Source organism: Mus musculus, chromosome 3 (assembly GCF_000001635.26).
Source record: "Mus musculus strain C57BL/6J chromosome 3, GRCm38.p6 C57BL/6J".
NCBI lineage: Eukaryota > Metazoa > Chordata > Mammalia > Rodentia > Muridae > Mus > Mus musculus.
In genome coordinates, this window is record NC_000069.6 from 114,891,330 (window position 1) to 115,179,687 (window position 288,358).

Genomic DNA, 288,358 nt, shown 5'->3' on the forward strand with positions numbered 1-288,358 from the left:
TTTTACCATATTTTATAGCAGCATGTCTGTGCGGGCCTTCTTGTGCACACATGAAACTTACTTTAATTTGTTTTATTTTCAAACTTTTTTTTTTTACATGTATTGGGGTTTCTATTTGTACCTTAAAATGAACACTCTGGTGGCAATTTAATGATACTACTTTACTGCCATTTTGCTTCTGTCTTTAACTTGAGAACCTTTGAAAGTAGATATTTTTGAGATTCTTCTTGTACTTTGTCAATCATTGGTTTATAATATGCAGTGTATTCTCTGAGCTTTCAATTGGCTGACTTTATTTCACACACAAACACACACACACACACACACACACACACACACATATGCCCCCCACACACACAGACACACACAGAGAGATTTATATTTGCTTAGATTATTATGTGAGCCATGTGTTACATTTTTGTATCTGTATATGTGCATGTCCATGTGTGTGTGTTTCTTTCTTACCCATTTAGAACTCCATATACATCAAACACATCATATACTTGACAGTAGCCAATACAATTAAGTGAAAACAACTGTTTTCAAGTTTTATTTTTTTTTCTGTCTGGTAGTACATATTTCCTATTAAACTCCCTGTGATTTTACTAATACAGTTTTATCTGTTTTCAATATGTTGTGAATATTACATAGGATTATAATTTTTATTATTGTTTTATATTGCTCAAAATGACTTCAAACTAATATAGATCCTCCTCTACTCTCAGCCTTGGATTACAATTATAAATCATCCCCTTAATGGCTTCAGAGGGCAGAAGGGACAACATTTTTTGTTCTTAAGGTTGTGAACCCTAGTAGGTATGCCACACAACAAGGGGAGGACCCAAACCAACATCAGCACAAAATTCACAAGATAGCTTATCTTTAAAAGCAAAAAGAGGAGATGAATTTAAGAATTCATGGGAAGGTCAAAGTAGATCCAGCAGGGTGGGAGGACTGGGAAGTAAATAGGCTACAAATATACAAATAAAAAAATTTAAAAATTAATGAAAATATTATATTAAAAAGTTTTGTCTCATGTCTAGGTTATGTTTTTAAAATCTGGTTATATATATATATATATTATATACATATTTTATATATTATATATATATATATATATATTTAGTGATCCCATTTTATGGATAAATTAGTTATTTATTCATTTTGTGTTTTTCCTTTTTCTTTATTTTGTTTAGCACTCTTTAAAAATTTTACAGTACTTATTTATAATCCTTAATATCATACCTGTACACATCTGTTACAGTTACACATTGCCTCTGGGAATACATAGAAAATTTCTGACTGACTGCTAGGCATAATGTTTAAAAGCACTGGAAATTTGTGTGGCATTACCATCCTTCAGAGCATCTAAGCAGATAAATTACTCGGCTGCTTAGATTTTAGTCTAGAAAATCAGTTGAGTTAAATCAAGACTGCAGTTCCCCCAAAATGAGGAGCAGAATTGCCATTTGCCTACCCTTTGTACTACTTTGTCTTTTTAACTGGTAATTTTAGTGGGTTCCTATCTCACTATACATTTTCCTCTTGAGTCCCATTATACTGTGAAAAAATTATATTTCTATTTCCAAGATTCTTCAGCCTATTTGATTATCCCACTATCTTACTGAAAATCAGAATCTGGTCAAATATGTACCATGGGAAATCAACGACTCTTTTACTCTACCCAAAACTATTTTGTTTCCAACCTATGCTGATTTTCCTTTTCTAGTAAAACATGCATCAAAACCATTCTTGATTCCACTATGGGCACATAGGTCCAAGCTGGGTTGTATATCACCTATAAGATTTTTAGCCTTAGATCTAAGCAAACATTTAATTATTTTCTCCATTTATTAAAAATAGAATTTTCATAAAATATATCCTAATTAGAGTTTCCCTCCCTCCACTCCTCCGTGTTACTCCACATCTGATACAATCCAGACCTACTCCATTTCTATCTCTCCTTAGAAAAGAACAGGCTTCTAAGAGGTAACAACCAAACATAATCAAGTAAAACATAAGAAGCTAAAACAAAAGCCTTCACATCAAATTTGGACAAGTCACATCAACAACTCAATTACATATAACCCAGTCTCATACTATAAGCTTCATTTAGTGACTATATGGCCAACTAGGACTCCTTATCCCTCCATATTTTGTGACTTCACTAGGATAGCTTTCATATATGGTCTCCATTCTATCTGTTTCTCTCAGCATTCCCTCCCTCCCCTACTACTCCATGACCATCCTCCAGTTTCTGTCACCCCATTCTCCAGTATACCCATAAAATCTATTCCAATTCTCCCACAAATTCCAGGGAGATTCATGTGTTCCTCTTAATGCCTTGGTCTATATCTAACTTGGCTGGGTCTTTGGATTATAATTTGGTTATCATTTATTTAGTAACTAATGTCCATATTTAAATGATTACATACCATATTTATCTTTCTGGGTCTGGGTTAGATCAGTCAGGAAGTGTTCTTCAATTGCCATTTATTTGCTGGTAATTTCTTTTATCAGTTTTAACAGAAGAATAATACTCCATGGTATAAGTGTACCACATTTTCTATATCTATTCTTCTCTTGGGGGGCATATAAGTTGTTTTCAATTTCTGCTTATTATGAATAGAGCAGCAAAGAACATGTTTGAGCAAGTGTCCTTATGATAGACTGGAGAAGCCTTTGGGTACATGTCCAATAATGGTATAAGAGGATCTTAAAGTAGATCAATTCTCATCTTTCTGAGAAACTGTCATACCGATTTTGAAAGTGATTGTACAAGTTTGGACTTTCAACAGCAATAAATGATTACTCCCTATTCCAAATCCTTGCCAGCATGAGCTATCACTTGTGTTAATTATTTTATACATTCATAGACAGGGGTAAGGAAGAATTAATTTTATATTCATCAAATATTTCTAAATTTTGTTGGTGGAAATACCTGTTGATGGGAAATAATTCTATTCTAGCTTAAAATCTTATCAATAGAAAAAGAATATCATTCCATTCTGTTATGCCCTATGTTTCAAGGAATACAGTACTATTTAAAATGCTTATCTAAATTAATACTGAGTTTAGGTTATATGTAGAAGGAGAGTCTAAATTCTTCATCCTGTGTTTAGCTGTAATCTCTTCAAATCATAAATTTCTTGGTTCTTCTATTGTAAACTACCCATGTTCATCCTTGGTGTTTCTTCTCATCAATTTTCATGTAAAAATATCAAAACATATAACATGCAAAAACTCAGTTTTTGCTACCAATGTCTCCATAATAAACTGTTTTAAAAGATAACAGGTATGTAATTGACAATTCAGTCATAGTATAATGGGAGCATAACAAGAATCTCCTCCTTATGAGCCAACACATACTTGTGCTTGATAGAGTCTTTTCTTTCTTCTGTTTTAAGACATGTTTCATTTATTTTATTTATCCATTTCGAACTCTACACAATGATACAGTATACCATATAACCAGAATAGTGTCCTTTACACTCTTTTACACATCAATTTAATGTTACCGTTTAGTGTATTTTTATTAGATGTTTTCTTCATTTACATTTCAAATGCTATCCCCAAAGGCCCCTATACCCTCCCCCCACCATGCTTCCCAACCCACCCTCTCCTGCTTTCTGGCCCTGGCATTCCCCTCTACTTGGGCATATGATCTTTGCAAGACCAAGGGCCTCTCTTTCCATTGATGGCCAACTAGGCCATCCTCTGTTACATATGCAACTAGAGACACAAGCTCTGGGGGTACTGGTTAGTTTATATTGTTGTTCCTCCTATATATGGTACATTTACGCAATGGAGTACTTTTCAGCAATTTAAAAAATGAATTCATGAAATTCTTAGGCAAATGGATGGATCTGGAGGATATCATCCTGAGTGAGGTAGCCCAATCACAAAAGAACACACATGATATGCACTCGATGATAAGCGGATATTAGCCCAGAAACTTAGAGTATCCAAGTCTTTTATTTTTTATGGTGATAATTTCTCAGTCCTCTTTTTTCTACCTTTTATCATTGTGGATTTGGAATTTTTGGAGGGAGGAGTATGGTTCTGAAATCCTCTTTATGATTTTTGCAGAAATTCTTGTGTGGCTGTGAGTGCACATATATATGGACAGGCATGCATGTGTTCATGTGTGTGTATGTGTGTGTGTGTGTGTGTGTGTGTGTGTGTGTGTGTGTCTGTGTGTGTGTGTGTCTGTGTCTGTGTCTGTGTGTGTTCTTTTTCCTTATGGTTCCCATCTCCACCACTAATTAATACACTCTTGAGACACAAGGTAAAAATAAAATTTTCTGTTGTTGTTATATGCACAGTTAAATGACTTTCAATTTCTCATTATAATGTATCCTGAAAAGTTTATTTCTTAATCAGAAAGCCCAATAATGTCTCAAAGTAAATAAAACTTATATGTTAGGTTTTATCCTTAAAAATTTGTTCAAATAAGAGGAAAGAGCTAGTTTCTCTACAAGCATAGAGAATCATGATTGATATTTAATTGTGAAGCTTTGCCAGAGATTCCATTGATGTTGATATTTACATGGAATAAACTCCGTATTTTTAATAATAGCATATTTTGTTCATCAAATTCAAAAAGTATTTTTCAGTATTTAATGCTCTTTGGCAAAACTTATTAATGGTAAATTTGCAGAGTTCTACTTAATCTTAGAATACATTGGACATTATTTTTGAGTGATGGCATCATGAGATTTAGAAGGGTTATGTTGTTATACTGGGTTCTAATCTGTTTCTCATTGGCTATGTTACTCTAAAAGAAATGTAGGGACAAAAATGGAGCAGAGACTGAGATGGTTGGCTGATCAATGACCCATCCAGCTTGGGATCTTTCCCATGGTGGGCATCAAACCCTGACATTATTACTGATGGTATGCTGTATTTGCAGTCAGGAGCCTGGCATGGATGTCCTCTGAGAAGTTCTACCAGCAACTGACCAAGACAGATGCAAACACTCACAGTCAACCATTGAACAGAGGTTGGAAGCTCCTACTCAAGAATTAGAGGAAGGATCGAAGGAGCAGAAGGGGATGGCAACCCTATAGGAACACCAACAGTGTCAACTAAACTGTATCACTGGGAACTCCCAGAGACTAAGCAACCAACCAAAGAACATACATAAGCTGGTCCAAGGGCCCAGATATATGTGTAGCAGAGGGTTGCCTTGTCTGGCCTCATTGGGAGAGGATGTGCCTAATCCTGTAGAGACTTGATGCTCTAGAGAGGAGGAATGCAGGAGGCTACCCTCTCAGAAGTGAAGGGGACAGGGTTGAAGAACTCTTCAAGGGGGGATCAGGAGCAGGGGGTAACATTTGGGATATAAATAAATACAATAACTAATCAATAATAAAAATAAATTAAAAGGCACAAAAATCTCTCTTTAAATAAAAAAGTTTTAAAATCTCTAGCTCAATAGTTTTTCTTAGTGGGCACTTTTGGTACTCTGGTGATGGATGTAGAAGATCCAAAACATTCATTTCTGGATATTAAAGTATTCCATGGCTAGTGAGTAAAATACAGGTCCAGATCTATGATTACCACTAAAAGTAAGTGCCACAGTAGAAACAGGGGCCCTATGTCACAGATGAGGCTGTGTAAAAACCTGAATGAGAGTGTAGAGTGAACTGAAGTGTGAAAGCAAATATAGAACATAGGAAAATAAATCGAAACAAGCTCCTGTTTGTGGAAATGCCCATGGAGAAGAGAATGTGGCACCTTGGAATGGTAATGAGTAAATCAGTAGAGTTAAAATATTTTCATCTAACATTTAGGAGAGCCAATACTAGGGAGACCTGGGTCCATGCACATAACCTGTGTGTTCTGCTAAAAGACATATTTTTGTCATGAAGTCAGTGGGGATCCACTAAAAGATTTCTCAAGGATCAGATTTGCATTTTGAAAGGATCTTTGCATTTTTATTAAACACTCAGCTGTGATTATATAAATGATCATCTCTTTGCTGAACCCGAATTCATGGATTTGCAAAGATTAAAGTAAATTAGAAAAAAAAGACCCATGGCATAGTCTCATTAGCCTAAAATCTTGCCAGTCACATCCCTATCTTGTGACTAAATACTAAAGACTGGACATTAAGCTCTATGGACCATTAAAAGTCAATGGAATTCCATGCTACTCCTATGCCAGGGTCTATGATCTACAGCAAAGTTTGGTATACTTTATCATCTTCTATAACTTCTATGATGTCAAATTGTGAATTTCTCATAAAAATCAAGAGACTGTCATAGCATTGAAAATAACATGATTATTGTTCTTTGGATTATGATAAGAGCATAGAGATAAATATAAGTTTGGAGAGGGGTCATAAATTTATTTTTGTATAATCTTAAACTTCATTAATTTGCTAAGCCAATGATATTGTCTTCAAAGACCAATTCAAAAATCATTGTCAAATCAGCACTTTTATTTGCTTTAATTAGTCCACCATTCTGGCTTAATATAAGTTTATATTTGGTTTACAGTTTTGCTTTCAATAGCACTGTTTCCTGATATCTACAGTCATGAATATTTTGTCAATACTGATGGAGGTTTGTTTCTGTAGTGTTGAAAGCACTCAGTTAAAATGGCAATTCTGTAACATTTAACATTTGTTAAAACTCATTTAAACAACAACAACTACAAATCATTAACCAGCTTTGTTTTTCCCTTGTTTTATGGTAAGGAAGCATTCTAATAATTTCCAATAAGTGCTGAAATGTAATTACAAACGTATTTTGAAAGGGAAGATTTGTATACTGCTTGTGGGAATGTTACTTAAGCTAGCTACTAACAAAATTGGTGTGGAAGTTCCTTAAAAATACCAAAACTAAGCATTGCCTATGGCCCAGTTAACACACTGGAGGGCATTTATGCAAAGGGCACTAAGTCATACCACCAAGAAATGTTTGCATAATAAAATTTACTGTGCATATTCAGAATAGTTGAGCAAGAACCCTACTTCAATTTCTATAAACCAAGAAATAGATGAAGACTTGGTACATTTACACAATGGATTTTTATTTCAGGCATGAACTGAATTAAATAATGTCATTTTGCAGGGAAATGTTATAGCTTGATATTATCATAACAACCAAATAAAGTCAGTCTCAGAAAGGAAAACATTACATGTTTTCTCTTATTTGCTGATCTTACATTTTATATAGACACATAAAATCATGTATTAAATATGACATGAAACTATAAGTGAAAGTGTCTAGAAAACAAAACGGACTAAGGGATTGGGATGCTGAAAAGGAGATTCATAAATTTTAGGGCTGTGTATTCAAAGCATATTGTATTATTATTTATTTACTTACTTATTTTTGAAAACTTTAGATTTTATTTCTGTCCCGGTCCACATCCTATACCTCCTCCTCACTCCTTATTTCCATGAGGATGTCTCCACCCCCCACCCCACTCTACCAAATCTCTAAACTCCTAGGGGCCTCCTGTCTCTTGAAGGTTAGGTGCATCTTCTCTGACTGAAGTAGGCCTTGCAATCCTCTGCTGTATATGTATTGGGGGCCTCATTTCAGCTGGTATATGCTCCCTGGTTGGTGATCCAGTGTCTGAGAGATCTCGGGGTCCAGGTTAATTGAGACTGCTGGTCTTCCTACAGGTTCGCCCTCCTCCTCGGCTTCTTCCAGCTTTTCTCTAATTCAACCGCAGGGATCAGCAGCTTCTGTCCATTGGTTGGATGCAAATATCTGCCTCTGACTCTTTCAGCTGCTTGTTTGGTCGTTCAGATGGCAGACATGATAGGTGCCTTTTTTTGTGAGCGCTCCATAGCCTAATGATTTGAGTTCAATCAGGGGACTCCAGGTGAGAAGAGGGCATTTACTTTGAACTTTGTGCTCTGACCCCCAAGAGTACACCCAGATTCTCACAAACACAGCACAACACACACACAAACACTAACAATATGAAATATATTTAATTAAAGTAAAAAGAAAAGAAAATCATTGCATTTAATAACAGATTGATAAAATTTGGATACTTGATACTAGTATGATTTTACCTTGTAATATTATTATTCATAAATAATATATTAATAACTTTGTGATAATCTGTTTTTGTCTCTAATAGTATTGATACTCAATTCTAGGGCCATGAACATGCTGGGGATGCTCTCTCACTGGACCTTTGACCTTGGTTTTCTTATCAATAACTACCCTCTACTTCACATTATCTTATCCTTGCATTTAAAAAGCTGAATTTTCATGAAAAGAAATAATTGTAGAAAATTAATTACTAGATTATATAAAACAAGAATTTAACAACAAAAGGACAAATATTTTCTTTTCTCTTTTTCATTTGATGTTGCAAACTTGCCATGTCTCTACCATCTTTCTATGATTTCCAGGCCTCTTTGCCATAGGGGAAAGTTATGTCTCAAATTGATACAGTAGAGATAAAATACTGGGTGAAAACACTGAGTTTGAGGTGTCTGGAGGAAATTAATCAGTAGCATCTGGCAAAGACTGCATATGTAAATACTGTATATGATGTAATTAGAAAATTATCTCATTCATTTATTTAATTACTAAGTCATTATTGATTAAGTGACATCCAAATGCCAGACATTGCTCTGGATGCTTGAACACAGAAGATCCTTCTCAGAACATATTTTAATATAGGAATAATCCATATAGTAACTAGTAGATCGAACAGCAACAAATTAATAGACAATTATCAGATTCTTAACTTAGAGCAGTTAGGAGGTGTGGAGGATTAGGTAGATATAGTTTAGTACTAAACAATAAAAACTTATCTGAAAGACCAGAAAAGCAGAATGTGAAACAAGAAAAGGTGCAGGAGGACTTTACAGGTCAAAGGCATTAGGAATTAACTCAACAATTTTCACTTGTATAATGAATGTAAAAAAAAAAACAAAAAAAACAAAAAACAAATGCTAGAGGTTTAGATAATTGTCATGTTCTTAAGCATGAAATATCTCAATGTTAGGTAACAAATGAAATCAAAATCTGGTAGGATTTTTTTAAAGTACCATAAAAATGGAAACGCTATATGACAGCCTCTCATACAGACACTATTGAAGTATTTACAATGCTTATGTAAATATATTACACAAAAAGAACTTTCTTTGTAATATCATGTATGCACATTTTAGTGTTATTAATTGATCTTAGTATTATCTATGAAAACAAATTCATTTTGAAACTTTTTTAGTGGTACTAAGGTTTTGATAATGCTGCATAGATTTTAAAATAATTCCTATCCATTGTAGGCATAAAAACCTGATTTTAAGAGGTTTATACAAATATAAAATACTTTCATGCATTCACTAAAAATTGAAGATTTTTTAAATATTACATAGTTTCTAAATTTTATGATTATATTTTATAATATGTTCCGTGTTGACTGCAGTCACCAATCAGAAATCACAAGATAAACAGAATAGACACTTCATTTATTTTCTCTAAGTTAATGATTCTTTGGATTAACTAAGGGAAGATAAAAATTGAAAGCACTTCATAGACTTTCTCCCTTACACAAGAAATGTTCCATAGATGGATATATACAGATTACACAGTATGACCTCAATGTCATTAAATTGATTGTATGGAAATGTGATAGGGCTTTGCCACAAAACAAATGACTAAGTAAAAGGAACAGAAATCTACTTGGAGAAATTAAGCAGTTGTGCTGTTTTATTTTAGCAGAGAGCCAGAGAGAGGTAGGATGCTGGTGAGTATCTGCTGTTTTCTTTAGAGCTTTTGTTGTGCAGTGGCAAGTTTAGTAGAGCTTTGATTTATTACTGAACTTGATTGTTCGCTACAAATGACTGAGCTTCTCTTAAAGAAATGTGCTGTAAGTATGCTCTGATCATCTGTTTTCATTTGTATTATAATTACCATGCAGTGCTCAGTTTGGATCTCTAGATATCATCAACCTCTCCCATCAGTTCTTCCTGGCAGGCTTTCATACACTTTGTCTTATTAACTCTTTATTACAAATGCTACTCCAGTCCTGCAAAATGCAGAAAATACGTACTTATGGAAATATCTACATAAGAGTCTTACTTCAATTACTGATACTGTGAATCATGAGCTCAAAATATTTTGAGTGGAAAATGTTGTTACAAGAATACCTGTTGATCTTGAAGTTTAAAATTTATATGATGTTCTCATCTTACATTTTCTGTGTGCTTTAAGTACATCTTCCAACATTTAAGCTAGCTAATACTTTCTGTTGTTAGGTTCTTGTTTTTAAACAAAATGATTTTATAAGTTGCTTTAGGAAGAGGAAATATTTCTAAATACATGTTATAAAATTGTTTACCTAGTCTTAAAAGCATGCAACAGAATTACAAGCACTTAAGAATAAATAATAAACAATGAACATTCTGTAAACTGTCCCCATTTGGTAACTTAATTTTTAGTTCCTTAGTCTGATAGAAGTTTTTTTGATTGAGAATACAGATTCTAAATAGTATATATATAAATCACTGAAAAATAATTTCATGCTATGCCATGTTAATAATGAAATTAAAATTGTTTTAAAAAGCAGTTGTAAATAAAAAGCTAACATAAATATGCTTTTGAAAGTTATTGCAAAGTGAGTGAACACAACTCTGCAGTCTCAAGATAATGGTTTTTAATCTTTTTATTATAGAAAACATGTGAAGTTATAAATGTGGTTATTGGGTTGTTATTAAACACTAAACAATTTATCACATTTATTTTATTTTTATTATCTACAACCCACCACTTCATAATGAAAATTTCAAATACAGTTTGCTTTATGTCATCTACACTTTGTAGAAAAACACTAAACAAAGTAGTTATATACAGGCAGACATGATTACTATCATGTTTAAAAATAAATAATATAGTATGAAACATCTGTAGATATTGAATACCAACTGTGGTTTTCACATTGGGAATGGAGTAGTTTTAATGAAAATTTAGAGGACTTTTGTACATAGTATTTGTCTGATGCCTCAACTAATTTCTCTGCTTAATGTAAAAAGATACACAGGTAACTGGTTTGCAAACCTTCATTCTTAACTAAATATTACTTCTTTAAAAACCAATAGAAGCTGTATTGTGGGAGATGTGATTGAAGAGAATAGTTGTTCAAATGGCTGACAAATCTTCCTGCCTCTTCATCTCACTGATTGCATTTACATTGCTTAAGTTTTCCCCCATGTGATCAAATAATCCTTTTTATTAGATATTTTATTTATTTACATTTCTGATATTAACCCCTTTCCTGGTTTCCTCTCTAGAAATCCCCTATCCTATCTCCCCCCACCCCCTTGGCTTCTATGATAGTGTACTGGCTAGTTTTGTGTCAACTTGACACAGCTGGAGTTATCATAGAGAAAGGAGCTTCAGTTGAAGAAATGCCTCCATGAGATCCAACTGTAAGGCATTTTCTCAATTAGTGATCAAGGGGGGAGGTCCCCTTGTGGGTGGTGCCATCTCTGGGCTGGTAATCTTGGTTCTATAAGAGAGCAGGCTGAGCAATCCAGGGGAAGCAAGCCAGTAAAGAACATCCCTCCATGGCTTCTGCATCAGCTCCTGCTTCCTGACCTGCTTGAGTTCCAGTTCTGACTTCCTTTGGTGATGAACAGCAGTAATGTAAGCTGAATAAACCTTTTCCTCCCCAACTTGCTTCTTGGTCATGATGTTTGTGCAGGAATAGAAACCCTGACTAAGACAGATAGTGTTTCCCCACCCACCCATCCACTCCCACCACCGTGCCCTGGCATTCCCCTACATTGGGGCATCGAGCCTTCGCAGGGCCAAAGGCCTCTCCTCCCACTGATGCTCAACAAGGCCATCCTATGCTACATATGAGTCTGGAGCCGTGGTTTCTTCCATGTGTACTCTTTGATTGGTGGTTTAGTCCCTGGGAGCTCAGGATGGGGGGCGGTTCTGGATGGTTAATATTGTTGTTCTTTCTATGGTGTTGCAAACAGTTTTAAACAAGTAGTATAGTATGAGTATAGTCATATATTTCACAATGAGTAGCAGTGTCTTGCTTTTCCTTGCCCATAGATTTCCCCCTCATTCACCTGCATGTGACTCAGCTCTAGGAAAAACAAAAACAAACAAACAAACAAAAAACAAAACAAAAAAAACACCCTCTTTTAGGTTAGTTCAAAGCTTACAAATCATTTACTCTGCCATCTGCTATGCGCCCCTCATGGATATTGTGTTTTCCTCAGATGCAACTACAGATTAGATTGACCTGGAGACTACATATCTGGGTATTTATACGTGGATATGAGGAGATATTTCAGTTGGGGTGACTAATGAAGTATATCTGTACAAAAGGAAAATGCAAAGCCACTTTAATTATTCCTGCAATGTATTTTCAGGTTTGCAGTAGACCCCCTCCCCCAATAAAAGTGCCCATTTCTTAACCCAAAATATTTTCCAGTTAAGTATTTATAAGTAGCCATACACATTTCTAAATAAAAAAATAGAAGTCTATTATTTTTAACATGTGCCTTAAATAGAATAACTACAATGTCAGTTCACTTGAAAACTTTGTCTAAAGCACCAAATTTTAAAACAAGTCCTCTGTCAATGACAGAAGGTTCCAGTGCAGTGCCTGTTTCATAATACCGTGTACAGCTGACTCTCTGCAGCTCAAGTTGCCAGCAAAGGCTGAACTGGAGCGTAAGTCCTTTGGTTAACAAATTCCCTCAAAACACCACCCGCCCCCCAACGTACAAAACCCCAGTAGCTGTAGTGATGTCATATCCGTTGTTCAGGTCTCCACACCTCTCAGCAATCACTCTCTTTATCCTTTTGAGTCAAAACTTTTGAGGTGGGTTGGCTGTCTAACAGAAGGGGAGAAGGTAGACCGGGGCGCACCAGGTGGAGGCGCTTCAGCACCTCGGCCAGCACCCGCGGCAGCCTGTCCCAGCCTTTTGAGCTCCAGGACTCCCCACTCTGAGATGCCTGCGGAATGATCGCCCCCCAGGGCGGCTGCCTCTGCTGCCGCTGCTGCTACTGCCGCTGCCGCCGCCGCCTCTGCCTCTTTCCACTCTTCTCTGACTGGCAGGCAGAAAGTGCAACTGACGTGGGAAAGGTCTCCGCAGTGAGTGAAGTGGCTACATAAAACAGAGTAAAGAGAGGCAAAAACCCACATCAGAATGCAGGCGAGGTCCAGCTTTCTCAACCTCCTTCTTCTGTCTTTACTTGCTGGATTAGATCCTTCCAAGGTAGGGGCAATATTTTGACTCGTTTAAAATAAATGTGCAAAATGTAACGACCTGATCAAGATGCGGGGGGGGATGTCCAAAACGACATGGGGGACTGTTCTTTCAGCGACCCTGTGGTGTCTAATGCATCCACGCTGCTTGGAAGATAACAAGGTGAACTATCAGAGGGCTAGCTTCTTAAGGTAGTGTCCTGGTGTGAGGGGGGAGGGACCAGAGTGAAGATAATGTACATGGGTAGCAGGCAATGCGGTTCTCCGGGGAATTTAGCTTATTCGCTGTCCAGCTGCTTAATGTTCTCTTTTGAAGTAGGACGGGCCATGCAAGGGAGTTTGCAGCAGAAACAATGCAGTTTATAAGCCTGTATTTGTGTTAGATGGTGAGCTGTCTCTTTGTTGAAAGCAGGGAAGCGTTTTCCAGCTGATGCTGGTCAATAATACTCCCATCGCCGATGTGCTGAGGTTTGTGTCCAAAACATAGGGGAGGCAGCTTGTAACCTAGGACAGAACAGCAAAGCTACACTCTGCATTGCCAAGAGACATCGTGAGAGGGACTTTATGTGTCTTTCCTTTTACTGAAAAAAAGATTAGGGAACCCCAAGGAAGTTCTGTGATCTGTGTTAGGAGACAGGAAGTAAGAAGCCTGTTAAACTAAGGAGGGCAATAGAAAGGATGAGTTACGATATAGCTGTGGAACTCTGTAAATTATCCAGCAATGAAAGTGAACGCTCAGCTTATCTGGTACAAAGCAGGGAGCGATGCAACTATGTTTTTAGCGATATGTGAGGAAAGCCTATATGGTCATTTCTGAGAGGCAAGCATTCGAAGAAAAACATAGTTCTCTAGAGTAAGGGATAAGGCAACTGCTAGAATAAGGTACGAAAAGCATTTATGATCTGCATACTTATTTGATGGACAGCAATGTGACATGATTGGGGAAATGATGCTGTATTCTAAAAGTCATCCAATACTGTGTTTTGAATTCTTTAAAATTATTTTATGAATTGACATTGCCTGTGTAATTAATGGAAACAATTAACTATAGCGAAGGTGTAACTAACTGTGATCTATTACTGGTTGTGATATTTCAAAGCCTACCCTAGTATATGATTAAAAAAAAGTATAATGGTATAATATTTTCACAGGCTTTTCATATAATAGGCTTTTCATATTTAATATTTAGAAAGATCTGAGAAAAATAAAACAATTTTATTCTAAACCTATAGTAGTCTTGACACTGACATTTTGAAAGCTTCAAACAGTGTGTGAGAGCCATGTTAACAAGCATAATGGTATATACTAAGGTATAGCTATTAAGCATTTTACACCAGATAAAACATCATTGTTTTGTTTATATATTATTTACTTTTCCCTTTATGTCCCTGCCCTCATAGTAGCATAATCCATTCTGCTTCTCATCTATCTAATTTAGAATATCTTATAAAATATACATCAAAAAACACAATTAACAAATTAGTACAGAATAAATTCTTGGACTTAAAATGGGCTATGGCTTTCTATGAGAATTTGAAACTGTGGGCTCTTAATGACAGCTGTATGATTGATTGGATAAGTCTGGGATCTTTAGTGTATAAATACAATCATTGTTTGCAGTTACTTCATAATATCTTATTACATATAGACTTGATTTCCCCAAATAAGCATTTCTGCTTTGGTTAATTTGATCTTTGTTAATTTTTATGACATATGATTATTCAGTGGTTTAAAACTTTCCAACTAGGTCAGTCTGAACTCTGAATGCCTGGTAGCACTGAGATGAGAAATCCGGGGGAGAAGAGAAACCTATCCACTTTTCAAACTGTGCTCAGTTTAAGATGTTTCAAAAGAGTATTAAAAGGCCATATCATGGCATTTTGTTCCATATTATATGAAATAACAGATAATATTAAAAACTTAATACTAAGTAATTTAATTTCCAAATGTTTTGGATTTGTCGAAAAAATATCATTTTTGTGAGAGCAAATAGAGCCCAATATTATGTTTCGCCAAACTATTTTTATTTAACAAGCTGTTAAACAAAATTAAATAAATCAAATAAAACATTCAAGTAGTAGCACTGGGTTGTCAAAATAATCGTCACCTCGTCTATGAACTTTATATGTCCTCAACTTTAATTTAGTTCTGACTAGGTTAAAAGTTTAGGGTTTTAAAGATCATGATTGTTGTAAAATTTACATGTGATGAAATTAAAATTTAGCAAGATAGTACCTCAGATGACTGCACTTTGGGGGGGTGCACCAACATTTCTTAAGAAATACCATTAAAATAACTAGAAATTCTAACCATATGCTGCTTGTATGTTGGAATAATACTATGCCAGCATACAATTAAAAAAAAACAAACTTATTTTTTGTGATTCTCTACCATCATGTACTCTGTGTTTACTAAAAATATCAAAATAATTATATATGGATGCAGGTAAAATGATACAATAGGAGATCTCTTGAAATTTGAAAATATTTTAAGGTATAAGTTTCTACCTACATCATCTAGCTCCATTCTACATCTCTCTGTGTTGTTTAACTTTTTAATAAATGATAATTTGCTATCACTAGGACCAATTCTGCCAACTCAACTATAAAAGACTATATATATGTGTGTGTGCGTGTGCGTGTGCGTGTGCGTGTGCGCGCGCGCGCGCGCGCGCGCGCGTGTGTGTGTGTGTGTGTGTGTGTGTGTGTGTGTGTGTGTGTGTGTGTATACCTGCTTTATGGATCCCCTGCCTTGTGATTGGAGTGTACTCCACATTTTGCATATACTAAATTTTGTTCTTCTCATCTAATGCACTACAGAATTGGAAAAATTAGCATTTCCTAGCCAAAGGGAGGCAATTTGCCACTAATTAGTTATTTGTATTTTTATATAAAAATATTGATTTTTCCTCCGTAAATGTATGCGAATTATATTTTCTTAATTAAAGTCTAATTAATAAGGTTCCAGATCCTTCTAGAAAAGCATAAACTCAAGAGCATATGTCATTACCTATTTTAAGAGGGGGCAATCAGTTCCATTGTAATAGAATTTCTAAATTATGGGGGATATCCATCATCCCCAACACACTAGTAAAATGTTAAACCTGAAACCTGTACAAGATTGCTTAATTTTCCCTTTCATGACAAAGGAGTGTATCTGAATAGGAAGTTCCTGACAGTGACTGCTAGATGGCTCTCTGTGCTTTTAAACTGAAGGCAGTGAGTTCAGTAATGACCTTGATAGGAGAGTGGGCTTCTTCACTCCTTTAGAAAAAAAGAAAATTAAACAGATCATTATTTGAACATTATAGCAAAACACAATACCCATGAATTTGAACCATAGAATGTTCTCCTCTGCAGTGCTGAAACATGATGATAGGATATGGTAAATATGTCAGAATAGGCTTCAAACAGAGCATTTATACTGAATCCCCACTTGGTGAACACTTCAAGCAGGTAACATGAGCTACATATTGTTGAGTTGGCTGGACTTCACAAAAAATATGTATTATATTATAAATATTTTGTAAAATGTACTTGCTAAGGGAATATTGCTTGAATTGAGGATGCATACAATCTTATCACTAAAACTAATAATGTTTTGAACTTAGCACCATGAAGCTAGTTCACGTCACAAACAGCAACTGTAACTATGATTCAGCAGTTATCATAGTACCAAACAGGCTTGCTCTATCCAAGACAGCAAAGCAATCAGGACTCTTACTCTAAACAATAAAATTCTGTGGAAGTCATATGAGTATAATGAGAACTAAGGAATTTTCAATAGTTCTATTGCTTAATGTTTCAAAGTGTCTATTCAAAATGATCAGCCTACATTAGAACAGAAGACATACTGATGGCGTTCGGCAAGACTATACAGTTACACACAAGAAACCATAATATTATAACTATCTAGAATTCAAGGTAACCCATCTATATTTTGAAAGAGCAATTCCCACTCTCACTTTGTCTAAGTCTTCTGTAACCTAATTGAACTTTCACTTTGGAAAAATAAATACTATTTCTTACTCTTCTTTCAGGAAAGTTGAAAAGGTTAAAATGGCGCAGATCACCTTAATTTTTTTCTCTTAAAAAGTTATTTCTTGTATCTTTCCAACTGGTTATTGTGTGTTCACTGCTCACTGTCAGAGGGAAGCACACACATTCTATTCCTTACTTTTCTCTTGATAATATGTGTATATCTTCATGACATTGTGGCGAAACATGATATGAAGACTCCTAATATGAAACTAGGAGCCAAGATATTCTTTTGTTTGTTCATGTATAGATACTTCTTCATATGGATATTGGCAGATACGCAAGGAGTGTTGCAATCATGCATTTGTCTGTGCCTCTGTGGTGATCAGAGGTTAATGTAGGGTATTTTCCTTGGTCATGCTTCACATGTTTTCTACTTAGGCATGGTTTTTTCACTGAACTCAGAGCTTGCTCATATGATTCAGATAGCTAGCCAGTTTGCCCAAGAAATTCTGTTTCTCCTGCCAGAGTGTGCTGAGGTTGCTGGCACCCAGGCGGTCCATCACATGAACATCAGAACTCGGGTCCTTAGACTTACACAGTAAATTAAATGCTTTCCTAACTTAACCAGTTCTCCAGATTAATATTCTCAAAGTATCTTCATTGCAGTCTAGAAAGGCCCTCTAATTCTATAATATTTGATAATTCATCAAGATTTTCTAGCTTTCCTTACATGGTATATTTAGTGAGATCACTACCTGAAGGGTCCTAAGGATGATCTTTTTACATAAAAGCATGTTGATGTTAGTGTTGTGTTTATAAATTAGAGCCTCCAGTTAGTTCATTTCCAGACCACAATCCTGTTCTTCCTTCTCTGCATATATGAGCTGTAAATTCAGACTTCTTTCCGGTCACCCTTCAAACTTGACAAGATCATTTATCTGCCCAGTGATTCTGAAGGCCAAACTATCATACTTTGGCCAAAATATGCCTTAAACAGCTCAATGGCTATGTTTTTATTGAAACATTTCCTTTAAAAAGCAAAATGAAAACTTATTTTCTCTCGAAATTAAAAAAAAAATTCTTCTTACTGAAAAGATGGAGGAGGCAAGTAAGAAGGCTCCACACCAAAAAGTCTGTGACTGACTTTTTCTAAGCGAGTGCATGTTTAAGATTATTAGAAAAAGCTCAATTTCTGTAATAAGGAAATGCACCAAGAAACTGGATAAAACTACACAATGAATAATAGGGAATGGCACCTGTCTTAATTGAGTGTTAAGTAATGAAAACTCTGTCTAAAAGCCACAAAAACTTAACTGGCAGTAGTGAAGCTAAGAACAGAGACAAGAAACAAATGGTTTTCTTGATGTTTGAGGTAAAGTTAGGTAATGGAGATAATAACCTATAAATCTACAGACATAAATAATACTTCCTTGTTGGTCTAAAGTACTCCAGTAATAGCAAAGGATATTTTAAATGCTACCCTTGTTTAAGTTGAAAATCCATGGTTAAGACGTGGTCCATAAACATTTTAGTACAACACATAAAGGGCCACTATCACTTGTTAGCTGAAGCCCTGCCAAAGCCTTACAAATACAGAGGCAGATGCACACAGCCAACCATTGGACTGAGCATGGTGTTCCTAATAAAGGAGTTAGAGAAAGAACTGAAGGCATTGAAGGGGTTTGCAACCCCATAGGAAGAACAACAATATCAACCAACCAGACCCCTCAGAGCTCCCAGGGACTAAGCCATCAACCAAGTAGTGCACATAGAGGGGCCCATGGCTCAAGTCACATATGTAGCAGAGGATTGCCTTGTTGGACATCATTGGGAGGAGAGGTCCTTGGGCCTATTAAGACTGGATAGATGCCCCAGTGTAGGGGAATTCGAGGGCGGGAAGGTGAGAGTGGGTGGGTGGGTGGAGGAACATCCTCACAGAAGTAGGGGGAGGGAGGGTGTATTAGGGGGTTTCTGGGAGTGGGAAAAACCAGGAAAGGGGATAACATTTGAAATGTAAATAAAGAAAATAGCCAATAAAAAATGCTTGAATATTTTCTTTAAATATAAAGTTAACACTGTGGTTGCGATATGTATTTATGATTTTGGTAGTTTGTTGCTTGTAGTATAGTACATTGAACCTAAATTATAAAATTATATAAAAATTATAAAATAATTTTTAAAATATATTTTAGGAGCTAGTGTGATGGCTTGGAGAGTAAGAATACTTACTGTATTAACATGAGGACCTGATTTGAATCCTCAGAATCCACATCCAAGCCCAACATGCCTGTACATGCCTGGTACTCCAAGTAAGAAGAGACAGGCAGACCCCACGCCAGCAGGCCAACTCAAGCAGCCTAACCAAGAAAGGGCAAGTTTTGAGTTTCATTATGATGACCTGTCTCAAAAGAATTAGCCAGAGAGAAGTAGGCTGGCCTCTATGTAGGCCAAACACACAATATGTAGCTTTTAAAATACATGTGTGATCTAGTATGAAGTAAGAGAAAGAGCATGAAATTATACAGATTATATTTTAATTCTTCACCATTAAACTTGTCCATAGTCAATTAACTGGGAGAATAGTTTATATATATACATATACATGTGTGTGTGTGTGTGTGTGTGTGTGTGTGTGTGTGTGTGTGTGTGTGTACTAATACATCAATGGAGCTTAAGGAATTGCAGATACTATTAATATATATTAAGATACATTTTTGTGGAATTGGTTGGTCGAATGTTTGCATTATGTTATTTAGGTCCTCAAAATTGCACAAGAATCTATATGCATGACACTGAGGGTCCCTGCCCCAAGTTGGTTTTGATTGGAAAATAAAGTTGCTTGTAGCCAGTGGCTGGGCAGATTCACTGACAAGGGGCTAGAGAGAGAGAGAAGAAGGTCTTTGAATTTTCTATACTGGGAAAAGAATAAGATCCAGGCTTGAGAGCTGCAGAAGAGAGAGCATACCAATCATGGACAAGCTGGGGAAGAGACGCCCCAGCCCCTCCCCATTAGGTCTAGGGCAGCAAAGATGGAATATAGATTTTAGTAAGTAACAACTCAGGAGGATCAGAAGGGAAGGTTTAACAATGTGGAAGTTTGGGAGTGGTCTAGCCATTGAGCTGTTTAAGGCATATTAAATATACGACCGGGTGTGTGTGTGTGTGTGTGTGTGTGTGTGTGTGTGTGTGTCTTTCATCGAGAATCCACAGCATTAGGGCACGTAGCAGTGAACTTGAGCCACCACCACAAGGGCAATTTGAAAAACATTAATCCCGTCCTGCTACAACATTTAAAGTGTATTATTACATGCAAATATTGTAATTCTGTCAATGGAAGTATAATCAAACCTATAGAACTGCATCTCATACAGTAAAGAATCACAATCTCTCTCGCGCTCCTCTGCCCTTGCTTTTGTTATCTTGTCTCAGCTTTCAGGAACACTAAATTTGTAAATAATTTCTCATACCCATACTACAGGTTTTTGTTTGTTTGTTTGTTTGTTCATTTGTTTGTTTGCTTTGTACTGATTTTTAAATTTTAACTATTTATTTATTTATTTATTTATTTATTTATTTATTTATTTTACACTCCAGATTTTATTGCCCTCCCAGTTCATCCTCCAACTGTTGCACATCCCATACCTCCTCCCTGCCCCAGTCTCCACGAGGATGTCCCCATCACCCACCACCCACCCCACCAGACTTCTAAACTCCCTGGGGCCTCCAGTCTCTTGAGGATTAGGTGCATCTTCTCTGACTGAACCCAGACCCAGCAGTCCTCTGCTGTATATGTGTTGGGGACCTCATATCAGCTGGTGGATGCTGCCTGTTTGGCGGTCCAGTGTCTGAGAGATCTCGGGGGTTCAGGTTAATTGAGACTGCTGGTCCTCTTTCACTTGAAGCTTATCTCACTGAAATCTACATTCTATTTCTCTCTCATAGGAGAAGAAAAGCAAGATCAAAAATTATTTCTTAAATTAAAAACTAGACCAAAGTATTTAAGCTAATTGTGGACAGAGAAACTAGATAAACAAATATAAAATAATATCTATAGTTTATTATGCTTTGTGCCCAATGTGTGAACAGTTGACTTTTGTGAACTCACAGTATGCCACCAATGCAGTAGTTACATATGTCGAAAGATGCTATGTGACATTAAAGAGGTGAGGAAAGAAGTTTTTCTCAGTTATAGAATCTAAAAATATTCAAGGCAACAAGGTCATGAGAAAGGATCACAATTACAAGAGGGTTGCTATGTCGATTTTTTTCTCCTCGTTCCTTCACTTGCACCTGTGTTTCTGAGTCTTTAATTGAGACTTATAGAAAGTTCTTGGCCTGATCTCGCCCCCTCAGTTTCTGTAATAACATTTCTGCCGATGCTGTTCATCAAACACTAAGTTCACTAGAGGACTGTATCACTCCATTCCTCTTTCCTCAACCTAACGTACATAAAGTATATGAAGAAAATAACCTACATAAAGTATATGAAACCCACTGAATAAGATTGCAGAATCTACTTGTGAAGAACTAGCACTGAAAAGATAATATCAATTCAAATTGCTTGCACACTGGACTATAATGAAATTGATATAACCTCAGCTACTTACTGTAGAACATTTTAGACATCGGACTAGAATTAAAACCAGTTCTCTGTAAAGCACGATGCAATTGTAATGGCATTAACAAATCATTTACAAAACTGTTATTGAAATATTTTTAAAAAGTTTTGCAGCTGAGCGCGGTGGAATGCATGTGTAATCCCCAGCACACAGGAGAACGGGAAACAAGAATTATGACTTCTACACCAGACTGGTATGATGTAGCCAGGCCCTGTCTCAAACAACATTTCACGCTGGCACAACAATAAAAATAAAATGCTTCCTAAGAATATTTATCTCTATTTTTTTGTGTGTGTGATTTCAAAAACAAGGTGCTGCAATGTTTTTAGCACAAGCCAGGCCTTCTGTCACTTGCAAACCAAACCTTCGGGAGAATAAAAATAAGCATATTGAGGAAGGTCCCTGTGCTGTGGGAATCATTCACACCTTGCCTCCAAAAGGGTTTTCTTTTCTTTTCTTTTTTTTTTTTTTTTTGCCAGTATGTCAACATTTTACCTAAGTTTACTACACAGCACAAACATCACATTTCCCATAAAGTTGCTTGGTATTCATTGCACTTTACAAAAAATAATCCCAATAATCTCAATAAAATGACATCTATTAAAATAAAGGACATACTTTATCTCTCTATGTGTCTATAGCTATTGACATTATATCTGTCACAGCAGAGAGGTAGGTGAGTAGGAATGTAATTTTTTTCTCCTCCCAAGTTTACATAAAAATTTCCAATGACTCTTTCAAGAAAGTCTTTACAGAAAAGTTATTATAGTTGTGATTGTATCTCCATTGTTAAATAATAAGGTGTTTGTCATATTATGTATCTTTCTGTGTGTATCTGTGTACACATGTGTGCACGTGTACACAGACCTGAGATTTAGTTGGTGTTTCCTTCAATTGCTGTCCACCTTATTTTGTGAGACAGATGTCTCACTGCAGCTGTGTCTCCTTCATTTGACTACATGAGACTGGCTGACAGGCAGATTTCAGGGCTTCCCCACCCCCACCCCTGCCCTGGTTCTGTCTCTCCAACATTGCAATGCCCTATATTTTATAGTGAGTTCTGGTGATGGAACTTAACTTCCATGGCAAATACTTCAACAACTAAGCCAAATATACTCTCAAAATCCTCCCCATCCAAATCCTAAGGGCAGCCTCTGTGCTTTATGTCTTGGTCACTCTTTTCCCTGTGCTATCTGATAACTCTGTCCGCTATTTTCCCATGTATTCAGGACTTTCTCAATGAACAAACAAATACATTAATTGAGAAATTCAAAGCACGGTCCAAAAAAGGAGTTAGTCATGTAAGAAGGATTCTGATTCTTACGACAAAACAAGGCAAGAGTCTTAAAACCCAGTTTCTTCAATAGCAGACTTGTCTAGGAATGTTTTCAGACCCCTCGCAGATGTAACAACTAAGAGTGATTTACTTCAGATTGTTCTTTACATCTGACATTGCTATTTATCTATATTCCTCTATGGAAGGCATGTTTTTGCCACATGGGACTTGCCCTTGTGATTGTACACTTTTCTCACGTGAATCCTCCTTACCCTCAGAGTATAAATTGTCTGATACTCAGTAAAGTTGCCTATAGCATGAGACTTTAGTATGCCTCTTGTACCAGCTCTGCTGTACCAAGTCCTACTGCTTCTCGAACCGTGAACAAAGGAATGGCTAAGTGTTTTTAAAATTCTGTTTTAAATGGTATATGGCTGTCATATCCATTTCAGTCAACTCTCCTATTTGATCAGATACTAATTATGAGGAAAGACTGATTTTAGGACTTTTGTTTTAAAGAAATTTTTTACAAGCTTTTCTTGACTAATGCTGAAAAATATTGTCTCTTTAAAGTTTTTATTACCTTAGCACGGGTTCTCTGTTGGGCATCACTCTATGTTCCTGTGGCTTTGTCTTCTTGTTTAATGTGCAGCAGTGTCAGTGTTTGAATATTTTCTTATCCCTTGCTTTTTTTATTTCAAAAATGTCTATTTTGTTTACATGGGTTATAAATTTAAATATTTGATATGAAAATGTGTATGTGAATGCATGTATGTGTGTGTGTGTGTGTGTGTGTGTGTGTGTGTGTGTGTGTGTGTGTGTGTGTATTTCTTATGGCTGTTCTTAGCTTATATAATGTCTGACTTTTGATAATTGAACACATTACTAATAGCTTCAAAGTCTAGTCTGTTGAAGTGATTCTCAAACTTTATGCTCCTGCAATGTAGGACCTCGGTTGGGCATCTAATTTAAGACCAAGCTTCTCTGATCTCACTGAGTCTAGGACCACTATAAAACATCGTAGCTAATTATTAAAGAAGTAGGTATGGTAATGTGTATGTATCTGAGTTATAACTCACTAATATCAGATAACACAAGCTTTCTCATTAACTCTGTAGGATAAAATGCCCTGAAATGATAAACCAGTAATAAAGTTGTTTAAACATCACAAATCAAGAGCCAGCTATCTAGATAACCCCAAAGGAGGGCATGAATTAAATAAACAATCTTTTTAGTTTTTCCAACCAAGTTGAAGACGATTAAGAAGCATCATCCCATCGTTATTTAAGTAGCATTGCTAGAGGGAGCAATTCCAGATGGCAGGATTTCTTCAAATAGACACTCTAAAGTGTTGGTACACTGGTGACAAAATGCCACTGGCGAACTATTGGCTTACAGAAGATGCCGTCACATCTGGGAATGATCCATCTCTATTGATGTGTAAGAAATTACCTCTCTGGAATTAGTAGCACTGATTCCTACCTTTACTCTTAAAGATATTAGTACCATAACGCACCGATGAGGGCTAACTCATTACAGGTCTAACTATTTGATCTAAAATGAAAACTAGAACTTAGGTTTAGGCAAGTGGATGAAACTAGAAAATATCATTCTGAGTGAGGTAACCCAATCACAAAAGAACACACATGATATGCAGTCACCGATAAGTGGATGTTAGCCCAAAAGCTCGGAACACCCAAGATACAATTCACAGACTACATGGCACTCAAGAACAAGGAAGACTAAAGTGTGGGTGCTTCAGTCCTTCTTAGAAGGGGGAACAAAATACTCACGGGAACAAATAGGGAGACAAAGTGTAGAGCAGAGACTGAAGGAAAGGCCATTCAGAGACTGCCTCATCTGGGGAGCCATCCCATATACAGTCACCAAACCCAGACACTATTGTGGATGCCAACAAGTGCTTGCTCAAAGGAGTCTGATATATCTGTCCCCTGAGAGGCTCTGCCAGAGCCTGACAAATGCAGAGGTGGATACGCTCAGTCAACCATTGTAGGGAGCACAGGGTCCCCAATGGAGTAGTTAGGGAAAGGACTGAAACTGCTGAAGGGCTTTGTAACTCCATAGAAGAACAACATTATCAACCAACCAGGGCCCCCAGAGCTCCCAGGGACTAAGCCACCAACCGAGGAGTACACATGAAGGGATCCATGACTCCAGCCACACAGGTAGTAGAGGATGGCCTTTTCAGGCATCAATGGGGGAAGAGGCCGTTGGTCGTATGAAGGCTTGATGGATGCCCCAGTGTAGGGTAATTCGAGGGTGGGAAGGCAGGAGTGCATTGATAGGGGAACACCCTCACAGAAGCAGGTGGAAGGGGGATGGAATAGGGGGTTTTGGGGGGACCTGGAAAGGGGATAACATTTGAGATGTAAATAAAGAAAATATCCAATAAAAAAATTTAAAGGGAAGCAATGCAATTATCAATCAATTTATGTATAGCAGAGAAATAAAAGTAAGCAGAATTAAACACAGAGGAAATAGGAAGTGCTTACCATAAGAGCTGATGCATTCTGTGCTTGCATTCCTTGGAAATCACTGCAGCAGGGAGACTGATAGGAACTTTGGGTCTGCCTGGGTTACCAAGTGACTTCCATCCAGGCCAACAGTAGAGAGAGGGTGAGGAAAACTGGGAGGAGAAATGGAAAGATGACTTGCGGCAGGGGCTTCTTTATACCTGGTGAGGGATGGATTGCTTGAAACCCTTACATGTTTATACAGACACAAGCACCCCCCACCCATGACAACTACTTCCCCATACCAACACCAAGCATTCACATTATATTCAGTAATCTGAAACATGACTGCTCCTCACTCCTTGTGAATATTCGCCTTTGGAGGGAAGTTATGGCCGTTCAGCTAACCTCTGCTATTTCCTAGCAAGGAGAAATAGAAGGCAGAATTAAATGAATTCACAGTTAAGCACATTTTCTCTTTCCTATTTGCATCTTGATTTGCAAAGAATGGAGCAGTAAAAACTGAATTACATCGTGTCCATTCGTACATAATCATGTTGGTAAAGCATGTTTTTTTCCCTCTCTCAAGAGGTTCAACAAAATTAGTATTAATTTAGCATATAAAATGAAGATAATGGAAGAGAAGCAACCATATCAAAGAGAATTGCATACATTAAGCAGAAAACAGGAAAGTTATGGCAGAGTAAATCAATGTGAAATTAGTAGTGAAGAAAGCTGGGCTTGAAACCACCTCTGGAAAAGTCTACTAATCTTGTTTTGGGGAACCTATGAAAATCTTGACTGGTTCAGTTCTCTGCAGCAAAAAGAAAAATGTGCACATTAAATTACAAAATATCATCTTTAATAAACATATAAATATTAACTCTTAATGAACTCTCAGTTCATCTTCATTGCACACTCCTTTTGCCTCAGCCTCCCAGAGTATTTAAATTAAAACAGAAAATAAGAACTTTCTAATATTTCCAAAACAATTTGAGATAAATGATCATAAAATCTTTATAAATGTACTATATATGTATATGTATATACACAACAATATTAACAAATGAGACCTCAAGCTATGTTAAATATTTGACTGTTTTATCCTGTATTCTTCCATTTCATCAGTTTTTGGAAATTCATTTGGAAGATAAATGAGTGACTGACATAATGTTACTGCTGCCTTCATCTACCAAGACTAAAACAAATGACACATTGATAAAGGGACAGGGAGAACCCATTGATTTCAATTCTGTATTCCAAAGTGGCTCTGATAAAGGCTCTTACCACATAAGCCTCCATACCTGAGTTTGAAGCTCAATATTCACAGTGGAAGGAGAGAAGCTCCTCTCTAGAGCTTTTCTCTGATTTTCACATGCATACACATGTATACACTTATAAGTAAAATATACTAATATGATAAAAACACAGATCCTATCATATCAAACATTTACCCTTGCTTCGTATATGTTTCTCACATTACAAGATGAGACAGCATCTGAGATATAATATTTACTCTTAGTCAGATATAATTAGAACATTCTTCTCAAACTGAAGCATAACTTTCAAAGATTTTTCTTTACTACCAACTCATTTTGCTTATTTTTGGTAAATATGATGGGGGAAGAATTCACATTGTCTGTATCAGACACAACTCTCCCAACATACAATGATGTTGAGAAGTTAAGTTCTCATATCTGTGTCTGTGTTCTTTTAGATAGTTAAAGGTGATCTGTACACAAGGATAAACTGAAAATCCGACTTACACATTCTCCTGCCATGGCATGTACTTTTAGAAAGTGCGCATACACACACACACACACACACACACACACATACACACTGAAATTTTAAAAATGAACTGAGTGATTGCCATTTAATTTCTTTGTGCTGAAAGGGAGCTTCTCAAAGCATTCGATGACAAATGATTTACATCAGTTTTCTCATCTCATGTGAAGATCATGGGCTGGGCTGTGACTCAGTACCAGAACAACTGTGCCTTCCTCATCTTCCACTTATCAGGCAAAATCTGATTAAACAACTATCAGTAGCTAGTCTCTAAAATAATGTATTTAGGGGAAAATATGTTGCCAAGGACAGACCCAGGAAGCATTTGGGAACTGCTTAGCCACATTCCACAAAGTGTGTATAGGCTGTAGACCTTATGTAGGCTTCTTTCTTTAATATCACCAAAAAAGAAAAACACACACACTCACACAAAACACAAAAAATGAACAAACAAACAAACAAAAAACAACAACAAATCATTTTTTTGTTTAGGTAGTTTATTTAATGTAAATCTTTTTAGATCATTTTTAAACTTCAAAAATATATACATTTGGAGCTAGAGGTAGCTGAGAGGCTAAGAGTACTTGTTCCTCTTGCAAAGGACTCACATAGTGCCGCCCAAACACCTGTAACTATAACTCTAGTTCCTAAGGTCCAATTCACTCTTATGACCACCATGAGTACTGTATGCATGTTTTCTATGAACGTACATGTAAATGAAACATACATACACATAAAATAAAGACAAATACATTTTTGAAAATATAAAGTGAAGAAAACCATTACTCTTTCAAATAGTGCTTTACAATAATTTCACTTATCACATGTGATAGACAATTTTAATTCACTCTAAAACAAATGATCATAAGGACCCATGTTTCACAGGTGGGATTTTGGTTAAGGGCATATATTTGCTACAGTCTTAGAGCCCATCATATTTTAAACTGTAGGATCATCATAAGTTTTCATGTATTTGGACAAAATAAGGTTTCTTATGGCAGAGAATTGTATAGTACACAAGGAGATATTAAGATAGTAAAAGATATTCTATGGGAAGAGATGCCTAAAGAAAGATATCTTGGGCAATGAAGATGAGATAGGCTAATGCAATACAAGGAAACTGCACATAGGAAGTCACAGAGGATTAAAATAGCATGAGGAGGAATGAAGATCTTTTCTCTGTGACTTGAATTCTGCTATTCCTCACTATGTCAAAGCAGACGTTGATGCAGATGGAAAGGAAGAGAACTTTTAGTGATATTAAAATGGGAAAGAAATTATTGAAGACAAGATTCACAGATTCACATCATATAAAAAAATCTTTGTGAAGATCAATTATCTTAAATTCAAACAAGATGGGAGCTGAAATAAATGGGACATAAGTTAGTGGTATTATGTGAAATGTTCAGGGAAAAAAAACCCAATGTATAAATGTTGTGCGTATGCATAAAGGGCACAGAAAGAAAATGTTAAGAGAGAAGATACGATGACAGAAGCAAATTTTCTCATATGATTATGATGGCTCACATGACCCAAGATCCTCAGCTGGCCAGATGGAGTTACAGGAAAGTTGCCAGTAAGTTCTAGTGAGAAATTTCACAGATTCCAGATACAGGAAGAGACAAGCTTTCAGTTCTGTTTGGAGTCAGGAATAGCTGAGGATCAGCTCAAAGAACTCACTAAGTTATAACTATCACTTGGTGTGTTTGTTCTAACAAGTCTTCAATACACTGAGTGCGGTCAATTCACATTAAGTAGGACAATCTTTTATATCAGACTTTCTACTCCAAATAGTACTCTTATCTAGAAGCAGTCTCACAGACTTCTTCATTGTAATGTCTCACAAACTCTCTGTGCAGTAGATTATTGCTAAGCCTAATTAATACATAAAATTAGCTATGACACTAGGAATGTGAAACTTTATCTATACACCTGTATAACCAAGGGTGACTATAATATCCTCTTACTATATTCCTAATTAGTTAACTTTGTAACCACCTATCTCTTTCAGTCATCAATTATTTTTTATCTTATGTTAATATCTCTGTGATCCCTTTGAGATTGTTTGTATCTGTCCTGTCGAAATCCTGCTGGTTGGATTTTCATGACATGCTTAGCTGGAATATACTACTGTGTTCTGCATCTACTCATCAAAATGAAACTCAGTTACTTAATGTGCTAGTCAGAGCAGAAGAGATGGTTCACTTATTACGAGAATATGCTGCTCTCAGAGTACCATTTTTTCACAGAGAAACACACACATATACATGTGATAAACATGTATGCAGATAGATACATAGATGGATAAATATACAGATATAGATGTAGATCTATAGATATATATGTGTATATAAACTCAAAATATATTACTTAATCACTAAAGGCATCACATATCACTTCATGACAAAGTTTCTTTTGTTTTGCTCCTATCTAGTTATGAAATGAACCTATTAGATGAACCCTTAAGTTTGCTATCACGAAAATTTTGGTCTACCTGCATGTTGGTTTTTTGATCCTATATCCAATGGTATATCAGTGTTGATTTTTTGTGAACCAAAAGAAAATTATTTAATTTTACTTTTTTCTCAATTTCCATGTGTGTTAACTTTGAAAGTTCTTCTATTATCTCAAAAATGATAAAAAGTTCTATTGTAACATCAAAATTGTGAGTTGTTAGTTACAGCCACCCGAACTAAGCTGATATGATTTGTACAAATTTGAGTTATACAAATTTGCTATAGAAGCTTGATGCCAATATCCTGTTCAGCCCCCAAATCAACTTTTCAGTGCTAATTTTAGATCGTCTGTCATAAATCTGGCAGTACTAAAATCTAAGGACATAGAAGTAATCAACAAAACACAAGTGTCTGCCTTCAAAAAAACTTTGGAGTTGTCAAAAATGAACCAAGAAAAGGAGCAAGTTGTACATGAAATATTAGCACTTTGTGTGGTAAAAGGTGTAAGAAGCAAAGCTCACTGGGTGATAGGAACAAATGATCAGAGTAGACTAAACAAATGATCAGTGAATGTAATATTTCAGCAAACAAAGAGAAAGATGCACAAAGATAAGTATGAACAATAACCTTTCAGGAGAAAAACAGCTTTGAGTTCAGATTCAATGAAGCACAGGTGTATGTGTCATCTTTGTGTAAAGACAAGGTATCAAGAAAACATCAAGTGAATGAGAGAAAGGAGGCTGCCAGGAATAGAGAAGTGAGAGTCAACAGATCAACCAGGTGGATACCTGCAGATATCTTTATAGATTCTGAACTCAATGGGAGACTATCCAGAGGGGTATGAGATTAGTGATGAGATGTTGTATAGTGAATGTGTTAAAAAAAAAAATCTTGCTTGCGATGAAAGTGATGTAATTTGAATGGCAAGGAAGGATTAGAGAAAGGAATGCAGTAACAAGGTAAATAGAGAAGCTAGCTACAGGATCTGGCATCAACTCCCACTTTTATGGCTTGAGCAACAAGACAGAACTGTTTCTTGACATTGAAAATGATGGCATAGAAGTGTGGTTGTTTGAATGTGTTAGGACCCAATAGACTCAGATGTTTGGATGTTTGACCCACAAGGAATGACACTATTAAGAGGTGTGGCCTTGTTGGAGGGAGTGTATCACTGTTGAGGTGGGCTTTGAGGTCTCTTATGCCTAAGTTCCACCCAGTGTGAAGTCTGAGCTTCATTCTGGCTGCCTGAAGAAGACAGGCTTTTTTTGCTGCCTGAGGATCAAGTTGTAGAACTATGGGCTCCTTTACCACCATATCTGCCTGCGTGTTGCCATGGTCTCCACCATGATGATAATGAACTGAACCACTGAAACTGTAAGGCAGACCTAATTAAATGCTTTTATACTAGTTTCCTTGGCCATGGTGTCTCTTCACAGCAAGGCAAACTGTAACTAAAATGAGCTAATGAGTTTGATTGTGGACATGTAGGTCTGAAAAGACTCTGGCACTAAGATGACATCCTTATCTTAATAACCCATAACACAGTGTTCCCTAAAACAGAAGCAATTGAAGAAAATATACTTAAATAATAAGACATCCTGAGAGATACTCTTTGCAGAGGAAAAAAATTGAGTATAGTTGGAGAATATTATACCAATAGAAAAGTTTGTTTAGTTTCATGTCTTCAGTGGGATAAAAAATATCATGTTAAAATGATGCTTTAGTGAATGCTTATTTTTCTATGAGGACACAGAGCTTCTTGCATGGGAACAGGTGAGGAAAATATGAATCATAAATAGGGTCAGAGCTTAGAGAAGGACATGCAAACACATGGATACTCCCCAGTGGTGTGTTTCACCTTCTCAGAGAAAAAAGGCAGCAAATTCGGTAGCCAAGTCTGAGAATGAGTTATTACAAAGAAAAGAGAATGGTGTGAAAATGAAAATTAACACTGAGAAATTTTCCATGGGCAAGCTCAGTGATAGAATGAGGGAAAGAGTCCTTTGGGGAAGATGTGTACTCAGTAAAGGATCAGGTGTCAGTAAGAGCTAAAGAGAAGCAAATTTAAGAGGAACTATTAGGTGTTAAGGAATGTCACTGATACTAGATTGTGAGCTTCTCACATATTGCATCCTGCAATTAATCAACATTTAAACTGTGTGTGTTTGTGTGTGTGTGTGTGTGTGTGTGTGTGTAGAAAACAAGCCTGTGTTGTCTTCAGTATCTAATTATCTTTCTTACTGACTTATGCAGAGGTTTGTGTGGCCAAGTTCTCTTTTGATCTGGAAAATGTACAAAAACCTTAAACTCACTGGAGGAAATCCAGCGCCTTTTTGAAAGAAAGCAAAAGAGAATCACTCCTCGGCTTTTCACTCTGGGCTAAAATTATCCTAGATGGCCAGGGACATACAGAAGTGATTGCCCTGCTGTGAGGACTTGGAAGTAGACATGAGTAGGGAAGACGGGCGTAGCTGACAACAGATAAGTTATATATATTAAACATATTGTCAAAATGCTACTCAAAAACTTTCATTAGGCAAATTTTCAAGTCAAAAATTTGTACTATCAATTGTTGTAGGAGCAGTCACCTGCATCTTACAACAATCCCACAATCAAGATAACTTACAGTTTCAAGGACCAAACCCACACAAGATCTCACATTTACTTCTTTCATAAATCTTAAGGCAAAAATTAAAATCTAATTTTACCTTAGTATATTAATGGAAATAAATATGAGGTTCATTATAGCTAACGATTTATTCCTGTTCTAGCATATGCCTAAGGAAACATGGCTCACATAAGGCTCTTTATTATATGATGTCTTTCTAATTAGATACGAAACACAAAGGAAAAATGTTAAGTTTAGTTTTATATGGTTATAGCTTACTGTGGGATAGCATTTTAATTGAGTAAAAAAATATACATGATATTAAAATGTTGGCCAATAATCAGAAAACAGAAAAAATTTTGTATCTGTCTGTGGTACAAATAAATGTCTAGTGTTAAAAAACAAAAGTTTATGGAATGCTTGGCCCTAAACAGGGCATCTTCTTCCCATGAACTGGAGACTGTTGTAAAGAGGGTGTAAAAGATTCTTGTAAGAACAAAGGCAGAGGATGGCTACAAGAAAACAGTGTTTCCAGAGAGCAGTGCAGTTTTGCACATATGAACTCATAGCAGGCTCGAGACTTGGGCAAGTTTGGGCAAGAGAAAATCTCGACAAAGGAAGGGGAGATGATTAAAAAGTTTCATCTTTAACTGAAGACCTATTGATATAGATGCTGAGAGAGAGACAAAAAGAGAGAGAGACAGAGACAGAGAGACAGACAAACAAAGACAAACAGACAGAGACACACAGAGAGACAGACAGACAGATATTTTTAAGAATATGATCTGTGGTAAAAAAAAAAATTGCATTCCTGTAGGAGGGTATAAATCCAAAGTTTATATATAGACCAAAAAAATTAGAGTTGACAGGTTTAAAAAAAAAAGACACAGTGTTGATTGTGTAATGGAGGGAGAGTACTGTCTGGATGATGTGGAGTGGAGGGGTGGATATGATCCAATTATATATAAAAAAAATCTTTAAATAAGAAAGCATGATAATGTCAATTACAAGAAAGCAAAACTTTTAACAACCAAACCTATGTAGGAATTGTAGAGTGAGACCTTGGTTATTTTCTTATTATATTACTTTTAATAATTTTCTTTGAGTTATTGCCTACTAGGGATCTTTAGAATATATTTAAATTATATTTTATTATCAAATTATCCATCTGATGAAGTAAACATGAAAGATCAAAAATTGTTTTCTTGAGTAATCTTTCTGTTGAAATCTTGTTACCTAATAAAAATTATGTCTTTTCTTTCTTGCTTCCTTTATGACAATAAAATGTAATCTTTAACCTCTGTCACAGTTATTATATGGTTCACATGATAGGAAATTGTAGTAAATAACTTTCATTGTTTGAAACTGGAAAAAAAATAACTTGTCTCACTTGAAGCATGTTACTTTTCTCCAAATCACACATTTCTCAGTAAGATAACTGAGAAAAACTGTGACCTTCATGGATTGAGTTACATGGTAGTTCTAGCAATTTGAAAGGTTCCATCTAAGCAAGCAGGCACTTGCTTTTCAGTAAATTAATACTAAATATGTGGGTTATATAGCATATTCTACTACATAATTGGCACTCTAAGGACTCTCGCTGATATTATTTTTTCAGGTAATGACTAGATATAGTTTTTGAGATGTTAATATATGATGAGCAGGAGAGATAGAAATTGAAATAATGAATTCTGTCATTTTACTTAAAATATTATGTAGTAGTAACTCATGTCTAAAGAGCCCAGAATAAACACTAATGTTGCTTTTTATGTGTTTTTTAAAAATGATTCATTTCTTTTTTTATTTTATGGTTATTTATGTTTTGCCTGCATGTACATTTGTGTGAGCATGTTGGATCTACTGAATCTGGACTTACAGACAGTTGTGAACTACCATGTGGATATTGGGCATTGGACGCGGGTCCTCTACAAGAGCAGCCAGTGCTCTTAACCTTTCAGCCATTTCTCTACCTCCAACACTAAAGTTTGTAACAATGACCATATCAGGTAGATTATTCTTCACAATATATACACAAGTAAGCCGGATTTGTTAAAATGGGGAGGTGGGGTAAGGAAAACAATAACAAGCAGATTAGAATTTACCATGTTATTTCTGTTTAAATTCAAAATCTGCACAAGTGTGTTAACAATGAACTGATTCCTTTCTTAGCCACAATGGAACAAACAGCACCAGACACACACTCCCATTTTATAAATTGCTAATAGAGATCAAAGACAAGCAGAAGATTTTTAAAAATAATTTGCAAAACACAAGAAAATCAAGAAGAAAGAAGACCAATGCGTGGATACTTCATTCCTCCCTAGAATAGGGAACAAAATACCCATGGAAGGACTTATAGAGACAAAGTTTGGAGCTGAGACGAAAGGATGGACTATCCAGAGACTGCCCCACCCGGAGGTCCATCCCATAATCAGCCACAAAATGTTGATACTGTTGCATATGCCAGCAAGATTTTGCTGAAAGAACCCTGATATATTTGTCTCTTGTGAGGCTATGCCAGTGCCTGGCAAATACAGAAGTGGATGCTCACAGTCATCTATAGGATGGATCACAGGGCCCCCAATGGAGGAGCTAGAGAAAGTACCCAAGGAGCTGAAGGGGTCTGCAACCCTATAGGGGGAACAACAATATGAACTAATCAGTACCCCCAGAGCTCGTGTCTCTAGCTGCATATGTAGCAGAAGATGGCCTAGTCAGCCACCAAGAGGAAGAGAGGCTCCTGGGTCTTGCAAACTTTATATGCCCCAGTACAGGAGAACACCAAGGCCAAGATATGGGAGTGAGTGAGTAGGGGAGCAGGACAGGGGGAGGGTATAGGGGACCTTTGGGATAGCATTCAAAATGTAAATGAAGAAAATAATAAAAAATTTTTTAAAAATCTCTTAGTGGGTGAGATTAAATTGTCAGACTCAGTAGTGTATCTAACCATTATTCAAATTTCTGCCAAAGGAGAATTTTTTGACTGTAGTGAAAGCAAGACAAGTCAGTCCTGTGACTGAAATGTAGAAATTATAATAGAGGCAACTGAAGATGCTGGGTGTATATTCAGGGTCACTGAGCAAAAGTGGGCTCAGAATCACACAGGAGAAAGAAACCTATGCCTAAGAAATGGCATGTGTGAGTTATTAAATCAAGATCCTATACAGAATCTAAAGAATACAAGATAATAATATTCAACAGTATATCAGAGAGGGGTAGCGGAGAGGAGAGGTGGGGGAGTAACATAGGCAAGAAGAATACAAAAGCCGACAACAGAAAGGAACTGATAGTCCCATGTTGACCTTTGTAGAACTCAATACCAAAACATCACTTATAAACCTAATGATCTCTAGAGACCGTATTTATATAACTTATGAAGTTATATGAATTTCCTTAACTTGATTTTGTATCTGATGCTAGATCTTTCTACCAATATGAATTGTTTAACAGTTATTACATTGTAATTTTTATGAGTCCTCTGTGTATTTACTTAAAAGCGTTGTTATTTTACCAAAACATCAGAGGATTTTTCTCTGAAAGTAGCTTTTCTTTTTCTCTTTGAAGCTTTGACCACACAGCTTAACTCTTCACTGCTTCTCACAAAAAGGGAATATACTTAAGCCTTTCCTCTATATGTAGTTTAGTGTTTTCTTCCAATACTGGCTAATATAGTAATCCATCTTCATGTGCAATAATAGTTATTTTGCTATATGGGATACGCTGATTTAATCTAGGAAAGGTTTCTTATTGTTTTCCATAGCTTCCACTTTACTATTTTCATTAATTTCTTTTTTTTCTCATGATAATCTAGCTTTAGACACCACTGACACCATCACATATTCTTTAATAGTAATTGTTACATACATTTATGCATGTGTATGCAAGTTTACAGTACAGCCTGCTGAAATCACTTATTGTTTCCCATATATTTTTAGATTTGACCTTTTAAGATTGGCTAGTCTATCAGGCAGCACATCTCTGGAGAGAACTAATTCTTCCTCAATAAGTAATCATGAATTGGCTCCAGTTCTTCCTCTGGGACTGAAGCCTTGTGGAACCTCCCTCATCTATGTTAGCATGTCAATTGATGGTGTCAGTTTTAGGTCTTTTATAGGCAATCAAATAGTTGATATTTCCTGAGTAGAGTTTCCCTATCATATATAGAAGACTGTCTGGCAGCAGATGTCCCACACCAGTCTTCTGGCTGTTAAAATCTTTCTGCCCACTCTTCAACGTCTTCTGTGTCTTGGGTAGAGGACTGTGTTGTACATGACCCTCTAGAGTCCGTTTGACCACCTGTAGCGCTTTGTAATGATTTTTATCTTCTGAAGGAAAGAAACTTTGTTGGGAAAGTGTGAGAGATGCCCTTATCTGTTAGGATGGATACACATTAGAATGGAGCTAGACATTACACTGGTTTAGTGAAGCAGTGTTAATAGGTTTTCTACAAAAGCCTATGGCCTCAGCAGCCATGAGGATTGAGCTGGGTTTACTTCACCAGGCATAAATTCCCACTCACTGAGCAGGAATTATTCAGTGAATCTTATCCATCATTACAAAAGTCCCAGTGTTTTTTGTGAGACTAGATAGACACACTTTCCTTTTGTAAACCTTTTCACTAAGTCTAGGCACTTCTCATAATGTTTAATGGTCTCTGAACTAATGGCTCCTTTGGGTGTTTATTTGGAATCATAGTGCATGTTCAGGGAAGCCTCACTTCCAAACAGATCTAAATTTGAGTTCATTTAGTTAAAAAATGCAGAGGTTAATTTTAAGTGTCTAGAATACAGTGAGTTACTAATTCTGAGACTTTTTTTGTTACATTTATATTTTCAGCCTGAGCAAATGGTTTGATTGAGTTTCTCAAGTGAATCTTTTTAACGTGAAATCTTTTTAGGTTCTTCAGCTTTAATACAAAATGCTTATTTTTACCTCTAGAATACTTGCCAAACAAGTAGTTGCAGGGTACCTTTTAAATTCCTAGATGGTAATTTTGCTATTTGCTATACTTATTGAAACCATTGTTAGTATTAGTAGTAAATTACACAGAAAGTTATTTTTGTTTTGGATTGTTTTAGCATTTATTTATTTTTATACATTTTAATTTATAATATAATTATATTATTGCCCATTCTTTCCTTTTTCCATTCCTTTCCAAATCCCCTCCCTCCAACTCCTTCCATGTTTCCTTCTCAGAAAAAGTTTTAAATATATAAATATATCACAAATATTGCCCATGAAGTAGGAGGCTCTAAATTGCAATTATCTACCTTCCACCTTATATATTCTTATAAAATATTCCTTTTTGTTAAAAATTACTTTACATAATATTTTACTTTAAAATATTTACTTTAAATGTATGTATCTAATTTTATTTAATTTTAAAAAATCAAGACATAATTATATCACACCATTTTCTCCCCCCAAACCCTTCATGAGAACCCGGTTTTGCTCCCTCTCAAGTTCATGGCTTATTTTTCTATTAAAGAAACAATTAATTTTATCAATACATATATTATATATAAACATAAATATAAATAAGTATGCTGAATCCTTTTAGTGTTCCTGGTATATATCTTACTCTAATACCAAATAAATCTATCAACAAAAGTAAAATGGGAGCTCAAATTCACAGAGAAGGAATTAAAGTACAAAGCTTTCCATTTATGGAGTCTATCACCTGGCAAAGGCTCCACATTTTAAATTGAGACTATAGAATATGTAAGGAATATAGCACACTTAAAAAATAATCTTATAAAATTAAATTTGTTTTAGTTAACTTTAGAATCTTCAGGACTTATTCCCACCTCTGAGACTTTTTGTAATATATATAAATCAAGGAAGCAAGAAACTTGGGGGGGGGGGTTAATAGAAGACGGAATTTTCTGACAGCGGCTAGAAAATTGCATGGCAAAGACATCTGAAAGGGTTAATACCAATGTTAGCTGGCGTAGCAGTTTTAGCATTGGCGTTAATGTTGGAATCTGAGTATAACCATCCCTTCCTAGGTCTTCTCCACTGGGCAGTAGGGTGTGAGTGCAACTAAATATTAACACCTTCTGTGTTGTCCTGGGCTTCTCTCCAGTGACCAGATGGTCACTGCAGTCCACCTGCTTACATGGGGTTCTCTGGCAGACAAAGCCAGGTCAGGAATCCTTAAGTGGACTTTAAACTGAAAAGAGAGCCCCTGTTAAGTATCTAATTATGTCTTAGGCAATTTATTTTAAAATACTAATGAAAGTGTAAACAAACACAACTGATTGTAATACAAAAATGACAAGTGTATTTTAACACTGGGGGTTTTCGCATCTAAAGTTTGTTTCCTAACCCGTCTGCTTTTTATTGTTTTCAAAAGACTTTACTTTTTTTCATGGGGATTTACTTAACTATTTAACTACTTTGCTACAGCTGTACTTCAATGGACTTACAGAAAAAAAATTCTTTCCTTCCACTTCCTTTGCTTTTATTCTCATTCCCCCTCATTCTGGCCTTTTTATCTCCCTGTGCCTGTGTAATTTAGGTGCCTTCTTGCTCCTCTCACTTATTCTTCCAGACTTAGTTTCCTGGTTCACAGAGCTGCTCTGCAGTCCGCCTTCAAGTTCTGCTGTCTTCTGGTAACAGATCTCTTTGGCAATCCCTACTCCTTCTGAAGTCTCCAGCCATTTTACTGAGTTACAGGCATCAATCATAAAGTGTTCACTTCTTCTATGGCAATGGTCACTTGCACTTCTGTGGCATTTTCCATGCTAAAATTAGAGTACTTTTTTATCCCGAGCAAACCATTGATATTTTGTGAACAAAAGCATGCCGGTGAGTCATAAAGCCACCAAAAAAAAAAATCTGCTCAATAACCACAAAGTAAATCATTTCATGTTTCCTGCAAACTCCTCTGCCAATCACAATGAAGAAAAAGTACAAAAGTATCTGAAGATCTTGAAATCTCTATATTTTTAGTTCTTTGTACAAGTTTTCATGACTTCCAGATGTTATATTTCCCTAAAGTTAAACAGTTGTGTTTAACTGCATTCTGACACCCAGAAGAATGTTTGTCGTGTAGCTAGATAATCGTGTCACATCCCTGTGATCATGTAGGAGCATCTCTCTGTCACTTCCAATGTTAACCTAAATATTATCTGACAATCTCTGCATCACTGTGTCCAAACAGCAACTGTGTGCACAGGAGAAACCTGGATAGGGAGTTAATTTCAGATAATGGAATACATTGTTTCCCACTGAGCAGGGGGAATTCCTTGAGGGGCTTCCATCAGGAAAGCAAGTCCATCCACAAAGTAGGTGTTGATGGCCCCATATTGGCTTTCTGTTGCTTGAGTCAAAGTCATAATCAGCTCAGAAAAAAAGGCCCCGGATGTTTTCAATGAACAAGAGCCTTCATGGCAAGGTCCACAGGAAAATCAGTAACACTAATAATAGCAAATATACAAAAGGAGACCCTGGCAGGCAGAAGGTATTTCCTTGCTCATTTCTGTTTAATTTTCTCTTCTTATAATAGAATTTGGTCCAATTATGGAGGAGAAGATATGACTTGGGAAACACCAAATTTACTTCTAAGCTCAGAATCAAATTAAAAATAGAAAGAAAAAATAGACAAAGAAAAAAAGATATATGATTGATTAACTCTAGGAAGAAGATAGACATAGATAACATGCAATGTAGTATTTTTAAATTACTAAGAGATTTCAGAGAATAAGCTGGCTTAAACTATACAAGGTTATATACACTAAATCATAAGAACTGGGTTAAAACAGCCACCCTCAACGTGTGCATCACAACTCCTATAGTGGTCAAAACTTCACAAGGTTCACCTAAGAACACTGGAATACACAGATATTTGCATTGCTGTCCATAACAGTAGCAAAATTACTGTTATGAAGAAGCAATGAAAGCAATTTTATGGTTGGGCACCACCTCATCATGAATAGCTATATTAAATGGTCATGGTGTTAGGAAGGTTGAGAACCACTGGACTGAAGTAAAACCTCGCATCAAGAAATCAAATATAGGCATTAAGAGGATATCATAGTGCCTTCCACACTAGAAAAGAGTTTTGATAACAGCTCTTTGATAGCAGTGGTTTATAATTATTAAAAGTGATGTACTTTTGCAATATCTTCCACTAAGAAATGATACTATACTGGTACAATTGACATGTTGACCTCTTGAAATAGTCCACTAGTAATCAAAGCTGTATCAAGCTGGTAAATGATGCCAAAATATTTAGTTTAGTTATAACATTTGCAAATAATTCTGTTATGAACATGTTGACTTCAGACAATATACTGTGCATAAAATACTCAAAACTGTAGTAAACATACTCTCCCACTTACTAATCAGTGCAATTGGAGCTTGTGACACATGAGAAAATTAGAATCACAGGAGAAGAAATGTGAAAACATCCCAGAAATAGATTAAAATACATCAACAATAATGGATTATTTTAACACATATATTTTTGTTTCGATCTTGTCTTAGTCACAAAATTAATGTTTTTGGGATCTAGCAATGAGAAAAGCCAACTATTAGCAAGCTTAATTGAAAAGAAAAGAATTATGCAAATGATCAAAAAATCTTGTGATCTTATAAAGGTAGATAGAGACTATAATTTCAATTTTCTGAAAATAAAAAGGCAAAACAACACCGTTTCTTTCCATTCCTCTTATAATCTTGAACAATATATAGAAACTAAAATTTTAATGTAGAAATGTCTAAATTCAATGCAGAATGGAACTACTGCACAAGTAAAAATGTTATAAGCTCTTAAACACAGAGATGGACTCAGATAATGTGTTTAGGTAATACGGGTATATCTTACAATAAGAATTAAGTAGCCATTATTTTCAGACATATATATTTGCTATTAACACTCAGTTTGGAAAGACACCGGACTGGGCTTTAGTTCTAGCCATGATGAATCACATTGTCTAATACACTAATCCTTCCTGAAATATATGAATTCCATCTGAAAATTAAAGATGTGGATTCAGTCATCTTAAAATATTTCTGCACTAGTTCCCTAAAGTCTCATCCAAAGAATTACCAAAGGAAGATAACAGGTATTTCAGCCAGATAAAATAATCCACCTCAGAATGTTATTGATCACACAGCAGGAGGGTCTCAACTTTGACAATACAATCAATGCATTTAAGATTTAGACACTGAAATATGTGAAGAGTAGGAAAGCCAGCAGTATTTTCATAAAGAAATGTTGTCTTCACTGTGGCAGAGGATTCAACATGAAGTCACCCTTAAATAACCTTCTAGAAATAACAGGAGGCTGCTTTCCACTGAGATGGAAACAATTTGCCCACGAAACAGCAGGTGCCGCATTGTCATTGCAATCTCACCAGAATAAGAAAACAGTAAAATTAAATGTTAGTGATTGGAAACAAATTTCACACTGAATTTTCAAAAGAACTTGTTATGGGCCTGCAGGATGACTCACTGGGTAAAAGTGTTTGTCATTTTTGGATCTTACAATGTTAGTTGAATTCTTGGAACCACACTATAGAAGGAAAGATTCTTCAAGTAGTTGCCCTCTGATGTCCAGAGGCACCCAATGAAACACACACACACAAACACACACACAAATAAATAGATAGATGATAGATACATAGATAGATAGATTAATAGATAGATAGATAGATTGATAGATAGATAGATAGATAGATAGATAGATAGATAGATAGATAGATAGATAAATTGGAAATATTTACAATTCCAGTATATACCTGCAAAGAGAAAAATAAAATTTAAAAAATAAATAAATAAATAAATAAATAAATAAATAAATAAATAAATAAATAATACTAGGAGCAGGAGAGCTAGCAGAGACGTATACTGTTCTTGCAGAGGCCTGAACCACGCCCCATTTCCAATATCAAGCCAAGCAATTTGTGTCCCTGTATAACTCAGCAGCAGGAAATGATCCATTCACTTCTTTCCACTCTGATACTGCAGTCACATGCCCAAACACACATGCAGACACACATGTGTGCACAGAATTAAAAGTAAAGTCTTAAAAAATAGCTGGCCACAAACTCAGGAGGTAGTGCTTAAAAGATTACATTAAAGTTAATTTTATATTTATATATTGGCATAAATATGTAAATTAAGCAAAGTGTGTTTGTGTGTATAGCAGACATATAAGTTGTAAAATGCTTAAACCAAAAATAAATTAAATTACAAATCTGTTTATACATAGTTTTAAAAAACAAGATATTTGTGAGTTTATATATAGAAATCTATACTAATGCCCAACAACTTTCCTAAACAGTAAAATAAAAGTTAAATGAAGAACTGGGCAGTGGTGGCGCACGCCTTTAGTCCCAGCACTCAGGAGGCAGAAGCAGGCAGATTTCTGAGTTCAAGGCCAGCTTGGTCTACAAAGTGAGTTCCAGGACAGCCAGGGCTACACAGAGAAACCCTGTCTTGAAAAAAACCAAACCAAAAAAAAAAAAAAAAAAGTTAAATGAAGAATGACCAAATATATTTTTCTGCTGCCTGTAGTTCCTTAGACATTTTTGTGTTTTGCTAAATGCTGGTCTGAACAGATTTCTAAAGTAAAACCTACATTACAGTTGAATCTTTTATCATTTCACGTTAAGTTTTCTGATTAAAAGTGATTAAAAGTGTAGTCTAGCTATAAAAGGTCTGAGAAAAATTAGTGTTGATCTTTCATTCAAAACTCTTTTGTCAAGACACTTGAACATGGAGGTCTAGCAATCTAAAATCTTTATAAATGTTCTGTGTAAATTGCAGTTTCACATTAGGGGGAAAACAGCCAAAATGAAACACTGATGGTCATCTTAAGTCTTATTCCAAGAGTTATACTAAATTCCTCCCTTGGCTTAAAGTCAAATACAAGTAATCACTAGTCTCCTATTTGGACTGTTGACATGACTTAAACCTGTCTCTCCCCTGCAATCTTACTTTACTGCTTTGGCTCCGAACCTCATCTGCACAGACCAGAACAATTGATGCCTCCTGTCTCCTTTGCTATATTTTCATAGCACAGAGAGTTTATGATTTATAGTGGTTCATCTTGAGGTTCTTTGACTTTATGATGCTGTGAAAGTATTATGCATTCTGTGAAAGCCCTGCTTGGAATTAGAATTTGGTCTTTTCCAAGAAGTAGCAATATGATCCTTTGTGACAATACAGGGCTGTGAAGCAACAGGGCTCAGTTAGTGACATGACTACAGTTCATGCAACCCATGCAGTAAGCCCTCAGGCTAAGTTATGGTGTAGGATAGGTTAAGTGCCCTAAGTGTATTACTTATCATAGTTACAAGATGCAATTGGTTGACACAATGTGAGTAACTGCCTTACTAAGTCAAGCAACCTCTGTACATGGTTGCCACAGCTGTCAGCGTAATTTTTTTTCTAACTATTTCTGAAAGGAATGTCTTCAGAATCAAAGGCTTCAGAATATTTCATTTTCCCATGAGACTGAAACTCCTCTATACAGCATATGAAGCCTTTACAAACTACCTGTCCTTTGCTCACAACACATCACTCTGTTGTCCCGTGCCTAAGATCCAGCAGTGCAGTGATTTAAAATTGAGATGTTTTCATCCTGCCACTTTAGATTCCTTGGATGCTTGATAAGGAGCCCCATTCCTACACTGTTCTTCTTCTTTGAGAACCCCCACTCTGCTTCAGCTCTAACTGTTCCTCTTGCATGGGGTTTAATCCAGTAATAGGGGGAGGCGATGGATCTTTTCTCCCTTGGGGAAAATCATCATCAAAAAGTGATTTTTAATAATTTTTCCAATTATGCTTATAATTCTTTCTAGATTCTACTGTGCCAATCATGAAGACATGAAGTAGACCTAGCAGTTCATTATTTAGCTCTCCATAATCTGGCAGAAATCCTGAAAGAAAGCAGGTGCTTCATAAAGATTCATGAAGAGTTAGAAGAGGAAAAATAACACAAAGAAAAAGGGAAGAGAAAGAAGGAATAGACAGGAATGATAATAACAGTGATTTTAGGAGAGTAGTGTTACCCAAGCCTTCTGTCTTTATTTTATACCTTCTATTCTCCAACCCTGAGCCTAATAATTTTTATAATTATCTTCAAAATAATTAAACACCTAGAACAGACTTGAAATAGATAAGAAAATGAATCTCCACACACACTGACACCTTACTACTTTAGAGTGTAAGAGGAGAGAAAGAGGAGAGTGGCATCCTGGAAGGGATAGGAATCGTATGATCGTGCTTCAATCTCTGCTATGAGAGGAGTTTGGCTGTAACTCCTCCCCTGAATGTCATACTCTCTTTAGCATCCATCTTCTCAATGAACACATGGACATTTCTCAATATCATCAAGGAGAAAGAGAAAAGCAAAGTGTATGCAGAAAATATCTCTGCTTGAGCTAGATGTGTATTATTGAACTCTAAATAAGAAAAGAAGTGTATAGTTGAAAGGAAAAAGCCTTCTTTCTATTCTTTCGATAAACCTTACTGTGTATCTCAATCACTCATCATGTGTAGGCCCTATAAAAACAGAAGAAAAAAAAGATATGACTTATATTCAATCTAAATAAAATTGTAGCATGGGCGATGAATATTATATACTAAGTTTGGTGATTCTTCCTCATCAAAGCTATTGTCAGTAGAATAATGGAAAACATCAAAAGCTCTTGTACTATGATGGGGATTCAAGACAAACCATCTCCCATCCCAAGAAATAGGTAGAAAAAGCTCCATAGAGCTGTTTCTAACCACATTGTTCCAACTGTTAATTTCTGGTGTGCCTCCTTTTTGATCTCTTAGGTCATTTGCTAATTTTGTTGAAAGCCTACTAAAGAAAATTGAGAAAATTGTTATCCTGAAAAAGAACAATTGTCTTTGACAGTGTCAAGGAGCTACTGTTTTTTCAGCTTACACAAAGGTAGAATTTATTTGGTCACATGGCATCTTTCTTTCTAGTCTGTAATCACTATGAAATTGAACCAATTTGGTGTTGAAAGAATGGCTAAGCAGAATGGAATGGAATAGGTGGGCAGGCATGGCTATTACTTTACAATTTCTTTTGACTTTCCTTTCAAGGGGGCTTAAACTAGGAGGATGTGGAAAAGATGTATGTGATAATATGGTGGTTTGCCCTAGTTAGCTTTTTGTCTAGTTGACACTAGCCAGAGTCATCTGTGAAGAGATAACCTCATCACATAAAATGCCTCTTTCGGATTTGGCTATATGCAATTCTGTGCAACATTTTCTAGACTAAGTGATGGAGAAGGGGCCCAATATACTGCAGGTGGAACATCCCTCCAAGTGCTTTGGATTGCAAAAGAAAGCAAGATAAACAAGGCATGAAAAGCAATCTTGTAAGCAGAGTCCTCCACTGTTTTGCTTCTGCCCCTGACCTCCAGGTTCCTACCCTGACGTTTTTGAGTGATGGAGTGTAACCAAGAAGTGTAGGATAAAAGAAAACCCAATTTCTCTGAGTTTTTACTGGTCATGGTCTTTACCACACCAGTAGAAAAGTAAGGTAATATAGAGTTCTAAAAATGTTTTATATATATTTTTTGTTTTCCTTAATAAAAAGAAAGGAAATCCTTTTTTCTTTTGTAAAATATACTTGGTAACACTCCTAAGACTCATGGTTAAAATTATACCTACACATTAGTTGTATGCTATGGATTGACTATAATTCTCTGTTTTAATTACATTATTTCTATGAAATCGTTCTTCGAGGTCCAAGCAACCACTGGAGAAATCACTTGAAACATAATTCTTTATGATGTGAAGTTTTTCTCAGTATGATTAAAGTAATTGAAAGAAAGGATGTAAAACCATAGAAAGCCATGCCAAATGTAGACAGAAGCTATGAGGTCATAGTAATATAAGTTTCTAAACTTGTAATGAACTTGTTACATTCTGTGATTTTCAATATCTGGAATGGATATCTTATTGTTTGTTTCTTTGTCTTATTGAAACCAAGATATCATCAAACAACTGCTAAATGAACAAACTGGGGCTAGGAATGTATCTCAAAGGGAGGTAAGATTCTTCGCCTGAGGAAAGTTATTTTTCAATCCATTCACCCATTACTAACAACCACAAAATACTGAACCAAATAATCAACTAGATATTTGGTTTATTGAAACCTGAGGCATGTAAAAAGAAAAGTAAGGAACACATGATGTGTGCTATCCAAAATTAGCAGATATCAGCATTAAAGCAAAGAATGATCTGATTCATGGTCTGCTCCTGGGATTCTTTTCCTCCTGTTGGTTTGCCTTGTCCAGTATCTATATGAGGGCTTTCAACTTCTCTCCTTGTATCTTCTAGTTTTGTCTGGTTGTCATCTCTTGGAAGCTTGTTATTTTTTGAAGAGGAAATGTAAGAGGTGAGGGTGTGGATGAGAGTGGAGGTTGAGGGAGCTATGAGAGATAGAGGGAGGGGAAACTGTAGTTGCCATGTATTGTATGAAAGAATCTATTTTCAATTTAAAAAGGGAAGAATGAGAAGAGCTGTCCAAATCAAAAGATTGGTACTCTAAAGAATGACCCACCTAGTATACCCCAAATTCTTTGAAGAGAAGGTAATCAGACTTAAGTCCTGTACCTTCAGAGACATCAGAATGAGGAAACACTAAGATGGATGAAAGGGAGCCAGATACAACACCAGTTTCACAATTACAACCCAATTCTCAACCTACCTACATTTACTGTTGACATGTTATTTCTATAGCAAGTCCTTGAGATGGCTATGCATATTTCTCATTTTTATTTCATCACTAACTGGAACATGAGTGATAAAAGATTGTATTCAGCAACCAGTGGATGGAAAGGTGAAAAATGTGTATGTGACTAACAGAGACGGACCTCCATTAGGAGCTACAGATGACTGATTTTTGACTTTCATATAATAGAAAAATAAATTCTGTCTTTATTAAACCATTATCATTTCTTTCACATACGTACCCTCTCTTTGATTCAACAGCTTAAATTGTACTCTATTGAGATAAAGTGGGTATAAAATATGACCAGTTTATGGAAGCCATCATTTGAGGGGACTTGTCAAAATCCAAAGTGTAATTTAAATAGATAATCTTATATTGCTTATGCTTTTCCATAAACTGATCTTTTACATTTTAATATGAAGAAACCCAACAGTAACTCTCCTGGAAAGCTAAGAGTAAAAAGTTCAAAGAAATTTAATGGACACTGTATTTACTCAAATGTAGGGAAATCATTAAGAAAGGGACTAGTGACTGTAGCTATGTGTCATAGGAAGCATCCAGAGCCTAAGGTTTTAGAGAGAACTTGACTCTACATAACTGGAGAAAGAGATTCTATTGAGAGAAGCTTTCCAACTGAGTCTTTTGCTAATGACAAAAATGAAATATATAATGTACACATTTTACTGTCCTCTAATCATAGCTGCCCTAACACTACCTCTCATGGGCATATCCAAAGCTGATGGCTAGTATTCTTCCGCTCAATCACATTTTGTGTGGAATACAGGATGATCCACTTACGATGGGCTTTATTATACAGGAGTGAATGTTACCAATAAAAAATGTTATGTTATTTAAGCTAATGATAATATAAAGCAAATTGATTCAATGGACAATGTTGTAACTTCTCTCCACAATGAGATGTCTGCAGTGCTTGGTTTGATACCCAATGACTCTAAACTCCATATAAAGGCACAGGACATCTGGACTTCCACATGTCTGCCAGATGGTATGGGATGCTCAAAGATCTGGATAGCTAATTTTATAGAGTAACTACTTCTAATAGGGGTTTTATTTTGAAACCTCTGACATTCTTTGTAAAATGGTTGTATTGGCAATTCTGCTTATAATAAGTGCATGACTTAATAGCTAATTCTCCAAAATTTGCCTTTCGAATGTCTTCCTTCAAAGTATTTGCTTAATTCAGCAGCTCATAATTGTATGGTCTTCACCCTTTTGAAACATATCTGTTCACCAGAGGTAATTACCATTAACTTGGGTGTTTAAATATCTTTGTATTCATTTAAGGAATTTGAAGATTTATTTTTCCACAGGTACTTTTTGCCAGAGCACTCTTTTTCTGAGTCCCAAGGAAATATCCATTGCTGCTGTAGCTGTGAAGCCATCCCAATCTCCTGAAAGCTTACATCACCATTCCCTTTTCTCTACTTTTAAATTTCATCATGATTCATTGATGTTTTTCAGTACTCTTCCCTCTTTTAACCAGACACAAATTTGAGTTTCCTCTACTAAACTGTTGCAGTAGAAACATTTCTTTGTCTTTTACCCACAGGATAGGAGACACCATCATACAAATGAGAAAGGGTAGGAAATTCTAGCTCTGGAAGGGTTTGCCTTCCATCAAGAAATTAATTTCCATTTCGGCCCTTGGATTCTACTGACTTCTCTAAAGCCAAGGTGTATGTTTTCAGCTTGCTGGCAGCTGAGGCTCCTGTATGAACTTTTACTTAGCTTCATTCAGAGTTAATACACCACCAAGGAGGATGGTCACCTTGATTTAGTGGAGGGGAAGGTTTCCATTTTCTTCCCTTCTGCAGATTGCTACAAGGGAGTAACATCTGTCAACACAAAACAAGTTTAAGCAACCATTTCATTATTATTATTTATTTTTGGTAAAAATGAAGAAACTGATAGCTGTAATAATGGTAGGCATTCATTCACTAGTTGACATATTGGTAAAACATGAGATGTTCATGATGAATATTTGAAAATATATTGTATTAATGAGTGGATTTTCAACAGTGTTTTTCACTCATAAATTAATGAAAATGTAGTTTATTCTGTATCTGTTTTCTATTGATAAGATATGAAAAACATTATTATCCTAACCATCAAGTATAGATTCTCAATGTGGCATACACACATACTATGGTATTTTTTTGGTTCCTGTTTTTCCCATTCCCCACAGGCCACAAAATTCCTAAGATGTCTCAACATTCCATTTCTTACACCCTTATATTTGGTACTTGATCAGGCTCCTGGAAATTTCGTCCACAAGCTTTCTTCATGTATGCTATTTTACCACCACAAACATCTTCAATCTTTTTTGTAGAATCAGGTGATCTCTTTACTAAAAACTTTGTAAATGCCAATGCTATGGGAGATACAGGAGAGTCAATGACCAAACTAGATGGTGAACATTAGAACTTTAATTAAGGCGTAATTTATTTTTGCTGTTTGCTGTTTAATACACCTGCCCCAGGCAATGTCCAAGCGATTGACAAGATAAGATAAGCAAAGCAATCTTTGTGTTCTACTTTCTAGAACACAGCATCCTGGGTGAAAGAAACACATTTCCAAATCAATATATATAGTAACATTTCAATGTCAGTTTTTGAAGACTTAATGGTATTTAGGAAATATTTTTTTTAATGAACAGGAAACTTGATGGGTAAAAATGTAGTTGTTGTGGGTTTTAAAACTCTTTAAAACTATGAGACTAGAGACTGTCCAGCAATTAGGATCATGCTCTGCAATTGTAGAGGGTGTGTGTTTGGTTCTCAGTGCCCATGTCAGGACATTCACAACAGCTTGTAATGCTACAGGGGCTGATGCACTCTTCCTTAGATAACCAAAGACGTGGCGCACACATAGATACACACTCACATATGTGAAAAGCAATTTAAAATACCTTTTTAAAAAGGGGAAATAAAATGAAATGGGACTGTGACTACAAACAAACGTAGATATTACCATGATGTCTTTGGTGTTAAATATTCTTGATGCATACATTTCTATCTAGTTTTCTTTCATTAGGTTTATATTATGTAATTATATTAATTTTTCTACATTTCTTATATATATATAAACGTATATTTTTCTACATTAACTATATATATATATATATACACATATATATATAATAAGTTGATGGAGAAAATATAGCAAAACAAGGTAATGAATATAGATGATAATATATCACCAAACTTGACTATTGCTCTTGTGATACAGATACATCTAATATATATCTAATATATATATATATAATATATAATTAATATTATATATGTACACATATATACATATATAATATTGCTGAGAATCTATATAGTTTTCTATATTTTTTTATTTCTTTTTTAACATATTACCTGTGAATATTGACTTTTTAATGAACTTCATGCCCAGTATCTTGGATCATTTTCTAAGTTATAAATTTTAGTTACAGAAATAGTTTGATTACCTGGCAACCTTTTAAGAACAGTTACCTTTGACTGACAGATGTTCTATACTCAGTATTAACAGCACACCCCAATCATGTACTATAGATACGTCCACATCTTCAATATTAGTATCAATATTACTGCGTTTTCTTACACCATTCTTGAGAATATTAGGGAATGTTATCCTTATGAAAATGATTGTGGCATTTCTTTTCTTTTTATCTTTAGCTTCACTTTACACATTAGACAAAAAAAAACTATTTAAAAATAATTACCTTTTCAGCAAAAGTTATCTAATGTTAAGAAAAATAATGTTTATAGTTCTTCCTTTTTTTTCACTAAGAAAGAAGTCCCTGACATGATGGATAATAGCTTCTAGTAATCACATATACAGTGAGAAAAATTGTGAGGTACAGTGTCCATCTTAGTTTCGCTACTGCAATTTTCAGAGCATGTAGATCATCTGGTATGTTGAATTTAAGTTCATCCATTTACAACTAGATGTGAAATTATGTGTAATTATCAATTAGCTATTCTCTTAGCTTCTTCATGCAAAAATTCCCCAATTAATGGCTTAAAAGTTACAAAACCCACTTATATAAAATAACACTTCAGAGAAAATTTTATTACTTCCATCGTCCTCTTTTGGAGGCTCAGTTGTAAAGTGTTATATCTTTAAAGGATGTCTACTGTAACCTGTGGTTCAGGTCTATCTCCATACGAAATTCAGATCCAACCTTTCTCTGGGCTCCTTGCATATGCCATTTATTGCTATGACAATCTAATGGCAGTCACATGACTCTGTTACTGCTTCCTGCATCCCTGAATCCCAAATAAAATTTTGCTCAACAATTCTACTCATTTCATAAATATATGGATATCTCTCCATGTAACTTATGTAATTCTTCAAGTTATTGGGCACCTTGTTAGTAAACTTTGTTCACAACTACACCAAATTTTGTTGATTTGTCCCTAATCTTATTTCTCCCATCATTTGTATAGCTTTATTTTTAGCACCAGGGAAGTTTCAATAAGAATATATGTATCGTACTGTGGTGGTCTGAATGGGAATGGCTCCCATAGGCTCATAAAGTGTATGCTTAGTCTCCAGTTAGTAGAACATTTGGGAAGGATTAGGAGGTATGACCTTGTTGGACTAGGTGTTGCTTGTCTAGAGATGGTGTGTGCTGGGAGTGGGCTTTGCCGATTGAGAAGCCCAAGCAGACCCCACCCTGCCTCTCTCTATGTACAATTGGAGGGTCAGATGTAAGCTGCTAGAGTCTGCTCCAGTGCTATACATGCAGGCCTCTTGTACTCCATACTATGTTGATTATGGACAACACTCCAAAGTTAGAAACGAGTCCCCAGTTAAATGCTTCCTTTGATAAGTAGCTTTGATCATGATATGTGCTCATAACAATAGAATAATGACTACAACACCTTAAAGCAGAAACAACTATAGCATCTGTAAGAAAAGTTAAGGCTATAGCTACTAGTGTTATTTGAATGATATTAACATATCTTGCATGAATTTTCCTTTTGAAAAACGTGAAATATTTAAGTAGTCTTTCCCAATTTTAATAACAATGTCATGACTTTATCTGACATACTGCAGAAACTCCTAGCTCAATCAATTCTAATCATTTAAAAGGCTATACTCTAGAAGAACCTGAGAGAAAGCCATGTTAAATTATATGGTCTTGACTTAATGTCTTCTGTTAGCCTTTCTAGATCATGTTGTAACATGTTTAATTGTCTGATTTTTATATCAAAGTTCTGGAGACAGATATTTTGACAAATCTCAACTCTGGATAAGTCAGTTAATGCATCTAGGGATAATTTTTCTTACATAAGAATCATTTGCACACCAAAGGCATAGATTTACAAATGTGCCGTGAGCCTAAGGCATTTTTATCATGTAATTACTTGATTATAAGTACACACTTGTGCTGTTATTGTTCACAGTGAACAATAAGCCTTAGTTGTGCTTGTCCATGTCTACAAATCTGACAGCTTTAAAGACTATAATATGTGAGAAGGAACTGAGAATTTGAAGTTTTAAAAGGTTGTGCTTTGGAGAAATCTTTATCCAATTTATTTTTAAATTTCTAAGTTCTAGACTATTTAGAAGTTAAAAATCTCATCCTATGACAATTTTTAAGAGGAATTCAGTATCAAGTATTGTAGCCTCCTATGCTACCCCTTAAGAAGGAAAAACACCTCTGAGGACAATAACTCTATTTTTAAATTGCATTCAACTAGCAAGTATAAGGTGAAGGGAGTGGGAGAAGTGTAGAGCTACTACAGAAACATGAAGTTTACTGAGCAGCAAAACATACAATATATGCTTTCTTGAGTGTATACAGTATGAGTCCTTTTTATTTGTTATTTTATGTATTTACATTTCAAATGTTATCCCCTTTCCTGATTTCCCATCCAGGAACCACCTCTGTCCTCCCCCCACCACCACCCTGCCCTGCTTCAATAAGGATGCTCCCCCTTCTACCCACCCACTCCTGCCTCCCCGCCCTGACATTCCCCCACACTGGAAAATCAAGCCTTCACAGTACCAAGGGTTTCTCCTCTTGTTGATGGCAGACAATGCCATTCTCTGCTTCATGTGCTGCTGGAGCTATGAGTTCCTCCATATATTCTCTTTGGTTGGTGGTTCAGTTCCTAGGAGCTCTGGAGGATCTGGTTGGTTGATATTGTTTTGCTTCCTATGGGGTTACAAACCCCTTCAGCTCCTTCAGTCCTTTCTCTAACTCCTCCATTTGTGACCCTATGCTAAGTCCAAGCATTCAGCCTCTGTATTTGTCAGGCTCTGGCAGAGCCTCTCAGGAGAGAGCTAAATCAGACTTCTTTCAACCAACACTTCTTGGCACCCACAATAGTGTCTGGGTTTGGTGTCTGTATGTGTGATGGATCCCCAGGTTGGGCAGTGTCTGGATGGTCTTTTCTTCAGTCTCTGCTTCACTCTTTGTCCCTGTATTTCCTTTACATAGGAGCCCTTCTGAGGTAAGAATTTGGAGATGAGTGGGTGGCCCCATCCCCCAAACAGGGGTCTTGCCCGACCTCTATGGTCTCTACAAGTTCTCCCTCCCCTTTGTAACTCCAGTTCCAAATGATATAGTAAGATCTTTAGCCTCCATGAGCACTCCATACATGTGGTGCAGACATACATGCAGGCAAAACACCCATATAAAACAGAAAAATAAACATTTTTGCACAGTCTGAGTCTTAATGAGCACTGTACTTCATATACCCATCATCTTTGATATATACATTCTTAGTATGTTTTAAATATTTTTTTAAAATTTAAATCAAATTACATCATTTTCTTCCCTTTGCCTCTTCACTCCAACCACTCCCAAATACCATTGCTCAAACCCCTCAGATACCTCTTCTCAAAGTGACAGAATTTTCTTTGATTTTTGTTATAAACATAATATGTTTATAACTCAACTGTCCAGTACAGTGCTACACAGTTCATGTTATAAAACAGACATTAATATTAACTGTGTGAGTAGGGAAAGTATCAGAAATTCTTAACTTGTTTCTCTAGGTAAAACAGGACCAGTGACATCAGACATCTCCACCACATCAAAATGTCAGGAAAAAAAAACAAAAAACAAAAAACACTGTTGTAGATGAAAAAACAACTATGGTGCTCTCCAAATATGCTCCATATCACTGTAAAGTGACAATTGTTTTTAAGGCAAATTAAAATATTTCATGCTAATTAGTAGTATGCATAATTAAATGTAGTGAGAGTCATTATTACTTTGTAAAGGATGTAAGATGTATTTTGTTTCTAATATTAAAGCAACCTTTTAGAAGCGCTTCTGGAAATCAGGATTACAAGCTACGTGCTCAAAATGAGAATTCCAATAAGCTGTCTAAAACTCTCTCCTACCAGTACCTTTTCCTGAGCATGGCTCCAATGGTTCATTCATTTAGACACATAAATCATCACACACTCTAGAGTCATTGCTTCCTTTGTGGGCTGGCATTTTCTCCTGGTTATCATTTAAATGCACACATTATCTTACCACTTTCTCTTTCTTCTGGGGTATTTCCTGAATTAACTATACTTAGAGAGAAAGCGATGTCTAAAATTTCTCTAATTTCCATTCCCACATCCCTACCATTGTTTGATACAGAACACTCAGAGCGGGTGATTTGTCAACGTTAATAGTCTCCAAACTTTTAAGAACCTCGTTGCAATTCTGTAACTTCCTTATTATTCATATTCAACCCAAAGATACTGATTCATGCAACATTTTATCTTTAAATTTTTCTCCACTTTCAAGGAAGAAAGAGAACATACACATGACTCATCTGATCATTAATTTCTATGGCCATTGCTTGGTGCCTTAGCTAACTGCACATGGTATGATTTTAGCTATGTTGAGCAATAAAGTTATTAAAAGTGTACTTTTGAAAATTTTATAAACATTTTAAAGAAACAAAACTTCTAAATAAATAAAAACTCCACATACCCAACCTATCCATGCCAAGACCATATAATTATATTTTTCAATGATAGTTTTCATAACATCATGTTGTCTTTTTTATTTTTAATCTGATTTCTTCCAGTTTTAATTTAATCTGCCTTTCCCATTTATTGTGAAGGTAATGGTCATTTTATTTGTATTCAATGTGCCATGTAACCTGTCTACTACCCCTTTGCTGTTTCTTAATTTACCTGCTTGGGCGTTTTTCTGTCTTCAGTACTCTGATGGAGTACATTAAGTGAACATTCATGCTAAGTGGTCTTTAAATGTCTTCTATTTTTCAGCTATCAAACCTGTCATTAAAAGGCTTTGTTCACTATATCAGAGATAATCCCCCATCTTCCATAAGGTCTACACAGTTTCCCATTATTATCAGGCAGCAATTAGTGTTAGAGCCATCATTTAAATTCATGTTTGTACACATATATCATCAGGAATGCAGAGACTGCCTACTGAGAATAATGTACCATACTAACAGGATATCCCAAATGCTAGACTGAATTATGAAATACATCCATGCATCTAAAGACACAGAACACTTACAAAGACATGGTGTGGGCAAGAGATCACATAATTGAGTTTGGCTGTTTGTCAACATCATTTTGTTATCTTAGAAGAATAGGTCAAATTATATAATGTAAGATTATCAGAAATGGAAGGGCTAGAAGTAAAAAATTTACTCTCCGACTTAACTCCTCTCACAAGGAACCATTTGCTAATCTTAAGCACTCAGAGAAGTTTAATACTTTGGGGGATCTACACATGTTTTCAATTAGGAATAATATTTAATACTTGGGGGATCTACACATGTTTTCAATTAGGAATAATATTGCTAGACATACCTGTCAGAAAGAGCTACAATCTCATCATTTCTGTTACATATTCTCTTCATGAACTTTAGACTCACCCATTCAGTGAACTGCTTTCTTCTACATAGTCTTATGGCATCTAATTCCTACTTCCTGTCTGTCTGCCAGTCTGTCTGTCTGTCTGTCTGAACAGACTATCAGATCTCTGAAAGGTAGTATCATTTTTGGCCATCTTTGTGGCTGGCTTTAACTCTTGTAAAATCTTATGAATTAGCAATATTGATTATTATCAAAAATTATTTCAAATACTGTAATGTTCTTTTAACTAGATAACTAGATTATTAATTAATTGTATTTCTTGGCCTTGCTCTGAGCTACAAGCCAGAATTTATTTAAGAAAACTATTTAGCATCTCTCCCAAATAACTCAAAATTAATATGCTCAAATAAAAATTTATGAATTTTTAGGTTGTAACACTAGCGTGTACTTATGCTAATATTTTATGTTTTGCTTTTCTCAAAACAAAAACTGTATGCCAGTTGATTTTAGGTCATTTGTTGCCTTCTGTAATATTTTCTTTAAGTATTTTATTTTACTTGCTATGTATCTTGAGTCATTTCTATTTTTCTTCCCATCTGCCTCACCATTTTTGTATAAAATGCTAGAAACATCAGTGAGTTCCCAGGTAGTAAGCTGAAGTTGATAACCAAAAGCTTAGGGGAAAAATGAGTGACATCAGAGGGTTTTGATTAACTAGGAAAAAACATGCGTCCGCTGGGGCCATGTCTGTCTACTGGAGGTGGTCTCTTCAGGTTCCATCTACCCACTATTGAGCATTTCAGCTAAGGTCATCCCCAGTGAGTCCTGCGAGCCTGTTCAGGTCTCTGGGACTTTCTAGAGTTCACTACCCAGCCACCACCCCACACTGCTGCAGATTTCCATTCATTCTCCTTGCTCTCTGGGTTTCTCTCCTGTCTCCACACAACCTGATTATGCACCCCTTTCCCCTTCCCTCACCCCACCCCCACTCACATTCATCCCTCTCTCTGCTTCCCATGATTATTTTATTCCCCCTTCTAAGTGGAAATGAAGCATCCATACTTGGGCCTTCCTTCATGTTAAGCTTAATATAGTCTGTGAGTTTTATAATGGGCATTCTGTACTTTTTGGCTAATAGCCACTTATCAGTGAGTACATACATTTATGTCCTTTTGGGTTTGGGTTACCTCACTCAGGATGATATTTTCTAGTTCCATCCATTTGCATGCAAATTTCATGATGTCCTCCTTTTAGATAGTTGAATGGTATTCCATTGTGTAAATAAACCACATTTTCTGTATCCATTCTTCACTTGAGGGTGATCTGGGTGGTTTCCAGATCGAACTATTAACAAATAGGGCTGTCAAAACATACATTTGAAGAACCATGAATGTCCATGTTACTAACCTGAGCTTTATATTGATAATATGTAACCTACATACAAGAAATAACCTACTGTCTAAGATTTCAATATTTCAAAGACAGATTTTTTTATATTGAATATTGAACGGACCCATCAACACAAGCAACATACTTTTCTTCAAACAGTCATGAGAGAAACAACTCACAACTATTACATATTAAGAGAAGAAAACTGTAGCATAGTATTGCAAGCTCCAAAATAGAATGGAAAATAGCTAATATTTGAAGGTCAAAATAAAAATCAATTGTAGTGGACACCAGAAACCAATGGCTCCATGCATCAGTATAAAAGTGATGTAGGAAAATAAACTAGTGTAGAATCCAGACAGTGATGCAAAAGAGCTGGATATGGACAACTAGGTTGCAAATTCCACCCTAGAAAGTTAAAATAATTAAAATAATTACTCTGGTAATGCCATGAAGTATAAGACTAGCAACAGAAAAGGAAAAAAATAGAAGTAAAATCTGAGAACTTTTTTAAACAATTGAAATCCTGTTGAATAGAGAGAAGGTAGAAAGAAAGAAGAATCAAGAAGCAAAATTACCAGTTTAGTCACAGGTAATGCGTGAACTGAAAAATTTAGGATGAATACCTCTGAAATAAAGAAAAAAATACTGAAAGATCAGAAGTACACTGGCAATAAAAGAAAGCATAAAGTAATTTGATACCTAAGCTTTTGTATGCCACCTGATAGTGGTGTGTTGGGTGTTGGGCACTATATTCTGGTCATCTGTTAGAGCATTACCATCTCTCCAGCCCCTAGAAACATACATTTAAAAAAAAACCCTGAGTTATGTCTAAGAAACTATTAAATATGTTGTATTGAGTTTAAAGTTTAAAATATTGACCTGACACATATAGTACCTATATGGTACCAACAGATGTGGAGAAATTTCAGCAAATGAGACTAAGAGCCAGAGATGGCAAAGATAAATGTCAGCCAGAACGCAGTATTATTACTATTACTATTACTATTACTATTACTATTACTATTACTATTACTATTACTATTACTATTACTATTACTATTAGTATTATTACTATAGAGAAAACAGTAAGATTCAGAATTTGAACAACTGTTTTATGAAGTATGTGCAACAGTCAAAAGCATTTGAGAACAAGCTATCAAATATTATGATCACAGTTGTTAGAAACTTTAAAGTTTTCCCATAATGCAACAAAGACAAGATCAATAAAGCATAATTGTCTTGGAATTTGTTGAAATCTTCCTTGAACTAGAGATACATTGCCATTGTTTGAGTTAAAAGGTTACCAGAATAATAGTTCTTTGGGTAAAACACATTACATGTTGTAAATACAAGAGATCTCTGACTCCTATCATAATCTTACCATAACGCCTTTAATCCCAGCACTCGGGAGGCAGAGGCAGGCGGATTTCTGAATTCGAGGCCAGTCTGGTCTACAAAGTGAGTTCCAGGACAGCCAAGGCTATACAGAGAAACCCTGTCTCGAAAAAAAACCACAAAAATAAATAAATAAATAAATAAATAAATAAATAAATAAATAAATAAATAAATAAAATTTCCTTTTGTTAACCCTATGCATAGGTAGGTGTGACAGCAGCAAAATAATTTGATATTTGCATTTTGAAACCTGAGGTTTTAGCAAAAATGTTTGTAGGTCAAAATTAACCAGATAGAGGCTTTATACTATCTTGATCTTCTAAAACAGTTTCTAAAAGACATAGGTTATAGGACTTGTCCAAACTCAACCATCTTCAGTATTAAAATGTACATTAGTTGGGCACTGAGTTATACACAGACAGTCTGGTCTCCATTTGAGCTGAAGTCTGAATCCTGGGACCCTGTGGTGATAATTCACCTATGTGGGAAGGAAGGAGTTCCCTCATGTCTCCTGGAACTCTGGCTTCTCAAAGTTACTGCCCCCACAACCCCCACAGGAGTAGTGTGGTTAGTAGTCAAGTAGACAATGTCCCAAACTTCTGACCTTCAGGCTAAACTCCTCCCCAGGTAACTAATAAGAGTAAAGATAACATCCCACCATTAGAGGGGCTACTTAGCCCACCTTACTCTCTTATGCTCTCCTCTCCTCTCCTCTCCTCTCCTCTCCTCTCCTCTCCTCTCCTCTCCTCTTCTCTCCTCTCCTCTCCTCTCCTCTCCTCTCTTCTCCTCTCCTCTCTTCTTTCTCTCTTACTCTCTCTCCCTCTTACTCTCTCTTTCTTACTCTCTAGCCTTTCTTCTCTCTCTCCTTTTCCCCCTTCTCTCCTCTTGGCCATGGCCTCTCTCTCTCTCTCTCTCTCTCTCTCTCTCTCTCTCTCTCTCTCTCTCTTACCTTCTCTCTTTTCCCCTGCTTTTCTACAATAAAGCTCTAAAACTATAGACTGTCTCTATTCATCAAGGCCTGCTGTGCTTGGACTATGGGATAGGCTTTCTCCTAACAAGCGGTTTCCTGTTGGAAGGCCTTCCTGTGCTCCAGTCAAGGCCAGGAGGAAGGACTCTTGCCTGCGTGGGAACTTCTCCTCCTATGCCCTCTCTCCCACAACCCCAGAGCTACAGGCTGTCGCCCCAGGGTCCCCAGTTGGATGCTGCCCCTTGTCCACCCCAGGTCAAGTGGGGTCAGTGGCTCAGATGCCCACCCAGGGCTGAGTGGAAAGCATCTGGCAGCCCTCACGCGTCCATCTGCCCAGAGCATAGGAGGAACTCTGGCTGGACGTGGGCTATCCTCCCTCCTCCCTTCTTCCCCCACACCCCCTTTTATTTCCCAAATACATTGATATTAAAAATATTATATATCTCCACAACATAGTGTGCTTTGACTCAAAGCATGACCATGAGAAAGGAAATCCCCCACAGGGATCAGTGTTCAAAGTATATACAGCATTTCTTGAGAGCACCCCAGAATGCCACCTATTAACTCACAGCTGGTAAAATGCTTTCAATTTGTAATCACCTACACCATCATTCCTCCTTGCCCAGGGCAGAATGTGAAGATAAAATTTACTCATTGAGAAAAGGAACACACAGTAAATGTTTAGGTACTCTCCTGTTTGTTTTTTATTTAGGTAATTCTCACACGTGCAACATAGATGCAGTTTATAGTACAATGGTTTTTAATCAGAGTCACTATGGATAGTTGGGGTAAGACATATAGGTAAAGCTATAAAATTATCAAGATATACTATAAACTTGAATTAAATAATTTATTGTTCATGTTCATTAAAAATGAGAAGCAATATATCCTGTATCTAGAAGTAAAATAAAACTAGCTGATTCAAGAAAATATATATTATTGTGGAATTATTTATGCATACATTTATTCATCTGCACTATGATATTGTACACTTTTATTTGCTCTATATTAAACAATACACATAGGAGAAATTATGTCTTCCTATAGCTAAAATTGAAGTAAATCTTACAATGAAAATTGACAACTTAATTCATTTAATTCCATAGCATATGATAGTAAAGGATTCACCTTTTGGCAATAATTCTATTCGAATGAATGAGCAATTTTGTCAGTTCTTAATTATAGAAGAAATAGGCATGTTATTAAAATTATTGTAAATGGATAATCTAAAGGTCATTTAAAATTTATGTTGAAATATATATTTTAATACTTATAATCAAATATGAATGTATCCCAGGAATAAGCTCTCAATTGGAAATAAAATATTAACAGTGTAATTCATGCAGATCAAAGCAGAAAAGAGCCAGCAAACTGAACCATTCCCCCCTTTTTTTCCTATCTAAGAATCTCTCCTCCCTTTCCCTCAGAGCTTCCTCTAATATCTCTCTCTGTAGCCCAGATCTAAACATGTTTCTCTCTGTCATACTATCACATTCATGACACTTTTATTTATCTTGTATATTTAAGTGAAATCTACTTTAAGCAGTACTAAACCATGAACACTGTGCACATTAGCAAGGAACTGTTCACAACAGTCTATGAAAGTCATATAATGTTCACATCAAGAAGTTAAACATATCTATGTCCTCAAAGGTTATATTGTCCTTTTGGTGAAAATAATAACTACTCATTCTTCTTTTTTCAAATGCATAGGACATTATGGTAGTTTACAGTCACTCTAATGTGAAATACTCATATGCCAACACTCATAATTCCCATCTGATTGCAGCTTACTGCCCATTAAACAATCTTTCCTCTTTCAATAATCTGTCTTATCTTTTGCTCTCAGGAACTATGATTGCACTACAGGTTTGCTTCATCGAACCTGATCGGCTCAGTCCCCTACTCAGAGAAACCAGAGAGAAATAGAATCCTCGATCATCATCCATACTCAGGAGTATCTGTTGGACTAAACTGAGTCTGCTCTGTAAACTAAATTAAATGGCCCTGCTCCCATAATGTTCTGAAAATGGGATCAATCTCATGGGATGAATCTGCTTTCTATTAAGCTTTAGATCTCTCAGTGAGGTTTGTCTAATTCATAGTAAAGCAACTGTGCAGATTTCCAATGCAAGCCCTGATACCATAAGAATTCTCTAGAGAAGCAGCCTGCAGACTTTTCCTAAAAGGACCAGATACTGAAGGATTTATGCGTTGTAGCAATAGAGTATCTGTCACAGGTCCTCATTTCTACCACTAGGCCAGAAGAGAAGAGTAAAAATCAAGTCACAATTAAGCATGGCTTTTGTTCCAACAAATTTTCATTTCAAAAACAAGAAGAGAGCTAAGTGTGCGTCACAGGTTAAACATTGCCCGTTAAAGTCCCAGAAAATGGATGTCCAATATTTATATAGTGTTAGAAGCAAATGTGAAATGACATTTTCTAATAGCACATTAAAAAGTTCAAATAAATATTTTTAGGTCTGTGCTATGTTATCTTACTATGCCCTACAGGCTATCATCTCAGTGTGCCGTTAAAGAAAACATTATTGAGACATTTCACGCTTGCTTTAAAAACAGAAGTCTATAGAGATGGCTCAGTAGTTAAAAGCCCTTGCTGCTCTTTCAGGGGACACAGTTATAATACTCAGTGCCTACAAAGTAGCTCATAATCTTCTCCCATTCCAGTTCCAGGGAGTATAAATACTCCTTGGCCTCTAAAGATACAAACTGTGCACATCCTGCACAGATCTGCATACAGGCAAAACTCTTACACACACTAAACAAACAAACAAACAAACAGGCAAATGAATAAATAGACAAGAACTCTCTTGGAAAATTGTATGTATTTAACATTGACTGTTCCCTTTGATTATGGCTATACGTATGCTAAGAACTGACAGCCACCATTGGCTGGAAGGAATCACGTTAAATTGTTTTTAAATATTTTTATTAGGTATTTTCCTCATTTACATTTACATTGCTATCCCAAAAGTCTCCCGTTAAATTAGATTATAAAGTATATTATGAGATCAGCCAAGCTCCTATGGTACCAGGGCTCAGAGTATTTTCAGTTCCAGAATATTCCAAAAGATATCTTCAAACAAGCATAATACTAGAGGCCCCTCCTCACACAAAGCTTTAACCAGACCTGTGAGGTAATCAATGAATGCAAGACTAGGAATGATTACTAACTGGTAAATACATAAATCATACATACCTCACTGTTCTTTTTATTCAACATTATGTCTTTTATTATTTTATGCACAAAGATTTGAGTGAAAATGGGTTTGGCTGTATTCGTAATTCTACAGTTTTCCATATGTATTTTTATCCCACAGAGAGGCTCAAAATTTATTGAGTTCATCTCAACGTAAAAACAGTTATTCTGTTTACCATCTATTTATGAGAATGATTGTGTTCCTTCTAAATAAACGATGAAAGTGTTATAGTCATTATATTACCATTCATTGATAAAAATCTGTGTTGCATAGCTCTCAACGAAATCATTAGCTCTAACTCAGAGCTCTGTTAAATAGCAGGAAACCTAAAACTAGAAATTATTGTGCAAATTAATAAAGTAAATAACACATAAATAAGTTGGTCACATGAGAGAGGAGGAAGCCACTCCCTCTTTGTGTTCTTCAGAGAAGTAGTCGTTCTGAATCCTAGGTCTGAAGATGCTATTTCTGGAAAAAATTAGGGAATTGTTTGAATAGAAACTATTAATCAAGAGTTGTAGTAAGAAAATTAAGAATACAAGTAAATGGGGGAGACAACCAAAGAAAGGGAAAAACACATCTAGGTATGAGTCAGATTTTGATGAAAGTGTTTTGTTTTGTTTTGTTTTTAGTACTTTGAAAACCTTTAAATATTTACATATTTTAGCTTTGCTTGAAAAAAATCTTTACCTCAGTCTACTATACTTTTTTCAATTATAAGCTCTCTTCCATAAGGGCAGAAGAGCAGGAAACTATTGTCCCAACCAAATGCAGGCATCCTGTCAGCCAAGGCTGTCCTTGACTATATAAGAAAACTAAAGTGGAATTTTGATCATTTTGCTGACTCAGCCCCAGACTATGTCCTTATTTTAAAGCTGAGAGATGCTGTAATTTATGATTTGGAAAGAAACCTTTTTATTGATGCAGAATATTTCAAGATCTATCAAGAATACAGCATGTTTGCAGAGGAAATGACACCTTTGAAATTTTGAATATGGCTGACCTTTCATTTTTTTGGACTTCAAGATAAATTGCTACTGGATGACTGAGTGTTGAGGAGGGAAAAAAAATAAAAGTCTTTAGAATTCTGAAGCACTTACAGACCGTAAATCATTCTCTTTTGCATCTGGAACTCCTGGCAATGTCAGATCATTCTGATGATTACTTTAAACTAATCATGAAAGATTCACTATGACAGTCAATTTTGTTATGAAATTGAAACTGGATACAACCAGTGTTTGGAAATAGAGATATATTTTGATTTTTTCAATACATTTCCTAAAGTTTATCATATAGCTTCTTCTTTCCTTGTATAATACCCTGTGTAATACATATAGACATATGTATATATATGTACCTTGTATAATACTATTACATTAAAATTTTATTTAAAAACTATAAATACACAGCATTCATCATTACTATTTCAGAACTTATTTTCCTAACTCACTTGACACATGTGACTTTCTTAAAGCATGAAGCACTGTGTCATAATAAGTAGATGACACAAGCTAGAATTCCTTTTGTCACTGGAATACAGGGAGTTTACATAACTTGCTTGAGTTTGCTCTAAGTTAAAGATCTAGAATTCATTTCTTTGTCCAACCAATAAACACTTACTGACATAATTTCCTGAACTTTCCATTTTCTAGTCTGTCAACAAAATGGGTAATGTTCTTCTTCATCTGAGAGATTCAAATATGCGATTTTTTTTTCATTTTATAATCTTACCTTGGGTTATTTTTTAATTATTATTGGGTATTTTTTCATTTACATTTACATTGCTATCACAAAAGTCCCCCACACCCTCCCCCACCCACTCCTCACCCACCCACTCCCATCTCTTGGCCCTGGCGTTCCCCTGTACTGAAGCATATAAAGTCTGCACGACCAATGGGCCTCTCTTTCCACTGATACATATGCAGCTAGAGATACAAGCTCTCGGGGAATACTGGTTAGTTCATATTGTTGTTCCACCTATAGAGTTGTAGATCCGCCCAGCTCCCTGGGTACTTCCTCCAGATCCTCCACTGGGGGCCCTGTGAACCATCCAATAGCTGACTGTTATAGCGACAGACAAGTAGACCAATGGAATAGAATCGAAGACCCAGAATTGAACTCATACACCTATGGTCACTTGATCTTTGACAAGGGAGCTAAATCCATCCAGTGGAAAAAAGACAGCATTTTCAACAAATGGTGCTGGCACAAGTGGCAGTTATCATGTAGAAGAATGCAAATTGATCCATTCCTATCTCCTTGTACTAAGGTCAAATCTAAGTGGATTAAGGAATTACACATAAAACCAGAGACACTGAAACTTATAGAGGAGAAGATGGGGAAAAGTCTCGAAGATATAGGCACAGGGGAATAATTCCTGAATAGAACAGCAATGGCTTGTGCTGTAAGATCGAGAATCAACAAATGGGACCTCATAAAATTGCAAAGCTTCTGCAAGGCAAAAGACACCATGAATAAGAAAAGAAGGCCACCAACAAATTGGGAAAGGATCTTTACCTATCCTAAATCAGATAGGGGACTAATATCCAATATATATAAAGACCAAAAGAAGGTGGACTCTAGAAAGTCAAATAACCCCATTAAAAATGGGGCTCAGAGCTAAACTAAGAATTCTCACCTGAGGAATGCCAAATGGCTGAGAAGCACCTAAAAAATGTTCAGCATCCTTAATCATCAGGGAAATGCAAATCAAAACAACCCTGGGATTCCACCTCACACCAGTCAGAATGGCTAAGATCTAAAACTCAGGTGACAGCAGATGCTTGCTAGGATGTGGAGAAAGAGGAACACTCCTCCATTGTTGACGGGATTGCAAGCTTGTACAACCACTCTGGAAATCAGTCTGGCGGTTCCTCAGAAAATTGGACATAGTACTACCGGAGGATCCCACAATACCTCTCCTGGGCATATATCCAGAAGATGTCCCAACCGGTAAGAAGGACACATGCTCCACTATGATCATAGCAGCCTTATTTATAATAGCCAGAAGCTGGAAAGAACCCAGATGCCCCTCAACAGAGGAATGGATACAGAAAATGTGGTATATTTACACAATGGAGTACTACTCAGCTATTAAAAAGAATGAATTTATGAAATTCCTAGGCAAATCGATTGACCAGGAGGGCATCATCCTGAGTGAGGTAACTCAATCACAAAAGAACTCACATGATATGTACTCACTGATAAGCGGATATTAGCCCAGAAACTTAGAACACCCATGATATAAGATACAATTTGTGAAACACATGAAGCTCAGGAAGAACGAAAACCAAGGTGTGGACACTTTGCCCCTTCTTGGAATTGGGAGCAAGGCACCCATGGAAGGAGCTACAGAGTCAGAGTTTGGAGCTGAGACGAAAGGATGGACCATCTAGAGGCTGCCATACCCAGAGATTCATCCCATAATCAGCCTCCAAAGGCTGACACCATTGCATACACTAGCAAGATTTTGCTGAAAGGACCCTGATATAGCTGTCTCATGTGAGACTATGCCGGGGCCTAGCAAATATGTGATTTTTTAAAACACAAATACATTTACTCCTAGCAAAATGGATATGATAAGAGCCAGTCATCCCTTTGAAGAATGAATATTAATATAGTATTGAATAAACACTCAAATGATTACATAACTAAGAATGTACAATTTATTGATTAAAGGAACACCACCTATAATTTTTATAACTTTACCATTCAAATTTTGCCAACTCTTGAAAACACAGTTTGAATGACAACTGGCAAGTAAGTCTTTAAAAATAAGCTTTCAGATTACTAAGTAACTTACTTATTTGTTTACTTAAAGATATAAAATTGGCCAGGCGTGGTAGCGTATGCCTTTAATCCCAGCACTCAGGGGACAGAGGCAGGCGGAATTCTGAGTTCGAGGCCAGCCTGGTCTACAGAGTGAGTTCCAAGACAGCCAGGGCTACACAGAGAAATCCTGTCTCAAAAAATTTATGTATGTATATATATATGTGTGTGTGTATATATGTATATATGTATATAATTAATGAATTTCTAGTATTAGTTTGCTTAACAAGGTTCTAAAAACTGCATTCTTTTGTCACTGAAGTTTTCAAAAATATCACAGAGAATAGTTGATTCTCATATTTCAAAGCTTACTAAATATTATCTATGCAATAGTTATAATTTTCATGAAATTATAAAACATATATAAGTAGTCATGAATAATTTCGTTATTACTATATAATGTTATCACATATTTATATTTAGTTTAAATTATGTGTTAAGTTTTGCATATTACAGGTGAGAAATTTAGATACTTCCTTATTAGTATGAATAATAAAATGACAGACTTTTTAAAATGTTGATTTGAACTTAATTTCCTACTTTATGATACCCTGAATGAGGCAGTGATTTTTATGCCAGTCTGAAACTAATAATATAATTGAGATAAGTACATTTTATTTCTGAAATTGTATTAATTTTACAAGATACAGTATTGTTGATTATACTATTAATAATAATAACTGTAATTCATTTTTTCAAACTCCAGTACAAATACATTTAGAAAGTTTTTATATGCATACAGATTTATAGTAGGTGTTATACATAGGCATGCATACTTAATATACATATATACATCCTTGTTTATTTTAAAATATGACAGGTGCAATGTATAAATGGCTCATTTACATGTTATAATAGTAGACAAGATATATAGAATATTATCATGTTAGCTCAGAATAGTTAAATACTTGAGAAACATCACATACTCTCTAACTCAGACACAGTCCTTTTGTTATAATAGTCTGTGAGAAATAATAGGGCATCAAGAACATATTTCTCAGCTTCAATTCATATATACAAATGTGCTTGCATTAGGATGTGGTGAGACCAAAATATATATATCCAACAGGAAGCTCAACATAGACTTATTGAAAAACATTGTCTTAGAATGATTAGAGAGAAAAGGGTGAAACCCATGAAGGGATAAGCTGTTACAGACAGGAAATTCTCAACCAGTTCACATGGACTCGCCCAAACTTTTGGATAAATTTTTTTACATAAAGTCAATCAATTATGAACATTTATCAATCTTTAAAATATCACTACAATATCTAAATCTACACATAAAGGAATTGTGGTAGAAGCGCTATTTGACTTGTAGTGAATTTCATAGCCTCAGTGTTTTGTGAGGGTATCGTGCCCTAAAACATGGAGGCTACTTAACAGTTGTGAATGTTACTAAGCTCTGCCATTCACAGATCATTTTGCACCAGGGCACTATACAAACACTGAGGGTGGTGGATAATTGTTCACAGCAGCTACTGTTTTTAACCTAAGAGGAGATTGCAATCTAATTGCTGAAAGGCTAAAAGGTCATTCTTGATTTTCCCCTTTGTTCCTAAAAGAACAAAGCGAGGATAGAAGTGTAGCTCCTTCTATTGCAGTTCTGTTATTCAAAGATCACTCTCCAGTAATTTATTCATTAACTGTGGGAGGGAAATAATTTAAAACTCCTCATGCTGCATAACACGCATCAAAGGAGTGCAGCCTATAGCTACCAATCATGACAGCAATTGTCTAGACATAATTGAAAATATCCTAGGAAGTTCATAAAATAATAGAACTGTAAAGGACTGTTTCAAATAGCAGTGAGCTAGATACATCAGTAATAATAGAAAAATGGAAGCTGTGTCCGCGTAGCACGTGAAAAGGGAACAATGGCATAGGCAACAGCACTCTCCAGGAGGAAAATAGAAAGCAGTGAAAAGAAATAATAATACCCAAGATCTCTGGGTGTGACACTGTAACCACGAAATTAAGGCTTAAAATGCTTTAGTTTGAACAGAAACTGTACACTTTGTAAAGTTAATCGGCCTAATGCCTCCATGTGCCACTAACTTCAAGATCTTTATACTCTGAGAACTGTCTCAAAGAGGCTGGAAATCTGGGTTAGTTCATGTCAATGCCTTGGTTATCTGAACAGAGATGACTTCTTCTAATCAGCCATTATTCAGTGTGGGAGGGCAGGAGCCCCCTAGCCTCTCAGCAAATAACAACTTTTTAAATGTCACATCCTTCTAAAAAAGAATGCCACAGTTCCACTTTTGAAACTACTTTAGAATTTTCATTCTTTTAAACACTCCATCATTAGATTCTTGTGAAAATTGGTCTGGTGACATAATGACAGTGGACTGCATTTCTGGGCCTCTTCCACAAATATCCATGAGGTCGGTTAGTGAAATATTGCTAACCTCAATACAATTGCCTCCCACCTCTAATGCTTACATCCTCTTCCAAGTAGCATATTGCCAGAAGACTGCAATGTGATGTTTACATTTACTGTCTAGAGAAATAACATCTCTAGTATCCATGATGAGCTACTTGCATGCTACCCCTGTACCACCTCTCCTTCTCTCTTCTTTCCTTTTCTTACTTCTTCCCTTTCTCTGTCCTCTTTCTCTGTCCCTGCTTTCCTCTTCCTCTCCATCAGTCCACTCATCTTTCTTCTCACATTTATTTGGAGCTATAAAAGACTCTGAGTCATGATTTTTAAAAATGTTTAACTTTATCCAAATATCAATTTGTTACTTTTAATTTTCTTCCATGTATATTTCTATATATCTATCTAGCTACCTGTCAATCATCTGTCTATTTTTGTACAGGACCAAGCTGCAAGTAGATGAGAGAATAGGATGGGGAGGAGAGTAGAGGAGAGGAGAGGAGAAAAGAGGAAAAGAGAGGAGAGAGGAGAGAGGAGAGAGGAGAGAGGAGAGAAGGAGAGAAGGGAGAGGAAGAGAAGGGAAGGGAGGAGAGGGGAGGGGAGGGAACAGGAGCAGAGGAGAGAGGAGGGCGGGGGGAGGGGAGGGGAAGGAATAGAAGAGGAGAGGAGAGAACAAGAAAGGACAGAGCAAGCCAAGGCAGGACTGAATGGGAAAAATTCCTAGCATAAAACTAAATCATTATTCCATTGACCTGAGAATTGTGTGACTCTACTATAGTTCTAAAAAAAATAAATAAGTAAATCACCGGAAATTAAAGTTATGTTTATCGTTTGTATTAAGTTATTTATTGCCCAATTCCTGTAGTTTATATCTAGATAGAAGCCACTTTGTACATTTAATTTAAAAACTTTAGCAAATACACACACACACACACGTTCCTTTTCTGACTCTATTTCTTAGGAACTGTATAAGTACAACTGGTTCATGAGAAGAAACTTTGAGATTCAATAAATCATTTTTTTTTACTGAGTCCATTCTTTGATTCATAGTGAGTTAGAAATTAATGCCTTTTGTGACTGTTTACAAACTAAAATTATGGAAATGGTGCAGGATGTATAATAGGAACATGATAATATGTCACCATGAAATTTGATCATCCAAATATATGAAACAAGTTAAGCACCAATATGAAGCAAACAGCAACTCTAAGATCTCTGTTTTAGTTTCACCTGAAGACCTCCCTTCAGAAGCTCTCTATGTCTTAAGGAAAGCCATTTTCCTCAGTCTACTTTATAAACCTTCTATTCACAGATCGCAGTCTTGCTTTCCTCTGATGTTTTTTCTCCTGAAACAACATGTACTGCACCACACACAAACCTTTCCACAATATAATCGCTAATATCCTGTGAGTTTTTCCATCCCTATCGACTGTCCCAGATAATATGACTAGTGTCATCCTATTCATTAAGGACATTCAAGAATAACAAGAAATCTTCCAAAATGTATGTTTTGGATTTAGGCACTACACAGATTGTAAATTTTCAGCTCTCACATGCAACATACCTTATCACTAATAAGCAATGCACACATATGTTTGAGTGAACACTTGAATGAAGAACAACATCCAACCTCCTAAATTTTTCATGTAGCCATTCACTTCCCCATATGAAATCATTCCTTCACACAATTTTAGTTTGTAAGGAATGTAAACAGACATGCACACACACACTGAATGCACACACACACACACACACACACACACAAACAGGCACACACACAAATAAGCAACATATCATTAACTTGGTTGTCACAAAAGGTACCAAAGGTTTGATATGTAAACTGAAGGCTTTCTCTTTGGAATGTAGTTCTAAATGCTATTTGAAATATTTTGATTTCTAAAGAATCGGTTAAGCATTTCTGAAATTTTCCAGAATGAGGCAGTGAAATTAGGAGTGTGGAACAAAACAGAACCACCCCCTCTTTCCAGTACCAGTCTCTCCACAAAACCTCCAGGTGGGCAGGAAATTCATCCTAGATAGAGAGATGAGCCATCTGGGATGGTTCCTGGCCCACGTGTGGATTCTCAGTGTGGGAGCATGCTTTAGGTGAATACTTGCTAGAGACACTCCAATTCCTTTGAGCCTCAGGGGAACCTGTTACCAGAGCTTTGACAAAAGGCAACAGAAAATCTGAGAGAATGGGACTACTAAAACAACCTTCTAATTCTGTACTGGGGAGCAACTTCCAAGCCGAGACAATGAATGAGGAAAGCAGCAAAGACCCCAGGAATCTTTAGCCCTAGACGGCCAAATCTCCTTTCTTTAATATAGATAACATGTTCTGGGTGCACATCATAAAGAAACACTTATACTCAGGAAAATTATGGGAATAGATAACAGAAAGTCACCACCTAGTGGTCAGGGAAGTCAGAGTAACATAGTAGGCCATTAGAAGCCAGAATGAAGGCAAACAAAAGTAGGTCAGGAGGAATGTTAATGGTTATCTAAGGACACATTTGCTTCAGGGAAATAAGGCTAATGGATTCCCAGTGATAACTTACTTAGAAACACACTCTTAAAAGAAACATGGTGATGTAACCTTTCTTCTCAGCAATCAGGAGGAAGAGGCAGGCAAATCGCTAAGGTCATGGCCAGCATGGTTTAAAGAATAAGTTACAGGACAGCCAAGAGCTATACAGAGAAAATCAGTCCTGAAAAAATGAAACAACAAAATCCCCCAAACAAAAAAAGGTCTTAAGAGACTCTAAGGTGATTCAGTAGGTAAAGGCACTTGCTGCCAAGCCTGATGATCAACATTCAACTGGAGAACCTACATGTAGCATCTGTAAATTGTCCTAGGAACCCAATGCATATACTGTGCATTCACACGTATACAAATACATACAACATGTACATACAAATGTAAAGAAAATTAAAGATCTCTTTTGATGTCTATTGGCTTTTTAAAAATATACAGTGTGCCAAAAATTATTTTAGTTAACAAGGCAATAAATGTAAAACGGATTCAGTGAAATTAGAAACCTAATGTTATACCTTACTTGGGAATTCGAGCTATGATAAAGACATGCACATACTAGGGAAACACAATTCATTGAAGAGTTTTGGAGAGGAGGAAAATATATGTGTTTATTTGTGCAATTTTAATTAGTAATTACCAAGTGACAAACAGAAGTTAAAAGGATCAGAGGCTAGCAGGAAAGGAAGCTTATAAAATCATGTCTCCATCAAGAGTTTACATAATAGTTGAGAGAAACAAACAAGGAAGGGAACAAAGTATATGATGTGTACTACCTGTGCTATACGCCCTACTTGTCAAAAGATAATACAACCAAGAAAGGCCAGATATTGTTTATCTGTTGGGATGTCACGAGATACCCATGGTAAGAAATTAGAGATTTGAGATGTAAAGAGGGAAAAGTGAGTCTTCATTTATCTGAGATACAGCCTTCCCAGAAGAGACTAGAGAAGAACAAAGGACAGGAAACAAAAGATAAGAATGTCTATTTTGGAAAAGCAAATCAGCTTGCCCACATTTGCTAGACCCGATGAAGGGTAGCAAGTGAGGCAGCCTGTGATATCAGTTGGGAGAAGCAGGGGCAGTAGGCCCTGAATAATGATTGGAAGCTGATCTGGGTGGGACAATTCCAATTGGTAGTGATTATATACTGAAGTTTCTCTATAGAGGTGTGGCTAGGAAGAAAGAGCAGAGACAAGTGTCTTTCTATGAAAATAGAGGAGATGTTTAAAAGAAGTCTTGAAGTTTAAAAAAAATGGTTAGGTGAAGAGTGGTATGAAATGTTTATAAATTCCAAAAGAATGATAACGTTAACTTTGAAATTATACAAAAGCCATTTACCTACGATTTAGAAATTGTTTATATGTATGAGTGTCTGTCTGCATGTGTGAATGTACAATATGTAGTGCTTGCAGAGGCCAAAATATGTCAGATTGCCCGGAAATGGAGTTAGAGACAGTTGTGAGATCGCATGTGGGTGCTGAGAGCTGAACCCTGTCCTCTTCAAGAGCAGCAGGCTCTCTTCTCCACAGAGCCCTCATTGTAGCCTCAAGATGTACTTGATTCTGAAATGTCTCTGATGAAGAGAGCATTGAAATAAAATGTGAAACAATTGCATCTCATCTAACAAGAATAAGATAAATCTTGTTAGTGCATTTTAAAAATTATATGATTTACTAGTTAAGAATAAAAGAAAATAAGCAGAGTCCCAGCAGAGAGGAGTGACGTTAGTTAGCATGAAATGATGTGAATTGATTGCAAAATGCATTTGGAATCTACTCATGATTTCCAGGGATTAGAAAGAAAAGGACAAAAAAAGGTCTTATTTTGAGCAGGTCACTGTATAGTGACCTTGATATTTCAATTTGAAAAATGTTTTCTGTATATTGTATACCATGCATTCATTATATTAGTTGATAAGGGCACTTCTAGAAAGAAAAGAAAAACTATTTAGAAGCAATTGTCAGTGATACATTGTAGAATTAAGCTTTTCAAATGCCCTTTTCCATACAACTTAACATTTAATAAATGGCCGTGCTGACTTTTATATTTTAGAAAACATGAGATAGATTTATGAATAAAGATTGTAAAATATGTATATATAAAATTATAAATATTTCTTAATCAGGTTTTATCTTTCCAACTCTTCTGCTAGTTTTTAGCTGGGTGACTGAACAAGAACTTGACCTCTGTGTGCTCTATATGCTGTGTGTTCTTATGATTAATGTAGGGTAATAACAGCATCTAGGATTTTATTGACAGTGATGTATAATTCCATTTAAAGGTTTTGTATTTAGTGGACTTTCCACACTACCCAATACCAATATCACTATCATGATACAAAATTCAAGTAGTACAAATAATTTTACAATCATATTTTGTCTAAAATTCTAAAGCCCTTCAATGAGATTATAAGTAAAATAAAGAAAAAAAGTTCTCTCATCCATTTCTCAGGCATTTACTCATTAAGTTTCATATTTGAATAGCTATTATACCCCAATCACAGTGAATAAATTATGTTTCCTTCAGATCTATGAAATATGTTTTTTTTCTCTTATATCTCTTACATCCTTCAAGAACAAGGATGATTTTACGTACAATTAGTGTTTAAAAATAAACAAAACCAGAATCCTATGCATAAAAGATGATGAAAAATTGAATATTGCTTCCTGACCCCTGGTGTCCTGAGAAGAGTTGTCGAAATTAGAAAACACTTGAGCAAGATGTGTCAGTATGGATGTAAAGGTGATTTTAAGATGGAAACAAAATAACACAAACATACACACACACAAAACAACTCCCCCAAACAACAAAAGAAATAAAAATAAAAACAAAAACAAAACAAACAAAAACAAATAAGAAATTCTCCCAAGAATAGAAATAAGAAAGAACTAAAATATCAGGTGATAATAGGTGATTTCATAATATTGCTTTATTTCTTATTTTGTATTATGCAAAGATCAGATTTCCTAACATTACCTGTCTTGAATCTACTTGTGTTCCTCGTGGTATTTAGAAAAAGTAAACGCCAGCCGTGGTTGACATTAGCTCCACTGTGCTTGACTCTGAAGGAGTAAGGAAAAACAATCTCAGGAAATGTCTTCATGACATAAGAAGTTTCTTTAAAATATAAGTAGAAATGATAAAAAAACAAACATAATACAACCAAACAAACCTAACCAAACACAAGCAAAAATAACATTGTGCGTTTATGCTCTGCAAATAAAGAGCACACGATCTCAGAAACATGTTAAGAGTGTAAAAGATTTTATCTAAACATCTTATTATCATAATACAATTCCTACCTGTTTTAAAATTATACTACAAGTTTACTACTGGAATTATAAATATCAGTTACATATAGAGAGAAATAAAGAAAATGTTTCTGGAGACACTGAATTCTGTTCTATTATTCCTATATGTCCTGGCTAAATCGAAGTACTTAAGTGTTTTTCCTTTTTTAATTTATTTTTTATTTTTATTTTTTCATTTCATTTTATTTTTATTAGATATTTTATGTATTTACATTTCAAATGTTATCCCTTTTCCTGAGTTCCCCTCCGGATGCTCCCTGTATCACCTGTTTCTATGAGGATGCTCCTCTACCTACCCACCCACTCCCACCTACCACCCTGGCATTTCCCTACACTGGGGCATCAAGCCTTCAGAGAACCAAGGGCTTTTCCTCTTACTGATGCCAGACAATGCCATCCTCTGCTACACGTGATACTCGAGCCAAGGTCTCTTCATGTGTACTCTTTGGTTGATGGTTTAGTCCCTGGGACTTCTCGGGGGTCTGGTTGGTTGATATTGTTGTTTTAACTATGGAGTTGCAAACCCCATCAGTCCCTTCAGTCCTTTCTTTAACTCCTCCATTGAGGACCCTGTGCTCAGTCCAATAGTTGGTTAGGAGCATAGTATCAGACTCTGTATTTGTCAGTCTCTGACAAAGCCACTCAGGAGACAGCTATAACAGGCTCCTGTCAGCAGGCACTTCTTGGCATCTGCAATAGTGTCTAGGTTTGGTGTCTGTATGTGGGATGGATCCCCAGGCTGGGCAGTCTCTGGATAGCCTTTCTTTCAGTCTCTGCTCCACACTATCCCTGTATTTCCTTTTGACAGGAGCCCTTCTGGGTTAAGAATTTAGAGATGAGTGGGTAGCTCCATCCTCCAATCAGGGTCCTTGCCTAACCTCTAGATATGGTCTCTTCAGGTTATCCCTCCTCTTTCTTGAGCGTTTCAGCTAATCTCATCACTGTTGGGTCCTGGGAACCTCTTGCTTTCCTGGCATCTGGGATTTTCTAATGGCTACCCCCAGTTCCCCATCGCTTATTGCTACACACCTCTGTTTAAATTCCTGACCCTCTGTATATCATCCCAGTCTTCTCTCATTCTTGATCCTGCCTCTTTTTACCCCCTCCCCCTCCTCTCTTCCTTCCAAGTCTCTCCCACCCTCTACTTCCCATGAGTATTTTGTCTCCCCCACCTTCTAAGAATAATTGAAGCATCCAAATTTTGGTCTTCCATCTTCTTGAGCTTCATATGGTCTGTGAATAATTGTATATTGGGTATTCCAAGCTTTGGGAATACATACTATGAACACATACTATGTGTGTTCTTTTGTGACTGGGTTACCTCACTCAGCATGATATTTTCTAGTTCTAAATGGCTCCCATTAAGAAATAAATTTAAAATATGAAATGACTGGTTTTGCACTTAAACTAGTAACATTTTCATAGGATTAAGGGGAGATTTTTTTTTTGTACAGCAATAATCTGCAGTTTATATCTGGGATATGTGAAATAGAAAGATAATAAAGAAAGATTTGGAGATAATTTCTCAATCTTAATCATTAAATACAAAGGCAAGAGGAAACTTCAGCTGAGAGCAAAGTATGGAGGAGAAAGCAATTCTAAGCATCGTCCTCACTCTAAGAACCTCAGCGAAGATAAACTAAGTGTTCATCACTGAGGTTTGCTGTTATCACTTTCCTTAAGGAAACAGGAGTATACATTTAGAGCGCAAATCTGTTGTTTTATTATTCTTTCATTTGCTCAGGACATATTTATTAACTGTCGTTACTCACCATGCACAGTGCAAAGCAGTGGAGGAATCACAGGGAAGGAGACAGATCTAGCAAACTTCTTCAAATGTACTGTTGACCTTCCCTGACAGTGCCTATTGTTTGACTCAATTTTAATGTCAAAAGCTAACAAAGTTAATCTTTAACCTAGAAGTCGGGGCTGAGGGCAATATAGTGAGACAGGTTTTAATAGGATTTCCTGGGGACCAACAGTGTTTTTGTTATTGATATAAATGTGAATTCACAGTGGTTGGTTGTGACTGTGAGTACATTTTTCCAGCATGAAAAAGTGGATGTGAACATAAGGGTCCATGCCTAGCAAAGTACCTGTTGGCACTTGGTTCCTGCTCAGAGACAGAAATTCAGTTTTCATCAGTGTTGTGACATCTGATATATAGGCCACACTCTAGGGAAGACATAATGCGAAGGAGTAGTTATGTAAAACAAACTGAACTTGAAGTCCAGAGAGAAAGAGACAGACAGAGACAGACAGAGACAGAGAAACAGAGAGAGATGGAGACAGAGACAGATACAGATGCAGAGACAGAGAAACAGCAATATTTAAGCATGGATTTGTGTTAGTAGGGAGTTGGAGAAGATTTGGGAAGAGCTGAGAAAGGACTAGGGATTTATTTAAAATTCAAAGTATGTTAACCTTCTTGAGTTCTGTGGATTGTATCCTGGGTATTCTGTACTTCTTTGGCTAATACCCACTTTTTAGTGAGTATATACCATGCATGTCCTTTTGGGTCTGAGTTACTTCCCTCAGGGTGATATTTCTAGTTCCATCCATTTGTCTGCAAAACTCATGATGTCCTCGTTCTTAATAGCTGAATAGTATTCCATTGTGTAAATGAACCACATTTTCTGTATCCATTCTTCTCTTATGGGACATCTGGGGAGTTTCCAGCTTCTGGCTATCACAAATTACAGCCAACCAATGGACAGAAGCTGCTGACCCCAGTGGTTGAATTAGGGAAAAGCTGGAAGAAGCTGAGGAAGAGAGTGACCATATAGGAAGACTAGCAGTCTCATCTAACCTGGAACCCTGAGATATCTCAGACACTGAGCCACCAACCAGACAGCATATGCCAGCTTATATGAGGCCCCCAACACATATACAGAAGAGGACTGCTGGGTTTGGACTCAATCAGAGAAGATGCACCTAGCCCTCAAGATACTTGAGGCCCCAGGGAGTGGAGAGATCTGATGGGGTGAATGTGGGGGGTGGGGGATGGGGAATCCTCTTGGAGATGGAAAAAGAAGTATGGGATGTGGGAACAGTCAGAGGGTGGACCAAGAGTTGGACTGTAAAAAAAGTAGAATAAATAAAAATAAAGATAGAAAAATTCAAAGTATGATGTTCTCAAAGACTTAATGAAAATATTATTTACCAAATATCATACCAATGTATTTTAAAACACATGTAAAAATAAACATTAGATATGAACTTAGACCACAAGTCTAGAAGGCAGACAAATAATACAGAACTGCATTTTGCTGATGGAGATGTTATTGTGGAAAAAGTACAGAGATATTTGGGGAAGGAACCAGTTTATAAGGAGTCTATGTTCTGGAAAAAGTGTGCAAGGTTTGTTTTATTGTCAAATCCTTTTTTTAATGATTTTATTTATTTTATGTATGTGAGTACACCTTCGTCATCCTCAGACACACCAGAACAGGACCTTGGATCCAAATAGAGATGTGAGCCACCATGTAGTTGCTGGGAATTGAACTCAGGATCTCTGGAAGAGCAGTCAGTGCTCTTAATCTCTGAGACATCTCTCAAGACCATAAAAGCCTTGTTTTCAAGAAATAAATAATGGGAAGAATAAGAGATTTTAGTAAGCTCTATTTGTTGACATGTGATCTGGACTATCAGACACTTCCTCGGTGACACATTCCTGAGATAGAGGACCAGGGAATGAGAATTTAAGAAGACAAACATGCTTGGAGTTAGGAGGTCTTGAACAAGCTGATGGCTCATGGCAAGCAAGGTTAATAAATATAGCATCATATCTATAATTTTCCAGGGGGAAAAAAGAGATAGCTATCAGAAAGCCATAAAATATGAAGGAAGCGAATCAAACAATGGTACCCAGAGGGAGCAGAGAACATGCCAAGTGCATCACTGACCAAGCACACTTTGAAACTGATAAATACATCCATTCACGGTGGAGGATAGTTAGTTTCTAGGATTTGAAATCATTACTTTCCAAAATCCCTGGCAACTGGCCATTACTGACTCTGCCAAGCATATTCCTGGGTTTAAAGACGGAACTATTTTCCTTCATTATATATTAAGGCCTCGGGATAAGCTCTCCCAAGGCCTTGACCTCAGGCTATTACTGGCTTTGTCAAGGATGTCCCTAGTTTTAGACAAGGAATTATGTTCCTTCTCCACATCTGAGAGCCTTGGGGGAAACCTTGGATCTACCTGATTTTCAACAGACATGCAATTAACTCAAACATACACTTTTTTAGTATTCGAGTGCAGCAAGGACTCTTTTCTTGCTTTGTGTAGTTTTTGACCCAAATCAAGCACATCAACTTAAGTCCCTTTAGCTGATTGATCTATTTGTCATGAATATAGTTAGAAGAAAGACCATTTCCAGAGATGGTCTAGCAAATATCTCCCTGCTATATATGGCAATTTATATGCATACGGTACTCCCTTATCAAGGGGTAGTATCTGCACTTTTAGGTTTGAATCTTTGTTTAACTGAGAGAATGTGGTCCGGACAACATTTTCCAGCTTCTATATGCAAACAATAAAAGAGAATGGGGTATCTATTTTTTTTGTTTTTTGGGGTTTTTTTCCCTAGAATATTTAGCTTTGCAGGATTCTGTGTTGTTAGAAATCCCAGTTCAAAACAAAAGACCAATTATAGATGTTCCATCCAATAGCCTTAGCTATGTGACCCTGCAATGCCAGGAGAAAGTATCGGAGACCTTGGAGCAGGAATCATAAGCAGTATGAGCTGCCTAAGATGGGTACCAGGTCCTGAACAAAAATTCCCTGAAAGAGCAGTACATGCTATTAAGCCACAAAGCCATCTCTCCATCCCTGTAACATTTAAAAGTGAAATACAAAGAGCACATTTCATTTTCACTAAGATAATTTGAGGACAGAAATCAATAAATGTAGTCTGAAATCAAAAGACTCCTTACAATTTCAAATAGCACTCTGTTTTGTGTGGAAGCCTTTTGAGTTTGTATATATTGCCATTAATTACAAAGCATAATTACCATGCAAATACCAATGTGTATGCAACCCCCCTGAGATGCTGCAGTGTGTATCTTTCCATTGGTATAAATGACCCCTTTAGGAGCTATTATTTTGATAATTTCTTTCAGAGCTAACACAGAATTGATGGCCTCAAATAAAAATTCTTGAGCCTGGCTCAGCAGCTCTCACCATTGGGACAATTACTCAATGTTGCAAGATAATCTACTCAAAGAGAATCATCTAAAGCTCCATTATGAGTTGATTATATCTTAAGGCTCAGCTCTAACCTGCAAATCCGTTACACCATCCATGCTTTTGGCCTCCTATGGTTTCTTCATGCTTCATAGGTGGACAGATGGGTAAACACTTGCCTGTAAATATCTATCAGATAGGAATTAGTGAGCTTCTCAATTAGAAAATCAGAAACCCTGTACAAAACAATGGTGGAGTGAATTCTATTACTATTGTTCTGTACATGAGAAGACTTAAATCACCAAAGGTCAAATTCTAGAACGTGGCAAGACCAGGATAAAAATATCACCTATCTATTTTTTTCATTCAGTCAAGCAGACTTCTTCCTTATGTCAGCTCCCTTTAGAAAACTCTTAGAAGTTGTATGCATTGCCTGTGGCTAGTACTGTGATTCCTCCCTTTAGTGCGAGATGCTAATACTTGACCTATACGTGGAGTATGTTGCAATTCACTGAAGACAAACTCACATATTACAGATCTTTGTATGTGAACGCATACTCTCTAATTGAATAAGCATATGTAAAACTGAGAATTGTAGTTTTCTAAGGAGGTTACAGCAGTCTGTCTCTACGGTTGATTGAAGTGTAGCTCCATTTCTGGCAAAGAACAGAATTAAATATCCCTCTGCATGAAGGTTATGTCCCTTCTATTGAAAATACAGGGTTACTCTTATTTTAAGTGACTTATGTGCAAATGTCACTTTTCTGTCCTTCTATATTTTATATTGTATCTTAGTTTCCACAAAAGTTTTATAAATCACAAAATAACTTTAATACATTTATCACATGAAAAGATATTCTTTATGTGATCTTTATATTTCATAAATACGTTTAAAATAAGATCTTAAAACCTTTGTAATGAGCTAAGCAAGAAAAAATAAGAACAATTACGTAAAAAAAATAACATGGAAAATTCTGCTTTTTGATAATGTGGGGTATTTCAACCAAATTTCATTTATGTTGTGTGACAAAAATGTTTGAAATTAACCATTCTGACCTCTGCATGTAGTGTTCTCAATTTGATTTTATAGAACTCTAAATGGTTTCCTAAGTTATTTTTAATTCTCGTGAATTACCTGGATTGGAGGTCCATTAACTTTCATTACACTGTCTAGGGAGCCTCCTAGGTGGCAGGTTTCCAACTCCTGGAGCCTGAGGGCCTCAGACAGATGAGAGAGTGCCAGTGACTGAAGAGAAGAGAGAAAAGCATTCCTCCACCACTCCCTCCTCTGCATTCAGATGAACTCAGCTGCAAGTCCTAGCTCTTTAACACCAAACATTCAGAAAAAAAGAACAATCAGTTATACCAAAAAGAGGTTTTCTCTAAATGCCCCAGTCTGAAGTGCATGTCTGGTGGGGTTTGTCTTTATTCTTAATGCTTCCTGACTTCATCCATCCAAATGCAGCAAGGTAAGGAAAGGATGGTTACACTGAGATGCTTATGACATTTTACAGTGCCACAATGATCGACTATTTGCTTAGATAAGAAGTTTTACCTGCATGGTTGCTACTGCTAGGAATCTATCACTAATGAGTTCAGGCCCATACATCATAGCAAGAGAGCATGCGACAGTTTCAGTACAATCTGAGGCCTGGCATTTCAGGATCGTTTCCTAATTTCCATCAGCATTTCCCAGGATATGCACCCTCTTTTTCAGAAGGAAAAGCTGGCAAGTAAGGCCACTGCAAGAATGGGTAGTGTGTAATATCATTACAAATGAAACCAGCCCCTAAGAGCAAATATGCTTAGATCTGCACCAAGTGGAAGCTGAAGCTCAGGTCAGTAATTCCAATTCTACCCTTGAAGGAGACACTATCAAACCTCCATAAAAAGAATCTGAGTTTAAAATTATCTTCCCTATTTTATATTTTAGACAAATTAAACTTTTAAATTTATATACAGCTATTCACTTGATATTGGATAAACAATTAGTGCACTCTTCCATGGCGACCATTATGTCTCCATTTTCCCTAATAACCTGCACACACAAGCACCACAATGCAGACTAAGCAGGTTGTATTCATATATTTATGAACACACACACACACACACACACACACATGTATGGATAGATGTGTGTGTGTATTTATATATATATATATATATATATATATATATATATATATATATATATATATATAAAGAAAAAAGTCCATTAATTTCTTAGAGTGAAAGAGGTACCTGGGAGGCATTAGGGGACAAAAGGAAAAGGAAGGAATGAAGCAATTATATTATTATCTCAAAAATAAGAAATTATTCTTTCAAAAAGTATATATAGGCTGGAAAATGAAATCATGAGTCCTAAGATGGGGGTCCCAGAACCCATTTAATAACCTTTGCCCTTCCCCATCCATGCCTGTAACCTTGTCTCCAGGTGTATCAAAGATATGAAGGTTGCTGGGACTTGCTGTTTTCCAGCCTAGCAGAGATAGCATGAGTCCGAGATTCAGGAAAAGATCCTGCCTCAGAGGAATATGTGGAGTGTAATAGAGAATGACACCAACACCCTCTTCTCGCTTTGTTGTACATGGCCAGAGTATTGGATACTCACACTCATATGTGCACATATTCAGGCAAAAGCAAATAAATAAAATTTAAAGTGTCTATAGTGCCAGCCACCAAATTGACCTCCACAACTCATTAGTTATTACTGACTTTAATATTCATTGTACTCTTAGAATTCTTCTGCCTGACAGCATTGTAACAAATGACGCTGAAATCCCAGGGCTCAGTGGCTCTTACCAGATACCCTGGGCTCTGAAGGGGAAAAGTGCTTATGAATTTAAGCAGAAGAAAACATGTCCTATGGAAACATTATCAAATGATTTTCACAGACAAGTGATATTCCTCTCATTCTAAAGATCCAGTATAAAATATTTTCCCATGCCCAGTAAATGCCTATATCCTACAAAACAAACTGTGCTAGCAAAGTCAATGAACCTTTTTTCTCATTTCTCAGCCCCAAAGTCACTATATTTCCAAAGGCACACACTTGTCAGTGTTTATGAAAACTTGTCTTTTTTTTTTTTTTGTGACCACAGCCAAACAGGCTAACAATGCAAATGTTCTCACCCTAAGTGAACATTTCATATAATCTCTAAAGTTAGCCTCTAGAATAGTTGTCACCGACTCCTCGATGTCCTTATTCATTTTTTAAGTCGTTATTACATATTTTCTGTGATGGAAGCATTGAGAGACATGACAATGAGCAACCCCGATACAGAGTCCATGTACATGGAGTTTCTTCTACCTTAACCTCACATTCTTTGTAAACCTACCACTAATTTTAAGCTTAATTTTCCATTTGTTTATTATGTGTCAATTATGGAGCATGTGTATGGAGATCAGAAGACATTTTTCTGGACTTGTCTTTGTCCTTCTACCATGTGTCTCTGAGGGTTCAACTCAGGTCTTCAGACTTGATGTCAAGCTAGCTCACTGACTTTTACAACTAACTTTTAAATGGATTCTTTAAAGATATTCATTGCTTTATGTAAATCTTTATGAAAAATACCACCTCTTATAATTTCTGTATAGCACCATAAATTATCAAATATTCCAGTATGTGTTTACAATTTTCAATATATGTGTGTCTGTAAATTTATTTCTGTGTGTTTCTTTTAAAAAGTAGTTACAAAGATTTTTGTGTTTAGCCAAATAGTTAATAATATTCAAAACTCAATTCAGTTCTTTTCAATAATTTTTGCAGGCCTTGAATTAAGTAGAACATAAGATGAAGGTGACCCGTTATATACTAAGTTGTAGTTCAGAGCATGTATATACATATATGTTTATATTAATTTTAACATTTTTCAATGCACACATTTACAAATTTTCAAAATCACCTTGTAATTATACATCAATTTTATATGTCAGTTGAAAGTGGAAATTAAAAATAAAATAAATGTCACTAGGTGCAAACTTAAGGCTTTAGAAAAGCCAAATAGCTTTCAGAGACTCATGAAAGAGAAAATTTCACAGAACTGTCAGCTTTAATCTGATTATCCTCTTACCCAATCCTCATTACTCTCCACATCTTAAAAGATAGGCTGACCTCATCAGTCAGAGCTTCAGAAGGAAACTTTTGAGTGTCATAGAATTTCTTCCTTCATACTGGAAGATGTATTTGGCTGGATTATTTTTGAAAGAAGGATAAAAGAATATTATAGATTAATAGAAAGGTGGTTCTTTCCTGTTCCATTCAAAAATATGAAAGACAAGTGAAAGTCATTTTAGGGGAAAGTGCCATTTCATATCAAACCATTTCAGTAAGCTCTTACTTCTTTTCTCACAGTTCCCTTCTGGGCTTACAGCATAGAGCTATAGAACATCACCATTCTATTTTTATGAGACGTAAAGGTGGCTATCTGGAAAAAGAATACTTACTCTTTTTTTGGAAATAAGAATAATTTTTAAAAGGGATATCAAGCAAAGTTAATCCCTGGTGTTGCTTAACCCTCAGCAATACTGAGTTTTTCCTTTCTGTGGGCAAAACTGGCTGATTTATTTTTTTCCCGTTCCTTTATTGCTGGTACTGCGTTTAGAAATACAATGCCTCCATCAAAGTGAATCCTCCCAGAGATACTTTAGGAAGACAAACACGTTCTGAAGTCACATATTAGAAAGGTTCACATGCTAGTATTTTATGTACTTTATTATTTCAAGTACTGTTGTCTTCTTTGTCTTACATAAACAAATACGTTCATAATCACATTCATATGATTATTTCCACTGTTTACTCATGAAGACATCAGAAATGATCATCATAACTACACCTCCCACTTTAATAAGGAATGAAACTCAAGAATTCACTAGAGGGAAACTCAGTCTCTAAAACGTACCAATTACCTGTGTAGGTGTTTAATATACTTCATTCATATCCACTCACTGATCAACTTGAAGTAATTAGCATTAATTCTAAACTACAATGATTTTTTTCCAAACTTGCAAGGTAGATTAATTTTATTCCTGCAAAAGATTCTGTCTTAATTTAGGGACCTTATTGTACCAATCTGCCTGGTAGTGTAGGTCTATCAAGAGTTTAAATAGATGCAGTGATAACTTAACATTGAGTTTATGAAATATATGGTAAAAGCTAAGATCTTTTTTTTTCCATTTTTTATTAGGTATTTAGCTCATTTACATTTCCAATGCTATACCAAAAGTCCCCCATATCCACCCACCCCCACTCCCCTGCCCACCCACTCCCCCTTTTTGGCTCTGGTGTTCCCCTGTACTGGGGCATATAAAGTTTGCAAGTCCAATGGGCCTCTCTTTCCAGTGATGGCCGACTAGGCCATCTTTTGATATATATGCAGCTAGAGTCAAGAGCTCCAGGGTACTGGTTAGTTCATAATGTTGTTCCACCTATAGGGTTGCAGATCCCTTTAGCTCCTTGGCTACTTTCTCTAGCTCCTCCATTGGGAGCCCTATGATCCATCCATTAGCTGACTGTGAGCATCCACTTCTGTGTTTGCTAGGCCCCGGCATAGTCTCACAAGAGACAGCTACATCTGGGTCCTTTCAATAAAATCTTGCTAGTGTATGCAATGGTGTCAGCGTTTGGATGCTGATTATGGGGTGGATCCCTGGATATGGCAGTCTCTACATGGTCCATCCTTTCATCTCAGCTCCAAACTTTGTCTCTGTAACTCCTTCCATGGGTGTTTTGTTCCCACTTCTAAGGAGGGGCATAGTGTCCACACTTCAGTCTTCATTCTTCTTGAGTTTCATGTGTTTAGCAAATTATATCTTATATCTTGGGTATCCTAGGTTTGGGGTTAATATCCACTTATCAGTGAGTACATATTGTGTGAGTTTCTTTGTGAATGTGTTACCTCACTCAGGATGATGCCCTCCAGGTCCATCCATTTGGCTAGGAATTTCATAAATTCATTCTTTTTAATAGCTGAGTAGTACTCCATTGTGTAGATGTACCATATTTTCTGTATCCATTCCTCTGTTGAGGGGCATCTAGGTTCTTTCCAGCTTCTGGCTATTATAAATAAGGCTGCTATGAACATAGTGGAGCATGTGTCCTTCTTACCAGTTGGGGCATCTTCTGGATATATGCCCAGGAGAGGTATTGCTGGATCCTCCGGTAGTACTATGTCCAATTTTCTGAGGAACCTCCAGACTGATTTCCAGAGTGGTTGTACAAGCCTGCACTCCCACCAACAATGGAGGAGTGTTCCTCTTTCTCCACATCCACGCCAGCATCTGCTGTCACCTGAATTTTTGATCTTAGCCATTCTGACTGGTGTGAGGTGGAATCTCAGGGTTGTTTTGATTTGCATTTCCCTGATGATTAAGGATGTTGAACATTTTTTCAGGTGCTTCTCTGCCATTCGGTATTCATCAGGTGAGAATTCTTTGTTCAGTTCTGAGCCCCATTTTTTAATGGGGTTATTTGATTTTCTGAAGTCCACCTTCTTGAGTTCTTTATATATGTTGGATATTAGTCCCCTATCTGATTGAGGATAGGTAAAGATCCTTTCCCAATCTGTTGGTGGTCTTTTTGTCTTATTGACGGTGTCTTTTGCCTTGCAGAAACTTTGAAGTTTCATTAGGGCCCATTTGTCAATTCTCGATCTTACAGCACAAGCCATTGTTGTTCTGTTCAGGAATTTTTCCCCTGTGCCCATATCTTTAAGGCTTTTCCCCACTTTCTCCTCTATAAGTTTCAGTGTCTCTGGTTTTATGTGAAGTTCCTTGATCCACTTAGATTTGACCTTAGTACAAGGAGATAAGTATGGATCGATTTGCATTCTTCTACACGATAACAACCAGTTGTGCCAGCACCATTTGTTGAAAATGCTGTCTTTCTTCTACTGGATGATTTTAGCTCCCTTGTCGAAGATCAAGTGACCATAGGTGTGTGGGTTCATTTCTGGGTCTTCAATTCTATTCCATTGGTCTACTTGTCTGTCTCTATACCAGTACCATGCAGTTTTTATCACAATTGCTCTGTAGTAAAGCTTTAGGTCAGGCATGGTGATTCCACCAGAGGTTCTTTTATCCTTGAGAAGAGTTTTTGCTATCCTAGGTTTTTTGTTATTCCAGACAAATTTGTAAATTGCTCCTTCCAATTCGTTGAAGAATTGAGTTGGAATTTTGATGGGGATTGCATTGAATCTGTAGATTGCTTTTGGCAAGATAGCCATTTTTACAATGTTGATCCTGCCAATCCATGAGCATGGGAGATCTTTCCATCTTCTGAGATCTTCCTTAATTTCTTTCTTCAGAGATTTGAAGTTTTTATCATACAGATCTTTCACTTCCTTAGTTAGAGTCACGCCAAGATATTTTATATTATTTGTGACTATTGAGAAGGGTGTTGTTTCCCTAATTTCTTTCTCAGCCTGTTTATTCTTTGTACAGAGAAAGGCCATTGACTTGTTTGAGTTTATTTTATATCCAGATACTTCACCGAAGCTGTTTATCAGGTTTAGGAGTTCTCTGGTAGAATTTTTAGGGTCACTTATATATACTATCATATCATCTGCAAAAAGTGATATTTTGACTTCCTCTTTTCCAATTTGTATCCCCTTGATCTCCTTTTGTTGTCGAATTGCTCTGGCTAATACTTCAAGTACTATGTTGAAAAGGTAGGGAGAAAGTGGGCAGCCTTGTCTAGTCCCTGATTTTAGTGGGATTGCTTCCAGCTTCTCTCCATTTACTTTGATGTTGGCTACTGGTTTGCTGTAGATTGCTTTTATCATGTTTAGGTATGGGCCTTGAATTCCTGATCTTTCCAACACTTTTATCATGAATGGGTGTTGGATCTTGTCAAATGCTTTTTCTGCATCTAACGAGATGATCATGTGGTTTTTGTCTTTGAGTTTGTTTATATAATGGATTACATTGATGGATTTTCGTATATTAAACCATCCCTGCATCCCTGGAATAAAACCTACTTGGTCAGGATGGATGATGGCTTTAATGTGTTCTTGGATTCGGTTAGCGAGAATTTTATTGAGGATTTTTGCATCGATATTCATAAGAGAAATTGGTCTGAAGTTCTCTATCTTTGTTGGGTCTTTCTGTGGTTTAGGTATCAGAGTAATAGTGGCTTCATAAAATGAGTTGGGTAGAGTACCTTCTACTTCTATTTTGTGAAATAGTTTGTGCAGAACTAGAATTAGATCTTCTTTGAAGGTCTGATAGAACTCTGCACTAAACCCATCTGGTCCTGGGCTTTTTTTGGTTGGGAGATTATTAATAACTGGTTCTATTTCTTTAGGTGATATGGGACTGTTTAGATGGTCAACTTGATCCTGATTCAACTTTGGTACCTGGTATCTGTCCAGAAATTTGTCCATTTCGTCCAGGTTTTCCAGTTTTTTTGAGTATAGCCTTTTGTAGAAGGATCTGATGGTGTTTTGGATTTCTTCAGGATCTGTTGTTATGTCTCCCTTTTCATTTCTGATTTTGTTAATTAGGATTTTGTCCCTGTGCCCTTTAGTGAGTCTAGCTAAGGGTTTATCTATCTTGTTGATTTTCTCAAAGAACCAACTCCTCGTTTGGTTAATTCTTTGAATAGTTCTTCTTGTTTCCACTTGGTTGATTTCACCCCTGAGTTTGATTATTTCCTGCCGTCTACTCCTCTTGGGTGAATTTGCTTCCTTTTTTTCTAGGGCTTTTAGATGTGTTGTCAAGCTGCTAGTATGTGCTCTCTCCCGTTTCTTCTTGGAGGCACTCAGAGCTATGAGTTTCCCTCTTAGAAATGCTTTCATTGTGTCCCGTAGGTTTGGGTACGTTGTGGCTTCATTTTCATTAAACTCTAAAAAGTCTTTAATTTCTTTCTTTATTCCTTCCTTGACCAAGGTATCATTGAGAAGAGTGTTATTCAGTTTCCACGTGAATGTTGGCTTTCCATTATTTATGTTGTTATTGAAGATCAGTCTTAGGCCATGGTGGTCTGATAGGATACATGGGACAATTTCAATATTTTTGTATCTATTGAGGCCTGTTTTGTGACCAATTATATGGTCAATTTTGGAGAAGGTCCCGTGAGGTGCTGAGAAGAAGGTATATCCTTTTGTTTTAGGGTAAAATGTTCTGTAGATATCTGTCAGGTCCATTTGTTTCATAACTTCTGTTAGTTTCACTGTGTCCCTGTTTAGTTTCTGTTTCCACGATCTGTCCTTTGAAAAAAGTGGTGTGTTGAAGTCTCCCACTATTATTGTGTGATGTGCAATGTATGCTTTGAGCTTTACTAAAGTGTCTCTAATGAATGTGGCTGCCCTTGCATTTGGTGCGTAGATATTCAGAATTGAGAGTTCCTCTTGGAGGATTTTACCTTTGATGAGTATGAAGTGTCCCTCCTTGTCTTTTTTTGATAACTTTGGGTTGGAAGTCGATTTTATCCGAAATTAAAATGGCTACTCCAGCTTGTTTCTTCAGTCCATTTGCTTGGAAAATTGTTTTCCAGCCTTTCACTCTGAGGTAGTGTCTGTCTTTTTCCCTGAGATGGGTTTCCTGTAAGCAGCAGAATGTTGGGTCCTGTTTGTGTAGCCAGTCTGTTAATCTATGTCTTTTTATTGGGGAATTGAGTCCATTGATATTAAGAGATATTAAGGAAAAGTAATTGTTGCTTCCTTTTATTTTTGTTGTTAGAGTTGGCATTCTGTTCTTGTGGCTGTCTTCTTTTTGGTTTGTTGAATGATTACTTTCTTGGTTGTTCTAGGGAGTGATTTCCGTCCTTGTATTGCTTCTTTTCTGTTATTATCCTTTGAAGGGCTGGATTCGTGGAAAGATATTGTGTGAATTTGTTTTTGTCGTGGAATACTTTGGTTTCTCCATCTATGGTAATTGAGAGTTTGGCCGGGTATAGTAGCCTGGGCTGGCATTTGTGTTCTCTTAGTGTCTGTATAACATCTGTCCAGGCTCTTCTGGCTTTCATAGTCTCTGGTGAAAAGTCTGGTGTAATTCTGATAGGCCTTCCTTTATATGTTACTTGACCTTTCTCCCTTACTGCTTTTAATATTCTATCTTTATTTAGTGCATTTGTTGTTCTGATTATTATGTGTCGGGAGGAATTTCTTTTCTGGTCCAGTCTATTTGGAGTTCTGTAGGCTTCTTGTATGATCATGGGCATCTCTTTTTTTATGTTTGGGAAGTTTTCTTCTATTATTTTGTTGAAGATATTAGCTGGCCCTTTAAGTTAAAAATCTTCATTCTCATCAATTCCTATTATCCGTAGGTTTGGTCTTCTCATTGTGTCCTGGATTACCTGGATGTTTTGAGTTAGGATCCTTTTGCATTTTGTATTTTCTTTGACTGTTGTGTTGATATTCTCTATGGAATCTTCTGCACCTGAGATTCTCTCTTCCATTTCTTGTATTCTGTTGCTGATGCTCGCATCTATGGTTCCAGATCTCTTTCCTAGGGTTTCTATCTCCAGCGTTGCCTCGCTTTGGGTTTTCTTTATTGTGTCTACTTCCCCTTTTAGTTCTAGTATGGTTTTGTTCATTTCCATCACCTGTTTGGATGTGTTTTCCTGTTTTTCTTTAATGATTTCTACCTGTTTGGCTGTGTTTTCCTGCTTTTCTTTAAGGGCCTGTAACTCTTTAGCAGTGCTCTCCTGTAATTCTTTAAGTGACTTATGAAAGTCCTTCTTGATGTCCTCTATCATCATCATGAGAAATGTTTTCAAATCTGGGTCTAGATTTTCGGTTGTGTTGGGGTGCCCAGGACTAGGTGGGGTGGGAGTGCTGCGTTCTGATGATGGTGAGTGGTCTTGATTTCTGTTAGTAGGATTCTTACGTTTGCCTTTCGCCATCTGGTAATCTCTGAAGCTAGCTGTTTTAGTTGTCACTGTTAAGAGCTTGTTCTTCAGGTGACTCTGTTAGCCTCTATAAGCAGACCTGGAGGGTAGCACTCTCCTTAGTTTCAGTGGGCAGAGTATTTTCTGCAGGCAAGCTCTCTTCTTGCAGGGCAGTTACCCAGATATCTGGTGTTCGAACCAGACTCCTGGCAGAAGTTGTGTTCCACTCACTAGAGGTCTTAGGATCTCGTGTGGAATCCTGTGTGGGCCCTTGCGGGTGTCAGGCGACTCTGCTGGCAAGGTAGCCCGGGGCTCGAGTGGAGCGGAAGGGGTTTGTGCCCCCGATCAAGCCCGGGTAGCCTGCTTCCCTATTTACCGCAGTCTCAGGTTCCGCGCGATTGGATTGGGGCAGGCGCTGTGTTCCACTCACCAGAGGTCTTAGGATCCCGTGGGGAGTCCCGTGTGGGCCCTTGCGGGTGTTGGGCAAGCCTCTGCTGGCAAGGTAGCCCGGGGCTCGAGTAGAGCGGAAGGCTAAGATCTTTAAGATATAATCAACACGCTGTGTCTTTTATATAGACTACACTACCAGCTACACATTAGATATTATATATTAGATGCAGATCATTACTTATCAGCCCCATCTCTGTTACTTTAGAAAGAGAATGGATGAGCAAATAGTTCAGTATGGTTAAATGTGGTTTGATTAAGTGTCATAAGGCTTTGAGCAATGAGCTATTCATCAGTATATTCATGAAACTCTTGAACGCATTCCCCAGATTTAAATCCAGATCCTACCATCTTCTGTGATTATTAACTGCCTCCCACTTCTGCAAAATTGAGATATAATTAATATAATCATGGATTATCTCCCAAACACTTATCATAGTGTAGAACACAGGTAGGTGCTGAAGCAGACCAGAGAATAAGTTTACTCAGTTCTTAAAGTCGTTTGAACCTCAGAAGTTAATATGTATAATGTATTATATATAAACCTTTCTTAAATATTGTAAGTCATTTTCATTATATTTACTATAGTAGTTACAGTATGCTTCATTCTTAATATTGTATTATTACACATTACAATGCAATACAGCAGTATTGGAAAAGTTACCTGATGAGGTGAAAATATGCTGAGACTTTCCAAGGGGAGCTATACATAGTCTTCAACACCGATTTAATATAGAATAATTTCTGCCCAATTTTAGAATATATATATTTGAGTATAACAAAAACAAGGCCATATTGAAGTTTTCCAGAGGATGACCACATTAACAAATTTTAAAGTGTTTATTTTGTTTAGATTATGATTTAATTACACCATTTCTCCCTTTCATCCACCCAAATTTTTAATATAGCCCTCTTGTCTACTTTCAGATTCAAAGAGTCTTGTCACTAATATATATATTGTAAGATATTATTATATGATACTATATATAATCATAAAATAATATATCTTTATGTATACAATATATTATATATCTTCATATATAATACATAATAATATATCTACACATGCATACACACACTTGCTCAGTCTGTATAATGCTACTCATATGTATATGTTTTCAGGAATGACTACTTTTGTCTCCTAGGAATGTTAGTGGATATACCAATAAGGTCTCACCAACATGACTGCCTCAATGTGAGATGAACAATTATGATACCAATAGACTTACAATTGTGGATGGGGGAAAACTCATGAGGTCTCAACCCTGTACAAAAAAATAAATAAATAAATAAATAAATAATAAATGAAACTAAGGAATCCTAAGAGTTGTAGAGATAATCTTCCCCAAGGAGGAGTACACCATTAGTCTATCCAGTATCAGTCTACATGTATCTCCCATCACTTGCACTTCAAATCACAGAACCAGGGGACGAGTTTACTCTTTTCTCAAAAACAACTTGTTCTTTATGATAACCCACAACCCAATGTTAATCCTTATGTCTCTTTTATTCATCAAAAGCAAGAACTCATTGATTGTGGCACAGATTGATTGTTCTTGTTATATCTTTTGGCACGCAAACTTTCCCATTCCTAAGATATTCACCCATTCTTCTATGGCCTGTAGTGTTCCACACACATCTGTATTATAGTGTTTCTTTTATTGTCATATGCAAATTGACTTCAGTCTTTTGGGGTGTCTTACAAACTATTATCACATTATCTGATCTATGCCAGAATAAATAAATTGTAACTGAATTTGGTGTAAGCTGTATTTGTTTAGAACTTTGATGTGATTGAAAATGCTACACTCATAGAAGTGTAGTGTTAAAATAAATAAACATGAGAATTTAAAAATAACCCACCGTGGAAATTCAATTTACAGGCCTAAGATGTAAACTTTTGAATGTTTTTAAAGAGTACAAGTGAGAAATCATCTCTGGATTTATTGAGAAAAACATATTACATAAACTTGAAAGGAAGATAAACGAAAATTGATAATAAAGCTAACTATACTCTGCAAAGATATACAAAGTTCATCACACAAATGGAAATCTGATACAATACAGTTAACTTTCTTAAATTAAAACATCAGAAATAGTATTTTGAGAATTGTTACATAGTGTAGATTTCTATTACCATCTATGATACTGTTAATATTATTTTAATGATAAAACTAAATGATCTTGTTTTCATGCAAATCATAAATAGAAAAATTAAAATTTGTAGAAATTGCTTATTCCTCTCTAGGTTGCATATAGTATTATATAAAGGTTTCAATAACCCATTTTAGTAATTGGCTTAAAACTGATAAAAAAAAAATCAAGTTCCTTTATGTGTTAAGTATATCAAGGTTTGTTGGTTTTCTAAGCTTTATAATAAAGATATATCAAATATTCTGGATATGAAGTTTACAAATACTGTTAACTTTGGCTCTAAGTGAGCTTTATGGGTAGTATGAACATTATAAAACTCAGATGGGAAAGTGTGATTATCAAAAGTTATACTCAGCTACTGTTTTTCCATATGTCTGTTATTACAATTTTATTTGGGAATGGATTAAATGAAAAATTTATGCCGCTTTAAAGTATGTATGAAAATATTGAACTAAAATATTCCATAATATAATCATTAAGATAACACAACTCTAGGCCACACATGAGGGAGAACAGGGAGGTGTATATGACAGGGCTTGCACAGAGGAAAGGAAAGGAGAAATGTAATCAAAATACACTCTCAAAAATAAACTAACTAACTAACTAAATAATGAAATCATGTAGGAGGCACAATCTGAAGGCACACTCCTAATCTTCTGCTCGGATTCTCTATCACCTCTCTTGCATTGTTCCCTAAGCATTGTGTAGAGTTCATTTGTACTTGTATCCACTGGGACTGGGCTCTACAACTTGGAATTTTGATTGGTTATATAACAGTCTCCATTTGGAGTTTACAATGAGACTTTTATCCTAGTAATGTCTTTATTATATATTAGGAATCTCTCCAACTTGACTTCCTGCGACACCCACTCCAGTAGTGACTCTGGGTGACAGGCTCTAAAGCTTGGATGCAGTCCCGTGACGAAAAGTTCATGGAAACTTAGTCTCCTGGAACCATGGCATCCTGTAAAAGGAATGCTCCAAATCTGTCCTTGCTTTAATCAGTGAACAGATCTATGTGTTTTCCTTCAATATTGTTTTATAAGTTCCTCTAAGGATTGCTTTTGACATATAGCTAAGTTGGATTAGCCTCCACCAGTGTTCCCATGTTCTAGGCAGTCCTTGAGTTGACCCTGGGCTTGGAATTCAGTAGGATTGTTACCTATTCAGTAACAGTCAAAATTACCTCTAGCATTGTGGGAGAGACAGGAAAAGAAATTAGGTATTGCAATTTACTTGAATAGAGCTAGAAATCTCACGGCTAGTCTACATGGTAAATACTTAGGACAATAGCTGAGCCACTCCCAGACACAGGAATTTACCTGGCCTAGGAAGAAGGTGGGTTGTGGTCTTAGGGGGAACTGAAGTATTATTCATGAAAGGGTTAGTAGAACTTGCCTGGTGCCTGTTTTTCACTAGGCCCAGAGGAATAGCATAATCAAGTATTTACTAAAGGGCCCCTCGTGGTGGGTTTAACAATAGACTAGAATTGGAACTATGGCAAGGGCATGAAGCCCTTGACCCTGGCTTCTAAGATTAAGCTGACTTTAAGTGGGGCTGCTTTTGATTCCAGTTGTTAACATTGATTTTTATCCCAATTGGTTCCTGTTAGCATTTTGTATACATCCCTCTGTTTTGTGTAAAAGTCACTTTTAAGTCGGCTTGCTTTGTGACAAATTACATTCAGGTACTACACTCCCTTGTGTCTGTGTCTGTTTATGACCCTTTGTCACCGACTCCCTGCCCACCTGTACCGGAACCCTGATTTCTCCTGGGGACTGAGGAGGGACGACTGAGGCCAGACTGTGGCAACTTCATAAACATAAGATGAGCAAAGAAAACAATAACAGACGTGCTAAAGTGGGCTGGAGAAAGGCCATCATGCAACAGTATTATACAAAGAACCACAGGCAACTGAAGAATCCTGAGAATGGGATTCCATCCTGAGAGTGTAATGTTCATATTACCCATAAATCAACCTTTCCTAGAGAAATGCTTATCCCAAATCAAATGGTCAGAACTGACAACATGCATACAATTAAGACTGAGTAGGTTATATTTAGCAATACACACATATATGCACATACTTATATTGTGTTTTTGCGTGTGTGTGTGTGTGTGTGTGTGTGTGTGTGTGTGTATTGAGGAGTATAGGGGAGGGTTTAGAAGAAGAGGCAAGAAGGAAATGATATAATTATATCTTAAAAAGTAAAAGTATTACAAAAGTAATAGAAAAGAAATCCTGTGACTAAATATGCATAAATGCAGTAAGTCTGTATGCTAACTAAATTAGGAAATCACACAAACCAAACATTTACAAGCTTAAGAGATTCAGATCAGGACAAAATTTTGGAGCCTTTGGGCTTTTTAAAATTGACTCTATTTTTCTCTTACTTTTTGTGCATATGTGAGAAGTACACACATTTCATTTTTGAGATTTACATAGGCCTTTTCCCTCAGCTTACTAATTACATGAAACTTTAAACAGATTTTATTCATGCTTTAATTACTCCACTACTAAAGGGAGGCTAAGAATATACTGGAGACATCAGTTTCCAGGATGCTCAAAATTCAGGAAAGCAACAGGGCTTTCAAATCCCCCTGTAGAAAATTGAGGCAAAACATGCAAGTTAAAAATAGGTAGCTGGATTGAGATTATAAATATACAGATTTAAAAAGAAGCAGCACGTGAGAATCTTAAAATATTTATATATTCTAACAGGTCTCCTCATGTGATATTCAGGAGCAAATATTCCAAAGCAAAAGAATACACTTGCTGGCACTAGATTCTTGTGTACATTTTTAAATTACCATTCTTGGGGGCAATGAAGTTCAAGTCAGACATCTTAAGGCAACATGCCTAAGAAATAAGGACATCGCCTGCTATTTAAGACTGCCTGGTATCCAGAATGTGCTTGTATGGAATCCACTGTGCTTCTGGTCTAAGCCATGGGACTCTTTAGCCAGGTGGCCTGGATATTAATAACATTCAGGCTCCACAACTTTACTGATTTAGCTTCTTTCTGTTTGTAACAGCTGTTTAGGGTAGCTTTTCTCTTATTAATCTCTAAATATAGTAACTATAGTTCTTATTTAATTTTGTACCATTGATTTTTGAGCACTGGCTTACAATTCTTTGATCATGTTTGATATATTAATCGAAAGAACATTTCAGGAAATAACGCATTTTTCGGATGTGATTGGGTTTACTCTAGGCATTTTTAAAATCCTTACTTGATGTAGGTTTTTTTTTTTCCTTTTAAAAGACATATAAGAATTCCTGAACAGAATTTATGAAGAATAGTTAGTTATCAGCAGCTAAATACAAAATACAAAGAAAAAATAAATAAATGTGTTTGTCAAGAAGATAGAAAAAAAACTGCTATGAGGTGCAAAGCTGACCTGTCTTCTTAAAGCTTGAATGAGCATTCAGTTATGCTTAGACAGTATCCTGAGACACTGTTCCTGAGTGTTAGCATTATCCCATTCTTATTCCATTCTTGCAGTGATATTAGTTGATGGCTGATCTGGAAAGACTGAGTTTGATGAGCCTGTCTGTGCGCTATTCTTTAGAACAAAGTAAAATGTCATGTTTTACTTATTCAGCAAAACAAACACCATAGTTTATATGGACCAACTCACTATAGAGATGAAGGAAGGACACAAAGCATCATTACAACGTGGACAGGGTGTACTGTTGGCCAAAATTGATTATGTTTTCCCCTGTAGGAAGTCTTATTCTGGAAAGCACATCCTGGCGTGTGTTAGAATTTTAGTGAGTCCCCCTTAACTCAGAATTCCCATTTGATTGGCACGTCACATGGAGTTTTATAGAGATGAAACCCAACAACTTCTTTAATGCATTTATCATGGTCAACAAATGGTACTATCTGAAACAACTCTTCACCAAGAATTCGTTTAACTGTGGCTGATGGTTATTTAAAGATTGCTTTCTGCCTCACATTTCAAATAGGAATGAGGATATGTATCCTCTGCCCTTCAAGCTTTTCTGAGAGCGGCAGACAAAAAAAATAAAATAAAATAACAAAGGTAAGTTTCCCTTCAAAGATGTCACTTTTAACTACACATTCTTCCTGTTATTTCTCTCTCTGAGGCCCAGTGGAGCTTTGTATATGGAGGAGAGGCAAATACTTGGAACATCCTCTGTTCTTTTCAAGTATCTTCTTTTGTATCTGGACCACTGGTTTCATTTGTTGAAGTCAAATCTTTCTCATTTATGTTTTCTCACATCTAAAAGCCTTTCTATAAATAAAAGGATGATGGCTACTTGTCTTAGGAGAGGCTAAAAGAATAATATTTACATGAATATATACATAAATTGTTTCATATAGGGGGTTGGTGAGGTGGCTCAGGGGGTAAGAGTACTGACTGTTCTTCCGAAGGTCCTGAGTTCAAATCACAGCAACCACATGGTAGCTTAAAATCACCAGTAATGAGATCTGACACCCTCTTCTGGTACGTCTGAAAACAGATACAGTGTACTTATGTATAATAATAAACCTTTAAAAAAATAGTTTCTCAAAAAAAGAAAAAATAGTTTCATATACAAAACTATAACTATACATGAAATTGAACTTACTAAACCATGTTATTAACAATATGTGTCTTATGCACATAATTTAAGATATACTTAGATATTTAATTAAATATTCCACTCAACTTGAAGCAGTGGGGATTTTTGGCTTTTTGTTTGTTTTGTGTGGTGTTGTTTTGTTTTTGTTTTTGTTTTGTTTTGTTTTGTTTTGTTTTGTTTTGTTTTGTTTTGAGACAGGGTATCTCTGTGTAGCCCTGGCTGTTCTAGAACTCATTCTGTAGACCAGGCTGGCCTCAAACTCAGAAATCTGCCTGCCTCTGCCTCCTAAATGCTGGGACTAAAGGCATGAGCCACCACTGCCCAGCTGAAGCAGTGTTATATGTTATGGAGGCAAAATGAAAGGCAGTAAGAGCATTTATACATGGATAATGCACACAAGGAAAATCTCCATGGACAGAGTAGAAGGGGAATGGTAAGAACAACTAATTTTCATAGGGTATTGTGTAATGGTAGAAATAAAACAGATAAAAGATAAAAAAAAAAAACAACTTTCGAGAACAACAAGTAAATTGTAACAGTTTGAGCCTGTTTAGGAATTTAAATGACCATATAAAATGATTAACTAGACATCAAATATTATATATACACATATGCATATAATAGCTGTTAGCAGCAGCTGAGTAACAACAAGAAAATCCTAGTAAACAGTCCTCATTGTTCAAAGAAACACAGAAGCAATTCTGGGTTGGCTGATGTAAGAGCTCATTCATAGATAGAAATGCACCTGGCATAGGCTAGTAAGTAAACAGAAATACCCCTGACCTGATATCTCTGTCAGCTTTCCTAAGCACCCTGATCAAGTTGCTAGCTACTTGCCATTATGGAGTCTGTAAATCCCCAGGAGACGCACTGATAAACAACCTGGCTCTTTTTGCTGCCGCTATGTTTTTCAAGTGTAAGAGTGAGTTATGATTATAGTTTACTTCATGTTAAATTTATGAGTAGATATGCTTAATCATTGCATCAACCCTGAAGAGCAAACGTGCATCCAAATAATTGTTTCAGAAAAACTTTTTTTTAACAAAAAGTTTATTGAATGATTTAATAATTGAAATTCCTTTCAAATCTAGCATTTTATTGTTGTAACTACTAGCTATAGTTCTATCATACTTGGCTTGGTGTTCAGAAAGTAGGACTTTTTTTATACTAATGTAAGTTTAGATAGTTGATATAGTGATCTGAAACTATGTGATTCAGCTAACTTGCTCAATCCATTATCGATTAATTTGCTTCTTTATTTTGAAACATAGCATGGTGTTGGGACCGGCCAGTGGCTCACATGTCTGGGTTGGAGCCTGGAAGGCATTTTGGAACTGAAAGAAAAGAGGGAGTCTAGGTGGGTTGAGAAAAAATGGAACCAAGACAACTAGTCTGCTCAAGGTTCAAATTTTTAGTGGCGGACATGCTTTATAAAAGAGGGGGAAAAGTCCATTCCCGCCAATTCATCCTTGGAGCCTGGAACCAGATGGAGGATAGGGCATAGAGTCCAGAATAGCCCAGGGGCCTCTCAGCAGGTAGTAGTATCTTGAAGAGGAACAGCAACTGTAGCTCAACAATTGAGTGATCTAGGGAGGAAGGCTCCACCCTAGATAATCTTAGTAGCAGCAAGGTCAAGTTCTGGCTCAGCCTGCTTCAGGCTTATGGGAGGCTACAACATGGGAATATTTTTCTTGATTATATTACTTAATATGTTAAGCTTTGGGATTCACAGTCTTCCAGTAAACATTCAAAGCATTTAATAGAAATAGATTAAGATTGTCTACATGATGGCCGGAGAGATGACACAATGGTTAAGAACAATTGTTATCCTTCTAGAAAATAGCTTTGTTTTCCAGCATACAACTATGACCCCAGTTCCCAGGAGGTTAGTGACTTCTCCTGACTTCTCACAGACACAAGTAATTTTAGCATGTCATATATACTTGCAGGCAAAACAAATAAACATAGGAAACCATAAATAAGCATTTTAAAAGATTAACTAAATAATTTGAGGCTTATATATCAATTCCTATATCTGAAATGTAGTTATCAAAATAAAACATATTCTGCTATCAACACTTTGACTTTGGTCCCATGAGACTCATTTCAGACTCTCACTTGAAGAAGAATTCCAAAACACTGAATTTATCATCAATTATTAGCAATAGAGATGAAAAACCACTGAACCTCAAGCTAGATTTATTGCATGTATTGCATGTAAACTGCATGCTCCTTCTAAAAAATTGATTATTTTATTTGTTTACATTTCAAATGTTGTCCTCCATTCCAGTCTCTCCTCCGCAACCCACACTCCCTCCCCTTCCCCTTTACCTCTAAGAGGTTGATTCACCACCCATCCATCCACTCCCTTCTCACCCCTCTAGCATCCCTCTACACTGGGGCAACAAGCCTCCACAGGACCAACAACCTTCCCTCCCATGAAGGCAGAGTAAGTCAATACTCTGCTACATATGTAGCTGGAGCTATGGACATACCAATATGTACTCTTTGGTTGGTAGTTTAGTCCCTGGGAGCTCTGGGGGATCCAGTTTGTTGATATTGTTGTTCTTTCTCTAAGGTTCCAATAGCCTTTAGCTCCTTGAGTTTTTCCCCTAACTCTTCCATTGGGGTTCCTAGGCTCAGTCCAATAGTTAGCTGTGAGTATCTGCATCTGTATTAGTCAGGTGCTGGCAGAACTCTTTAAAGATGGGTTTCACATTCTTTTTATTTCCCTTTTCAGGTTTTCTTTAATTTTTGATTAGATATTTTCTTTATTTACATTTCAAATGTTATCCCCTTTCCTAGTTTCCCCTCCGAAAAACCTTCCCCCTCTCCCTACTCACCATCCCACCCGCTCACTCTTCCTGGCCCTGGCAGTCGCATATACTGGGGCATACATAGAACCTTCACAGGACCAAGGGCCTCTCATCTCATTGATGTCAGACAAGGTCATCCTCTGCTACATATGCAGCTAGAGACATGAGTCTCACCATCTGCAGCTAGAGACATGAGTCCCACCATGGTGTTTTTTTTTGGTGTTTGTTTGTTTGTTTGTTTGTTTTGGTTGGTGGTTTAGTCCCAGGAAGCTCTGGAGATACTGGTTAGTTCCTGTTGTTGTTCCTCCTTTGGGATTGCAAACCCCTTCAGCTCCTTGGGTACTTTCTCTAGCTCCGTCATTGGGGACCCTGTGCTCAGTCCAATGGATGGCTGTGAGTATCCACTTCTGTATTTGTCAGGCACTGGTAGACCCTCTCAGGAGACAGCTATATCAGGTTCCTGTCAGCAAGTTCTTGTTGGCATCCACAATAGTGTCTGGGTTTGGAGGTTGTTTATTGGATGGATCTCCAGGTGGGGCTGGCTCTGGATGGTCATTCCTTCAGTCTCTGCTTCACACTTTGTCTCTGTAACTCCTTCCATGGGTATTTTGTACCCCCTTCTAGGAAGTACTCAGTATAATTTGATCATACTCTTTCCCTCCCCCAAATCTTTCTATATCTTCCCCACTTCCCTTATTTAACCAACTTCATTCTTCTCACCCAATTCCATGTACTTTTTCTTTCTCAAAAGTAAAAAAAAAAAAAAAAAATCGGAAAAAAACAAAAAGACAAACAAAAATAAAAACAAAGCAAAATTTTAAAAAATCATTAAGACAAAATGTACTCAAAACAAAAAGAAGGAAGAGAGGAGGGAGGGAGGGAGGGAGGGAGGGAGGGAGGGAGGGAGGGAGGGAGGGAGGGAGGGAAGGAAGGAGGGAGAGAAGAAAGACAGAATTTTGCTTTGACCAACTACTCTTGGGCATGGAGCTTGTCCGTGAGTGTGGTTGGTATTACCCAGTGACACTTTATTGGAGAAAAATGATATTCCCCTCTAGGCAAGCTTCAATTGTAAATATCATTTTGTTTATGAGTGGGACTATGGGTCGGCTTCCTCTTTTCAGTGCTGGGATTCTATATGCTTTAAACCTCTTCTCCCATTATATGTGTTGTCATAGTCTCTGTGGGTTCATACATCAGTTCTTTTGTGTCTAAATAATAATGTTTCTGTGGACTTGTTTATCACTTTTGCTCTTTCAGTCTTTCTACTTCCTCTTCTTCATAGATATCTTAACCTTGCCGGTAAGGGTTAATAAACAAATCCTATTTCTGGAATTAGTGCTACAAAGCATCTCACTCCCTCCACACTGTCTATTTGTGGATCACTTTGTTACTTATCATCTTCTGGTAGAAGAAATTTCTCAGATGAGAACTGAAATACCATGCCCATGGGTACAGCCTTATTCCTAAAGGTAATTCTATTGCTGTGTTCCTTTAGCAGGATAGTAGTAGTGGGCTTTCTTCTTTGCCCATGACCAAGAATCTCAGATTCTTGGCCAATTTGACATTGACACATATGAACTCCGTCTCATGGAGTGAGCCTTAAATTAAAAACGGACAGCACCAAGGTGAGATGGGGGACTGATTACTGGAAGCTGCAGTACCTTTTAGCCACATCTCTTTATTTCTGCAGGTCCCCAAAATAACCACGTCAATGGTAGTTTCTCAATAAGTGCTTGTTGAATTTTTTTGGAAAATAAAAATTAATACTTAAATTAAACAAAAAGAAAAAACAGAACACTAATTATTTTAAAAATTTGTCTATAAGGCATCCCTAGAGAAAAGAATGATAAAATGTGATATTTTCCATCAGCATTTGTCCCAGAGTAAATAAACGTATTGACACAAACAAAAGTCATTTTGGGTAATTACAAATTAAGTGATTATTTTTCTCAATACAATACTACTTACATCGTCTCAACATCATCACAAGAAATTCATTATTTGATTTCTGCAAATTTTATACATGAACTATAGTGTAATGTATATTTAGTAATGAGTAATGAGAGCAGTAATACAGTAATTTATTGTGTAAAATTTCATAACTGGTTATTATTTGGAAACTATGGTATTGCATATTATTTTATTTTATTTTTGTTGGGATATCAAAAAGGAAATAGTAACTTTTTAATTAAAATATATTTATGTGCTTAAAATCTCTTTCCTTTTCATATGTCGCATCTGTGACTATGCTCTTGAATCATGCCATTATTCCACCTTTTGCTGTATGGCTGCTATACTAGACACACACTTGCAATTGGATATTCATTCTTAGACATCATTGAGTTCTTATTACTTGATTGAATTATGATATTTTCATTACTTGCATTTTGGCATATATCAGGAAATTATAGTCTGAAATTTAAATTGTTCAAAAATAGCTCAAAATAAAAGTATCTAAATACTCTTTTTTACTTACCAATCCTTTAAATCATGTTTCTACTTGTGGTTTCTGTACACCTAAACTTCAATATGAAGTTGTTCTTAGATCAATGAGGATTTGTCTAATAACAAGATTAATCACAAAAGACATAACTTGTTGATTTATAGAACAATTTTTTCTTCCATAATTATAACAATCAAAAGTGTGTATTGTCTTGCTCAAAGCCTTTCTTTTCTACGTAGGTAAGCTCAAAATGTTTCTTAATATCTGGATCATAATAAGAGAATAAGGATAAAGCCAGCTACTCAGAACTCTCAAATAAGTATTCATTTATAAAAATTTTATTTTGTTATGAAAGTCAATTAATACACAGTCATTTATTATTCCCAGATACAAAAAAAATCATATAAAGTAAAAACAAAATAGTGGTCCTTTGAAATTGAAAGAACTTACAACCAAACCTCCAGTAATATTTGATACAATCAATTTACTAAGACAAGGAATTTAGTTGTATATTTGAAAAGTATTGTCAGGGGCAATGCCATTGAATATTCAGCCTGCCAGGATGCTGTATGTGAAACCTGTCTCTCTAGGTAGCATAACTTTTCTGAGGTCATCCTCAGAACTATAAAATTGAAAGGCATTATAATTACTTCATGCTAAGGTGTAAGGATTAAATAAAGTAGTATCTAAGACAGAAGAGTATGAACTTGGAAATAAGACAGATCTAAGCCAATGCATTTCTTCACTGTCCTGGGCTCTTGTATCTTCACCTAGAAAAGGTAGAGGACCAAAATACATCTTTAAAATGTTGTGTAGTTTCATATATTTTAATTAATTACTGAGATTTGAGTGTATGCAACATTGTATTTTGATAGCATTTATCACTTACTCTCACCCCTCACTTCTATAAGATCCACTCCCCAACTCTCTTTAAATTTTTGACTCTTTAAAGGTGATGTACATAAATAACACAAAGCATATAACACACAACAAGGAAACATATTGACAATGAGAATTACAAGTGTTAAAATTCTTAAAGAAATGTGTGATGTCTGATCTCCAGCAGTTGAACTGACTCAGTCATTTCAGTCTACATGACTCAGTATCTCCCAAATACAATACAGAAGATAATATGAACCCTTTATGTATGTCTGAGTTGCAGAAAGAATTAAATGAAACAATACAAATGAAAGCTCTTTGAAAACTATAAAGTGTGTTATTAATAGCTGTGCTAACAGTCATAATAATTTTAAAAGCACAGATAAATCTGGCATTAATTCAACAGTGGCTCTTCTTACTGAGGACATTATAATGATCTATTTTGGGGGGAATAAAAAGTTCCCAATGATTTGGTAAGTGTCTAAAAATAAACTTCTGAAAGGATGCCAAGGCTGGACTGTCCTCTGAGCTATGTGGCTTCCAGCTATGAATGTGAAACCATTCTATACTGCAAGAAGGATTATTACTTTATTTTAACATTCATCCATTTTTCCATGTCTTGAACATTTGCCAACTTGTTTCTTGGAGGGAATTCTAACTCCCTCGGATCAAATATCAGAGTTATTTATTGTGCTTTGGCTCTATTAAAAAATTATCATTGTCTTAAGGCTGGTAAGAACCAATTTTTAAAAATAATTATGAATTTTAGATAAAGTTTTTCATCACTACAGTTACACCTCTTTAAATAGCAGAAATGTCTGGTGGTTTTTATTCTTCTATGATTTTTCTCCTAGCAGATCAAATGCTGAGGATATTTCAAAGTCAAAATAACTTACAATAATTAAGAAGCTAAGCTTTTAACAACATTTTATGTATAACAACACAAGTTTACATGAAGGGCACAGGAGAAAATAAAATGTTTTTATCTTGATAGCATAATGCTGCTATTTAATACATAAAATATTGATTTTTTCTAGGATACATTGACATATAAAATTGACCTTCTTGTATGTAACTTTCTATTGTTACAGATGCTATGATGTCATCCATAATATGTGTTATTAGTGCTGAATGCACTTGAGGTATATAGTGATCTCAGTTCACAGAATGCATGGATCATTTGGAAATCTTAGAACTGTTAATTAACCAACTTTACTTGAAATACAGGAGATCAAACATGGTGTAACATCAAGTTGAAACCGAAATACACTCAGAGTACTGAGTGATTAACAATGCAAATATCAGGCAAAATGCTAAAAATTTACCTTACTACTATAAAAAGAACCTCTTAAACATACAAGGAACATTGTAGAAATAAATATGTATAAGCATGCACATATATGCATGTGACAATAATTGATAGACCAATAGTGTATGAGTTTTAAAGAGAGCAAGGAGGAGTACTTGGGAAGATGTGGAGGGAGGAAAGATATAAAAAATACAATCTAAAAATTTCTCAACCTGTTTCTGCCACATATGTTTTTATAGCTGAACTCCATAACTCTGCACTTGTTGGTCAAGTGGGCTCTAGATGCACCCAGAAAAACTTTGGTTGTTATCATTGTTCCATTTGTCCCCTAAATGGTTAGTACTTCTTGAAGGCACTCCATACTTTAGTTGTGGCACCCAGAGAAAGCAGTTTTGGATTGACTAGAAACTCTCCCTACTGTCTCGATATCATATTGCCAGAAAGTAATATGCATGCTGCCGTGGAGGAATGAAATGGATAGTTTTACCCACTGCTGGATTCTGGATTCCACAATAATGAGCTTCCAGGAAAAGTGTGCTCACTGGTACAGTTGCGAACAGACTATTTACAGGAGTAACTAACCACTCTTTTGATTGGACTTGAGGCCTGCTTTACAGAAGATAACTCATCCTTTGGAACTATAAACCTTGACAGAACCTACTGTTGGGAAAGTTATAGACTCTGAGAGCTTATTTATATAATTTTTATTAGGCCATGTTGTCAGACTGCCTTCTATATATTTGTGTTTATAGCCATTGACTTCTGCTGCTCTCAACCTTGGTCAGACAGGCTTGGGACGGGTGTATTGGTTACAACAGAGACTTGGTCTGTTCAAAGGGCTGAGAATATGTGACCGTGAGTGCACATTTGTTGTAGATGAAGCATCTGTATGAATGCTCCTATCTCTCAAGGTTCAGGAAACATCACAGAGGAAAACATGGAGAGAATCTAAGAGCTAGGCAAAGGGAAGAAATCCCGTGAAAATCAAAGCTCTGGCTTGTGCCTGTCTATCTCACCCAGGAACTCTGGACAACTATTGTTACCATACGCACAAAACTTCCACAAGGTCAAGAGTTGAAAATTCCAGCTTGGACAGGGAAAGGATTTTGGATGCCACTTTGCTACTAGCTGAACAGCTAAGACAGTTGATGTCTGTTGACACAGGGCAAGTCTCTTTTCTTTGAGGAGAGGCTTGGAAAATGTAGGTTGCTCATGTTTTTGTAGATAATCCCACAGCTGTATCTATATGGACAGCATTTATTGGACTTAGTAAAATAAAAACATGAAGTAGTGAGGGACATATGAGCTATGTTGGGTGAATGTGGGGTAGGAGAGGCCAGAGGGAGTGAGGACTAGATATGACCAAGATACCTTATATACATGAATTTTAAAAAAGTATCAGCAAAGATATTAATTAGTATTTTTACTACTATGACTAATTAAAGGTCTGAAGGAATCCCAGCAGACTTTTCATCGGTCACTTATACATACTATTAGAGTATGTCGGCCATTTAATCCACATTTCATATTTTCCAACTGTACCATTTCTGAAATCATATTATTATGAAAATGGATACCAATGCAGGTGCTAATCACTGAATCATTTGACTATCAGCAATGAGATAGCATAATTCTGTGCATATGTATAAAACCCGAGTAATTGGGGTTGGAGATGGCCAAGTAGTTAAAAGGCTGTCTTAGAAGACCAGGGTTGGGTTCTCAGCACCCATATCAGACAGTTACATCTACCTGTAACTCAGGCTCCAGGGATCTGATTCCTTCTTCTGGCCTCTGTAAATTCCTGCACTCATGCGTGCATACACACACACACACACACACACACACACACACACACACAGAGAGAGAGAGAGAGAGATAGGGTGGGGGGAAATAAAGTCTTTATAAACAACTGACTAATCAAAGGCAAAAAATTGGTCCTTAAATTCTGAATTTGTGACTGAATCCCTGAATGTGGCTTAACACTCTAGATGACAGTCAATGCCATCTGTGAGGTCAGTGGGCTGCCAGGCTATATATAATAAAGCCAACTATATGCTGGGTCTCTTTCAAAAGACTGATATTTATTTTTTATTTCTGTTTTAATTTTCAAAAATAACAAAACAATGAAGAATATTATGGAATTTTCAATCGTGTTTTTCTTCTTATTGAGTCTTCCCCCTCCTGCTGCTCCCCATCTTCTCCTTAGCTCCCTTCTCCTTTGTCACATTTATGCTGTCACTCATTTGCTGATATTCCTTCTTTTCCTTCACTATCATCATATTCATTCTAGGTTCCTCTCTCTCTCTTTTTCTGTCTCTCTCTCTCTCTCTCTTTCTCTTATAGCTACCATGATAAGCCAGGATTCAACACATATGTACAAGCATATCTCTCATAGCATATAACTATTTCTGTACATATTTAAGAATGACATAACTAGGTCATATGATAGTTCTATTTGCCATTCTTTAGGAATATCCATGATTTTGATGATAGATGCTGCAGTTTACAATGCAAATCGTGCATGTACTGTTTCTTTTGTTGGTACTCACTCTTGTTGGCATGGGGTGTAACATGAAACTATTTAATTTACATTTCTGTGATGGCTATAGATTTAAATATTTTAAAAAACATTCATAGAAAAATTCTGTTGCTTCTTTTGTTGACGTGAACACTCAGTTTATTATTCCACTTATTGACTGGATGATTTGTGTACTTGGTGTTCAGTATTTACAATTCTTTATACTCTTGGGAAAGATCCCTTCCCATTTTGCAGTGTCTCATCATTCTGATGATTGTTCACTTTGCTTATTAGAACTTTTCCAATTTAATGTAATCCTATTTGTCAATTTTAGAGCTATTTCCTGTGTCATTGGAGTTCTTTTCAAAAAGTCCTTGCCTAGACCTACATCTTGAAAGCCCCGCCCCCCCATCCCCACCTGTTTTCTCTTGCAGTATCAGCTTTTCAAATCTTATGTTAAGATCTTTGATCTGTTTTGAATTGACTTCCTCTCCCCACAGGATGCAACATATGGATTGAATTCCATTCTCTTGTGTGTGGCTGGGCTTTTTTCTCCAAAACCATTTGTTGAACAGGCTGTCTTTTCTTTAATTATGCTTTGTTAAAATCGGATGACTATAACTGTGTGAGCTTATTGTTGAGTCCCATAGGCTAATCCTTTGATTTGTCTCTTAATATGATATCTTTGCTGGCACTATGCTGTAATTTGCCTTGTAATATTATCATATTACTTGAGGTCAAGTATTGCGAAAACTCTAACATTGTTCTTCCTTGTTAGTATTATTTTTGCAATTCACTTTTTTATGATTTCATCTGAATTTTAGGTTTTGTTTCTATATCTGTGAACAATGTCATTGAAATTTTATCGGGATTGGGTTGAGACTATAGACTACTTTCAATAGTATAGCCATTTTTACAATATACTTTTTTGAATTAATGTCTATGAAGGTGTTTCTATCTTCTATTGTCTTCTTCAATTTTTTTTAATTTTATTTAATCTTTTTTTTTTCTTTTTGCACTCCAGATTTTATTCCCCCTCCCAGTCCACCTTCTTCTGACTGTTCCCCATCCAATACATCCTCCCAAATCCCTATCTCCTTGAGAATGGACCCACTCCCCCACCCCAACCTCACCAGGCCTCTAAACTTCCTAGGGCCTCCAGTCTCTTGAAAATTAGGTGCATCTTCTCTGACTGAATCCAGACCCATCAGTTCTCTGCTGTATATGTGTTGGGGACCTCATATTAGCTGGTATATGCTGTCTGTTTGGTGGTCCAGTGTCTGAGAGATCTCATGAGTCCAGATTAATTGAGACTGCTGATCCTCCTACAGGTTCGCCCTCCTCCTCAGCTTCTTCCAGCTTTTCCCTAATTCAACGACAGGGATCAGCAGCTTCTGTCCATTGGTTGGGTGCAAATATCTGCCTCTGACTTTTTCAGCTGCTTATTGGGTTTTTCAGAGGGCAGTCATGATATAGGTCTCTTTTGGTGAGCACTCCATAGCCTTAGTAATAGTGTCAGGCCTTGGGGCCTCCTGATGAGCTAGATCCCACTTGGGGTATGTTGCTGGACCTTCTTTTCCTCAGGCTCCTCTCCATTTCCATCCCTACAGTTCTTTCAGACAGCAACAATTATAGGTCAGTGTTTTGATGGTGGGATGGCAACCCGATGCTTCACTTGATGCCCTGTCTTTCTGCTGGAGGTGGGCTCTACAAGTTCCCTCTCCACTCACTATAGGGCATTTCATCCAAGGTCTCTCTCTTTGAGTCCTGAGAGTCTCTCATCTCCCAGATCTCTGCTACATTCTAGAGGTTCCTTACCTCTTACCTCCTAAGGTTGCCTGTTTTCATTCTTCCTGCTGGCCCTCAGGACTTCAGTATATTTCCCCCACCCAATACCTGATCATGTTCCCCTCTTCTCCTCCCTGTCCCCTTTCCCATCCAGGTCCCTGTCTTCCCTCTTGTGATTGCTTTCTTCTCCCTTCCAAGTGGGATTGAAGCATTCTCACTTGGGCCCTTCAGTTTGTTGAACTTTTTGAGTTCTGTAGACTGCATCTTGGAATTCTGTACTTTTTTTCCCTAACACCCACTTATTAGAGAGTACAAACCATGCATGTATTTGGGTCTGAGATACCTCACTCAGGATGATGTTTTCTAGTTTCATCCATTTGCCTGTGGAACTCAGGATATCCTTATTCTTAATAGCTGAGTAGTATTCCATGTGTTCCATTCTTTTTGTCATGGAACATCTGGGTTGTTTCCAGCTTCTGGCTACCACAAACAAGGCCACTATGAATATAGAGAAGCACGTGCCCCCATGGCCTGGTGAGACATCTTTTGGATATTTTCCTAAGAGTGATATAGCTGGGTCTTCAGGTAGATCTATTTCCAATTTTCTGAGGAACCTCCAGATTGATTCCCAGAGTGGTTGTACCAGTTTGCAATCCCAGCAGCAATGGAGGAGTGTTCTGCTTTCTTTAGTTTCTTAAGTTTTCATTGTCAGTGCCTTTTACCTCCTTGGTTAAGCACATTCCTAGGAACTAATTTGGTGTTATTGTTACTGTCATAATTGGTAAAACTACAGTAAATTGGGAATTTTCATTTCATTTTTCTAGTTTCTTAGGAAGATTGTACATAGAAATCATAATGTTTATATATTGATTCATCTTTACCAATTTTGCTGAAAGATCTAAGAATTTTTTGTGGAGACTTTAGAGTCTTGAGTATGAGGCCATGATTACATCTGCAAATAGCAATAATTTGACTTACTTTCTCATGCATATACCTTTTATTTTTATCTTGTTTTACTATTCTATCTAATACTTTAAGCATGACACTAAATGAGAGTGGAGACAGTAGACACCCTTGCTTTATAGAGATTTTAAATAAAGTACTCAATTTCTCATACTTGAATTAATCACAGAAATGAGTCATGTACAGTAGTTATCAAATTGAGATCTGTTTTTTTACCATATTTCCTTAAAAAAAAAACAAGAAGGATGTTTAACTTTATTAAAAACCTTTCTCAGTTTTGCTACAATAATCATATAATTTGTCTTTAAACCTATTTAAACTATAATACAGATATTTGTTTATTTTTATTAAAACAACTTTGCATGACTAAGATGAAACCAACTTGAATAATATGTTGCATTTCTGGACTCAATTTATAATTATTTAATGAAAACTTTGTATCTGTATTTATCAGGGAAATTGGTCTTTTTGTATCTTTTTTGTTGTTATTATCTTATATAGTTCAAGTGTGTGGGCAATGTTTAGTAGATAAAAAGAGACTGGTCATATTTTTTCCCCTTGGTTTATTTGAGGACTTGTAGAGATGTGTTGATAGTAACTCTTTTCTGAAAATAACAATGAAAACAGCAAAAACACAAAAATAATGCTTCAGCTGCATCCTAGAACTTCTGGCAATTTGTTCTATCACTTGAACTTGACTCTAGTGTGTGAATATTTTAGTTTCATCCCTGATTTCTTGTATCTCCCATAGTTCACTCAAAAATTATTATATGATCTCCAATAACTTATGTTGATTCTGTTGTTTCCTCTAATGTTGAGTTCTAGTTATATCACAATGTAATTTGATATAGTATAAGAAATTATTCTGAAATGTTTGTTGTCATTAAAACTGCTGTGGCATAACATATGATCAGATTTTGAAGGTCTTTTGGGGGACTCTGTGAAGATTGAATCTTGTATTTGTTGGAAGGAGTGTTTCATAGATATCTGGTGTTATGTGTTGCCTTAGTTTGTTCTTGTCTTGACATGTTCTTGTTTTTTGTCTGTTTTAAAAGACAGCAGCATATATATTCTAGATTGTTTATGAGAGAAATGATAAAATGTTGATACATTGGGTTTCTTGTGGGTGTTAGTAATTTTTCTACTGTGGCTTTTAACTTGTTCCTTTCTTTTGTATTTTTTGACATCCCGACTATGATCTATGAAGAAAGTTCTTTCTTAGTCATATCTACCTGGGGTCTAAGATGTCTCTTGTGTTTAGATGGAGATTTACTTCTCCATCTTCGGACATTGTTTTTGCTCTAATGTCACTGAGTACATGTTCATTACTGTACACTGACTGCTACTTGGTCTTGTTTGGCTTTGTTTGATTTAATTGATTTGATGTTGTTGTTGTTTTGGGCTTTTTATAGTTTTGGTTCTATTGTTTTTCATCCACGTTTTTAAAATATTTTTCTCATAATAATTGTTGATGGTTTTATCTAGTTTGCAAACTTTCTTTTTGTATACTTTTAATCAATTTCCTCATTTACTCCAACAGTAGAATGTCATGTTATGTGTTACAAGACAGGTAGACCCTGCCTTGGAGCTGGTTGTAAGACTTGCCATTTTCAATTATGAGAAGCAGTGGTGTTTGAACCTGCTTCAACCTTAGCAATTCTTCTGTCTAGTGGCACAGTCCACTTGCCACACACTTAATGACTAATCCTTCCTAAGAAGTTTTCTTTATGTCCACATTCCCCATTATAATTAAATGAGAAAGCCAATTACAAGAATAGATTTTATAATTTTACAACAGTTCCTATGTTAGTATGCAATGGAAGACACTTGTGTCTTTAATTTGTATCACTACTAAGGTTTAAAGCCACTGGGAGTAGGATATAAGATATACATTTCCCCCAGTAAGCAGTGGAAATAAGGATAAGGGAAAAAAGAGGGGAAGGCATGGATAAGAGGAAAAGTAAAAGACTGAGAAATATCAAAAACAGTAAAAATAAAATGTACAATAGGTACAGAGATTAAAAGATAAGTGATCATAAATATCAATTTTAAGAACATTGTAGAATATTTAAGACATTTGATGTGTAACATATGCTGTGGGAGCAAAGTCAAGGAATACATCTCAGACTAAGCTGTCAGGAAGGCTCCTTAACAGTTCAGTATTACAGATTTGCAGGCTGGCAAAGAACTCTCACCTGTATTACAGAGCTATTTCCATTGTATTGAAGCATAATCTATCCTGGAGGTAAGTGTGAGGTTTGTAGACTGAAAGCTAATCAGACTTGCAGGGATAAAGAAACTCACCACATTTACAAGTCTCTGGAAGCTTAGAAAGGAAATGTCTAGAAGACTCACAAAGCCTGCTTTTCAATAGTGGATAAGTTACAGAAGATGGCTAGAAGAAAGTAGATACTGATGGAAGTGCCTACCAGTTGGTCAGGAAAATCCAGGGATGCAGCTCTGATGAAGTCTCACCTGTGTTGGGGTGGGCTTTTGGACAAAACACCAATTTGGGGGTCATTCATGATCTGGAAACTCTCACCAATGCTCCAGAAATGACTTTAATCAGCCCATAAGGCCAGACTTAGAATCATTTCTCTGATCTATCATTGGTGTTCCATCTGGGGTAAATATATGTTTGCCTATGTTTCCCTTAGGAAAGTGACATAACTGATGCTGGTTCACTGTGATAAGTAATTGGAAATTCAAGGTTTATTTAATTAATTATACTTGTCCCAATTCTTTCTGAAAAGGAAAAATGTAAGTAATGTACAAACTACTTGGGAAATATTGACAAAATAATTAGAATGTTATCAGAGTTTCATGGCAAATATTTGGCTTTGCATGCTTAATTCTGTTTTGTAGCTGAAGCTTATTAGTAATTACTCAATATATTGAAGATATTCATGGAGTTCCAAATTAAGTTCAGTGAACAAGGCCTAGCCTTAATAATACTTGATTTTTTTTCCTATTTATGTAATTCATATCTTCTACCTTTATTCTGATGATAATTTTTAGATCATTTTCAACCCTAATAGTGATGAGAGTTATTTGTTTCTATTGCTACTTAAGTGCATTGGGAACATCAATAATTTTTGACAGCTAAACAGTGAGTATTGATCTTTTGTTCTGTAGGAGTTTTAGGACTGAAGATTAAAATGTAGCCTCTGAATGCTGATAGTTACTAATGACCATCTTGACATCATCTTCATCTTACTATCTCTAACATCAATGGCAATTTAAATGATGTCAGCTACAAAATTAGAAGAAGGTCTTGTGTAGTCTATAACATAAACAGGTACAGGGACAAATCATGGTAAAACATTCTTATTTATTTATTTATTTATTTATATTATTTTTTATTACATATTTTTCTCATTACATTTCCTATGCTATCCCAAAAGTCCCCCATACCTCCCCCGCCCCCACTTCCCTACCCACCCATTCCCATTCTTTGGCCCTGGAGTTCCCTTGTACTGGGGCATATAAAGTTTGTGTGTCCAATGGGCCTCTCTTTCCAGTGATGGCCAACTAGGCCATCTTTTGATACATATGCAGCTAGAGTCAAGAGCTCCGGGGTACTGGTTAGTTCATAATGTTGTTGTACCTACAGGGTTGCAGATCTCTTTAGCTCCTTGGATACTTTCTCTAGCTCCTCCATTGGGGGCCCTGTGCTCCATCCAATAGCTGTCTGTGAGCATCCACTTCTGTGTTTGCTAGGCCCCGGCCTAGTCTCACAAGAGACAGCTATATGAGGGTCCTTTCAGCCAATGCTTGCTAGTGTATGCAATGGTGTCATCGTTTGGAGGCTAATTATGGGATGGATCCCTGGATATGGCAGTCTCTAGATGGTCCATCCTTTTGTCTCAGCTCCAATCTTTCTCTCTGTAACTCCTTCCATAGGTGATTGTTTCCAATTCTAAGAAGGGGCAAAGTGTCCACACTTTGGTTTTCGTTCTTCTTCAGTTTCATGTGTTTTGCAAATTGTATCTTATATCTCGGGTATACTAAGTTTCTGGGCTAATATGTGCAATGCACATGATTTATTTGGGGGATAGGTTTTAAAATGTTTATTTCATTGATTCATGAAGCAATATCCTGTTTCCAAGAAGTGAAATATTTCTTATAAAATTACTAGCCCTTTGTCTACTGAGAGACTTTATGTCTCAAATTATTTAATGCAGAATTAGTAACCTCACGCTATGCTGATGTAGCTTCCTCTTAACCTTTCAATTAAAATGTCTGATGTGGAAAATCAATAGCTGTAGTTATATAATCTGTAGCCTTTCATGAGAGAGAAGATTGTGCAATTATGACTAATCCACATATATAATTATTTCTTTATATCCCAACTAAAGTTAGAAGGCTAAACATAGAGCACTGCTGTAGAAGTTGCTCTGCTTCCTTAAATACTCTCAACTATTCACATGAGAAGGCTTTCCTGCTAATTAAACGTATTTTCTTTGAAATTTCATACCATTTATAGTTACTAGTAGGGGCAAACTTAGAGAAAATATTGAAAGCGAAATTTGACATTGTAGCTCATTATATTTTTTGGTTCTGTTCCCTCTCCATGTTTGTCTTTTTTATATACCAAGCTTTATTCTTTTAAAACTCTTTCTCTGATATAGTGAACAACTTACATACATTTTATAGCTTAACTTATAATAATTTCCAATTTATACTTGGGCAGGTTATAAAGGTCTCATACAAACATATAAGTTGAGGGGGGAGCTATCATAGAAGTGTCAGAGGAGAGTCAAGTACCTCATTTATGTTATGTGGTCCCTTGTATATATCACTTTGTTCTTCTCAACCTCTATAAATCTACCTCCAGCCAACATATATCCCTCTGGATTTCTGCTCCATGTAAGTATAAAATTCATAATCTAAATTTCTGACTAAAAGGTATTCAGCATTTTGCTTTCTTTCATTAAACATTTTGGTCTCATCATGTTTAAAGTAGAAATAATGATAATGGAATGTATCATACATGTCTGTGGTAAAGAGTCAGTTAGAGGCACAAGGGGGTCCATCTTCTGTCAGTCCTCTGACAAGCCATGTGTTTGGCTCATGTTTCTCATGGATTTTTCAGTGCTAACCTCCTTTCAGATTAATATGTATGAGGTCAAATATCCTTTTAGATTATCATAGAAAGATCAGTAGAAAACAATATAGAAGCCTTAGGACAGAAAACCCTAAAATTCAGGTGATAAGGCCAAGGAAAATACGACAAATATATAATGCTACAAATCAGTGCTAAAGCGATAGTAGAATAAATATGAAGAACAAGAGACTGCCATCAATAGCCAAGGATGTTCAGTAAACAAGATTCTTGTGGCTAGAGTTCTACAAAGCCTTGCTGTAAGAAACTCACTATCTGTGCAATTTTTAATATTAATAACTTTTGTGCTCAATGTGATTAATACAATTTGGACATTGAACTTACCAATTTAAAAAAAAATCAAGGTAACAGATATCAGAGATAGAAGATATGAGGGAGTTCAAAGAATTGATTTAAAATGTTAGAAGTGAATCTGCTTGTATCCATTCCGAAGAGATACCCTAACTGAAATGAAGTGTTTCCTGAGGAAGTAAAAACTGATGTTTTCTTCCACTGAATTCTTAAGCTCAAAGGACATCTGTTGATTGGACAATCACAAATCAGGTTTAAAACAGTTAACTCTTCGGAGTAGAAACTTAGAGCTTGCTAACTTTACTTCACACCTTCCAGCTGTGTTAATGTTACAGAGGAACCAACACCTTCAGAGCTCTTAAATTAAATCTCTTGTTTTCCTGACCAAAAAGGGTCTGGAGCCCTTGACACTCCACTCATGAAGTTCTACTACCACAGACCAAGGTTTTCCCATGGAGCCTCAACTCAGTCTAGATTTAAATGTTGCTCTTCTGGATGGATTTTCTTTCAAAAACATTATTAACATTCTCTGTCTAAATAAAATAAATCTCATTCTCACTTTCTACCACTCATGCCTCGTATCTTTTATTGTTATTTTTTTCCAAATTTATTGCTTTTCATTTGCTGGAGATCATGATTTTGCCCTTGAGATATTTGCATCAGTTTTATTTCAAGGATACCCACTATGTCCCCCAATAAATCACTGGTGTGATTTATATTATCTCCTTTCACAAGGAAGCTGGGCATGACAAAATAACTAGGTTCATAAAATATTACCATTTTTATGGTTACATTAGTGTGCTATTCTCCTTTCAGATATTTTAACACTATTATTTCATTAACTCTGTAAAATTAACATTCATTCTGGATGGTAAAAAATGCTCAGTAGAATTGTAAACTCCCAAAAGGCCTTTCTGAATTTAGCTTTTACTAATTGTCCCATTTTAGAAGGTTTAAATATAGCCTTTATGTAGTTTGGAAATGTGGTGATTTTTATCAGGGATTTGGGCATGACTTCTCTCACTCATCAAAAAGAATTTTAAAGTACTAATTCTGCGATTGTGCTATATTAAGTTCTGTACAAAGAGAATTATTTAAATCTAATCCTAATCCCTGAGGACTTCACCATCAAAGAGAACACTAGCAAGCAAAATAACACAAAAATACTTGCAAAATACTGACTAGAGCCAAAAGCAGTGAAACTGACATGGCAAACCATGGTCTTAAGTTTAGTTTTAAATTTTTGCCATTCACACTTTTCAAGGACCGAAGGTTGCATTATTTTATTTATAATACATTCAATTCAAGTTTCAATTCTAGTTTCAAGCCTAGAATTTGCTGTGTCTAAGGACTACCTTGACCTCCTGATCTTCCTGCTTCCACCTTCTGAGGGCTGGGATTATCAACATGAACCAACATGCTAGACTTCAAATTGCTCCTTTTACCTACCATATATTCCAGAATCATCTAGTGAAAATAAAGTGATTTGTTTGCATTTAGAACACTGCTGCTTTGCTGCTTTTGAAGGAGGGGCAGGAACTGAATGCACAGTGAGGAAGTACAGTGACAGAGTTCACAGTATTATACATCAGTATTAGGCAATGGTCTGTCAGTGATTACAGGATATAGAGAATATTATTGCATGATAATACAGTTCATCTAGATATCAAGTCTGCAAACAAAGGTAGATCTGGATACAAGGCCATAGGCATTTTTGCCTTATAATCACTTCTACTATATCCCTAAATAAAAACAAAACAAAACAAAACAAAAACAAACAAAAACAAAATCCTCACATATCAACTTACAGAAAACATAATGTGATGGTTTGTATATCCTTGGACCAGGGAGTGGCACCATCTGAAGGTGTGGCCTTGTCGGAATAGGTGTGACCTGGTTGGAATGAGTGTGTCACTGTGGGTGTGGGTATAAGATCCTCACCCTAGTTGCCTGGAAGTCAGTCTTCCACTAGCAGCCTTTGGATGAAGACATAGAACTCTCAGCTCCTCCTGAGCCATGCCTGCCCAGATACTGCCATGCTCCCACATTGATGATAATGGACTGAACCTCTGAACCTGTAAGCCAGCCCCAATTAAATGTTGTTTTTTATAAGAGTTGCCTTGGTCATGGTGTCTGTTCAGAGCAGTAAAACCCTAACTAAGACACATAACAAACATCAAAAGTTTAAAACTCGATATTATAATCTAGCTATAAAGTAACTGAAAATTATACGTAAAATATTCTGAAATAGGGATATGCTTCAAAACAAGAAAGATACAGTTTAGTAATAAGGATTTTGTATCTAGAGGAGAATGTTTGTAAGTATGAATATTAGGACTGAAGATTACTCATTGTTGTGAGCAAATCAATCTTTATTAGTCAATTAGCAGTCAATTTCAAAATCTTTAACTTGCCTATATAAAGTTACATACCAAACAAAATATAATCTGTCAATGTATCTGTTGATTGTGTACCTGTAAAACTGAGTGCAGGTTAAAACAGTTAAAAAAATGTTTCATTTAAACAGAAATTGCTATTTCTAATATATTATCAAGACTAACCTTTGGCTTACTTGGCTGCCTGTGAAACACTGGGTTGTATTGCACGGTCCGTGCCATATTTATAATTATTAAGATCCGGGATTTTCCTTAAATCTGACCTCCTTGTGACCTCTCTGATGGATAGCCATTCACAGCCTCTGGGAAGCCTGAGTGGTTGTCAGCTGCTACAACAGAGAAGCCCAAAGAGTGACAAAACATGAGATGGATTATGGTGTAGATGGAGGCACTCATCTACATAGGGGCTCAAGAGCCAGAAGGAGGCAAGAAGAAGACACAAGATAGTCTATGGATCTAAATGTGCTTCCTGTGGGTGCTATAACAAATTGCCAGGAACTCAATCCTCAAAGGCTCTACCATTCATCTTCTTCTGAGGGCTTGGTGCTGGTGTCTGCACAGTTTCAGAAGCCTCTAGGGGTATTTCACAGTATTAGTGCTTCCTGCCTCTAGTAGCTGTGACACTAATTCTAGTATCTCATATTTTCGGTGACATAGCCTTCTGTACGGTATGTCTTTCACCTTCTGAATCTTGGAGAAAAGGAACTCTTAAAATTTAGGGCCCACTTGGATACTAGAGGGTCAACTCAGTCCAAAATTTTTAACTTATATTTGCAAAGGTCCTTTTTCCAAATGAGATAACATTGCAAGTTTTAAAGTTTAGGAGATTGGCATATCTTTTAGAATCTAACATTGAGTCCAAACAACTAATCCTATTCTAGGCTCTGGTTTTTTATGATTCATTGTGATAACCAAATTATCTCCAGAAATATTCAAAACACATTCACAAGAACCATATTTCCTTCATGACAGCTTCATGATTTAGATATTTCATTAATTCATATATATATATATATATATATATATATATATATATATGTATATATATATATATATATATATATATACTCCCTTCATTGAATGTTATAAAACAATTTAAGGGCTATTAATAAAAAGCATTTATACCTCCCACTGTTATTTATTTAGAATGAACCATTCCTCAAAAATCTGTATCTTCAGTGTTTTAAGTTGTAGGTATCTTTAATTTGATAAGTAGGAAAATCAAGAACAATGAGAATATTGAAATAGGATATAATTCAATAATTTTCCAAACTAAATTACTTTTATTTTCTATAATTTATTTTCACATCTGTAAAATTAAGACATAAATTTTTGAAAGACTTAAGTTTGAACCCAAGGACATGGGGAGGTAGGCTAAAGAGCCAGCTGCAATTAAGGAATAATCCACTTATGACTAGAACATAATTATATTAGAGTGCTACATTTTTAATCATTTCTATTTGTTGAGAAAAACCATTCTAAACAGATTGATTTTGTTAATGTTAAATGTTATAGTCCCATGAAACATGTTTTACAATTAGTATTCTTGGGATGGTACACAAAAGAGAACATATAAGCATGTAGGAAATTTCTAGATACATAACTTCCTTCTTCCTGTAGCTAAAAAAGTCATTTGAACTCACAGTACTTGAACTTCCAGGCTGATCAGGGACTTTGCAACTTGTCCTTCAAAGTTTGTGTTATAGCAACCAGTAGCTGAACCAGCATGCAATACTGTAGTAATGTCAATAAAGTATAAACCAGAAAAGAAACTTCCAATATAATATGTAGGAGGATGAAGAGGGGGCATTGCTGTGATTCTGAGGCCTACCTGAATTACATAGTGAGTTCTAGAATTTTAGGCCAGCTTTACCACCAACTGAGATCCTATATCAAAGAGACACAAAAAGAGATGACAGACAGAAACACACAAACATCAGAAACACAGACAAAAAGAGATAGATAGAGAGGGGGAGGGAGAAAAGGAGAGGAAAGGAGAGGAGAGGAGAGGAGAGGAGAGGGGAGGGGAGGGGAGGGGAGGGGGATGAGGAGAAGAAAAGCAGACCATAAGAAGCAAGGAGGAAGAGAGGAAGGCATGAAGCAGGGAAGAGTATAGAAGAGGCAGAAAGTATAATGAAAACAGAGAAGGGAAGGGGAGAAAAATGAAGGAAGAAGCAAAAAGGAAGAAAAGAGAGGAAGGGAAGGAAAAGAAAGAAAAACCTTAAAAGGGATAATTATAAAGGTGTAATTAGTCTCTGATACACACTGTGCTCACCTAATGGTATAGATCACTTTTATAATTCTGTTTGTTAAGCCACAGAAGTAAATATCAAAGCCAAAATGACCCAAGTTCCTTTTCTCTATAGTCTGTGTAGACATCAATGAAGGACAAGCAGTTAGAATGAGGAATAGTGTAAAACCCAATGTCCCACGGTCAGCCTTTAATACCCTCTAACACAATTTAATACCATTAAATACAGCGTTGTATTAAGATGATTATGATTGACATTCATAAAGACTCTTAATAACGGAGTGTTGGTTGGTGTGCATGTGTGTGTGTGTGTGTGTGTGTGTGTGTGTGTGTGTGTGTGTGTGTGTGTGCATGTGAGTATATGTGTTCACTATATTCTATGCAGAAGTTAAAAACTGAAAATTCCTTTGTAATTCCTTTTTTTCCTTATATTAAGTAGCTGTTTTTCTCAATCAGCATACTACTCTTAAAATGTTTTCTTACATTTACTTATTTATTGTGTGTATATATGTGTGTGAGCACATGTGGCGTTCATAGAGCAACACACAAGTAAGGATTCTTCCTCTCCTATGTAGGATCCAGTGTTTGAACTCAGGTTGCTATACTTGGGTGGAATTACACTTATGCCTAGCAATCTTACAGACCCAAGCTTTTGATTTATCTAAAATTCAATGCAAAATTAAAACTAAAACACATCTGAAATCTTTCATTGTTTTTAGAACATAAACGTACAGTAAAATTGTGTGCCAAATAGCTAAAGGTATTTTTTAGCTCAATTTCTACCATTTATTTTGTCAAAGAAAAATTATTGTATTTTTCTTTCATAATTATGGTTTAATTAATGGTTTATGGGAAATGTAAATATGAAAACAATTCCAATCTTACTTTCATGCATCTAGGCATATGTGTTTGTGTATGCACACATATATGCATTGTAACCATTAGAAGTAAATGATTATATATATGGTCATATGTCCCATAAGGATAGAAAAATGATCTAAGTAGTGCGTTGTTAGGTTGATGTTGCATTGTGTATGCATAATACCATACACTTACACAAACCTACTTAAAAGCCTACTATGAATCTCTGTGAGCTTTAGTTGTCTATATTTATATCTGGCCCATTGATTAATGGCCATGGTCATTAAAACCATATAAGAGTAAATCAAACAGAAGTTAAAATAATGCAATCAAAGACACAGAAACATGAATATGTGAAATTGAAACCAACATAATATGGCATATTGTTTCATAGCAAACATCTTTTTGTATATGTGTACATACACGTTCATGTATGTAAGAGTATGTGTATATGTGCATATCTGTGAAGGTCAAAGGTCAATACTGGGCAGTCTTTCTCCAACTTACTTTTTAAGACAGGTTCTCTCATTGAACCTAAAGCTTGTCAATTCACCTAGATTGGCATAACATGCCCCAGAGATCTGCCTATCTCAACCTCCTTAGGGAATTACAGAGGCATGACTTCCTTTTCCAGTATTTTCTTTTTTTTTTCTTTTGTTTTATTAGGTATTTATTTCATTTACATTTCCAATGCTATCCCAAAAGTCCTCCACATGCTCCCTGACCCACTCCCCCCTACCCACTCCCACTTCTTGGCCCTGGCATTACCCTGTACTGAGGCAGAAATGAACAGGATAAAACTGAATTCAAATTCTCAAGCTTGCATAAAAGCACTTAGTCAAGTGAGCCATGTTTCTAATCCCATCGGTCCTTTGAAAAAATCTTTTTTAAAACATATTTAATTAAAAGAGAATTTCTTTACCATTGCCCCCAACTCTCTCTCTCTCTCTCCCTCTCTCTCTTTTCCTTCATCTACCCATTTCAAGCCCCATATAGTCCCTCATATGTTTCTCCTATACTCTCAGGTTGACAGAATATTTTTATTATTGCTATAACATAGTTTTATGAATGTATATACAAATATACAAATAAAAATGAGTCTATTTTTGTTGGCCAACCCTGAAACTTTTCTAGAATAATAATCATACCTTAAAATGATGAAAAACATACTATACAGCAGGCCTTCTTAAACTTATACAACTGTTACCTCATATGCCAAAAGTAAAATTTTATTGTAAAACAATTATTTGGGCTTGGCAAGCAGGTGAAGCTACTCAACACCAAGCTCGACAACCTAAACGTAATTGCCATCTTTGAGAGCCACATGGGGGGACTAGTTAATGAACTTCTTCAATGTTTTCTGATCTCTACCTATGCCATGTAGCACTTTTATGTCCACATAGATGTGCATTCATATACACATACAGCTTTGGTGAGTGGAAGCCCGTGTTGCTGAGCCCAAGCATAACCTCCATCTCGACCACCATGGCCACTTTGTTCATGTGCCCATTGAGCAATGACAGGGATGGCTGGGGAGAGAGGCTGACTGTCCACAGAACGGGTCATCTTATCCACTTGATTATTGAACTCCTCCTCGGCTGAAGTCACCTTTTGGTGAGCATTTACATGGGACACAAATATCTTCACATCCTTTGCCCATTTGGAGAGATCTATCCACATACTTCTTCCCCAGATGTCTTTCTCACCAATTTTCCAATTGTGATCTTTCCAAGTGCCTGACCATCCAGCCAATCTATTTTTCGTGAATAAACTACTTTATTTCTGTAAGAGGGATAAGCTTTGAAAATGAAGCAAATTATTGCATCTTATAACATACAATAATCTTCTATCTGAATAGGATGCTTCATGCAGCATCCGGCAGCAGTATGAAACATATTAGCAGTGTCAAGTGTCCATGCTCTATGATCAGAACCAAGGCTGAAAAATCAGAAAACAATATCAGGGAAAGCACTTCCAGAAATAATTTGAGTTCATTTCAAACCAATTTTTTAGTTATTTTCTGATCATTATCTATTTAGAGATATTTTAGTGTTGCCACAGTTTGAGCAGGCCCCTCATGCAGTTATGCAACCTCAAGTAAGTTTAGGAGGCAAAGTTTAGTAAGCTGTAGTAGTAGTAGTAGTACGTCCACAAAACAATAAGGACCTTAGACACTTCTATAATAATCAAGTGTTGTATAGAAATATATTGTATAGCACACACGCATACATACACAAACACATAAGCACACACACATACATACATATATGTATGCATGTTATAATTTCATATGATCAGGAGAGCAGTAAGCTTTTTACTTCAGCATTGACACTACAGATAATGAGTTTCACCATGACATTATGTCATCTGTGCTATCATTAATCTAAAGATTTCTCCATGTACCCTAATCTTGGGTGGTTATTATTATTATTATTATTTAGTTTATCTAATATAGTTATATTGGCTATTATAAATTATTATATATTTGGTTAATTATTGACAAAGCATTATTAAACAGAGTATATATGCCATATTTAAATCCATTCACCAATAGGAATGGAGACCATTAGAAACTAACTGACTATATCTATCAGTCATAGATACCATTGCTTAAGGTAATTTTGCACTTCCCCTGTCTGAAGCTTAGCTTTTATCAATAGGGCTGTGATATCTTCCTCTACAATCCAGTATTGCTTGCTACAAGAGAATCATTTTGCCCCAGCATCCTAGTATCAGAGAGGTCTGAGGCTCTTCTACTATTATACTGTTTGGTTTTAAAACATTGCTTACAGCCAACCACTGGATTGAGCCTGGGGTCCACAATGGAGAAGTTACAGAAAAGACTGAAGGAGCTAAAGGGGTTTGCAATCCCATAGGAAGACCAACAATATCCACCAACCAGACCCCACAGAGATCCCAGGGACTAAACCACTAATCAGAGTACACATGGACGGACCCATGGCTCCAGTTGCATATGTAGCAGAAGATGGCCTTATCTGGCATCAATGACAGGAAAGGCCCTTGGTCCTCTGAAGGCTTGATTCCCCAGTGTAGGGGAGTGCCAGGGTGGTGAGGTGGGAGTGGATGGGTGGATGGGGAAACACCCTCATAGAAGCAGGGGGAGGGAGAAGGGGATAGGGGGTTTCCAGAGGGGAAACCAGGAAAGAGGATAGCATTTGAAATGTAAATAAAGAAAATATCCAATGAAAAAAACATTGCATGTCTCTTGTTAAGAAGAAAGCAGTATTTAGCTAGTATTAAAAAACTCTAGTTCTATACCCAGCTTTTAGTTTGTCATCTTTCCTGGAGGTATGTTTAATTTCATTGTGCCTCACTTTTCATACACATCTACAAAGGCATTAAAAATAAATTTCCTCTAGGTTTTCTGTTTAAACTTGAAAACTCTCTATGTAGGTACAGTTGGGAAAGCTGTGACATGTCATTTGTCTTCAGAATTTGAAATGCTGCAGAATTTCTAAACCCTAGATTAAACAGAAGTTCCAGTTATTTGTAAACATACTATTGAAACTTTGTAGTTTAGCAAATATATAGAAGTCCTGTGTGTTATATTTATAGTTAACAGCAGAGCATTAAGAATAAGCAGAGCTCTAAAAGTCACATATACAAGAGTTTGAATGCTGGCTGTCTTTTTTTTTTTCTTGTATAATTATTTTTTAATTAGGTATTTTCTTATTTTACATTTCAAATGCTATCCCAAAAGTCCCCTATACCCCACCACCACCCCACCCACCCATTTCCACTTCTTGATCCTGGTGTTCCCCTGTACTGAGGCTGGCTGTCTTAGTTGGGATTTCCTGTGAAGAGACACCATAAGCACAGGAACTTGTAAAGAAAAAGTATTATTTTGGGCAAGCTTACAGTTTCAGAGATTTAGTGTATTATAGTCAAGGCATGAAACATGGTGCATACAGAAAGACATAGTGCTGGAGAGGGAGCTGAGAGTTTTACATCTTGATACACAGGTACCAGAAGACTGGGTACCACACTGGGCAGAACTTGACCATATATAAAACCTCAAAGCCCCCCCTCCACAGTGACACACTTCCTCCAACAAAGCCACACCTCTTAATTGCACCACTCCCATTGGGCCAAGCTTTTGCATACAAGAATTTATGGCAGAAATTCCTATTTAAGCCACAATATACTGGCTTATAACATTCTCTGTGTGTTTACCTCCAATTTCTAGGACAAAAAGGTAGCAATGTCTACCTGGTTTCTCAGGAAAGTCTGAATTTATTTAATTATCAACCTGCTCAGACAATAGAAGAGATGTGGTAAAGTGAGTTTCTTCTATCCTTTACTGATTATTAGTGATCAAACTAGATAGTGAAGGGCAAAGAAACTCATACAGAATTAGCATGCAGAGAGTAGAAGCATCCTCATCATACTTCTGAGGAATGGGAGCCTCAGTTTCAAATCAAGTACAAATTATTTTCATCAACCTAAAAGTAACTTTGGGCCAATTGTAGAGTTTTGCATAGATCCCTGTTGTTGAGAGTAAGTACCTGAAAATAATTATTATACTATTCTAGAGCTATTGATATTCATCATTCTGAAAGCCAGTGTGGTTATATCTTTTAGAGTGCTTTCTCATTGCAATGTAGACATTTCAGCTTTCAACTCTTTACTTCCTGAAAACCAGCTGGCATCTTTATGATCGTACCTCACTGAGAATCACTCTTTATAATTTTTCTTAAACCTGCAGGGGGAATCCATAGAGCAAATTGGAGTTTCCTTCTATGTAGTAAGTAGATCTATAACTCTGGGAGTAATAAAGCATTTGTGAGTTAACAGCTTTCCTCCCCCAGGCTGGATAGAGAGCATCACATTAAACTTGGCGTGAATCCATGATGGAGAGAATCTTAAGTTATATTCTTACTTCAGTGGCAGCTTTTAATGAGATTTTGATGTGCCAGGAACTTTAGTTGAGTCAATTGAAATCCAATGAATGCCTCGCTGTCTTCAGATTACTCACTGTTTCAATAGCAGGGGAGGTGTTTTCTTCCACTGTGGCATTCATCTTGCAGTACAGAAGGATGCAAAAGGTACAGAGTCCAAGAATGAGGGGTTGATTGAACACTTACTTATGGCAAAAAAAATACTGATGAATAAATAACAATCAAATTGTTGTCCCAAACTCTCAATAACTTCTTTTTATCTTACCCAAGAGCAAGATGATTTGAAAAACACTTCTTTTGAGTTTGCTCTGTTCTACCAGTTTTGTTTGAGTTACTAAGTACTGAAAATGAGCTACTTAAGACCTTTGCTAAATACTGGCATTGGAACTGTGGATATTAAAAGGTAGCAGGAAAAGTTATTATAGCATCTTTATGATTCCTGTAGAGCTTATTTCCCAAATTTTGAAGATTGCTTTTAATGACAAAGAGAGAGCAGTTGGCTTTGATTTTGTTCCCATTAATTTTCACTTTCAACAAAGGTATTCCCACCAGAAAATGAGATGTTTGTCATCAGTGAATTACGTTGCTAGCCTTCAGGTTTTACACTTCTGACTCAGGTTTAGTGTGATAAAGATTCTATGTATTTATAAACTATTAATTCAAATATCAAAATACTTGAACTTTCCTTTACTCATTAAAAGATCAACAATACATCCAAGTTACTTAAAGATTAAGAAACTCATCCATTTTTATTTATTTATTTTATTGCATATTTTCTTTATGTACATTTCAAATGTTATTTCCCTCCCCACAAAACTCTCTATCCTATCACCCCTCCCATGCTTTTATGAGGGTGTCCCCCTACCCATCCATCTATTCCTGCCTCCCTATAACCACAATCCTCTACACTGGGGCATTGAGCCTTCACAGGAACAAGGGCCTCTCTTCCCACTGATGCCAGATAAGGTCATCCTCTGCTACATAAACTGCTAGAGCCTTGGGTCTCTCCATGTGAACTCTGGTTGATGCTTTAGTCCCTGGGAGTTCTGGGGGTCTGGTTGGTTGATATTGTTGTTGTTCTTTTGGGGCTGCTCATCTCCTTCAGTCCTTTCTCTAACTCCTCCATTGTGGCCCTTTGTTCAGTCCAATGGTTAGCTGTGAGCATCCACCTCTGTATTTGTCAGGCTCTGGCAGAGCTTCTCAGGAAACAGCTGTATCAGGCTCCTGTCAGCATGTACTTCTTGGCCTCCACAATATTGTCTAGGTTTGGTATATGGTATGGATCCCCAAGTGGGGCAGTATCTGGATGGCCTTTCCTTCAGTCTGTGCTCCAAAATAACAAACTCATTCTTATCCACACTTTCCAAAACATTGTAGGCCATGTTGAAGCTTAGAAGAGAGAACAGCTGGATCTTCAGAAATAACGCATGCAGTTCTCAATGTTCTTCCTCCCAGTTACATGGTACAATTTAATTTTACTAGTTTCTAAAATAAAACCAAGATTTTTTTTCTTTTCTGCCTGATATGATTAATTTTGAAGTTGTGTTCCAATCTGCTCTAACTGTATCTTTTCCCATCTTCAATCACTCAAGAAAAAAATCCTTCTAGCTTTTTTCATTTATTTTTTGATCATTTAAAAAATTCTCTTCCAAGTGTGTGATATTGAACTTATTATATAAATAACTATAACTTGATGAACAAAAATATAACTTCCCATTTTAGGAAGTAAATAATAATAGTTTGTTTCTTGATGGTGGATAATGACGACTGTAATCTAGAAATATTGAAGTGAACAATAGTTTAGAAATATTAAGTGTGATGGCTGGAAAAATGGCTCAGATAGTAAAGGCCATTGCTACGAAGACTTATAACTTGATTCGATCACCAGGGTCACATAATAGGAAAATGTGAGCTGACTGCCACAAATTGACCTCCAGCTTCCACACTGATACAATTCCATCCACAACACCCTGTAAATAAATAACTATCACTTAAAGATTTAAAAAATAGTTAAACTTTGTTGAAATCAGGATATATCCCAGTCTTGTATCTACAGTGCTCTGGAAACCAATGGAATCCAAAATCTGGAAAAGGAGGTAAAGTGCCCATCATTATACAAGTATATGAAAACCATTCCTAATTATAAACAGATCTTTACTTCTAGATGATAGCTTTGCTCCTGTTGTATTTAAATACTAGTGAAAGAAATTATGGGACCATAGAATTATAATTGTGAAAGAATATGGTTAAAATAATATGGTTTTTGCCAGGAGCCAGCCCCTATGGGTCTTCTTTCTTGTTTGTTTCTTCTTCAGGTAGTGGAGGGAGAAGAGTGTTGGTGGGGGATGGATAAGACTTGGTCTTAAGAGATATTTAGGGCTGCTGCATAATAATAAAATGTTTACCTGTCTTAAGTCTAAGTCACCATGCTTCACTAGCTGAGCTGCCTTCTGTGAGTTCCTGTGAGGTGAGAAACTGTTTAGCACCTTATCATAAATCAGCAGAAGATTAAGTGAAAAGAGTTGTTGCTGTTGCTACTTTTTCTGGTGAAACAGCCAGAAACCTCTCTGGTTAAGCTGGTTAACTGTTTGTGAACAATAAAGGAAAGAAAGAAAAAGAATTATGATCCTGTATCCAGGCAAATATCACAGACATATTGTAGTGGCTATTCCTGGTTGTCAACTTGACAATATTTGGAATGAACTACAATCCGGAATTGGAAGGCTCACCAGTGACCCTTATCTGGAGGCTTGGAGATCCTTATCTGGATCTTGGTTTGAAGATCTTGAGCCATAGTGGCTATGGATTCCAGAAGATTGAATCTCCGAGTTAAGGAACACACCTTTAATCTGGGCTACACCTTTTGCTGGAGACAATATAAGGACATTGGAAGAAGGGAGTCTAGCTCTTGCTCTTGCTCCTTCGCCTGCTTGCTGCGTGAGACTGAGTAACTGCTAGATCCTTGGACTTCCATTCACAGCTGCGACTGAACCATTGTTGGGAATTGGGCTGCCGACTGTAAGTCATCAATAAATTCCTTTACTATTTAGAAATTATCCATAAGTTCTGTGACTCTAGAGAACCCTGACTAATACAGAAGTTGGTACCAGGAGTGGTTCTAGAGTAACAGAAGTACAAGGATGAATCTTTTAAAATACTGGAATTGGCTTGTTGATCCACCAGCACTTTCAAATATTGAAACCTCTCCAGATTCTCTCCCTCCTGGGAGCTCAGAGAATTTTGAAGACCCATGGTTGAAACTATATTCCGAACTTAAAGAAGCTAATGCCCTTGATTTTCTTAATGAATTAGGTGATTCAGTGCACAAAGCTTTCTACAAGATGGGGAAAAAATCGAAAAATGATTTTACTGGCTGGCTGCTCTTAGTATCTGTGGAAAAAATGATGAATGAAAGGAAGGAGTTGTGTGATAAAATCGAAAGGCTCCAGACACAAGTAAACGATCTAAAAGTTGCTAAGTGTGTCCTTGAGGAGAATCTTCTCTCTTGTAGCAATAGAGCTCAAGTTGCAGAAAATCAAACAGAAACTCTCATTGTAAGGTTGGCTGAACTACAGAGAAAATTCAAGTCTCAGCCTCAGAGTGTGTCGACAGTTAAAGTAAGGGCTCTAATTGGCAAAGAATGGGATCCTACAACATGGGACGGGGATGTGTGGGAAGACCATGTTGAAGCTGAGAATTTTGAATCCTCAGATTCTCAAGGGTTTGCCCCACCTGAGGAAGTAGTACCCTCAGCCCCACCTCTTGAAATAATGCCTTCCCCACATGAGGAAATTAATTTTGCAGAGTCTGCTCACGGCCCACCAATAGTTTCTTCTAGACCTGTAACCAGACTCAAAGCAAAACAGGCTCCTAGAGGGGAGGTAGAAAGTATAGTCCATGAGGAAATTCGCTACACTACTAAGGAGCTTAATGAGTTTGCTAATTCATTCAAGCAGAAACCTGGTGAATATGTGTGGGAATGGATTTTAAGGGTGTGGGATAAGGGTGGAAGGAACATAAAACTAGAGCAGGCTGAGTTTATTGACATGGGTCCTCTGAGTAGAGATTCTAGGTTTAATACGGAAGCTCGCATAGTTAAAAAAGGTGTCAAAAGTTTGTTTGAATGGTTGGCTGAGGTGTTTATCAAAAGATGGCCTACTGGAAATGACTTGGAGATGCCTGATATTCCGTGGCTTAGTGTTGATGAAGGGATTTTAAGACTTAGGGAAATTGCAATGCTAGAGTGGATATATTGTGTAAAGCATAATTGTCCACAATGGGAAGGTCCAGAAGATATGCCTTTCACCAGCTCTATAAGACGCAAATTGGTGAGAGGGGCACCAGCACATTTGAAGGGTTTTGTTCTTTCCCTTTTCCTTGTGCCAGATCTTAGCATTGGAGATGCTTCTGCTCAATTAGATGAATTAAATTCACTGGGTTTAGTTGGATCCCGAGGTAACAAGGGCCAGGTGGCAGCATTGAATCGCCGGAGACAAGGTGATCCTAGTTATTATAATGGACAGCGTAGACAAAAGAATGTTTATAATAACATACCCAGTAATGGTCAGCACAGGAGAGGTGAAATTTATAATGGCATGACTCGCTTGGACCTTTGGTACTGGCTAATCAATCATGGTGTTTCCAGGAATGAAATACATAGGAAGCCTACTGCATATTTGTTTGATCTGTATAAGCAGAAAAATTCTCAAACAAATGAAAGAAAGGCTACATTAGATCGTGGTAAACAGCAATCTCGGCCAGTGAATCAATTTCCAGACTTGAGACAGTTTGCAGATCCGGAACCCCTTGAATGAAGGGGTGGCCAGGTTCCTCTGAGGAAGGATCTTGATAAGACACTCAAAGGTTTTGCTGTTACCCTTTCTCCAGTTCTTCCCCAGAGGGACCTACGGCCTTTTACAAGGGTAACTGTACACTGGGGAAAAGGAAATAATCAGACTTTTCGGGGTCTGCTGGATACTGGTTCTGAGTTGACACTGATCCCAGGGGATCCCAAGAAACATTGTGGCCCTCCAGTTAAAGTAGGGGCTTATGGAGGGCAGGTGATTAATGGAGTTTTGACTGATGTCCGACTCACAGTAGGTCCAGTAGGTCCCCGGACACATCCTGTGGTGATTTCCCCAGTTCCAGAATGTATAATTGGGATAGATATACTCAGAAATTGGCAGAATTCTCATATTGGTTCCCTGAACTGTAGAGTGAGGGCTATTATGGTTGGAAAGGCCAAATGGAAGCCTTTAGAGTTGCCTCTGCCAAAGAAAATAGTGAATCAAAAACAGTATCGTATTCCTGGAGGAATTGCAGAAATTACTGCCACTATCAAGGACTTGAAAGATGCAGGGGTGGTGGTTCCCACCACATCTCCATTTAACTCTCCTATCTGGCCAGTGCAGAAAACAGATGGATCATGGAGAATGACAGTTGATTACCGAAAACTAAATCAGGTAGTAACTCCAATTGCAGCTGCTGTACCAGATGTAGTTTCCTTACTTGAGCAAATTAACACATCTCCTGGCACCTGGTATGCGGCTATTGATCTGGCAAATGCCTTCTTCTCAGTACCTGTCCATAAGGACCACCAGAAGCAATTTGCTTTCAGTTGGCAAGGCCAACAGTATACCTTCACAGTTTTGCCTCAAGGATATATTAACTCTCCTGCCCTGTGTCATAATTTAGTTAGAAGGGATCTTGATCGTTTGGATCTTCCACAAAATATCACATTGGTGCACTATATTGATGACATTATGCTGATTGGACCAAGTGAGCAGGAAGTAGCAACCACTTTGGACTCATTGGTAACACATATGCGTATCAGAGGATGGGAAATAAATCCAACCAAAATTCAAGGACCATCTACCTCAGTGAAATTCTTAGGAGTCCAGTGGTGTGGGGCATGCAGAGATATTCCTTCTAAGGTGAAAGATAAGTTATTGCACCTGGCCCCTCCTACAACCAAGAAAGAAGCACAACGTTTAGTGGGTCTATTTGGATTCTGGAGACAACACATCCCTCACTTGGGTGTGTTACTTAGGCCTATTTACCAAGTGACTCGGAAAGCTGCTAGCTTTGTGTGGGGCCTGGAACAGGAGAAGGCCCTTCAACAGGTCCAGGCTGCTGTGCAGGCTGCTCTACCACTTGGACCATATGACCCAGCAGATCCGATGGTACTTGAGGTGTCTGTGGCTGATAGAGATGCTGTTTGGAGCCTCTGGCAGGCCCCTGTAGGTGAATCACAGAAAAGGCCTTTGGGATTTTGGAGCAAAGCTCTACCATCATCTGCAGACAACTATTCTCCCTTTGAAAAACAGCTCTTGGCCTGCTATTGGGCCTTAGTGGAAACTGAACGTCTGACAATAGGACACCAAGTCACTATGCGACCTGAACTACCCATCATGAGCTGGGTACTATCAGACCCTGCAAGTCATAAAGTGGGACGTGCACAGCAGCAGTCTATTATCAAATGGAAGTGGTATATACGTGATCAGGCCAGAGCAGGTCCTGAAGGCACAAGCAAGTTACATGAAGAAGTTGCTCAAATGCCTATGGTTTCTACTCCTGTTACAATGCCATCTGCTGCCAAGCATGCACCTATAGCCTCATGGGGTGTTCCCTATGATCAACTGACCGAAGAGGAGAAGACTAGAGCCTGGTTTACTGATGGCTCTGCACGTTATGCAGGCACCACCCAGAAGTGGACAGCTGCAGCATTACAACCCCTTTCTGGGACAACCTTGAAAGACACAGGTGAAGGGAAATCTTCACAGTGGGCAGAACTTCGGGCAGTACACATGGTATTACAGTTTGTTTGCAAGAAGAAATGGCCAGATGTACGATTATACACTGACTCATGGGCTGTAGCCAATGGATTGGCTGGATGGTCAGGGACTTGGAAAGATCACAATTGGAAAATTGGTGAGAAAGACATCTGGGGAAGAAGTATGTGGATAGATCTCTCCAAATGGGCAAAGGATGTGAAGATATTTGTGTCCCATGTAAATGCTCACCAAAAGGTGACTTCAGCTGAGGAGGAGTTCAATAATCAAGTGGATAAGATGACCCGTTCTGTGGACAATCAGCCTCTCTCCCCAGCCATCCCTGTCATTGCTCAATGGGCACATGAACAAAGTGGCCATGGTGGTCGAGATGGAGGTTATGCTTGGGCTCAGCAACATGGGCTTCCACTCACCAAGGCTGACCTGGCTACAGCTGCTGCTGATTGCCAGATCTGCCAACAGCAGAAACCAACACTGAGCCCCAGATATGGCACCATTCCTCGAGGTGACCAGCCAGCAACCTGGTGGCAGGTTGACTACATTGGACCACTTCCTTCGTGGAAAGGACAGCGTTTTGTTCTTACTGGAGTAGATACTTATTCTGGTTATGGATTTGCCTTTCCTGCACGTAATGCCTCTGCTAAAACCACCATTCACGGACTGACAGAATGCCTCATCTATCGTCATGGTATTCCACACAGTATTGCTTCTGACCAAGGAACTCATTTCACAGCCAGAGAAGTACGACAGTGGGCCCACGATCATGGAATACACTGGTCTTACCACATTCCCCATCATCCTGAAGCAGCTGGGCTGATAGAAAGATGGAATGGCCTTTTGAAGACGCAGTTACAGCGCCAATTAGGTGGTAACAGCTTGGAAGGCTGGGGCAGAGTTCTTCAGAAGGCAGTATATGCTTTGAATCAGCGCTCGATATATGGTACAGTTTCACCCATAGCCAGGATTCATGGGTCCAGGAATCAAGGGGTGGAAAACGGAATAGTTCCACTTACTATCACTCCTAGTGACCCTCTAGGAAAATTTTTGCTTCCTGTCCCCATAACTCTAGGTTCTGCTGGCTTAGAAGTTTTGGCTCCAGAGAGGGGAGTGCTCCTACCAGGAGCTACAACAAACATTTCATTGAACTGGAAGCTCAGACTTCCCCCTGGTCATTTTGGGCTTCTAATGCCCTTAAACCAACAGGCTAAAAAAGGAATAACAGTGTTAGGAGGCGTGATAGATCCAGATTACCATGGGGAAATTGGATTACCTCTTCACAATGGTGGTAAGCAAGATTATGTCTGGAGTGCAGGAGATCCCTTAGGGCGTCTCTTAGTACTACCATGTCCTGTGATTAAAGTCAATGGGAAACTACAACAGCCTAATCCAAGCAGGATGACAAAGGACGCAGACCCATCAGGAATGAAGGTATGGGTCAATCCTCCAGGAAAAGAGCCAAGACCTGCTGAGGTGCTGGCTGAAGGTGAAGGAAATACAGAATGGGTAGTAGAGGAAGGTAGTTATAAATACCAATTAAGGCCACGTAACCAGTTGCAGAAACGAGGATTATAAAGTAATATGAATGCCCATTGTAAATTTACTAATGCGTTTGCGATTGTACGAGGGATAGTTATATCATGTTAGGCGTATTTACAACCTTGTTATTGTTTCATGTGAACATGAGATATTATTTGTGTCAAGTTGACAAGGGGTGGATTGTAGTGGCTATTCCTGGTTGTCAACTTGACAATATTTGGAATGAACTACAATCCGGAATTGGAAGGCTCACCAGTGACCCTTATCTGGAGGCTTGGAGATCCTTATCTGGATCTTGGTTTGAAGATCTTGAGCCATAGTGGCTATGGATTCCAGAAGATTGAATCTCCGAGTTAAGGAACACACCTTTAATCTGGGCTACACCTTTTGCTGGAGACAATATAAGGACATTGGAAGAAGGGAGTCTAGCTCTTGCTCTTGCTCCTTCGCCTGCTTGCTGCGTGAGACTGAGTAACTGCTAGATCCTTGGACTTCCATTCACAGCTGCGACTGAACCATTGTTGGGAATTGGGCTGCCGACTGTAAGTCATCAATAAATTCCTTTACTATTTAGAAATTATCCATAAGTTCTGTGACTCTAGAGAACCCTGACTAATACACATATATACATTCAAACATCCATACACCAACATTCTGACTGAACTTTACTGTCTGTCACAATCAACTCCACAAGTATTCATGCATGCTTATATACATACACATATACCTACACACAAACATATAGACAAGCAAGTAGATGCATTTGGATGGAGTGATGGGAGAATTGGGGAAAGCTCCCCAAGCCGAACTATTCAACCATCAACTTTGTTTTTTTTTTCCCTGTGGTCTTTTTATACTTTCTGAGACAAAATTTCTTTAGAAAATTACCTAAAATCGGAGCTACAGAGGATGTTAATATTAAGTTCAAAGTAGTAGTTCATTATAATAAATATACTCATTAAAAGTTAAAAGCAACAGTTTTTTTTCACGGCCCGGCTTTATCATAGTGCACACCTGTGACTTTATACTTGGACCCAAATATTTTTTTCTTGAACATATAATTTCCGCATGTCTAGTTCTCTTCTTAGTGTAATTGTGAAAGCTCATTGTATTTTTTATTCTAAACTTCTTCCTTAAATATGCAAAAAGTAAAGAGTAAGTGTCAAAACCAAGCAGTCCTTCGGTATCACAAATCACAAACAACATCTGAAGTCACAACAGAAAACTACATTACATAAAATCGAAATCCAACATCATCTGCTCATCACTAACCTGGCACCCTGGCTGGAACTCTGGTCACTTTGGCTTCATGCTCCTTCTCCTCCACTCCGTCAGGGAAGTGACCCCACCTTCAGTCTATTTCAGTCACATTCAACCCTTTCTGCCAGGCTGAGCTAGGATTAATTAACCTTGGTATATGACCTACTTATCACAAGGACACCTATTTTGGAAGCCATGACTCCCCTTATAGTATATTTCCTTATATTCTTGTGCCTAAGAACTCTGAGTTATTCTTATGAAGCTCTGGCTGTGTTTGTTCTCTGTGCCTTCATTTCGTCGTTCTTTATAAGCATCCTTTCTTTTCCTTTCCAGATTGAACTCTGCTGTCAGCCATTTCAAATGAATCCCTACTTTCACATTAGACTTTTCCTCTACTATGTTCTCCTAAAATATTAGTCTTATACCCCTTAGCATTCCCCAGCATCTTCTTAACTGGCTTCTGTTGGAAGTTACAGGAATGCAGTAGACACATGCCTTCAGAAGTCAAATTTCAAGTGAATCACCACTGTGGCTAAGAGACTCTCTCTCTCCCCAGACTGTGCTAAGTCCATAGACCAATTGTGGTTAAATCTCCATAATATACACCTCGCATGGGATCCTACAGCATGAATCATGAAACCCAAAATAGGCTGGTTTCTGAGAATTGACTCTGACTGGAAACTTGAACAAGTTCCATTCCCCAAAGATTCAATTTTCTTCATTTAGAGTAGGATCACTTACTATGCTCACTCCACAAATCCATTCAAAACTTTAAATGACTTAGTACACGTAAATCACTAAGCTTGGTCCTGGCAAGTAATAGAGCTTAAACAAACAGTATTTTTTTCATTGATTACTACAATTAGAATCAACCAACTGGTGTTTCCTTAACAGGCTGATTTTTCCTGGAGCTTCCCTTTCTCTTGTGTGTAGGATAGCTGATGATTTCTTGGAAACATTTCTCTTTTAATAGTGGTTTTGGCCCTGCCTAATCTAAATTATTTCCATATTCTTTTTAGTTTCATTTATATTTTCAACAACAACACCCTCCCTTTCATAGTCCCTTTACTTTTGGGTGACAAATTCTCAATTTATTCATTTCCTCTCTTTGAGTCTACTTATTTCAAGCTTCCACACCATCTGTCCTATCTGTGTTGCTGCCAAACTTGTAGAAACAGATCATCTCATGATGCCTCCAGTTTCTCAGAATTTCCTGCTTCTCAAATTTAAGCCATATAGTCAAAGCTCAGTCGGGGCTTATTATATAAAATAGAATTGGTGGTGGTTGTATTGAAAACAGTCTCCTATATTATCCAGAAGTTTTTGTCTCAATCTGCCAATGCCATCCCACTTACCAACTACACACTTATTGTCATAGAACCCACCTCATTTACCTCTCTTCTATATAAACACTTCTGACCACTGACAGCACTGGCTTCTCTTCCTCTTTGAATCTTTCTTTCTTTTTTTTTTTAAATTAGATATTTTCTTCATTTACATTTCAAATGCTATCCCGAAAGTCCCCTAAACCCTCCCCCTGCCCTGCTCCCCAACCCACCCACTCCCAATTCCTGGCCCAGGCATTCTCGTGTACTGGGGTATATAATCTTAATAAGACCAAGGGCCTCTCCTCTTCTGCTACATATGCAGCTAGAGATGTGAGCTCTGGGGTACTGGGTAGTTCATTTCTGGTCAAAGATGGCTTTAATTTAGTTCTATCTTCCCTCTAGTAACTGATAATTTTATTCATATTGAACACTTTGATTCTTCTTTCATTAAAATCATGCACTAATTACTATATCACTCCAGAATTTCTAACTCCAGAATTTCTAAGCTTAAAATAAAGGATATTGTACCTTCCTACTTTATCATTAACACTTCCAAATAAATCAAAAAACACAAGTCATCCTGCATAGTACATTCCATTTTTGATAGCTATCACTATCCTCTCAGTTGAGATGTACAACTTATCTTTAACATCTTTCCTTCCACCTGCTCCCACAATAGCCTGTTTCTCATGTCTTCAAATCATTATGCTCTTCTAACATACAAACCATTTGTCACTTACTCTTATATTATTCTAGTTCAAGCTGGAAATGTTGCAATAGCCTATTAGTTTGATGTTCTTCCTTCAAAAACTTCTCAGCTGTTGGCCTTAGATGTTATTGATCACATTGTTAGTCATCTTAAAGATGTCTGTAGGAGCTAGAGAGATGGCTCAGCAGTTAAGAGCGCCGACTGCTCTTCCGGAGGTCCGGAGTTCAAATCCCAGCAACCACATGTTGGCTCACAACCACCCGTAATGAGATCTAATGCCCTCTTCTGGTGTGTCTGAAGACAGCTACAATGTAATCACATACATTAAATAAATGGATAAATCTTAAAAAAAAAAAATATTTTTTTTTAAAAAAGCTGTCTGTAAACTCTCCACATCCACATTTTTATTACTGTGGACTCATTCTCTCCTTACATTCCTTTCGCATTTTTGAATCTCTGCATATACCTTTCAACAGCTTCATAAGCTCCATACAGCCTATCCATTCTATATCAAATATCTGCCCCATTATCCTCCAAGCTTTTCCTTGCTATTTGTGTTTTTTTCTACTTCATCTTACAGTGAATCTTTGTGCATAATTCAAGAACACACTCAAATATAAACTTCCAAAGAGCTTCTCAAGTCTACAATTGCTGTAAAAACTGTTTAGTTCACAGTTCTAAAGCCTCTAATGAAAATGCTTGTCTTGCCCAATATTAATCTTAACACATGTATTAAATGGTGAGATTTCATCTTCCTTTTCTTTGTATTTTTTCATACTATAGAATAAGATTGAGGAAAAATAGTAAATTGTTTTGTGTAAATGAGAACATGCATGAGACTGTACTCAAGGAAGAACAGGGCTAAATGTCATTACCAAGCTTTTAATTTCAATTCCTTTTAAAAATATATCCAACTGATTGTTGAAACATAAGCATCAGTTTATGTAAAAAAAATCTGACTTTTCACTAACTCTCTTAATTTTTCATTTTAGAATGGTTTTCAAATATTAACTTTTTTCTCCAAACATCAGCCACTAACACACATGATCAATGCTTTTGTCACCTCAAATGACCAGCATATTTTAAAGTGACAGCATTACAAACTGAATGCAGTCATTTCCCTCTTCCCTTTCTTTTACCTGCTCTTATTACCTCTCTTATTACCTCTCTTATTTGACAGGACCAATTCCAGGTATCATGGTATAAGCTGTGCTAGGAAACTCCCCTACTACAAATAACATTTCCTTGTCCAATACTTAAGTGAGAAATAGTACCATCAACCTAACAAGTGTGGAGGCGCTGAGTCCTGCCAGCAGCAACTGGAGTAAACTATAAAGCAGACTTTTCCCATTTGTGCTTTAAGATGTGATCAAAATCCCATGTTTGAATGTAAGAGTTTAGAAAATTTAACGGATAGATCACCCTAACTGAGCCAAGATTCCTAGATTAAGAAACTCTGACATAAAAAAATATTTGCTGTTCAAAACAAATAAAAATTTGTTACTGGCATCATACCCTAGATTTTGAGTACTGAAGACATTGTTGCCTTATAAACTAACCTTTCAAGGTGTGCCAACCTTTCATAGAATAAACTTATTGGTGTCTATTTCCTCATAGTATATGCTCTCTACATGTCCCTGACTTGTAGTGAAAAATCTCAATATAATTTAACTTAGTATTGTTAACATTATAGCTATTATAATAATATTTGGTATTTTATATTTGGGAGAAGTTGTCATGAACAATGACTGCCTAGAGAGAAACCTTAATAAATGTTGTATATGTTCTAACTGGTTGAAGATGGCAAGTAAGACTGCCTAGAGTATCTTCTCTCTGACTAGCTACTCACCTTCTCTTTCCATTTCCTTGACTCTTTCTACTCCCAAGGCACATTAATATTGAAAGAGGGTTGTTTACCTCACAATGCTCTCAAAGTATTCAAGTGAATGGAAGAGTCTTAGCTCTCCAATTGTATCGAAATGCAAAAAAAAAAAAAATATTGAGCTTGGTGAAAAAGAAAGATGAAGTAGTTTATACGTTGGAGGCCTCTTACCAAAAAGATCCAAGTTTTGAATGCAAAGGAAAAGCTTGAAGGACATTCAATGTTTGACACCAGTGAATGCATGAATGCATACGTGATTTTTTTTTTTTTTAAAGAAGAAAAAAAAGCAGAGAGCAGCATGTTTTGAAGAAAGTTTTAATGGCCCGGACATAAAAATCAAGCCAACCACAACATTCCCTTAAGCCACAGTACAATCCAGGAAAAACCACTGAGTCTTTTCAATTTTGTGAAGATCTGGACAGGTGAAAAGCTTTGGGCAGAGTGTTTGAGGCTAATGGAGGTTGACTTCTGAAGCTTAAAGGGCAAAAAGCTGTCTTTACAATGTAAAAACTCTAGGGTGAAGCAGCAAGTGCTGATATCAAAGCTGTGATGTTATCGAGAATATCTAGCCAGGCTAATTGAGACAATGACTGCACTACAGAGTAGTAGAGTCGCAATGTGGACTAAACAGCCTTATCTTAGGAGATGTCCTGTAATTCTGTCATGTCTATGACATCAGTGAGAGATTTTAAGCTTCTAATGCCATGCAAAACATACTTTGGTGGTTGAATAGAGTTGCTAATTTTATTTTGGAGCCAACAGTCACCTGCCATTCTAGGAATAAGAGAATCATTAAGACTCATATGGAGTCTCTTATGTGCACACATCAAGTCTTTCCTGAGAGTATACAGTATGGTGTACTGAATATTTCAAGTATGCGTGAGACTTACAAACCAGAAACATAAAGCCAAAATTATATCTTTCAAAATAATGCTGCTTATTGGAAGTGCAAGAAGTCACTGGAGAGTTTGATGAATATAAACAATAAAATTGTATTAGTTATTTTTTTTATTTCCGAGATAAATTATTCAGTAAAAGTGGGGGAAGATGTACAATGGCTGACAATTAAGTATTCAATCTGTCATGGAGATTAACCATTCAGATATTAATATTATCTTCATGCTAATTAAAACAGCACCCATGTGTATGCAAGAAATCCTAATATACTTTAGACTTTCAAATCTTACAGTGTAATAAACATATTCATAAGGCTGCCTGTGTCATAGGTATTAACCCTTTCACAGATGTGAACAAGGCTACACTAACAAGGTCTAGAAAGGATTCAGTGGTCCAGATGCTAAAAATACTTGGAATTCAATAGATTGAGTAAAAATATCAGCAGTAATAAGAATTTGAAAGAGTAGGATTCTTACTTTTCTGGGTGACTTTGAGACATTTAGAAATCAAGAGAGGCAGTGACTGCAAATATAGCAAAAAGAGAACTAGAATTAAACGTGTATCACAAGGATGTGATCAAATTGAGGAAATATTTTCATGTAAGGAATGAGGACAATGACAAATAATTTTGATTGTATTCCTGTTGCCGTTTCCACTCACTATAGAAACGAACTTTTGGCATCTTTGTGAGGGAGTCTTTAGGTTAGTTTAGTTGAGTTCAGAGGACGCTTCTTATGTGGTTAGCATGATTCCACAGGAACAGGACCAAATGAAAAGGAGAAAGAGAGCTGAGAATCAGCATCCATTGCTCTTGACTTACTCGTAATGAAGACTATGTGGCCAACCTCTTCATGTTCCTTCCACCAAGCTGTCTCTGCTACAGTGAACTACAGACTGAAATTGTGAGCTAAAATAAACCCTTTTTTCTTTTAGGTTTTTTATGTCAAGGATTTTTGTCACAGTAATGAAAAAGTTAACAAGCAGTTAATATCTCTCTTTTTTTTAAAGATTTATTTATTGTCATATTTAAGTGTAGCTGTCTTCAGACACACCAGAAGAGGGCATCAGATCTCATTACAGATGGTAGTGAGCCACTATATGGTTGCTGAGGTTTGAAGTCAGGACCTTCGGAAGTGCAATCAGTGTTCTTAACACATCTCTTCAGCTCAGCAGTTAATATCTTATAGATGAATACAGATAAACAGATAAATGGTAGGTAGGTAGGTAGGTAGGTAGGTAGGTAGGTAAATAGATACATACCAGGTTGATACATAGAGAGACAGATAGGTATGTAGATAGATAGATAGATAAATAGATAGATGATAGATAGATAGATAGATAGATAGATAGATAGATAGATAATAGATAGATAGATAGAGATAGATAGATAGATAGATAGATAGATAGATAGATAGATAGATACACACTTACATAGATACATAGATTCATAGATAAATAAGTAGATAAATATATAGATACATACAGGATGGATAGATAGATAGATAGATAGATAGATAGATAGATAGATAGATGCATGCATACATACATACATGCATGCATACATACATACATACATACATAATAGATAAATAGCAGTTTTTTGAGATAGGATCTACTCCTAAGGAAGATGCGGGGAACAGTGTCAAAATAAGAGCAGAAGATTCAGAATATTAGGTAAAGTGAATGGCAGTGGCAACAACATAGTCTGAGATGGTTGACTCTAATCTTGAAAGTTCATGTGGTGTGTAAAATGTAATCAAACTGATTTATATGCTACAGAGATATCTTTTACATGAAGAACCTGTCCATGATTCAAATTGTGTTGCTTTTTTTCTTTTGAGAAATCACATAGATTCCTCCACCTTTCCATGTTTACCACCCTAGTCAGTCAGCAGATACCAACATCAAAGCAAGATACTCCCACAGCAAGAGACTGCAACTCCCAAGAGGTTCTAGTAATTGTTTTTAGTTTTAGCAACATTTTTAGTGAATTATATAATAAGTTTCAATGCATGCTGTAATAGCATACTTAATACACCATAATATAATGGGAACAGTTTCCCGGATGTGGAAAACTAAAAACATCAGTTGACTCATTTTATTTGAGCAGACCATTGCTTGCAGTGGTCTGGAATGGAAGTTATAGTATCTCCAAGTTATGATTGTATTGTCTGGAAGCAATCAATCCCTAACATAGTTTCCTTTTTCCTTTTAGTATGTTATGGAACCTGTGTGTAAATATGTTATGGCACCAGGTATGAAAGCAATCGTCTAATTTTGTCCTCTCTGTAAAACTAAAACAGGCTTATATAAAGCTCTCCAGTTACACAGGATAATCACCTAAACATGGACAAGTGAAGTTGGCATGCCATTTAGAATCACAGTTAGTCCCTCATAGTAACCAGAAATCTTTGTGAGACTTCACATATGAACCTGCTATCGCTGTTTGTGTTTTGAATCAGCCCCAAATCAAATCCTGCATTTGCAGTGAGCAGAATATGACCTTGGGTGAGCCCTTAACCTTGTAAAATTTCAGTTTCCTAATCCATGTAATGACTTTATATTACCCACCTCAAGAGGGTTTTTAAAGATTAAGTTCATTAATATTTCAAAGCAACGGCATAGCATCCTACCAGTTGTTAGCAAACCATAGCTGCTGTGATTAAGGCTCCCGGACGGAAGGTTCTTTTTGAAGATCAGACACGATGTTGTAATTCACCCTCAGCTCTGAAGTCTAGTTGACATAGGTCACAGTGACTTCATTAGTCCAATTAGGCAGGTTCCTGATCTATGACTATAACTCAGGTGAAAACATGTTTTAAATTGTCCTAAAACATTTCAAACCATAATTTTTAACTGTTTTGTTTGTTAGAGGTTTTTCAAACTGTGAGAAAAACTGAAATGGTTTTGTCTAGCTTGCAAAGAGACCAAAGCACATAAAATTGTCATTAATTTCCCTAGACTTAATGTCTTAATCCACTAGGTTACTTCCAGAAAGAATGGTTTAAAACTTGTGCTGTACTCTGAAAATTCAAGCAACTATATATATATTTAATTGTCCATGATTATCCCCCATCTGTTTTGGAACTGTAGGAAAATATATTGCAAAGCTTAGTAATTTTTCCCTCCTAGAATAAGGTCATTTATTTTTAAATTATAAACAGAAGGGGAAATTCCTACCTGTGAGGATGTTGTTTTCCTAGTGAAGTCACACCAAGGAACCAATGTGATGTATCTCAACTTTAAATCATCTTCCAGAGAAGGAAGTGAGATATTGCATATAATTCTATCATCTATATAATGCTTGTTTCCTGTATTTGCTGTTCTAAAAAAATATTCTAAATTAGAAATTATCAGCTAACATCTCTAATGGTTTTAACCAAAGGACATTATTAGTATAGGTAGAATGAGGGGCCACTGACTCACTTGCTTCAAATTATGTTTTCATGTAAAACTAATAGGTAAATAAATGCCCAGAAGAAAGAATACCTTTGTTTCAGACACATTACTACACTGGCTGGCTGTGCCATGCCCAGAAGACAGGAACTCACAGCTCTCATCCCTACATTCTAGCTCTCTCCTTCTGCTCACTTTCCCACAAGGATCCCAAGTCTCAGAGAGCTATCTGTAATATCCAGTTTAGAGATGAGCACTCAGTTTTGACTCACTCTTGGCACCCTGAGTAATCATGCATCATTGCAGATACTATTGCTTTCTATCTTGTAGTTTTTAGTATGTTTTATGATTAATGCATGCTTATGTATATATATATATATATATATATATATATATATATATATATAATAAATTACAAAATATACTTTTGTGTACTTTATCTTGTATTCTACTCACCTAGGTATCCGCAGGTTTTCATGACCTATTAAGTTTATTTAATATCCTCACAGTAGTGAAATGGCACAGTTCTGAGACTACCCTAAGAGGTATCTTGACATGGATCAAAGATCTAATTTAAGTCTGATAGAGATCAAGATTAAAACAAAATGGGAAATCACTTTTAAAGCTCTTGTTAATGCATTAGACGAATAGAGAATTTTGGTTGGCAAATTATGAATGATTATTTTAATAGAAGCCTAAAATATGTTTATAGTTTACCAATACAGAATAAGACATTATTCGATGATAAAAATTTTAATGTAGATAAAAGTTTTGTCAGAGTTGGTTGCTATGCAGAATATCTCAGCAAATAAAATGGTGAATCAGGTTTCTAGAAGAACCCTGTAGGAATAAGACAAGAGATTTCCAACAGTCAGATAGAGAAAATTAGTTAAATATAGAGATTAAATGGGCAAAGTATTAGACCCACTAACTGGGTATATAAATAACTGCTGTGCAACCTGTGACTCTCAAACTATGACTGAAATGAAGATTCTGAAAATATAAGCGTACTTGTCTCTTGAATCACTTTGTTCCAGCTAAGCTGAGGTACTACCGTGCTTAACTGTTCTCTCTGTGGAAGAGGTTAGTTGACTGCCATAGTTTTGTCCTCTACCTCCTGTTTTGAAACAAAAAGTACTGTTAGGTTTTGTTTTGTTTTGTTCTTTAATTTTTAATGTTTTACAATTCAACCATTGCCCCTCTCCTTGTCTGCCCTTTCACAGTTCCTTATCCCATTCCTCCTCCCCCTGGCCCAATCGCCAGAAGGATGACCTAGCTCCACCTGCCCGGCTTCCCCACCCCCTGGGGTCTCAAGTCTCTGGAGGGTTAGGCACATCTTCTCCCACTGAGGCCACACCAGGCAGTCCTCTGCTCTATATGTGGTATATGTGGTATAGGTGCTGTATATGTGATATAGGTGCTGTATATGTGGTATAGGTACTGTATATGTGGTCAAGGTGCTGTGTATGCTGGTAGGTTTTATATAACATTTTCAGCTCCATTTAAAGATTTTTTTTCAGGCATGCTAATGACAAAATTAAGTATGGTAGCTATGTTTTATCTTCACTGTCACCATCACCATCATCATCACTATTATATTTTAATTAAAATTATGTAAAATGATATAATTGTGGTTAGGTAGATACATAATCTTTGTGTTTGCCAGAGATTTTTACTGCCATTGCAAAAATAATCATTGGCACAACTTTTGTATTTTGTATTTCAAAGAATTTCTCTGAACTATAATACAGTATTGCTAATATTGATACCGGTTTATTTTTATTCAAGTAACAATAATTCAAGCAAGAATTTTATGAGAGGTTTTTTATTTTGTCCAAAACCATGCTATTTCTTAGTATAAGTGCTTTGATACAGTTTAAAGTTTATATTACAGTTTGATATAGTTGATAGGGTATACCTAGGTATACCCATCCATATCTTCACTCCAAACATCCCAAGGCCCCTTTTTCATATGCCACTCACAACATCATGTCCTCGTTATTTATTATTATTATTTATTATTATTATTAATTTCATGCTTTTATTTTTTTAGTCCACTAAGTCCAATGCTCAGTACTATAAAATCATTCCCTGGGACATGAGGATCCTACCTGCTACCACTCCCTCAAAGAGAAAATGACCCTTGCTCCCACAACAGCCATTAAGGTCCAATAGCTTCTCATTGACTGTTGATGCATCAGGAGTCCCCCCTCCTCCATGCTGGAATTTTTAACTAGCTTGATCTTGTGCTGTTCTTGTGTAGGTGGACATAACTGCTTTGAGTTTGTGTGTACCCATGCATGTGCAGAGGACAGCCTTTCAGAGATCTCTTTTCCAGCCTCAGGTTTATACAGTCCTTCCTGCCTACTATTTAAATCTGTGGTAGAGATCCCTGAACCTACATGATTATGGAAAATAATGTTCAAGTTTTTCAAACAGCTTTATAATTTGTAATAGTTATAATTACTGGACCTGGAAGCATATTTTAAATGAATATAAAAGAAAAATCACTGGAAACAAGACAAATACAAACACAAACATTGATTATGCTATAAATGTTTCTCTTTGCATCTATAAAACATTAAATTATATAGTCTGAAACACCATAATATAATAGAATTGACATTGTATAAAATACATACATTGAAAAGTAATCCTGGTAGTTTAAATTATCTGAATTAAATATGAATATTAAACCAATAAGGCAGGAAGTATATATGCCAACTTTACGGGTCTTCATATATGTTTTAAACATTTCAAAAGAGATACTTTTTCAGTAGCATATGGTAATTGGGAATAATTGCTCCCCACTTCTTATTCATTTGATTATGGTTGTCTGTAGTTTATCTTTGTTGACGAACTCTCAAGATACAATATAAAACTATATCATGACAAAGTAAAGAGAAGTCTGTTGACAATTCTCATCTCATCCTGGCATCTTAAAAGCTCCCTTAAAACAGATTAACTTGGTTTACATAATACTATAAAAATACTTTAGCTTCAGAAGAAATTAGATTCTGATAAATTGAGACTTCTCAGCATGAAGAATCAACTGGTGAAAATACAAACCGTATCATAAAATTGTACTTCTCAGAAAAGCATATATCCTGGTTTAGACAGGCGGCTCAATTCAGCACTTTCTGCACAGGCATGAAAACCTGAGACCAGTCCCTAAAACACAAATAGAAAGGTCAAGCATGGTGATAATAGCTTATTACACCAGTGCTGGTGCTGTGTGGTGAGGGGGGCTGGCTGGCTGGCTAGCTAGTGTGATGTAACCTCCCACCAACTCCCAGTGCGAGACCCTGCTTAAAAATAGAACATGGATGGCTCCATGCACATGGACACACATGTGTGCATATGTGCACTTGAATAAACAAAGACAAATAGATGAAGGACTCAAGTGCTTCTGTTCCCTTTGACAAAATTACTGAGTGGAGTCATGGTAAACTATTAATACAACTACCTTTAACTTATCAAATCATTAAAAGACAAATTAATAGCCCTTTGTGAATAGATTATTTGGTCACGTTTACCGTGTCTTTTGTTTCCTAGCTAAAGCAGTGATGAAACTCAAAGAAACTCTGACTGAGTCATTGGAAGCAAAATTAGACTTGTTTTTCTTCTGTGTTATTTTAAGTCCATCTTTGTGTTAGAAGATCTATGGGAAGCACCTATTTTTATTACCTTTTCACATTACTCAAGGCTTCCTAGTGCTAAGAGGGACCAAGTTCAGTCTCCATCAGTGATTTCTCTAAAGCAAAACAAAATAAAATAAAGAGTAGCAGCTTAGGCTAGACACACACACATATGAACAAAATACTAGTTAAAATACTAGAAGCTCACTTAAGATAGACTTGTTCTTCACCAGCAGGGTCATATTAAAACACGAAACTTGAGTGGTTGTGGAATTGAAAGTCTAATAAAATTAAAATGTTTTATTATATTCATTGTCACTTTAAAAAATGATAATTCATGCATAGTTTTACCATCTATAGTGCAAACGAAGTCAGATTTAAGGTTCAGGGAGAAATATTATTTTTTTAACCCATATTGAGTTAGAGATATTCAAAAATTATGTCTTTTAATGGAGATCATGGGGATCAGGGGCAGGAACATCCTCATGAAGATGGGGGGAGGAGGTGTAGGGTGGGGAGCAGCCAACGGGCTGACCTGGAGGTGGGTGAAGACTGGACTATAAATAAGGATGAAAGTTTTTTTAAAAGGAAAAAATAAAGATGAGATTTTTTACAAGATGATTAAAAATCCTTGTTTTTCTTTTTAAAGTAGATAACTAGTCTGAACATAGTAAAATATAACTATATTTTATAACTTTTATAGACACTAATTTTCATACAAAACTTGAAATTTTCATACTAGTCGTGAGTACTAAATGTAGGTAGCTCTGCATATCCTCTTTGGAAACAACTCCCACCATTTTGAGTAAAGAATTATCTTAGTCCGAGACATAGCTCAATCAGTAAAATGCTTCATGTACAAAAGTGAGAACCTGGGTTCAAGGTATAGAATCCACCTATAAAGGTGGGTGTGATGATTTGTTCTTCTAATTGTGCTACTGTTGAGGTGGAAACTAGCAGAACACCAGAGCTGGTTATGGGAGTCAAGACTGTTTGATGATCTCCAAGAACAGTGGGGTTTTTACCCCATCTCAAAAATCCTCTTTGCATATCTGCAAGGGATTTAAATTGCGTTTCTTAACCAAACAGAGTAGGCACTGTAAATTTTGCATACTAAATTAATTATTCATGAAGTGGATTAACTAATACAAATTTAAAATTTCTAGATAAACCTTCCTAGCCCCTGAAGGCAGGGTGGGAGGAGTGCTCTTTCACACTAAGAACTGTGCAGGATGTTAACATTCATTCAGCCAGAGGAATTATGAGGTAAATTAGTTAAATTACTCTGAAAAATATGGTATCACTAATAGTCTATTGGGGAAAAGGTCATTTTTATTAATTCAGAAGCTCAAATTTTCCAAATATTTAGTTAGCCTAAAATTATTCATTTTTATATAAAGATGGAAAGATGGAGGTAGAAGAAAGATGGAAAGTAGAAAGTGGAAATTTTTGTTCTTTGGAGATTAATTTGTTCCACTAGTGTTGATCTGCCCTGTTATCTTAAATTTGTTTAACTTCTCTTTTTTTTTTTTTTTTTGAATAAAGAAAGCCAATATGTCCAGTATTTTAATTGTGCTTTTATAGTGACTTATGGTATGAATCAAATAATTCTCTATTATGTTTTAGAATTCAAGAATTTCTATATTTTATTATAGCTAAAATAAAGCTGCAAGCTATATTAAGTTTGTTAAATTCAATTCCTATAGATTTGGCTAATAGATTAAATGTGTGAAAGAAGTAAACATTTTATACGGTGAATTGGAAATGTTTTATTTTTATTAGAGCAAAAAACTACATCTAAGTAATTCACAAACTCCATTCATTTGAGTATTTCATTTTGACTCTGATATATTTTAAGAGATATGTAAACCAAATGAATATTAATATTTAAAATGGTAGAAGTTATAGAAATGTTTAAAAAAATTACTCTTAACACTAGTAAAACTCGATCACGATACTTCCTGCAAAAAAAAAAGCTTTCTTATGTGTTTGCCTGAGTATCAGATGTGTGGGGTGTGTGTGTGTGTGTGTGTGTGTGTGTGATCTTACCTCTATATGGCTGTGCGAGTCTTAAACCTTACAGGTAGCAGGGACTAGCCTTGCCTCACTTAATATCATGTCACAACTACTTTTCATTAAAAACTTATGTGGAGGAGGAACTGGGAAGGGGAACCACATTTGAAATATAAATAAATAACATAACCAATAAAATATTTTTGAAAGGTGAATGTTAGTATCTATGTATATAATCTTTAGGACTGTGTCTTACTTATGGTTTCTTTTGCTGTAAGAGACAGCATTACCAGTGGCAACTTTAATAAAGAAAAATATTCAATTCAGACTGGCTTATAGTTCAAAGGTCTAGTCGATTATCATTACAATGGAAAGAATGAGATTTGGTATTAGAGAGGTAGCTGAGAGTTTTACATCTCAATTAGCAGGCAGCAGGAAAAAAGTTACACTGGTCCTAGCTTGAGCATCTGAAATCTCAAAACCAAACCCCAGTGATATACTTCCCACAAGACCGTGCCTACTTTTATTTGTTTTATTTACATTTCAAATGTTGTCCCTTCCCAGTGGTCCCCACTCCAAGAGTTCTTCACACACATCTCCCTTTTGCCTCTGAGATAGAGCTTCCCACCCAAACCCCCAACCCCCACCCCATAACATGCCCCTTCCATAGGACATCATGTTCTACAGGATTAGTGCATCCTCTCACACTGAGGCCAGACAAGGCAGTCCTTGACTACATATGTGTCTGGGGCCACAAACCAGCCCATGTATGTTCTTTGGTTGGTGATTTAGTCTCTGGAAGTTCCCATGGGTCCAGGTGAGTTGATACTGTTGGTCTTTCTATGGGGTTGCAATCCCTTTCAGCTTCTTCAATCCTTCCCCTAACTCTTCCATAGAGAACCTAACTTCAGTCCAGTGGTTGGGTGTAAGGATCCTTATCTGTCTCAGTCAGCTGTTTATAGAGACTCTCAGAGGACAGCCATGCTAGGCTCCTGTCTGCAAGCACAACATAACATCAGTAATAGTAGCAGGGTTTGGTAACCACTGATAGGATGGATCCCACATTGGGCCAGTCACTGTATGGCCTTTCCTTCAATCTCTGCTTCTCCTCTGTTCCCATATTTCTTTTAAACAGGAACAAGTCTGGGTCAAAATTTTTGAAGGTAGGTTGGTGATCCCATCCCTCCACTGGGGCCCTGTCTATACATTGGAGGTGGTCTCTTCAGGTTCTATCTCCCCATTGTTGGACATTTCAGCTAATGTCATTCCCAATGAGTTCTGGGAACATCTCACATATTTAGCCCAAAAGAACAAAAACCCATTATATAGCCCACAGACTGTAAGAGGTTAAACAGGACGGAAGGTCCAAGTGAGGATGTCTCAATCCCACTTAGAAGAGGGAACAAAATGATCATGGGAGGCAGGTGGAAGGAGAGAGGGAGGGACCAGGGTGGAAGAAGCAAGGGGGAGGCAAAAGCAGTACAGGATCAGGTATAGGAGGAGACAGGAGAGAAGTCCAGAGAGCTAGGAGAATGGATAGAAATATTCAGCTGAGGGGAGTGAGGGGTGCGGGGGGAACCTCTAGCATAACTTATGAAACATTGAGTAATAGGTTCAAATCATGAAAAAGATACACATTTGGATTAAAAATCTAGTTATCTTAAATATTAGATACATATAGATACAATCATTCATTATGTGTAATCTGCTTTTTTCTCAAATTACTTAATTTGACAGATTTTGCACATCTATATGTTCCTTAAATTTTCTGTGCTAGACTAGGAGTTACAAATATAGAAAACTCTGTTATATATCTTTTTGCATATGTGTGTCAATTCTTTGTTTTATTTTTTATTGAAAATAGTTTCAGATAATAGATCTCAACATTATTTTCCCATCTCTTCACTCCTCTTAGCTCCCCTACTGACACCCCTCTACTCCAGATCCAGTTCTACATTTCACTTCAGAAAAGAACAGGACTCCAAGAAAAAACAACCATACACAACAAACAAGATACGCTATGACAAGGCAAAAGCTCTCATATCAAACTGGACAAGGCAATCCAATAGGAGGAAAAGAATGTTGTATAACTGTTTTTACAGTTATCTTTATTTTGAACCAATAAAATCCTAATAATACCAAAATTCCATTGTAATTTGATTTTAATGTTCAATAGTAAAAGTAGTTTCTAATTTAATTATGTTAAAGAATAGAGATGTTATAGCTGGATTCTCTTACTAAGTGAAAATGTATACTATAAATTTTTTTCTCTCTTATAATCTATGTTTTTCCAAACACTATAAGCATGTCACATATAGCCTAGTACTATTATGTCTACTATATTATTTATATTATTATAATAGATACAGCTCTGTTGGATTGATAGAATTTTAACAGACGCTGACAAATTTATAAAGAGTTCCTTTTTCTTTCTAACCTTGTCTATCTACCGGTGTGAGGGCTGTTTGCTCTAATTAAATGAGATGTGTCGTAGCTCTCAGGATAAAATATGAAACTATTTCCAATTTACCTGATAGTGAGTTAAATACTCTAGTTCCGTATTTCTTGTATATTATTCCAGTGGATTTTTAAAGATTTTACTGTAAAAACCTATTTGTTTCAGTATGAAGACTTTAAAATATTTTTGTCATAGATGAGTAATATCCATTTTCCTAATCTATCATTTGTCATTTTCTTCAATGTATTGTGCTTCATTGTCATAACAAAGTTTTAATGAAGTTAAATCACAATTTTGTCACCCCATGGTATATCTCACTTACTATACCACTTAGTACTTCATAAATTATTAATTCTAATGCATTATAATTTATATTATATAACTCTGCTTTTTTTCAGGTTACTTAATTTGACAGTTTTCTTTAGGTAATTTACAGAAGAGACCTAAATGAATTGATTACATTACATTTACTCTGCAAACAACAAATCTTAAATTATTCATTCACTGTTCCTCTTTAAGAAATTTTACAACTGAGTGTACGTGTATGTGATCCATTGCAGGAAAAAAAACATAATATGATATTTATTTTATGACATTAGAACTTGTCATGACATTTAATAAGTTTTTGTTGAATATATTGAAACAGGTTCGAAAGAGGAAATTTGACCTCATTATTAATTGGTAAATGAATTTTCCGTAATTTTTTTATTGCACTATAACACACCCAAATTCTGTGGTGTCATGCATGATTTATTTTATCTCTCAGGTCTAAGAGTTGATGGGCTTCATATGAGGGTACATGGGGAATGTTTCGTCTGGGTATAGTCAAGGGGTACCTGGACTCATCATTGCAGGTCCAACTCACTAAGTGTCTGAATCCCAGCTGGAGTGCTTGCAACCCCGAGCAACTGGTTTCCTCGATCCAACTTTCTGTGTCCTTGAGCTCACTTCTGTCTCCAATCTAATTGAATTTATTTTCGGGCCTGGGACTCAACCAGGTGTGAAATGCCAAGTCTTTATTTGATATATGAAGAAAATCTCCACCTATCTGCTAGCTTCCTTTCCTTCCAAGACTTTCATAGATCATCCCATATTTAAGCCAAAAGGTGGGCTTTGGTCGTACAGAACATACAGCTCAAAGCTCATGCCTTCAATTTTAAGTTTTTATGCTTCACTTTCATATTTTTGGCATATGCCTTTTTCCTTTCCCTGGTTTCTCTTTAAGTACCATCACAAACATCAGCCAGATAAAGGTTCTTTCTTATTTCAAACGTCCCCAGGAAGAAACACTAACCTGTCCTGCTCCAATCAGCTGCCCATTTCATGGCTGGTTGGTATCTCAACTGCAGTTTAAGCTTAAATGTTACAAAAGTTAACTGACAAATTATTATTACTTCTTGAAAAAAAATAGTTTTTAAACTGCCTTTTCTTTTGTCTTGATTGCCTGTGTCTGAATCAAGCGAAAACTGTGTGATCGTTCTAATTACCCAAGAAAAAGAAAGCAGAAACCACATTATTAAGACACAGGCAGTGAAACATTGAAACTGTGAATATGTAAAAGGAAATTATGAGAGAGACAAGACTAATAGAATTTTTAGGTTCCAGGAGAACCATGGATGGACATAGGAAAGAGATCTAAGATGTCCGGAAAAGTGGTTATTTAGCCCATCACTGATGTTGTAAAAAAAAAAAAAAAAAAACCCAGGTACTAATCCATAAATGTAGGCTTCCTATTTATTTATAATATTTCTGCTGATAATGAGATATTGCAAAACATATTGAAAGGGATAATATAGGTGAGGAGAAAATAAAATTGTCAATATTATTAAAGCCCTTTGAAAGGATAAATGTCTTTTTCTCTAGTCCATTGTCTTTGCCATTTGTTCTTATTTGTATAATATATATATATTGCAAATAATATATAATTTATGAGATATATTTATGATACGTGATAAATATAGAACATATATGGCTACTGTCATAAATGTAGTTATGAATAGTTTGTACTTTCTACATGTAACCTGTAACTCTAAAAATATCGATCTTTGAGAAATGAAAATGTAATTACATAATTACATATTTCTTCTTATTCATGTGGTGCTCTCTGCAATACAAAGGAATACTAGACAGTTAAAATAAAAATGCACTTAACACAGATGGAAAAATCCAATAACTTCATAGTTTGTTTAAAAGTTGACAGTGCAAAAGTTACAATTGAACATTTTAAGGGGATTGAAAGCATTTACCTGGCACATGGTGTGGGTTCTGAAAAAAAGTAAAATGCACTATTCTGACATCATAAGCCAGGTAGCCTATAGTGTATTTACATTTGTAAATACATTATTTTAGCTTTCATTAAAAAAGAAAAACAATCTATTCCGTTTTATACATAGGAAAATAAGCTGGTAAACATTCACTTTAATTCCAGCTCGGTTCTTCTGTGATAGACATGCAAATGCTGACCAGAGCTTTATTCTTTAATGACAATATGGATCACATGCATCTTCTGTTCTACTACAGCGATAACAGCCTCCAGGCTTCAGGTGGAGTAGGGCAGGCTGCTGATAATGTCGGGTTCTTTTGACCGACACTGCATATGTCTTCATTCAAAACCCCAGATAAAGAAACCCCTACCAAATTCGTGATCCAAGAAACCTATCTAAAATCATTCTGGGGATCTTCTTTAAAAGACATATGTTATACTAAAAACAAAAATCAAAATGGAGAAACTGGATAGCAGAAGCTCCAATTATCCATCGGCATGTAGAGTTTGAAATTCTGACTTGTCAGTGATACAGTGTGTCTTGTGAAGGGTAATGTATGATGCACACAGGGTAGAAGTCGTGGCAACAGGATCTGTGGTAGCGATTTGCCTATCCCTTCACTTTTCTGTCCTGTCCTGGATAACGAGTCTTTATGACTGTGTACTGTTCCTTGGTATCCGGGGGGGGGGTCTATTTAGTAAATATCAAGTTCTTTACCAATTTGTAGACAATTAGTAGGTAAATTTAACCTCACAATAGTTTCTATAAAAACATGTCCCAGATATTCCACAATTTTATGAAGACTTTTGTGGTAATATAAAGCCAGGACCTATTTTACCTCCTTTACATTCTAAGCTATTTCTTCTTTCTTAAAGGGCCAGAGCAGGTATTAATGCTATTTAAACTTTAACAGAAAGATATGTACTCTCTAGAGTCATCTGTAAAGTGCTATTGCTGACTCTAGTTTTTGTAGAAACAGGGAAAAAAAAAAAAGGTTCATTTCCAGAGAACTGAAGTAGAAAAATATCGTCAGAAATTCTTCAGAGCTTTACTATCCTTGGCAGCAATCCCTGTTTCTTTTATATTGGTCAGAATTTCATAGAACTGTCTCTTGGCAACTGCTTTTGGTGTCATACAGCACTGTCAAGAGGTTTAGATGGTTATCTTCTGCACAAATGATGAAGCACATGTAAGACACATAGCCTACCCTCTCACCGAGTGTCCACATGCCCTATCAGCCTTGTTCAACTGTTGTCAAAGCACATACAGTAGCCCTTTAAGTTGCATGAGTGCTCATAGGGACAAAAAATTTTGACATTTAGACAAACACAGCTCTAGGATCAGGACACTGTACTGGTTATGTTTGCACAGACAAGAAATTTTTTTCTTGGTGTTTTCAGTTGTTTTCATCTAAAATAAATGAATGTTTCATATACATTTATACATAAAATACAAATAATTAGAACAAACAGAACATATGTGAACTTTTATATATATATGTAATAACATTAAGAGTTAAAATATACTGCAAATTTTGTTGATATTAACACACATGGCTTAGATATAATATTTCTAAAAAATAGATTAGGCAATTAATATTTTTATTTAATGCAGTTATTTCTCTAACATCAATAGTCTTAATACTGCATTTTATACTAATATTCATAACATTCATATATAAACACATATATACATATATATATATATGTATATATATATATATACACTTGATGCTATTATATATATATGTATGTGTGTGTTATACACAGATATATTCATATGTCATATGTCACTTACCTATCATTTATTCGTAGCATATAAACAAATGAAAATATATGTTTTGTATAAACTTTCCTGAAGTTTATAAGGAAACTTGCAATCAGTGAAGAGTTAGTAGGTTTTGTACATAATTACTGAAAGTAAATATAACCTTTAGACAAAATCCATAAAAGCAGAAAGGATATATGCCAGTAGAAAATCTCAATGCTTATTATATCTGATGCTCTTTTTTAAATGCCATATTTAGGAGACAGCAAATAGGATACTTTGTCAGATTTTGTAAAAATCTACTGCACTATATTTTTATTTACAATAAAAAAATATAGCTTAGTGGAAACTGATTTCTAGGGCTTTTAAAGGCATATTAAAGATGCATGCAGAGTGTCTTTTGATTCTGGGTTGATTTAGGAGACATTAAATACATTTGCCAAGTAATCTTTTTTTTTTTTTTTTTTTTTTAAGAGGTCAGTTTTTTTTTTTTTTTTTTTTTTTTTAAAGATTTATTTATTGATTATATGTAAGTACACTGTAGCTGTCTTCAAACACTCCAAAAAAGGGAGTCAAATCTCGTTACGGATGGTTGTGAGCCACCATGTGGTTGCTGGGATTTGAACTCTGGACCTTCGGAAGAGCAGTCGGGTGCTCTTACCCACTGAGCCATCTCGCCAGCCCAAGTAATCTTTTCCAAACATTCTATATAGTGAAGTTTTCTGAATACATTATAAAAGTTGGCTATTCAGAATTTTTCCTATTGAAATGGAATTTTATCAGTCCATAGTTAAATCCAGACTTGTATAGAAATTCACTTTTGTTATGTAAGTTAGTAATACTTCAGCCAAGATATAAGATAGATGAAAAAGATTTGGAACCAAGACTTTAATATATTGTATAAAAATGCAAACCAACTCATTAAATACAGGTTGGACATATAAAATAGCTAAGAAAAAATCAAAGTATTTCATAAAAGAAGATAAAATGACAAGATCATAGCATCCCATAATTTAGCATACATCAAAGCAGCTACAATTTGAATTGAAAAAAATTGTCATATTGAAGAATAAATAGTTCCCCTATTGTGTGAGCTGCAGATGTCATCAACAATAAGAAGAACCATGGACTAATTTGGTGACTCAACGTTCCAACTCTGTTGTGTAGTCAGAAGCATGCACAATAACTGCAGAACTGCTATCGAAAGGCTGAGGTGAGTAATATGTAAGCCTCGAGTCACGTGGTCTGGCTCTTAGACAAAACCAGATTCTCATTAGTTCTTAAGAAAAGAATTTTATCGTAATTCACTGAGGCTCCATGCTGCCCTCTGAAGAAGTTTTACAGTTCTTTGTGACTTCATTAGACTCTCAAAGCTAAAGTGACCTAGAGTTTGTACAGTATTATTCCCTGTCCATGTTTACTCTATTGGTGAGATACTTCATTCCACAAACAATCCTTGGCTGTCAACATTTCAACATAGTTGATTCAAACATATATATTGCATTTAATTTGGTTTTTCTGAAGAATAATAGTTACTGATTAATTAAAATTGTGAGAATGTCTACCCAAAGTTACTTCTATAACTGTGGTATGCTAATTGAACTACAGTTGATTATCCTCAAGTACACGAATTTATATCAAAGCTAACTCTTTTCAGGACAGAAGTTGTTTTGTGTTCTAAATTTATGTTACAATATTTTTACCAAAATATTGACCTAGAGGACATTAGTATTATAAGTCAAGCGTACAGGTAATAGCAGCCAGCAACTGTACAAGTTGATACAGGAGCCTTCCATTCCTTATGTTAACCCCTATAGTGCCAGAAGTCAGTACCCTCATGCTATGTATAACACCATACTCGTTTTCGTAGTAGATGTGGAATACACATTTATGAGTTCTTGGCACATAGTTTCCCTTTAGTGAGATGGTTTAGTATTTTGACTGAACATAAATATCCATATATTTTGTGCCCTACATGAAAAATTAGCACTGAATAAACTCTATAGAAAATTACCTGTTCATGTTATCTCAGGTATATCATCCACAGCATCAGTGTGTAACATCAAATACTACAAATGTAGCCTATGCTCATTAATGTGATAATATGATATGAAAAGTCCTCTATATCATCTCCTTATTCAGAATCTTTACCAAGATTTCTCTTATCGTACCTCTTATAAGGCAAGAAATTCAGGTTCGAAACTTTCCAAAGACTCACATTTCTTCTAGTCTCCTGGTACTGCACTGAAATGAAAACCACGGTATTGTGCTGTAGTTTCTCTGAGGATTACACTCAGGAAAGAACTCAATTCAACCCTACTGTGCCTCAAGACTGTGCACCTGAAGTCCTCTCAGCTCTAGAACTGTATCCAAAGCAACACCACCATCTATGAATACTCTATGTCCTCATTATCAAACAGTAAAATATCCAAGACACTATGAGAGAATCCGAAGAACAATACTACATTTTTATTACAATGATATTGTCAACTTAGAGAAAAAAAATGAATTAAAAAAATCTGAAAAATACCTTGCCAAAGTTAAATGCTGTATTATGTAGCCAACTAATTTATGTTCAATTGCTAAACAAATGTGACATGCTAGTAAGATTGTACATATAAAATTTATCACTACCAATTATTAAAGAGTGAGTATATTTTGAATAAAGCAAAGGTTTTGATTATTTATATTCCTTATGAATATTGCAAATCTTTAGACAGCATTTTATACATCATTAAAGTCTATAATAGCAATCCTTATGCTACTATTGTGCACTATAGAAATGGTTTTTGACATACATTTCCTAGAAATTTTAATTTCTGATACATAAATAAAACCTGAGAATCTTTGATCAGAACAAAATATATCTGTAGTTTTATATTCTGGCCTCAGAATTGGAAATGCAAGGTCTACGGATTAAAAACAGGTTCAGGAGATCTTCAGAGAGTGAGAAAGAAGCACACAAATGGAGAGAAATCTACGTTTGTACATAAAATACTAATGGTATCAATCTAAGACATCTGAAGCAAATGAGATTTGAAATAAATGACAAGTTCAATGTGGTTTTAATTCAACTCCAGGATGTTTCAAATGATCAAGAAATTTTAAAAATGCCTTGTAATATTACTTTCAATAAGGAAATCACCAATACACTTAGCAATTAATTTAGACACATTAATAATTTCTTTACAAATACTTTCTTATATAAACTTCCTTAGCATTCAAAAGAATTTAGTGAGGAATTCTTGCACCAACAGGTATATCTCAAATATTGTGTAAGTAGGTCCTGTTCTCTTTTTTTGTTGTTGCTGATAAATTACAATTTTTACACAAGTACCACATCTAGGAAGCAGGCAGTGTTCAATAGGAATCTAGATCATTGTATACCTGGTATCCATCTCAATAAGGAACCCCACCGAAATGCAATCTAAAGTGCCTGACTCAACATTCTTATAGGTAAGACTGAAATCCAGGGTAGATGGTTTTCTAAAATTTTAGTTATACAAAATTAACACAGTGTGTCAAGAAAATCTGAACATAGGAAATATGAATAAAAGCACAATGTGCTAAGTAGACAGTCAACTAATTTAAACTTTTAATGTGAAAATTACTTCTTGCTATGGTCAAACATAAACTCACTTCCATATAAAAATAAAGATGCACAAGGTTGAGAACAGAGTTAGATGTGTCTAGCACACTCTGGAAACCTCTATTTACAACACATTACATAAGCCTTCCTTCAGACTCAGAGCTGCAGACAACTTTGAAAGTACTGGTAGACCATTACACAGGAGCCAGAAGCCAACATTGTCATGAAAGTGCTCTTTGCCTGATGACTGAGACTAACCTTATGGAAGAGAAAACTTGAAAAACCATCCAACCTTTGCCACTGCTGCCTTCTGGCATTTGCCAACTTCTGCCACTTCACTCATGAAATGAATATTCATGAACGGTCCTAATCTTCACTTTAAGTATAAGAGAAAAATAAATTTTAAAGAGAGAACCTTAGGAATTACTGATCTAAGGCATCAGCTCTTAAATATTTTCAGCTGTGCTGTGTTACGTCCCAAGTCCTTTTAATCTGAAGTATGGTAAATAAATTAAGAGAGCAAAACTGATTCTGCCAAAGAATTCTGATAAATCCTCTCTTAGCACAACAACTAGTCAGTTATGGGAACAGCTTCCCCATTCTTTCTAACAAAGTTCAACCATGAGACGTAAACATGAAAAATTATGACATATATATATGGATCTTTCTATAGCTTAAACATGTGGACAAAACAGTATTTAAAATAATACTGTTATAATGACTATGGAATGTCACTTCTTGCACAATATTTATATTCATTCATTTAACCCATCTTGTATCTGAGAATATGGGATATTTTAATTAAAAACCTGTATTGTAAAATAGATTGCAGTGTTTCTGACAAGTGAGTATTTTCATATACACCATCTAGCTTACATGCACTTGGCTTCTCCTATTCTTGATGGTATTGTGTGTTAATGCACTACATTTGTTACAGCTGATAAGCAACCATTGATGTAGTATTAATTAAAAGCTACAGCTGACTTTGGAGTTCCTCCTTTATATACTCCATTTAGTCTGAATAAAATATAATGTGACTAACCATCATAACAGTATCATAGAGAATAGATTGAGATCCTTAATAGAGACGCATTTCATTGCTTTTTAAGAGTATTTATAATCATCTCACCCTCCTGCCTTCCAGGCTAGGGGAGATTGTTTATAAATTCTACTGTATACAGAGGCATTCTATTTTTCTTTATTCACTGTGAATTTAATTACTTTTTTCATAAACTAACTTTTAAATGGATTTTGCTCAGAAATAATTCTGCTTAATGAAATAGTCATGAAGGCTTTCACAGTGGTATTGCAAACTTTATATGCCCCAGTACAGGGTAATGCCAGGGCCAAGAAGCAGGAGTGGGTGGGTAGGGGAACAGGGCGGGAGAAGGGTACAGGGAACTTTTGGGATAGCATTTGAAATGTATATAAAGAAAATATCTAATAATAAATAAATAAACTTTTAAAAAATCAAATAATCCCATTTTTTTAAAAAAAGAAGTTCTATTCTGTATACAAGCAGAGTTGCAATTAGCAGTTCTACAATGACTCTCAGTATTGTTTTAGCTCTTTGTTTAAAACAGTATGGAAAGTTTCCAATAGGACAATTGTCAGCGACTTAGTCAGTTGAAGAAGATGACACAGGATCTATATTCATATTTGATGAGGTTAGATTGTACCTCCTTCCATTCCACCTCACACATTATCACAACATGGAAGAATGCTTGCTAACACATGTTATAATAGCCTAAAGATGGTAGTTCATGTCACTGAACTTCACAGTCCTCATTTTCTTTTCTTTTCTTTTCTTTTTTCTTTTTTCTTTTTTTTTTTTTTTTTTTTTTTTTTTTTTTTTTTTTTTTTGGCTTTTCGAGACAGGGTTTCTCTGTGTAGCTCTGGCTGTCCTGGAACTCACTCCATAGACCAGGCTGGCCTCGAACTCAGAAATCCACCTGCCTCTGCCTCCCAAGTGCTGGGATTAAAGGTGTGCACCACCACTGTCTGGCAACATTCCTCATTTTATCATGTCAAAGAAGTATCAGACTCACTTAAATTCCACAATGGTCAAATTATGTAACACATATCAAAATCATCAACATTGCTTCTAAGATAGAAGATATAAGAAACAGGCCATACCAATTGTTCTCTAAAGTTTGACAAAAGTGATGAAGAAATCTATCAGAATTTTTTCCATCCTAAACACAGATGGAATCATTGTTCAACCAATGTAATTTTAGTGTACCAGCAGCATAGAAAATATTTAATTTGAAATGAAAATAGATAAAATATCCAATACAAAAGAAAATATTTAATTTAACAATTTTTATTCATATTTCTCCTTATTTACCTCTGAGTTGGTTTCATCTGAATTATTTACTTATATTATGCTGAAGTAAATTCAAAATATAATGTTTGAATGAGGTAGTCAATGTACAGAATAGAGGGTATTTTCAAAATCTATTACTGATAAGAAAAGTCTTCAGTTATATACCTACTAAAGAGCCCACCAGGATAAAATGGATAATTTTAAACCTAAGTAACACAGATAGTTGATTTTGTTTAAATTCGGTGGGTCTCTTTACTGCTAAAGGTACACTTACAGGATATAGAGAAATTAAGTTGGACCTAGCTAGCAATCTTGTCCATGCTGGCCAACATTGATAGAACAGGAAAGTCCTTTGCAGGCTGCTGGGTAAGTGGGAAGTCACAACATTGTGTACCAGCTATGAGCCATGTGGTCCACAATCAGAGCTAACTTGGAAACTTTACCAATGGATGCAAGAGTGACATGCATGTTATTGGGGTAATTAACTCCCTTCTGATTGGATTTAAGATTATCTTAATAAGAAGAAACACATGCTGAATATGGTCAATCTTGTTAAAAACACATGGCTGGAAAATTCAAAGATCCAGGGGTTAACCTACTGCTATGGTTTTCCTAAATGGACAATACAATGCCTACTAAATTCACTTTTCTCTTCTTATGAATTAATGCAGCTCTCAGAGAGACCTCTCTTGGCAGTGGATAGCAGTTGATATGGAAACTCACGGCTGCTCAAAGTGCAGAGAGCAAAGGCCTATGAGAAGCTCGGGCAACAGTAGGACATCAATTGTACCCTTACCCATTCCCCAATATTAAGGAACTGTCATAGAAGAGGAGGCAGAAAAATTCTAGAAGTCAAAGTTCAGAGAGAACAATAGCAAAACCGTGTCTTTATTATTATTATCATTTTCTTTATTTACCTTTTAAACGATATCCCTTTTTCACGTTTCTCCTCCTTAAATCCCCTATTCCATTTCCTCTCTCCCCTGCTCACCAATCCATACTCTCCCACTTCTCTGTCCTGGCATTCCCCTACACTGGGGCATCTAGTCTTTTCAGTTCCAAGGGCCTCTCCTCCCATTGATGTCCAACAAAGCCGTTCTCTGCTTCATATGCAGCCAGAGCCATGAGTCCCTCCATGTGGACTCTTTGGTTGATGGTTTAGTCCCTGGGAGCTCTGAGGGTACTGGTTAGTACATATTGTTGTTCCTCCTATGGAGCTGCAAGCTCCTTCAGCTCCTTCAATCCTTTCTCTAGCTCCTCCATTGGGGACCTTGTGCTGAGTCCAACAGTTGACTGAGAGCATCCACCTCTGTATTTGTCAGGCACTGGTAGAGCATATACAGTCACCAAACCCAGAAACTATTGTGGAGCCAACAAGTGCTTGCTGACAGTAGCCTGATATAGCTGTCTTCTGAAAGGCTCTGCAAAATAGTGTCTTCTGTACAGGATAGGACATCTGAAGCCATAAAGAGTTGAAATGAGCTTCTTTTGACATTTCTTGTCTCATTGTTTGGTTGCTTGTTTATCATTTGTTCACCTTTTTTAAGAGAAAAGGAATATGAATATGCATGGGTAGGGAGGTGGGAAGATCTTGGAGGAGTTGCAAGTGGAGAAAACGTGATAAAATTCATTGTACGCAAAAGAAGACACAAAGTAGCGAGTGTGAGATAGGAGAGGATCTGATAGTGAGTTAGGGGGGAATAGTGATAGATGAGTATAATAATCAAGGACATTGTATTTCAGTATAAAATTCCCCAAATGCTCTCATTAGAGAAATTATATTATATATTATGGAGAATATGTTATATTATTAACTTATGGCTATTTAATTTATCTGAAAATTTTTAAGTATTTAATGAATTGCATCATTGAATCCAGGAGCTCCCTAAACACCAATATTTTCTTCATTCTGTATTACAGAAAACATAAAAAATTTAATACCTAAGTTAGGAAATAGTGAGAACAGGGTTTAAACACAAATAACTCCTGGTGTCACAACTCCTAATCCAACTATTACATCACAGTAAAGAAAACATACACTAGTAATTGAAATAATTAAATTTAAAACTCCAACTTACTGCATCTAAGTCACAATCACTAAGGAGTTGTAAAGCTTCAGGCAACAGAAATTTTCTTACACTACATTGCAATATGCCAGATAGGATTGCTCTGAAGACCACATGAAGAGATTCTGAATCCTGCCAGGAGAAATGTAAAAGTTTTAACGTAGTATTATATTTCAGTCAAGGGATCTCTTTGAAGGTATTCTGTCATGTCTGTATCTTAGAATATATCTACCTCAAAAACCAGAATCTGTTGCATGTGTTACTGTGAACATAATTCTCTCCATGCATGTATATATCTCACGCTGAGAATTTTATCTGAGCATGCTAGAATATAAAATTCTTATGTGGTTTCAATTCTGATGTTAATGATTATTTTATTTTTATATATTTTATGTAATTTATTATTTGGTATACAGTGTATTTTTATATTTATTATAAACATAATTTATTATTTATATTTATTCCAAGGAGAGCAAGGCAATTAAGAGTGAAAAAGGGGACGAACAAGTAATGTAATTATAATCTGAGAAACATGAAAGATAATTTAAAAAGTAAATATTTCCTGCAGATGAGAAAGCTCAAAAATTACATGTATGGTTATATTAAAATGCTTATGGTTTCCTTTAATTTTAATATAAAATTATTTTACAAAGAAAATTTCTCCTCTACAAAATAAACTTGTATGAAAGAATAGAAATATAATTTTTTCTTTTTGCTTTGGCTTTTTAAAAATTAGATATTTTCTTTATTTACATTTCAAATGTTATCCCCTTTCCTCTGCTTCCCCTAAGAAAATCCCCTATCCTCTCCTCCTTTCCCTGCTCCCCAGCCCACTCACTCCTGCTTCCTGGCCCAGACAGTCCCATATACTAGGGCATACAACCTTAACAGGACCACAGGCCTCTCCTCCCATTGATGACTAACCAGGCCATCCACTGCTACATATGCAACTAGAGCCACTAGTCCCTACATGTGTTTTCTTTGACTGGTGGTTTAGTCCCAGGGAGCTCTGGGAGTACTGGCTAGTTCATATTGTTGTTCCTCCTAAGGGGCTGCAAACCCCTTCAACTCCTTATTACCTTCTCTAGCTCCTTTATTGGGGACCCGTGCTTCGACTAATGGATGACTGTAAGGATCGAACTCTGTATTAGTCAGGCACTGTCAGAGCCTCTCAGGAGACAGCTATGTCAGGCTCCTATCAGCAATCTCTTGCTGGCATCTGCAATAGTGTCTGAGTTTGATGGGTGTTTATGGGATGGATCCCCAGGTGGGGCAGTTTCTGGATGGTCATTCCTTCAGTCTCTGCTCTAAACTTTTTCTCTGTAACTCCTTCCATGGGTATTTTGTTTCCACTTCTAAGAAGGATCTAAGGATACACACTTTGGTCTTCCTTCTTCTTGAGTTTCATGTATTTTCCAAATTATATCTTGGAAATTCTGAGCTTTTGTGCTAATATCCACTATCGGTGAGTGCATATCATGTGTGTTCCTTTGGGACTGGGTTACCTCACTTAGGATGATATCCTCTAGGTCCATCCATTTGTCTAAGAATTTCATAAATACATTGTTTTTAATAGCCGAGTAGTACTCCATTGTGTAAATGTATCACATTTTCTGGATCTATTCCTCTGATGAGGGACATCTGGTTTCTTTCCAGCTTCTGTCTATTATAAATAAGGCTGCTATGAATATAGTGGAGCATGTGTTCTTATTACAAGTTGGAGCATCTTCTGGGTATATGTCCAGGAGTGGTGTTGCTGGATCTTCCTCTAGAACTATGTCCAATTTTCTGAGGAACCGACAAACTGATTTCCAGAGTTATTGCAATCCCACCAGCAATGAAAGAATGTACCTTTTTCTCCACATCCTCGCCAGCATCTGCTGTCACCTGAATTTTTTATCTTAGCCATTAAGACTGGTATGAGGTGGAATCTCAGGGTTGTTTTGAATTGCATTTCCATGATGATTAAGGATGTTGAACATGTTTGTAGGTGCTTCACAGTCATTCAGTATTACTTAGTTGAGAATTATTTGTTTAGCTATGTACTCCATTTTTAATATGGTTATTTAGTTGTCTGAAGTCCAACTTCTTGAGTTCTTTATACATACTGGATATTAGCCACCTATCAGATTTAGGATTGGTAAAGATCCTTTCCCAATCTGTGGTTGGCCTTTTGTCTTAATGACAGTGTCTTTTGCCTTACAGAAGCTTTGCAATTTTATGAGGTCCCATTTGTCAATTCTCAATCTTACAGCACAAGCCAGTGCTCTTCTGTTCAAGAATCTTTCCCTTGTGCCCATATCTTCGAGGCCTTTACCCACTTTCTCCTCTATAAGTTTCAATGTCTCTGGTTTTATGTGGAGTTCCTTGATCAATTTAGACTTGAGCTTTGTACAGGGAGATAAGAATGGATCAATTTGCATTCTTCTACATGATAACTGCCAGTTGAACCACCACCATTTATTGAAAATGCTGTCTTCTTTCCACTGTATCGTTTTAAATCCTTTGTCAAAGATCAAGTGACCATAGGTGTGTGGGTTCATTTCTGGGTCTTCAGTTCTATTCCATAAATCTACCTGTCTGTCAATGTACCAGTAGCATGCAGTTTGTATCACAATTGCTCTGTAGTACAGCTTGAGGTCAGGGATGGCGATTTCACCAGAGGTTCTTTTATTGTTGAGAATATTCTCCTAGGTTTCTATTATTCCAGATGAATTTGCAAATTGCCCTTTCTAACTCTGTGAAGAATTCATTTGGAATTTTGATGGGGATTGCATTGAATCTGTAGATTGCTTTTGGCAAGATAGCCATTTTTACTATATTAATCCTGCCAGTCCACGAGCATGGGAGATCTTTCCATCTTCTGAGATCTTTGATTTCTTTCTTTAGAGCCTTGAAGTTCTTATCATACAGATTTTTCACTTCCTTAGTTAGAGTCACACCAAGGTATTTTATATTATTTGTGACTATTGAGAAGGGTGTTGTTTCCCTAAATTCTTTCTCAGCCTGTTTATCCTTTGTGTAGAGAAAGACCATTGATTTGTTTGAGTTAATTTTATATCCAGCTACTTCACTGAAGCTGTTTATCAGGTTTAGGAGTTCTCTGGTGAAATTTTTAGGGTCACTTATATATACTATCATATCATCTGCAAAAAGTGATGTTTTGACTTCTTCCTTTCAAATTTGTATCCCCTTGATCTCCTTTTGTTGTCTAATTGCTCTGGCTAGGATTTCAAGTACTATATTGAATAGGGAGAGAGTGGGCAGCCTTGCCTAGTCCTTGATTTTAGTGGGATTGCTTCAAGTTTCTCTCCATTTAGTTTGATGTTGGCTACTGGTTTGTTGTAGATTGCTTTTATCATATTTAGTTATGGGCCTTAAATTCCTGATCTTTCCAAGACTTTTATCATGAATGGGTGTTGGACTTTGTCGAATACTTTCTCAGCATCTAAGGAGATGATCATGTGGTTTTTGGCTTTGAGTTTGTTTATATAGTGGACTACATTGATGGATTTCCATATATTAAACCATCCATCCCTGCATCCCTGGGGTGAAGCCTACTTGGTCATGAAGGGTGATTGTTTTGATGTGTTCTTGGTTTCAGTTTGTGTGAATCTTATTGAGTACTTTTGCATCGATATTCATAAGGGAAATTGATCTGAAGTTCTCTTTCTTTCTTTGGTCTTTATGTAGTTTAGGTATCAGAGTAACTGTGGCTTCATAGAATGAATTGTGTAGAGTACCTTCTGTTTCTATTTTATGGAATAGTTTGAGGAGTATTGGAATTAGTTCCTCTTTGAAGGTCTGATAGAGCTCTGCACTAAATCCATTAGGTCCTGGGCATTTTTTGGTTGGGAGACTATTATTAATGACTGCTTCTATTTCTTTAGGAGATATGGGAATGTTTAGATTATTAATCTAATCATGATTTAACTTTGTTTACTGGTATCTATCTAGAAAATTGTCCATTTCATCCAGGTTTTCCAGTTGTGTTGAGTATAGGCTTTTGTAATAGGATCTGATGATTTTTTGGATTTTCTCAGATTCTGTTGTTATGTCTCCCTTTTCATTTGTGATTTTGTTAATTAGGATACTGTCCCTGTGCCTTCTAGTTAGTCTGTCTAAGGGTTTATCTATCTTGTTGATTTTCTCAAAAAACAAAAAACACAAAACAAAAAAACAAACAAACAAACAAAAAACAACTCCTGGTTTGGTTGATTCTTTGTATAGTTCTTTTTCTTTCTTTTTGGTTCATTTCAGCCCTGAGTTTATTTCCTGACTTCTACTCCTCTTGGGTGAATTTGCTTCCTTTTGTTCTAGAGCTTTTAGGTGTGCTGTCAAGCTGCTAGTGTACGTTCTCTCCGGTTTCTTTTTGGAGGTACTCAGAGCTCTGAGTTTTCCTCTTAGGACTGCTTTGATTGTGTTTCATAAGTTTTGGTATGTTTTGCTTTCATTTTCATTAAACTCTAAAAAGTCTTTAATTTCTTTCTTTATTTCTCCCTTGACCAAGTTATCATTGAGTAGAATGTTGTTCAGCTTACACATGTACGTTGGCTTTCTATTATTTGTTGTTATTGAAGATCAGCCTTAGTCTGTGGTGATCTTATAGGATGCATGTGATTATTTCAATATTTTTGTACCTGTTGAGGCTTTTTTTGATGCCAAGTAACCTTGGTTTCTGTTGCCTCCTGCCATCTGATTATCTCAAGTGCTCCCTACCCTGGTATATCTAATTGGACCCTGCCCTTCCTGTTATCCCAGTTGAATCATAACTTCTCAGAGTTCTTTGTGATCATGTGATTCTGGGATCTGTGATGCTGAGATTCTGGGTGTATCAGAGTTTGGGGCTTCAAGCTTCCTCTGAGATCTTGAGATCCTGGTATGACCAAGCTCCTGGGACCCTGGGATCCTAAAATCCTGGGCGTGTTACAGTGCCTGGAAGTGGTACCTCCTCTGGGGACCGTAGGGCTGTCCTCTGAGTTTGAAACCAAGGTAGAACAGTGCCTAATGGAAGGAACCTGAGACCTTGTCAGGTGCAGTTCCTGTGTCTGTGCTCCAGCTGGCCGTAGGCACTCCTGGTTTTCCTAAGATCCTGGGCCTATTAGGGCACCTGGGGTATGGAGAGTCCTCTGGGGACCGTGAGACTGTCTGCAGAGTTTGGGCCCAAGGTCTAGAAATATAATTTTAACCAACTTTGGGGACTCCCTTGAAGCTGCTCACTCCTCCCTACAGTTAATTTATTCACATTTGCAAATGGAGTAAAAATCAAAAGCAAGCCCCAAATAAGTGTTTTTTCTCTTGCTCAAACTTTATTCTTGGAGACTATGAAGTCATTTAGAACTGTGGTTTTTTTCATTTACACTAAAGTAGCTGTACTTTGTGGTGTCTCATTGAACAGACCTAATAGATTTTTATCAGTTCTGTTACTTGTGAAAATCTGATTTAAATTCTCTAAACACTCTCTGATGCACTACTTTAAAGTTCATAGTTTTAAAGGATTCTTCCTGTCTCCAAGTGGCAACCATAACTTTATGGTAATTAAATTTGCCCATTTTAAAAGACTCTGAAAATCAATATGTTTTTCTTTCATGTTTTCCTGGAACTTGTTTGGTTTTGCATCATACTTACTAAGCTAGCGAGAATATTAGAATTGTACTCTAGTAAAAATGATAGAGAAAGGCTTTGAAATGCATGAAAGCATCAAAATGTTTATCTCAACCCCTAAGATAGAGTATTCAGATAAAAAAAAATTGTATCTTCTATTTTCCCTAGATTATTAATGCTAAGTTGAAGTTTCATTACATGATAATTAGTCATCACTTAGCTTGGAAAAAAATCTCACTTCTAAAGAAATGAGATTAAATGAGAACAATTGAGATCTTGAGGAAAGACAAATAAGTATGTTTTACAGACACTGTTTCAAAGGTGAAAAGTAAACTGTTAATTTTATTTTTACCAAAAATACTCTCTAAGGAAAAGTTTAACACCTAACTTCAGGCAGACATATTCTTATTTAAGCTGATGTATTTAAACAGGATAATGAAGAATATTGGGAAGCCTATAACATTTGAAATGCTCAAATGTCCATAATTGACAAAAGAATGTCTCACATACAGTTTAACTGCATCTGACCTTACTCATAGTCTCTTGGAGAAATGGTACCTAACAATGCCATCACCTTGTGATTCTTTCATGAGTAACCAGATCCCCTCAGCAATAACCAATGACTCCTCTGGACGGAGGATGCTCTTCTACCTCCTCTATCTCAGCTGTGTGTGCTTCTGTTTCTGCTGATTTCAAGATCTCACTATACCTCATATCCTGTCTGTGACAACACCCATGTTCTCATTCTTTACATTTCAAATGTTATTCCCTTCTACAAAATTCCTATCCCCTTCCTCCTCCCCCTGCTTCTATGAGGGTGCTCCCCCACCCACAGACCCACCCACTCCTACCTCACTGCCTTAGCATTCCCCTACACTGGGGCATTGAGCCTTCACAGGAGCAAGGTCCTCTCCTCCCATTGATGTCAGATAAGGCCATCCTCTGCTACCTATGCAGCTGGAGCCATAGATCCCTCCATGTGTATTCTTTGGCTGGTTGTTTAATCCCTGGGGGCTCTGGGGGGTCTGGTTGGTTGATATTGTTATTCTTTCTATGGGCTTGCACACCCCTTCAGCTCCTTCATTCCTTTCTCTAACTCCTCCACTGGAGTCCCTGTGCTCAATCCAGTGATTGGCTGTGAGCATCCTCATCTGTATTTGTCAGGCTCTGGCACAGCCTCCCAGGAGACAGCTATATCAGGCTCCTGTTTCTTTAACTGTTTCTCAGGGGTGTCCATCAATTCCCACGAGTGATAGTGTTGAAATCTCCTGCTTCACTAGCCTTTCCAATCTCTACCCTACTTTTCTCAGATGATGCAGTTACACTTGGCTATTGGTTTTTTTTTTTTCAGGCTCTTTACATTAATTTTTCACCTTTTGAAAATACTTCTGCTGAATTACTGCCTCGATTCTTGGCTGAAATAAACATAGAAATAAATCTGATCATGCCACTATCATTATAAAAATCTTTGAGGCACATTTACTGTGAGTCATGCTAATTCAAATGTGCTCATTCTAACTCTTTAAGTTCCGTCCAAGAGATCTGTAAATATTCACTTTCTGGGTACTCTGAAGATACCGAGTGTCTCACTTTCCTTCTCTGTGTTCTCTCTGAGCGGATGTTTTCATCCCTGGAATCAGTCCATGCTTACCCAGATATCAGAAACCACAGCTGACCTATCATATCTCCCATACATTTCATAACCACTCCCGTCAAAGTGAGCTCTTTCTTTTGAGAACCCCCAACAAGGACTCATTCTTCTACCACAGGGTTTCTCTTACTATCTTGCACATGCAGAATTCTGCAGTTCTATTCTGCTCAAAATCTTCTACAAAACACTCAAAAACATTCTCTTTCTCTCTCTTTTTTTCTTTCTTTCTTTTTTTATGGTGCTAGGGATCACGCCATACTCTACTGAGCTCTAACCACAGCTATAAGATGATTGTAATGTAAATTAGACTTTTGACATATGTTCAGCACTTACCGATGCATGCACATTTATGTTTTTTATGAGTAAATGTCAATATATCTTCAGGCTTTGCAGGGATGCTTATGCAATGCTGCAGTTATGGATATCACAAGACAACTTGAGGAAATCTATTCTTTCCTTCCACTGCATAGGTTCTGGAAATTTGTAATTTTTTTTTTCTTTTGGCAGCAAGCACCTTTTTCTGCAAAGCGATCTTCCTGTTCTTTTTCGAGGATGTTTTCGAGGGAAAGTCACATTCTGCAGCCTTAGATGGCCAAGAATTTACTAAGTAGCTAAGGATTTCTAACATGCCTAGCAATCTCCTGGCCTCAATAACTTGTGGAGTGTGATGAGAGACTTACCAAGCTTAGCATTCTTTAAAGATAATTTTCCATTTAGATGTCATATCAGTGGTAATAAATACAGATTTTGCATGTTTTATTTTGGCTCTGTTGTTCTTGAGTGACATGTCCGTGGAGATGTTTAGCTATTTTAGGATGTGTCTATCTTAGTGTTTATGTCTATTGTTAGCCTGTCAGCTCTTAATGTGGATGGAAAATCTTTCTGCACATGTTATAAACCAAAACCATACATTGCATCTTAGTTTACTCTGAGAACACAAGAAAAGCAATTCTATTACCTTATGTTTTACTTATATTTCCATACATAGTAAAATGAGTGTAACAAGGTGCTTTTTTTATAAAGCAAGATTTCTGAACATTATTTCTTTATGGCTGTTTCCACTGCCTGAACAACAACAAAAAGGCATATATTTTATTCCTCCATCCTAGATTTCTAGCTACATGAGAGCACATTAGGGAATACGACACTAAAAGATTCCCATTCATTCATGCATCCATACAAAACCACACTGATCTCCATCAGATGTTTGGTACTGTAATTTTTGCAATTAAGTGAAGACAAGATCCCTGCCCTTAAGGTATTCAGAAAGGGTGACAAACAAAGAAGTAATTACAAAGTAATGTGACTTATACTAGTCAGGTAGATGTAAAAAAATAATACAAAATCAAGATCAGTATTTATTCAGTCATGAGAAAAAGAAATATTGAGTGAGCTATTAAAGGAACATGGGGAAAGGTTGGATCAAAACCATGTCAAAGAAATACTACCATTTTCATTTGCTCTCCAAAGAACCCAAATGAAAAGGAAAAGAAAAGAACAGACTCTCATTCTTGCATCAGATGGCAGAAGGGTAAAAGTTGTGCAAATCTTCACGGAATATATAAACCTGTCGTTGAGTTTTTGTGGTGTAGCATTCTACTAGTATTCTGTGAGGCACAAGGAATTTCTAAGGGCATAGAGACATTAGGTGCATGGGATCTGGGTATAACATATTGATATGGGAAGAAATGAATAAGAAGTTGAGACCAGGCAAAGAGTACAAGTGCTCTGTGAATCACTGGGAAGCTCACATTCTGATAGCATGAGAGAACTATATTTTCTGTTGCTAATTTGAAACTGAGTAATTTCACACATGCCACTTTCAATGATGCCAACACAGGGACAATACACCAGCAGTCAGTGCCAAGCACTGTAGCTGCAGCTTTGCCCAGGGATCATCACACGGGACAAACATGAACATGATGCTGATGAATTATAAAGCATTGTGAAGGCTATAAACAACATCCCTGAAGTAGCTGATGTCTCTAAGGTCTTTTAAATTTCCAGGTGCAAAGAGATAATATCTACATGGTCAGGCAATTGTTTTTACAATTACCAAGAAGTATCTTCATAATTATCCTTGAACTACATTAGACTTATTAGGAATATTTATCTAAAAATAAGAAGAGGGTATTAAAATCAGTAACAGCTAGTGATTTTGAAAATTAATCCATTTAAGACACTGCACTTAACATTTATTTCAGCTGCAAAATTCTCCCATAATTACTCTCAGGATAACTATATGTACTTCATTCCTATAGGAAATATAAAGTAACTGAGAGATTTGTAGATTACAGGACTTGCTTCAAATTTTATAGCTGTAGGTAGTAAAGCAGAAAGTTCATCCATGTTTGAATAAAAATAAATCTTCTCTTTCTGAGTCACAATGGCATTGTGGGATACATAACCATGACCTGATGTGCTTCAGTGAACATTACACTACAGAGTGCAAAAGCACCTGTGTCAGGAATAATGTAGTGTAAATTTACTTTATAGACATGCAGTGTCTCTGTTAAGGAAATTAACAGTACTTCAGGAACATTGTCCATGTGGAGAAAAACTCTGTGAGTAAGAGCTTGACACTCTTGGAATGGGGAAATAGCAACCAAATTTAGGTTAGTAATGACATTTTAATATTGTAACGCCTTCAGCTCTAGGATAATATGACTAGTTGTAATAAATCTCTGAACTAGATAAAACAGAGGGGCAACATTTCTGTATTTTTGTGTGACTGGGGTCCATGTTTATAAATTTACTTAGTACCTAGTTATACATCAGTAAAGTAAGTTTTGTGATATGAACTCATAATAAAAGGCTGTTCAATATACTGCATTGCAGTACTCATAAGACTACAAGATAAAGTTCTAAGTGTACATTCTTAGTACTATCTCTACATGATATTAGTGAAGAATAGCAACTCAGCATTGTCTATGTTAGCAATAAGCTAAGGAGATTGTCTATGTCAGCAATGAGGTAGGGATTGATATTATCATTTTTTACTATTTATCTATTGTTTTTATTTTACATAAAACTGTATCATATAAAGTATTATAGTATCTATTCTATTTCATCTTGTTTTTTCCATTGGCACAAAGCTTAGTAAAAAAAATCAAATGCATATTATATTTTAAATAACTCAAAAGAAAACCTGAAGTTGTTTAAGCCAAACTTTACTACTAAGCCATGGTAATAATAAAAAGTAAAATAATTTCAGATATTTGAATAAATGAGTGATCAGTACATGTTGTACTCTAGTTCAGCTATCAAGCTACCTTGCAAAAACTATTCCAAATGCATGTACTAACATAATGTGAAAGTATGGACACTTATTTACATAGTTGGCTAAATTTATTAAGTAGTTTTAAATATTCTTTAATTTCCCATCTTCATTATTTATAGCTACTTTTAATTAACATTAGCCAGATCTTACACCGCAAATTATATTCCCAATATATTTTAGCAATTAACAAACCACTTATTTTATGAAAGCAAACACTTAAACTAAGATATTAGTAATTATAAACTGAAATATTTGTATTGTATATTTTACACTGTTCTAGTATCTATTTTTTCAAAATGTAAATGACAGTATTTAAACAATAATATTAAATGTACCTAATTTTGGTAAAATCCAAAATTATGTATCTAATGAAATTTTATCCAATTTAAAATAGCAAAAATAATTGTGTTTCATTTAAAATTATTCTATTGGCTGAGGTGGGATCATGATCTTGGTGGAGAAGAGGTGGCACAGTACCTAAAAGTGCCTGAGGCTTTGATAGAAGACCTGGGTTCAGTTTCCAGTAGCTAGATGGAAGTTCATAATTGCTCATACATCAAGTCTCAGGAAATACAGTGTCATACCCTTTCCTCCATAGGCACAAGGCATGCACAAAGTGAACATGCACATACACGGGCAAAAATCTCATGTACATAAAGGTTTTTATCAAGTATAATGAGCTAATTGTAGCAGATCAGTAACAGTTCTAAAGTATTAGAAATTGCAGTGGATTAAAAATAATTTTTCCATAAATAATTTTGGATGAAAAAACAACTTTCTAAGAAACATAGACATTTAATTTTGTCTATATTTGAAATCTATGAAACGAATGGTCATTTGAACTGTGGGCATACCGATAGAATCCCTCAGCCAGTAAAGCAGGGTGTTTGCTCTTCCATGTGCTCTGGGAAGGTAAATGGCTCCATTGCATTGACTGTCTCACCAAATGATTAGAATACTTTCCTCTTGGAGTGAATAAGCATTTGACCAAATAAAAAAGTTATATTTTTCTTAAAGCTGTTACTGGAAATCCCTTCCTGTTCCCATTAAATACAATCAAGTACAGACAAACAATATCTAATCTCAGGTTGCATAAATTCTGCACACAATCTTTATAAATTTGTCCATGTGAATCAGTGCCGCAGACCCTCAGGGTCCCTTTGTCTGTGTGGAACGGAGGTGGGCAAAGCGTTGGCGGGTGACAGACAGACCAACACGCGAGATTGTGTAGAATCTTAGTGCATTGTCACAAAGTGAACACCAATCTTATATAGTACAGAAAATACAAAGGGTAGCAGGCAAAGTACATTGAAGTTGCCTGATACAAAACAAAGGAATGACTTCAAAAGGACTTACAGGAACCAGGTAGATGTTTACAGTAAAGATAAAGCAGTCCTACCTAGGGTCAGCTTAGTGACAGGTAAGGATTTCACACTCTAGTGCTATACCTTTGAACCTTGTGAAGGCTAGCACCAGGGGGTTCTGCTCTTAGCAGACCTCATGAATAATGCAATATCACTACCCCCCTATCTCTTAGGCCTTGCTAAATTCTTATATGAGTGTAACTTTTAAGTATCTGGAGAATCTGCATTTGTCAGGAGAATTCACCAACTTGCTGCTAATATGCAATGTAGCCTGTACTGAAGATTTCTATCTCAGTGGGATTCCCTGCCTCTATTTTGGTATTCCCTTGATTGGGTGCGATTTGCTACTGTCCTTAGTAGACCAGCTCAGAGATACTGGCTCCGTCTTTTGTAATGCTTAATTAGTTACTGAATAGGTTAACTTCCTTATTGCATTCTTACAGGATTCTAAGCTCACTCGCAGGCTTCTGGGACCTTGGAACAATGGGGAGACTTAACTATAATAGAATTTAAACTTAAAATCATTTATAATAAAATATTAAAAGAGAGCTTGTAGATCCATACACCAGACTAACACGGGAACAGAGTATGAGTATGTGGGTAAATGATAACGCCAAAACTCCAGGAGGTGAGTTTCTGTGAAACTCTTTGCCTCTTGAGTGCCTTTTAGGCTTCTCAGCCTGTCAAGCGGACTTCACTGGAGTGTGTGTGTGTGACAAATCAGTATGGACATTATTAGCCCTGAATTTAAGACCCTGTAGCTAGAATGTCCTGGATTCATCGAAACTGCTATTTTTTGAGTGTTGCTGGAATAAGTATTATAATTTTATAGTAAGAGCTTCTTTTATGATGCAATCTGCATCTTCAAAATAACACTCTGGCATTATCTACCTGAAGGAAATTAGTATGTCTTCACTTTCTGAACTAATATTCTATGATATTCTATGCAACATGTCACACTTAAAAAAAATAACCAGAATATAAAATAACAAATGACATCTAAAATTTTTGTAAGGAAAAATGAAGGCTGAGAGAGTGTGCTGGCATAACCTGAGTTTTACTTTCGACATGTCTCAATACTCACAATGCTTTTTCAAATATAAAAATGGAACAACCATAGATGTATTGAGATGTATTTAAAGTGAGGACAAAGAATCAAAGTGCACTGAACTCATCCGTAAGAGTCTTTCTAAATCAGTGGTGTACTAAGGATTGTCAAGAATGTTCTAGGCAGAGACACTATTGGCTAAGAAGTCAGCTAGACAAAGAGGCTATGAAGGTCTCAGCAGAACACAGTAAGGAAGACAGAGAAATGAAAATCACATAGAAAGTTTGTAGTCTTGAAACTTGAGGAAAATAAATATTAATTCCCTTGTTTTAAAAAAGCCAAAAAAAAAAAAAATACATTGAACAACTCTGGTGGCTCTGGAACAAAAAAATATCAGAAACCAACAGTTCAGATAAAGCAAACACATGGGATCATACAGTTGGGGACAGAAAATGTAAGGCATCATGAAAATAAAATCATTGCTCTTCTTCTGAAATCTGTGGGTTTTAATGATCCAGAAATGTGAGATAAGAATGCCATCTAGTCAGCCACCAAATTTTTATTTTTAATGAGGCACTGATGCCAAAGGTGGCCACAATTCTTAACGTAAGCAGGTTCAGAAGACCTCATCACGTTCAAGTTCTCTCTACAACAGCAAACACACATTCCAGAAGAGAAGCTCATTCTTTCCAAACACTGCATCAAAAGTGACAACGACCGTAGGGCCATTGGGTGGGGAAGACTATCAAAGCTATGATCTAATCAGAGAACTAACAAAACCAAAAGACTGAGATGCCATAATTAAAGCAGCTGTAGATCACAAATTAAGCATTTCACTACACAATTCTCAAGGTGAGAGGAGGTCAAGGCTCATATCGGTAGGCGCTCACACTGAACAGCTGAGCTATAGAGACAGGAGCAAAAGAAGAATCTGGAACTGTGTTATATAAGAAAACTGGCAAAGTACATATGTACATTGAATCAGGAAGTAAGGTCAGGTACATTAGCATTGTGTAAGGACAGTGCTGGCTACAATACATTTTCATAGTTCACCCTGCTTCTGTTTACTTAGGTATAAAATATTAATGATTTGAAAAAAATATATACTTAACAATATAAGTTTACCTACATCAGCATCACTTTCCAGTAACCCAATCGTGAATGAATTAATTGAGCTTTCTGGATGTTGTTAGCAAAGGAGGCAAAAGAAAGCAGGGGCTGAATCGGAAACTGAGTCCAAAACTTGAACCATAACACACGGCAAGCACTGGTGGCCTCTAAACTGCTTTTCAGAGAACATCAGTCTCTCCTAAAACAATTGCTCAGACATCAGTTCCATAAGATACTTAACAATGGAGACATCGAAAATTGTTTGGGAAATCCTGGTGTAGTGAATACCTAACTAGATGGACAAACGCCATGCATCTTCAGTCACTCAGTTATGTACATAGTAATGAGAATATTTTAATTAAGTAAATCATGGGATATATATTATCATAAGTGAAAGCAGCTGGACTTCTCATTAACAGCCAGACTTTTGCAGAAAACAAACAAACAAACAAACAAACAAAAAACATGGAAAATGTTTCCTCTGTGTCAATTAGAGTTTTAATTCTCTAGGGAGAGTGATGTGTGTAAATTGTGGTGATTATCATTTAACTGTACAAAAGTAAATGTGTATTGCCATGTTTATGAGTGAACTTGAGTACTTACCTGAATCAGGATATTTAGATAAATCTCAAGTGTGTGGAAGAATTTGTTCAGTTGGGAGCATCACAAAAGTGACCAACAGTAGTGGGTCTGGAAAACCAGGATGTGTGAGACTTGAAAGCATCTTATCTGAAAAACAGTCAAATCTGTGTATGTTCTTTGCAGGAACAGGTGCGATTTTAAATATCTTGACACCTAAAGAATTACAATAGAACATAAAGAAATATAACTCTTGGGTGGTCCACCAGAAACCAGAATTAGGACAGCGAGTGGAGGATGAATGCAAGGGCATGCATATCCATTATCCAAGCATTTGTTCTACATTAATGAGTTTTGCTACTGTGGAAAGTATCTAAGTTAAAAACTAATGTATTAGAGATGTCTCAAAGAGCGTTCAATATAAAACAAAATCTTTACTAGACAGGCATAAAGGCCTGATGGAAATTTTTCATCATCATTTGGGAAAAGTGGCCGTTTCTTACAATGATTCCCCATTCCCATTTCAGTATAGCAATGTCCTGACATTCGGTTGCAGGAAAAAATTCACAGCTTGTGAAAGGAACAATTTCATGTTGCACTCCAAAATTATTAACTGGATAACATTTCTAGTGAAATGTGGCCAGGGAATCACTATTATAAACAGCAAAAGTGATTGTGCTCTGGTCAACCGTCATTCAAAACGTGAGATTCCCAAGATTCATTTCTTTACAGGCAGATTGGGTTTTAAAAAAATTGTGCTTTGAACTGTGCAAAGATTATGCACTGTCACTTAGGAAACAGTTTTTTAGATGTTTAATATTTGTTTGATTTGGGCTTTTTTTCTAGTGAAAGGAGCACTTTCAGCTCTTACCTATGAGATAGCTATGGTGCTCAGCACATTGTATATTTCACCCCATTTCATCTACACAATCAGCCTACGAGGTTAACCTCTGCATACTGCTTTCGTTACTTTATCAGAGGATGGAGAACCAAAGTACTTTGTTCTCTAAAATCACAGACTATTAGAAACTCTGCCTTTTGAAACCAGATCAGTAAAAATGGAATAGCCCACTTTTGCCTAGAGGATTTGAGTCACTTTGACACCAAGGAGCAGCCTCAATTTTCAACCCAGGTGCAAATCTTCAGATAAGGGTTTTTCAGACACAATATTCAGCATGTATCTTAACTGTGTAGTTGCCAAGGAAACAGAATCCAGAGTCCATTTTGCAACTCAGACCTGATGTTAAATGTTTTACATAGAACATTGCTCATTTTGAGCACTATCAAGATTCTGTTTTTGAGTATTGTCTATACACATCCTTCTCTTTGCCATGTTTAATAGCCTATTTCTTCTTTTGTTTAGGAGCATACTTTCTGGTTCTTTGATGTGTATTATTATCTGATGCAGGAGGTTCATAATATTCACCATGGAACACGTTTTATACCTCATCTCTTTCTCCTCTCAATTCCTATCCTAGCACTGACACAGCTATTTAACACCTCTCTCAGTTGCCATTCTTGCACTTTAGTTATCACTTCAACAATTACTTTATTACTTCTAATGGACGACTTTTGTCAGTTTTGTCAAGCAAACTTATCTGGTATCATTCCTTTTATTAGTCAGTGATGATAACAACTTTTATAGCAAGTGGAAACCTTTGTCAAAACTTTCCCCTACTCATTCCCTGTTTAACTTATTTCTCTATGTCACTAGCATCCTATTACATGAGTTTTCACAAAGGGACTTGTCTTTAAGTCAGGTTACTTTGAAATCCAAAGAGAAACTAAAAGACAACCTCAGACAGTTGCATCTGTATGGTATTGGTCCTGACAGCCTGGTCTTAACAATTTTGATGAACTTTTACAAAGCTGTACAAATCTCATGATATATTCAATGATAGCATGTCTGACTCACCCCAAGTTCAGGTCTTTAGAAGTTCATATTTAAGAGTATTTACTTACTTACACAGAGCTTTCAAATTAAAAAAAAAACAAAAAACAGCCTTTACTATGCATATTGATGAAGGGACAATAATGACAGACACTAAGGCTAGAGTCAATACATAAAACCAACACAGCAGAGTGCCTGCTTTTTATGCAAATTTGATAAATGCAGCTACAAATGTAATTCTCCATCTTATTTTGATGTTTGGGGTTGTTTACAGCCATCCAACTTTTAATTCCTACTAAACCCACATTTCAAATCTCCATGAGGGAGATAAGCTTTATGAAACAACTTGCAACAACTTTTCAGAAAATTGCACACTTGAAGATCCAATTTTGTTCTTTCACGCCTGCCCTAAAATAGTCCCCTTTCTGATCACCAGGCAATTTCCCAAACTCCTTGAGATTTCTCTTCCTAAACAATTTGTTTCTTCGAAGATGCTTTTGGCAATAATTTAACTCTTTGCTCTTCCCAGTGAGTTGCGTGAATTAGAAAAAAAATGAAATTAGAATCCAATGAAAATGAGGCAGAGATTAAACCCTTACCTGAGAGCCAGAGTCTCCCTGGTGAGAGCGTTGTTCTGTCGTATTCAAGTGGGATAAACTTACTAAGAGAAGGCATGGTGCTTTTAATGTGCTCTGTGCTCAGATGAGAGCATGGCGATTACTGAACTGCAGCGCTTTCCTCAAATGATTCATTTATTATTTTAGTCATTCATTCATTCATTCATTCATTCATGTATTTACTTATTTACATCCCAAATGCTGTCCTCTTTCCCAGTCCCCTCCTCACAGAGTCTCTCCTGTCCACCCATCCTCCATCTACTTCTCCTATGAGAGGATGTATCAGCCCTGGGTATCCCCTCCACCCTGACACATCAGGTCTCTACAGGATTAGGAACATTCCCCACGCCCCGAGGCCAGACAAGGCAGTTCTGTTGGGGAACATATTCCACAGACAGGCAACAGCTGCATTGGGACAGCCCTCTTTCCAGTACTTGGGGGACCTACATAGAAGCGGAGGTGCATGTCTGTCCATGCATGTTCTTTGGTTGGTAGCTTACTCTCTGAGAGCTCGCAGAGGTCCAGGTTACTTGACTCTGTTGGTCTTCAAAAAAACAAAAAATCAAAAACAAAAAAAAAAAACAGTTTTAAATTGAGCCCAGATTATAACATTGTTATTAAGTTGGCTCATGTCAATAAGATGCATTTCTTTGAGCATATTCCTAGACTGCAACTGCACGATTCTGGTTTTGCATTTTCTTGCTGTGTGCACTTAGTCAAGGTGATTGCTGTAGGTGCTTGGTTTCTTACTGATAACTTAGTTATCTTAGCAATTACCTCCCCTCCCCCACAAGGTTTGCATGTGCAAAGTTCATAAAATAACACCTTGCAGGAATGTATTATTTTACTTTTTCTTAAATATTTTAAGATGCACCTTTAAAATATGTATTCTATTTTGACAGACATATAGATGATAAACTGTTTGTAATAATGAACATTTCCATGACCCACAGTCTCTTTCATATTCGCTATAGTAGAGAAAACTTAGCAAGAGATAGACTTGATAGACTTAGGCTTAGTTATGGAACAAATGTTGGGACTATTAATGTTTTGGATTGGAACACAATTGCTTACACTTTACATTTATAAACTAGAAGGAAAAAAAGTAGTCCTTGGAAACAATGTTTGACTCTTTAACATTATAAGCACACCCCACGCCTATTATTATCATGCCTTCAAAAACACATGTAAAATGAAATACTTTATATTGCATTGGTTTTGTAATGATAGACCCTACTGTTAATTATCTCTAAACTGATCTTATTTTAAAACATAATGAAAATGTATTGATTTATTTTCACAGTTAATAATATTTTATTGAGGATGAACTATATGCCTGACAGTGTCTTGGAAATTGAGAAATCTCCAAGAACTGAAACAAATGTGATAGCATCTCTGCTGTCGTGGAACTTGATTTCCAGAGGAAAAGAGAGAAAATAAATAAGCAGAAGAAATACATAACACTTAACTAGCACTACAGTGAAAGGGGGAAATAGCAAGAGATTGTAACAAGAAAGCAGATGGAATAAGAAGCTAGTATGTATGGCCTTAAAACCTTGACCTTTGAACCAAATTAAAAAAGTAAGTTTGAGCATAAAAGAAAAAAAGCAGAGGAAAAGAAGGGTAAAGACCATGAGGTAGAAGATGATCTTACAACTCTGAAGACCACCAGAGAGCAATCCAAAGGAATTCTTGCAAGAAGTGAACTGTGAGCAACTAGATCTAAGAAATTATTTTCTCTTACAAGCTCTTTACTATGAGCCCAATGGAAGTCTACTGAGGTTTTAGATAAATAATACAATCCAACTTGTGCTTTAACAGAATGATTTTGATTGGGAAGTTTTAAATGCACTAAGTGGTTTTAGATTAAGGTGGACCTTGTAACAAATCCAATGAGAGACCATTTGACTTTATTAAGAATGATGTATAGAAGATTGAATTCTAGGTGTATTGGGAAGGTTAAAAACTAGAATGCAAAAAAATAAAAATCCTAGAATGCCAAGAAATTTCAAGAAATACAGGGGAATTAGTTACAGTTGAAAACTGAAAAGAATTTTATTTGATGTTTTCATAGGCAACTTCATGCATTTACCTAACCCATTCTGGTCACTCTCATCCCCTCACCCTATCTCTTCAACATTCCACATTCAGCAAACACTTTCCCCTCATCCCACTGAGCTCTCATCCCATTGTCACCTGTTTTTCTTTTGGAATCTTCTGGATTTAACCAGGGCTATATGCAGGAGTGGGAAACTGTCCACTGCATCATAAATAAGTCATCACTGGTTACACAATTATGCCAGCTGAGTTCATAACACTGCCAACTGAGAAGAGAAAGGCTGCAGAAATGGCTGCATAAGTATAGTATTGTTTATTTGAGCAAATTTTGTTTTGTTGCTTTAGTTTTGTTTGCTCAGGATTGGGGAGCTGTATCTAGGGTTCATTTATAACATGCTCAATTAAAGATGCCTATTAAACATGAAGGTGGAGGTGTCAAGCAGATAATTGGAAATGTAAGTCTGAATTGATAGGAGAGGTCTTTGAGGAAGAAATGAATTTGGGAGTCATTAGCATATAGATGAGGAAGAATCAGCAAAGGCAATATAAAGAGAGGTCAAGAACTTTGGGAGAAAAACTAGTTGAGTGTTGTATTCTGGAGCCAAGGGAAGGAATCATTCCAAGAAGAAAGTAATATTGATGAAGGTCAAGAGAGCTAAAGCCCGTGAATTGACTGCTATACTTAGCAATATGGGATCATAGGTTTGAAATGAGTTGTATTCGTGCAAGAGAAAAATGTCAACAAGATATCTGATTAGGGAGACAGAAATAAAAAGTGAGGAATAGAAATTCTCTCAAAGTAGTAGGCCATCAATGGGAGGAGATTCCCTTGGTCTTGAGAAGATCATATGCCCCCCAGTACAAGGGAATGCCAGGGCCAGGAAGTGGGAGTGGGTGGGTTGGGGAGCAGGATGGGAAGAAGGTATAGGGGACTTTCAGGATAGCATTTGAAATGTAAATGAAGCAAATATCTAAGAAAAAAATAAAAAAATAAATTCTTTCAAGGAGGTATACTTTTAAAAAAATAAAAGAGTAAGAAATTACTAGAGAAAAACTAGGTTCAAGACTGTGTTAAAGTGATCAGGACATAGCTCTGTGGGAGAGCACTTGTCTAGCTTGAATAGGCCCTAGATTTGAATCCTCTACACTGAAGAAGAAACTTGTACCAACTAAGAGATACCAACTGGCCTTTGTCTGCCTCTAGGAATGAGACATTAAGACAGAAAAAAAATTTGGCTGATATTGGTAAAAGGGGAGAGAATCAAAATAGCTATCTCTAAATAAAATGAAAGGAATGAGGTCTGTTGTAGTTACACAAACAATGGTCAAAGAACAGCATTGTCCAGGAACTTGTGAGAAACTCAAATTATGTTTCTCTTGCTACAGCTAAGTCATACTCTATTGTTGGGACCTAGGAATTCTGACCTCAACAAGTTATTGAGAAATTATGACAATAATCAGAAAGGAACTGAAGGACTTTGTGAGTAAGGTAGAGGCCAGGGCAAAATAGAGGACCACAGAAATGTATCTATGACAGCAGAGGGAAAAGGTAGATTGAGTAGGTGGAGGAAAATGAAGCAGGTACGTTGCTACAGACATGCAGCCAAACAGAATTCCTTTTTTTAACTGCTACAAGTTCTGAGCATTGGAGGAATCACATCATTTAGTAACCCTCTTCTACTCGGCGATAAGGACTATATCAGAAGGGGGTCATGATGGCACCCAGGAAAGTAACATTGTTTTCTTCAGACCAAGAGGGACTGAAAAGCATAATGGGGTGTTCTAAAAGCTTAGCACAGAGTTCCTACCACACTGTATATACAATTTTGATTCTTTGAAAAGCATTGTCTATTCAGCTTTGTTTTGCAGCCAGTCCCAGTGTTATCATTTCATACCCAGGAATACAGGGCTGCTATGTATTGAGTGTCCGGCATGTTACAAACATGGCTAGATGCACTTTTCAAAACTGCCTCTTTATGCTGCAGTAAATGGGGGGCGCTTCTTGACATGCAGATCATAGCTGTAATTAATTCTTCTATTTGAGGCTACTTCTTCAAGGGATTCAGTTTAACTTGCTTATTCCTTAAACGATGCCTACTCATTTTTCTAGAGTCCATTCTAGCTTATGTATTTTTTTAAAGCAATACATGTGAACTTTTAGTATCTGCCTAGGCTGAACTGCCCAGAAACACACAAGACTCAGAAACACACTCACAGAGAGAAAGAGAGAGAGAGAGAGAGAGAGAGAGAGAGAGAGAGAGAGAGAGAGAGAGAGAGAGAGAGAGAGAGAAGAGAGCATAAAAAGACAATGGTACCAAAATTCAGAAACATATTTTGGAAATCAGAGCAATGCTAAACTTTTACCTAACAAATTAAAGAAAAAACTTTCACTGATAAAGCATGCCAGCGTTACACAATATTGGCTATAAATCTTTTCACTTGATATGTAACTGCTTATTAATTATTTATTACATAGTTCTCTCATTAAATTTTCTCTGAAAAATAACAAGACAGTATACCATATAAAACTAATGAATAAACATATTAATCAGTATGTTTCAGCATCCTATGTGCCATAATTCATGGTTCTAGATTTTATAGTTATTGACTCACTATAAGATTATAAAAATAAAAGATAAATTTGTAGTCCAGTTGTATCTTCTGTAAGACTATTGGATCAGAAATTATGCTTACTATTTACCCGAGATAGTGGATATTTTGTTTGTTAACATTTAACAAAGTACATAAGTAATAAATTGAGTGATTATCTTTAATTAAACTATAAATAAAACCCTTAGTGCTTTTAAGGCTCTGATTCATTAACTTTTTTTATCTATGCAATCTTCAAATAATATCTTGATAACTAATTCTGTTCCTGAATTTCAGGTGTGAACCGTAAGGTAGCTCTATACCACCACAGGTGACTAACAATGGGTGTGGGAAAATAATTCAGTCTTGTACTTATAGCTGTAATCCTGGCTCTGTCTCTCATCCTGACGAATCATGTCCATGTCCACATTCCAACCACATTCAAACTCCTGTGGTCACTTCCCTCACATCCTCTATCTATTGCATCCCTACGAGATGCTACAACTCCAGAAAGTCTTAATGGACTCAGCCCTATCAATGTCACTGATAGTTTCTTCTGACAGAATTTCCTTACCTCTTACCTAAACTTTGGGAATATAAAACTCTAAGTATTAGAATATAAAACTCTCAAGTCTTTTCTTGTCTCCTATGCTGATTGCTCTCTCGGTAGCCTGCACGTCTATCCTGAATCCTAAAACTGTGGGTGAAACGTCACCACATGAAACTAATGGTATCACAGCTTTGCATTAAACCAAACTGCTACCAAGATAAAGTTTAGACATACTTGGGTGTTCCTAAAGTCTGGGATCTGGCCACAGTTAGTGTTTCCACGTACAATTCTAACTACTTATTCCATTACCACTCACATTGTGTTGTGGTAATTCTTAAAAACACAGGTTGCCACAATAGTCAAATGCTCAGGAGCAATGCACATGCACACACAATCCCAGCCTCCATCTGGAAAGTAGAACTCAACTTTTAAAATGCAAATAACTTTAATAGGTTATGAGAGTACTATAAACCATTTAGGTCTTTGCAAATTGAAGTTATTTTTATTTCTTACAACTAATAATCATTATAATTTGAGCTTTTCTACTTCAATGTGGCACTTAAAGCTCCTGTAATAACAACACATTTTAGCTTTTATGCTCTTCATAAACATGAGTGAATCATACACTTGGACTATTGTTCTTTCTCAGTATGCTGGATGACTTATTTGCATCTCTGAGAAATGGAAAGCAGTGCTTTCCATTTGTGCTCCTCTTCCTATTTTTCCCTTTCTTAGTAATTTGCGAATAAGAGTCCCATTCTTCTCTGCCGTTCAATCCCATATTCTTGTGAAGATGCTATTATTTTGTTGGTGATTAGTTCATTAATAAGTACAATTACCATCTGCCACATTGCTTTTTAAATTATCCCATAATTGCATGTATATTAATTTTCAATTGCGGATATTAAACTTCTCTAAAGATCCCCTCTCCCTTTATTAAAACTGGTTGAGTTCCAGGTGTATTTTCAAACATTTAGATTTCCGAAGCTCCTTTTTTATTCTTGCAGTGTAACCTTGTAACACTAATGTAAAATTCCTCATTCTTTCCCCTGGCTGCTCCTTGCTACTCTGCACATAGACTAATGCACTTAATGCTTATTGATCTCTCAAATGGCATGGTTTTTGAACAACAAAAAGAAATAATATCCTGTTTTTCTGGGCATGACTTTTAAAGCATAAAGACCAAAGGAACTTATTTGGATATATTTTAAAGAGAAGTGAATATATCTGAGATTCCAAGCTAGTAGAAGCAAGGAATATTTGAAGGCTCTTAACAAGCACCCCACTTTAAATTTCCTTGAGAATAAAGCATACCCACTGTACATCAGTATCTTCTTCAACTTTAGTAAATATTTTATTTGTCCTGATAACACTGTTAAGTATGTGTGTGTGACTGAAAAATCTTAGATACAAACAATAAAATTATCCCAAGGTATAACAATGATGCTTGTCTTTCTTGTGTCCCAATTTTTTCCACTTTGTCTTAATTCACCCACATTTCCCTTGATACATTTTGCTACATTTTTCTTATATATAAGGCTTTTATATATATATATATATATATATATATATATATATATATATATATATATATATATATCAATAAAAAGAACGACAAAAGGCAAACAAAACAGTGGCTTCTGATTTGTTTCACCGGGAACCTGAAATTTAGATGTAGATCCTTTGTCATATCTATAGAAAGAAGAAAATGACATTTCAAGTATAATCTGAAGTTTAGAACTGTTAAGAAGCCTCAGCCTGAAACCTACCCCATGAGTTTTATAGGAAAATACTAACAAATCAAGAAAGATTATGTCATCAACCAGATACACAGTTGGCAAGAAGGAATCAAGAATCAGATCCCCACCGTTCGTGCACTCATTTTTAATAGATCACACATTCTTACAGGTTGCAGTTTTCCATACCAGTGTGCAAATCTTCACAAAGTGAAAATAGAAATAACCAGGTCTGATGTAGGACTGAGAACCTCCAAAGGAGAATGGAGAACTTTCGTTTTCCAAGGCAAAACTAGAAACTAAGAATTTCTGCAACAGAAGTTTCTCTTCAAGGCCAGCTCTTCTGTCTGTTCCGTTGTAAGGTGCCTAGAGGCGACATTCACACAAGCAGTAGCTGCTAATCTTTGGCTGTGGTTTTAAAGTGATGACACCAATTTTAAACTGCTGTTTGAACAACTGATCCCCTGTTCATACTTCATGATCATCTCAGAAATTATTAACAGACTGTTTTCACGCTCTTCAGAAGGCACTCTAGACTTGCCCAGAGAAATCTGTACAAATTAAGTTTGGCATTTGGAATTTGCACTTTGGCCGCTCCTCATTTGGAGGCTTTTGACTTTGCTGTGAACGATAAAGAGAAACTGATTGTACACAAAACCCAGAAGAGGCAGACTCTGTTCCTGGCTACAGTGCTCTGGGGCTAGAAAACCTCCCCATCCCTGTCACTCCAACCTTGCACCAAACCCTAGCAAGAATATGCTGTTTGTCTAGCAAAGTGTCCTAGAAGAGAGGGAAAGCAGGGCAAGGCCCTTGCAATGAGGGTGGGGGAAGGAGGTTCCCAGATCTGCCTGGTGATTAGAGCAGGGCTTTTGGTCTCTTTTCATGCTGTAGATGTGGCTTGCTGCAGTCACGCCTCCCGCTGCCAGCCGGGCTCCGGGATCCTAATCAGTCACTATGAAAACTCATTAGCTCCACAGCAATGAGTGCTCCACTGCTGAAACTGGGCGCTGTGCTCAGTACCATGGCAATGATCTCAAACTGGATGTCCCAAACTCTCCCATCCCTGGTAGGACTGAACACCACAAGGCTGTCGGCGCCAGATACCCTAGTAAGTCACTCTGGTGGGTTTGGCCATCTTGTATTTAAAACAGTGGGTGTCGTAAATGAGAGATTGCTGCTCTCTTTATGGGTGAACTTCAAAGATAGAGTATCTGTGTGATAACTTTACTCATGGATATTTATGAACACTTTAAAGTTACACCAAAAAAAAAAAAAAAAAAAAAAGTGGGAGGGGGACTGGTGGAGAATTGTCTCTAAAAAGGAAGGTTGGTCTCATTAAATTCTTAAGAATGATGTTTTAGGTAAATTAACTTGAGCTCTGAAAGGATCTTTTTATTATGCTTTGTTTCTATTATATTTCATGCAATGCGTGCAACCTTTGTAATTTCCTACAGGATAGACTATAGCTAGGATTCTCCCTAATCTGTTTTTGTCACAGCAGGTTCTTCCTTTGGAATGCAATGCCTATGGCTGTGTGTAATTAATTCCATCAGAGAAGCCAACATCTTTTTAAAGCATAAGTGAATTATAAAACGAGCTCTTCATCCACATGAAGTTAATGAGTCTTAATTCATCCACACTCAAGTATTTCAAGAAAAATATAAATTAGTAGTTTCTCAAATGAAAATGGAAAATTTGAAATAAAAGACATATTCTAAAAAATGTTCTACTATCAAATAAACATTCACAAAGAACATAATATTTGAAGTTTTTACCTTGTAAATTACTCTAGTGGAAGATGCAAAGAAAAGAACTTCTCCATTTTAGTAGTCGTTTGCAGTTTCTATTAATAGCATATCAATCAATGTCCAGTTAACTATGTAGTCCGATTGAATTAATTACATAATTTGACAGTTTCTCACAGTTTATAGGCACCAGCAGAGAGCATGGGACGCAGATTTGACCTGCCTTCTGCACGTTACCTTCCTAAGGTCCTTAATGGTACCTTAATGACTCCTCTGTGGAGAGTTTCTTCATAGCTTGCATGGCCAGGCCTGGTAGCAGAGCTGTCAAGGAGACCTGCAGCCATGCAGACAGCATGATATCTCATTAATGCACATTTATACAACAAACAATCTGAGGTGCTTAATACTTACTGAGTCAACTTTTTCCAAGGTCCAATTACTTGGTTTTAAAAACAGTTGTAGAATTAATACTTTCAGAAAGACGATTCTTAACTAGTGATAGATTATCTGTCAAATTTTGCATATTAAGTATGGGATGTATACTCGTTTGAATAGGTATGTATACAGGCATCAATGTATGCTTTCTACTGCTATGGAATAAAGAGCACCAAATTTTCAGGAACCATCTGTTTCTCTTTCAGGACTTTAACTTTTTTTTTCAAATTCGAAGTGAAAGCTATATGGTTGATAATCAATCCAATTATGAAGCATTTCTATAGGTGTGTATACATCCCAACACAACAGTTCTTACTTTATTTGGCCCTCCTTGGCAAATAAACACAAATTTAGAAAACTGTAAAAAGTTCTGAAGGTCACATTATGGTTCCTGATCAAACATCAGTGAATGGTATTCTGATATTTTCTGAAATGAAGAAAGATTAAGTATCAAACCTTTTATTTTTCTTATTGGGTTCTTCAAAGATAACTAGAGTCTTTTACCTAATTATTCAAGATTATTGCCCATGGCTTAGAATCTTTATGATGAAGAATAATAACCGGAGCATCTTTAGAGAAACAGAAATTGTTGATGCTGCAACAATTATATCAGACCTTAGAAATGGTTTGGTCTGCGCATGTTCACACTATCATTTATTTATTCAATTGTTTACTTAATTGTAAACTTGTGTTTAAATTTTAATCTTAGATGATAAGTGAAGAATTTTTTTCAATTAAAATTTTAGAGGAAATGCAATTTGTGCAACAGGTTATAGGTGACATAACTAAGAGGAGGAAAGATGTACAGAGCATCTGCCATCTGCTTCCTTCCCACATAGTCTAACCCTTGCCCCAGGCAAAATATTCAACAGAAACCTTGAGCTCTGGGGTTTAATTTGAGTTCTGATTGAGATAATCAAATATCCACACTGTACATGTGTGACAGCTGGCTCAAACTGTGTAGCAATTAGATTTTTATAAGTAGCCATGTAGAACCAAGCCATAAAACCACAGTCTTGCCCAGTGAGCCATGTCTCCATGATATCAATTGCTAATCTGTAACCTTTATGGCTTCCAGTGTCTACTAGGTTCACCCTGCCTTGCTCAAACTGTTTCTCATGTTCCTGGACTTTCTTCTATCCCTTTCCTACAGACCTATAGCATCACCCTTTGAAATTTACATCTTCATCTTATTGTCCTCAAAGAGAAAGGAAATAGCTATGTACTTCAACTCTATACCTATTCTCAAACATTTTTTGCAATAATGTAGGAAAGAACCTCCTAAATTGTATCACACACATAATGGGTGTAGTGAGGAGGGCTTTTTTACAAAGGCTTTTTTTTTTTTTTTTTTACCTGATTCCTTTAAAATAATCCCGTATGGAATTAAGGGCTTGGGATCATTAATTCAATTTCTATGTAGCTTTCTTTCCAATTAGATAAAAGAAAGATGCTTCCTTGGTATAGTAGATACAACTAAATGTAGTGGGTCAGCTTTCCTCATCAATTTTTCCACTCCTAATTTCTAACTCCATGTTAATCAGTATAAACGAGATGATCCAGTATCTGTGAAGAAATCACACACACACACATACACACACACACACACACACACACACACACACACACACACACAGAGAGAGAGAGAGAGAGAGAGAGAGAGAGAGAGAGAGAGAGACTCAAACATGTATCAAAATAGGTTTCATGTTTGTACAGTATAGTAACAGAAAGAAAAAAATGTAGTTATGCAAGTATTATCATAGCTTTAAAAAAAAAAGTTTCATTTGACCTAAAAAACAAAGCAAGAAAGACATTTTGAAATGTTAAGAGATAACAAAATTGGTTTATGGAAGGTGCTTTGGAAATAGCAGTCTGTGATTGTTTCAAGAGCTAAGGGAGGTTTCAAAATTGCAGGACACTGTCTACCAGGGGTTAATTAAATAGAGCTCTTTACAAAGTAATAAAATCCCTTGCAGTTGTTTTTCAAATGTTGATATTATTTCTATTTTTCTTGCTTAGCTCCCCCCCCCTTCTACATAGTGGAGTGGGCTCATGGCCTTTGGAGAAGCTGAGAGAGTTATCTTCAGGTCTCTGCAGGCTCAGGCCCCCTCTGGCCCTTCTCTCTGATGCAGAGTTACTTCCCCTGTAGGCTTAGCTTCTCAAAAATCCCTCATGCTGTGGAAGCCTTACCAAGAATAACCTGGAAAAGAGCAATTTAAAAAGCAGAGAATGTTCAGTAGACACTGTTCCCAAATAGCCAGCCCTACTGCTGTAGAAGGAAGAGGCCTTGAAGGGTCCTGTGTGCATAAGCCATTTTTTTAAGCAACATTTTCAGACATCTATCTGGTATCTCCTCATATGCAACTACTCTGTTAGTCAGTTTAACTGACCTTAATTCTCTGACAAACATTGCCGGAATCCTCCAAGGATCTTACTCTAAAATAACAAATGTGGTTTTATAGTTCTGAATGATGATATCTAATTTTACCACGATTTATTGACTTGGGGGTGTTTGGAGTTTGTTTTGCAGTAGGAAGGAAGGAGCCCAGGCCCTTGTACATGCTGCCTTTCTATCACATTACCTTTCCTCCTGACTGTTTTTCTCTCTCAAAACATCAGGCAATAAATGTCCATTATGTGCTAAGACAACTAAGTAAATTAACCAGAGTTGTTTGAAAGCTCTGAATAACAAATCTTGAGAGCAACAAAGTATGTGGTGATTGCGGTTTTTTTTTTTTAATAGAAGCTTCATCCTTTATAAAGGATGCGAGTGGATATATTTTTGTTTGGGATTCTGAAGCAGATGTAGGGTCTAAGAGAAAGTCTCCAGAAAGGTAATTTCAGGTCACAAACTTCAGTTTTCTACAGTGGAGGGTGATGCTTGAAGTGTTGAATCCTGACTATGCAAAGATAATAGAAAAATACACACAAAAAAAAACCCATGTATATCAGCTTCCATTGTATAGAGTGACATGTGACTAAATACAACAGCTATAACCATTTCCACTCCTAACGCCTTAGGGTTTTCAAACAACATGAACAGAGATGGCCACCTTCATCTTGATCATGGCTTTGCTATTTCTATTGTTGCTTTTATTTTCATAGCTGGGGTGTTTTCACCCTTAAAACATGGAGGTTTCCTTGAATGTAGAATATTTATTTATTTCAGTTGCAAAGATTCTTATAAGTAATCACAGGAAAGCTGCTACCGAGTGACATCTTTATTAACACTTCCTCCACAGCGTACTTCTTCTGGCATGATCCCTTAACCTCGCTCTAATTTCTGTTTTCACATTTTCTCTTTCTCTGTAACCTAAGCCACTAATACACTCCCTCCTCACCTAACTCTCTGGAGCAAGCAAGATGCATCCTTAGATAGGAATTTAATAAGGGTTTTTGTCACTCAGATAAGTGACACGTTGAATCTAGGATTTAATTATGTGATATTTTTCTACCTTACATTTTTCACATTGGGCCCCAGTTTTAGTCGTTTGGCCTCTCATTTCTTTCTACCTTGGTCTTTGCTTTTGTGAAATACCTTCAAACTAAACAGGAAAAGTAAAATGTAATAATGTTCAGTCCACAAACTTGCTTTCATTCAAAGATATGAGATCCGTTCCTTTGCCTTCTATGTTATCTAGGCTCTGGTAAATGACTGCAGTTCCTTCTGCGGGAGTGCTCTGTTTGCCTGGCCCTTAGCTCACTGCTTCTCTAGGGTCACAGTGGCCACGAGTTTCCACACGAGGTAATACCCCTGCCTGCTGAGAATCTGCTGGGGGCAGGGGAGGAGTCTGTATCATATCTAGTCCTGCTTAGACTGTCAGTGAATGGACATGCAGAGAATGAACATATAGAACTCTGGGTTGAAAATTGTAGAAAACAGGTATGAGTTTGTACTAAATGGTAGCTTGGAAAAAGATTGCTTTAAGTTCTTTATACTATGGGATCCTTGTAAGTAGCATAAAATACTGTTTCTAAAGGCAATTGGTTCCAAAGAAATGAATCCAATTACAAGAGAAGCGATGTTATGTGGGGCCGTGAAAGACAGCCTGTTTTGGTTGAATGAGGCTTGCTCCGGAGACCTAGTAGAAAACTCTATAAGTGATGGAAAAGTGAGCCACGTTCCCAGAGACAGATGTCTGACACCACAGGGCCCCCAATTCCATAATTCTGGGACTATCAGTCACACAGATAAAGCCCAAAGCTCCTGACATTCTGGCTAGACTTCACCCCCACAGTTTCCTGACTATAGCCAGGTATGCTCCTCCCCACAATTACCTGGCAACATCAAGGTAGCCCAGCCCACTATAAAAGGAGCTGCTTGTTTCCTCCTCGCTCTCTTAAACTCTCATCTTTCTTACTCTCATATCTACTCCTCCTTCTCTCCCTCCCTTCCCCCTTCTCTCCATGTGGCCATGGCTGGTCTCCCTCTTTCTACCTTTTTTCTTTCTCCCTGCCTTTCTACAATAAAGCTCTAAAACCACAGACTGTCTCTGCTCACCAAGGCACATGGTCCTTGAACTATGGAATAGTCTTTCACCTAAAGAGCTGCATCTAACCTCCCATGGACACTCCAGCCATAGATCGGACCAAGGACTTTCTCCTGTATGGGAACTTCCCAGCACTCCCTCTCTCCCTGTCCTCCCCTCCCTTCAAGTCCTGGGGATGACCAAGCCTCCCCTGGGGCCCCAATTTTCTTCTCAGCTCTTCTGCAGTGTCCAGTGGCATCTGGGATGCTGAAGGCTGAGAACCTGTAATCTCTGGCCTCAGTGAGGCCCAGAGACTTCTGACTGCCCCTTGCCCACCCCCTGCAGGACTGGGTTCAGTGGCTTCCCACAGCCAGACACCCACCCAGGATCGCATGGAAAAAGTGCAGCAGTCCTCCAGAGTCTGCCTACCCAGAGCACTGGAACTCTGGCGGGACTGGGGTTTTCTCCAATTCCCTTGATTCCCCCACGCCCAGTGCCCCACAATGTTATAAGGAAACTCTACTGAAATGCAATGTATTTTGATTTTCTTTTCCTGCTTCTCGGGATACACTGGTTTTGTTTTTAACACAAAATCCCCATGGTTCAGGAAGAATTCCCGTGTGGTAGCTTTATGTTTACAAAGCATAGATACACAATTAAATTATAATCAAAGAACTCAGACCAGATACAATTGTTAAAAATGATTGTTTTAATTCTCTTATTTAGAACATTCCTAAATATTTAATGAGTGTTGCAATATTAAAAACTGCTAAATAGTTCATTTAGTTCTTCTAATTAACACAAAGAGTTCAAAGAGAACTGTGCCCGTAATGGCTGCTCTGTCTGGATGCTTAGGGCCATTCATAACCAACTGTATTTACTTTCCAGATCCAAGTACTATGCTTCTCCGTCATACAAATAGATGCTGTATCAAGGTTACAACATCCCTATTAAGGGAGACAGACATAATTTATAGTTCAATATTGTGTTTAAGCCTTATGGTCTATGATCAGACTACACAAGTTCAAAACTCGATTCTACTTCTCCCTGAGACTGTGGGAAAGATGCTTCCTGTTGTAAGGGTGGTCAGAATGATGTCACCTAGACCTCAAAATATCAAGATATTGAGTGACAATAAGTTACACAATCTTCCCAACAGCAGCTAGAGATCCATAGATGCTTGATCTTCCCTGTACGTGAGTTTTATTGACATTTGAATAATTGTTGCTGTAAGTCAGAATTGGAGCAGGTCTTTCTTTTGTCCTGGGTATCCAAAAATATCTACATATGTCCTTCCATCTGAGATCACAGTTGGTCTGATTTTGGTTTTCCTTTCAGTGCTTGTTGGTCCTAAAAGAGAGTGCTAGAAATACAAGACTTCACTATTTGTCATTGTCCCCAACACAGGGTTTTGTATCAAAAGCCACAGAACTGCTAGGCACTTTGGTTTTCTTGACAAAAGGATGAGAATTTGTCCTTTTGATGGTTCAAAGTAACTGCAGTCCAGAAGGGTATCACTCTAATAATTCTTAGAAGAAGGCAGTTGAAAGTATAAATATGACTGGAGTCTGTGCTGTTATTAATCATGATGTGCCAAGAGATGCTAAATGAACATCAAAGTGCTCACCTCTCCCAATTGTGTCAACAGCACAGTGACTGGCAACTGACCCTGGAGTGACAAGTTGCATGGGAGCCATGAAACACTCAGCAAGTACACGTCACCATGAATGCTGACAGACTTGATGATCAGTGCTTGTACTGCTCTTAAAACATTTTAATATGATAATTGGGTGGCCCTGCTCCTCTACTCAAAAGCTAAATTTATTCAAGAGCCAAGCTTTAATTTTCTGCCATATTGGAGATTTGTCTGCAGTGTTACAAGAAGCTGAAAGGGCCTGTGTCTGGAGCAATTAATCGCCAACTGTTGCTCGGCTTAGGCTTTCAGTTAAATCACAAAAACTACTCTGCTAAGTCATTTCTTTTCTCATCTTATAGATGATCTCTGAGTTTTTCTCTTATAATGAAAATGGACAACCTAATTATAGTTAATATCTTACCTGATTTTAGTAATATGTAATTCTGAGAACAACTCTTTAAACTGGATATGCAAGAAGAAAAGCTAGATAGTAGGAAATGTTATATTAAGAAGTCTATCCCCTTAGGATGAGAAAATAACACAGGAATTGCTCTTTTTAAAAAAAAATCAGCTAGTTATGAAGAGACTGAAAGATAGGTCTGGTGGCATATTCTTTCTATAAGAAGGAAAAGCAAGACGTGTGATGTTCTTACCACAATTGTTTAGTTTATGACTCTCCCAAAATATGTTCACAACATATCCTTTGTGTTAGATTTTGTTGTTGTTGTTGTTTATTAATGAGATGCCTGGCAAGATGCCTTTGGCAGGAATTTTAGGAGATTAGAATTGGAATCTACATCCCATGCCTGTGAACAGAATAACAATAGTAGGACTTCCTCCTCCTTCGTTGGTTGTATTGTAAAAAGTCCCTGGAAGTGAACTGGACTCAGAACTGAGATGCTGCTTCTTAAGTTAGGAGCCCAATGCTTAAGGGTGTAAGATGCAGAAGTTTATTTAAGGATCATTTGGGGCTTTATTTCAAAATATTGGACATAACTAATGATCAGAAAAATATATACTATTAATTATGTTCCTCTTGGGAAGAAAAACTAGCAGATCTAATGTAGAAAGATCAGTAAGATGTGGGGAACTGGATGTGTGGGCATGTGTAAACGTGGAGCTCAAGTGCAGAACTGCACAAAGCATGAGAAGTGATGTGAAGTTAACAGATGGTAAATCATGTAGACTACAGATCCAAGGCACTCCTATGACATTTGTAAAGAAGACAAAACAGAATCACACTGCTACCAATGAAAACTATTTATTTTTCTTATCCCACTTCAAAAAAAAAAAATCAAAGGCTAAGGTGGTAGGTAAACTAATTGCTATGCAGTCATGGAGACCTGAATTTGATCTTCAACACTAACACAGAAAGTTACATGTTGTAGCATACATTTGTGACCCCACTATTGTAGATGCTGAGATTAACAGAACACTGTACAATACTGGCCAGCTTTGGGGCATTCCAGGCCAGTAAGAGGCCCTATCTCAAACATAAGGTGGAAAGATCCTAAGGACATGCCCATGAGAGTATGTACTCAAAATTGCATACATGTATAAAAAGACAGTCACAAAATAACAATAAGAATACAAAACCCAGAAAGAAAAAAAAAACTTTAAATAAGTAAATACAAACCCCTCTTTAGGATACTACATCTCTGTCTTCTCCTTACCTTATAGTGAAAGTCTGTTTTGTGTTTGCTCTTGCTTTTTCCCAGACTCAGATTAGCCCCAAAGAAGGGTGGCAAGTGTACAGCTCAGCACAGGACCCTGATGGGCGATGCATTTGTACTGTGGTTGCTCCAGAACAAAACCTGTGTTCCAGAGATGCCAAAAGCAGGCAGCTTCGCCAGCTACTGGAAAAGGTATGTGGCTTATGTTCTCTTGCATATTTTTGTTGAAATCAATCACTTTTTAGGAAGAAACTATGGTTGACTAATAGCATATAGTTTCTCTGGTTTTTGCTCTCTTTTACTAAGAGCCTTTCCTGTTCTTTGAAATGTGTATCTAAAACTTCATGCTATATTATTCCATTTTGGGACTCTTTATCTGTCCCAATCTTTCTTTCCTAAACTATATTCTCTACAATATATCTTAATAAATGACCTTTTTTTTCTCTTATAGGATTAAGGAAGCAGAGAGTTTTCTTCTAATATTGACAATTTAGCCTCAACTCTCAGCATCTCACAAAGCTCTGTGAGCTCCTGCATTAGGCTCTTATTAACAATCTTGCTAAGAAGTTAAAAATAATAACATGAAATATGCAAGCTATCTGGGCAGATAATGAATAATTCCAACTGTTTATCATCATTCTCTAAATCATTCCTTTGAACATTAAGCTCTTCAGTCTCACTCAGTGGCATTCTCTCCACAATTTACTTAAGCTGGATCCATAACAATCAAATGCAGAATGCCCTTGATTTGTTCCCATTCGCAGAAGAAAGTCAGCTCATGAAAGGTTGTTTATATGTAGTTAGGAGGGAGAAAGGCAATGAATGGTGCTTTCAATGATCCTCATTCAGACTTGTCTGTGAAGAGTTCTGAATACAGTAGGACAGCTGGGATGGTCTGAGTGATGCAAGGGGTGACAACATGTGTGAATTTCAAGTATTATGGAAAGAAAGAGATCAATTAGGTAGCACATGTAGTCGAGGATACCACACTCTCCTGTCACTTTGTGTTGAATAATTTTTTTGTGATTACACACTCCAGATACTGAATAGGAAGTTTTTCCCATAAAATTAAGATATCCAGGAGAATGAAAGCACTGAGCATGCTAATATAAGCAAATGTTTACTATCTTAAAGCCAGTTTCTGCAAAGCTTAGTCAGTTTCTATTGGCATATTTGTTTTATTATCTTAGTGGGTTCTTATGCCCCTATCTCCCTTTCAACCCTTACTCTATACTAATTTCTTCCAAAACTCAAGTGCTAGGTAGGGGAGAAAGAAGGTTAAAATGGAAAGAGGACTTAGACCTCTCTAGGCTACTTCCTGCTGATTAGGGTCATCTAGTTCCTGGGGGGCAAGTCCAATCTTTGTCCCCAGAATATTCAGCACTCCAACAAAAGCAACAGCAGTGGGACAGCAGGAAGGGGAAGCAGCAGCTGCCCAATCAGGACTGTCACATTTATGTCCTCTCAAGTTCCCAGAGTTAAACAATCTGCAGCCGTAAATAGAACACAAGACAATCATAGTTAATATTTGTGAATAAACTGAAGCAGACCCATATCTCACACCTGAGATTAAAACAAAACGGTAATTCATATAACATAAGTGGGTTTTCAGAGAAACCAGACTTCTCACTACGTCGTCCTCCTTCCCCTGACTTGGTGCTGCCCTTTTCACACACTGGCTCTCTCTTCTCAAGCTTTCTTTTGTACTGATACTCCATTTCTCCCGCCCCAACCAGAGCAGGTGCCATGTTTATTAAAATCAGTGGCTGTTAAAAATTACTATAGGCATGTTATGATTACTTTTGTGATATTGATTTATAATCTTGATTATCTTCTTTATGGATAATTCAAATATAGCATTTGGGTGAGTGTCCAGGGAAATTAATTTGGGTAGAAAATGGCTTAACCATTTAAATACATTTTTGTTTTACAAAATTGTATCTCCTGTTAGATGACTGACATTCCTCAACAGCCGTTTTACTTCTACATAAAATACACTAAGAAAAATTTTCCTGTTCATATAACTTCACATTACGCTTTAGTATCTTTCAGTAGAGCATCACATAAACAAACCACATACCCATTTTTTTTCAAAATCCACTTAATCCAATGAAAGATAAATTCTATAGGTCAAAACAGACATATCTATTAGAGGTATAATGGGACTATTGTTTTCATTGTTACTGTTTTTATTTTATATTTTTAATTTATTCCAACACTTACAGAAGACATGGTTCAATTTCTAATTTACATAAAAACAATCTGGCTCTTTCTAAATCTACATTTGTAAAGTTTCTAGTGTCCTTTATCTGATAAGTTATAGAGTTATATCAGGTAGCTTTTACATTTTTTTTTATATCATTCTCAATACCACTACTGGTCTCTAACTTAATTAAAAGATGCTATCTCTTTTCGTACTTTATCAAATATGTATGGTATTGAATGTTTGAAAAAGGCAGCTTACTTAGTAGTCCAGTCTTAGTGCACCCAAAATAAAATTGTTAGCCTAAAAACCTACCTGTTAGCCACATAGATTTTGTGCATTAATACATGTATCCTGCATTGCCCAGGTCAATACTTCCTAACATGATTTTTAGACTAAGATGTACGCAGTATTTTCACCAATAAAATCAATTCAAGGACACTACACATAATACTTCACCTTAAAGATTTCAAAAGCATTTTAACACCAAACTGCCTTGTCAAGGAACTGCTGTTCTTTTTGTTAAATCAAAGTTTGCCAAACACATTGAGCAATGGCTTTTTAATATACACTGGTCAGAGTAACAGTTATACCTGCGAGTAAAAACGCACTTATTTGTGTTCATTCAGAAAGACCTCATGTATCTTATTAGTAAAACAAATAAACAAAACAGGAAAATGCTTCAAAATGATTATCAGAAACAGGAGACATTGATTTTGCCAAACAGTGTAGATGTCTTCTAGGTAGTTTTCATAGTTGTGACAAATATCAAGGAATATCTTATAAGAGGAAGAATTGATTTTGGCTTATGGTTTTAGAAGCTTGACTCATGGTCATTTGGCCCTTATGTTCCTTGACTGTTATTTAAGGCAGATGGTCATGAAAAAAGACCATGTGTTTGAGTGAACCAGCAGGCAGGAAGCAGGGAGAGAAGACACTGATATGGTATAGGCATGAAACACCCCTTTATTACTTGCACCTAGAAACAACTTCCTCTAGCTAGGCCCCACCTCTTGTTTCCAAATACTCTCAAAATAGCTAGGGGTTGACATCCAGCACTCAAAACACAACAGAACCCCCAAACAAACAGGGAAAGCTGGACTGCAGCCCTACTTTAGAGAGAAACAGAGCATAAGAAGAGGCACAGGTCTCCTCCCAGTGAGTCACAGAATGGAGAAGTCAGTGTACTTTATCATCAGGAAATGTGTGCTCAACGGAGCAGTCTCCATTAACACTAGTGAGCCCTTCCTAGGAAGAGCCGAAGGGAAGTCATACCCAAATCCTGTCCATTTAGAAACCTTTAGTGATATCTTATACCACAGATATGGTTCCTGCAGCTATTCAAGGTTGTGTATCATAGACGGTCACATCTACAGCTCATCAAAAATTCTCTCAATGCATTTTCCCATAACACAAATCAAGTTGAAAATTCAATTGGGGAATCCAAGTAGAAAGTAAACTAAGAGACTGTCTTTTAACTTGATTCTGAATATTTCCTCTTACGCATGATATTCTAATTGTGTGAAATATGATTAGGTATAGAAAATTCTTAGGAGGATATCAACCATGCTAATGATGGGTATCTTCACAGACTGCTACATATTTAAAGAGGAAGCCAGTTTCTTTAATGCAAATGTTTAACTGTAAATGAGATTAGGAAATTGTTTTGAAAGTAATGCTTTCAGTCATGATGCTTCCATGAGTTCAATGTTGTCTCTAATTTTGTATTGGACTAAAAAAATATACATGAAGCTTTCTGAATATAATAATTTCAAATTGAGAAATTTTTGTAGCCATACATTTCTGTGTACAAGAGTTTAGGGAGAGAAAAAACTTTCCCTAAAATATTAATATCCTAATTACCCATTCATTATACTATTTGAAAACTAAGATGATTTTACTCAGGAAATATTTATCAAGCACTTTTTCTGTGTCTGATTCTGCATAACATCTTGCAAGTAAAAGATGTGAAGAAAAGCCTGTGATGAGGATCACAGACCAAGGGCCTTTGCTGACATTGTCCAAGAAAGTATTCCAAAATTACTTTTAATACAAGCCAAACTATGTTTGAAACAGACAGTATGGACATAGGGGAGGACTGAAGATCAAGAAACCACAGGAAAAGGATAAAGAAAAATTGATTAGTCTGACAAGAGGTAAAGAACGGAGGCGAGCCCAGGTACCAGAATACACTGACTTTTCTGAAAATGACAGTTCTGAAAAATGTGTCAATGTATTCTCTTTCGAGCTAACTGGTTCTGTGTGTTAACCTTTATAATATTTCTTGGTGGAAAAGCCTATCTCTGAAAAGATTATTCATTTGTAGTTCAGGTGTACTTTTTCAATGAAAGTAACATTTCACTAATTACTGAATAATACATATTTATTTAATAATAAATGAAAGTGAACATTCACATGTTGCGGCCGGGCCGGCCAGCGGCTCACATGTCTGGGTTCTAGCCTGGGAGGCATCCTGGAATCTGGAAGAGAAGAGGGAGCTAGGCGGCGCGAGAGAGAATGGAACCAAGACAACTAGTCTGCTCAAGGTTCAATTTTACTATTCCCAGACACTGGTTTATGAAGAAGAGGAAGGGGCCCATTCCTGCCAAATCATTCTTGGAGTCCAGTTTCAGGTGACCACGTGATAGCTCCGGAACAGCTAGGCGGCAGGCAGTAGTAGTGGGAGTGGCAGAACGATAGGGTGGCAGGCTCCACCCCGGATGCTCTGTTCAGCCAGGTTTCAGGCTGAGGGGGGAGGTTACATTCACATATCTAAAAGAAAGAATTATTTGTAATCCTATCACGTTTTTTGGGCTCATTCTTTGGTATATTCACTAATACAAACAAAAATATAATTTAATCAAAATGGATTTATATAATCACTATATACATACACATAGTTCTTTCCTCCTTGAGAAATCTAATATTAACAGCCTAATACATATTTTCTAATTCTTTTATGCACATTTCTTCATGATTTTTCTTAATAGATTATATCATCCTTTGCATGTGTGACTGTATTTTACTTATGATAAAGGACCAAATTCAGTATTCATATTATGTCTATCCCTTATAGGAAACCTTCCCAGATTAATGGGCTATCTCAAGCTTTAAAAGTCCGTTGTAGGAATCACTTAGGAATCTTGATAAATATGCAGACTAATTGAGTGTCTTTGTGATGATGCTGGAATTCTCACTTTTGACAAGGTTCCAAGTGAAGATGAAGTTGTTGCTCTGAAGTACCAGGGTTGAAGACATCCATCTTTGCCTTTACAATAATTTATTCTTAGACCATTCTTCATCCAAACGCTTCCCTCTATTACAGGCTTTCTCTTTGTTTCCAGGATTTTGCTACCACAAAAATTAGAGCAGCTTTCCTTTCATTTCTGCACTCTTTCTAGGTCACCCATTTCCTACTTCTAAATAGCCTGGGGCTGCATGAACCTGGACTAGTGCCATCAGCTGAACATGTGTTTCTGCCTCTCAATACGGCATTTTATGTGGTTATCATTTCTCAAGTCCCTCAAATGTATGCCATGCAGCTTAGAAGCTGTTCCAACACTACCAGTGCTTGTTCTGGTCAACTCAGTGTCACCCCTCAGAGTATTTCGGAATCATCATGATGTAAATGCTTTGAAATCAATAGGAGTTGATATCAAGGCTCAGTGAACTCATCTGGAGAGGGTTCAGGTTCCTTTGTTCTAGAACAAAGACACAGAGATGCAGCAGAAGCAGAGTATAGTTTCAGATTGTGTGTGTGTGTCTGTGTGTGTGTGTGTTTGTGTGTGTGTGTGTAGTTTGTTAAGGTATAGCTTGTTTACAAAGAGGAAGAAAGTTGGAAAGAAGAGGGGCAATTTAGTAGCTCATCATTGCACTGAACAAAGGATGCTGGCTTTTATGTGATACACCCTGTGCTTTTCTGAGGCATCTGCATTTTGGGTTCATTTGCAACTGCATAGGATATCTTACACAAGTTCTGCTATACTTAACTCTGCAAAGTAGTCATGCATTGTTTGTGTCCTTAGCATCTTTAAAGTTCCACATTGTGGTATATGTTAGTATTATAACAGTAGATCAGTTTCAGACAGTCTGAGTGTGATCTGCACCTGCTGGGATGATGCTGTAAGTAATGGGGATTGAGGGAAATCAGCATCCCTGTACCTTGTCAATCCTTTATGAAGTCTCCACCTCACTCCCTTCCTTATTCTTGTGCCTCAAGTGATTGAACTCTGTTGGACCCATCAGTACTGTACACTGTTGCTAAGTACCCCTGGCATAATTTATAAACAGCATTTACAGACAGAGTTTAAGTCAACATGCATTATCTTGGGTATTATCACCTTTTGAAGCCTTGAAATAAAACTAATTCTAATTTTTTTCTAATCTACTACTTTTTTGCTTATGTGACCATATTAGAAAATGATACATGGTTAATTGTTATGACATGTGTAGGTATAATTTTTTTGGATGGATTTTTTTAATTGTTTATTGTAAGGAATCTTGTTGAAAATGAGACAACAGACATTTATTTGCCAAATTGATACTTCTTCATGTTAGTGACAGGTTTATACTTTAGTAGAGATTTCAAATTTTCCTTACACTGAGAATTATGAATAACCAATGATTTTTTTAAACAGGTACAGAATATGTCACAGTCTATAGAAGTCTTAAACTTGAGAACTCAGAGAGATTTTCAGTATGTCTTAAAAATGGAAACCCAAATGAAAGGGCTGAAGGCCAAGTTTCGGCAGATTGAAGATGATCGGAAGACGCTAATGACCAAGCATTTTCAAGTAGGTGTGAACCCTGCAATTTTGACAATACAGCATTGTATACAGGTAGCAAGTCACTAAGTTGGAAATAACTATTCCTGTGCCCATTCACCAAGTTAAAGACTCACTGGAGATACAATTTCTTGTCACTAAATAGTAACCATCAGCAAGCAGCCAGGAACACATAGAAGATTGTTAATTTTTAAAAATTGGTGCCCATCCGAGACATGTGGAGTTTCTGGGTAGAATTACAGGTACTTTATTATCCAAGACAAGAGGAATTTTCCCCAAGAAAGTTATTAATTATGCCATCGAAGATTTTCCTAATAAATTTATGCTACTGTGAAGATGTAAACTATTAAAGGAAGCAAAATACCATTGATGACAGGATCTTTAAAAGGATATTTTTCAAAGTTTATATAAGTGATATCTTTTTAAAAGATTTTAGATGGTGTGATGCTAATTATCCAGAAACTAGAAATGAAAAAAAATGTGTTGAGCATACTGGGAAGACTTTATTAATGATATATGACAGAGTCATTTATTTAAAAAAAACTTCTTAGTCTTTTAATGTCACTTGAGCCTTTATTAAATAGTATTGCTCTGTCATAAAAAGCATAGCACTGAGTTTTCAACAACTTTAAGGTTGTCCATAGATATTATATCATGTCCCTCTATTAATTAGACTATGATGTTCAATCTCAGAGTGAACGGAGTGGGCTCAGTTCAAGCTGCGGTCACAGGTTTGAGCATACTGGAAAAAATATAAGGAGTTGGTCAGAGACAAACAAGATCTTTGAAAGGCACATTATAATGAGCTAGAAATCATCATGGTTTAGAATTTTCTCTGTAGCCTCTGGAACGTCAGAGCAGAGGTATAAATGACAGACATCAATACATGTCAAGTTTCAAAGGAAGAAACAGGACAGAAAATTTGAGGATATTGACAAGAGAGAAAGTGGAAGCGATGAGCCAAGGAATCTGAGCTGAAGAGAGACTTAAACAAAACAGAAGTTCTTGCAAAAGGGAAAGGAGAATAGAATGGGATAGAGCAAGAAGACACAATAATTACCAACTTCACCAACTCTCCTGTCTCTACTACTTTAATTACTTGAAAATTATAGGAAATAAATGTGTGAGCTAGATAAACAGAGAAAATCTGGGGAAAATGATAAACAGGGAGTTGCATAAAGTTCTGGACCCCATCCATGTTAACCAGAATTCACTGATACCATATACACTCTGGGAGACAGGACCACGCCCTTCCTGGACAAATGAAGCACAAACTCTTCCCAGGAAACTCAACTAAGGGGAAAGTAGACTGGGCTCAAGGGAAGCAGCAGCAGAGGTTAAGAGCACAAAGGGAGATTCATTTGTCCACTGAAGATATGCTGAGGAATTAGAGGATTTGACAGTGTTCAGGAAAACCACGTTGTCTGTGGCCTTCTCTTCTGAAATACGAAATTACAGGGAGGATCTAGAAATTGGAAAGAGTTCTAATGCCCAGAATTGGGATATAGCTGGTAAAGCAACAGTGTGAATCTGAAACTGGGCCATTATCAAAGGAGAAAGTTGTGTATACTAAGTGGAGGAGAGAAGCACTCCCCGAAAGGACAGCAATAGGATGGCAGGAACTCATACTGTACATCAGGAGACAAAGTAGTGAAAACTTGGTAGAATCCAGGTACTCGTGGAAGCTTCCCTGGGTCCATAGGACTGGGGATGCATCTGTAGGAAAAAAGAAAGAAACCTGAGAGAAGCCAAAAACACATTTGCCCTAGTGTATATATGACTTTCCCTAGTGAAAGCCATGGTGTCAATTTGAAAATTGAATTTTTGGAAAATACCACGTAATTATGATTTTGATTTTTTTCATAGTTCATATGATAATTTCAAATATTTGTCGGAAATGTCAAAATCTGAATATCAGTTATCAAAATAATGACCATTTTTCTGAACATACATATTCACAGCAGAGTTCTGAGAACTTTTGTATATTAAGTGGTTCAATCATCATACTTACCCAACAAGGCAAGCCCTGTTTTACTTTTTTTATCCCCATCAGATAAGCTAATGCACAATGAGTACATTTCCTAGTACCTGATTGACGATTCAGACTGACAACATCTAGCTCCAAACCTACAGGTCTGGACTGATAAACTAGGTCTTTGAATTAAAATTAAAGTAATAGGGACTGGAGAGATGGTGAAGTTGGAAATTATTGTTAATACAAGCATAAGGACTTGATTTCTGATCCCCAGTATGCATGAAATGGGGACAGAATTTGGGAGAAGGCACACTGTTTCCTCAGCATTGGGGAAGTAAAAGCAGATAATCTCTGAAGCTTGTTCAATAATGTAGCCTAATAGGTGAGCTCCTGGAAACATTGAGAGACACTATCTCAGGGGGATAAACTATGAGTACAGGATGATTGAGGGAGGCAACTGAAATCAACCTCTGGCCTCCCTAGTGGTGAGAGTACACACACACACACACACACACACACACACATGTATACATGCATGTACACACACAAAGTCATGCAAAGTCACACACCTGTATATTTACACTTATGCCACACACATCCACACACATAGGCACACACACATATAAACATACAAACAAGAACACATTCATATACACACCAACACACATGCCAAAATTCCCACATTTGTGAGCTCACTCCTCTACACCCAAATCACAGTCATAATTAAGTGTCTTAAACATGATTATGAAACTCATTTTCTCCAAGTTACAGCATGAATCACATTTCCTTCTAGATGCCGAGATAACATATGCTAGAAGTAGAATGTTCTAAAACCAAGCTTAAGTGGAAAATTACTCTCTATAAAAACCTCTCTGCTGCTGCAAAACTTTCATCTCATGACAAACACTTTTCCTTCTGTGATCTTTCAGGTGGAAAGCTTAGCTAGCCATCATACTGAGATCAACTGTTGTTGGCAAGGACTCTGGTGATTGTCAGAGCTATATAGTTGAAAGTAAAATTCTAGAAGGTATCAGCAAAGCCAGATTTATAGTATTGTATTTTTAGTTTTATATATATGATATATACCAGGGTTCTCAACAAGTGTCCAAAGCTTCAAAATTGATTGTCAAAAATCTAAGTAATTTTTGGAAAAGTTAAAATATTTCTTAATTCATCAAAGAAAAGAAACTTCCAAAACTTTGACATCAGATTCCTCCTTTGAATACACACACGCGGTAAAATGTAGAGTGTTCGATTGTGGCAGTTATTATAATTTGCAGCAAATCGTATAAGCAGAACTCTTATCATTAAAATTCTAATGAAACAATTGTATCTCCCTTTAGGGGTACTGCAAGATGCTTAAACTAATACATTTATTTCAAGATGGACCTGAAATGAGCAAGCTCTGCAGTTCTACCTTTTGACTGCAAACGTTACTAATCTTTTTCATTACTGAGATTATTTTAATCATCTCATTCAACTTGTACTTACAGAGAAATTCAAAGGTTTCCAGGTTTGAAGAGCATGTAGAAGTCTCCCCACCAGAAACACAAGCCCATTAATCAGGGGAGCGATGGGAGCTTCTGCTACTCGAATGTATTTATAGTAATAACATTTTCTAAGTGTAATTTAAAAATGCAATTTTCAGCTCCTTAAATAATTATACAGTATGGCTTCTGACAGAGCCTATGGGTTATTCTCAAAGGATCATTCTTTGGAACTCTTTCAACAGATTATATCATCTGCAATAAATTCACAGTTAACTCAAGCTCTTGCAATACTTTTGTTGTTCATATCTACCAAGTTAAAGGGAAAGAAGTATGCATGACAAGTGCAGAAGTTGGAGCTAGAAGTGCAGGTTGTGTCCCAGGCTTGTGATGACGAGGAATGGGGTACACTGACAACATACATTGCTCGGTCCCTTGACAAAAATCAGTGTTTTAATGTTGAACAGCTCTGTGCAAGTGGCCCAAATGTTATGTAAGTTATGCAACTTGTTCTATTAAGGAGTTAATTCACTACATGGTGGGTAAGTAACTCTGCTTTCTGCAATGGCATCTTAATTATCTATACTAGAAGACAAATGGACACTTAGTCTAGTTAATAATTCAAAATTGAAACAGCAGCATACATCTCGTCAACTTTTGTGAAGCTTTGTATGATTTATCATGCAGTTGAACTTACCTTCCTAATAAGTTGTCCTAAGGTGACTATTCCAAAGGACAGAGAACACCTGAGCACAAATGAAAGACAAAAACAAACACCAAAAACACCAACAACTGTCCCTAGAAACAAGGAGTCAAGGAAAAAGTTGATCTAGAATTGAGAATTTTCCTTTAGATAGTTCTATGGTGGAGGTATTCAGTTGTGGAATAATTAATTTTCTCTAATGAATAAGATCTTTTATTTTTTTCCAGTATTGTTATTCAATACATCATTAGAAAATGGGATCATGTCTCAGTTTCAAAATGAGATGATGTATTATTCAGGTTATAAAATACTGGCAGAAAGTAAGATAATCCAAAAGACCATAATTGCTAACTATGGTAAAGATCAATTTATTTTATAGCAATTTATGTAATCTCTCAAAAAAGAGGTTGCTGTGTTGACAAGCTGAGATAGGAAAATTTATTACCAAGAGTCTTGTGGCCACTTACATTACCAAAGCCTATCTGATGTTACCCAAAATATAAATGAAGAATTTTGAAGCTGTTTTAATAAGCTCCTTTTCATGTCTTAATTCAAAGAACATAGCTGCCTTTTGTGTTTTGAATGACTCTTGGAAACACTCTATTGCTTTCTCCAGGAGTTGAAAGAGAAAATGGATGAGCTACTGCCCCTGATCCCAGTGTTGGAGCAGTACAAAACCGATGCAAAGCTCATCACACAGTTCAAGGAAGAAATTCGGAACCTGTCTTCAGTCCTCACTGGGATTCAGGAGGAAATTGGTGCCTATGACTATGAAGAACTTCATCAACGGGTCCTCAGCTTAGAGACCAGGCTTCGTGACTGCATGAAAAAGCTAAGTGAGTAGAGTTCTTTCATTGGCTTAAGTCATGACCTTCAGTTTCCATAGAGGCTATATTCTTAGAAAGAAAGAAGTTAGGGTAAAGGACCTAGTTATAGAGAGTCAGGCCTGAATTACAGGGCCAAGTGTCTCTTAGTCACGTGAGCATGGCTGAGAACTTTTGTTTAAGTTTCTGCCATCTCAACTCTCTGTGGCTTCCGATACTAGTGCTGTGGCTATAGGCAAGTGTGTTAGCTACAGAACTGGGTGGAGTTTGCCTTTTTCTAAATATGATACAGCCAGCCTTGTTTGGCTGGCAGAGAAAAAGCTTTCTTCTATTTGTTGTTGTTGTTGTGTTTTGGTTTTCTGTTTGTTTGTTTGTTTGGTTGGTTGGTTGGTTGTTTTAGTTTTTTAGATGTTTGTTTGTTTGTTTGTTTAGTAAATTAAATGACCAGGACTCAAACTAAAAGGCAATGTTCTCAGAAATAAATAAAATCTTTTCTGGAATAATTAAAAGATAAGAAGCATAATATACTTAAAATTATTATTTGCAGCAAACCAGGCTTCAGTGGATAAGTGCAAAAGTTTAAAATAAAACATGTGCGGTTACAAAAAAAATTTGGACACCATTTAAAATGTAACTCGGACGATTAAAAATAAGCCAAATATAAAATATTGCTTTAAATGAGTTACCACAACCACCAAAATACAGAACCAATTATGTGAGGAATTCCCACATCAGAGGCTCCACTATAATCATCTCAATTATCCCATAGGAATCACAAAAAATTAATTAAAGGAAATAGGGTGAATAGGAAGGTTTCATGAATGCATAGAAATTTTCAGCTCTTCTGTAACTGAAAAATATTTCTTTTCATGCTACATATTTTGATCCTAATTTTCTCTCTCCCAACTCTTCCTAATCCTCTTTATCTCCCTGTATCAAATTCAGGGTGTTGTGCTGGTTGAATTTAGTACTCTAACACATGTACTTCAGCAATCATATATAACTAACTAACATATCAGACTAAACATATCAAATAATAACATCATTATTCATCTTTCTTATTTAACAAGGTATTTGCTGTTTGCTTTAGCTGAGATGTACCTGTAAACACTGAATCAGGAGCAGTACCTTAGTATCTGTGAGGAACCGTCTCCAGAGCCCTCACAAATACCCAGGTTTACAATTGTGAAATCTTTTTTATATAGAATAGTATATAGCTTATGCATTCCTTCCCATATGCTTTCTGTAATTCCTAGATTCTTTCTAAACCCAATGGTGTCTAAATTTAATATAAACATGGATTAGGTAAAAATGACAAGAAAATTAGTCTATACATGCTTTCTACAGATGAAATTGTTTTCCAAATACTTTTCTTTCCTGCTTGTTTAAGTTGAAGATGTGAAACTCATGAAAATAAGGAGCAGACTGCAATTCTACTCCTTCACAAACTCTTTCCAATGTCAGAAGTCATTCTCTCCTTGATACTCAGTATAGAGACCAATTTTACAGAAAAAAATAATAATCTGACTTTTTGTCTGAAAAAAAAAAAATCCGATTCTGTTCTTTCTGTCACTTAAGTGGATTAGCCACTTAGTGAACATCTCTAAACAGAGAAATTTCAAACAGAAAAATCTACACAATACAGGGAAGGTAAGTTTAGATGATTGATGATATATGGATGATAGATATTATAGATATGCAGATAGATAAGTGACAGATAGATCACAGAGAGAGAGATAAAGATATAGATATATGGTAAAAGCATATGCATGGGTACATAATAGATAGATGGATATATATGTGTGGACAGAGAGAAACAGAACATGTGAAAGATAATTTTAAATATCATTTGCTATGTAATGACTGTGTTTTAATATTGCACAAGAATAATTTATTGCCATTGTGTTTCATGATGTGTACTTAATGAAAATAAAACATGAATTCTGCCATGTGATTTTTCTTTTCTTTTCTTTTAAACTTATTTATTTATTAGGTTGGATTTCTTATATAGTCTTGCTATGTAGCCCAGTCTGGTTTTAAGTTTCCATGCAGTTCAGGCTGGGCATAAGTTTGCAATGATCTTCTTGCCTCGTTCTAAGTATACACACACACAAACATATACACACATACACACACACACCAACAAAACAAACAAAATAGACAAACAAAAACATCAAATCATAGGATATCAGGAGGGAATGAAAACAATAATTAATTAACAATGTGTCCATTAACACAAAGGATAGAGAGTGAATATAATGAGTTCAATATGCCAATGGATCTAAAATCAGCTTACTATAATGCTCAGACACAGAGAGGGGGAGGGGGAGCCAGCAGTGTAGTATAACAGGCAAGAATATTCACTTCATCAATAGCATCTTTCCTCTTCACAAAAGCCACTCAACATACAGCTGGTTAGCAGAGGATAGAAATGAACTAGGCATTCAGAATAAAATTTCAACAATTGTGAATACATTTCCCTCAATTTTCTACCCCCAGAGGAGTTTGTTTGAAATTAAATGTCATGCGTACATCACATAAATCTGAAGACTAAAATCTACACCATCCTCATTTCAATCAAGGATCCACCCAATCAGTAAACAAGGCCCACAGGGAATTACAAGTCCTACAGGCTACAAAGGCACTATTCAGTTTATTTCTACAAAAGAATTAAAGGTTTAGAGAGAATAGAAATTAGACAAATGCTTCCACAGCGATACACCCTCTTGTCCTAGTGAAGTACAATGATATATATTTTTTTCTGAAGGATTTCACTCTTTCCTTCAAGGGACTGAATAGAATAAAGTCCCCTGTGCTTAATTAAATCATATCAGATTTCTCGACACACAGAATATAATTGTATGCATGTGAGAATATGCCCGAGCAAGCGTGGTTAAAAGTCTTACACACCCCTTGAGATCACCAAGAGATATTTAATGGAGATTATAACCAGGCTTTTCAGCCTGCCAGGCCCCCATCCCAAACCATTCCCTTGTGATGTTTTTACTTTAGGGCATGATTTGGTGCCCTCTAGTGAAAGAAGGGATCGATCCTTTTACTAAAGGAGCCATTTAAGGTCAAGGTGTCGATCTCTTACTATGCTATATATGGAGAGTTGTTTTTTACAATGGAAAACAATTTTTCTAAGTGCTAGTAGCCATGTTTATATACTCAGAAGATATTTTTGACTCCAAGATATGTGCTAGCCCTTTATAAGAAACTATCTCTCTGTGTAAACCAGCTCATCTGTAAGCAAGCACATAAGTAGGAGGTTGCAGCAAGACAGAGTACATACTGCTTTGACAAGTAGTATGCCAGATGTTTAATACATTTGTTTTAATCTCTGAAAGAACTCCGGGTTAGGCATTAGTATTGGTGATTTAATTAAAACGTGGACAAATTCATAAACTTCTATAGACTATAAGGTTTATAACAAGTCCACGTCTGTCTTAATTGAAAATTAGATATTGTTCCCACACATGACATCTTTTGTTGTGGTATATCCAGTCTTGGATATACACACAACATATCTCCAACACATTTGGAAAAATCAGTTTCTGCAAAGGTTTGAAGAGAGGATTTTATCATTAAAATAATTTATTTTTAACTCATATGACAATATGGTGTGTGTACATGTGGTGTGTGTGTGTGTGTGTGTCTATCACAACTCAGAGAGCATTTGAGGAAAGACAAATTATAAAAGCACTATGCTAGTTCTCACCTGTTTTTATATTGCATTATTATTAACTTTTTCTCTTTCCACAATGGGAATTTCAGTATCTCACTGTAAAATACCTAATAGTTTGTTCTATGTAACATTTAAAGGGAAAGACAGCAAAAATCTCAAGAGACTGGGGAAATTTTTAAAAAGTTAAGCTCTAGCTCACTGTGGTAGAAAAGTAAGATTTTAATCAGAAATCTAACATAGAAAAATTTGAGAATATGTCTCTAGATACAGTTGAAATACACCCCAAAAAGTCGTTTGAAATAATTTGCCAGAATCTGTCATATACACCCAAAAATATCCTCATGCCATGCACATGAGATTGATTCTTCCTGAGCTTTTGAACTGAAATAATTTTAGCCAAGGTTTTTAGTAATCAATAAACTTTACTATAAATTGATTATCATTAATCTTTCATATATTTATATACTCTTGTGACTATACTTAAATCACACAACATATATTCCCAGGAGAAAGTACAAATCTCTACATTATCATCGATTTCATTACACTACTGTCTATTCAGTTTTAGGTTTAAATATATTTTTACTTTAAGATATATTTCTAACTGAATTTATATTTGAAAGGTAAATGTATGAGTTAGAGTACTTCCTTAACTAAGAAGGTAAAAGTGTATTTTCTGAGAAAAGTTGAGTTATTATACACACACTTACTTGTTCTTATCCCCAGTGGAAGATCATTATAGCTAGCCCAATCCTTAGCAGCATAATCAGCAAGTCTGGGTACAAAGATCAAATTTAAATGATATAAGTATACATAATAGGTCTCCCAAAGTATGGCTGAAATAAACTTCCTATAAGAATTATAACAGACTGTAAAATTAAATCATGTGTATTTCTTACTACATGAGTTCCCCCATAGCCTTTAAGAAGAAAGAAATAATTTTCTGTCCATAGAAATAGTCCCTGCTCTAAGTTATATGTGTGGGTTTGGCCTAAAGATCCAAAGCTAGAAGCTCTTAGACTAAACTATAGTAAAGCACATTCATATGCTAAAGAAAAAGAAAAGAGAACACGTCAATGATCTAAACAAATTCCTCAGGCTGCGTCCTAAATTGTATCTTTTCCTCAAAGGGTGATAGGTGATAACTGAAATAGCTGCGTCCTAAATTGTATCTTTTCCTCAAAGGGTGATAGGTGATAACTGAAATAGAAAATGAATGCACAAAACTCATCAGAGAAATAAAATGACCACTTTTCTTAATAACTTATTCTATATTTTTTCTGCACATATAGAATATTGTCCATGCTGACATTTCCATAGGTCTCACTATAGACGGGGCGGGGGGTGGGGGGACGGGTGGTGGCAGGGGAAATCAATGAAGCAAGACTCCACCTCCTTCTGTCTTCATCCACCTTTATGTGAACATTTGTCTTCCAGGCACTTTGGGGAAATTATCTTTCCTGACTGGCTTCACTTGTTCTCTAGAAAGTGAGAGTAAAGACAATGATTCATTTGAACAAAAGCTAGCTTGGGAAAGTCATGGAACAAAAATCACTTATTGTTCTGTTTCACTTTTTTCAATGTTCCTTTAGACTGTGAAGATGCCTATATTTTTTTCATATGAAAGCCCATAAAATTATGACTGGGAAAGTAGCCAGTTTCATAAATTCCTGCAGATTTAATTCTACTGACTTTGACAAGATAAATTTCAGCCTCAGAAATCAATGACTTCGATTTCAAAGGAAGTTTCTCTTGGGAAGTAATCAACACTGAGAGATTGTCCAGTGTTGTTTGCTTCCAGGGGATGCCCACCTGAAAGTAACAGTATAGTGATGACTGCCACACGGCCACAGTGGAGACTTGTTATCTATCTACCTGTCTATCTGTCTATCTATCTATCTATCTATCTATCTATCTATCTATCTATCTATCTATCTATCTAATCTATTGATCTATCTATCTATCTATCTACCTACTATCTATCTATCTATCTATCTATCTATCTATCTATCTATCTATCTATCTATCTATCTATCTACCTGTCTATCTACCTATCTACCTGTCTATCTGTCTGTCTCTCTGTCTATCTATCTATCTATCTATCTATCTATCTATCTATCTATCTATCTATCTATCTATCTATCTACCTGTCTATCTATCTATCTATCTATCTATCTATCTATCTATCTATCTATCTATCTATCTATCTATCTATCTACTGGTTGGGTGGGCCATGACTACAGACAACACTTTGTCCCCCTTGGCATACAAAAGCTTCTTGGCCTTGACCGGGAATCAATTCAATGCACACTTAGCAGGAAAAACAAAACAAAACAAAACAAAATCACGTCAGACTTTAGACAGTCCTCTCCCGAAAGTGCATTATCGAATTGTATAATGATTCTAGAATGTGACATGTATGGGAAACCAGACTTGATACTGGATACCTTAGCACACCTAAGTACACAGGAAGAATTTTTGTTTCTGTGCCTCATTTTAATTTATACACGTACATATTAAAGGGTAAGTGGAGGCATGGTTACTTACAGATACTAAGTAAATTCAATTATTATCTACTTGTGGATTTTATTTACCTCATTTCAATTTTTAACAACTTTCATTGTTCCCTCTCTACCACATGATTCCTAGATATATACTTGTCTTTAGTAAATGACAGGAGAGACATAATTTCAATGAGCACATGCCTTCCTGCCCCGCCCCATCCCTCCTTATTTTTCCTAAAAAAAGACACGCCTGTTGCTGCCATTTGGTTTATCATTTTTCTTAAATCAACTCTCATTCAAATTATGATTTGTCAATTTCTACATATGTCATGATCACAAAGACTTCTTTGCACTAAAAACTACAGCTATTTTTTTTTTTTTTAGCATGACCCCAGTCAATTCTGAGACTGAAGGCAAATTTTATTTTCCAATCCACTTTTTATACCATTTTAATTACATGCAACTATTTTGGGCAAGCAGTACAATAAGGAACTAACAAAGCTGCAAGCGAAGTCCCTTGATTACTCCCATGACAGGGCTTGTCCTAATGACGGAATACTTGAGCCCACTTCCCCTTCCAAGCCCAAAATTTTGCCTGAGGCCTAGTTCCACCCTAAGACTAAAATTCCTGCCTTACCCTACTTCCCTATTACAGCCTAAAGTTAGAACTTACTTCCTTATTATGCCGTAATGTCTGGCTCCTGCCTGAGCTTACTTCCAAAGTCAGATTGCTGCCTGAAGCCCATTTCCTTATCCTTGGCCAATGTCAGACTCCTGCAAGCGGTACCCCAAAAGGCTTTCCACAGCCAAGTCAATAGATCTCCATCTATAAGGACTGAGACAACTCTCAATTTCTATCTATAAAAATTACCACAACATAAACAGGAGCTGAGACCACACAACTCTTAGAAACCAATATAGGAGAAAATCTTCATAATCTTGAATTTGGCAATAGATTTCTAGATCAGCTATTTTTTGAAAGAGTCTTGTTAACCATCAAGATGGGATGCATCCCAGGTCAGTACACAGTCTTCGGAGGAACTGTTTTACTATATTCAGTGATGCCTTGATAAAGAAACAGATTCTTCCTCTTGGGATAATTTAGACCAAGAGTGAACCCAAATTTAAATTCTTTACTTCTTTCCATTTGCCTTCCATCTGTTCCTAACAAGGGTCTTTGTACTATATAGCAAAGAATGTATGGTATAAGAAAATAATGAGAAATCTCCTGTTTTAATTTATTTTTAACAGTTTATAGCGAAATCTTTACTGATCCAGAAAAGCACTCAAAACTGCAAGTATGTGTTATCATGCCATATCCACATGTTGCCTTTTGATTGATATTTCTTTTTTAGGTTATCCTGAACTTCCCGACTGCTTGCTTTCTTGCTCTCTCTCTCTCTCTCTCTCTCTCTCTCTCTCTCTCTTTCTCTGCCATGTGTATTTATATATATAGTTTTAAAGATGTCAAAACATGTTATTAACTCAGTTGCAAGGTTATGCCAAAGCTCAATTTCTTACGGTAAAAAGTATTTTCAGAAAGCTACTCCCAAAACTAACAGTCCATAATACTATACAGATTACATATTATTGTAGCTTCTTCCAGAGAATCTCTGTTGGGTCTCTTAGATGCTTATTTGTAGAGTTCTGTTGATGCTGTCTTTCTTGGTGTATGCCACTCATGAAGCTAATGTACCCTCAGACCTTCACTAACATCACAGTACTCACAAATATCCAAAGTGCTTCTTACTGGGGCATCTGTACATACTTTCTCACCAAATACTTTGCCAAATCATGAACAGTTTAAAACTACCTTCACTGGCGTCTTGACATATTTTTCCTCTTCTTCCTCTCTATCTCTTTTTCTGAGTAAATGGCACTTAACTCTGCTCAACTGAGCAATCCACACATTTGCGTATTACACAACCACATCACGTTATTTGGGCTTTCTATCTTTACATCTAAGCCAAACTTGGTTTCTATCAACTTTACCCTTAATAGCAGACACCCAAGTATACAAACTTTCCTCTTTCTCTATCACTGCTTTATATGCCTCACCCAAATAATATGACAATTCATAGAGGACATTTCTCCCTACTCTTCAATCTCTCTACAGTTTATTGTCCATAAAGTCGATAGCATTTTCTTTTAAAATTGTTGTTTGCAGATCTTTTGATTCCCTGATGTTCCATTTTAAAACTCTTTTGTGATTTTAGATTGTATCTACAAAACTTACAAACAATCACATTGGCTTTACAATTTTAATGTTATGGACTGTTCTTTGATCAATTTTAGAATCCTAATAGGAACACATGCAATAGTTAATATATCTAAAGTATCTGTCTGTATACTGAATGCTATTCTAAATATTTAGCGTGTTCCTCATTTAATCTTTTTTACTGCACTATGAAAGCTATTTGATTACCTCTGCTATCCAAGAGAGAATAGGTTAGGAAATCGTTCTAGGTCTATAAAGAGTAACGATATAATCCAGATCCAAACTCAGGTGGTTCTCTTAAACTACAATCAATTACCTACCATTTTAAAGTTCTGCCTTTCCCAGCTGACCTTTTAGTATGCTAATTAAGCTAAAACTGTAAGTAAACATCCCTTCGATTCATAAGCCAATGGATGAGTCCTTATTGATTATATTACAAATTGCATATCAAGCTGAAAGTCTAGAAGTTAGAAGTCTTCCCAACCTTGATGGATTTTACAATTTTGAATGCATGCACTTATTTCAGATTAAAAACCTTAAAAACACATGAAAATTCAGCTATACTTTACTTCAAGTGTGCCTCATAGATTAATGTTACAAAATTAGTTTACTGAAAGAAACGTGTCTCCAGATGACAAATGATGATGGACTAAGGTCAAACAAGGGAAGACAGAGTCAAGCATTGCACATTGTGAGTCATGGAAAGATGGGAAACAGTGAGAGAATGCTGAACATACAGGTCAATAATAAAGGCACAATAACCCAGAGAAAGCAAAGCATAAGTTATATGAGTGTGCATGGATTCTCCTTGGTCAAAGAACTGGTTTGAAATATCTGTTTGAAGCCTTGTTTGTAAATATATTCATTTACACATATTTAAAATTATATATGAATATAACCAAATTATCTAAGAAAACTTACAGAAATAAAGAGTACAAGATTATTTTGCTTTCCTTATGTAACAGCAAATCATGTTTTCTCAAACAGGCAATTTATTAAACTGATAAGAACACATACTACACTTGCACTTAACTAAAGGCCAAGAAGTGATCAAACAGAAAATATAAATCCCAAATAAAGATATGTGCTGTAGCACACAGTGAGAACTCATGAGAAATATAATTATAAAAAAATATGTGCAGGACCACATTGTGGTAACTCATTAGAAGTATAACTATATTCAACTTATCTTCTTTACGATTTTCAAATTTTAATTAAAATATAATTGTGTCATTTCTCCTTTTCCCTTTTCTCCTTCCAAACCCTCTCATTTCCCTTTCTTCCTTCTTCCCTTATGTTACCCCTGTTTACTTCTTCTCAAATTCATACCTCCTTTTTCTTTGGCTATACATATATATATATATATATGTGTGTGTGTGTGTGTGTGTGTATGTGTGTATATGTATATATATACACACATACATATATACACATACATGTATACACATACACATATATATATATATATATACACACACACATATATGTGTGTGTGTTCATATACTCATAAATATATAAATAAAACCAGCAAGTCTATTTAGCATTGCTTATTATAGGTGATTTCAGGACAAACCATTTGATATTGCGTATCTAATTAAGATACTCATCCTGGGGAAGGTTAATTATGCCTCTCTAAAAAGCCATTAGTTGTCTGTAGTTATTTGTTGGAACCCATAAGATTTCTCCTTCTATGTCTACTGGTGTGTCATTGTTCAGGTCTTGGTTAGGTAGCCATGTTGATGATGTGAACATGGATATAGCTTTCTTATTCTTTCTAAGAAACACAACCTCACAGCAGACTTCCTGATCCTCTCACGCTTACAGTCTTTCCATGCCTTTCTCATGTTGCTCCCTGAGCACTAGGTGCAGGGATTTTGTTATAAATATTTTCACTGGGAGTGCGCACCCCATAACTAGTGGTTCTCTACACTTTAATCAGTTTTAGTTTTCTTTTTTCTTTTTTTCACTGTAAGTTAATTTTATTTGTACTCCTTAAAAATGTATATATTTGTAAATTATGACGAGTTCAGCATCTATATAAAATTATAAATGTATACTAAGATATTCAAGTTGTTCCAAGGTTCTATATGAAAATGTTTAGCTATCAATTTAAAAAATATAGTAGTCCTATGAAAGTCATTTCTTCTTCAAAGGCTAGGACACAACAAAGAGATTTCAGGAGCTGTAGTTCATGACTTGTGTTGTTTTTTTGTTTTGTTTTTTTAACATTTTTTTAAAATTTAATTTATTCTTTAATCTATTTTTACAGTCCAGTATTTATCCCTGCCCCGGCCTATCCTCCTACTGTTCCACATGCAACCCCGCCCCGTCTCCATGAGGATGTCCCCACGAGGATGTCCCCACCTCTATAGCCCACTAGACCTCCCCACTTCTTGGTGCCCCAATTCTCCCGAGGGTTAGATACATCTTCTCTGACTGAGTCCAGACCTGGCAGTCCTCTGCTCTACATGTGTTGGGGGCCTCATATCAGTTGGTGTATGCTACCTGGTTGGTGGCTCAGTGTATGAGAGATCCCAAGGGTCCAGGTTAGTTGAGACTGTTGGTCTTCCTATAAGGCCGCCCTCCTCCTCAGCTTCTTCTAGCTTTTCCCTAATTCAACCACAGGGGTCACCAGCTTTTGTCAATTGGTTGGGTAGAAATATCTGCATCTGACCCTTTCAGCTGCTTGATGGACCTTTCAGAAGGCAGTCATATATAGGCTCCTGTTTGTAAGCACACCATAGAATTAGTAATGGTGTCAAGCCGTGGGGCTCCCCCTGAGCTGGATTCCTATTTGGGCCTGTCACTGGACCTCCTTTTCCTTATGCTCTTCTCCATTTTTGTTCCTTCCGATCTTTCAGACAGGAACAATTCTGGGTCAGAGTTTTGACTGTGGGATAGAAACCCCATCCTTCCACTGATGCCCTGCCTTTCTACTGGAGGTGGATTCTATAATTTCCCTATCCCCACTGTAGGGCATTTCATCTAAGGTCCCTCCCTTTGAGTCCTGAGAGTCTCTCACCTCCCAGGTCTCTGGTATATTCTATAGAGTCCCCCAACTTCCTATCTCCTGAGCTTGACTGTTTTCATTCTTTCTGCTGGCCCTCAGGGCTTCAGTCCTTGCCCCTCCCCCAACTTCTACAATAACTGATCATGTTCCCATCTTCCTCTCCCTGTTGTCTTTCCCACCCAGGTGGGTTTTCTGTAGTGGTCTCCTTATGCTCCCTATAGATAATAGTGCTTCCTTGATGAGAGGTGAAAGCTATCTTTAACCTGTGAATAAATGTTTTAGTGTTTTAGAAGCAGTTAGTAATTAAGCTGGTCTAGTAAAGCAACAGTATCAATTCTTTAGTAAAATCTTTAGCCTTAGTAGCCCCAGGTATTGGCTAGGTTTCTGGTACCAAGCATACTTTCCCTCCTATTGAGTAGGCCTTGCATGGAGTTAGAGACCTGCTGGTTATCATCAAGATATGGCACATTTGGGAATATGTTACCATGCTAATTACTGTTGATATTCATATGTATCATCTAGATAGGACAATTTATTGCTCCTCTCCATTGGTAGTTTGCATACCACGTCTGATTCTATAAAAACTGGTCCCGGGGGAAGGAGCTTTCAGGTAATACTCAGCTCGGATATTTCCAATCACTGCGTGATATCGCCAGCAATAGAAATCCACCATCAACCTGGAAGAGGAAACCAAAGAAAGCCATAATACCCTGTACTGTTTTGGGAAGCTCCTAGATTTTCATACCTGGTGCTTGGGTTTTGGTTAGGTATCGCAGAACTTTATTTAAGCTGTGTGTGTGTGGATGCACATGCATTTATGTGTATTATATGTAAACTTAGTTAATATAAAATAATACAATCCTTAATACTTTTGAAACAATCTTAATTTATTTATATACCTCCCTCTCCTCCAGTATATTCTCCATCTCCATCTGTGCCTCTCCCCTTCTGCTATACCTCTCCATTTTTTGTCTCTTAAAAAAAAAGATTAAATTTGTTGTTATAGAAAATATATGGATAAATGTTACAATTCACAGTATTCTTATTCCTTGAAGTTTATAGAGGTAAAGTCAGAGAACTTGCTAAGTCAACTGTAAAATGGAGCTGGAAGTTTAAAACATTCAATTTCAGTTTAAGCCTTGCAGGACTCAAAATATTAAAATGCAGGCTATTCACAAGTTTGTTTCTTCAGTCTGTGACCCTTTCTTTCTCTTTCTATCCACTTCCTAGCATTGCATGGCACATAAAACCTAGAAATGGTCTTTCAACAGGCAGTATATAAATGCATTTTTTAACTTTTCAAATTTAGTGTCTATAGCATTTTTGCACCTACTTTAACATTTTAAATGGCAATTTAAATATGCACATGTGGCAAAAATAGTATGCTTAAAAATTTAAAGGGCTTAGCATGGAAACCAACATTCTCTTTGAGCTTTTCTATCCCGAGTTTAGCAAATTTAACAGTTTAATTTTAGGGTTTTAGATTGGTTAAATTAGCATTTTGAATAGTATGTTTATTTTCTACGTTTGAAAATCAATCATAGACATTATTTAATGAGTTCCTGTTCTAGTAACTGAAAATTTAGATAACATCTGCTTGAGCTTTTTAAAAATATATCTCTATCTTGCATGCTTTATGGCAACTCACAGATATTGATTAAAAATCAAAGTACTTATACTTTTAAGACTCAGATGTTTTCATCTTTATTTGGGAAATTTTTATATTTTTATTTATTTATTTTAACAGTGAAAAGCAAGTGCTTGTTGCTGGCTTAGTGGCTGCACCAAGAAGTTGCCCATATCATGTAACCCTGGACCTCACAGCTTGTTTTGTTTGTTTGTTTGTTTGTTTGTTTGTTTGACCTTGTTTTGTTTTTGGTTGTTTGTTTGGATTTTTGTTTTCTTGCTTTGTTTTTCTTCGACTACATTCCAATCATAGCATTCCCTTCTCCTCCCAGTCCCAGCTTCACACAACCAATCCTCCCAACCCTCTTCCCCAACTCCCCCAGGATCCCAACCCACCCAAATATATCAAGTCACTACAGGATTAGACATATCATCTTCCACAGAAGCCAGACAAGACAGCATGGTTAGGGAAACAGGATCCATGGGCAGGTAGCAGAGACAGCCCCTGCTCCAGTTCTTAGGGTACCCGCATGAAGACAAAGCTGCACATTTGCTACATATGTGCAAGGGCCTAGGCCCAACAAATGTATGCTTTTTGGTTGATGGTTCAATCTTTGGGAGCCCCCAAGCATCCAAGTTAGTTGACCCTATTGGTCTTCCTGTGAAGTCCCTATCACCTCCAGGTCCTTTAATCCTTCCCCCAACTCTTCCATAGGATTCCCTGAGCTGTGTCCAATGTTTGCTTTGAGTCTCTGCATCTGTTTCCATCAGCTGCTGGGTGGAGCCTCTCATAGGGTAGTTACGCTAGGCTCCTGTCTGTAAGCGTAACAGAATACCATCCATTAATAGTTTCAGGGATTGGTTCTTATCCTTGGATGGGTTTTACATTGGGCCAGCCATTTAGTGGCCATTCCCTCAGTGTCTGCTCCTACAATAAGTCCCTTCACTTCTTGTAGGCAGGACAAATTTTGGGGAGAAAGTTTTGTGTGATGTTGGTGTCCTTATTCCTCCACTGGAAGGGAGTCCTGCCAGACTACAGGATGTGGCCATTTCTGGCTCCATATCCCCCACTACTAGGAATCTCACCTAGATTTACCCTCATGGACTCCATGTAGCCTCCCCAGTCCCAGGTCTCTGGCATGTCCTAGTGATGCCAATACCTCCCAGCTGCTGATTTTCACCCATTCTGCAGGCCTTCTCTCCCAAGCTCTTTTCTAATTGCTACCCATTCACATGGCCCTCCCCATCTCCTCCTTCACCCAGGTCATTCCCTTCATCCACCTCCAATGATGTTTTTATTTTCCCTTCTAAGTGAAAGTCAAGAGTCTACCACTGGCCCATTTGTTATTTAGCTTCTTTGGGCTTGTGGATTGTAGTGTATGTATTCTATACTTTTTAGCTAATATCCACTTATAAGTGAGTACATCCTTTTGGGTCTGGGTAATTTTGTCTTTTCTATAATTAGAGAATAGTTAAGAGTATCAGTAGAGTAAATTTTTTACATTAAATGTGAATGGTTCCAATATTATGATCACGTTATATTCTTCCCTAGAAGCTGTGCTATATAATTTCTTCCTTTCTAAATCTAGAACCGTAATATCTGTGCTATTAAATGGAATAATCAGTAAGCCCAGATGGGATGGTGCACATCTTTAATCCCAGCCTTGGGGAAAAGAGCCATGGGATCTCTCAGTTCAAGGTCACAGTGAATTCCAAGCCAGACTGAGCTACATATGATGTGATTGTCTTGAGATATATATATATATATATATATATATATATATATATATATATACCCATATCTGTAAAAATATTTTTTCATTTCCATGATGGCTGCATTAACTTATATTTCCACAAAGCTTTTGAGAGACCTTCCTCTTAGAGATGTTTATTTCTCAAAGTCTCCTGCACAGTTCTCATTATGTAAGAAGTCATTGCTTTACTGGTCTCATGTCTGCCTCTGTTGAGTTACTAACTTGTTCCCTGCAATAAATCCTCAAGAAATTTCTTAAGAAAATTGCACAGCAAATATGCTTCTGGAATATTTACACATCAGAAAAGATCCTATGTTGTCTTTTTTTTTTTCTTGTTCAATACAAAGACATAGATGCTTTTTGCATTCCATTATCCAGCATGGTGTTAAAAAGCTTGATTCCAATCTAATTCTTCCTTTTTTACATAAAAGCAGTTTAAATACCTTGGAAATCTTCAGTTTCACTTTGTTTTTAGCCATCCTGTATTTCACAGTAATTCTGTTACATAATACAGATGATTTCTTCTGGTCTTCTGTCGCTTCTTATTCTAAAAACCTTACTTAAACATTGAAATCAATATTTTCTGTTTCACCTCCCTCTTTTTTTTTTTCAATCTTCTGTCTGTTTTTTTAAAATGTAATCATAGTTTTCATTTCCAAATGAATCTCTCACTGTCCAAATTCTAGGCTCAAAGTGTCTAAAGGAAGAAGGGAGACTCATCTGCTTTCTGGATTCTTTTTTTTTTTTTATCAGAATTGTTTTAACCACAATTTTAAAACTATGTGTTATTCTAATTTTACAATTTTGAGCAATAATCTACTTGGCCACTTGGAGTATTTACATAGAGCTTGGGACTTCTTTCTATGAATAACAGGCAGAAAGGCTATGTTATTAAACAGGAGGAGCTTGTGCCAAACCTCCAAAATATACATTATCTACTTTAAACCTTTGAGGGTAACTAGCACACATTTTGCATATGTGGTGACCTGTTTTTAGAGACCACAATCTAGGGAAGAAAATAAGATCAATGAGCCTTAACATGCATTAAGTTCTGCACATGCACTCAGTTTATTAGAACACTCCAATGCTCTCTCTCCATACTGCTGTGAGTCCATAGTTCACTTCTTCAAGGTACTGCCCCTCCTTCTTTAGCCACTGCTGCTTTGTACAAGCTGTCACATCTTAGTCTAAATGTCTCATGACCCCTCTCCATCATCGCTGGCTTTGGGAAATTTATTGAAGCTTTTCACAAGTAGTTAGTTCTTTGTATACTTTTCCTTGTCTTTAGGATTTAAAACATACATTTATTGCTGTTTCTTCACTGTAATTTTACTGAAATCAGAAAATAGAGGAGATAAAAGGAGACATCAGTCCATCATTCTAATCAAGAATAAGTTCTCATCTTTCACATAAAAACCTAAACACATATATTGTGCTTTGGTTTAATTAGAGAGGGGAATGTCTTTTCATTTCAATCTATGTACACTGGAAATTTTTTGGGTATTGTCATCTGTTTATTTATAAATGTTTATGTGTGTCATCATCACTTTCACATACCGTGTATTTATATCATCTACTCAACTCAGTCCATTCAAAATACATTAACGTCTTTCTAATCCAGATGGATTCTATTTTGCTCATATGTTTTCATGTGTTTATAATAAGTTCAACTGCCTTATTTCAACCAGGCTTAATACTCAGGCTATAGGTGACGGACTGATGGATGGATGGATAATAGAGAGGGAGAGAAATGATGATAGATAGATAGATAGATAGATAGATAGATAGATAGATAGATAGATAGATAGATAGATAGATAGATGATAGATAGATAGATAGATAATGGCAAAGAGTCTATAGAACCACTATCCCAGTCTTGATTGTCTGGGTCTCAGGAATCTGTAAAACAATTCAAAGAAATTTGTAAAGTATGCAAATATGTCACCAAATCTAATTCCTTCCAAGGAAAATTCTTTAAAAAAATTTCAATTCAGGTATCATGAAATAGTTGGGATTCCAGAATGTGTAGTTACTGTTTCAATAACAAAGAAGAACATGTTCTCAGTCACCATCTTCCTGACTATTCAGCTTGATATCCTGCCAATTACAAATTATTTCTGTGAGGAACACATAGGGAGAAATACGAGACAAAATAAGGTGCAATCTAGATTGCTTGTGTTCATGATTTGTCCTGAATATTTCTTCTTTCTCCAAATATACAGGAACCAGCAGTAATGACCTAGACACTTAATTTTATACTAGGCAGAGGAAGATAGAAAAAAATATAACATAAGGCCAAGAGAAAATATAAAGTAAAAAGAATAAATGCACAGGAATGTTATTACCTTGTTTAGATCAAAGGTACACATTTGTAGGCAAATTGTTTTTAAATATACATAAGATAAATGACTTTTTTTAAAAATGTTAAACTCCAGATTTTATTTCTCTCCAGTTTCACTCTCTGACTGTCCCACATCTAGCCCCCCTTTCTCCATGAGCATGTCGCCACTCCCTCACCCCCACCCCACCAGACTTCTAAACTCCCTGGGACCTCCAGTCTCTTGAAGGTTAGGTTCATCTTCTCTTACTAAACCCAGACCCGGCAGTCTTCTGCTGTATATGTGTTGGGGGCCTCATATCAGCAGGTGTATGCTGCCTGGTTGGTGTTTTAGTGTCTGAGAGATCTCAGGGGTCCAAGTTAATTGAGACCTCTGGTCCTCCTACAGGGTTGTCCTCCTCCTCAGCTTCTTACAGCTTTCCCTAATTCAACCATGGGGATTAGCAGCTTCTGTCCATTGGTTGGGTGCAAATTTCTGCATCAGACTCTATCAGCTGCTTGTTGGGTCTTTCTGAGGGTAGTCATGCTAGGTCCCTTTTTTGTGAGTGCTCCATGGCTTCCATAATACTGTCAGGTCTTGGGCCCCCCCTTGAGCTGGATCCTACTTTGGACCTGTCACTGGACCTTCTTTTCCTCAGGCTTCTCTCCATTTGCATCTATGCAGTTCTTTCAAACAGGAACAATTATGGGTCAGAGTTTTGACTGTGGGATGGCAACCCCATCCCTCACTTGATGTGCTGTCTCCACAGAAGTTGCTTACCCTTTGGTTTTGGTTCTGGTATTCATCATCCTTAGCTATTTTAAAGAATTATTTACAGCAAAACTGGTTACATATATGTATAAAATATTATTATGTGTACACACATATATTACATACACACATACTTTCTTAATGAAAATAGTGCTTTTCATTATATGTTGGATTCTGGAAACTTTCATTATGTGTTCTCTTAGAATCTATGGTCCTGAGATTTAAGGTTTTGCTCTATGCATGTTCTTGACTGCTCACTCATGCCCTTATATCTCTATAGTGGTTACCTCATAACTCTATACCTTTCAGTGAACTTTCAGTCCTAATGTTTTGTAAGGATATATTTCAATGGACGTGTTCATTAATCAAACTAACTAAAAATCAGGCTTCATAGTTCTGTCTAGCTTGTATACTTTCCATGATAATAAAATATAAGAGAAGCAAAAAGATGTGGATATCTGATAATCAAATGCACAGGACTCCTATCAATGGGAGTGTCTGTGTGAATCTCCTTTGCCTGCTCCCAGGTCGTTTTTCCTCCCATTGGGTTGCCTTGACCAGCCTTGATATGAGGATTTTTGCTTTGTCTTATTGTATCTCATTTTTTGTGTGTGTGTTTGGTTGTTGTCTCATGGAAGCCTGCTCTTTTCTCAGTGGAAAGAGAGGGGGTGGATCTGGGGAAGAGGGAGGTGGAGAAGCAGAGGGAGAGGAAACTGGTTGGTTTATATTGTATAAGAGAAGAATATATTTTCAGTAAATAATATATTAATTTTTACTACCCTTACACTTAGAGCATTAACATTACAAGCCATGACCCCTTTAGGGATTTTAAATACATTAAAACCAACACAGTGCTCATTCACTCAGAACATGTGTACTGATTTCATTGATTTACTTTGCTTTCTATCCCTCCCCCCTTTGCTTTCGTCTGAGTTTGTGTATTAGACTCATTGGCTGTGTTCAACCAATATGTTTATGCTCCTCTTATTTCAGCATGTGGCAAATTGATGAAAATCACAGGCCCCATCACAGTCAAGACATCTGGAACTCGATTTGGTGCTTGGATGACGGATCCTTTAGCATCTGAAAAGAATAACAGAGTATGTTGTTTCTACAAATACTTTTGCTTACAATTAGGTTTCATTTGTACTATTTTCCCGCCAGTTTTCTTTTCTTCCTGATATAGGTTCTGATGTAAAGCATATTATTTCTTGATATTTTCCAGCTAGAACTGCTAATATATCTAAGGTGTGAAACAAACCTATTTTAGGGATATGTTCCTCTTAAAATTCTTCAATGTAGTCTAGCCTGATTATCACTGAATACTTCTTGTTTCATGCTTGAAACAGAAATCACAAGCATATAAAAATTCCCTGAACATTCCACAAGAAATACGATCTTTAGATTTTTTTTTAAAAAGCACTGTGTAGTGAACCAGTTCGTTATGTAAAACAATATACTGCTAGAGACAATTGTAAAAGAAACACACTTAAAATAGTGAAGGAATTTTTATGGTTGACAATACCTGTAATTATGGAATTAAATATAATAGGAACCGATATATTTATACTTACTAATGAATTCATTATGAATTAAAATTCTTTATAGTCCTATTAAGATTTGCTATTAAATTAATACATTGGTTTTTACTAAAGCCTACAACATAATTAAGTGAGTAACTGTTAGTTGAAGGTTGTGGCAACTAGAACGTAAACATAAGTTGGGCATGTAAAATAAAATAGACATTTTTGTAAGGCAAGGTTCAGGACAAAGATAATACCTTACAGTTATTATTGATCATATGGCTACATCAGAAGATGTTCTTTGAAATATATGCTGGGTATACTCAGCAATAGGTGTGAACTAGACAGAAAATAAAACAAAACAAATTAATTTGAAGGTAGTAAATTCAGTGATTTCTTTTCCAAACAAATGTCACTTTCTAAGAGATATATTTGTGCATGTTTGTATATTCACAAACAGATGGAGGTCAGAGGACTCTGTGATTCTTGATTTCAATCATTCAGTTTCTAAAGATGCAACTCGTCTTGTCATTCTTGGCAGATAGCATCCTTACATATTGGGCCATTTGCCTCCTTACAAATACCCTTACAAAGGCCCATATGCTATGATATTTCAATGGCTAACCAGTAAGAACATTTGACATCCAATACTTGAAACTTTGACTGTAACTGTCTTTGTTTTGAATTTTTTATACATGTCCAGGACTTAATCATTCCATTTGTTTCTCTTTCTCTCTTCTTCTTCTTTATTTTCAGGTCTGGTATATGGACAGTTATACCAACAATAAAATAGTTCGTGAATACAAGTCCATTGCAGACTTTGTGAGTGGAGCTGAATCAAGGACATACAACCTCCCTTTCAAGTGGGCAGGAACTAACCATGTTGTCTACAATGGCTCTCTCTATTTTAACAAATATCAGAGTAATATCATCATCAAGTACAGCTTTGACTTAGGGAGAGTGCTAGCCCAAAGAAGCCTGGAGTACGCTGGTTTTCACAATGTGTACCCCTATACATGGGGTGGATTCTCTGACATTGACCTAATGGCTGATGAAATTGGTCTGTGGGCTGTATATGCAACTAACCAGAATGCAGGCAATATTGTCATCAGCCAGCTTAATCAAGATACCTTGGAGGTGATGAAAAGCTGGAGCACTGGCTATCCCAAGAGAAGTGCAGGGGAATCCTTCATGATCTGTGGGACTCTGTACGTCACCAATTCCCACTTAACAGGAGCCAAAGTGTATTATTCCTATTCCACAAAAACTTCCACATATGAGTACACGGACATCCCCTTCCATAACCAATACTTTCACATATCTATGCTTGACTACAATGCAAGAGATAGAGCTCTTTATGCCTGGAACAATGGCCACCAGGTCCTGTTCAATGTTACCCTGTTCCACATCATTAAGACTGAAGATGACACATAGGCAAATGTCATGTTTTCATCTCTCTACTCTGTCATTTATGATAAACTTTATAGGACCCTGTGTTTATCTTTTTTTCTCCTTGATTGGCTTGTCATCATTTCTCCAAAGCAAAGGATTTTATTGTATATTTGGAGTTTCAAAAAGTGTTTGTCTAAGTTAGTGTGTTGGAAATACATCTTAAATCCCAAATTTACAGGGCCTATCATGCCCTTCTCATGAAAAGCACTAAAAAGAGTTTAAGTGGCCAGAATCATAGTTTTGCAAAAGATTAATGATCTGCCTTGTATTAGAATCAGATTAACGGTGGCTTAAATGCATGAATGTCTTCTCTTTTTAACTGTCATTATTTTTACTGTCTCTTGGTCTACATCAAGAAATATTTTCATAGAAATTAAGGTAAAAGAAAAGCACTTTCCCCCCATTTATTTCTACAAGAAGATTTAAAGATTTTATTTATATGGGAAACACTATCAATCATGTTACTCTTACCATATTCTCTGATGCGGTGCTGTGCAGTCATTTCTAAATCTCTTGCTCACATTTTCCTGGCAATACATATTTCTACCAGTGTAACCACCATCATATATTGTATTCCTTCACTTCTGTGAAAGTCATATTTTTTATAAAGTGCACTAAAATTTAATCTCAGTAATTACTCAAGTCAGTTCTCAAGTCTGGTTGAGAAAGATCATCTTGGCTTGCCCCTTCTCATAAGCACTACAAAAATTTTTTAAAAAAGTATTAGATAATATATATACAACCTTTGTTTTATCCAGCACTCTACCATTGGCTCTGGATTTGAACACCAATTCAATGTAGTGATACCCTGTTTCTTAAAAGAATTCATATAATTCTTTGTAAAATGTGTCACTGTGTTATACTCAATATGATTCTATTCACTTATCATTATTAGTATTAGTAGCATACATATATATTAATATTTTAACATATCTTACATACAACTTTCAAAAATGTCATTTCTTATACAATATGAAGCACATGAAGATTATTAAAAAGAGGAAATTTATTCAATGCTTTCTATATTAAAATTATAAACCCTGGAGAGTTATTGGAAAGCTTGTATAAAAGAAAACTATGAAAAGAATTGGGAGTTATTTTTGTTTCAAGTGTATAAATAACCAATTCAGAAAATTAAATGAGAATTCAATCCCCTGAGAACTTGTCTCACTGTGTGCGCAAAATTAAAGAAACTGAAAGTAAAAACTTTGATAACATTTGTGTTACTAATTCCACAGAAATTATAATCAACAACTTATGAACATGTCAATGAGGTTAGAAGTAATTTCCCTATGTTAAAAAGAATTCCACTAAGGCACCTTTATGGAAACTAAATTTTTAAAAATATATTCTAAAATGAATGACATAACTTAAATTGCAATTTTTGTCTCATATGCATACAAAATACCACAATTTTAAAATAAGCAGATGATAATGCAGACACAGCACTCTATAAAAAGACACTGATATTTAGAGTATTTCATTTTAAGTTCTACAAGTGAAGGGTCATTCTCAACTACCATCCTATCAAACTGGAGAATCTAGTTACTATAATCTTGAAATTCAAGAATGAATGAGCAGGTATTTTGTTTTTTGGGTTTTGTTGTTGTTGATCTTATTTTGTTTTGTTTTGTTTTTTTGTCAACAAAAGTTAAGCATGATCTAATGGGAACACTGCATCTTTTTATAATGATGTTTTCTTCTCTTACCAAAAGTTCATGTAAGCTCTAGGCTACAAGTGAGAGTTAGAAAATTTAGAAGATTCATTTGTCATACTACACATATCACAAAAGCAAGCAGTTCATACTTCGTATAACAATTTGTATAAGGTTAAAAAATCATGTCAGTTTTAGAAATGAATCAATCTTTAGGTAGGCAAACTCTAATAGGAACACTTCTTGTTTTTAAGACATGCTATGTGGTATCACATACATTCAAAATATGGATGATCATGGCTTTTTTGTGAGGTGTGCGCCTTGTACAGAGCCCTGTTGTTTTATATGTATGGTTTCATTGCCCTATCTATTTATAGTGTATGTGCTGCTAGAGAAGCTAAGATTTTATTGTCACTAGAAGTGGGGTAACATGAGCTTTAAAAATATGACTTGCATTAAACACTAACAGTTTATGAGCATTTTCCTTAATAAATTATGTTCAGTTTTGTGCCTGAAATAAATAAGAATTTAATCACTGTTTCCTTTTTAATTTCCAGCAAATAAAGTAATTTTATGAGGAAAATAATGAGTATCTTAAAATCATCCATAGAATCTAAGGAGTGCAGAAGTCTATTCTCAGAAAACCACCATCCTAAGTAAACTATGTAACTGGTATTTTCTAGATTAATCAGATCATTAAAATACTTCCATGTCATTCAAATAGTATGCTTGCGGTTGGGTTGTGTTGGTGTGTAATTCATTTTTGTGGAACTTAAGTCACAAGACTTATTACTTGTATCTAAACTTAAATCTACAGGTTCAGAAAATGGCAATCTTCCAGTGCATTAACATTTTGTAGAAATAAAAGAGAAAGAAAGAACAAACACTGTGTATGCACAGAGAGTGAGTGATTAGTCATGCATTATCATAAATCTAGACGCCCAGATTGCTACCTTCATTGCAGTTTCATTTCTTTATAATTGACAGCACTCTCAGTGATGAAAACTTCAGAAATATATTAACTTCTTATTGATGTTTATTACAATTAGAAAAACACAGCCATCTCTTCATGTTTGAAAGTCACTGCCAAATTTCTGAGTAGAACTTTTACAATCAGAGTGATTGCTACTGAAATATAACCATATAACATTAAAAATGTATTACCATGAAAATAAAGTTTTATTATAAAAAGTAATATTTTTATTATAAAAATACTCCTTTGTAAATGAATTTTACATATACTAGTTCTGAAGTTTGAATTTTCTAAAAGAAAACTTTTGATTTTAAGACATCACTAACTCTTAGTTCTCAGATCACCAACTTTTTGTTTTGTAAATTTTATATAAGAATACATTTGGGAGAAAAATAAAAAATATATCTTCAAGTTAAAGCAACTATGAAAAATATAGCCATTGCAGTTTTAAAAGGCCAAGTCTTACAGAAATAAGATACTTTAAAAAGAAGAATCAAAAATGTCATGTTGCTAAAGAAGTATAATCATATCCTTTATCACACCTACAAATTGAGTTTCTATGACATTATCAAACAACACTAAGTGTTAATGTCAACTTCTCCATCATCTCAAACATAGACCATAAGAAATGCTATATAGCAGCTGACCCAGGTTGTTAAATTAGGGAAGGCTGAAAGAAGCTGAGAAGGGCAATTCTGTAGGAGAACCAGCAGTCTTAATTAATTTGGACCCCCACAGTCTTTCAAACATTGGCCCACCAAACAGACAGCATACACAAGCTGATATGAGGTCCCTAACACACACACAGTAGAGGACTTCCAGGTCTGTGGTCATTCAGTGATGAAGCATGTAACCCATAAGAGACTGGAGGCCCCAGGGAGTTTAGAAGTAAGGTGGGGTGGGTGGTGGGGGCATCCAATTGGAGATGAGGTGGGGTAGGGAGAAGGTATGGTTGTGGAGAAGTTGGAGGGTGGATGGGTAGGGGTGGGGAAGGGAATATGGAGTGTAAAAAATGAATTACAAATAAAATTAAGTTAAAAAAATGCAATATAGTAAATTATTTTAGGTAGGACCACAAATGGGGCACATGAATTAAGTACAGATACTATGAAACTCAATTTTTGATCTCTTATAGCTATAAATGGTAACATAAGAAACACAGATTCAGCCAAGTGAATTGACACATACCTTTAATCTTAGTACTCAGGAGGCAGAGACAGGAAGATCTCTGATTTGAGCCTTCCCTGGTCTACGTCTACATAGTGAATTCTAGGACAGCCAGAACGATATAGTGTGACCCTGTCTCAGCATAGGAAGGAAGGAAGGAAGGAAGGAAGGAAGGAAGGAAGGAAGGAAGGAAGGAAGGAAGATAGAAAGAAAGAGAGGGGCAGGGGGAGAGGGAGGGGGAGGGAGGGAGGGAGGGAGGGGGAAGGAAGGAAGAGAAAAATAAAAACCACTTATTTTTAATTCAATAAACTGTATCTTTACTGAAATCATGATCATGTTATGTTTTTGTTTTATTGAATTCTACTTAATTTACCACAAAATAGTGAGCCAATATATTCTCATTAACATGGTCTACAGAGAATATTTGGGATTGAATAAACTATGACCTTTTCAATGGTTTAAAATATACTTGAAAATATAAATGTTTAGCGACTAGAGATGGATCAACAGTTAAAAGCACTTACTGCTTTTCCAAAGAACCTAGTTCTATGTATAAAGTTTCACAACTCACAAAACCTAGAGCTAGCTTCAAACAATCTAGCATCTTTGGCATCCATGGGAACCTGAACTCAAATGCACATAAACACACATTTATAGACACATGATTATTTTAAAGTCAGATTCTAGAAAAAAAAAGTCATTATAACCTTTATATTATTTTTCTAGAGAACTGTAATTTTTTTATATTCCTTTTTTTATTTATTTACACTCCAAATTTTATTCCCCTCCTGGTTCACCCTCCTACTGATCCACAATCACTACCACCTCCCTGTGCCCCTGGCTCCAGAAGTATTTTCCCACCCCCCACCCCACCAGAACTCTAAACTCCCTAGGTCTGCAGTTTCTTGAGGGTTAGGTGCATCTTCTCTGATTAAACTCAGACTCAGCAGTCCCCTGCTGTATATGTGTTGGGGGCCTCATATCAGCTGCTGTATGTTGTCTTGTGGGTGGTCCAGTGTCTGAGAGATCTCAGGGGTCCAGGTTAATTGAGACTGCTGGTCCTCCTACAGGGTTGCCCTCCTCCTCAGCTTCTTCCAGCTTTCCCTAATTCAACCATGGGGATTAGCAGCTTCTGTCCATTGGTTGGGTACAAATTTCTGCATCTGACTCTTTCAGATGCTTCTTGGGTCTTTTGAAGGACAGCCAAGATAGGTCCCTTTTAGTGAGCGCTCCATATCCTCAGTAATCTTGTCAGGCCTTGGGGCCTCCCCTTGAGCTGGATCCTACTTTGGGCCTGTTTCTAGACCTTCTTTCCTCAGGTTCTCCATTTCCATTCCTGCACTTCTTTCAGACAGAAACAATTATGAGTTTTGACTTGTGGGATGGGAACCCCATCCTTTAATGGATACCCTGTCTTTCTGCTGGAGGTGGGCTTTTCAAGTTCCCTCTACCCACTGTAGGGCATGTCATCTAAGGTCCCTCCCTTTGAGTCCTGAGAGTCTCTCACCTCCCATGTCTCTGTACATTCTGGAGGGTCCCCTAAACATCCTACTTTTCAAAGTTGACTGTTTTCATTCTTTCTGCTGGCCCTCAGGACTTCAATCCTTTCCCCTCACACAACACCAGATCATGTTTCCCTCTCCCCCGCCACACACACCTGTCCCCCTTCTCTCCCAGTTCCTTCCCTTCCCCCTTGTGATTTCTTTCTTCTCCCTCCCAAGTGGGACTGAGGCATCCTGACTTGGGTCTTTCAGTATGGTGTCCCATTTGAGTTCTGTAGACTATATCTTATGTTATCTTATATCTGTTTTGTTGTTGTTGTTTTACTTTGTTTTTGTCTAATATCCACTTATTAATGAGTACATATCATGCATGTCCTTTTGGGTCTGAGTTACCTCACTCAGGATGATATTTTCTAGCTTCATCCATTTGCCTGCAAAACTCTGGATGTCCTTGTTCTTAATAGCTGAGAAGTATTACATCCATGAAAATCTGTTAATGAAGAAAACTATACTATTGCTTATGCAATTTAGCCTTTTGAAAATTCTCTTCCTAATTTAACATACCAAGATGACATATCTACCACACATATTTAATTTATGCTACATAATTTGATTTAATCTGTACATTCAAGCTTAGAGACATTTTCATCTGATTTCGATTCTGTCCTTTCTCCTAAACAATCATCTATTGAGAACAAAAATTTGTTCTCTTTGGAGATTTGCTCATCCATGCTAGATAAGTTTTACAAATATACACTGTTACTACACAAGGCCTAAAATGATATAAAATCATAACATTGCAATTTATCAAGAATGGATGTTAACTGTGGTAGGTATAGCTAGCTTATAATTTAAATGACTTAATTAAAGACATGAAGCAGCATATTTCCTGAGGAGGAATTCGCATACAAAGAGTAAGACAGTACTATGAAACGTTTGCTGTTAAATGATTCAGACACGTAGAGTTAAACATTAAATAGTCTTCCTTACCATAGCCCAGGCATAACAAGAAGGGCTGATAATTATTTTCTTAGATGACTAAAATATTGTTTCTTATCATTCAAATGTGTAAATACTGTGTGTTGAAAGAACTTCCTAGAAAATACAGAATAAACTCATAAAGTGCATAAAAAATCATTGAAAAACCTAGCCATTTTAGTTTAAATGTACTAGATGTCCACTAAAAGGAAATAATACATATATAGTCAGGTTTTGATTGTAGAGTCCTAGATTTTCTACAAAAACTCTGAGTTCATACATATACCATATATATTAAGTGAATGAAAATTAGTAAATGAATTACTTATTTACAAGCTAATAATAGATATTCTGAAACCAAGGGGCATAGCTGCCAACAGATACATAGGTCTTCATGAGTTGATATTCTGGTGCGAATAACCTTTAATAATATAAAAACTGAATATATATAATACAATCTGATATATATATATAATATATAATCTGATTTGTCAAGTACTATGAAAAAATTTTGATCTACATGATAAAGATGGATTAGAGTCTTTCATCGTGCACTTCAATAATTTTTAGAGATATATGCTTTTAAACATTTCCAGTTTAAAGGCACTCAAAGAATGGAATACCACCACACAATACCAGTAAAACATAGCTTCTATCTTTCTGTCCCTAAAGCATTGTGAAACAACATTATAAACTTCCATAAAGCACTAGCTTGGGGAAGTTTTCAACTCGGAGTTAAAAAACCCACATTAGATATCAGAGAATCCCCAACCTACACCAAACTTAATGCGCATTTGTGGTTGTATAGTCATTTCTGCAGGTTTAAATTTTCACCAGATTCTCAATAAAAGATAAGGTCCAAAATGCTACTAGTATGCTAGTTCAATTAACTTCAATCCCAAATTCATCAAATATCTGTGTATTAAGAACTCTCTGTGATAATTCTTACAGCCTTTCAAAATTTCAACTAGCTCTCTGTTAAAAAGAAGTCAAGATTCTAATATTGGCATTGAGTTATTTTCTTCAGAAAAAAAAATCTCATGATTTTTCCCTTTAAAAATTAAGCAGTGATTTTATTACATCTGGGCCAAATCTAACTATGTTTCTGTGATTCAGATTTTTGAAAGAATCTGGCTAACTTTGGGGACCCAAGAAATTCTATTATGAAGCCTGTCCTACCTTGACAATGTTCTCTTTAAATGCCAGTGCAGTCTTCTGGCAGTGGGCTTTGACTCTGACTGGAATAGAACAGAAGCGGTGAGCTCAGTCCAATGTAAATACAAATTCCTTTCCTGTCTGCGGACGCAGCAGAAACAGCAAAAGGAAAAGTTTGAGCATTTGCCTTGGATTAGAAACCATTTTCATTGTCATGCCTTTCATTGACGGAAAATTTTCAGAAAAAGAAAAGAAATAACGTGCTTGATATACACTATACTTGAATGAAAATTTTAAAAAATTAAATTAAATTAAAAAGTAACTACAATGAAAAAGCAGAACATTGAGTCTAGTTAGGTTGGCTTTGCATTGTCTCTCCCAAATGACTTGAGGAGATGTAACTATTAGCGTTTTTAATCTACTAAAAATATATTTTTTCTTTCTTTACTTTTACCTGAAAGATTTGGAGATAGATTCCACCAAATAGCTCAATAAAAAAAATGGCCTAGAACTTGTGATTCTTCTAGCCATGCTCTGAGTATAAGAGAAAAATATTCATGCAATCTCTTTCTCTGTCTCCATTAACTCTATTAATTCATATTCTTAGTATATAAACTTTATATTTAAAATTTAAAACTTTTATAGAAAGATAAAATGTAGTTACATCAATGCCGGTGCTAAATATTTATTCTGAACAATTGCCTTATTCGCTTGGTTCATCCACTACTTTCAAATCTCACTGAGTTCAGTCTATTGATCTGTACATCTCTGCTTAGTCATGTCTTTCGATAGATGTGCCTTTTGTTTGATGGCCTTTACTCTTCTCCTTTAATACCAGATATACTCATCTCTTTGGCTAAAACTACTGGCATCTCCAATGATTTTATGAATTGCTGCCAGACCAAGTAAGCTACTGTATGCCAATCCATATGAGACAATCAGGTGTACACTCCCTTTACAATTCATGCTCAAGGTTGACCTTTTGTTCTCTGACTAAGCTCCTGTTCATATTTTGACATTTATTCAAAATGTTGTCTTCTATATGAGAGTTATACAAAGGTCACTCATTTATAGTCTTATAATACTGAGATTTTAAATCACTCTACTAACTCTTCTATTATACCCACACCATACCCCTCTTCATATCTTTTCTCTATCCTTTCACTATAACCCAATGAATCCAATCAGGAGCCACCACTACACACATGAGTGCAGGGCTCCATTCACAGAGTGTGGACAGCCTACCAGTGAAGAAAACTAACTAAGAACCATAGTTTTGGTTTCTATATTGCCAAAATTATCACTCGGTAAGCAATGAGATTGCCATACTAGTTTAAGGGCCTGTTCAATCTCTACAATATTTCTTTTTTTTTTAATTAAGTATTTTCCTCAATTACATTTCCAATGCTATCCCAAAAGTCCCTCACCCCACCCCCCACTCCCCTACCCACGCATTCTCATTTTTTGGCCCTGGCGTTCCCCTGTACTGGGGCATATAAAGTTTGCCTGTCCAATGGGCCTCTCTTTCCAGTGATGGCCGACTAGTCCATCTTTTGATACATATGCAGCTAGAGTCAAGAGCTCTGGGGTACTGGTTAGTTCATATTGTTGTTCTACCTATAGGGTTGCAGATCCCTTTAGCTCCTTCGGTACTTTCTCCATCTCCTCCATTGGGGGGTCCTGTGATCCATCCAATAGCTGACTGTGAGCATCCACTTCTGTGTTTGCTAGGCCCCGGCCTAGTCTCACAAGAGACAGCTGTAACACGGTCCTTGCAACAAACGCTTGCTAGTGTATGCAATGGTGTCATTGTTTGGAGGCTGATTATGGGATGGATCCCTGGATATGGCAGTCTCTAGATGGTCCATCCTTTTGTCTCAGCTCCAAACTTTGTCTCTGTAACTCCTTCCATGGGTGATTGTTTCCAATTCTAAGAAGAGGCAAAGTGTCCACACTTTGGTCTTCGTTCTTCTTCAGTTTCATGTGTTTTGCAAATTGTACCTTATATTTCGCTATACTAAGTTTCTGGGCTAATATCCACTTATCAGTGAGTACATATCATTTGAGTTCTTTTGTGATTGTGTTACCTCCCTCAGGATGATGCCCTCCCCAGGTGTGCTGGCACATGCTTGTGAACCCACTGCTGGAGAGACTAAACTGGGCAAGATTCCTAGATATCCCTAAACAGATAGCCTAGTCATTTTAGCATCCTCCAATCCAGTAAATGGCCCTGTCTCAAAAAATCAAGTGGCAGAATACCTAAGGAATGACACATGAAGTTAACGTCTACACTCCAGATGTATATGCACACAAGCACATGTTCAAGTTCAATTGCCACATTGCACATATGACAACAAACAAACACACATATACATACACATCCACAGAATTGCCTCATACCATGGAAATGGTGTGTTCCCTTTATGTTAGTGTAGTGACCACTACCAGTCCCAGGCACAGTAAGCAGACTAGCATCATGACAAGCATTAGTAACCAAGAGGTATAAGATAAGAAGGTCATCTTAAACATTCAACTTTTTTATTCAGGGAAGATTGTGAAAAATTAAGACAAAATTATTGTTTTGAAAATAAATTTTCATTTTGTTACTAATGTATGATAATGTATTATAATGGTCAATGAGGCTTAATCACCTCTTTGAGGTGAGGTAACTCCATTCTGGTATGGTGAATTTTATACCAGGACCAAAAAAAAAAATGTGGTAAAAAGGGAGTTACATAAACAACCATTTTTTTATTAATTGTGTTTCATACATATATTCTGATTATAGTTTTCCTTTCCCAACTCCTTCCAGATCTTATCCATCACCTCACCCACCTGACTCCATGCCCTTTCTTTCTCTCTCTCTCTCTCTCTGTCACTTCTGAAAAACAAGAAAAAAAACCCCACAAATCAGAAGCAGGATAATTAGAAGTCTTTATTATTATTATTATTATTATTATTATTATTATTATTATTATTATTATAAATCATTGCAGCGTGCTCTGCATGCAACTTTTGCTTCCCTATGGTATGTTTTTCCCTCAGCGAGTAATGTCTTCTCAGAAATCCACTTTCTTTTCAGCAAAACAGATAGAACTTTAGCAAAGGGGTTTGTGCTACCAGGCCACAGGAACATGAAGAGGCCACACTGACCAGTTGCATTTTATGACCTCTTTTCTTAGCTGTGTTTTTAAAGGCTGAATCTTAAGAAATCCAATGTTCACTAGTCAGTCAATCATTCTAAGAACAAGCATCTATTGATGTCTTGTAGGTGACTCAGTGAAGGACATTCCTTCACAGACTGCAAGGAATATTCCAAAAGTTAGAATACTTATTCGGAAATTAAGTCTAATGGCGTGTCTCTGATAACATTTTTATTTTCTGCAAATAAAAGCATTTGATATTATCAGTGGTCTTCAAAAGCTATCCTTTTAAACTTGAGTTTGTATGTGGTTCCTGGGATCTTTCATGAAAGGATATGTGAACTTAATTTAACAGAAATAGAAAACCACAAACACTCCTCCCACCTTCAATGAAAGCAACTTTATTTTTATGTACTTAAAAGTTTCTATTTTAAGCTTTTTTTTCTACTCTCAAGAAGCACTTTGTTGTTTAAAAATAAAGTAGGGAAACCATTTAACTATATGGTCCCCAAGGTTTCTCTCAGCTCTAACTTTCAAGTGCTTCTAAAAGATCAATAAAGGCTGCACCTGAGCTGGGATTCAGATACTCATACAGCTCAGAGGGAAGGGAAAACACCAGGAGGAAGGGAGAAATGAAAGGGAAAGTTCACTTCCACACTTTCCAAAAGTTTCCAATCAATTTCTAAGTAACAATCTACCTTATGTGAAAACAAAGACAAACATTGCAAATTATTTACTACCTAATTAAAATATACCTGTGGACCTTGTCTGCCAACACAGAAATATAAGGTTCCTTTTGGGGCTCCGTGGTTAAGAACACTTGCACCAAGGTTTTATTCCCAGTACCCACAAGGTCATTTGTGTATTGCTCTAGTTCTAGTTCCAGGGGATCAAACAGCTTCTTGTCTTCCTTGGCACCAGGCACACATGTGATACACATATACTTACACTGAAGCAAAATATTCCTAAGCATACAATAGAAATAAATAAAAATTCCCACTTGACATTGAATTTATGAGCTCAACCTCTCATATTATTAAAAATCCCCCTAAATCTCCAATTTAAGAACTACTGTCTATCTAAGTGATACCTCATGTAGAAAGGTGCTCAGGTAAGTTAAAGACAGCATATCTATTGATTGATGTCTCCTGTACCAGATTCCCTAGTGGATAATGTTGTAAATGCCTTAGAAGTTTATGCAGCTTCCCAGCATCCTCAGCACGTACAAAGTCGATGATCTCACCTGTATCAGACAAGGCAGTTCTCTGCTACATATGTCCTACATATGGGCCATTGACCAGTCCATGTATGCTCTTTGGTTGGTGGTTTAAGCTATGGGATCTCTGAGGGGTCTGAGTTAGTTGATACTATTGCTCTCCCTATGGAGTTGCCATCACCTTTAGCTACTTCACTCCTTCCTCTAACTCATCCATAGGGGTCTGAGACCGCAACCCAATGGTTGGCTCTAAGTTTCTAAATCTGTCTCAGACAGCTGAGACAGTAGAATCTCTCAGAGGATAGCCATGCTAGGTTCCTGTCTATAAACACAACATGGTGTTAGTAATAGTATCAGGGATTGGTGGCTGCCCAAGCTGGGCTGGTCACTAGAAGGCCTTTCATTCAGTCTCTGCTCTATTTTTGTCCCTACATTTCTTTTAGACAGGAACAATTCTGGGTCAAAAAATTTGAATTTAGGTGTGCGGCTCCATTCCTCCACTGGGAGGTGGCCATGTCTCTCTACTAGAGGTGGTCTCTTCAGATTCTTTCTTCCCATTATTGGGCATTTTAAAGTCAGAATTTAATACCCAATGTTTAGTTCCCCCTTTAACTTCAAAATTGCTTTGGATAGTCTAGATTTATGTCCATAATAGGTTTGAATGTTTTTTAAACACAGTAATCATATAGCAAACAAACAATAAAAGGACAAATCTTAAGTTTCCAATGTCTTATGTCAAATGGCTGAGTTCTTTCATCTGGGAGAGGATAACAATGGGACATTATGCTTATCATAATGATTCCAATAAATACTGCCACCCCTTAACTATTACTGACGCCAATAGCAACAGTAAAAAGCTAATGACGTGGAAAGGCAAATAGTGTCTACTATTACTTCTGCTGTCATCAAAAGTATTTCCTTTATTCAGATAGCAGACATTTGGGTCTTCAAAATCCTGGCTGAACTTTCCTTCACTTCCCATAATTGTGTCTGTGGAGTCATAACAGGAGAATGAACTGCTGAGAGACGAAATGTGCCTCCCCTCTAGTCAGACCGGGCACGAGTATTTCCTCTCCTTTCTTTCTTCCCCTATGTCAGAATTTTACTACTCTACTTTTATTGCCAGGCTGTTTAGTCCTTCTGTTCTTATGGCTAGTAGGCAATTGGAAATTCCTTATTTTTCCCTGAGAGAGATAAAGATTCACAATATAGAGTCAGCATTTCCCCAAAAATCATCCACATCTGTTGTGGTAATAAGTAACTCCTTTTGGGTATTCCTAGGGCAGCCAGAAGAGCAATGCCTACATCCACTTTTGCAGCCAGTAAAATAAAACAAATGCTCACAGGAGTGATGGAGTGGTGGAAAGTAGCAGGGTTTAGTTGGATAGAAAGGACACAGAGTCTGCAGCGTCGTATACATCATTAGCATTGAGGCAGATTAAGAGAGATGTATTGGGCCATTTGTACACAGTCCTATTCCATTTTGGGGTTGTCTTCCCTAAATGCCACAGAAGTGCTATCACTTTAAAAGAATGTAGGAAAAGTGATCTTCTACCCTAAATGCTATGTCCTCTTACTGACTTCCTAAATTATCAAGTTGTATCAAGTCTTTCGTACATACTGACATTTTAAGGGTTTTTTTTTTTTTCTCCTATGACTTGACTTTCAGAATAGCAGAAGTTGTAAAATCTTATTTTACCCAGATCTTAGAGCCAGCCAAGTGGCCAGACCATGGAGTGTAACCCTCAGGTAATTGCTGGTGTGTTGGATTCCACAGCAAGGAAAGAGATGTGCTTCTACATTTCTGGCCCTTAACAAACTGACTGTGTTGAGATGGTTTCAGTATAATCTGTAACACTGGCTGGTACCAAAAATTCCTCAGTTGCTAAAACCTATGAGTCCACCTGAATGAGATACTGACTTTTATATGTATGAGAAATAATGAAAACAAACAAAAACAGTTTTTACAGGGATATTAATCAAAACTATTAAAAACAGCAATGTAATAAGGCTGACATTTGGGGTATCTACTTAACAAATAGTAAGCTGGAATGTGGTAAATACCTCTCGTTACTCCAAAATGGCAAGAATCAAAATGGTGTCCTGGTTGCTAAAAATATATTTCTCTACTCTTCTCTTATTCTCATGTTAAAAGGTGGCAAGAATACCCTCTACGGTCCTGGCAGGAATGTGTCTGCTCATCTTGAACAAGCTCAGGACATTAGGTGTAGCTTACTTCACTCTAATTCCTTATGAAGTTAAACATCCATTTTTGGGCTCCTGACCTTCCAACAAAGTCCTCTGGAGATAAAACTGTCCACCAGTATGTCCTATCCTCCTAACTCCAGTTCTTACAGATTCTCAGGACTTATCATCACTGAAACCTCTGTGCAGTACTATACCTTACATATAACTTGTTAGAGAGGGTTTAGCAAACATTTTGCTTGCTGTTTTATACCATGAAAAGAACAGATGGAGGACAGCAAGGAAACAAAGTCCTCCTCAAAGCTGGACAAACTTACAATGGCCTGCATACATTACATTACCTTACAGAGAAATGTTACTGCCTTGAAAACCTCATTGCTCCTTTTTCTCACAGCCCTGGCTTTTGCAGGTACTATTGTTTCCTACAAATCATATAGTAGGAATAGGAGTACCTAATACTTCAGCTTTGCTCCCTTTACTTAGTAATATCAATTTAATTTCCCTGCAATTCTTCAGATAGCTATTTATTAGTTCGTTTTGTTTCAGTGCTGAGTGATAGTCCCTTGTCTAAACATCTTTTATCTGGTTTTCTTCTCACTCACTACAGTACGTTGTATTTGCTATCCAGTTTTTCCAGTTATAGACAAAGCTTCTGTAAAACTGTGCAGATATTTTTGTGTAGACATATATGTTGTCATTTCCTTCAAATAAAACACAAAGAATGCTGAGATTTGTGAGGATCTAACATCGTACATTCCGAATTCCTGCTGGCACTGGGTTAGAGCTGTAATCTCCAAATTCTCACCAGTGTGGCTTGTGGTAAGTAATGTGGATTTGGGTTCCTCTATTAATTTGATGACAACTCATTATTCCTTCTGGTTTTCTCTTCAGTTTTAAAATTATTATGGAGCCCTGGCTGGCTTCAAAGTCACTAGATAGATGAAAAAGACATCAGACGTGGAGTATCCTGGTAGCTCTGCCTCCTCAGCTTCACTGTTGCTTCAATTTGATTTCTCTAGTGATGATATGGACCATCTTTATATGCTTACTTACTATCTGCAAACCCTCTCTGGTGGTGAGTCTAGAAAAACCTTCGGTACACTTTTATTTAAGTTACTAATGATGTTATTGTTGAGTTTTATATTTCTTTGTATATTTGGATTGAATCCTTTCTCTGATATGTTCTTCCCAAATATTTATTCTCAGAATTTAGAGTATTTTTATTATGTTGCTTTTGTCCTTGTCTTGACAATATCTTCCACAGTGCAGGAAAATAACTCTATCTTATATCAAATTTCCTTATTGAACTGTGCCTCTGCTCTTAATATCTAAAAACCATTGCCAGACACAAAGTCATAGTGACTTCCTCCTAGATTTTTTTCTGAAAGTTTTGTAGTTCTTCATTTCACTTTTAGATCTTAAGTTGTTGAAACAGGAAATCTTGTGACTTGATAAATTTTATCATGTGATATCCAGCTGTTCAAGCCCCCTTTGTTAAATACAGCTAAGTGTATTTATGTATTTTGCTGGATTGTTCATTTTTTCTCTCAAGAAACCCTCATCATGGCTATTGATTTCTTTGCTTCAGTGTGAAGCCTAGCAGCAGCATTGCTTTTCTGAGGAGACTTTGGTGAGCAATTAGAACTTAAACCTTTGCTGAATCCAAGGAAAACCTCACTCTCCCTGAATGGTACAAAACCCCTTTCAGAAAGCAACTGTTTCCTGTAAAAGTAACTTCTACTCACCATATGTAATTGACATCACACAGACTTCCTGCTAAAAAAGCTAACCCTTTCTAGTTCTTTCTAAATTCTGGCTGGCTGATTCAGCTATTCTGACTTAAACTTCTCTCCAAGCTGACTGATTCAATCTGGCTCCTCTTGGGTTCTCACTGAACTGTTCTGATTGGCCTCAAACTGACACTGGTAAATTGTTCTGATCTTCTGGATTTTTCTGATTTTCCTGCTTCAACTACTTCTGCACAAACTTGTGAGTGGGCTTAATTCCACTAAACTGAACTTCATGAAAATAAATTCTGCTCATCTGGACTGACTGCACTGACTCTCTCATCCTGGACTGCTCTTAAATTAGGTTTTCTCCTGAGAGTTGACTGTATCCTATCTATTACTTATTCTGTCAAATCTTTCTCTGCTGTGTCATTATGTCTGCTCCTCATTTAAAACTTATTACTTGAGAAATAAAGTTATGTACTTAAGGTCCCAGTAAGAGGAATTAATGGTGACTGAATTCCACCCAGATCACAGAGACCTAGCAGGTCTTTGGATGTGATCAGAGCAGCCATGTTGCTATATTAAAATTCCTCAACTGTTTCCTCTCCAAATTGTCACAGAATACCTGAGTCTGAAGATGTGTTTGTGTGGTTCCTGCTAGTTCACCATTTCCTAGTGTCTGTAGACTAGAAGTCAGTTATTCATTCCCATGGTCAAGCATTCATTGCACTTCTATAAATAATCATTTGTAAACCCATCATGACCCCCACTTCATAAACAGAAATTTATACTCTCTCATCATTTTTCCCCAACACTATTATTGTTTATGACCCACTATTGGAGCTTTGAGATTTCTTTATGTAGTGTTTCTCAGCAACCTTACTAAAAGATTCTTTGTGGTCACTTCTCTGGTAAGAATGTAGCTCTGCTAACCTTTTCTCTCCTAGGAACATGTTTAATTGCATTATTTTGCATTATTCTTACTAATTTTAATGCCACTTCCTATGAATATGCATATGTGCATCTGAGAGAGAAGAAGAGAGAGAAAAAGAAAAACAGGTGGAGGAGAAAGAAGAGAAGGAGGAAACATAGGTATAGAAGTATAGAACCCTCAGAGGACAGAAAAGGTGTCAGATCTTCTGTTGCAACCTCCTATTGTTGCTAAGGATTGAATTGGAATCTTCCTTAAGAACAATTTATCCTCTTAACTCTGATCCATCTCTCTAGCCCACAGAAGGAACTAGCGCTGTTTCTTCTTACAAACATGTTAACTCTCCTTACTCCTTATTTAATAGTGGAAACCTTCCTCAGAGAACCCATATCCTCTAAACTCATGGCACTGGGAAGATTTGTTGTTAATGTTATTTATTTGTGTTTTACCAAAAAGTAAAGTAAACATTTTACCAGGAAATCAACCATAGAAATGAATCACTTATGTGATAATGATGTAAGAACATTTCATATTTCTGATACAGATTCTAAGCTAAATTTTATTGCCTTTGTCTCTAGGTATTAGAAATTTTATATATTGAGTGATTTAAAGCAACTAAATCTTTATCTAAGTGTTAGATTACTTGCTGTCACCAAATAAGTATATTGTGACTCAAATAACCGTAAAGAACTTTGATCTGTTGCCCTGTCCATCACAGGACATTAGGATGGGTTTCTTAGACAGTTTGTCACATTTCCAATTAACATAAATGTGTTTCAATCATCATATTGCACACATGATGAGGAGAAATTACTTCAGTAATTGTACTTTGCATTTCTATAGCAACTTTCATTTAAGAAGTTCAAGGCACTAATTTAATTAAACCTTTGAATGTTCTCCACGAGGTAGGTGTTATTATTTCCATTTGACAAAGACATAAATGAAAAATGAAGTCACAAAAAGATTAACTCACTTGCCTTTAGCAACACAGTGAGTTAGAGGGGAGGTCAGAATGAGCACTAAAGATCCAGATAGACATTCTCTACACTCTGAACTAAAGTCTATTTTTGCTCACACTTTTGATAGCATATGGACTAGACTGTTACCTGGATTTCGATCAGCAGGGATTTTAATTCTCTATAACCTGGAAGAGTTTAGACTGTAGATTATTCAAAGGCACTTTCTGGAATTCACTATTTTATCTCATTTTCTGGTATGGTAGTCATTTGGAATAAAATTTTGTACAGTTTTCTATCATTTTTATTCAAACATGTTTTAAACAGCATATTTTTCTTTTTCTTTTTCTTTTTCTTTTCTTTTCTTTTCTTTTCTTTTCTTTTCTTTTCTCTTCTTTATTTTTTAAAATAGAATTAGATAGCCTAATCTCAGGAAGCAAGCCTATTTGCTTTTAATTAAGAAATGAATTGTACATCAAATTTTCATGGGAAGTTTTCTGAATCTCTACCTAATCTTCTTTTAATGAAATGGACCAATGACTGCTCTGTTTGCATTAGTCACAGTACATGTTGTATATGAATTTGAGGAATGTACTGAGAAAACAACATTAAAATATACCAACAAGTGTTCATTATCCAGGGGGTGAATATTAAGAAAGATTTTTCAGAGGCAAAACATCCATTACTATATTAATTCACTATGTAGAATCACATACATTTAAAACAATTTCTTGCCTTTGTTTTTCAGATTTGCAACCAAGAAATCTTGCAGTCTTTAAAAAAATACTCAGAAATATCATCCAAGTCTCAACTAGTCACGTAATGTTCTGCAGACACTGAGACTCACAAGGACAATGAGACCAACAGGGACAATGGACACAATTAGGATAACACTAGTTCTTAACAGGCAATTTATCAACAAATGTGGGTTGGTATAAGATAATGGTGTGGACTGAGTGGCTTCAAGAAAGACATTAATTTTCTCATAGTTCTAGACACTAGGAGTCTATAATCAAGGTGCTATAGTGTTTGTGACTTAGAGATGCCTTTTTCGTTAGCTTCTCACAATGCCTTTTCCCTCTGCATAGAGAGCTGCCTGGATTATCTTCCTCATTCAATAAGAACATCAATTCAATTAGATTAGGTCCTGTCCCTGTGATCTTTCCTCTGAAATCTGTATCTCTGAGCACTATCACATTTGGAGTTAGGGCCTCAACATATGAATTGGGGGAAATGAGTTTCAGCATATAACAAGTAATTTTTTTATCTTAATCAATAAAGCAAAATAAAGATCTCTTGTCATTTCCAGTAACCTATAAATAGCAGTCCTGCTGAGGAAGCACATAAATTACTGTGCAGACACAAACATATTTTAACTAAAAAGAAAATGAAAAAAGGAAAAATGGTTTCTTAAAAAAAGAGATAATTTTGATGATTTCATGCCAATGTCAATCTCCTGTACCACATCCTATTTGTCAACATTGTCGCTCTGGGCCAAACATACTTCTCAGTTCAAACCTACTCATCTTTCAAACATGGATATAATTCCACTTTCAAAATAGAATGTTGCAAAGGTTCCACTGATATTATAAAGCTATAATAATCTAAAATTTACTTCTAGCTCTAGCACTCAATGAAACTATGGAGCCTTTAGAAACATATCAACCCATTTTCCCTTCCATTTTCAGCTTCTATAACACCCCTGTTCAAGAATGTCCATAATTAGAAGATTTCAAAACTCAGTGCTTTTGTTGAGGAGTAGTAATAGATTATTCCAATTATCTTTTAACTCTGTAATAAATGATCACCTTCTTCAAATACTATGAGCTATTTAGAAGAATTATAAAGGTGAAAGTATGGCCAGAAAAAGAGTAATCAACAAAGGCAGAACCTTATTTAGCCTGGATGAATGTGGAAAGCAAGAACAGATTAGAAAATTTAGTTGCAGGTTCTTACTTTTATAAGTTCATCCAACTAAAGTTACTAGCTATCATGCACTTGAGTAATCATTCATTTGGTGTCTCATTCTAGAAAAAGTTATCCATTTGTACTGCATCTTCTACTCCCTTTTATCCACCCTCATTCTATTTCATATGTACCCTCATTATAGCAACTTTCATATTGTATTATGCATTAATTTTTAAGCAGTATTTCTTAGATATTGCAAGCTACTTCAAAATTATAAACAAGAGCTAGATATGTTGAGCCATGGCTTTAATTCTATCACGGGAGAAACTGAGACATGAGGAATATAATTTTGAGAGGAGTTTGGTTCTATGGAAAGATGTAGTCTAAAAAAGAAACAAAGAAAACATAGATAAGAAAAGAAAGAAAAAAAAAGGATTAATTCTATACTTTAATCCAGAACATTCTAGGCAGAACAAAGTGTAGTTTGAAGATTTTGTGGCTGAGTTGGTGTTCTAATCTCTCCATTTGATGTCTTTCCTGTTTATAGAAGATGGCCAGTTCAGACTATGTGTCCCCCATTAATAGGATTTTTTCTAGGGTTACTCTTGTAAATTCCATGGTGTTTCCATTGCAATTGGTTTCTACCTTGCCCCGTGAAATGCCCCAATCTCAAGCACTTGTCTCAGTATTTTCTCCTCCCTCCCCACCCCCACCTGATCACTCTTTTTCCCAACTCTACTCACTCCAGTACACCAGCAAAACCTATTCTATTTCCTCTTCACAGAGAGATTCTTGCATTCTCCCTTAAGCCCTCCTTGTTACTTATCTTCTCCTGGTCTATGGATTGTAGCATCAGAGAGACTTCATCCAGCAACTAATGAAAGCAAATGCAGAAACCACATCCAAACATTAGACAGGACTCAGGGATTCCTGTGGAGAAGTGGGGAAGTACTAGAGAAACCAGAATGTTCAGGGACACAAAAATAAGGTCCACAGAATCAACTGACCAGGACTCAAGACAGCTCACAGAAATCAAGGAGTCTGTAGGTGTTTGACCTAGTTTCTCTGCATATTAGCTATGGCTAAGTAATTTGATTTTCTGGTGGGCTTCCTAACAGTGGTGATAGGCTGTCCCTAACTCTTTGCCTGCTTGTGGAACCATCTCCTACTGGGTTGCCATGTCCTTCCTTGATATGATGATATGTGCCTGGTCTTGTTGTAGCTGGTTATGCCATGATTGGTTGATGCCCTTAAGAGGCGTGCGCTTTCCTGGGTGGTGGCAGAGGGACTATGGATCTTGGAGGAGGGTGGAGATACTGGGGGAGGGGACTCTTCAGTTGGGATGTAATAATGTATGAGAGAAAAATAAAAAAATATGATTAATTCATTTAAATGTGCTTTATTTCCATTTGATATAGACACAAAGATTTGATATAGCACAAAGAATAACTAAAAATGATTATTGAATTTGGATGAGGTTTCTCCCAAATTGCATTTAAAATGTTTGATCTGGATGCCTGAAGTATTTTTGTTTATGCAAAAGAGAAAGTTAGAGAGTATTCAAATTGTCACACTTTTTAATACTTAGGTCCTTTAGGCTCTCTAATAATGCAAGACAGTAAACATATTAGTAATATGTTTCTTATTGCTGTAACAAAACATCTGGTAGAAGTAGCTTAATGGAGTTTTTCTTTTGACACATGATTTCGAGGGATTGAATTTTTAATGGCAGGTGTTCTGGTTAGTTTAACTGTTAACTTGATGTAACCTACATTTACCCTTGAAGAGAATCTCAGTCTTGAAATTGCCTAGATCAGATTGCCTTATGAGCATGTCTATGGGGTGATGTATTGATTATTAATTGATGGAGGAGGAACCATTATGGATGGCACCATTCCCTAGTTAGGTGGTCCTCAAATATACATATTAAATATTTTTAGATAAATAATTCTGTGAAAACAGCAAAAAAAAAAAAAAAAAAAAAAAGGCCTGATTTTAAGTTCTTCTATTGAGTTCTAGTCTTGACTTCCCTCAGTGATAGACTCTGAGCCCTAAATCAAACAAACCATTTTCTCCCCTAGCAGCATCCTCTCAGGGTACTTAATGACAAGAGAAAGGGAACTAGACCATCAGGCAACATGTAGCAGTATGATCCGTCCATATTGGTAAGAGCTTGCGCTGGTTGATCATAAGACAGTGGCCAACCAGGAAGCAGAAAGCTCACCCAGAAGTGGAAGTAATAATTCAAGACATGACCCTAATGGCCTGTGTCTGCCTGCTGGTTCCCAAATCTAAGAGCTTTTGTTATCAGTTAAGAAAGTGACAGAAGCTCTGGACAAAGTGTTCAAACATAGTACTCTATAGTGGATATTCCACTCTCGATCAGTGATCCCTGAAAGTGTAACTTCTGGATTACTCTTTTCCATCTTCTGAGAGAGAGAGAGAGAGAGAGAGAGAGAGAGAGAGAACTAAAGGAAAACACAACCAGAGACAGACCATTCAAAAAACATGGAATCAAGTACCCTGTCACACACATACATACATACATACATACATACATACATACATAAACACACACCCACAAACATATACACTCACATTTGTTTTCACATTCACACACACAATTTTCTCATAATAGAATATATCCATGAGGATTTGTATCACTCCTGCTCTTTATACACTCTATTAACCTATGTTTCCAAAGAAGTGGCTCAAAGTAAGTCCAGGCATACTTACTCCTGTAATGAATTTCTCTCTCTCTCTCTCTCTCTCTCTCTCTCTCTCTCTCTCTCTCTCTCTCACACACACACACACACACACACACACACACACTTACACAAAATACTTTCATGGTAGGTAATCTTCCCTCATGTTCTACAACCAGAATATAGGTTTCACATGAATACCATTGAAAAGTTAATTTTTAGTTCACAGTATGACTTCTAGTCTGGCAGACATAGCATCATACATAAATTTATCAGAAAATAAAATACTTGGGTGCATACTGAACCAGAAACTATGCCCAATCCAACATCCATATTGAAAGTCCTCTTGATTTAGTTCTGGGTAAAATCTAAGAACTCCTACTTTGCACTGAGATGTAGAAGATGGAAACACCTAGTTTTCAGGCTTTGAACCCTATCTTTGCTTCAAATCCTTTGATGGTGGTCTTGATGCAATCAGTGATTTTTTTTTTTTCACTGATGCTATAAACATTGCTTTGTGGATAACATTACACCTCAAACTCTTTTCTACCCAACTCCACTTTCTTAGGTAATAGCTATCTTGCATATCCTCAGGCACATTATGCAGATGAAGAAATCTGATGACAAATCAAGGGTTCTTATCTGTCTCTCTTTTACTAAATCTGCCCTGTAAATCATTCTCAGGGGCTCATTTTGCATGTGTTCTTTCATGCTCCGTGGCTTCCCCATTCCACTCTGCTACTTCCATTTTATCTCATTTTCTCTGGCCTTTCCCTATTAATTGCCATCATTGCCCACACCTGCTCTAGTCCAGTGTATCTTAACAAATGAATTTTAATGCCAAGTTGTTTATAGGCAGAATTTGAAGCTACATGGGAGATTTATAGTTCAGGGAGCATCATGCAGAGGAGGCCCTAATTTATCTTCACAGTTACGTACAATTTAGATCTCTTGTGCTTGTAAAGCCACCCTCAAGCAACACCAATTGTATTTCACAGGCTAGTCTGCACAAATGATTTAAACCAGACCCTAGACCCTTTCCCCCAAGGAAAAATCTGAATATTTTGTTTAAAGGAGAGGAAATTAAATTAGACTATCATGAATAAAAACAAAATCAGAATGCCCTTCCACATCAAGAACCACTGTCCATGGGCAGGGAAACTGTATCTGAATAAGATGGGTTCATTGTTGTAAATTTAAGTAAAGAATATGCTCCATCTAGAAAATTATTGATCCCCAGAAACTGTAAATGTAGCCTTTTAGTATGCTTTCCATTCTGGCTCAGAGAATACTGGGACAGCTAAAGAGCTACCCTATAGTCACCACTCTACCCCTGGTGAATATTTGATTATGGCATGATATAAACTGCTCATTTCAATTACACTGACCATCCTGTTAGATACAGTAAGGCAACTCAGAGAAAGGCACAGAATTGAAAGACACGATGTATGCTGAGTTCATGGACTGCGCCAGGAGACATAGCTAAACCTATTTAAATGATCAGCTGTTAAATGAAAATTGGTCTCCTTCTCCCAAAACAAAAAACCTGAGTGTAAAGTGAGATCAGTTGTTCTCAATAGAGGTGACTATGACATTTGTGACACTTAGCAACATCTGGAGACATTTTTGGTTATCATAACTGTGGGGAAAGAAGATAGAGATCTCATTAATAAGTATATTGCTATGCACAAAGGCATAATAGGGACACTATGTATGCACAGGACAGACCTCCACAGCATACCAGCAAATAGCCCAACATAGTAAAAAGCATGAAAATTGTGAATGGCAAAGTATAGATGAAAATGCTGTTAACTGAAAAGCCAAATATTTAACAAATATTCACTGTGTAGTAGCCGTTTATTTGTGACTCACGATGCTCCAGTCACATTCACTTAAATGCACAGACACTGAAGTTTACCAAGCTTCAGTCAACATAAAAGAACCACAAATTTATTTTTGTGCCTCCTGTCTTCAACATGAATGTTTACTTTATTATTCAGTCGACTCTGTCAAAAGAAAATTTAAAGAGATCTTGAAATTTTCCTATATTTATTATTCTGTTGAAAAGGATCCCAAGTCAATCGTAACCACAGTCATTCTAGATCTAAAAATCTGTTTTTCTATCTTCAAAGTTACTTATGGAAGGAGTATGAACACAGAATACATAATCAACAAATATTCTGAAATGGACTGGATGACTCTGTCATATTTTTTTCTAAAATAGAGAAAACAAGATTGATCAGAATATTAAAATTGAATCGTACTATTCTGAATATTGAATCATACGTATTAATACATATTAATAATTTACACTAAAGAAAAACTTATGGAAAATATACAGTTGCTTTTCCTGAAGTTTGGTTTTTGATTCTTAAAAACTAGCCTTTTAAGATAGTTTTTCCTACATTAAATGTAAGGAAACCAAGGCCCAAAGACCTGGGGGAAATGTCCCAAAGTAAAATAGCAAACAATTGACAGGACAGAGGTATATAGAGCTATCGTCTGGGTTTGGAATGACCTCAAGAGGTTACTTTATAACATACTCCTAGCCAGGATGTTCTGACATTCCACTGGCTCAAAAGAACCAGGCCAATTGAACATGAACTGTGAAATAATAATCCATAAAAACCAACCTTTCATGTTGATTGATTCAGATATTTTGTTATAGTAATGGAAAGCTCACTAAAGAGAAACACTCCAGAAAATCTATGAGTTATCTACTATACCACATCTTTAAAGACTTCAAATAGATAAATGTTGTTTATCTCTTAAAGACATAGTTATGGAAGGCAGACATACATCAAAGAATGAATACATAAGCTTAGTTCAGTAAACTATTAAGATCAACTAGTATCCACCTGAAACATATTTTTCCATCCAAATGTAAATTGCTGATATATTTGGGCAAAGTCGCAAAGCCTGCTGTGAAGTTATAGCACTTGGAAAGCCTGGGGCCCTCTGGCTTTGATCAAACTGTTTAAATGGCCAAGTACATGACCTTGTTGTTGCCAAGCATATCCTCACTGCAGGTGACATTTCAGCAGTTTTTCCAAGGAGAAATTATTGCTTTCACTCTGCTTCTATAAATTGTGCAAAATGTCCCATTACCTCTGGTCCTTGCAATAGGGATAATTAAAGGGAAACTGAGAGAAGAAAAACCATTCATGTGAATGGTAACTGCATTGAGAAAACAAACTGACCCACTAGGCACACAGAAGTAGAGATGAACAGTATATCGTCCCCTTCTAAACATCCAGCAAATTTGACATTATCTGTATTTCTGTTTTTCCTCCTTCAGCAAATGCAAACAGATGTGTTGCCAACCCCAACCATAAGGTAATTTCTGTTGCTGAGATGTATGCACACTTTATTTATTTTCTCCCCTAGATCAACACACACACACACACACACACACACACACACACACACACACTTGCGCGCATGCTCATGCACATGCACACAAACAGACAGAAAGGGGGGAGAATATTTGTGGCAAGAAAACATTGAACTTTACTAAGTCAGATGTTGTGCCTGCTAAGATCATTTAACATCAGTTGGTTCATTCCGGCTACAAAAGTCATTTGAAATCAAGCCGATCTTTTATAAAAGGAAATTCTGCTGAAAATACAGAAAAGAGCTCAGATGTATTTCATGCACAAGAATCCCATTTTAACAGTGTTTATGATATGGCTCATTGACCAATCCTTCAAAACATAGCTATGAGCAGCAACAGCAAGAACAAAACTTGCAACATATCACACAATTAGTTTATAAAACAGATGATCATTTCTTCACACACTGAACATTTTTTAAATACCCTATTATTTTATTTAATTCCATCATACTCAATGGATGTAGTTTTATAACAGTAAAATTAAATTTTGTGTAAAATGTTAGCAAAAAATCCTTAGAACAATGTTTTCACCAAGGCATCAGCAAGCTCTGAAAGACTGTGAATGTTAGATCCTCTGCCACAAGGTTCCATACCCAATAGCACCTGGAGGATGCGAGCCTCCCAGGAGTGGGAACAGGCATGTGAGTGCAGGTAGGACCCTCATTGCTGCTCAGAGGAACCCATCTGGAACCCCCAGGACACAGGAACCAAGGAACTGCCTGGGACAGGAGTCTTCCTGTTTCTGTCTGCACCCAGAGCTGATCCTGCCAAAAAGCTACTTACACAAATACTTCCAGGAGAGAAATGGTCTCCCAGGAATGCCTACACACCTGCAAACACAGGTAAGATCACCACTTCTGTTCAAATTCCTAGCCCAAGAGGGACCCTCACAGAGCCAACAGGACACAGGATCAGTTGGGGACAGAATCCTACTTGTATCCCAGAGCTGACCTTGTATGACAGATCTCCATACCTAAATTCCTCCCAGAGAGAGGTGATCTCCTAAGAGTACTGACATACTGGCTGGCAGGACAGATAAGCCACAGTCAGAGACAGCAAGGCCAGCTAACACAAGAGATAACCAGATATGGAAAGGCAAGAGCAAGAACATAAGCAACAGAAACCAAGGCTACTTTACAACATCATAGCCCACTTCTCCCACCACAGTGAGCCCTGGTAACCCTAACACCCCAAAAAACCAAGACTCTAATTTAAAATCACATCTCCCTTAAAGAAATACAAGAGAACACAGGTAAACAGGTAAAAGGCCTTAAAGATGAAACACAAAAGTTCCTTAAAGAATTACAGGAAAACAAAAACAATCAGGTGAAGGAACTAAGCAAAACTATACAGGATCTAATAATGGAAATAGAAACAATAAAGAAATCACAAAGGGAGACAACCCTGCAAATAGAAAACCTAGGAAAGAAATCAGGAGTCATAGATGCAAGCATCACCAACATAATACAAGAGATAGAAGAGAGATTCTCAGGTGCAGAAGATACCATAGAAAACATTGAAACAAGAGTCAAAGAAAATGCAAAATGCAAAAAGCTCATAACCAAAATCATCCAGGAAATCTAGGACACAATGAGAAGACCAAATCTAAAGATAATCGGTATAGAAGAAAATGAAGATTCCCAACTTAAAGGGCCAGTAAACATCTTCAACAAAATTATAGAAGAAAACTTCCCCAACCTAAAGAATGAGATATCCATGAACATACAAGAAGCCTACAGAACTCCAAATAGACTGGACCAGAAAATAAATTAATCAAAACACCAAATGTACTAAATAAAGAAAGAATACTAAAAGTAGTAAAGGAAAAAGGACAAGTAGCAGATCTATCAGAATTACACCAGACTTCTCACCAGAGACTATGAAGGCTAGAAGATCCTGGGCAGATCTCATGCAGACCCAAAGAGAACACAAATGCCAGCCCAGACTACATACCCAGCAAAACTCTCAATTACCGTAGATGGAAAAACCAAGATACTCCATGACAAAACCAAATTTACATATTATCTTTCCACAAACCCAGCCTTGCAAAGGATAGTAGATGGAAAATGCCAACACAAGGAGAAAAACTAAGCTTGAGAAAAAGCAAGAAAGTAATCTTTCAACATCCCTTTATGTAAAAAGTCTTGGAAAGATCAGGAATTCATGGCCCATAGATAAACATAGTAAGAGCAATACACAATAAACCAGTATTCAACATCAAGCTAAATGGAGAGAAACCTGAAGCAATACCACTAAATTCAGGGACTAGACAAGGCTGCCCTCTCTCTCCCTATCTATTCAATAGAATTTTTTGAGTTCTAGCTAGAGCAATTAGACAACAAAAGGAGGTCAAAGGGATACAAATTGGAAAGGAAGAAGTCAAAATATCACTATTTGCAGATGATGTGATAGTATACTTAAGTGACCCCCAAAACTCCACCGGAGAACTCCTACACCTGATAAAAAACTTCAGCAAAGTGGCTGGATATAAAATTAACAAAAACAAATCAGTAGCCTTCCTATACTCAAAGGATAAACAGGCTGAGAAAGAAATTAGGGAAATGACACCCTTCACAATAGTTACAAGCAACATAGAGTATCTTGGTGTGACTCTAACCAAACAAGTGAAAGATCTCTACAACAAGAACTTCAAGTCTCTGAAGAAAGAAATCAAAGAAGACCTCAGAAGATGGAAAGGTCTCCCATGTTCATTGATTGACAGGATTAATATAGTAAAAATGGCCATCTTATCAAAAGCAATATAGAGATTCAACGAAAACTCCAACTCAATTCTTCATAGAGTTAGAAGGAGGAATTTGGGTGCTTCTCAGTCATTCAGTATTCCTCAGTTGAGAATTCTTTGTTTAGCTCTCTACCCCAATTTTTTTTTAAAGTAATCTTTTTTTTTTTAAAGATTTATTTATTTATTATATGTAAGTACACTGTAGCTGTCTTCAGACACTCCAGAAGAGGGCGCCAGATCTCGTTACGCATGGTTGTGAGCCACCATGTGGTTGCTGGGATTTGAACTCCAGACCTTCGGAAGAGCAGTCGGGTGCTCTTACCCACTGAGCCATCTCACCAGCCCTCTACCCCAATTTTTAATAGGGTAATATGGTTTTCTGGAGTCTAACTCCTTGAGTTCTTTATATATATTGGATGTTAGCCCTCCATCAGCTTTAGGATTGGTAAAGAACTTTTCTGAATCTGTTGGTTGCCATTTTGTCTTATTGACAGTGTCCTTTGTCTTACAGAAGCTTTGCAACTTTGTGAGGTCCCATTTGTCAATTCTTGATCTTATAGCACAAACCATTGGTGTTCTGTTCAGAAATTTTCCCCCTGAGCCCATATGTTCAAGGCTCTTTTCCATTTTCTCCTCTCTAAGTTTCGACGTTTCTGGTTTTATGTGAAGGTGAGGAGGTCTTTAATCCACTTAGACTTGCACTGTGTACGAGGAGATAAGAATGAATCAATTCGAATTCTTCTACATGATAACTGCCAGTTGAGCCAGCACCATTTGTTAAAAATGATGTCTTTTTTCCACTGGATGGTTTAAGCTCCTTTGTCAAACGTCAAGTGACCATAGATGTATGGGTTCATTTCTGGGTCTTCAATTCTATTCCATTTATCTACCTGTCTATCATTGTACCAGTACAATGCAGTCTGTATCACAATTGTTCTGTAGTACAGCTTGAGCTCAGGGATGATTCCACTAGAGGTACATTCTTAGTCATCAGAGAAGTGCAAATCAAAACAACCTTGGAAAGAACCCAGGTGTCCCTCAACAGAGGAATGGATACAGAAAATGTGGTACATTTACACAATGGATTTATGAAATTCTTAGACAAATGGATGGAACTGGCTGATATCATACTGAGTGAAGTAACCCAATCACAAAAGAACACACATGATATGCACTCACTGATAAGTGAATATTAGCCCAGAAGCTCAGAATACACAAGATACTACTTGAAAAACACTTGAAACTCAAGAAGAAGGAAGACCAAAGTGTGAATACATCGATCTTTCTTAGAAGGAGGAACTAAATACCCATGGAAGACAAAGTGTGAAGCTGAGAGTGAAGGAATGACTATCCAGACACTGCACCACCTGGGGATCCATCCCATATAAAACCACAAACCACACACTATTGTGGATGCCAACAAGAACTTGCTGACAGGAGTCTGATATAGCTGTCTCCTGAGAGGCCTTGCCAGTGCCTGACAAATACAGAAGTGGATGCTCACAGCCATTCATTTGACAGAGCACAGGGTCCCTAATGCAAGAGCTAGAGAATGGACCCATGGAGCTGAAAGCATTTGCAACCCCATAGGAGGAACAACAATATGAACTAAACAGTACCTCCAGAGCTCCCTGGGACTAAACCACCAACCAAAGACTACACATCATGGGACTCATGGCTCTAGCTGCATATGTAGCAAAGGATGGCCTAGACAATTGTCAATGGGAGGAGAGGCCCTTGGTCCTGTGAAGGTTCTATGCCCCAGTATATGGGACTACCAGGGCCAGGAAGTGGAAGTGGTTGGGTTGGTGAATTGGGGAAGGGGTGAGGTGATAGGGGGTTTTCATAGGGGAAACTAGGAAAGGGGATAACATATGAAATGCAATACAAGAAAATATCAAAAAGAAAAAGAAAAAAGAAAAGAAAAAAAGGAAAAAAGCAATTTGCAAATTCATCTGGAATAACAAAAAACCAAGGATAGCAAAACTATAATCAACATTAAAGAACTTTTGGGGGAATCGGCATCTCTGACTTCAAGATGTACTACAGAGCAATAGTGACTAAAACTGTATGATATTGTACAGAGACAGACAGGTAGATCGATGAAATAGAATTGAAGATCCAGAAGTGAACCCACACACCCATGGTCACTTGATCTTTGACAAAGAGCTACAAGCATCCTGTGGGGGGGAAAAAAACAGCATTTTTAATAAATAGTGCTGGTTTAACTGGCAGTTAACATGCAGAAGAATGCAAATAGATCCATTCTTATCTTCTTGTACAAAGCTCAAGTCAAAGTGGATCAAGGACATCCACATAAAACCAGATATACAGAAACTAATAGAAAAGAAAGTGGAGAAAAGCCTTGAGTACATGGTCACAGGGGGAAAATTCCTGAACAGAACACCAAGAGCTTATGCTCTAAGATCAAGAATTGACAAATGGGACCACATAAAATTACAAAGCTTCTGTAAGACAAAGGACACTATTAACAGAACAAAACAGCAACCAACAGATTTGGAAAAGATCTTTACCAACCCTACATCCAGTACTCCCAGAGCTCCTAGGGACTAAACCACCAACCAAAGAATACACATTGAGGGACCCATGGTTACAGCTGCATATGGAGCAAAGGATGGCCTTGTTGGACATCAATGGGAGGAGAGGCCCTTTGTCCTGATAAGATCCTGGCATGCCCCAGTGTAGGGGCATGTCAGGACAAGGAAGCAGTAGTGGGTGGGTTGGTGAACAGGGAGAAGGAAGATAGGATAGGGGATTTTGGGAGGGGAAACCAGGAAAGGGAATAACATTTGAACGGTAAATAAAGAAAATACCTATTAAAAAAAAAACCCACCAAAACAAAAAACAAAGTTTGTGCATGCAATGAACCAATCAAGTTTGCCAAGATTCTCCCAGAATATGTTCAAATGTACCTAACCTTCAAGTAGTAATCAGAGGGACAAATGAAAGCTTGGTCATGGCGATTACTTGAAGGTTTTGAGTACTTAATATAAACCAGTCTTTATATTTTGCTTCATATCATTAGCATATGGAATGCAAGATTTGTCCCATTTGACAACTGAAGTACACATATGTAGGGAATTTGAAGAAGTCCCTAACAATGCACAATAACTACAGTAGTTGATGAGAGACTTAGATTCTTGTCTCCTGAGTCTCAGCCAGTCATTGTCCTGTTAAACCAGGTATTCCTCAGTACCCTGTAACAAAGCTGCATTTAGGTGCTAAGAAGTGGGCTCAATAAATCGTTTGATTTTATAAACTGAAATCAGTTCTACCTAAAATAATTTTCTTGAGTTCGTCCTTATTTTTTAAAATGAAAATGTTCTCTTTGAGAGCAATTAATAGTGATACTTAAAGATAAGGTAACTTTGTGTATTTTTATATGGTATTTAATTTTTGTTGGCTTTTTTTTCCTTTTTGTTTTTTTGTTTGTTTGTTTGTTTTGTTTTGTTTTTGGTATAGTGTGCTCAACTGCCTCACTCGTAAAACTATACAAGACATAAGTCAAACTTCTTTTTTATTTTTAGATATTTTCTTTATTTACATTTAAAATGTTATTCCATTTCCTGGTTTCCCCCTTTGAGACCCCCTTATGCCCTACCCCCTACCCCTGCTCACCAACCTACCCACTCCTGCTAACTTCCCTTTCCTGGCATTCCCCTACACTAGGGCATCAAGCTTTCACAGGACCAAGGAACTCTTCTCCTATTGATGTCCAACAAGTCCACCCTCTGCTACATTTGTGGCTGGAGCCATGGGTCCCTCCATGTGGACTCTTTGGTTGGAGGTTTAGTCCCTGGCAGTTCTGGGGTACTGGTTAGTTCATATTGTTGTTCCTCCTACAGGGCTGCAAAGCCCTTTCATTCCTTCAATCCTTTTTCTAGCTCCTCCATTGGGGACCCTGTGCCCCATCCAATGGTTGGCTGTGAGCAGCTATTTCTGTATTTGTCAGGCTCTGGAAGAGCATGTCAGGAGTTAGCTATATCAGGGTCCTGTCAGTAAGTACTTCTTGCCATCCACAACAGTGCCTTGAGTTTGGTAACTGTATATGGGATGGATCCCTAGGTGGACAGTCTCAGGATGGCCTTTCCTTCTGTCTCTGCTCCACACTTTGTCTCCAAAGTTGCTACTGTGAGTATTTTGTTCCCCCTTCTGAGAAGGAATGAACCACCCACACTTTGGTCTTCCTTCTTCTTGAGTTTCATGTGGTCTGTGAATTGTATTTTGGGTATTCTGAGGTTTTGGGCTAATATGTACTTATCAGTGAGAGCCTACCATGTGTGTTCTTTTGTTACTGGGTTACCTCAGTCAGGATAATATTTTCTAGTTATATCCATCTGCCTAAGAATTTCATGAATTCATGTTTTTAATAGCTGAGTAGTACTCCATTGTATAAATGTACCACATTTTCTGTATCCTCTGTCGAGGGACATCTGGGTTCTTTCTAGCTTCTGGTTATTATAACTAAGGCTGCTATGAGCATAGTGGAGCTTATGTCCTTATTACATGTTGGAACACCTTCTGGGTATACTCCTAGGAGTGGTATAGCTGGGTCCTCAGGTAGTACTATGTCCAATTTTCTGAGGAACCACCAAAATGATTTTCAGGGTGGTTTACCAGTTTGCAATCCCACCAACAATGGAGGAGAGATTGCACATCCATCCTCTTTCTCCACATTCACACCAGCATCTGTTGTCTCCTGAGTTTTTCTCTTAGCCATTCTGACTGGTGTGAAGTGGAATTTCAGGGTTGTTTTGATTTGCATTTCCCTGATGACTAAGAATGTTGAATATTTCTTTAGGTGCTTCTCAGCCATTTTGTACTCCCCAGTTAAGAATTCTTTGTTTAGCTCTGTACCCCATTTTTAAAAGGCTGGTTTGGTTCTCTGGAACTCTAACTTTTTGAGTTCTTTTTATATATTGGTTATTAGCCCTCTATCAGATGTAGGGTTGGTAAGATCTTTTCCCAATCTGTTGATTGCTGTTTTGTACTATTGGCAGTGTCCTTTGCCTCACAGAAGCTTTGTAATTTTATGAGGTCCCATTTGTCAGTTCTTGATCTTAGATAAGCTACTTGTGTTCTGTTCAGGAAATTTTCCCCTGTGCCTATGTGCTTGTAACTTAAACTTCTTTAACCCAGGAAGGCAACTTATTGTCTTACTAATGGGAAGAAAAAGGTTCACTTTCATAGAGTCTGACCAAGCTACATTAAAGGCTCAATGGATCTTCACAGGACATATACTCTTGCCAGCATTTAGGCCTGTTTTCATATTTCAAAAGGTTTTATTCTCAGATTTGACATGTAGGCATGAAAGATTCAGACTCATAACCTATTTCTAATCTGATCATTAGAACATTTTTTTCCTTCTTTATCAGAGCTCTTCAAACTCTCATTGGGCCTGATTAGGTCACATAGTTAACCCAGAGCCAATCTTTATACCCAGCAGACGTGATAGTCTTTGTTACCCTCACCCCCTGAACCCAGATACACACAAACCACTAACATCATAGAGTGAAAATGAGAAAAAAGAAAATAAGAACTCTGTTACTAGATAATGGATAAATTTGACTTGAAAAACAAAACAAAACAAAACAAGACCAAAAACTACTAATAGCCATTAAAATAGTATATCGGTAGTACAATACAATCTTCCCAATTTTCTAAAGCTATAACTCCTTCAAATCCCAAAGGTTTGAAATCACCAGATTGATGCCCCAATGCTCAGAATGCACAGAGGAGACCTTTACAATAGCTACAGAAGAATTGTGTGTCTCGGTAGGTGGTACTGCAAGAAACAAAATGTGTTGCTTTTCTTCCCTATTTAGAGGCCTCAAAGTCAATTTTTCTTTTAATGGTAGCATTGTATGTCAGTGAAACTTACTCCTGGATTTCATAGCATGGAGATGGACTAAAAATATGTATTGCCCATATAGTATACTTTTGTTTACTTTTATCAAAATGAAGAGAATAAAGATGAGGAAAATACCCAGGTGACCATCAGCAGTGCCGCCAACACCTCACTGTGTAAAGATTAAGCACTGAAGACTTAATTAAAGACCTGGAACCATTTTGGATCTATATATTTTCTCTGTTTGGTAAGTGAAAAAAATGTGTCAAGATTAACATGCACTTTAAGAATACAGAAAGACTAGCCTTTAAAATTGTTATATTTAGAAATAAATTTATCTAAATTTATTGATATAGTAACCCTAGAAAAAGGAGTCTGAGAGTAATCACATTAACCCTACCGTTTATCACTTCCTTATTTTTTACAAACTTTTTTATGTTTCTTGCATGTTCCCAGACAGCTCATCATAAAGATTGTAAAAGGTACCTGCCAGGAAGGATAGAAGCAAAACTGTGTCTTCTGGACAGGACAGCACATGTGCACTCATGATATCACAGTAACTCTGGCTGTCCACACATGACTAACACATTCATTCATCTGTTGTAACAGAGTACAAAAGGAGTTTATGATTCCCCACTCCTAAGTAGCTGTGGGCAATTGATGGTTTCTGGGAGAGAGGTCAGTTTTCTTTAAGGGTGTAGCCTCTGGAAAGTCATCACGAACTACTGGATGGCCTCATACCCAGAGCTGACATATATGTCTATATTAGTGGTATAAAATTAGAGTAGATCTAGAAGTTTGGAGGAGAGCTTGTGAGTAAATGGTTAAAATATATTATATGAAATTTACAAAGAATAATTTTAAAAAGAAAACAGGTTTTGATCCGCAACAAACATTTCAAATGTGAAGTTTATGGGTCCAGAACTAGCTTAAAGGTTCTGTTTTTCTGACTAGAGAGTCAGATCCTTAAAAATTAGAGAAGAATTCTAGTTTCTAAAAACCTCACCAGCTAATTAAAGTCTGCTCTAAGGAAAAATAATCAAAATTGTTATTTGCTTGTATCCATTTCTTTAATTATGGGTGTGTGCAGGTGGGTGCGTGTGGATATGGATGCACACGGGTGTTCAGGTGTTGAAATGCCCATCCTCACAAGCCAACCATACTTCATTTTAGGAAAAGGTTTCACATTGGCCTGAAACGTGCCAAATAGACTGAGCTGGCTAGTCAGCATGTTTCTGTGATCTCTTTGTCTTCTCCTCTTTGGTGCTGGGATTCCAGACTCACAGCATCACATTAGTGTGGATTGTTAGAGACCAAGTTTAGTTCTTCATAGCTGTGCAGCAGGAACTTTACCGGCTGAGCTAGTCTCCAGACCTCCAAAAGATTTTTAAAAACATTAAGTAAAACCAAATATTTAGGTCATGTGGATTATGCAGAAGAACAATGGAAGTACTACAGTTATTTGGGATAGTATTTATCTACATGTGAAAGATGAGGGATTTAGTTGATAGAATGGAGACCTTTTACAAAATGTAATGTAAAGAATTTACTAAATCTGAGCACACTCACAAGTGTCACGAAGGTATGGCAATCCCCTTGTAATTCTGATTTTATCGTTGTCATCCTCATTTTTATGGGAGGCAGTTTATTGTAGCCTTTATATGAATTTCTACTTAATGCTGTGCAGATGTATTTTTATGTATGCTCACTTTCAGAGTCCACAACCTTGAGTTTGCCCTCTGTATTTTCAAAGTGTTTTCTTGGCAAAAACACATTGTCAGAAAGTTGCCCCTACTTTTAAAAGTCTCTTACTCTGAAAGAGTCTGGTTCCAAAGTCAACCACCTGCTTTCATCTCCAAAGCTCACTCCAAGTTAAAAATCGCTCAACTCCAGTCTACTACCTCACATGAAAAGTTTCGGCTTGAAAGGACCTCTAGTCTGTGCCTGCCATCAAGAACCACAAAGCGAGCAGAGGTAGCTGTGAGCTCAAAAAAAAAATAAAAAAGATGAGTGTAAGCATGCTCACAGTGTGAGCTTTGCAAAAATGAAAGGACACTGCACAGGTTTCCCCACTCAGGGAATTGGATAAATGAGCAGGCAGCTCTATGCAGACCACAAAAACAGATTAATCAGGCTTTGGAACAATTTTATTCTAGTTTGTATTCTTTGGGGAGAACTTCCTTAGTTGCAACTAAATGGGGATCCCTGAGGCCTGCCAAATATCCCATTTAAATTAGCATACATTTGCATATGGAGACATACACAATGATAGGCTGCTAGAAGATATTCTTTCACAATCTCAGGTAGGTGATTTTTGTTGCTTTGTTCTGTTTTGCTCCATTTTCTGTGACCATCTTGTACTTCCAGAATCCATGGCCTGGGTAAAGAATGTCTTCTCCTGTCATTGGGTGGGTATGCCTTCAGTTCTAAGAAATGGCCTTCCTTAATGTAGGCCATAGATTTCTTACTTAAAAGGAATGGTGGAATTTCAAAAAAGTCTTAAAAGTTTGATGTATCTAAAATTCTAACTCCAATGTATTACATCTGTCTGGGATGCATCCTGGTGAGCTAAGTTAGGGATTGACAACTCCCTAGATTTTTCCTGTGACTCATTTAGTTAAGTAAAGTTTGTCTGACCTAAACCTAAGGCACACATCCATCCATTTATGTCTGACCTATGTCTGCTATCCCATTACAGCACACTCAGGTTTATCACAGCAGATTTCTCACTTATAGCCCTAAATATTTACTATTTAGTCTTTGACAAAATTGGGTCTGAATTAAAAATAACAAAACTTTCATTTCCTAGCCCATCTATTATACTAATAATGTCCTACATGTAAATAAATTGAGAGGCCACCAGGAAAAAAAAGAGGCAAGCCATGTTGGAAGAAGCCCGCACAGACAATTGTTCTGTTCTTAAGTAATCTTTGTTCAAACCAACAAAAGACATCTATGGCACATTTCTCTGATGCTCAAAAAGCATTGTAAAATGCTATTGTCACACTCAAATTAGCTTTTCATTCATATGTGGGCACAATCTGAATTGAAAACCTAACTGTCATTTTATTCTAAGTCATTTTCTGACACAATCTATTTGAAATAGGTCACAATTTGCTTTATGGGTCATTCTTATAGGCTTTTCCAAATGAAAAGTGATTTTTTTTTAGCCTCAACCTCTCCCTATTTCTGTTTGACTGACTTCTTAATTAATAGCTGGAGGTAGTAGTTGAATGAATTCTACAGTGGGTCCTATTTTAATTATATCAAAAGGGGTGATGTTAAATCATGCAATGAATAAGAAGGAAATAAAAGAACCTTAGCCTAGATAAAATAATTATAGAATCTAGATAAAATAATTATAGAATAAGTCTCATTTGGCTTGGCTTTAAGTGTGTCTCTTCTACTCAATACAAAAGAAGAACAAATATTAAAACCATAGTTTTAAGCTGGACACGGGAGAAAGAAAAGCAAAATATCTACCTTGAAGTCTGTGGAAAATATTCTCGATCAGTCAGATGCCTGAAGCAGAGACATTTCCTACTCTGAACTTTTTCATGAAAACCTTCCTTTTGCTGTCCCTTTAATTCTAGTCCCTGGTGTTCACTAAGTGGAAACCTCCGTTTCTTTGGATTCTTTAAATTATATTATTTCTCTCTTCTTTTTTTTTTTCCTTCACCCAAACAATGCTGTGCTTAGAATCAGTGTGGAGCCACAGAGATCTGAATTTGATTTCCAGCATTCTGACCTTGAGAAAGTTTCTGGGATTTACCAAGCAAGCTTGCTACTTCAAAAGAATGTCTGACACTGGGTAATTTATAAAGCTAAGGCATTTGTGCTTCATCATTCTGGAAGCTAGGAAGTTCAAAGTTTAGGGAACTATACTTGGTAATTTTTAAATTTTCTTTTTTGAAAAATTGAGCCTGCTTTGTTTTGAAGTAGTTTATTTTTCATATAATGTATTTGGATTATGCTTTCCCTCAGATCCTTCCTATTTACCCACCCACCCAAAGCATCTCTGTCTCTCTCTGTCTCTCTGTCTCTCTGTCTCTGTCTCTGTCTCTCTCTGTCTCTCTCTCTCTCTCTCTCTCTCTCTCTCTCTCTCATTATGATATAAACAGAATCTAAATAGTAATAGTAGTAATAAAATTCACAAACCAAATAATGTTCTTTGTGTATTATTCCATGGCAGAAGGCAGGCAAGAGGCAGATATAGAGGAAGTGAGAAAGGCAGGAAAGATGAGGATAAAAATACATTTTTTTTCTTTGGGAACCCACTTTTATAGTAACTAAATCACTCGCAGTATGTGCAACAAGCCAGTCACTGTTTAAACTATCTTTCATCATTATAATCTGGATTAAGCTTTCAACTCACAGAGCTTGTGGTTTTGCTCCATAGTCATCTACTGAGAGAACAAACCTACTCCATCTTGGGACTGGCCTCCATTTTAAAGGAAAAAGAAAAGTCTGAGAACTTTAACTACAGCAAAACCTAAGCTGCAGGCAAGTACCATAAAGGACCCCATGGCTTGTTCCTGGCCCATGCCCCAGAGTTACTCCCAAGCTACTTCCTGGCAACAGCCAATCAAGTATAGTGTGATTGTTCCAGATGTACTTTCAGACCATTTGTGACTGTTCATGGTTGTGCTTCAGAGCACCCATCTGTTGGCTTACAATAGTCATTCAATTAGTCATTTGCCAGGTGGGAAACCCTCTCGCTTGCTGGCCATTTACTATAAAACCTTGTCTCATTGAGGGCTCAGGGCTCCACCTTCTATTCCTGCTGCATCAGCATTGGTGGTGAGCCTAAGGTCAAGCTTGAGTAAAAGAGACCCTAGTGAAATTGCATCCAAATTTGTTCCTTGGTGGTCTTTTGGGGTTTGTGATCCTGCATGGTCACAACTTCCTACTGTCCCTGATAAAAGTCTACTGATGAAATGTGTAACTCCAATATGCAGCATCCTCATAAAAATGTCATTATGTTGGACATCAGTTGGAGGATAGGCCCTTGGGCCTGAGGATGTTCAATGCCCCAGTGTAGGGGAATGCCAGGAGTGGGTGGGTGGGGGAGCACTCTCATAGAGGCAGGGAGGAATAAGGGGTTTCTGAAGGGGAGACCTGGAAAGGGGAAAATATTTGAAATGTAAACAAGAAAATATCCAATAAAAAATGTCATTAGTTAACTCACCTCCCACAGAAGGTAATTGAGACTTTCTTTCTCCTCTCTTGTATCCATAGGTTTTTTCAAACTAGGATATCTCATTAATTAATTAACTAGGATAACTCATTCAGTAGAGTTTAGCCACTGGGGTCTCTCATGTATTTAGCTGGTACCTATGCACTCAGTCTTCTCTTTGCTAAGATTTTGTTTTAAGCAAAACTATAAGAATAGCATGTGACCCTTCCTAAAATTGAAATAAGACTTGTTTTTAAAGATACTGGGCTTGAAGTCTTACTAATACGATCCTGAAGATTTAAAATGTTGTGAGTCTAGCAGTCCATGAAGGCCTACTGGATCTCTGTTACTTCATCATTCTTGACAGTAACCTAAGTGGTGGTTAATTATTTTCTACTTTCCTGAATACATCAAGTGTAAATCCCCAGAATAGATTAGCCAAAGTCAATAATCAGAGAGGAATGAAACACTTAAAAGCATTACATTGAGACAAGGAAGGCCACTCTAGCTATATGCATTTAATCATGTCTGTTATTTTAAAGGTCAGCATTACAGTTCAATTAGTAGTTTTGTTAGATGCATTTTTCCTTACAAAATTATTCACCCCAGCTTTTAAAGCATGATCAATCTTCAATTGTGTGTGCGTGTGTGTGTATGTGTGTGTGTTTGTGATAGAAAGAATTCCTATCAGATAACTTGGTTCTATTTCAAGCTTCTCACTGAAAATGTCACGTAATACCATCTAATCCTATTATCTTGTAGTCATCTCCAGCAACACATGAAATGGGCAGAATCTTTACATAATTAGATAAATGAATCAAGAAGGGATTACAGTTATAGAAGTGTGTAACCTATGATAACTTGTTTGTTCCACTAAATAAATAACTCACTAACTCCCAAGAATTTAATCTAAAATAATTTAAAATAAGAATAGGATAATCTTGAAGACACTACTCAAGAGCTTTCTTTCCACAAAACATAACTTTAAGGATCTAGTCTTTTATTATATTTAATAAATTACTATGACAGGAAGAGATTATCATAGCCAGCCTTGCAATAATAGGAAAGATAAAACTTAAGCATTATATAAGACATATCTTTAAACACAGTAATGGGACAATACAGCTTGGAGCAGGCAAGCCAGATACAGTAAAGAAAGCAGGCAAAGGGGTGAGAACATTTCTGCTCATGATCACCTTTCAAGTAGTAAACACAGAGCAAGAAGAGGTAGGTGACCCTGTGTGAGAAGGATCATCTCTTCAAATTCCAGACACACCAGAACTAGGCTCTGAAATTCTGGTTCATATGAACAAAATATAAATGTAAAACTAATGCTAGAGGTACAACATAGTTTTCCTCTTCAGTGATCATAAATGGTGGAATATTCAAGGAACATCTTACCTTAGCCTCTGCTTCCTTGACAATAATATTAGACGTGCATATATATGTGAAGTGAACGTGTGGGGGTAACATGATGAAGATAAGTCATTAAAATGTTGAATTTCCCTAGATAATGAAAGCCCATACTCAGATGCCTGTGTGAGCTGTCCCTATGTGAGCCTGCTCCTTGGAATTACTCTTTCCTCAGAAATATTTTCTGTGTAAATGACTTCATTGCAAACTGATCATTTCTAACTAGGCTTCCACTGCTGCAGACATCTGCTAGGTTGGCAGTGACTTCCATTGGTGAATTGGCAAGTTTAGCAAGTCCACACTTAAAGAATTAGTGAAAATGAAACCAAACTACCTGCCTAAGAGCACAATTTTCACGTCATTAGACCATACAGCTCCACATCTGAGGGCTGCTGCATGGAATCAAAGACTAGACTACCTTCAGAGGCCTTTTGGAGGCGGGTAGGCTAAGTCTACTCCAGCCCAAATAGAGGTGTCAAACATACTTCAACTTTCCAGTGCTCTAAGGTAGAAATCAAATTACACAATTACACAGACTAATTATCACCTAATATTAACATAATTGTGCCAGGCTCTTCCCCCTTATAAGAATCTAAACCTTCTTTCTACTCATAGTTAACTATGAGCACCTCTTTTTACATTGTGTTTTCATTATTTACTTAGCATTCCTTACTTCATCCCTTGACCACCAACAGGCTTTTTGGAAGTGGGGGACTTTATTTAACTTGTCTTTGTATGAACTCCAAAAAATTGGAGACATTCATTAAAAGTTAATTGAAAGAGCGACTGGGAGAATAGTTGAAACATGCTTGCACCTGAAAAGTACAAAGAAATTCACATAGGAATTAAAATAGATGGGCCAGGGTTAAGTAGTTATACCAATTAAATAGACATTTCTAAATGAGGTTCTCTGGGAGACTCTGAGGGAGATTGATGGTCTTTAAGCCAGGCAGTACCAAGCTTAAGTGCCACCTAGTGGTCTTAGCAAATAAATAAATAAATAAACAAAACAAAACAAAACAGTTGAAAAGCAATGTAAATTCTCCAAGTATGTGTATGTTCTTAGACCAAGGAAAGGTTTAGCATGGTCAGAGATCTAGAATGAACCTTCATAACCTCTAACATGTTGAACATTATCTGTGTTTCTATTCATCTAACTAGTATGCACTGTGCTCATGCTCATAGTGTTTTATGATAGCTGGGTAGAATGTTAGAGTCCTTGGTGATCTGCTGAGAAACTGGAAATATTCCCTCTGTACTAACAAGTCATGATATGCCCACTCTTTGCCAGCCACTGCTCTAGAGTCTCACAACATGAAAGAACCAAACAGAACAAAAAACAACCTAAGAAAATTTTCCCAAGATATAAAATTGTGGTAGGAGACACAGTCAGGGAGTCATTAATTATATTTTACCATCTTACTTTCAGGAAAGAAATATTCTCTTTTAACACTTCTATAGAAATAATCCTGTTGTTTTTACTTGAACCACATAGATGATTTTGTTAACATTCAAGAGCAATTGTGGTATGCACTACTGAACAAAAACCCATCATATTCCATGAAAGGATTTAACCTGGGGAATCTGATTCAATCTAGAGGTAGTTGATGGATGGGGAATGCTCCCTTAGAAAACAACATGTAAAGTGAAGACCAAGGATATTTTCTTGGTATATACACATATACATTCTTCATATATACATATATATATATATATATATGTACATGTGTCATATATATTCTTCATATATAAATATATATCCTTCATATATACATTTGTGTGTGTGTGTGTGTGTGTGTGTGTGTGTTTGCATGTGTTTGTTTGTGTGTGTATGTGTCAAGGTCATATGTTGAGAGAGACAGAGCAGATAAATTGAGCATGGACAGATTTTCATAGGATAGAAACATGAACATCAACTGAACTGTCATAAAGGCAGTTTCATTTTGAAAATATAAAATGAAAAGATAAAATCAAAGTATGAGATGAAGAAAAGCAGATCATACAGAAGCTGGAGCCTTAAGAGAGCTATAGACTTGCACTACAGGAATAACTAGAATTCATAAGCTCTTAAAGGTGTAGCATGGTTGTCCTTGTAAGATAATAAAGATCCATCAGTCTGCTAGCAAATGCACTGAGAGTGTTGAAGATTAGATCCATCATGGTCATTTGAATTTTCTGTATTCTAATTATCTTGACTACTCTGATTCAGAATAGCAGAAGAAAAGTCAACCCAGCAATGTGTGCAACCAGAAGAAATTGGCAGTTGAGTGAGAGGAGGCAAGTGAAGCAGAGTCAAGATGGAAGTCTGAAGAAGAATCGCAGTAATTCTAGAGTGAGCTAAGGAGTAGCAGAGAGAGAGGGTGATTCACCCACACTGGAGTAACATAGAGAAAGGAAAGCCTCAAGAAGACACACAGGGTTTACAGAAACAGCACAGCACCCTGTACAAATTTCTCCTTCATGCTTTTCACATGGAGTAGGAGAAAATATTAAGCCAGGTATACGTAAGCCTTGTAAGTTAGAAGTAATCTCATACACTAGTTCCATTGGGGCTTTTTAAAGTATGGCAGAGGAAAGCACATCATCCCATAGAATAGTGAACATCTTCTAGCATCTTAAGGCCTTTTCCACTCTTCTCATGAGCACCCCAAGGATCTAAAGAAAAATGAAGCATACATACACACACACACACACACACACACACACACACACACACACACACACACGAACCTGCACGCAACTTTTAATCAACTAAACTACTTTAGATACTAAAATATGACAAAGCTAAAGCATAACTTTGCCACTAGTATTGACAATGTTAATGTTCTTTATCCATAATTGATGGGTATAACCAGTCCTACTTCATGGATTTGCAGTTAGAACTAAGTGGAACAATCTACATGAATTCTAGCATTGAACATGTAAATAAATTAGCTAGTATTAAGGTAATACATTGATAATATATTTATTGAGAAGAAAACCTTAATCAAATAAATCCAGAAGTATTATTTTCCATATCTTGCTCCAAAATATTCACATTCTTCTCCCTTTTATCATAATAAACTACTTTTTCTTGCCTAATAACATTTTACACATTCACCAGCAATTTATATATTTCAAGGTACTTTCAAGTGCATTGCTTTTTTTTTGAACATTAACATATCAGTAAGAGACGATCATGGCAGGTATTATCACTGAATTTGTGGATAACAAAACAAAGCTTCAATAAAATTTCTCCAATTATTATTTATGGCTTCAACAAAGAGGAGGCAGAATTAGAAATCAGGTTTTCTGATCCTTAGGCCAACAGCAGAAAAGAGAATCCTACTCAGAATCCAAGAGGAGCAATTGCCTTGTGTGTGGAGAAAATAATTCGCTCATGCAAATGAGCTTCATCTTTTCTGTATTTTAACACTGTGCCTCTGAATTTCAAAAGCAGACAGTGCAGTAGAATTTGTGAACTATATTATGCTAATTTTTCAAAAGCACCTGGGATTCTGCTTCTGAGTTTATAATCTCATGGAAATCTAATCTTATCTGGGAGCTGATGACTTCTGCTTATCTAAGAATGAAACACCATCAAGACTGAATTGATCGTCATAAGAACTGCATTCATTTAGTATACATTTAATGAACATCTATTCTGCAATAAGCATATTTATTGATAATTACATTTTACACCAAAGATCTAAAGATAAATTAGGTACAAACATTATATGAAAAAAAGGTGCTATTCAAAAGAGTAAAGATACATACAGATAAATTATTACAATGGAACGTCCAGCATGAAATCTATAGATGCCTGTCTCTCCTCTGGGCCAGAGACCTTTATAAGTGATCACTACTTCCTAGGAGACACTTGAGTTAGGATGAGTAGGAGGTAGACAATTTCCAAGATTGTTCCAAGCAAAGGAAGTGGAGTGTGAAAGGGTGGGAGGTGTGAAGTCCTGTGTCCATTAGGAGTATCCACAACTAGGAAGGAGAGAAATAAGCCCATTTAAAAGAAAGAATAATTTAGTGATTTTGTATACTCAGTCCATATGACAAAAGCAGATTTGGGCAAAGATAAACTTAGAAATGTCATGAGTGGAAATTTCTGATGGCAATGACATTGGATATATAGGTTTTCAGCATCCAAATTAAGTATTTTTTAAATCTTTCTTGTGTAAATGGTAGTCAATGTGATTTCCTAAGGAGAAAGATTGTGCTAGAGTCTCTTTCAAAATAATCTTTCCCTTTCATTGCTAATAATGTTGCTTGCGGTTGAACTCTCTTATATTGTTCCAGGAAATAGCGATTGTAGAGTGCTAGATTGAAAAACTCATATTCTCTCTTTGGGCTGGAATTAGAGGGGAAGTGATATGTTTCATCTTTCCCGTGACGTTTAAAGGGAGAGTCTGACAAGTAAAAGAGCCAGTCACCTTCTATCAATGCATGTGTAATCCTGGAGACAGGGATCTGGACACATTTTTCATCCTAAATTTGAAGGAAGGGAAGGAAAGGACACAGAGCTTCTCAGAACAGCCTTTCTAATTCTTCAGGGCTTCGTCCGTTCTGCTATGTGTCACCTCCCTTTGTAATAATCCTCGTCAGAAATGTGTCTTACAACAAATTAACATCATTCTCACAGTTTCACTTAGAGGCATTCAGCCTGAATAGCTTTCTCGTAATTGTTCACAGAGACAATTTGCCTGATTATTTTATGATGGTTTTCAAATTATGCCAGAAGGATAGAAATAAAATGTAATCTATAATGCTCATTCCCATATCTTAAAACAAAGCCATGAAACTGCCACAGTAAGAATACTTAACATGAAGTAAAATACTAGATTTTGTTGCTGGTCTAAACTTGTCAAGCTGGAAACTATACCAGTTTGTTTAAGCTAGTGTAGGCATTGAAATTCAATAAAACCTTCCATATCCATATGAACACAATCCCAAAGTACATTTGATCCTGGCCTCCACAACATTAAATCAAAATAATAATCTTAAATGAATCAACAGAAATACTGGAACATGTACTTTGCCTTTGAGCTTCTCTAAGCTGTCTTCTCACAGGATCAAGAAACTACCCTGAGCTGCTGCCTGAAAGCATTTGAAGATAAACGAAGTAACGGTATCTTGTTACTTTACCAAGGTTTCTTCTAGGGAATGGCATGCCAGAATGCATTGGTTAACATTAGAAATAAAGTCCTTCTTAACTTTTTTTTAACTTATTTACATTCCAATGGTTGTCTCCCCTCTTGGCTTCTCCCTCACTGAGACACCCTCCCATCTCCCCTTCTTCTCTGAGAGGTTGGAGCCCTCAGCTATTCTTCTACCCATCAAATCTCTGCCAAATTAGGCACAAGGTACATCCTCCACCCAACCACCACCCCTGTCTGGGCCAGACAGGGCAGCACTGTTGGGGAACCGATTCCACAGTCAGTCTACAGCTTTAGGGAGTCTCCGTTCCAGTTGTTGGAGGGCCCACATGGTGACTCAGCTGCGTATCTGCTGTATATATGTTGGGGGCCTCATTCCAGCCCATGTGTATTCTCTGGTTGGTGGATTAGCTTCTGAGAAATCCCTGAGGTCCAGGTTAGTTGACTCTGTTGGTCCTCCTGTGGAATTCCCATCCCTTGCAGGGCCTTCAATCCTTCCCCCAACTCTTCATAAGAGTCCTCTACATTCATTCAATGTTTGGCTGTAGATATCTGCATCTGTTTCAGTCATCTGTTGGATAGAGGTTCTCAGAGGACAGTTAAGCTAAAGTCCTTTCTGCAAGCAGAACAGAGTATCATTAATAATGTCAGGGATTGGTGCTTGTCCATGGGGTGGGTTTCAAGTTGGAGTGGTTATTGGATGGTGTTTACATTATACTTTGCACATTACCATATTTTACTTGTCATTTCCTTGAAATAGAGAAAAGGAAAAGGGGATTGTGGATTATAAAAACAAGATGACTAAGGGCCAACTGTACTCTTCTCTCTTCATGTCTCTGTGATAAAAGTTCATCTCCAGTTTAATGTTGAGAAACAATGGGGCCTTCATGAGCTGATTAGAGAAACATTAACACTACTCTTGTGGGATCTCACAGAAAGGACTTCCCCTCTCACAGAACAAAGTTACTCCCATGACAGGTCTTTGTTTTCATGCAATGCTATTTTGCATTGTCTCTGCTGTGAGTATTCATAATATAGAGCTACCTGATCTTGAATCTCCAGCCTCTATAACTGTGAGAGAAATGCCAGTCTTGAATGTTATGTTACAGCAACAGTGAGCACACTAAGCCACATTCTGAGTACAGTATTCATTTGTGTATCAGGAAAACCTTGCTAACATTTTATATGGAATTATTATGATGATTAGAATTTGAATAGATGGGGTTTCAGAGTACTTCCAACACAGGAGAAGTTACTATTCATAGAAAAATTAACAGTATGAACTGAAGCCCCTATGGCAGGTATTTGATATAAGAAAGTTATAAATATTGGTAATGTTTATCAATTATTAGTGTCAACATAATAATTAAACACCTGAGAATCAGTCTTTCAAAGACTCAGTAGTACTAACAGCAGTACTAAATGCATTAATTCACAATGTTAAAACTGAATATGGATTTAGCACTATTCAAAATAATTGAGATGAATCATTTGGTCCATACATATGAGAGGAAATAGGTCAATTATCCTATTTATTTTTACAAAACAGTTTACAAAACATTCAAGTAATTTCCTCTAGATTATAAAGTTAATTGCTGAGTTACTCACCAGAATAAACAATTCTTAGTATAAATATAAAATAAGAACATCTTTACTCAAATACTTAACAGGATAAAAGCCTTTAAAACTATGAAAATAGAGCATTTAAAACAACAATAACAACACACATAGGTGTATGTGTGCTTTTATGTATTAATAATAAGCTAAGAGAAATCCCAGAGGCAAATTAAAGACAGAAATGGAAACATGAACACTGATTGCACACAAGCTACTGCAAGTCTAAGATAACTTACTGATCTAAGTAAAACAGCTTTTACTTATCATGCCAGGTACAGAGCAACCAGAAACACCTTGGTCCAAACATAGGGTAGGTTATAGGAAATACCTCTTGCAAAAAGCCCCATGTGTAAGACAGGTGTCCCCAGGATCTTTAATAGGTATGAAGCTATACTGTTATCAAAAGAGAAAGAAGGAAAAAGTTGAAATTTATATGAAAGCTAGGTACAAAACAGAGTTCCCCTGAGAATTTCTTTGAGACACATCTACAATAAGAACTCTAATTCATACTCTCTACAAGCACCAAATGCAGCCTCCTGAAGTATTGATATTCTTCAAACTAAGACAGGTTTGTGTGTGTGTGTGTGTGTGTGTGTGTGTGTACAAAAAGCAAAAACAACTCATGAACCAAACAAATGAAATACAAAGAAAATTATACATTCTATGCATGAAAAGAAAAATTGCTATACACGGATATAACCACCAAAAGTATAGAAATTAATGGGTATTTTTCCAATTTATAAATCCACTTGCTTCCTTATATGAGGAATCTGAAGGTCACATCTATCTGTCTGTCTGTCTATCTGTCTGTCTATCTATCTACGTATCGTCTGTCTATCTACCATCTATCTATCATCTATTTATCATTTATTATCCTTAATTTATTGATTCATGGTATTATGAGATATATATTGTATGATTTAGAAATATTCAAGCAGTACTTTTGAATATGCTTATAAATGTATTATACTTCAGCAAGATATTTTTTGTAAGCCTAGATCTTCCAAAATTGATTAAATATCTAAATCATGAGATCCAGGATATCCAACAAATTATAAGCAATAAAATGAAATAATAAACTTATCTAGAATTACTCAATAAGTTAAAAAGGGAAAGTAAGAAACTATCTTCAAATTTGGAAAAACAAACAAAATTATATTTAGGAAAATATAATTCACATGTTGTATCATTGTGATAAGGCTTTGACCAACAAAGAGGTATCAAAAAATCTCACAGTGTATCCCTGTGAACCCACTGCCCATGAAGTCACAGTAGGAGTTGTTTCTTCCATCCACACATAGACCTCCACAGAGTCAAGGCTGACTGGCACATTCATCAGTGTTGAGTTGACAGTGGTCTCCAAGGAATCCAGGTGCACAGTCAGAGAAGTAAGCCCCAAGAGTATCCTGACACGTGGTACCATGTAGACATAGCTGGGATCCACATTGGTCAATTTCCAACTCCCAGTTCACATCAGAACACTCTTGAGGACAGAAACATGTGTATCTTCCTATCACATTGAGGTATACAGCCTCATTCGTGCAGGGATTCGAAACACATTCATCCACTTCCAAGTCACAATGCCTGACTTGGTTTCCAGATGCACGGAAGGAATAGACATTGATTCCATTCTGGCACACAGCCTCATTGTGGTACACGCTGGATTGTTACTGCTGGCTTGCTTATAGAGGTGCCCCGTGTGAGACAGACAAACATGAATGTAGTAGCAGTCCCTGCCAATTAGGGGAGGGATGTGCTGAGGTGTTCTCAGAGGACCAATAAGGATACATTGCAGGCTTGCCTTACTCCTTCACTTCCTTACGTCCTTCACTTGGGAGCTTTTGACTATGCTTGTATCAGTCAGCCTGGATTCACAGACAGAAGACTAACATAACTGTCCTCAAAGAAGCTCCACCCAGCAGCTAACTGAAACTGATGCAGCAAACCACAGCCAAACATTAGACCAAGCTCAGGAAGTTTGATGGAAGAGTTAGGGGAAGGATTGAGGAACCCGGGGTGGATAGACACCTTCTACACAAGAAGACCAATGGAGGCAACTGATCTGTACCATTGGGGACTCCCAGAGACTGAGTTACCAAACAAAGAGCATTCAAGGGCTGGACCTAGGCACCTCGCTCTTATGTAGCAGATGTGCTGCTTGGTCTTTGTGCTTGTCTCCCAATAACTGAACCAGGGGCTGTCCCAGACTCAGTTTCCTGCCTGTGGATTCTATTTCTTTAACTGGGCTGCCTTGTTTGGCCTCAGTGGGGAAGGATGTGCCTAGTCCTGAAATGACTTGAGTTACCAGGGTAGGTTGGTACCTAGGGGGGAACCTCCCCCCTCTCAGAGATGAAGGAGAGGGCTGGGCTATAAAGGTAGTATGAGGGGGAACTGAAAGGTGAGGGGAGGCTAAGATAAGGATGTAAAATGAATAAATAAACTAATGGAAAAAAGATAAGAGAATGCGAATTGAATCACCCCTAAACTCAGATATCTAGATGCCATCATAAGAACACCTAACCGCCAGGATAATATGTCTCCCCCAGAGTTCATCTGTCCCACCACAGGAGCCCCAGAATATTCCAACTTAGCTGGAACACAAACAAACAATGAAAAAAAAAAACCTTAAAACCAACTATATGAACTAGCACACTTTATATAGGAACTCTCCGGACATCTTACAATGGGGACATTCCTTTGACGTCAATGTGTTACCAAGTGACCTGTCCAGCAGGTCCAGTTATTCGAGGGTCTCGAGGGGGCCTTCTCCTAAGAACCAACTGTTCTCCTAAGAACTGTGAGCATAGGTAAGACCACCACTTCTGCTCAGAGGGACTTGCCCGGAGCCCTCAGGATACAGGGACCAAGGAGAAGCCTGAGACATGATCCTTCTGCACTCGGAGCTGATCCTGTGCCACAGCATGCCATACCCAAATACCCCAAGGAGAGAGCTGGTCTCCCAGGGGCATGAACATGCTGGGGAACACAGATAAGAATGTGCCCTTAAAGAATCTAGAGGACCCCATAGGAAGACCACCAGTCTCAACTAACCTGGACTCCTGAGATTGGGCCACTAACCAGGCAGCATACATGAGCCGATCTGAGGCCCCCAAGACATATACAGAAGAGGACTGCCTGGTTTGGCCTCAGTGGGAAAAGACTTCCCTAACCCTCAAGAGACTTGAGGGCCCAGGGAGTGGGGAGGGTTGTAGACATCCTCTTAAAGACAGGGAGTTGGGGGCTGCTGGGGGGCTGGGGGGTAAGGAATGAGATGAGGAACTGTGGGAGGGTGGACTGGGAGGGAGCAACGATTGAACTATAAAAAATAAAGATAATAAATAATAATGGAAGAAATAAAGAATTGGAGGAAATTTTTAAAAATCCCTTAAAGAAAACAAACAAACAAAAAAATAAATTTTTAAAGAGGAAAGAAAACAGAAAAAAAAAAGTTGAAGGAAGCAAAAAAACAAAAAACAGAAACAAAACAAAAACAAAAACAAAAAAACAAAAAAACACAAACTGGGGGAACTCTTGAAAACTTAGGAATGTGAGAACTATAAGGCAAGCTTTGCCAACAAAATACGGAAATGGAAGAGAGGATTTCAGGCACTGAAGATATAATAGAAGAAATGAGGACACAGGATCCTTCTGGTTTCCACCTTTGACCAGTACTGATCCTGTGCCACAGGCCTCCATACTCAAATATCACCAGGAGAGAGCAGGTCTCCCAGGAGTGCTGACAAGCCTGTGAGCATAGGTAAGACCACCACTTCTGCTCAGAGGGACTTGCCCGGAGCCCTCAGGACACAGGGACCAAGGAGAAGCCTGAGACATGATCCTTCCGCACTCGGAGCTGATCCTGTGCCACTGCATGCCATACCCAAATACCCCGAGGAGAGAGCTGGTCTCCCAGGGGCATGAACACGCTGGGGAACACAGATGAGACCACTACTTCTGTTCAACAGCCATTCAGGACACAGGAACCAAAGAACAGCCTGGGACAGGACCCTTTCAGTTTTCTTCTGCACCCCAGAGGTGGCCCTGTGCAACAGCTCTCCATACCCAAATTCCCCCAGGAGAGAACTGGTCTCCAAGGAGTACTGATAAACAGGGCTACAGGACAGACAAGCCAAAGTCAGAGACAGCAAGACCAGCTAATAACCAGATACCAAAGGGCAGGGCAAGAACATAGGTGTTGGGGCTCAAAAGCCCCTGACATCTCAGTCTCTATCCTGTCCCTGGGCCATCATCTATTAACTAACACTCTGTTTCTCCTATCTTGCTTCTGTTGGCTGGGGGCACTTTGTATACGAACTCTCTGGACATCTTACAATGGGAGAAATTCCTTTGACGTCAATGTGTTACCAAGTACCGGTTTGGCCTGTGCACTTGAGCAAATACTGTTTGTATTTCAAACTTTATAAGCCCTCCATTTCCCAAGAGTAAATGAGACTTGAACAGGAATTTTTGTCATGTCTCCTTCCTTCACGTCTCCTGATCTCAAATTTGTCGTTGCAGCTCCCTTCTCTCGAGAAGGAGCTGTTGTTTAAGTCCTGCAGGTCGGAACAGCTGGCGCCCAGAAAGTGGGGCTGGAGTACGAAGGGACCAGTGAAGATCACCTCAGTTTTTTTTTGGTCAGCCAATGAATTTTGTATGGACGATGTCTTGCACGGGAATCTGCCACCTCGACTAGGGATCCTAGTAAGTTTGCGGTGATCACTGAGACAGACCTTGAATAGCCATGAATTATTTGTGGAAAGGTTGAAAAAGGCTTTAAAGGTGTGAGGGATGAAGGTTAAAATACATGATTGGCTTGCATTTTTTTATTTTGTTTAAGAGATTTGCCCATGGTTTCCCCCTTGAAGGTATCAATGCTCTTAAAAGAATGGGAGCACGATGGTGGTAGCACTTTTCAAAATTATTACAGAGAGTTGGGCCAGCAGTGAATAATTGTTTGTTTGTTTGTTAGGTGTTTTTTTGGTTTTGGGGCGTGATTTTTTGAGGTTTTTTTTCTTTCTTTCTTTTTTTTTTTTTTTTTTTTTTTTTTTTTCGAAACAGGGTTTCTCTATATAGCCCTGGCTGTCCTGAACTCACTTTGTAGACCAGGCTGGCCTCAAACTCAGAAATCCTCATGTCTCTGCCTCCCAAGTGCTGGGATTAAAGGTGTGTGCTACCACGTCCGGCAAAAACTGACTGTGTTATGTTAAGTCAGTGTTTTCATTTTGTGGTTTGATTGTCTGTTGTTCTGTGTTTCATGTTCAAAAGAAAAAAACAAAAACAAAAACAAAAACAAAAACAAACGGCTAAAACTTTATCTGCTGGTCTTTCAGCCCTTGATTCTTGATTTAGTTTTAACTCATTTCAAAAATAAAAGAAAAAGAAAAAATAAATAAAAAACGGTCTCAATTAGCATTTGGAGCCCTGCACCTGTAGGTAGGAGTCTAGCACTGCTGGAGAAGCCCTGGTAGGAGCTGATTGTCTCTAAAAGCCACTCTAAGAGGGGCCAGCAGCTCCTCAAATTCTGTGGTAAGGGAACTGATGGCTGTTTCTCCTACAATAATCTCTATGCTTGTGATTATTGGATTCAGCACACAACAAGGTGCTCCTCTCTTTAAATTACAGCTATAAAAATTAAGAATTTTGTCTGGTTTAAATAAGTAAATGTATGCAGCCACTTCATTTTTGTTTCTGATTGGTTTTAAAAATATAAATGTTATTGGGTTTGATTAAGAAATTGTAATGTTGGTAACAGAAAGTTGGCTTAAAACTGTTAACTCCGAGTTGGTTGTTGGGAGCTATTAAGACAACACAATTGTCCTGATCTCTGAATTGGGCCTCTCCCCACCGAGAAGAAAAGGGGGTCAAAAGCGGGCCACCGACACACCACTCCGAGAACAACCACAGATTGTTCCAGCCCTAAGTCAGCTCCAGATGTCCTGACCTCAAGATACCCTGATACCGCCAAGTTCCTGCTTCCCTGTGTAACTGCCTAAAGAATGTGTAATTCTATTGCCCCATCCCTCCTGCTGAGAAGTACTTCCTCTTTTTCTGCTGCCCCATCCCTCTTGCTGAAGTGCATTTCCTCTGCCCCATTCCTCCTGCTGAAAGGCACTTCCCCTTTTGCTTGTGCATTTAAACCTCGGACCTGGCTAATACATTTGGGGCTTTGATGCAATTCAGAACGGTTCTGTGTCGTTATTTGCACAAGGCCCTCGTCTCTCTCTACCCCCCATTTGGTTATTAGGAGAAGGTCCCCTCGAGACCCTCGAATAACTGGACCTGCTGGACGGGTCAGTTGGTGTTATTCAGAACTACAACATGTAGCATGAGCCAACCTAAGGAAACAGGTTTCTTTTTGTTTTGTTTTGTTTTTTTGTTTTTCGAGACAGGGTTTCCCTGTATAGTCCTGGCTGTCCTGAAACTCACTTTGTAGACCAGGCTGGCCTCGAACTCAGAAATCTGCCTGCCTCTGCCTCCCAAGTGCTGGGATTAAAGGCGTGTGCCACCACGCCTGGCTGGAAACAGGTTTCTAAAGATACATTTAAATTGGATAACATTCTATGTAATTCTTATCCTAGAAAACAGACTTATAAAAGATAGGATTTAGGGCACCATTTCTTTCTGTTATTAGAGTGCACCATCTTGTATTCATGTGCAGGAATGGGCTGCCAAACGTAGCACGGAGGTAATTCACTTGATGGTTTTAGAGAGACTGGATTGTCAGATGTTGAGTTTTGCCTTCGAAAGTTCTGGCATGCTCTGTGCTGCTGTCTCAGAATGACCCAGGCTCACTAACTACAGTTCAAAAGTAGGGAAACACTTAAAAACTTTGTAACGTGAAAGTAATGCTTTGGTGTTGATTTTAAAGAGAATAGATTGTTTACACTGTTAAAATTGGGTTTTGCTTCCCAAAATTGTGGTTGTACTCTGGTTTTACAAGAGAAACTTAAAAATTATAGTTAAACTGCCAGTTTGCAGTTCGATCACAGGCTCATAATTTTTAGATTGAAAAGGTCAGCTCAGGAACATTAGGAAGGCCATAGAATACCTGTCCCTCCAGAAGGGAGAGGCCAATTAACACTCCTCAGACCACAAGGGGGAACACACCTGCGGGTGGGGACACATTCCACAGGAGGGACCATTACCCACCTTCAGACAAGGGAAGACTTTGTCACCTCATTCCCTAAAGAAATGGTTGCTAGAGTAATAAAAGTTAAAAACAGCTGTGGCCAGTATGGGCCTGATGCCCTTTTTTACACAAGCTTTATTGGATATAGTGGTAGAAAAAAAATGCAGCCAGTAGAAATTGTACCCTTATACATTCAGAGTCTGGGTCGGGCTACTGCCTTGCAGGGGGAGTACAGTACAAACAATGCTTTCACAGCACCTAGATAATAAGGAAGGTTTTAAGTATGGGGGCATAAATCTTTTTAGGAAAGACTGCTCAAAAATTAGATGCATAAGTAGACAGTAGAATCACTCCCCTGGAATTTATCCTTACTGCAGGAGAGATAGAGGCCTCAGACAATAGACTCAGATTAAGAAATATTTACATTTGAGTTAATGCAAAGCTCTGAACAGCCTCCTGGAGGCTTGTGTGGCTTTGTTTTTGGGACCTCACCTCTCCTTGCCTCCAGGGAATTAATTTTAAGCCAAAACAACAGTATTATCCAGGTGTTACTCAAAATAAAGTTTAAATTTAAGATTTATGAAAGGTCAATGAGGCTGTGAAGGGTTTACTTCTAGTGAGCCCATTTTAAAGTTTTGCATTGAGGGAGCTAATTTTAAAGAACCCATGAAGCAGTATCATTGGAAAGGTTTGCCTCAAGGAATGGCTAATAACCTACATTGTGAAAAAAAGATTGTCTCTGCTTCAATACAATAAGTTAGGACTTATTATATATTATTTCTCAGTGTATATTATTCATGGAGTTTTTTTTTTTAATAGGCTTTTGCTCTTATACAATGGGCTTTAAAACTCTGGAGTAGTTGATGCTATAGAAAAGATTCTTTTTTTTTTTAATATTTGGGCCTCAGAAATATTTGCGACACAGAAAATAATATTTGTGGCACAGAAAATTCAAGAAAGAAAAGATTTGCTTACTTCAAATTATTTTCAGAAGCTTCCAGGAGATGTTAATTGGCTAAGACCTCTCCTTAAGCTCAACTCAAGAGGACTTAAGCCTTTGTTGGATGCTATCAAGGGATATGCAAACCAACTGGTGAGAGACAAATAGCTTTGCAGAAAGTAGAGGAAGCCTCTATACTCAACTGTTAACTACTTATTCTAGTTATTGTTACTCAATGTGCCCACAGCAATTCTTTGGCAAAAGAGAACATTAATGTGGATTCATCTTTCTTCGTCTCCAAGTAAAGTTTTAACATCCTGTTATGAAGCTGTTGTGGTGTTAATAAAAAATTGTAGGATAGAATCATGAAAGTATTTTGGAAAGAATATATTAAAAACCTGATGAGACATCTCTTCCTTGCTTCAAACAGCAAGTACATTGGTTATTAAAAGAACACTCATAAATTACCCAATTAGTTGAAGGGGTCTGCAACCCTATAGGACGAACAACAATATGAACTAACCAGTACCCCCAGAGCTCATGCCTCTGGCTGTATATGTAGCAGAAAATGGCCTAGTCAGCCATTATTGGGAAGAGAGGCCCCTTGGTCTTGAAAACTTTATATGCCCCAGTATAGGGGAATGCCAGGGCCACAAAGCAGGAGTGGGTGGGTTGGGGAGCAGGGCGGAGGGGGGAAAGAGTATAGGGGACTTTCGGGATAGCATTTGAAATGTAAATGAAGAAAATATCTAATAAAAAAAAGAAAAAGAAATAAAAAAGGACACTCATATTTGACATATTGCATAGCAAACTCCTTAGGCAAAATTGATAATCATTATCCAAAAGATAAGTTGTTAAAATTTGCTTCTGTGCATACTTTTGTATTTCCTGTAAATTTATGCATACAATGACCAGGCCCACTCAGTCAGACAGCAAGTTCTCCAGCCCTGAAGTGAGGATTGAAAAGAAGAAAGATTGTTAGACAACATTGTAGCATGACCTCAGTCAATTCTGAGACTGGAGGCAAATTCAATTTTTCTCAATCCAATTTGTGTGCCACTTTGATGGCATGCAGGTGTTGAGGGCAGTGATTAAAGTCCCGTGATTGCTTCCTTGGTGGTTGTTTGAAAGGCTTGTCATGATGACCTAGATTCTTGGGCCTA

General features: G+C 36.7%; 1 protein-coding gene and 1 pseudogene across 4 annotated transcripts; one reads left to right on the top strand and one right to left on the bottom strand.

The window, feature by feature from the left end:
- Positions 1-12,748: 12,748 nt before the first annotated feature.
- On the top strand, positions 12,749-234,435 carry Olfm3 (olfactomedin 3). Of its 4 annotated transcripts, XM_006501418.2 has the most exons (7): positions 13,199-13,222; positions 157,791-157,903; positions 198,752-198,898; positions 205,547-205,702; positions 210,475-210,694; positions 229,565-229,671; positions 230,851-233,924. In XM_006501418.2, exons 4-7 carry the CDS (start codon positions 205,556-205,558, stop codon positions 231,526-231,528), a joined length of 1,152 nt encoding a protein of 383 aa, XP_006501481.1. In that variant the 5' UTR covers positions 13,199-13,222; positions 157,791-157,903; positions 198,752-198,898; positions 205,547-205,555; the 3' UTR covers positions 231,529-233,924. The 4 variants fall into 4 exon arrangements, with proteins under 4 accessions (NP_703188.1, XP_006501481.1, NP_001273679.1 ...); NM_153458.3 differs by lacking the exon at positions 157,791-157,903 and having other exon boundaries at positions 12,749-13,222; positions 230,851-234,435; NM_001286750.1 differs by lacking the exons at positions 13,199-13,222; positions 157,791-157,903 and adding an exon at positions 13,306-13,375 and having other exon boundaries at positions 230,851-234,435.
- On the bottom strand, positions 280,291-280,790 carry Gm18429 (predicted gene, 18429; annotated as a pseudogene).

Excerpts from the sequence above, each read along its gene's own strand:
- Olfm3 (NM_153157.3), top strand. The coding sequence starts at position 189,728 with ATGAGTGCTCCACTGCTGAAACTGGGCGCTGTGCTCAGTACCATGGCA. Across the intron at positions 210,695-229,564 it reads TGACTGCATGAAAAAGCTAA|CATGTGGCAAATTGATGAAA; the intron begins GTGAGTAGAGTT and ends CTCTTATTTCAG. Across the intron at positions 229,672-230,850 it reads CATCTGAAAAGAATAACAGA|GTCTGGTATATGGACAGTTA; the intron begins GTATGTTGTTTC and ends CTTTATTTTCAG.